The sequence below is a fragment of the Nilaparvata lugens genome, chromosome 2 (genome assembly GCF_014356525.2).
Source record: "Nilaparvata lugens isolate BPH chromosome 2, ASM1435652v1, whole genome shotgun sequence".
In the NCBI taxonomy this organism is placed as follows: Eukaryota; Metazoa; Arthropoda; class Insecta; order Hemiptera; family Delphacidae; genus Nilaparvata; species Nilaparvata lugens.
The window spans coordinates 15609222-15861656 of record NC_052505.1 but is presented as its reverse complement, the minus strand read 5'-3'; the positions used below and the strand labels follow the sequence as shown (position 1 = coordinate 15861656).

At 34.3% G+C, this 252435-nt stretch overlaps 2 protein-coding genes across 2 annotated transcripts; one reads left to right on the top strand and one right to left on the bottom strand.

Moving 5' to 3' along the window:
- Positions 1-12785: 12785 nt before the first annotated feature.
- Positions 12786-70544, top strand: LOC111045498 (DNA repair and recombination protein RAD54B). The gene is made up of 17 exons (XM_039419996.1): positions 12786-12957; positions 17445-17525; positions 18158-18371; positions 20475-20577; positions 21108-21203; positions 22659-22868; positions 30568-30770; positions 32290-32434; positions 33366-33530; positions 33960-34083; positions 38716-38912; positions 54243-54401; positions 56099-56225; positions 59869-60028; positions 62760-62889; positions 68009-68233; positions 69799-70544. Exons 2-17 carry the CDS (start codon positions 17456-17458, stop codon positions 69859-69861), a joined length of 2391 nt encoding a protein of 796 aa, XP_039275930.1. The 5' UTR covers positions 12786-12957; positions 17445-17455; the 3' UTR covers positions 69862-70544.
- A 7650-nt stretch (positions 70545-78194) lies between these two features.
- On the bottom strand, positions 78195-248074 carry LOC111045491 (protein MTSS 2). The gene is made up of 16 exons (XM_039419995.1): positions 247453-248074; positions 198970-199031; positions 176523-176596; positions 135699-135880; positions 115958-116281; positions 114274-114381; positions 112464-112658; positions 109412-109504; positions 106085-106283; positions 104293-104307; positions 98797-99072; positions 97880-97998; positions 93893-93998; positions 90978-91076; positions 85760-86088; positions 78195-83316 (listed from the first exon to the last, which is right to left on the bottom strand). Exons 1-16 carry the CDS (start codon positions 247522-247524, stop codon positions 82855-82857), a joined length of 2715 nt encoding a protein of 904 aa, XP_039275929.1. The 5' UTR covers positions 247525-248074; the 3' UTR covers positions 78195-82854.
- Between the last annotated feature and the right edge of the window lie 4361 nt (positions 248075-252435).

Genomic DNA, 252435 nt, shown 5'->3' with positions numbered 1-252435 from the left:
TTAGTTTTATGCGAAGCATCGTCGTTATTTATTATAAGGAATGCTGACAGTGTTTAAGTTTAAAATTAACTCCCATTCTTTCTTGGTCTTCAACAGTGCTGTCGCATAAAGGAAAAAGTACCTCATAATTTACATAGAGAAAATTACATTATTTTCTCATCAAGTTCTAGAGCCTCTGAGATGGGTGGGTATAAACTGTTCGACTGGTGAGCTGGTCGACAGTCAAAAATGTAAACAAAAATAAACTTGAGTGGAACGATAGGATCGTTCCACGTTTCCACTCTGTAAAAACTTTACCACAGTGGCTTTACACTTCACGGTTTAAAGGTTATGTTACTGTTTATTGCTTACATGCTTAATCAAAGGTAACTGATTTAAAACTTTATATACTTATATGAAAATAATTTAAAACAATATATATTTAATACGTTACGTAGAGCTAGCTAAAAGAAAAGTTTGAATCATTTTCACATTTATTTGTATTAATGTATAAAATAAATTATGTAGAAGACTATTTAGATAGGCTGTATGTATTGTAGCTACAATAATAAAGTAGATTCTTTGTTAGTAGTACAGCTACTTAAAATAATTTATTATGAATTAAAAATGTAGGCCCATTATGGAAACTAATCACTAACCTAATCACCGGTTTCACTTTGTTAAAACATTATTATTCTAGTACATTCTTATCAGTAATAATTGCATTGCTTATCTTGTTATAAACTTCACAAAATTTCAATTAGATGTACTTTGTGTAATTTTTGAAATGCAATAATGCACTTCAAAACGGTGTTTTTAGCCTTATCTTTGGCGTAATTTTAATAGGCAATGTTACCGGTATTTGGAAACATTGCATTATTAAAAAAAAACTGGAAGAATAGGTAAAGAATGAAATCGGGTAATAGCAATATTCTATTTTTACTAAAATGATTATTACAGACAGATGATTTGTTACAATATTATTTTTCTCATATTTGTTTGATAAATTTTATATTAATAATCTCTAATTAATGTTAGTTGCACAGAAGCCGGCTAAATTTTAACCGTGATTAATTTCACGAGAACCAATCAGAAAAGGCATTTTTTATAAGACGGTTTGTCTGATAGGCTCTCCTGGAATTAATCACGATTAAAATTTAACCGGCTTTTGGCACTTAGTCATGATTTAACAATGAAACAGACAATCCTTTTTCATGTATTGTTGTGATTGAATGGAATTCAGTTTACTCAGTGGATAAGTTATTATTTAAAGGTATTTTATATTGTATTAATTCAACATTGTGTTTGTAAAAGCTCTTGATTTAATAAAAGCATTATTATTGTTATTAAATGGTTATTTTTTATCACGGCTAAGTATTAGCTAAAATCTGGTTGAATTGATTATAAATGTGTAGGTATTACCTATACCAGACTTGTAATAATCTATACCTTTTTAAATTTCAAGAAAGTATCAATTGTAATAATTGAGAATAGACATTTGTATTTTAGAAGTTATCACATCATGTAATATTAAGAATAGTAGGCCTAAATTGTATTTGAGAAAGTATGAATTCAATTTGAGATGCGGTAATAAGATTTGTTAGTCAGAAGCTTCTGTTTTAATTAAGAAATCTGATTGAAAATCCAGTTGATCTTGTTCATGAATTAAAATTCATACAAAGAATGCAAGTATGGAATATGACGTTGGACAAGTGGATTATTTTCTAATCTTCAATTAACAACTTCCCAAGTAACTTACATCTTACTATTTCTCAATTACAATTCACAATTCCTAATTACAATTGACAGCTTCCCAAATAAAATTCAAAATTTGTAAAAATATTCATTTTCAAAAGGGTAAAAATATGATATTCAAAGTTAAATATACCGTATCTCTACCAATAAGAGTCAATCATAGGTACGGTATTGGAAACTATGAGCCGAATCTGCAATAACTGGATCTGAATAAACTGCTTGACTTGCCAGATTAGACATCCTATGTGTAATGAAAGTTTCATCCTAAATGAAAGTATCAAACAACTCCATAATTCATATCAGAAATATTCTTAGTAATATTTAAGGCAGTTTTGCTACTATTTGGTGGTATCCGTTGGAAGGCTTTTCAGTGGCTAGCTAAAGCTGCGTCTACACCAAAGTTATTAACAAAATGTTTATTTTTCCTTCCTCATAGATTCTATTAGATTGAACATACTGTAGCTTATCATACAAATGATGTGCCTATGTGTTTGTCAAGATCCGTTTAATCTAATAGAATCTATAAGGACGGAAAAATAAACATTTTGTTAATAACTTTGGTATAAACGCAGCTTTAGAAGACCGACCGAGGTGATTATTGATAAACAAGTCATACGGTGATCAAACTAGAAAGATTTCTAGGCCTTTGAAGCACCTGACGAGCCAATCCTGTTAATTTATCAATCAATAATATTGATTATTTTACAAAGGCGACTTTGTAGAAGTATTGTAAGCCTAGGTGATGATGATGGGATGAATGATAATACAATGAAGGTGGAGTTATGAATGAATAAAAATGATAGGTTATGCTATCCTCTTGAATTGATTTGAGTTATTTTTTCAATCCAGAAATAAAACTAAAAATTTTTATTTGATTAAAAACCGAATATAATAGAATGATGACATTCAATAAACTCTCAAAACTTGAAGATATTGAGTTATTAAGAAAAATTTTGAACCAGAAATAAACCACAAACTAATTATGACATTTTTTTCAAATCGGGCAACTTGAAAAACTTTTGTATTTCAGAAAAATAAGAGTTTTTTAAATAAATATCCTTATTTACAATATTGACTATTCAATGGGTAAAATTATTCAAAGTTCCTACTTTAGGGAGTGTCTCACATCTTCGAGTGCATATTCCTACCAGACAAACAGAAACAAAAGTGATGTTCATGAACATGGGACGTTGTCACAGCATTGCGTTTACATTGCAGGCTGATACACAGGCAGTCGAGTCATGAATAAACATGACCTAATAAATTGTATTTTATTTGGTTCAAAGGTAAAAGAAAATGTGTGGGAGTTTATGTTTTGGCTTTTAAATGGCAATATGTTACTGCTGGCAAGCAGCTGGAGCAAATAATTGAAAATGCACGTCCACGATATAGAATCAATGTGTCTAAAAGCTACTTCAAGTTTTGGTTGTACAATAAAAATTCTAACAAGTTTTTATCGAACGTCCAAAGTCTAACTACACACACATCAATTTTTGAATGAACAATTTTTTTTCGTCCTTATAAACTCTACCAGGAGCTTGACAAACTCATGATCACATCATAATATATGTTTGTCAAATTTTGTTCAATTTAATCAAATTTATTAGGATGGCATAAAAAAGTTCAAAAATTGATGTGTGTGTTACTAGACTTAAGACTTATTCACACAACATATTCCCAAACTTTCATAATAATTTATTGGTCTAGTAGTTTCTCAATCACATATAAACACTCATTTGTCTTTTTCTTTAGGGCTTTTTGTAATATAAATAGAAATACAAATCTCAGTACTCTTTTAAATTATTTTATCACAACATGATTCGTACATTAAATGCCATTTTCAAGTCTGAAACATTCAGATTCATTTTCAAACTTGAAAATGGTATTTAATATCTGAATCATGTTGTGATAAAATAATTTAAAAGGGTACTGAGGTTTGTATTTCAATCTATATTTAAACATTCATTTATATTTTTCCTTTTTATATTTTATTCAAGTTGTATTATAATTATTGTGTGATTAAAAAATAAAGTGATAGATTTTATAAATTAAATAGTAAGCACTATTATTCACATTAGTCCAATCATATTTTCTTATGACTCTCAATCTATTTCTTGAATATTCCAATGCTGTCTGCTGTACATTATAATTTTTATAACTTTAGTCGAGTCAGATCTGTAATGCAGGAGGAGTAGGTGGGCGAGGAGGATTAGGAAGAGGAGGAGGAGGCGAAGGAGAAGGTAGAAGAGGGAGAGGAGGAGTTGAGGAGGAGGGGGATTAGTTGGAGGAGGAGGAGGAAGAGTAGGGTGAGGAAGAGGAGGAGGAAGAGAAGGGTGGGGAGGAGTAGGTGGGGGAGAAGGAGGGGTTGATGAGGAGGTGAAGGAGGAGTAGTTGGGGGAGGAGGAGGAGGAGGAGGAGGAGTAGGTGGAGGGTTGAGGAGGTGATGGAGGAGGTCAAGGAGGAGAAGGAGTAGGAGGAGGAGGAGGAGGCTTGAGTTACTATTCATCTCAAGTTTATAAACACTTCAAAGACTTCATATAGAATATTTATATATGGTTTAGTTTATAATAAAGGTTTGTGTTAAAGTTGGTGTCGTGTGAACAGAGGTTTGAGCAAACTTGGCTCAAAGCCTTATTGTAATAAACCACTATCACAATAAACCTCGGTTTAGGACTATGATTTGAAATCCATATGTGATATGAATTTGGATTTAACCTACCACATTGTGATGTATTATTATTTTGAAATTGATCAGCTGACTAGTAGTTCAATGAACAGTAGACCTCGCGCAGTTCAAAACCACAGCCTCTTGTAATACTGTCCATCAGAGTGAATTATGTCCTGTCCTTACGTGTCCGTGTCCGTGTAGTTATATAATAATTATAGTTTTACAATTAAAAAGGAAAACAGAAGAAAATAATAACGAACTTAATTAAATATTCTCAACGATTCAGTATAACTAATAAGATTAGAAGAGAACAGTATTTTAGTTAGATTCAGGTAAGTTAGTGAAGGGGTATAAAAAGGGGTATGAAAAATATGTTTATACAAAGAAATAAGAAACAGTTGAAAGAAGAAAGAGTTGGTAGAGCTCAAAAATAATAATTTAATCATCAATTGAGCAGCATAATTTTTCACAAGATTTTTTTCACCAAGAAGTCTTTTTCTATTGCATGGAACATGGCAATTTTTCAAATTGCTGAAATCTGGCATGAATATTATTATTTAGAATTCCATATAATAAATTAAATGCTCTTAAGCTGCGTTTACACCAAAGTTATTAACAATATCTTGATAACTTAATCCTTATAGATTTCATCAGATTGAACATAACTTATCATAGTTACACATGATGATCATATGAGTTTGTCAAGTTCCGTTCAATCTAATAGAATCTATAAGGATTGAGTTATTAGCATTTTGTTAACAACTTTGGTGTAAACGTGGCTTAAAGGATTTTCTGGTTTTTAAGTCTTGGACTTCAAATGTTGACCTCGAAGTTTCAGTGGAAAAGGATATTGGACAAAATGTTTCATACTTTTTCAAATAAAGATAACACAATAACCTTCCTGAATTAATTAAAAATCAATAAGAAGTCCTGAAGTCGGATAAAGAATATTATTTGCTAGTAGCAGTCACCGTGTCGAACTTAATATCTCTGCAAAATTTCATGACCATTGGTCGAACGGTCTAGGAGGAGTATCCCAACAAATAATAACAATTTCATGTATAAGAGCTTTGCTCACCTTCGGCTCGCTCAGAAATTAGAAATGGAAAATAAAAATTTACATGGATAAGGCGGAGCACCTGCAATTCTTAAGGTGCGTACAGATATACGCGCAGCGAACATGAGCAATTCACTTTTAATCAGCTAATAATAATAATAATGTCGAGTTACCTGGCTGGCTCAGGTCTGGTGACAGAGTTTTCAGGTCGCAACTGATCAATTTCAGGGCCTCTGACATGACCTAACGACTGCTTTTTAGGCAGCCGGGACCGATGACTTAACGTGTCCATCCGAAACAGCTGATGCCAAGCTTTTTATATCTGTATCTTTCTGTTTCTGTGAAAATACAGATATAGTCAGCTGATTAAAAGTGAATTGTTCATGTTCGCGGCGCGTATATCTGTACGCACCTTCACAGATATGGCACTTGTGGCAGGTGATGATCTTACCAATGTCAATTTATATTATGAGCTTGATCAAAATTGTTGGAGTGGTTTTTGAGAAAACCGCGGTTTTTTATATAATTTTGATAGAACTTTGAATCGCAACTATTATAAATGCTGAATAAATGCTATATTTTATGTTGAATTCATCTGAATGCAGGTACTGCTGGTGGCGGACATACAGAGATTTTTACAAGTGCATCCTTCTTCTTTCTCCATTCCTCAACATTGTCACCAACTGTCGGCTTTCTTTCTACAAAATTCTTGGGAACCCTTCTATTGAAAATCTTTGAAATAATGTAGACTGTTTCAAATAGAAAAATATTAGCTATGGTACATTAGTATATGGTTGGTTGGATTCAGAGACAGAATTCTTTCAGACGTATGCCCCTTATTAGCTTCTGTGCTCATATTGTTGCATTAGTGCGCCAAAAGTCATCTTTATCGTTGTGGACACTGACGAATTTATTAACCTGCTTGGCCTTCCCCAACACTGTCCACAAGACAACATTGATTAGCATGACCATGCTCGTAGCACGGAGTGCCCTTTCTACTTTTTTGTTTGAAGAGTAGGGTATTCATTTCGGCGCCATTCGCTCTATGTCTGCTTCTCTTTATTCGAGACCATGACATGTGACTTGTATCTCCATTATGGCATTTGTTTTTGACATCTTCACCCATCGACTAGCCGGTCTCACGTCAGCCTATATATATATATATATATATATATATATATATATATATATATATATATATATATATATATATTTTTTTATTATAAAGCCCACTTTCGATGTATATATTATGTTTCAACTATTCAGGTTATTAAACCACGTGAAAAAACTCATTCCTGGTGAATTTCTCAATCGATATTATTATGAAGAAAATTTTCTGCAGTCAATATTATATTTCACTCACACTCATTTATAGAAGTACAGATAATTGTAATAATAAGCATATTTTAATACTCTGTTTAGAGGTAGATAATATTCTTCAATGTTGAATAGTCATAATGCTATATTATAATGCTGTAATTAAGCCTATTGAAGAATAACAAGATTACAGACACTATTGGTCAGTGTGAAGTTAGCAGAACATTTGTCAGAAGTACATTAGAAAACGATAGTTCTGGATGCAGACACAATAGTTCTATAGTTCCTGATAGATATGAGCAATAGTTCCATTGATATAATGGAAAAAATGATTTTGAAAGAATGCACTGCCAACTTCTAATAAAAATCCTATTCACCTCAGCAGTACACGTAGAAACGCTTTCATGACTGTTACAATAGGAGATATGAATGTATAAGAAGCCACTTACATGACTGGTGGGTTCCAATCTATTAGTCTATACCCTATTATAAGCTAAAATCTTATCTATTATAAGCTAAACTAACGATCTATACAGTTTTCAACCAATTCCATTGATTAATGTGGTCTGTGGCTGGGGTGTGAAGTTGGCCCGGACGAAAATTTGAAACTTCCAAATTTGATATTTAGAAACCTAAATAAATGTCAAATTTGTCAAAACAAACCTAAACTAACGCTAAACTAACGATCTAGACTATTTTCAACTAATTTTATGAAAATTCCCAGGCTGGTGTGAAGTTGGTCCGGAAAATTTGAAGTTTCCAAAAATTTAGTATTCAGAAACCTAAACAAACGTCAAATTTGTCAAAACAAACTTAAACCAACGATCTAGACTATTTTCAACTAATTTTGTGAAAATTTCCGGGCTAGTGTGAAGTTGGCCCGGAAAATTTGAAACTTTCAAATTTGGTATTTAGAAACCCAAACAAACGTCAAATTTGTTAAAACTAACGCTAAACTAATGCTTTATAACACTTTCATTGAGAGGGCTGACATCATCCGGGCCAACTTCGCAGACGTGCTAACTTCTGTTGAGAGCGTACCATGTACTTGTCGAGCGGAAATTATGAGGTAATATGATGGATGAACGTAATATGATGGCATGATGCGTTATCCTATTGGAATTCATCATATTTTAGAAATAGTTCTTCTCTGGAGGCTGCAAAGGACCTGGCTACTTACAACCATTCCGTCTTCTGGCAGCATCTTAGTTGAGCCCAAATTATGAAAGTTTAATGTGATAGCTGAAGACTTGATTCATAAATTCTCATCACAGTTTCCTTCAATAATTCTTACCTGGGGCAGCAAAGGACCTCATTACCTACATCCTTCTCCTCCGCTGACAGCATGATTTTTGATCCCAAACTATGAAAATGGTATAGAACTGAAGCCCAGAATTGTTTTCATTGATTCACACTTTTTTCCAATCTGGACGTAGTGGAGCTGGCCTGCCAAATTTGAAAACTTTTAAAGTCTCTCACGGTTGAATTTTTTGAGACAAATTATGAGAATAGTATAGGAATGGGCTCCATCGAATGAGACCAATATGAAAAATATTCAATATCACTTTATTTATGAATCTATAAAAGATATTAAATACTTCACACAGACACATAAATACATAATGCAGAATTCAAATAAAGTTCAGCATGATAATACAATTCAATAATTTGATAGTAGATGGTAAGGGAAAAAACCACTGGCGTGAGATGACTCTTGATCGCCAGTGTGAGTAGGAAAAAAATTAAATTTAAAGTTCTCTGAAATATCTTATACTAAACTACGGAACTCTCTTCCTTATTCATATTTTATACAGTGTATACAGGATATAGAACACATTATTCCATGGGAAATCGGATAAGAGAATAAGAAGTAATTTTGTCAATAACTTTACTATAAATAGTTACTATAATGACTCAATTTTTCCATTTTCTAACGTTTTACTTGAAAAAGTGAGTAATTTTCGGTTAAATTTTGCATTTGAGTAAAACATCACGTTCAATAAATGACTCACATCTCTATTCAAACAGTTGAAAATGTTGTCTGGTAGTCTACACTATTTTTAGTTGTAATCCTCGCCTGATAATTTTGAAAGCTTGTAGAACTTCTTGATCTGACGGATTCTTCTCTTCAGATTCGTCACAGTCATCATCATCATCATCAGCTCTAAGAATTGAAATGTGTGACAAAAGCAGAAGGATGGGAAAGTCCTGTCTACCTGCCTGTTCTACGAATGACAGGTTTTTGAAATTCTATTTCCAGTAACTTGCATTCAATTTCCAACATGTGTTTCAAACTCTATTCACTGTTTACCATCCTATCTTCTCCCTACCTGAACTTGTCATTATTTTTAGTTTATTGACCTTTCTGCTGAAACTAAACAATTCTGACTGTTGGCTTCTTATTCACACTACATTTTGTATGTTGAAGTGAAGAGAGATAACTTTGTAGTTGAGAGGTCCAAAATTCGTTATAGAAGAAAATAAGGAGCCAAAATTCTGAAATGTCATGGGACAAGGTAAAAATATTTGTTGCTTAGAAGAATTTATTAAGTGGTGGCTTGTTATAGAGAGGCTCGACTGTATAGCAATTTGAATATAGTGTGCTTGTATAAACTGTATAGCAATAGGCCTATATAGATGTAGTAAATAATATATAATAAACAATATATAGGAACATAATTGACCGAGCAAAGTGAGGTCTAAGATTTAAGTCGACAGTTTTGCATTTCTCTTTATGTTTATAATTATGTTCCGCATTTACGGCGAAACGCGGTAATAGATTTTCATGAAATTTGACAGGTACCTTTTTAAGTTGTGGGTCAACGTATATACAAGGCTTTTGGAAATTTTGCATTTCAAGGATAATATAAATGGAATAGGCGCATCCTTCATACACCAATATTAGAGTAAAAATCACACTAGAATATTATTCATCATAGATCAGCTGTCGAGAGGATTATAAATTGCATGCAATGACGCAAGCAATTTAATATATCAATGTAAATTGAAGAAAAACAGCTGTTGTTCGATTAATATCATCGATTAAATCTTCGTTGAATAAATGAATAAACGTAGGATCTCATAGGCCAGCTCAGAAAATTATGAGCTGCATAATCACGTCTCCGTGGTTGGGAACCCACCTGAAATTTCGATCCTAGCATAAGTAAAACTGCAGGTCTATCAATTGACTGAGCGAAGTGAGGTCTAAGATTCAAGTCGACGGTTTGGCATTTCTCTTTATGTTTAAATGTTCATATGTTGCGCATTTACAACGAAACTCGGTAATAGATTTTCATGCAATTTGACAGATATTCCTTTTCAAATTGTGCGTCGACGTATATACAAGGTTTTTGGAAATTTCAAGGATAATATAAAAGGAAAAAGGAGCCTCCTTCGTACGCCAATATATTAGAGTAAAAATCAGACTATAGAATTATTCATCATAAATCAGCTGTTGAGTGGATTATAATATAAATTGCATGCCATGACGCATATCTCAATGTAACTTGGGAAAGAAATCATCAGCTGTGTAGACTATTGATTGCATGCCTCATTGAATGCAATTTTTATGCACTATTAAATGAATTATTGATTGAGTGCAATAACGCATGCAATTAATAACTAAAATACCATAGTATTGGCTCTCAAATTTTCTCTGCTTTGAACTCGGGCTGTCCTGTTGCCAGTATGTCTTGAAGGATATTAGCTTTTGATGTTAGCATTTTTGATACACCAACCCGAACAGCCATTAGCCGTTTTCACACCGATATCTTGCCGACACAACACAACAGGATAGAATTTACTCTGATGGACAGTATATGAGGAGGCTGCGGTTTATAAACTGTGCGAGGTCTACTGTTCACAGAACTACTAGTATTATACTTCGGTCAAACCAAGTCTACACATATAATAAAATAACATAATATATGTTAACATAATAGGTTCTTGTTGATCGTTGCTCATGCTTGAGAATATTAGCAATTTTTGTAAATTCGATTGATCGATCCAGCGCATGTGCATTACTTCAAAGTATTAGCAATTATTTTAAGTTTAGGTTTCTCTGAACCACGCAGCGTTATTGTGGGTTCTGTCAACCGTGATACGCGAAAATCACGCGTGTGTGATAAAAAAGTGGGTGTTTTCTCTGACAGCAACCTCGCAGCGCGCGATTATATTTTCAGTCATAGGCAACATAGATGTCCAACATGTTGCTGTAGCTAATGATCTATTAATGAATTTTGTAAATGAAAACTCATTGAACTTTTTATTGACTGGGGATAAGAAGGGTTTTCTATAATTGTGATTACCAGGCATCTGTTTGATAAAGATACCAAGTTTAGGGAATATTTTAGGCTTTCAATACATTTTGTTTTATGAGGTACTGTTCTGTGAATAGTAGACCTCGCGCAGTTATAAACCACAGCCTCCTCTAATACTGTCCATCAGAGTAAATTCTGTCCTGTGCTGTTGTGTCAGTGGCATATCCAGGGGGGATATGAGGATGTATCCCCCCCCCCAGCGAAATGAGACCTACATTTATTTCGTGGCCCATTCAGCAACTACTTAGTTAGCTTTCTTTATATTGTATGAGTCGAACAAATATCTAGGAGATGAGAGAATAGCACAATGATAATTATGAAATTATAAGCTAGACAGTGAATGGTCTAGTATATATATGGACTGAGATAGCATGAAAATAAAAAGATAGCACTTTAAAGTGAGTCAATTTTGTTACTTTTCACCATCTATTATTTTGAAGAAATTCAATGTAGCTTATATTTTTTCAGAGTTGATCATATTTTATTGAGTTTCAAGTATGTGGTTGAGAAGACAAGTATGGCCACCTATAGTAGTTCATATCCTTAAACAATGCACCAGCAGCTTCTTCTACCCTTAAAATTTCCCGGTTATGATAAATGGGGGTAGCCTAATTTCCATCGTTAACAGGGGAGATACATCCCTGAATATTTGGGAAAATTGTTTATTCCTCTCCCCTAGAAAAAATTCAAGTTCAAGAACTGAAGTAAAAATTATGAAAAATTGATCAAAACAGTTAATGAAAAGTATCTAATTATGATTTTGGTATTATTTTTGCTTACTTTCTGTTTTATTATTTTATACTTTTGTTTATAAAATTATGTATTCTCTTTTATTCGTTTTGAATATGTATTTGTTGTATGGCAAATAAATGATTTGATTTGAATCAAGTTGAAACCTATTAGCATTATTATTTTTTGGAACAATTGAATTACTAGTAAAATTCTTGAGTGCGCGACGCAGAGGGAATTACAGAGATTGCGCGCGTGAAGTCAGAAAACACTTCCCTAGCAATAGCTGCAGCAGACTTTTGCGTGATTACGTCAAGAGAAACCTAGGCTAAAATGTAGTGGCTAGTCGCGCATGTAAATTCTATTGGTCGATCCAGCGCACGCGCATTACTTCAAAGTATTAGCAATTTTGAAATGTAATGACTAGTCGCGCGTGTAAATTCTATTGGTCGATCCAGCGCATGCGCATTACTTCAAAGTATTCATAGTGGAATTGTGGAACGCTAGGAACTTCAAGGCCATCTCTGTTTACTGTCGATCGGCTCTCCCATCGAACAGTTGGGGTTCCCCCCTCTGAGATGTGTGATGATGGCAGATCAGAATACACCTGTTTTACTTCAGTTCTGCCTAAACCTTAAAGAACGTACCAAAAGTAAAACCCCCTCAGCCTATATTTTAATCTCAAATTGTAAAACTGATTACAATTAAACTTCATATACTGTAATCCACTAGACCATGATTTCAAATGCCGTAATTTTGAATCTGTTTCCAATTACCTCGTAAATAAGATGGCATCACATGGCTTCGACTTGAAAATTAATAAGAAACCTGCATTTAATATTCATCAATTATGAAACAATAATTTTTGTATTTTGTTCTACTCGTTGCTTCGATCAGCAAACTTTTACTGGAAGTTAAAGAAAGTGAAAGTTGTTTGCTAATTTATAAGGCAGTTGTTGACAACAATCAAACAATTTAAAAAGAAAATTAAACTTTTAGGTTAGAATTCCCAAAAATGTGTTCTTCTTTACATCAGTTTATAAACATATTTTACTTTCTTTAGTTACATTTTTCTATGATAACTACATAAAATTTAAACTATCGTTATCGGTAAAGTTATCTACTATTGGCTTGTAAGTACATTTTTGTTTAGTTTTACATTGTACTTCAACATGGAACAAAATGCGGGAAAATATAGCCGACTGTCGGGGTGTTTAGATTGTAGCCTCTAGAGATTAGAATTTATAATGTTAGTTAAAATTATTATCTTAATTTTATAATGTATGATAATATTTACTCATAACGAATGAGGCCGACCCGCGCCCACGGCTCAATCACCACACGGTCAGATAGGTACAGGAAACGGTCGAGGTGAAAACTCTATTCTGTCTATTTTGTATTATAATGTTTGTGGTCTGAAAAGTAAACTTAAAGAGAACAGTTTCTTCAATATCCTAAGAGAATACGACGTAATATGTTTAAGTGAAACTTTTGTGTTGGAGAAAGATGCTGGTTATTTTAATTCGTATCTCTCAGCTTTTATAGTTGTATGGAATTGGGGTGTGAGAGTTTCTCATTACGGCAGAGCTAGTGGGGGTTTATTGTTGGGTTTGAATAAAAACTCTATTTTTAAAGATAGTATTAGAGTAGAGAGAGTGAGAGGTAGGCTAGACCAGTAGCGATTGTCAAGATTAGTGAAAATAAGGATGTTCATTTATTACCTGTATATATTTATCCCAATAATTGGCAGACAGATTTTGAACAGCTGTATGATTTCCTATTGGAGAATTCAGATTTAGAAATAGCGTTGATAGGTGATAAGAATGTTAGAATAGGCAATATGCAAGGAATGAGAGTAACTGATTATACTGATTATGATTTAGGAGGATTGTACTTATTAAGAACCTCAAAAGACTTGACTATAAATTCAAGAGGAAGAAAGTATTTAGAAATGTGTGATAATCTGGGTTATATTGTTGTTAATGGGAGAACAGAAGGAGATAAGGAGGGTGAGATGACGTTTGTTGGGGCAAGTGGTGCGTCAGTTAATGATATAGCAGCCGTGCCATTGAGTCTTACTTGCTATGTTCACAATTTTAGAGTAATACCGTGTGCGTATTCCGATCATATGCCCATAAAATTAGAATTATACATGGCACGCGAAGATAAGCAACATGATTGTCTGCCTCTGTTGCCCAAACTAGTATTAAGGTGTGGTATTGAGAATTATAAAAATAGAGTCACTGATATTGTTCAAAGCATGGTTGTAGAAGGCAGTGATAATCGTCAATTATTGGACAGTATAAAAAATTACGTATAATAGAGGCGTCAGGAAGCAGTCAGATAAAGGAGCCTGGACAAAAAAATATAAAATTTGAGCAACCATGGTTTGATTGGGAATGTTGGAATACGAGAAAATTAGTCATGTCTCTTTTGAAATTTTACAGAAACAACCACTCTGAATATAATAGGATAAATTATCTTGAAGTGAAACGTTCATTCAAAAGTTTATGCGAGAGAAAGCGAAAAGAGTTCAACTGCAGACTTATTGATAATTTAAATTCAGCAAGAGATACAAAAAGCTTCTGGGATGGATTAAATAAGTTTAAAAATAGGAATAAATTTGTTTCGAATTCTATAAATGCTCAAGATTGGGTGAATTACTTTTTCAAATTATGGAATCCTCAATTGATAAGTAATCCAGTACAGTATGCAGTCCCTATAGTGGAGAACTTAGAGATGGATAGGAATTTTGAAATGAGAGAGTTGTTGTTAGTTATAAAGGAAGCTAAAAATAATAAAGCACCAGGAGTGGATCGCATTTCCTATGAATTTTACAAAAATGCTCCGTCGAGTCTAATTGATAAGATTATAATTCTATTTAATAGAATTTTCAACTCGGGTGACGTGCCAGACAGTTTCAAGTTATCGATCGTGTTCCCACTCTACAAGAAAGGAGAGAGAGAAAATGTAGAGAGCTATAGAGGTATAAGACTTATGGAAGTTATCGCAAAACTGTTTTGTGGATGTTTGTTGAAACGAATTGATAAATGGGTCAAGAACAGAAATATTCTCAATGAATATCAGGCCGGCTTCAGAAAAGGTTATTCAACTGTCGATAATATTTTCACTCTTTCATCTATTATTCAATTGAAATTGCAGATTAGAAAAAATAAAGTTTACTGTTTCTTCGTCGATTACCGAGCCGCGTTCGACTCTATTGATAGAAGCGCTCTCTTCTACAAGTTATCCTGCCTAGGTTTATCCACAAAAATGATTAATATACTAAAAGCTTTGAATAGTGAAACAATTGCTAGTGTATGGTGTAAAGATGGCCTGACAAAGAGCTTTGCTACAGAGATGGGCTTAAGGCAGGGATGCGTGATCAGCCCGTTATTATTCTCAATCTTTTTGAATGATTTAGATGATGCTCTAGAGGGAGGCATACTAGTGGCAAACAAACGAATAAGGGTACTAATGTACGCCGATGATATTGTACTCTTGTCAGACTCTCCTGTTAGCTTACAAAGGATGATAAATAATATGAAACTGTATTGCGAGCAGTGGAATCTAACTGTCAACCTGGAAAAATCAAAAATTTTAGTTTTCTGAAACGGTGGAAGAATGGGTAGAAATGAGCGCTGGTTTTTTGGAGGCAATGAAGTGGAACAAGTTAACAGTTATAAATATTTGGGGGTGACATTCACACCAAAAATGAGCATGGAGCAGCACATGAAGGAGAGGTTACAGATTGCAAAATTGAGTTTGAATGTTGGTTGGAACAGAGTGATAAATGACAATAAAATCAATCTTGAAGCTAAATCGGTATTATTTAATGCATGTAGTAGAGCAATAATCTGTTACGCGGCACAAGTGTGGGGGTTTCAGAAATTTGATAGCATTGAGAAACTAAAACGATTGTATATTAAAAGATTGTTAGCTTTGCCAAATAACACACCAAATTACATGTTGTTTCTTGAAACGGATGAAAGGCTGATTTTCGAGTATACATTGAAGCTTCATTTTCAATACATCAATAAAGTTTTGAAAATGGAAAATGATAGATTACCAAAGATTATGGCTGTGGAGGTAATAAGGAAGAAATGTTTTTGGTACAAGGCATGGATACAAATGGCAACAGAGTGCAATGTTAATTTGGATTTTTCCGCTCAGAATATGGGTAACTGGAAGAGAGAAATGTTGAAATTGTTGGATGGGGTGAGAGAGAATTTCAGGGAGGATCTTTTGAGAGGTGCAACGGCGGCAAATTTTCATATTCATTACAGAGCACTGAAATTGGGTCTAGGATCTGCGAGCTATATAAAGGAGGTGAGTAGCCATGCGCTTATAAAATGGGTGATGAAGGCAAGATGTGGATTGATAGATTTGAACTACAAGCCGTGGTTGGAAAATAGAGACATGCGCTGTTCATTATGTAACAGAGGGGATAACGAGGATATTTTCCATTTCCTAGCAGTATGCCCCATTCTATCAGAGTGGAGATGTAGATATTTGGGAGCTATTGAGCTTAACCAGGAAGCATTTTTTGATTTTTTGAACGGCAAGGATTGGGTAAAGCTGGCATTATTTTGTAGAGATGCTTGGCGCTATAGGTGGCAATTAATTCAAGAGTTTAATTACTGAGGTATTTCAATAATTTAATAGTTTGGTTTGATATTAAAATACTAATGAACCCCCATTATTATTGTTGTTATTGTCATACATCATCTCAATAGTTGTCAATGTTTGTAATTGAGGCCAAGTTGGTGCTGTTTCGTTCTCATCTAGATCATTTCCACTCAAAGGTAATAGGCCTATATACTTTTGAAAAAGAAAGAATTAATCCAATCTAATTTAAGAAATGAAATAGCGTAACATGGATATTTCCTTCTTACGCATATTTGGTTAGTGCCATAGTAAGTTGTATATTTTGTAATTTAGTCATTGGGTACTCTTTTCCGACCTTTTTCTTTTTGTTTTTTAACCTTTTTCAGGTTGTTTAATTTAATTTGTGTATTATCAAGAAATTTGATCATTATGTATTATTTGGACTTTATTTTTTTTTCTATTTAAAAAAATGAAGAAAGAAATTGGATCACATTAGAAATATAAAATGTCAGAATGCTTCTGTTTTATCCAAAGAGACTCATTTATTTATTTTATTTTGATTTGAAGAATGTGTGTTCATTTATCTTAGTAATTCGGAATTTCCGGCTGACGGTCTTTGACCAAGCCGTATAGTGTATGCAATATTTTAAAATGATATTTCTGGTAAAATATTGTTTTTTTTTTCAATAAAGCACTTTTATATCTATATCTATCTATCTATCTATCTAATATTTACTTTGAATATTTTGAGATAGAGCGTTGTGTCATTTAATGTACCTATAAGTTTAGATTGGACAAGATTGCAACTTCAATGATTAATTAATTTTTACATAATCTATTATTGACATAATATTTAGTAAAAAATAATATTCAATTTTATTGCCTTATAGACCACCTACTTGATCTATGGAGTAGCAAGCGAAACAATGTCTTCTCGCGTCCCGCATTGATCTAGAATGGGTGTGCGTTTTTATTAACCATTTAAACTTTAAACCAGAATAATTTTTTTCAGTTTAATTTATTATGAGGCGATCCTTTGCTCCTTCGCAGAAGTGGAAACCACCTCAATCAGCTTCTGGTGCATCAGTTTCTGGTGAGAATAAATTTTCTTCAGTAAACATTAGTCTACCATAGAGATAAGATATGATAAGAATATATCCCATTGTATAGGGATATTTTATACATTTACAAGAATATTTTACAGTAGTTGAAGGCATTCCACCCATTTTCATTGTTGAAGTGTTCTTCAACAGTCAATGCTAAAAGATTTCAATTTATCAGCCTTTCTGAGAATTATTATTTTTTATTGCTGAGGATGACGCCTTCATGAGCTGTTGGCTTGTACGAGGGTAATGAGACGTCAAAGGAACAAATTTTCTTATTAATCAAATTAATCTTATTGGAAATTTATTTTTCTTTCCCACCATATTCTTAGAGATAGAATTTGACTGATAGTTCTCTAGTTAGGTACTGACGTACTTCTCAAAAATATAGAAAAATCTATATATCTTGAAAACAGTTCAATATAAGAACATTTTACTTGACATTCTTTGTTTCAAACTTTATGTAGAATCTATGGTCTTCTGTTGTTACACCTTTCGTCGGACAATCTGTATATCCTACAATAGTCAGTGCCAAAAGATGTTGCATTTTTTCAGAGTAACAGTTTCTGCATAGCAACTCTAGCAGCATGATTTATTAATTTTTCTCCATTATAATTTCAAGGTTCGCAGAGTCGAGGTCGTGGAACTTCGCAAATTCTACAGCTTCTGAACAGTGACTCTCAGGAATGTGAAAATTCAGTTGAAACTGAAGATAGCTGTCAATTGAAAGATGACCTTTCCCCTAGTAGCCAATGCTTGGAAAGTGGTCAAGTGCAGCCAACCCAACAAGACATTGAAACGAAATCTGATTCCTCACAAGAAACTCCCACTAGCAAGTAAGTTGAAGTTCTTATCATCTGTCATAGATATCTCTTATCATCTATCATCTCCTAGAATGTCTGTCGAATATTCTTATAGATATTTGATTGAATTATGTTGTGTGTTGAATTACGTGTATTAAGTTTTTTGACCCCATCAATCCCACAAGTGTGGGTAATGAATGAAGCAGAACGTATTAAAGGTATTATCATTCATCAGTCTCTATATTTTTAACTAGCAAGTAACCCGTCCTCCGCAAGGGTTCATTTTAAAACGTGAAGAACTAAAAACTTGATTTAATGATATATTAAAGAATTTAAAATAGACCTATAACCATCCTCGGTTAATTGAGAATCTATATGCAAAATTTCAAGTTAATCAGTCCAGTAGTTCAGACTTGATAATGCGTCAAACATGATTTTCGTACTCCGTACGTGTATAAGCCAGTTCTTTCCTTTATTATATTGTATATGACAGTTGTTTGATGTATTTATTTATTTATTTAGCGTATGGCAGATACACAACAAATATATAGCTCATGAGTTTCAAATGCCTAGATATACACTGTATATTTCCAAATTCTTTGAGATGTTGTGTAGTTTTCGGTCAGGAGAACATAAGTTTGTCTGACTGCCATCATTTTCACGTTCATTTAGCGTTACCCAATGTGTACCATTGAGGCGAACTAGCATTACATATATTTATGTTAAAAATCTGATTTCTAGAACAATTTTGAGGTTAAAGAAGGTTAAAACTTAATTTTCATTCTGTTTGATGTACAATTGTACACATGGAATAAATCAAAAACTATACATTATTACTGTAGTTAAAAGATCTGAAGTATACAAGTTGATTGGGTAGCTGAGGAAAAAAACATAATTATTAAGGTCATTACACACCCAGCTACGTTTAGTTAGAAATACGTTTTCGGAAGTCGTAGCCGGCCTATCTGCCAATGTTAAATACAAGCTACGAATCTGTCCCTTTCAAACCAGCGTAGCGTAGCTTTCAATATTGGGAGATAGGACGGCTACTTCTTCCGAAGACGTATTTCTAGTTAAACGTAGCTGGGTGTGTAATGACCTTAATAATGATGTATTTTTCCACGGATACCCAATCAACTTGTATGCTTTAGTTCTTTTAACTACAGTAATAATGCACAGTTTTTGAAGACGTTTTTCTAGCTAAACGTAGCTGGGTGTGTGATGACCTCTATTGCAACATATATTATATAATGTATCATTATTCTCTATTATCCTGTTAATTTTTTGTATTATTTTCTTTTCGTAAAGAATTCTACATAATAGTGAGATTCGCATGAAAATTTGAGCATTAATTGAATGAGGAGCATTCATGTTATATAATTATATAGTGGGGTCCACGTTATAATGGCAGTATTTGATTAACTTTGATGTTGCTATCCTTGTCTATCATTCCACAAAATAGGTGGTACTATCCTTTTTTAGCTGCATAACGATGCCAAATATGTTTTTGACAATGTGGAAATATAATTAATTGAGGCAGAGAACAGGCAACGCTGCTCTTCTATCTTTATCCACTGCCATTATAACGTGGACCTCACTATAGGGGAATACTGACATTTTAAACAGTCCATAAATAATTTGAGTGTATATATATCGAGTTTCACTTGAAACATTTCTTAAAAATATCATCAATGTTTTCCGTTTAAACAATGATGACGTTTTGAATAAAATCTTACTACAGTTTGAGAAACAACTGCTCTCACTCTATTCCATTCTTCATCTCTCATATTTAAATTACATAATACATGTATCTTAATAGTATCATCTCATTCCATTTTAATATTTTCTGTTGATCAATATTGAATATCATTAAGGAACAGTTTGAGAGCAGCAGAATGTCGAGAGGGATGGAAGGATTTGGTTGTGAAGGCTAAGGCTCTATATGGGCTGTAGTGCCAATAATGATGATGATTAAGGAACAGTTTTGGGCTTTAAGCCTGTTGTCCTGTCTCTTTCTCAATCATTCTTTGTTGAGAATGATATTGTATTTGTCAATGCATGAATAAATCATCAATATTATTTTAATCAATTAATTCGAATCACTCTAATTGAGTCATCAATAAGCCCTTTTTTCAGGAGATACTTCAACGTAGTCTATGGTAAACAGTCGAAAAAAAAGCACAAAACTTGGGAGGGTGACGGAGTTTTAGAAGTCGGCGACGCTGTCGTCGTTTTAAAGGTGAGGCGAATTATTATTCTCTATTCAAATAAAACTCATATTGTTGTCATATTATTTCGAATAATTATTCATCATTCATTTCACATGCACTCTAGTATTAAGATTCATAAATTTATTTTTAAAATCACTTTATCATTAAAATGCTTCATTTACTTTATAATTAAAGTGGAAAATCAGACTAATATTTCACCTAGACATTAGAGTAAATTCCTACAGTCTGATGATGACCAACAACAGGTCAAAACGATCGTCACTACCAATGTAAGTGCATTTTCACTCCTTAAGTGTTTTTTTTTAATTCAAGTTTAATAATTCAGATTACCAAGGCATTTTATTCTATTTCATTCCAGTATTCAGATGAATAAATTAGTCCAAAATAAGTTTAGGTCCGCGCACCAAACTTCAAAACGATTGCCAGTCCAATTATGTTTATACTTGACATTAAGCATTTAGAAAAAATATACGATAATGTTACTAATTGAAGTAAATCTCTGGTCAAAGTATCCTAAAGTTATATTTTTGAATGACAGGACACTGATGGCAAAGTTCTTGGAAGAGCGTCTGGGAAAAAATTTGCCAAAATTGAGGAAGGAAATCAATTTTATGTGGGCAGCAAAGAGGTTGAGGTAGGTTTTCAAATCAATTTTCATTTTCACCTTCGTTTGTTAGAATAAAAATTTGAGGTAAGATTTAGTCTTATTTTGAAATAGAGAGATGTTTAGATAAAACATTACTTACTCTTTGGCACTACACCCATTGATATGAGGGTCTTGGCCTCACGCAGCTTCAATAACACTAAGGACCTGTTTCTGAGCTCGGATTTAGCTAAGTTCTTGACTTTAAACAGCTGGAGTCAGAAAATTGGCTTTCCGAAACGGGGCGTAGTCGCAGTTTTTATGATAATCTTTTTTTTCTCATTTCTATAATTGGAAACGTTTTCCTTGACGAAATGAAACATTCCTGAATAATTCAAAATATCTTAAACTCTACACAATTTTCTCTTTATTTTATTTTGCGTTCAATTTTCTAGTTTTTAATTTTATTCCCCAATCAGATTAACAGGACTAGGCTACGCCCCGTTTCGGAAAGCCAATTTTCTGACTCCAGCTGTTTAAACTCTAGAACTTAGCTAAATCCTAGCTCAGAGACCGGTCCTACATGAAATTATCTCAAACACTTATTTATAGAAAAATTGAGAAACTAGACTCCCTTATAACACCGTTATTATTACAGTACTCAAAAAAGTTTCTATCAAGATTAAACGTTTATTTTGTTCATTAATTCAATTATCCACAATATTACTAATTCCCTGCTTCCTAATAAATTTCCGCTATGTTGGGCAGAGAAAGAAAATGATTGTTATTATGATAATGATGTTATTATAGGTTGTTATGAGAGTGCTCACACATACTCATTCTACCATTATGTGAACACTTCCATAAGAACTGACGGTTTTCTCATTCTGTCCAGTTTGGCAGTATTCATTGAAAAGCAGAACTTTGAAGTAAAACACAACGGACTAATCAATGGGAAGCATTTATTGTTTTTCCGAGGATATTTTAAAAATTTATTACTTAATTCCTACCTAATGTTTTATGAGTTTGTCTTAATATGCTTTCTTGGCAAGCTGATAATAATTTTCTATCTATTTCATTCATTGATAAGATGAGATATCCATTTATTCAAAACAGCTTATCATACAATCAAATACAATTAACAGTTGAACATCGTTGAACAAAGAAGCTATTGTAAGAACCTTTACATCAATTAAATAAAAAAATCACAGAACAATATTAAACCAAGATAATAAATACAGTGTGCCTATACTTGTATTAACACAACGTGTATTGCCTATCTACTAGGCAAGTAAGTAAGTGCCTATAAGTAAGTGTCTGTAAGTTGCCTATCTACTAGGTATTACAGATATCGTTCACTCTATAGATTATATTTATAAGGAATGCCGACAGTATGAAATGAATTTCAATAACAGTTTTTTAATTCAGTTTACACTTGTTCGAAATTTAGATTATGTTCACATGATTTACCATTAAAATTATTATATTATATTTAATTTATTACAGATCCTTGATGAGATAAACAGTCAGGATGTTACCTACGATAAACAGCCGCTGAAATCAAATGAAAACAAGACAAAAGAAAGTTGTCAGCCGCCTAAAAAGAGACAGAAAACTGAAAAATTTGAAAAAATGTTCTCGTGTCCTCTAAAATCTCGCACTGCTTCTGAAGCATCAACGGCTCTAATGATGCCTCGCCCCGATCATGATCATCAGGTGTGATAACAATTTTTCAAATTCTAATATTTTGAGTAATAATTTGATTATATTTCTTCAAATTCTAATAAATAATGTAATATTTTGTTGTGTTGAACATGTATAAAGTATAGATACTCTTAGTTCTATCCATGGGAAATATATTTCGTACCTACATTTATCAAATGTGTTCTCGCTCATTCGCTCCTATCATAGTTTCTCTTTTCCTGTGTGAAATTCAATTCTATCAGATAAAATTCTGCTTTTCATTTGAAAAATATTCTTCCATTCACTTATCAAATGCGAGGTGTAACGCATGCTCCTCAAGGTTCTGTGAAAAACACAAATAGGCCGATAACCATCCTCGGTATATTCAGAATCTTTAAACAGAATTTAAAGTTTATCAGTTCAAGTTGTTCAGATTCGATGGTAATTTAGTTAATTCATTCATTCAGCAATTATTACAAATCATATTAAATATATGACTGGGCGAGAGTATCAGTCCTAGCCTAAAACTGCTCTACTCCCAGATGTCATACATAGTAAACTTCCCAAAATATAGGCTATCTTTCCAGTTACTAGAATTTAAGTCCAATTCTATGTCTAAAATGAAGAAATAATAAATTTGGAAGGATGAAGCACTGAATAAGAAATTAATATTATACTCTTGATAAATCACTGAGAACTTGCAAAAATTTAGATAAGTTGTGGTGTAAACTTCCTAAAAGCTAGGCTATTTTTTCACTTAATTTTTCACTATTTTTTCACAATAATTCAAGTCAAATTTTCTGTCTAAAGTGAAGAAACGAAAAATTTGGAAGGATGAAGCACTGAATAAGAAATTAATATTATACTCTTGATAAATCACTGAGAACTTGCAACAATTTAGATAAGTTGTGGTGATTGTATTAAATTTAACACTATTCTTGAAAATTTTTATGAAAAACATGGTTCGTCAAACATTTATTTGAAATAATTATAAAACGAAATTCCAAATTAAATAATGCTGTCAAATACCCCGAAGAGTTCTGCTATTGCCAATGCAGATATTGACTATGTGAACAGCTGGAAGGAAATTCGATGAGAGCTACTATCCAAAAATTGTTTGCCAGCCCGGGAATCGAACCCGATTCTACCAATTTTCCTCTTAGGTAATGCTTCAATCAAATAAGCCAAACTGACAATCTTTGAATGGCAGCGCTCATTTTATACTAAGTCATTGCGGCCAGCCAGCTAATATTTCATTTTAGCTTTTCCTTACCCAGTTGTCAATATTTGTAGTACGAGAAATATTCGGGGTGGTTGACAGCATTTAATTTGGAATTTCGTTTTTATAAAATTATTATTCCATGCTCATTAGCATTTGAACAAATGTAATTTGTCATTTATCTCCATCTATTAGCTTATCTGGATGGCTATGGTTTAATATAAAATGAGCGCGGCTATCCAGAGATTGTCAGTTGTGTATTTGGTTAAAGCATTACCTATCCGGCAAACTGATGGAACAGGGTTCGATTCCCGGGCTGGCAAATACTTTTTGGATAGTAGCTCTCATCGAATTTCTCAGATCACTAAAATACTTTAGTTATTGTAAATTATTATAATTATTAATAAATTATTAATTATCAAGTTATTATGAATTAGGGTGATGTCACTCGAACGTACATAATGACCGCTCCGACAGAGTGGCAAGGCTCAAGCATATGAGGGTCTCAGTTCATCACGTGCCTACTTAGACATTTCATGAGAAACTGTAACAAGTGAGAAGTTGAGCCGTTCAGTACGTCGAATCTCACTACATAACCTGATATGATATGGTAAAAGGGTAGGTTAGAAGGCTTAGTTTTCTTCTGTCAAATGGCAATATGCTGGTATTATTCGGAATATATGATAAATATCATTCGAATATACGACACTGTATCCACTGGACTTTCTGAAATCAACGGGAACTTGATAAATTAAGATTTTGACAACCTGAAACCCTCCCAAACAGCTGATTCGTGAGATCAACTGTAATCCGTGATGAAGTGGATGTCACCATAGACAAACAATAGCATAAGTAGATGTCCCAAGGTATAGGACTTTTATGTCGCAACTTTTACTGTTAACTCAAGCCGATTATTGTCGATTTTTAATGTTATGGCGGGGTGAGAGTGTAAGAACGGCACAATAAGAGAGACTACCAGTGTCACACAGCTTCACGGGAAAGAACTACGTGGATAGCCGATAGTCCACGTAATTCTTTCCTGTGAAGCTTTGTGACGCTGGTAGTCTTTCATATTGTGCCGTTCATACACTCTTACCCGGTCAAAACAGTAAAAATCGACAGTAATCGGCTTGAGATAACAGTAAAAATTGCGACATAAACGACCTATACCATGGGATATCTACTTATGCTATTGTTTCTCTATGATGTCACTCATGAGCATTGGAGTAGGTGAGACCATGCCACCAGACTTACCTCCACATTTTGTGTATGCGCAGTGCATTTTTTCTCTAATTACACACACAATTCTTATTTTAAAAAATGTATCTACTAAATTGTTAATTTATTCAATTAATTTTCAAATACGAATCCAAACAAAAATCTTCCAACAATAATTGAGAAAAATATTCAAAATTCATCCCACTATCAAGTGTTCCAATTTATTCATTCATTTATTGGATAAAGCAAACAATACAATAGTCAGAAAAGAAAAACAGGCTTTTGCCCAAAACTTTTTCAATTTCCTAATTTAGTCTCAAATCGTCCAAATGTTATGTAGGAAAATGGATGAATATCGATACCATCGCTTCATCGAAGAAAATAAAAGGGTACACAAAGAATCACTAGATTCTAACGGGTGTTTCACGACGGATGCAACCCGAAGTCAAGGAACAGTAGTAATAGTACATAGGTAAATTTTAGGGCACAAAGGTGTATTCCGTCCTAATGAAAGTTTTATTCAAAGAGATCTAGTCATTCATTAGTGCTGTATTAGCTAGAGTTTTGTTACGTTTTTTTCAGAAATCGTTTTGCCAAGTATGATTGCGTATTTATTTTAGGAACTTATATTGTTTGTAGATTTTAAAACTGTCAGCAATATAAGTTTCCCCATGTTACAGTTCCCAATACTTACTTACTTACTTACTCCTCAGCTCTACAGGTCTTTACAACCCTTGGCCTCCCTCACATAGACTCTCCATCTGTCTCGATCCTCGGCCTGCCTCGTCCAGTTACGAACTCCAAGCGTCCTTAGATCGCGTTCCACATCATCCGTCCACCTATTTCTTGGTCGACCTTTTCTTCTTCTGTTATATATGTTCTCCTTCCATATACATTTCACCACTCTTCCATCTCCCATTCTCAACATGTGTCCCATCCATCTTATTCTGCCAGCTTTTAACGACCGCACAATGTCTTCATTGTTTAAGAGCTCCTCTATTTCAAAAATTTTTCTTCCTCTCCAGAGACCATTCTCAAAAACAGGGCCCAAGATTCTTCTCACCACCCTTCTTTCAAAAACTCTCAGTCTTTGCATATCTCCAGCAGTAAGCACCCATGTTTCCGATCCGTAACACACCACAGGCTTCACCAATGCTTTGTATAATTGTAATTTTGTAGCTCTTGACAGCATTCGAGATTTGAATAGCTTGATACTAGCATAGTATGCTCTGTTTCCCGCCATGATCCTGTTGTTGATCTCTGCTGAGACTTTCCCACTACTTGTCACAAGTGTTCCTGGATAGACAAATTCGTCTACCTGTTGAAATGTGTAGGGTCCAATCTTCATGTCTCTAGCATCTCTCCTACCTACTGCTGGTGACATTCTCAGGTATTTTGTCTTGGCCTCGTTTATCTCTAATCCCATTGGTTTGCTATTGCTTGCTAGAGATGTGAAGGCTTCTCTCAAGGCTGATACTGTTCTCGCTACTATGACCAGATCATCTGCATATCCAGAAACTTGCCATAGTCTATTTACTATACTACTTCTATGCGTGATACCTTCTACTGCTTCATGGAGAGCCAAATTGAACAATAATGCAGACAGCGCATCTCCTTGCCTTACCCCATACTTAACAGGGAAACGCCTCCCAACAGGCTTGCCTATCCTTACTCTGGAGTAGGTCTCTTTTAGGGTAGCTGCCACTAGTCTGATTACAGTTACCAATAAGTTAACAATTATGCGATTGATATAAATTACATTTATATACATTTTTACATTTATACATTTTACATACATTTTTACAACAGGTAGTGTCCAAGACGATAAGAAGCTTATCATCGGTCTAGTGATAGGGATGTTACAAACTGCGGTCTGCTAGCACCGCCTGATTCGTGGGTTCGAACAAATCCCGCCGATGACATGGACGTTTGATCGTCTAATCAATTCACCAACGCACTTTTCTTTACCCACACACAAGCAAAAAGCTCATGTGGGCATCATCCACAATAAAAAAAACTTTTATTCTATATAAAACTATAGAAACTAATTTAAAACTATTATTCTATATATTTCCCTCCCAAAATTTAGCCCCCCGAAGGGCTTTGTCATTGCATTTGAGGAGGTCATGAGAGCAGTTTGTGTCAAGCAACTCGCACTGCAATAAGTGAGTGTAGTTTTGTTCCAAGCCGCAATCACAGGCAGCATTGCCCTGAATGTAACCCCTGCCCCACCCTAGCAGGTTTGATTTACATCTTGTGACTCCTGTTCGTAGTCGATTTAAAGACTTTCAATCAATCAATAGTGGTTAGAACGCAAACAGTACAGTGCGTCTTATCGCTTTTAGTTCCCCCCTCTCTCTCTCTCTAACTAGCTCTGTCTATCTCCGAGGAGGAGGAGAAGGGTGCTTTTCCCCGGCAGAGCTGAGTGAGACCCCAGTCGTCGTTAAAACCGCAACGTTACAACCGCATAAAATAAGTCAATCCGCATTTTATGTATTTTCCTCGGTCCTCCGTATTTTGTTAACCCCTCAAAGTTACCCCGCGCTGTTCAAATAGTTATTATTCCTTCATTGAATGTCTATAATTACATAAAAACAAGAAGCAATCCATAAATCCATCTCTCTCAGAAGTCTTCCATTCAAATTATAAAAATCTGTTATAAAAAGAGCAGGTATCACATTTATAAGCTTATGCACAATATAAACAAACTGTCTTCTACAACAGGGCTCTCCAACCTACGGCCCGCGGGCCACATCCGGCCCGCGGATAGATTTTGTCCGGCCCGCCGAGAGTTATAGCAAATATTTTTAAAAATATTATTTATTCACATTTTCGACAACAAATGTGAGTTCAGTACTCTTCTCTTACTAGCCACTCCATCTGTATGTAATTTGTATTATTTTGTATGTAAATAAATGAATAAATTTCTTAATTAGTGTAAAATTAGCTGTAAACAAGCAGCTTTTTGGATCTACTATAAGTGTGAGCAGACATTTTCAAAAATGATGTTTGTTAAATCCAAATAAAGAGCTTCTTTGTTAGATGAACAATTTGTAATCAAATTTAATGATCGGAACCACAAAGTTTGATCCTAAATGGGCGGACATTTTAAGTGGAAAACAAATGCAATCTTCTCATCAAAAATAAGTATTCTCTTTTAGCTTGGTAACTTTTTGTAAATTCGTATGTTGTCAAGTTTTCTTATGACCTTTTTACACTCAATTAATTGGACCTTGTATTAAAATGAAATGAATTGGTTTGTTTCTTCCTGTGTTTTAATTAAACGTACTTAAAACTCCTCATATTATTTTAATGGAAATAAAATAATTTTACATCCCCCAAATCCCCCGTCGTGTGTATCCCCACAAATCAAATTTCACATACATCCTTGCAATTGGCCCTCTAAGCCTCCCAAGAATTAACAATGTGGCCCTTGGATAAAAAAGGTTGGAGACCCCTCTTCTACAAGTTTGACTTCCAAGTTGTGAAGGGGAGTTCACTACCACAGATTGCACTTTATTTCAGTTCCAAGATCGGATTTTGAAGTTTCTCCTGCAGTAGATTTAATCTTCGTTGTTGAGGTGTTGTAGTAAGAGGTACTGTTGACTGGATAAAACTCCTTATTGACTCGAGTCTTGTTGATATTGGCTGATGGTGAAACAGAGGATGCATTCGGTCTCTGATTTGCTTTTTCCGCTCTACTTCTGCTGCAACAGCTCTACGAATGGGTGGTGGCGCTATTCCTATGATTGGGAAGATTTTTCAACAGGTGTGGGTTTGAGGCAGCCTGAAATATTCTTCCAGTCTCATTTACTGTCGTATCAACATGTGTGCTTCATTGTATCAACATATCCCAATCTGTGCTTCATTGTGAACAAGAATAAATAAAGAAAGAATAATGTAATTATTATTGAACGAAAATCCTAAATAAATGCTGCAAATCACCCCGAAGACCTCTGCTACTGCAGACATTGACAACAGGGCTAACAGCTAGATGGAAATTCGATGAGAACTACTATCCAAAAATTATTTGCCAGCCCGGGAATCGAACCCGGTACCTCCCAATTGCTAGTCAGGAATGCTTACCTTTACACCAAACTGACAATCTGTGGATAGCAATTGGGAGGTACCGGGTTCGATTCCCGGGCTGGCAACTAATTTTTGGATAGTAGTTCTCATCGAATTTCCATCTAGCTGTTAGCCCTGTTGTCAATGTCTGCAGTAGCAGAGGTCTTCGGGGTGATTTGCAGCATTTATTTAGGATTTTCGTTCAATAATAATTATATATTAATTAGCATTTTAATAAATGCATTCTCTATTAAATTCCATCTGTGAAAGAATAATGTCTGGCATGTTCAGAATTTGACCAAACCGGGGCAGCATATTCTGCCGTGGAAAGGCAGAGTACAACAGCTGATGTACGTAGAACATAATCTACAAGAAACTAACTCTCATGCCAACAAATTTGAGTTACCAACGATCGTTTGTTGCGGTAGCCTGCACTGTCATAAAAATTCCATGTATCGTAGTGCAATAAATTTTGTCATTCAATTCGGGTTGCGTTCCCCGTGAAACACCCGTTAATGTTTGTATAATGACCAGTATGTAATACGCATGTATAATGGGCTATTAATACGTTATATATAGTAATGTCTAGCCTATTTAACGCCTAGTTGCGTCTACTTAGAACTAGCACATGATTATTCAACCCTAATTTTTGCACTAGCTAGAACTAATGGCTAGTTGCTAGCCACTAGACTCTAGTTTTCATTCAATCGGCCCAATAAAAGTATCAAGTAGCCATGTAGATATAAATGGAAAAACATATTGTTTCCTGTTACTTAAAAGGGTAGGTTAGGAGGCTCAGTTGAAAGGGTAAAAGGGTGGTTAGGAGGCTTAGTTTTCTGCTTTCAAATGGCAATATGCTGGTTTCTATTATTAGATTATTAGAAATATATTATAAATATCATTCGAATATATTAGTGTATTCATTGTATTCACTGGACTTTCTGAAAACAAGAAGAACTTGGCGACCTGAGATTTCGACAAATTGAAACCCTCCAAACATATGATTCGTGATCAACTGAAATCCGTGATGGAGTGAATGTAACCTATGAGCATTAGTTATTACTTCAACGATCACATTTTTAACAGTACTTTTGTTTTTATTCATTTCATAGAAAATTTGTTACATTCACACAAATTTTTCAATGTGCCAAAAATGTTTCATTTGTTTATGTGTTTTAATGACTCTTCTAATAAGTGTTTGATTGATGTTTCTGTTGGATTTTCCAGTGGAAATTCAACACGGAAAACGTAGAGGTGAGGAACGTTCACATCGACCCGCGGCTGGCCAGTAAACTGCGCCCCCACCAGCGCGAGGGAGTCACCTTCCTGTATCGATGTGTGGTCGGTCTTAGGAGTGGCGACCACTTGGGTGCAATCCTCGCTGACGAAATGGGTCTCGGCAAAACGCTGCAAACTATTACTCTAGTCTGGTCAGAACTCATTTCTTATTTGTTTGAAATTTGAACACGTCTATTTATTGCATGAAGAAAAATATTTACATACTTGTTGAAGAATTGTACCATGTGCACAAACAATATATCTTATTATAGTATATTTAGGATACATATTTCCCTCCAAAAAGTCACTGCTATTTGAATAAACTGTCACCATATTCCCTTATCCAGTGAACTTATCTCATTGTCCATCGTAAAGTACGATTTTCATTTGGATGTTCTACAAATTTTAAAAATATTTTACTATTATTCAAATAAGCAGTTACCACATCCCCTCCACCAATTAGGAGGTTAATCAATTTTCGTATAGTAAGTCTATCAATAGTTGCCCTATTATTTTCTTTGATGACACGACCGGTTTCGCCCAATCACACCGTTACCAAGTGACAGAATGAATATTATTCATTACTTCTAAGAATAATATTATTCCTGACCGACAATTATACGAGTACCGGGATCCATTCCCGGGCTGATCAAATAATTTATAGTAGCGCTCATCGAATTTCCATCTAGCTGTTTACCCTGTTATCAATATTCACAGAAGCAGAAGTCTTTGGGGTGATTTACAGCATTTGATTTGGATTTTCTTTTAATTGACCGAGCGAAGTCAGGTCTAACATTCAAGTCGACGGTTTGGCATTTCTCTTAATGTTTAAATGTTTATATGTTTATAAGTTGCGCATTTACGGCGAAACGCGGTAATAGATTTCCATGAAATTTGACAGGTATGTTCCTTTTTTAATTGCGCGTCGACGTATATACAAGGTTTTTGGAAATTTTGCATTTCAAGGATAATATAAAAGGAAAAAGGAGCCTCCTTCATACGCCAATATTAGAGTAAAAATCAGACTATAGAATTATTCATCATAAATCAGCTGACAAGTGATTACACAGATGTGTGGAGAAGCCAGTCTATTGCTGTATTTCCATAACGTCTATAGTTTCAATCATAGGTACATGTGGTTGTGGATGAGAATACTGCGTGAGGTCTACTGTTCACAGAACTACTAGTAATAATTATTAATTCATTAGCATTTGAATAAATGTAATATCTCAGTAATTTCCATCTGTAGATTATCCAGAGATTGTCAGTTTGGCGTAAAAAGGGTATAGTAAGTCTATCAATAGTTGTATTATTTTCTTTGATGACACGACCGGTTTCGCCCAATCACACCGTTACCAAGTGACAGATTGAATATTATTCATCACTTCTAAGAATAATTATTCCTCACCGGCAATTAGGAGGTACCGGGTTCGATTCTCGGACTGACAAATTATTTTGTTGAATAGTAGCGCTCACCGAATTTCCATCTAGCTGTTTACCCTGTTGACAATATTTGCAGTAGCAGAAGTTTTCGGGGTGATTTACAGCATTTGCATTTGGATTTTCGTTTAATAATAATGAATAATCATTATTAGGAATTGAATTATTTGCTTATTCAATTATTATTATTTACTAAGAAGTGATTTAAAGTCTTTTAAATTTGTTCTACAGGACATTGTTTAAACAAGGACCGTATGGTGTTCCATTATTGAAGCGTGTTCTGATTGTGACACCAAGTAGCTTGCTGGGAAATTGGAATAATGAGTTCCAACGGTGGCTAGGAAGGGAGAGAATCCATGTTTATGTAGTCGACCAGGTAAGAGAATAGCAAATTCTCAAGTTTAATACTAGAAAAATGTGTTAAACAAATTGATGTCGTGGATACTATCCATAATTTGAAAATATATATTTTTCAGATGAAGATGCGAGACAATTTTATATTTACTCGTATATATGAAGATATTGCCCACATTTCATTGCAACACTCTACTGTATATTTAATTTGGAATGAAATGAAAATTTCCAAATTAAAATTTATTTGTTCCTTGTACAAATGCATACATACAGTCACATAATATTCACTATAATAAATTTATAGTACAAACGAACTTTAAGCTCACAAGACTATTGTCTGATCGTGAGTTTGTACAGTATAAAGATAAAAATAAGCAAGCTGAAAATGAAGTTAAACAATGTTTAAAGTTAAAGTTAATGTAAAGTTAAAGTAAATATAAAGTTGAAGTTAATCTATGACGATGCTATGCATTTGTATAAATGTTTTCTGTAATAAAGAAATCTTGAATCTTGAATGAAAATTCTCAAGTACCCTTTTGGAATGTCCAATCTTCTATATATTTATCTATCTATGAATATCACATTTTGTTCGTTTTGAGGTAGAATACCTCCTTCATAAATTCCCTTACATAGTTCTTAATTTCTCATTTTATTGTATGTTAACAATTGTGATTTTCTTATTACATATATTCAGTTCAATAACTTATTCTTTCTACACAGGAGTAATCTAGCAAAAAATGAATAAAATACATTGTAACCAAGCATGTAATACATGTTTATAAATTCACCTTTATATTAACTTCTACTAATATATTGAATTAGATTGAATTTTTTTTGTATGATGTAGGCCCTAGGTAGCCTACCCTATTAGACAAAAATTGCAGCACTTGTTTCATTTATCACCGTTTTCCAATCAGTGTTTCATGGTTCATTTTATGGTCATTTATTTACAGAAAAATAAATTCGTCGACTACGAAAAACAGCCTAGGACACCAGTGATCATAATATCATACGAGATGTTTGTAAGGTGCCATGCTGATGTGTGCAAATACAAGTTCGATCTTGTCATATGTGATGAAGGTCATCGCCTCAAGAATAACGCTATCAAAGCATCCACGGTGAGAACTCAAATTTGTTCTCAATTGTTTTTTATAATATAATTACGAGAAGCAAGTATTTGGGTAGCAAGAATAGGCCTAACGCTAAATTAAAGCATGCTTGGTAAGATAAGAATTTCCCTTTCATCATAATGATTCTGTTTACTGTTTCATTATTTCAACTCTTTCTACTGATCTTATTACAGAATAAAGTATGATTGGTTGATTAGCCATTACAAAATTGACTTTTCTTTTTAGGGCTACTAATTATCAAAACACAATAAAACTGATCAAGTAATCTTTATTTTATCGCAACATCACTAGTTTGAACTCTTCAAGAGCCATTTTCAAGAGTACTTGAACAGTGGAATAAAATAAAGGGTACTTGATAATTTTTATTGTATATTGTAGGTATGAAATATTTACTTTTTATTTATTTTTTCCTTTCAGCTTTTGAATAATATCGATTGCAAAAGACGAATTATATTGACTGGCACTCCGATCCAGAATAACCTGCAAGAATTCCATGCATTGGTCGATTTTGTCAATCCTTCTATCCTAGGAACCTATTCAGGTGAGAATCTATTCCAAGTTTGAGAATTTTCTGCCCTAGCTATGAAGACAACAACCTTCAAGAATTCCGCAGCTTGTATGAAGCACCAATATAAGTTGACTATTGTTCTATTGTGAGGTCCACGTTATAATGGCCGTATTCGATTGGTGTTACTATCCTTGTCCATCATTTGACAATGTAGATAGTGCTATCTTTTTCTACCTCCGCAATGTTGCCAGAACGTTTCATAACAAAGAAGAAAAATATCATTTGACAAAATATTCTATCTCAATCATGAAAATGTATTATTCAACCATTAATAATATTTTTTGACGATTAAAATATAATAATTTATTTTAAACAATAATGCATAGTTATTATTACATCAGATATACCGGTATCAGCTATCCTCTATAGAAGGCTGTGACAAAGCAGAGAATCGGCAACGTTGTTCTATCTTTCTCCACTGTCATTATAACTTTGACTTCACTATACAGGGTGACCACGAGAAACATTTACATTTTATTAATTAGAAAACAATATTAATTTTTCAAGATACTATTTATTCAACTTGAGTGAAATAGTTGTTAGTATATGCAATTCACTTTATGTAAGGAAGAATACGTCATTTTTCCCTGAGGCAATTTTATTTTCTGTCCAGGAAGATCTCACTGATTTCAAGATTTTTGGAGTTGTGCACTTCCCTCCTCGATCTCCGGACCTTGAAATGTATGGTTTTTATTTGTGGGGATATTTGAAAGAGCAAGTTTATCGACATAAACTCTCTACTTTAGATGACTTGAAAGCGGCGATACTTACTGAGGTGGCGTTGATCAATGAGGATACACAGGAACGAGTGCGGGAGAGCTTCCTGGACGCAATAGAAAATTGCCTCAGGGAAAAAGGACACCACCTTCCTGACATAATTTTCTCTACGTAGAGTAAATGGCATATACTCAAAACTATTTTAATCAAATTGAATAAATATTGTCTTGAAAAGTTAATATTGTTTTTATTTTTAATATGTAAATGTTACTCGTGGTCACCCGGTACTATCAGAAAATGATTTGCACAATTTTATGAAATATTTCATTTTTATGCTGAATTTGAATTGAAATTCAGCATAAAAATTGAAATTTAAATTTATTCTCCCAAACTCGTGTAATATTTTCATGCAGCTGACATGATTCATTTGTCAGCTACACTCAATCCAATATGAAGCTACCACTCACTTCTACCGCCAAATGAAAAATACGTATTGTCATTCGGGAAAGAATAAAAGTGCTACTGAAATCCACTGACAGTTGTGTAGTGTTTATGGCTAATTCCAACATTTGGAGAGAATTCGTTTTTGAACTACAGTATTTTTGACGACACTACAATCAAACAGTTAAAATTTGACTGTAGTGTCTTCAAAAATAGAAGAAGAAGAAGAAGAAGAAGAAGAAGAAGAAGAAGAAGAAGAAGAAGAAGGAGAAAAAGGAGAAGAAGAAGATGAAGATGGTGATGGCGATGAAGATGGAGATGGAGATGGAGATGGAGATGAAGATGAAGAAGATGAAGAAGAAGAAGAAGAGGATAATTTCTCAATATATAGAAATAGACCCAAGTGTAGGATAACTTGAAAAAAATCAGTAGCTGAATATCCCAAAACGGATCTTTTGACCGTATCAATGCCGTTGATCAATGCAGGAAGGGCCTGTACGAAATTTGTCAGCTAAATCCAAATTGGTCATTTTTCAAACTCTATCAATCTAGGCGATTGGAACATCTTCGCTGAAGAATCACTTTTAGTGAAAAGATGAGTATTTTGAGAGATTTGCTGATGCATTTTGTCAAGCTTAAAGGTGCGTACAGATATACGCGCCGCGAACATGAGCAATTCACTTTTAATCAGCTGACTATATATCTGTATTTTTACAGAAACGGTAAGATACAGATATAAAAAGCTTGGCATCAGCTGATTAAAAGTGAATTGCTCATGTTCGCGGCGCGTATATCTGTACGCACCTTAAGACTACGGTCGGTGTCTTCAGACATCTTCGACAATGTTTGGGGCACGTGACGTGAATGGACGGTCACTTCGTTGTTCCTTGTGTAATGTTATTCTCCTCTCAACAGAACAAACGAGAAGCAATTGGCCTTGACATAATGTCGTCACCATACACATTACACAACTCGTACTAAATTTCAGTCTCATTTTTATTCTTTCACGTTGAAAAACTGATTACACTACGAATTTTCCATTTGGCGGAAGAATGAGTGGTAGCGTTATATTGGATTGCTCTTAACTGACGAATGAATCATGGCAGCCGCATGAAAGTTTTACAGCACTTCCACTAAACCTGGAAGAAATTTCCCTGATATCCCTAAAGTTTTTATCTTTTCCTGTCATGTACAGAGCTGTAAATAAATAGTGTAACTTAGTTCTGGAACGATCCTTGTAATATTTAAAATTTCAAGTCCATTAGTTTTGGCTATTCAACTAAAATTCAGTTGAATAATCAAGTGCTAGTTTTCTAGGCATTAGATGAAATTCTTAAGCAAATGACTATACAAGCTACTCGAATCCTATAGTATTAACAATTGATTGCTTTTATTCAATCGACCGAGGAATAACCGATTGGATGACAGACAAAATATATTTATTTAAAAAAAATGCAATTTACAAAGTAAAAAATCTGGTGTGGCGCACTCACACAACTTTCCTTGCCGTTATGAAAATTGATCACGTGACGCTAGTGTTCCCGTGCATCTCAAGACTACTATTCAAAGATTTGAGCCAGCTGGTGACAGGGCAATAACGCTAGAGACACACGAGGTATGCTATCTCTTCATAGTGAATCATTTAATAGAATCAACAGTTGCCAACAGTTTGTAATAATTGGATAATCACATTCTCTCGAATTTCGAGCTTATTTTTAATTTTAGGTGAAAATGTTACTGAACATTAATTGTAGAGATTCTCATGCTCAATCTTTTCCACTCGAAATTTTTTGTTTAAATTGTATCTGAAGCCTGATGATTGAGAATCTAAAATCAAACTTTGCATGGATGGGGCGGAGCTCCTGAAATTTTTACAGATATGGGACTTGTGGCAGTTGATATAGCTTATTGATGACTATTTTAGGTATAAATTTGATCAAAATCGTTGGAGCCGTTTTCGAGAAAATCGCGAAAAACCCTGTTTTTGACAAAATTTTCGCCATTTCAGCCGCCATCTTGAATCGCATTTGATCGAAATTGTTCGTGTCGGATCCTTATAGGACCTTAAGTTTAAGTTCCAAATTTCAAGTCATTCCGTTAATTGGGAAATGAGATATCGTGTACACAGACGCACACACACACACACACACACACACACACACACACACACAACACACACACACACACACACACACACACACACACACACACACACACACACACACACACACACACACCACACACACACACACACAACACACACACACACACACACACACACACCACACACACCACACACACACACACACACCACACACACACACACGCACGCACGCACGCACACGCACATACATACATACATTCATACAGACCAATACCCAAAAAAAACCTTTTTTGGACTCAGGGGACCTTGAAAAGTATAGAAATTTAGAAATTTGGGTACCTTATTTTTTTTTCGAAAGCAATACTTTCCTTACCTATGGTAATAGGGCAAGGAAAGTAAAATATCATGTACTCATTTTCAATATAAAACAACAACAAAGAATAAAATAACCTCATGAATACACTAAGCCAAATAAATCATTAGAAAATGGTCTGCATGGGCAAAAAATGCCTGTGCGCAAACCTGAGTTGCATATTACACGTTTTTCAGAGAGAAAGGAGACACTAATTCTGATGCATTGAAAATCTTATTGAATATTTTTATCACGTTCAGTGACTTATTGAATAGCTCAAAAAAAGATTAGTGTAATGGTGCATACAGATTTCAGGAACAGTAGTCAGGTTGTCACCACTAGCGAATTTATCGGTCAATATCATTCTTCTGATCAAGGTCATTTTCAATTCATGAAAACAAATAAATTGAAATTCACTAAAAAATGAATGAAATATATACGGCAATAGGTAAGTTTTTACTGATATATTAAGGATTCATTCCAAACTGTCATCATTGGTTTTATAAGAATCTTTCTTTAGAAATTAGAGAGCTGCCAATCTATGAATTCAAACAAATTTTAAAAAATAAATTGACAGAGAGAGCATACTATTCGGTAGATGAGTATTTTCAGTCTACAATATTATGAATGCTCATGATGCAACATTTACCTTTAATTTTTGGTAAAACTGAATAACTTATTAATATTATGAATTGTAGTTTGTTCCTAAGACTAAGACAAAATAATAAGACAAATTGTTATTGTAATATCTTCATATATTATACGATTTCTTTTATCATAAGCTTAATTTTATATCATAATTTATCTTTTATTTCACAAGAGTTATATTATTGTTATTATTTTTTGTCGTGCTCATACAATGTAAAGTTGTTCTGGCAATAAAGAATCTTGAATCTTGAATCTTGGTTGGATGGAAAGCATTGATGTCATCTCCAAAGAATGCTGACAATTTGAAGTGAGTCTCTCTATAGATGATTAGTATAAAAATCAAAATTTTTAATTGCAGTTGTGTATTGTTTGCAGAAACTTTTGTACGAAGCAGCCGTCGATTTCTGGGAGAAAAGACTGGAGAAAGAGAGCGCTTCAAATCCTGTATCCCATCTCTCTGTTCTTATTCAGCTGAAGAAAATCAGCAACCATCCGTTCTTGATTTACGAGGATTTTGAGGGCGAAGACAGTAACACAGAGGTAATCCACTTCTACAGAGTGTTCAAAGAATCTATACACCAATTTATTGACAGTGAACATAAACAGAAACAAATAGACGTACAGCTTTCAATCTTACTTGGTATTTTACTTTGATGTTTCGTCAACTCATTCAATTGTAAGGCTCAACTCGCACTACTTCTACTCAAATCGTACGACTCCAGTCGAGGATACTCCAGTCTCTCGACATTACGACTTTCTTGCTCATTGTCACTACTTCAGTTCCATGCTACTCCATTTTCTAATCTTACTTTATTAAAAATATAAGATCTAATTTAATAACCGAATATATATATATATAAGATATAATATAATATATATAATATAAGATCTAAAATAACCGAAATAACCGAAGTGACGAAGCAGTGTGTGATTACATAACCTTATCTTTTGGACAAAATTAACAGGCTCAGCCTAGTTTTTCCTCCAATGTCATAATTGTATTATGATTATAGTATTTTATACAATAAATGAATAAATGAAATAAATTTGTCACTACTTATCATGTAACAAATTTTATAATAACTATTTAACCCAGTCAACGAAGTGTTATAGAGGGAAAAGTATGGAAGACAATTTTTGACCCGCAGTTCTGTTGCAAATAATTGAAGGAAAATGTGTTTTTTTTCCAAAATGTCACATCTTTTAGAGCGGATATCTCGAAAAGTAAAAGAGATACAGAAAAAGTTGTAAGATCAATATTGTAGGAAATCATGTAAGCTTCAATTCTTTAAAGAGTAGTAATGTCTGTAAAATGCATAATTATCGAGTTATACGCGAGAAACCATAAAATGGTACCTTTAAACCACACCCACCCCCTTAGCACAGGGGGTAGGGGTGGGGTCTTTTGATATGTTTACCTCCTCACTACCCTGAACAGAACTGCGGGGTCAAAAATTGTCTTCCAAACTTTTCCCTCTATACCCTTTTTTGAGCATTCATTGCCTGTACTAATTATGAATATTGTCTCATCTAATTCTTATTATTGTCTCATCTACAATGATAAAACATCACTTTCATAAAACATAACTTCACTATCATTAAAAATGCACGGTACTACGCAACTCACGTCGACGCTCGACAGTCGTGAGGTCGCGGAGACTAGAATCGACTGGTCTGAGTGTCACCATTTGAAAACACATGCTGCGTCGAGAAGAGACTAGAGTCGCAGTCTCTTCTCAACTTGAGTCGCGTAAGTTTGAGTTGAGCCAAATTTTAAAACGAAATATGAAGTAATGGTTTCACCTGTAAAATTATTTTTATGATATCCACTGTCAGTGTGCATTTTTTCGACTCCTCTATTTTCCAAAATATCGACGTAAACCTAATACAATGAGCCATATTTTGACTACTGTACTAAGCTTTTGCCCATGACATTCTTTAGACATATATCAATATGAGTATTTCATAATCAGTATGAGTAGTTTACTGAGGATAATGACCATATGAACATAATCTAATCTAATCTATAGTGAGATTTACGCTATGAAGTCAGCATCTGTTTAATATTAAGGCTGATTTACACGGTGCCAGTCGGCTTGTCAGTTAAGGTGGCCAGTCACTGGATGCCAACGACTGACACTGTATAAACGGCTCACGCCAGTAACTGGAGAAACTAGCAAGCCAAGGACCTGCCAGCATCTGGCAGTTCCAGCAGAACAAATATATTTTTTGCAGTGGCTACAGTTACGGTAACCGTAGCCCCAGTTCGGGTTCCAGTAAAGATATGACTTCGTTTGCACATGCGACAACAAACTTTACCAACAAGCTTACCTTGTCTAAATACAGCATTGTAATGCCTATATATATCCATATACGCATTACAATGCTGTATTTAGACAAGGTAAGCTTAGTGCGTATATTATGCGGATGTATGGTGTAGCATGTTTGAATAGAGCATAAATTATATTAGAGCAGCTGAAAATTGAACAACAACTGAAACTGAAAGTATCACTTCTGAAGTTGTTTCCTAATCTATCTTTTGGGGTTTCGGGTATAGAGCCCCCCTACACCCCCTCCAACCCACAAAAAAAATCAGGAGTTAAGGTAATAAATAGCTTAGGTCTATAATGATTTGCTTAAAGGCTCTTCGCATATCTTTTTCCTTGAACTTATTTTTTTTTAGTCGATGTCACTTGGACTTACTTTTCATTACACCACCATGAGTACATTTGTACTTCAATTCATAATATACATGCTCATCCTTTATTTTTTTTTCTTTTTCACTACTATATTTTTTCAAATCCTGGAAGGATGTAAACTTCATGATTGAAACACTGAAACGATTGGTTACTTAGACCACAGAATAGCACAGAAGGCTAGCACAGAAGGCTAGCGGAATAGGACTTTCTGTTCATGCGTAATCGAGGTAGTTCCTTTGCCAGATTGCAGGTAGCGCGCAGAACCCTACTCCGGTCTCGCACACCCCCCTTCCGCACTCCGTCCTCACAACAACTCTATCACCCACTCCACTGACAGGTAGTCGCCCCTCACTCCTTCACACTATCACACACACACACACACACACCACACAGATGCACACACACAGTCAACTCGGCACCAGACACCTGTCAACATGTGAAGCAATTATAGGACTATTGTGATGATAATAATATTATTCAACCGCCTTCTGTTTTCTTTGCATTTCATCCCAACATTCTCACAGCTGAATCATGACTGTATCATTTATATTACTCTGTGTTCTGTAAGAATGAGAATTCTATGTAAAGAAGAAGTAAAGGAATAAGAAAAAGAGAAGAAAAAGAAGAAGAAGAAGAAGAAGAAGAAGAAGAAAATATGAAGTTTTCAGTTCATCATCTTCTAAATATTTATTATTTTCTATCACTATTGTATAGTATATCTTCATCTTTCTTATCCTCTTCTCCTCCTTCATGATCCACTAATTCTTATTTCTCTCATATGCTACTCCTTCTTCTTCTTTTTCTCTTCCTCCTCGTAGAAGAAGAAGAAGAAGAAGAAGATTTCTCCCTTCTTCTTCCACTGTCTAATCTTCTTCATGTTCTACCACTTCTTATTTCTATCTTGCTACTCCTTCCCATTCTTCTCTTTCTTCAATGAGAAGAAGAAAAAATAAAAAGAAGAAGGAGAAGAAGAGGAAGAATAGAATGATGGAGAAGAGGAGAAGAAAAAGAAGAAGATGAGTAGATGATAAGAATAAAATGACGATTTTGAGTAGAAGAAGAAGAATAAATAATAGAACATGATGACAAAAAGATAATAGTAAGAAGCAGAAGAAGGAGAAAAAGAAGAAGAGCTACAACATGATGATGAAGAAAAATAAGTAGGAGATGAAGAGAATAAGATAACATGAGAAAAGAAGAAGAAGCTGATGTATTACTATTATTACATTCATTTAAACTACATAAGTCACCCAATCCATAATATTTGGTGAAGCTGAATTTTTGCAGGATGTTAGTATACATAATTAATAGCCTGGAATCACAATATACTCATTTTTCTCTCACTTGCTCTATAAGGTCAACTTTTGTAAAGATATCCAATACTCCAGAATCATTACCCGAAAAATGTTGCGTTTTCGGAACTAATTATCAAAACTGCCCTTTTTCACTATCTCGTAACTGGACTATTATTAACTAATGAGCTGTTTAACATGCATTTGAACATGAAGATTCTGAATTTATCACTTTTATACCCTGGCCACCATGGGCGCCGACTTATCAAAATCTTTGGGTGGGCTCATTGGTTAGGGGTCTGGGGAGGGGTTTTTTCCATATAATTGATCAGAATTTTTTGTGGACTCAGCCCCCCAAAATATTTTTTGGGTGGGCTCCACAGCCTACCTACCTACCTACCTACCCAGACCTTATGGAATCGGCATCAGTGCTGGTCACTTTTTTGAAAACTGAGTATCCTACCATTATAATATAATGGAGAACTTCGTTTCTCTGATACCTTTTTGGCTATTGCATTTTGTGTTTCACACAGAAAGGACTTGTCACGGTTGATTATAAGAATCGTTCAATGGTGGGTGTTGAGCTTTGAAAATGCTGCTTTTGTTTATTGAAGCCCCGCTTATGCTGGGGGTGCTACAGGCTGGTTGTTGTCTTGTTGAAGACAGTCTGCTGTTTGTCCTCTTTCTGGATGGTTGATTGTGTTGTGATAGTTTCGTGTTTGCCGTCTTGGTCTCGAGCAATTGACTAAAAGTGAAGAGACTAAGTTACTCGCCAATGTGAATAATCGAGCTTCCGCGATGTCATTTACAGTGTGCTCTTACAAAGGCTGCACAAACAGTGCAGCAAAAATCAAAGGACTGAAGATGTTCCGTTTTTCCAAATCTTTATCAGAAATTTGGATACGTCATACAGGTAAGAAAATTTCATAATTCTCATAATAATATACCGGATGTTTCATGAGTGAGTTTACCAAGTAAGTGTATATTTTAGGAGCAAGTGACCAAGGGAGCAAGAATCTATTCATATCGCTATATTTGATTGAAACTAATACACTGCACATAGGTTGTAAACTTGAAAGAATTTTGAAAATGCTCTCCACTCACTTCAATTAATTTTTTATATCATTTTACAATGTTGAGAGATTTATAAGTAGACCTTTACACTTAGAACAATCTGCATGTATTCTAATTCTCTAGTAATGATTAGCCTTCAATTCTAGCATTTATATTTAGTTGTTAGCCTCTAATTATTCTTAAACTTCAAGGAGCTGCTAGAAAAAACTCAATGTAAAATAATTTGAAAAATTTATGACTGAACTTAAGTTTGTGGCCTAAGCCCGACTTAAATAAAACACTGATGTCTCTCTTGCTTGAATGCTTGCTACCATCGGACTCCCCAATGCTTAATGCCCCCAAACAGAAAACTCTAACGGTGTAACATCCGGGTTGTGGGCATATTGTTCCATTCAATTAACCTTGGTAAACTCACACAGAAAACTCACGCAATTCATTAGATGTCAATTAAAGGAAGAAACTTTGTAATCAGAAATCAGACCCATGTTTTCCATTTCGCCAATCAACATTCAATATCATTATTTTATAACAATAATAAACATCATCAACATAATGCAATGCTAATTTTAAGATCTGTTTACCAAGATTAATAATAAATTTGGAGACACATTAGAGCTCGTTTCACTTTCATTGCACTTAATAAAATTATTATTTATTTTATTGTTATAACATATTAATATTTATTATCACGTAATATCATGAAACTTGAGTAGTTTTTTTTTAGTTTATGAATTTCCTACTGGACTGACTGCTAAAAAAAGTATCAGAAAAGAAGAGAAATGAACATCATAACTTGATATTTGACCGAGCGAAGTGAGGTCTAAGATTCATGTCGACGGTTAGGCATTTCTCTTAATGTTTACATGTTAGAATGTTTACATGTTTAAATGTTCAAATGTTTATAAGTTGCGCATTTACGGCGAAACGCGGTAATAGATTTTCATGAAATTTGACAGGTATGTTCCTTTTTAATTGCGCGTCGATGTATATACAAGGTTTTTGGAAATTTTGCATTTCAAGGATAATATGAAAGGTAAAAGGAGCCTCCTTCATAAGTCGATATTACAGTAAAAGTCAGATTAAAGAATTATTCATCATAAATCAGCTGACAAGTGATTACACAGATGTGTGGAGAAGCCAGTCTATTGCTGTATTTCCATAAGGTCTATAGTTTCAATCAGGTGGATGAGAATACTGCGTGAGGTCTACTGTTCACAAAACTGCTAGTAGTTCTGTGAACAGTAGACCTCGCACAGTTATACACCAACTATTCATTTGATCAGATCATGCTTACACAAGATTTAATTATCATATAACGCTCTCCGGAATTTAGCGCGAGAAAACCAGAAGACATCTAGGCGCCCAGACGAGCTGTTATAAGTTCTTTGCATCCTATTTATTAGGATACAATTTATAGTCATGCAATTTATAGTCTTCACAGCTGTTAATTTTTTACCAAGTTACATTGAGATATTGAATTGCATGCTTCATGGCATGCAATTTATAGTCAACTCGACAGCTGATTTATGATGAATAATTCTATAGTCTGATTTTTACTCAAATATTGACGTATGAAGAAGGCTCCTTTTTCCTTTTATATTATCCTTGAAATGCAAAATTTCCAAAAACCTTGTATATATTATGTCGACGCGCAATTTAAAAGGAACATACCTGTCAAATTTCATGAAAATCTTTAACCGCATTTCGCCGTAAATGCGCAACATAAAAACATTTAAACATTGAGAGAAATTCCAAAACCGTCGACTTGAATCTTAGACCTCACTTCGCTCGGTCAACTAGTCCGTTAGTCAATTACAATCATAATATCGGGGACCGAGCTTCGCTCTGGAGTACTGAAGCATAAAAAATGCATTATGAAAGAATAAATTATAATAACATTCATACAGAAATGTTCTATCTAATAAAATTTATCTTTATTTTTCTCGAGCAACTTTGTAAGTCTTCTTCTACAAAAGTACATAGCTTTCAAGTACCACCAACAACTACAATATTTATCTTAATTTTTTTTTATAAATTCACTTTTGAACTCTTAGATCTTCCAGAATGCTCGATAATGTGAGGGCATACCGATTTGGAGATAGAGAACTATCATTAATTTGATACTACGAGAAGAGATACTCTATAAGGAATTAATAGATTTAATCACAGAATTAATATAGCAAATTATTATAGAAGATTTCTCTGATTTAATTTGGCAACATTTGAAAAGATGAATGGCTTCAAAGGTTTTCTACTGCAGGTTTTTTATTCAAATTTTTAAGGTTGTCATCCTTTCGTAGTCTTTCAAACAGGCATTCAACCAATCCACTTGTCTTAGAGAATTATCATTTTTTTAGAAGGAATATAAATATTGTAGGGTACTTATAGTATGAATTCATAATCATACGTAGCCTATACTTTTCAATTAATGATTCATTTTTATTAAAAACATTATTATCGGATCATGAAGAGTTTGTTTTCCTTTTCACAAATAAAACATAAAGAATGAGAGTTTAACAATAAGAGAACAAGTATCATTTGAGAATTCCTCTCACAAATTATAAATGAGAAATATGTGTTTCACAATACGAGAGCAAGTATTCAATACAATTCTCAATTATTGAATTTCTAGAAAAATTGAAGATAAAAATTGTATGAATTGTATGAGATGTTGATGGGACTTGAAAGTTATTTACTTTTTGAGAAAAATACTTACAAAGTTGCTCAATTTAACATTAAAAAGATAGGAAGAATAGATATTTAGAGCACCAATGACGTCACACCGATCATCTGACTCTGATCATTAAAATATTGAGATGCGCGTGGCCAGTACCTTCTATTCTAGGTACCTGGGTACCTAAATAATTTAGATCAAATATGTTAAAGTGACAGAGTTATATTTCATTTCAAATAGGATCCTTAATGAAACCTACTGTCAATTATTCTTGTAAGAGAAATATTTATGTTTTTATAATTTTCATACACTCTGTAGCCTATAATTAAAAGTTGCCGGTTTCAAAGATTACAATATAATAGTTCTTCAGTGAGTTCTCCAACCCAGGGGGTCACTAGTATTTATCACTACTTTAATGTTATAAGAAATTCCTCACGTCGTGGCAGAGAGAATATAGTGTTATGGAGCCTACATGTGTAAATTGTAAATCATCAATATGTTGATGTCCTTTCATCCAATATGTATCTTTTTTTTCCAGGAAATTCTGATTTGATTGGACTATCTCCAACAAAATTGAACAAGCTAAAGAGAGTCTGTGAGCAGCATTTTCGAGAATCGGATATTCTGCCAAGTGGCCGATTGATGAATGGCGCTGTTCCATTGTGCTACGTTGCACCAGAAGTAATACCTGGCCCTTCACACCCACCACTTGTTCCAGAATCCCCTACACCGACTCTTAATAGATCATCATCCACTCCCCGAAAATATAGAAATATTAGTGCATTGGGTAATCCTCCCGTCTCGCCATCACCAACTTCTCCATCACTCAGCACCCCATCTGGCAAGTTTTGGGTGAATAATGTATCACCATCGCCAAAGCTGAAGTCGGTGAATAGAGCTTTATTTGGTTCATCGAATAAGAGTTTGGAAGAGAAAGTGAAAGTGTTGTCAACGAAGGTTGCAGTCTTGAGAAATAAGTTAGCTAGTAAGAGAGCAACTATTTACAGGTTGAAGAAGCAATTGAAACAAAAAAGGGTTTCTGACTCTCAAAAATTTGCTTTGTTGAATTTCCCCCTCCGAAGTGAAGAAGCTGCTATCGTGTGGAGAATGCAGAAGCATAAAAAAAATCAACCATGGTCGAAAAAGGAGAAGATGATCAGCACAACTCTCTATTTGGTTTCTCCTGCAGCCTATAAGTTTCTCAAACAAATTATGATTTTTCCAGGCATCAGCACTATAAAAGCTTGGATTTCTGAGAAAAACTCCTATAGAACTGGTTTCAACAAAGATCTAATGGAGAGGATCAGAGCGAAGGCTCGGTGCATGTCATCAAAAGAAAAGTCATGTGTTCTTATGTTTGATGATATGGCTATCAAACAGGCCTTGGAGTACTCGACAAACTTGGATATCATAGAAGGATATCAAGATATAGGAAATTATGGCCGTGATTGTCATTTAGGCAAGCAAGCAACAGTTTTTATGATTCGGGGCCTCTATTATCAATGGAAGTTACCAGTTGGTTATTTCATAACTGAGAAAGGACTGTCAGGCGATAAAACTAAAACTCTGTTGCTTGATTGTGTAACGTTTCTCGAAAATGCAGGTCTTGATGTTAGAGCTGTTGTTTGCGACCAGTGTACCACTAATCGTAGTGCATACAAGCAGCTTGGAGTAAGTCCTGCACGGCCATATTTTGAAATGAGTGGAGGACGAGTTGTCCATGCACTTTTCGATGTTCCTCATCTTGTTAAATCAGTTCGAAACAACCTCCTCACACATGATTTTATAATGGATAACAGAGTTATATCATTCAGAGACATCGAGGAGATGTATGCAATTGATTCCAGCAGTGGGTCAACGAGAGCTGCTCACCAGTTGACACCAAGTCATATCTGGCCGAATAGTTTCCAAAAAATGAAGGTTTCGCTTGCAACACAAATTTTCAGTCATACAACAGCAGCTGCTTTGAAAACTGTGGTAGCAACTGGTCAATTGAGAAGTGAGACAGCATTGGATACAGCTGAATTTATTGTGCACATGAATTCCCTCTTTGATGCCCTTAACAGTAAGAAGAAATTATCGAGAAATCCAGACAATTCTGCTCTAAGCAAAGACAATGTTCATGTAAACAGTATTTTGAAGACATCATTAGGGATATTCCAAAAACTCGAAAAAATCAATGCAAAAAAAAAGAGGCCACCGTGCTTTGAAGGATTTTTGTTAACAATAAACTCAGTGTTGTCTCTAATCGATGCTGAGGGAGTGGAATACCTACTCACTTCTCGATTGAATCAGGACCCAATCGAGAACTTATTCTCGTCAATTAGACAAAGGGGTGGATGGAATAGGAATCCAACAGTTCGGGTTTTCAGAGGATCTCTGAGACTATTCAATTTGAAGTATTTGATGGAGCCACCTAGGACATCAAGTTATACTTTGGATGAAGATGAGATACTTATCATTGACCAAAATGAAAAGATGGAAGGAATAGTTCCGGAAACTCTAGAAGATGTTCAGTCAGTGGAAACCATGTCAATTGGATCTTCCAATGAATCTTCTTCATGCTCGGAAACTGATGAGACATCCAGGAGCCTCCCAGGAATAGACAACTTCGAAGCAACCACGTTAGAGAGCTGTTCACAAACGTATTTTGCTGGGTACTTGGCTTACAGATGCTATCGGAAATACGTTTGTGAAAAATGTCTCAACTCACAATGTGATATGAACTCCAATCTATCTAGCGCTGAAGAACTTCTAATTATGAATAGGACGTTTTCTAGTATGAGACTGCAAGAAGGAGGTGGGTTGAAAGCACCATCGAAAGCTTTCAATGAAATAGTCAGCCACTCATTGAAAATGTACAAGGCTTTTTTCAAAAAAATCTCATTCAAGAATAATGTAGTTGCACGACTAATGAAAATCACCATCAAGAAAATCGATTTTTCAGATATTGATGATGAGTGTCGAAAACACTACATGTTCACCTTGAAATTGCTCTTCAGAGTATTGATTTTCAAGCAGTGTCGGTGGGTAACATCATCCTGTAAGAAGTCATCCATTGAAAAAATGAAAGTTTTGCAAAATATTTGAGGCTTTGGCATCTATGATTAGAACATTTTCATTATTTGGTTACAACCTTGGTAACCAAGCCCAGGTTGTAAAGTTTCGACCCTCAGGAGAGGGCGGGGTAATTGGGTGTCATCCAGCTTTAGCCTAACTCTACCCTGTTAGATTGACAGCTCATCCCTGGGTAGGGCCAACACAATTTGAAAATGTTCTCATCTGCAATCATAATGTCTATTGCTGCAACATTAGAAATCTAGGTCTCCAGCATGTAAAAATTGTATAAATAGTGAAATAAATAAATAGACGTTTATTGTAATATATGTATATACATAACTTGAGTTATATCATAGAAAGTAATATTATATCAAAGAAAGGGAAGTTTGTCATGATAAGTTAGGAATTGGAAAAATTGTAATATAAGTAGAAGTAGAACAAGTAGGACTAAAAATGCACCTGCCAAAATTTGTTAATTTGAATTACTCAAGTTCCTGTATAAATTGTAGTATATGTATATACATAAAACAAGTAGCATTAGAAATGAACATATGAGAGTTTTATAAATTTGAACTAATAAGTTATCATGTGTAAATTGTAATATATTATGCATGTATGTAAACAAGTAGCACTAAAGATGTACATATCAAATTTTGAATGAATTGGAATTATCGATTGATTATTATGTAAATTATTGTAATATTGTTATATTTGTATATTCATATAAAGAGTAGCACTAGAAATGAACATATGAGAATAAATTACATAAATTTGAATTAATAAGTTGTCATATAAATTGTAATACAGTATATGCATTATACTTAAAAAATGTATGTAGCACTAAAAATGTACATATCAAATTTATATGGATGGAAAATGATTAATTATTATATGAATTGTAATATATGTATATACGTAACACAGCCGCAAGCCGGTCCCTAGCCCGGGCCCAATCTTTGCGGTTGGGGAATGTGGAGGGGTTGTACTTAAATTTATGGAATTCAACTTTCAATATTTTGATGTGATTCAGTTCATGTACAGATTTAGAATATAATTTGAAATTACTAGACTGCATAAACCTGTGGCACTAAGAGATGATTACCATGATTTTATTTTATAACTTCAAATCTCACATCAAAAAATCTATTAATCTAATATTTTGATGAGAATTTTTTTCACTGGGGATGATGCCCACGTCATGGTTTGTATAAGGGTGATGAGACTGATGATGATGATGATAATGATGAGAGCCGTGACCTGATATGTGTGAACATTCTTATGTTCTCCTGGGTCCCCAAAAACAAATAGAGACTTTTTCAGAGATTCGACCGTATTTCATAACAAAGCTTACCAGACCTTTTTTTGAACAAAGACAATTTTTGGATAGAACATGTTTTTTTCAAAAGAGGACTGGTTGTCTGTCCAGTCTGAAACCTGGAAGAAATTGTTAGTTTAACTTCAACAATAAGAATATAACAATAGTTAACACTCACACTTCCTCCTACTCCATCACCTCCTTCTTCCCCTTCATCTTCTTCTCCTTCTTCTTCTTCTCTTCTTCTTCTTCTTATTCTTCTTTTTCTTCCTCTTCTTCTCCTTCCTCTTCTTCTTCTTCTACTACTACTACTTCTTCTCCTTCTCCTCCTCTTCCTTCAGCTCCTCCTCCTCCATTTTTATCTTCATTTTATTCATCTCCATCTTATTCTTCTTCTGCTATTTCTTCGTGTCTTCTTATTCTTCTTTTTCTTCTAGGAGGAGGAAGAAGAGGAGGAGAAAAAGAAGAAACAAAGAAATAGCAGAAGAAGAATAAGGAGAAGAAGAAGAAAATGAAGATGAGAATGGAGGAGGAAGAGAACGAGAAGAAGATGAAGAGCTGAGAATAATAGTGGAAGAAGAAGTGAGAAGAAGGATAATAATTATGAGAGGGAAGAAAATGATCAGAAGTTCTTCTTTTTCTTCTCTTTCTTCTCCTTATCTGTCATATCCCATCAACTCCTCCTTCTCTTATTATTATTATCATTATTATCATCATCTCATCCTACTCTTTTCTACTCATGATCATCAAATAATATTTTCTTCTTATTTTTCTCATTATTCTTATCATCCTCCTTTTCTTCTCCTATCATATTGAAGAACTTATCATATCAACAGATTATAGAAAAATAGAAATTATATATACTCATAATTCAGCTCTAGAGTTGTCAGAGCAGAAAGCTACATATCACAAAGGAATGAAATTGTTTGTCTTTTATAATAGGCCACTAATTGGCCTTTGGTTGTGCTTGCAATATTATTCTTGAGGCTTCCTCAGAAATGAGTTGAAAGCCTGGCAGGCTGCCAGATGCAGCTATAAAAAACCGGATCAAAAGACTGACCACTCTCCTTCCATATTCCCATGCCAGCCCACTTTTCTCCTTCCACTCATTACAAGCCGTTACAAGCGACTGTTGGCATGCTTATGCAATCTGGTGGGACAATGCAGAACTAACTTATGCTAACTTATGCGTGATATTATAAATGCACTACGTTGTTATTCTCATTATGAGTTTTCTCTGCTTAGACCAAAAACCACCAACTCCACAATGCACATGTAAATAGCGGTAGCCGCGCATGCGCAAATGTTTACCGGAACGCCAACTGGAGCTACGGTTACCGTAACTGTAGCCACAGCGTATATTTTTTTACTGGCGCGCCAGCTTCCCCCTCTACCGCGTAACCACAGTGACGCCAGCCTACAGGCACTGTGTAAACGGCAACAGTCGCCTGCCAGTCCCAGTCACTGGCTGGAACATTAACCACGTGCCTAGAAGTATTGCTTGTAAATTGGTTAATAAGTGACTATTAAGTTTGATAAGCTTCTGTCATTTGTTTAAAAAACCAAGATCTGCACTACTTTCACATAAACCACGCTTGCTGTGGAACTACACCAACACATCCGACTTGTTCCAGTAGCTGGCAACGTGTAAACATGGAACCGCTTTTAAGCTGGCATGCCAGTCGCCGCTTGCCAGTGACCTTCCAGTCAATATCCAAACTCGCATCCAGCCACTGGTATCGCGTATACCAGCCTTTAGATTGCTAACTATGTCTGTTATACAAACTATGCTTTGTTAGACAAAGCAGATCTCTCTAGTCTCTATAATTTTCCAACTCTGCACCGTTGCCAAGTTGTTTGTAAACTATACAGAAATATGATAAATTACCAGGATATTCAATATCGAATTTCAAAATTCATTGTTAATAATAATGAAAAGATTTATGTTTTTTTGGTGGATATAATATATTTGAAATATTAGGGCCAGTTTCCGAGCTCGGAATTTAGCCAAATTCTAGACTTTAAAAAAATTGTCTTCCAAAACGGGGCGTAGCACGACCTCCGTAAACAAAGCCATTGTGCATTCGTGTGACGTCAGCACAGGTAGGGCTCCTACACCAATAAAAACTCTAGCTGACATAGATCAGCTGAAATCAACGATTTTGTTACCTGTGCTGACGTCACACGAATGCACTATGGCTTTGTTTACGAAGGTAGTGGGCGTAGTCGCAGTTTCTATGATAATCTTTAGTTTCTCATTTCTATAATTTGGAAACGTTTTCCCTTGACGAAATGAAACATTCCTAAGTAATTCAAAATAGCTGAAATTTCACACTACTTTCTCTTAATTTTATTTTGTGTTCAATATTCTAGTTTTTCGAAATTTAATTTAAACGTGGACTGCGACTACGCCCCGTTTCGGAAAGCCAATTTTCTGACTCCAGCTGTTTAAAGTCTAGAACTTAGCTAAATCCCGAGCTCGGAAACCAGCCCTAAGAGTCATTATTATTGATCGTTCTTATTGATTTTATTAATCATGAATAACTCGTCATTATCGATCATTATTAACAAGAATCAATAAATCAATATTATATCAGATATGCCGGGATGATTTCAATCAGATAGAATGCAATGAAAAAGGAAAAGAGCAAATAATGCCGTTATATCATTTCCACTGATTTTGTAACGAGAATCTCACTGTAGATACATTCTTTCTGACTACATTTGAACTATGTTTGGTTTGAAATTGTTAGATTAAATAAAAAAAAATCTGGTATGGCGCACACAACTTTCCTTGCCGTTATGAAAATTGATCACCTGACGCTAGTGTTCCCGCGCATCTCAAGTCTACTATTCAAAGATTTGAGCCAGCTGGTGACAGGGCAATAACGCTGGAGACACACGCGGTCTGCTATCTCTTCATAGTGAATCATTTAATAGAATCAACAGTTGCCAACAGTTTGTAATAATTGGATAATCACATTCTCTCGAATTTCGAGCTTATTTTTAATTTTAGGTGAAAATGTTACTGAACATTAATTGTAGAGATTCTCATGCTCAATCTTTTCCACTCGAAATTTTTTGTTCAAATTGTATCTGAAGCCTGATAATTGAGAATCTAAAATCAAACTTTGCATAGATGGGGCGGAGCTCCTGAAATTTTTACAGATATTGGACTTGTGGCAGTTGATAGAGCTTATCGATGACTATTCTAGGTATAACTTTAATCAAAGCCGTCTTTAGCCAATTTTTAGCCGCCATCTTGAATCGCATTCGATCGAAATTGTTTGTGTCGGATCCTTATAGTGTAAGGACCTTAAGTTCCAAATTTCAAGTCATTCCGTTTATTGGGAGATGAGATATCGTGTACACAGACGCACATACACTCATACACACACACACACACACACACACACACACACACACACACACACACACACACACACACACACACACAACACACACACACACACACACACACACACACACACACACACACACACACACACACACACACACACACAACACACACACACACACACACACACATACAGACCAATACCCAAAAACCACTTTTTTGGACTCAGGGGACCTTGAAACGTATAGAAATTTATAAATTGGGGTACCTTAATTTTTTTCGGAAAGCAATACTTTCCTTACCTATGGTAATAGGGCAAGGAAAGTAAAATTGAATTAAGGGAAAACTAATAAAAATAAGTTGAATATTTTCTGAACGGGTTTTTGAATTGTTGTCAGGAAACCAAAAACGACGTACGCAAACATTTGGCGAGTACACTGGATTCGAATGGCGGGACTTGTGAGGGCGACTCTAGCAAACTGAATGTGCTAGCCACTCTGCTCGAAAATCTACGAAATTCCAGGGAAAAAGTTGTTGTTGTTTCTTACTACAAACAGGTCAGTTATCCATGCATTTTACAAGATAATTTATTTATCATTCACAATCAACTTGAAATGAAAATAAATGAAATGAAAAAATTCTTTATTAGGCGGAGTTAGGACTTTTAAGTCCTTTCTACCACTCAGGTAGAGGACAAAGAAACAGACTACAGTCCAAAACTTCTTTTCATCCCAATTTCATAGTATAAATTGTCCAAATAAAGGTTATGTGCGACTTTCCAATTCTTCACTTATTTCCACATTGAAACAAAACACACTTGAAACAATTAATTTTGAATTTAGAAAGATTAAGATCCGAATTGATAACAAAATTCCTTCTACTTAACACTCAAAACTGTAAAATAAATATTAATTTGAAATATTTGTTCCGAAAATTAAAACAATCTTCTCCACTAGAAGCACTCTAATTGTAATGCAATGTATACTAATAAGGTAATCTTATCACATTACTTTTCATACAGAGTGTCCCATGAAAGTTTTAACAGCCGAAGCCCATAGATTCTGAAATTGCAACAAAAAATGTTCTTACTTTTCAATATAAATAGATTTTTCGATATTTTTTAAAAACGTCAATAACTAGAAAACTATCAGTCGAAATATAATTCTATGGATATGGTTGAAAAGAAGAAGACATTTCCAATAAGATTTATACAATTTGTTCCTTTGTTTGACCTTTGTGAACGTTTTATGAGCGCTCAAGATTGAAAAAAGTAATTAAGTCCAGTTCAAAGCCAAATTTCAAACAAATTGAATGCTCATGTAGAATCTATGGTCTTCGGAAGTTACAAGGTATAAATTAATAATATTACATTATATTTACATAATATACACGAGACACGTTATCATTTCTATTATTTAGATTAAAATAAGATTCGAAGGTCATTGGAAAAATTTTTCCATCAAAAGTTTCTAAGGTATAAAATCACATCACATTTACATAATATACAGTAACAAAACACGTTATCATTTCTATTATTCGAACTAAAATAAGAATCGAATATCATTCGAACAAATTTTTCCATCAAAAGTTTCAAACAGAAGAATATTCGAAGTTGAGCCAATTTGCTAACAATTCTTCCGGAGAATACCTCAGTAGATATCAAGCACCGCTAAAGTGAAGTCCACGTTATAATGACAGTATTTGATCAACATTATTTGTGTTGCTATTCATTCGACAAAGTAGATAGCGCTATCGTTTTTAGCTCCGCAACATTGCCAGATCGTTTTTAACAATGTAGAATTATAATTAAATTCAATCTCAATCACGTTCACAAACAGTGACATTTTGCCTAAACGCCTTCTACCATGGGATATTTTCTTAAGCTATATTTTCTATATTCTTTAATAACTATACTTCAATCTAATAACATAATGTTTTTGGTTATGGTTTTCCTTTCAATCTACAACCCAGTAAGCATGGATTCCAGATTAGCAAGCTCCTTATTGCTTTTAACTTGGTTTTTGAGTGTAAATGGACTAAATTTTAGTAAAGTGAAATCATAACCTTATTTGGACTTTTAAAGTGTTATCTAAATTTGGGAAAGAAATAATACAAGGAGTATCCTTAGTTTTTCTCTCCCAATCAGTGCTTCTCTGTAAAAAAATATTAATAAATAAATAAAAGTCTACCAAATAATAATTGCAGGTTCTGTTCAGTTTTTCTTATATATAATGCATCTTCTATTTTTTACTAGACTTTGGACCTGATAGCAGCGTTCTGTGAGCAAAAGCAGTTTGCCTATTCGCGGTTAGATGGCTCAACGCCCTCCACCCAGCGCACAAACATCATTGCCAACTTTAACTCATCTGCTTGCACACATAGTGAGTCGCAGTGTTTATTTATTTATTCATTCAGAATTACACAACTTACAGAAAAGTACCACAGGTTCACGCCCAAAACTGTTCCAATTCTAATTTATACAACAATCCAAATGTATCTAGGTTATGTGTCACTTCAACATTCTCCAGTTACACACTCAATTATCAAACACGATGTGTTCGCATCACATTGGATGCGTATAAGTGCAAGTGCACGCTTGGTCATGTATGATCAAGCGTGCAGATGAGAAACAAAATCTGGAAAGAGCAATTGGAACACTCACACTGAACGCTTGCACTTAATTGTGTGCTCCGTGTGAGCAAGCCACAACCTGTTTTAATGGAACTTTCCAAATTTTATTTTTCGGCTCAAGTCACAACGTGTTTTAATGACACTTTCCAAATTTTATTTTTCGGCTCATGAATGATTCGACATGCTTCTTGCATAGAAATACACACATATAGAAATCGTCTATAATTAATACTTAATGATTAGAGTGTTTCTAGTCGAGTTATTTGATATCTTGAGTTAATTTTGATAATGTACTTATTGTATAAATAGCCCCCTGTGGGTTGGGGGAGCTTTGAGTCGATCATCGTACTCAAGAATGTGTTGAAAACCAGAATTCACCCACAGTATCCATGCTTGTCGTAGGAGGCGACTAAAATGGACCTCAAGGCAACTCCAGTTGCCTTGCCTTCAAACCCACGGGATCTGCCCCATCAGGACAGTTTCGGAGGGGCAAAAAGATAAACCCAAGAGACCAGAGATGGGTGAAACTCCAGACATGAATGTGGGTCAAGAGGCTGAGTCGAGGTTGGCCGGGCTCCGGCGCCCTAGAGGCAGTTTGGCGTCCCCTCTCTCAGCGGAAGGACCTACAAAAAGGCTAGGAGTGGAACTCACGTAGGTCACAAGTTTGTAGGTGGAGAGACCAAAAATCACCACTTGTTAAAGAAGGGCGGCCATTCAGGCGAAACTTCTTGGGGAAGAGGTGAGGCTTTTGACCCTTCAGAGTTTCGGAGGGGCAAAAAGAAAAACTCAAGAGACCAGAGATGGGTGAAACTCCAGGTACAAATGTGGGTCAAGAGGCTGAGTCGAGGTTAGCCGGGCGCCGGGCGCCCTAGAGGCAGTTTGGCGTCCCCTCTCTCAGCGGAAGAAAACAAAATAGCCAGGAGCTATAGCTCCTACAAAATGGCCAGGAGTGGAACTCACGTAGGTCTCGAGGACTAATCAGTCTGAAGAGACTGCCAAGCATATCACACTGGATTGCGACAAGGATTGCAACCAGGTGATGAATGGAATGTTAGTATAGGGAAAAACCCCTGGTTCTTGTAAAGGACATAGGTATTGGTTTGCCTAACTAACATACTACTTGGGAACACAATAAGCTTCGGTTGACGTGTAGAGTTCTTTGAACCTTTAGATCCTTGAATCCATCCCTTCAAAAACAATAAACAATATTGTATAAATAAATAAAGCTATTGCCTAAAGAAAAAAGTGTAGAGTATGACAAAAACGTGTACTTGTGTTTTATAGACCTCATCAAAGCATTCGACCGAGTACCCTGGAATGCTTTATGGAAGGAATTACAGAGAGATAGAGATTAAGTTGAAAAATAGAAGAATTGAACAGGTCACCAACTTCAAATATCTTGGAGCTACCATACAATGGAGGAAGAAATAAATTCTAGAATTGCTTCTGGTGGTAGACTCTACTATGCGCTATCAAGAGGGTTCCTTAATATGAAAGATGTCAGCCAGAAAGCGAAAATGGCAGTCTTCTGGTCCACATATGTTCCTACTTTGTTGTACTCTTCTGAGACGTGGACTTTGACAGAGAGAAGTAAAAGTAAGCTGCAGGCCCAAGAAATGCGCTTCCTACGTAGAGTGATTGGGAAGACAAGAAGAGACCGACTGAGAAATCAGGCTATAAGAGCGTTGGTCAACTCTAATCCAATTACTCAGAGGATAGAGGAAGGGCAGCTTAGATGGCTGGGCCACGTGATAAGGATGGGCGAGGAGAGGCTACCAAAACAGATATGGGAATGTAAGGCAGAGGGAAGAAGGCGAGCTGGAAGACCGAGAAAAAGATTGTCTGATGACCTCCGGAGAAATTTGGAGTCTAGGGGAGGTGATTGGAGAGTGATTGGCCGTTTGGCGCAGGATCGTGATAGATGGAAATCTCTCGTAAACTCTACACCGCAAGGTAGAAGAGGCTTCGATTAAGTAAGTAAGTATTACCTAAAGGTGTGAATCTGGCGAGCTACTGAGCGTATAGTCTTCAAACTTGACATCTATTTATTATTTTAATGATATCGTCAAGTAATAATTACCTCAATTTCAACTGTGCAAGGGTCCAATTGCTAGAGAAACTTTTTTGCGCGGGAATGAGCCAGCTGTTCTATTGCTATATTAGTGTTGTGCTATTCATCTGTTAATGATAAGTTGAAAGTGGAAGGCACCGCCTTATCTGTCTGTCACTTCCACGTGGATCAACTGGTAACGTAACTAACGGTAATGTCTATTTCTTCTTTCTCGTAGTACAGTTACAGAATGTACTGTAAAAACACCGGGACAACCTGGCGGTGGCGGTATTAGTTGACTCGTTCAAGTACCTGAAAGCGAGACCGTTATCCACGGGTGATACTGTTTGGAGATGCTTGGCTAGAAATTGCAATGTTATAGTGAGGTCCACGTTATAATGGCAGTGATTGATTAGCTATGGTATTGTTGTCCTTGTCTATCATACAACAAAGCGGATAGCGCTATCTCTTTCTCGCTTTGCTCTGATGCCAGATCATCTTTAACAATTTAGAATTGATAATTAATTAATAAAATATATCATCTTAATTATGAAAATTATTATGAAATTATTGAAAAGTATAATTTCTTGCTTAATAAAATATAATTTATTACTTTAAACGAGAATGAACAGTTAATATTACATCAATAAACCTGTATCAGCTACCGTCTATAGAAGGCATTGACAAGTCAGAGGATCGGCAACTTTTTTCTCCTATCTTTCTACACTGCCATTATAACGTGGACATCACTATAGTGTAAGGACGGACGCTGAAATTGTCATTCTTAAGAGTAGAATGTGAACACATAATCACGAGAAAATGGACTTGAATACTCTTCCTACTTCATCTAGATTTCATAGCGAAAAAATTCTAAATTCGTCAATTATTAATAAAAAATATCTAAGGGTCAAGCCACATGAGGCGTTTTTCAGATGAATCGGCAGGGTACGAAGCTCTCCGATTGGCTGAATGGGTTGGCGTTCAGGAATCAGCTGATCATCACTTCTTACCCTGCCGAATCGTCTGAAAGACTCCTCATGTGGCTTGGTCCTAAATGGCCAAGTTAGCATTCATTGAGTGAGCAGTGAGCCTTGCACACTTGAATAACTTTCTTTTTATTTTTACAAAAAGCACATCATTGAATTGACAGAGAAAATAAGGTTAAGGCTATTTCTCTCCCAAATTTGGATAGATAGATAAATAATTCAAATTTTATTGCCATCACATTCATAAAAGATAACGTCAATAATTATGATATTCTCATACAGTCTATAGCATATATAAATACTGTCTGTTCTTTTCTTCAATTGGAATTGTTAGCTGTGTTTTGATGAATTTGTCAGGTGTGTTTCTGCTAAGCGGCAAAGCAGGCGGAACGGGACTGAATCTGGTCGGCGCCTCTCGACTTGTGCTGTTCGATTCGGATTGGAACCCCGCCTCCGATCAGCAGGCTATGGCCAGGATATGGCGCGATGGACAGTCCAAATCTGTGCATATTTACAGGTATCATTTCAATACTGCAAAGAAAACCTTCAAATAATACCAAAGAATAAATAATGAAACCAAGTAGAATGGACAAATCATTTTGTTTATCACGTGTTCAGATTGACTATAGTGAGGTCCTTGTGATGATGGGAGTATTTGATTAACATTGGTGTTGCTATCATTCGTCAAAGCTGATAGCGCTATATTTTTCTAGCTCCGTTGCCAGATCTACTGTCAACGATGTAGAAATTTAATATTTAATCTCAATTATTATTGAAATTTATTATTTAATCAAATATCTGCCTATGCTGATGATGTAGCAATATTAGCTAGAGACACCAAAGTACTCAAGAAAAATTTCAGGAAAGTGGAACAAGAGGCAGAAAAGATAGGCTTAAAGATTAACACTTCAAAAACAAAATACTTGCATACAGCTGCTACACCTGGAAGAAGAGTTTCTAGGAATTCAGTTATAGACAGGAATGAAATAGAGGGAGTAACATCATTCAAGTATTTCGGGGCAACACTGAATAAGAAAAACGAAATGAGTGAGACCATCTGTGAAAGAATCCAAGCTGGAAATAGAGCATTTTACGCAAATGCAAGCCTATTCATGAAAGGGGATCCAAGCTTGCCATACAACTATCGAGGAATTGCTCTAATCAATGCCATAACAAAACTGTATACTGGCATATTGACTGAGAGGATAATGCAGTGGGCTGAATCCGAAGGTAAACTCCCAGAGGAGCAGAGTGGCTTTAGGAAAGATAGAGGATGTGTGGATAACATATTTGTGCTCAGCTCAGCACTGAACATTGCAACTCGATTGAAGAAAAGAACTGTTTACACCATGTTTGTGGATTTCAGAAAAGCCTTTGATAGTTTGGATTATTCAAAATTGTGGCCCAAGCTCTACAACCTTGGAATATCTGCAAAGATGATAAAGTCAATAAAGTCTCTATATGATTCTGCACACATTCAGCTAAGCGATAACAATGAATTGGGAATTGAAATTTCAAAAGGTGTCCTGCAGGGCGATTCCCTGAGTCCTTTGCTTTTCTCTCTGTTCATCGGTGACATTGTGACATTTTTTAAGAGTCAGGGTTGTAGAGGAGTGAATTTGAGTGCCAGTCAAGATCTAGTGGCTTTGCTTTATGCGGATGATCTTGTGATTTTGGACATGACTTGGGTTGGCATAATGAGAGCATCGCGTCTCCTGGAGGAATACTGTGTGCAGAACGGTCTTGAGGTGAATGTTCTGAAGACGAAGGTAGTACCGGTCAGAAGAGGAGGTAGCGGAGTTAAGAAGAATGTTACTTACCAGAATCAGGAGATTGAGACTTCAAGCACATACTGCTATTTGGGAACAGTCTTTTCATCATCTGGACTTTTCTGCACTAATGTACAAGAAGCAAGTAAAAAAGCAAGGGTGGCATCTGCAAAAGTTAAGGAAATCCTGACCACCACAAAGACAAGCAGATTTCGGACGGTCTTCAGGCTATATCAGTCCATTGTTGCCTCCACTCTCCTGTATGCACCTGAAATCTGGGCTCCATCATACTGTGAGAAACTTGAATCGACTGAAAAACAGTTTTTCAAGTCTTTGTACTTCCTGAGGAAAAATTCTCCTATGCATTTTGTGCGTCTTGAGATGGGATTGGACCACATCGAGTGCAGAGTATTGAAGGGAATGTTAGCATGGTATTTAAAGGTTAAGAGAATGAGAGGTGACCGCTTGCCAAAAATATGTCTTGAAAGACTGACGGAATTAGATGCACAGCCCAACAATAAAGGAAAGTACAACTGGATGACGCAACTTAATCGGAAGCTCGACAGTGCCAATCTTGGTGAGAGTTTGATCGCACTAGAATCCAAGAGAGATGCCCTAATAACCAAATTTAAGGAGCACAAATTAAAAACGGATGTCGATAGGGTGATGATTTCTCACTACAATCCGCTTTATCGTTGTATTAGTGGTTTGGGTGCTGAGGAGGAGTACTTGAACTTCGGGAAAAGCATATGGAAGATGCGTCTCATCAGCCAGCTGAGACTTGCTCAGCCAAACTTTGCAAGAATTCATCACAAGGGGTACACGGCATCTTTCTCAAGTGAGGAAATCTGCTTGCTGTGCAAGCAGCGGGCTGATAACAGCTTATGTCACGCTCTCTTTGGATGTCCGACTTTTGATGACAACAGAAGAAAGTACTTGGCGGAGTATCTGCGGGGGAGCCAGGAACTTGACGAACAGTATAAAGAACTATTACACATAGAGACACCAGCCAAGATGGATAAGATTTGTTTTTACTTTTTCAGCTACATAAGATTCAGGAGATTCGTCGACGAGTTGGACTGATATCTGATCTGTTTTTTTTGTGGCAAGACTGATTAAGGACAAATATGTTTTCAGTTTTCCTATTTTCAAATGATATTTTGTATTTTATATAATATGTAAACAAACTCAACTCCATTTGTATGTTTAAAAAAACGAAAGCAAATAAAATATTCTATTCTATTCTACAGTATTCTATTCTATGATGAATGATTAGATTTTGCCAAACCGGAGATTTTCTATTTTCTATGATAATCTATCAGCCTTTAAAAAATGAATGGAATCGTTGCAAATAAAATAAAAGTCTGTTTCCAATGTTTGCTCCCCATTTTGTATAATTCATATTTTCATTTATTTATAATTTTTCTATTTATTTGTAATTTCAGTAATATTTATATAATTTGATAATAAAATGTGCAGGTTGCTGACGACGGGAAGTGTTGAGGAGAAGATATTTCAAAGACAATTGAGCAAAGCTTCCCTTGGCGAAACTGTAGTAGATTTTGTGGCCTCCAATTCAACAGTGCGCTTGTCAAACAAGGAGTTGAAGGTCTGTAAATTAGCTTTAATAATCAATAAAACTAATTACTCGTGTCACAAACTCTGAATTTTTATTGTTGTCCTAATTTATTTAATTTAAGTTGTCAAAATTAGTTCATTTCGGATCATTACAGGGTTTGAAACTGTAATGTCTTTCTGGATATTTTGCAGATTTAGTAACCCCATATCACTTTTATTAAAAAATAATGACTTTTTCAACAATATCATAAATAAGATAACACAATATCCTATACTATTAAACGAGCAATTTCTGTTTATATGTTTAGATGTTTATATGTTTGTATTTCACCAGATCACGAAAATGGCTCTAACGATTCTCACGAAATTCAGAACATAGTAGGTTTATAATATAAAAATTCGATTGCACTAGGTCTCATCCCTGGGAAAACTCGCTGAGGGACATTAAAAGGATTTATTCATCCTTGGAAAAACAGCTGACAATTTCGTCGTCTGTTGATGATGGAAGTGAGTGAGCGAGTGCATGTGTGTAGGACTGAGATAAAATTATGACTCAGCTGTTGAACTTTTGTAATCATTCAATCAGGTACTTAGTGCCGGTTGTACAGAAGCCGGTTAAATTTTAATCCTGATTTATTCCAGTAGAACCAATCAGATAAGCTATCTTTTTGAAATGGTCTTCTCTGATTTGGTTCACGTGAAATTAATCAGGATTGAAATTTAACATGCTTTTGTGAGAAAAAAATGCATGGTTGCCTGTAAAGTCGGTATACGGGCGAAAGTTTTACGTGACAACGACTTTGAGTGGTAAAATAGTTTTAATGTGAATATTCATTCGTATGGTAGGAAGAAGGATGAAATAATAACTCACAATGAGAGTGAGTGAGAGGCACGCGTCCCTTCCACTCGGGCATGGTTAGCCCGCGCCCGCCTAAGAGCGAGAGAGACAACCATTGACTTGACATTTTGAAGTAGTGGTGCAGTCGCAGGAGATTGCTTGCGGCGCCTGCGCAGGTTGACTGCTCCTTTTCACTCTCTCTCCAGGTGAATGCCTTCGGCTGCTGCCGCAGCATTGCTCGCCACTGCTCCTATTCGTGCTCTTTCCAGACGATCGTGAACCGAAACGAACGCTCTCACTCGCTCTCATTGTGAGCGCATAACGTGGGAACGTGACGCAGTTTCTTGAAGTGTCTCCCGGCAAACCAATTTATAAGACGTCACGTCAAAATGTTTGCATTCCTCTAAGAATTAATCTCAATCCACTGTGATTAATTGAATGTGACAAACGCTCAGAAGGAGATAGTCCCACCAGCATTCCCACCATCAATGAAATTGACAGAGGACATTTTTTAGAGGCTTCAACGTTTTCCACGCAAACTGCCAGGGTTTGCTCAATGCCAAACTGGATGTAGAGATTCTCTTGCATGAAAGATCAAATATTGACATACTGTGTTTCACGGAGCATTGGCTCAATATAAATGAATTGGATCATCTCTCTCTTCCTAACTTCACCCTTAAATCACAATACAATAGGCAAATTAAAACTAGAGGTGGGTCTTGTATATTTGTGCGTGATGAATCTGTCAAGAGCTGTAGAATTAGGACAGATTTACTCTCTTCAGCTGTGGAAAGTGTGTTTGAAATTTCGTCAGTGGAATTAAAACTTAAATCGATTGCACAGAAAATAATTCTGATATGTATTTACAGAGCTCCAAATTCTGATTTTGGCCGTTTTATTGAATTGCTTCGTTCTGTTCTGTCCAAAGTTTCTAAAGAGAAAGGAAAAATTGTGTGTCTATGCGGTGATTTCAATGTCGATTTCTGTAAGGAAGATAAAAACAAGAGTATTTTCAGAAATTTACTTACATCATTCAAATTGAACAAGATAACAAATGGACCAACACGAATTACACCAACTACAGCCACAGAAATTGATTATATCATTTCAAATCATCCCATTAATCTTTGTAGAAGCGAAACAATCCCATGCTCCTTCTCAGATCATGATGGAAGTAGTGTAAACTTTCTAATACAAGAAACGAACTCTGATTCTCATAAGACTAAAAGATTGGAAGGTGGAAAAAGGAAAATCATACGCATCATCAACCAAACTGCTATAGCAACTCTCAATCAAGGATTATCAGGGGAGAATTGGAACTCTGTGTATAGATGTAACAACGTTGAAACAATGTTTAATAATTTTATGTCCACCTACATTAATCATTGCAATCATTCTGTTCCGGAGAAACCAGTTGGCACTGCTCGGAGTGGTCACTTAGAATGGATTACTCCAGGTATTAAAGTCTCAAGTGATAGGCTGAAAGCTTTAAGTTTAATGTTGAAGAACCCATCCATGAATGACGAAATGACTTATATTGTTACAAATTCAGGCGCCAGAGTCATAAGATTGCTGGAATATTTCAAAATCTACAAATCTATATACAGAAATATTCTCAAGGCAACCAAAAGAATAGCTGCTAGTACACTAATAAAAAATTCTGATAACAAGGTTAAAGCAGTTTGGAAATTAGTTAGAGCCGAATCTGCCAAGAATAATGTATCACAATCAGAGACTCGTATAATTAATGATTCTGGAATCTTGAAAACAGGTAAAGAAGCTGCTGACTTACTCAATAAATATTTTGTCAACACACCACTTAAAGTACAGAGCACAATGACAGGATTGACTAGTACGAATAAATTCTTGGATTTCTTCACCATTAATGAACAAAATAATATGCATCTGAATAATTTTGATCCAGTAGGAGTTGGAGAACTGGAGGAGATAATAAAGCAACTGAAGAATAAAAGATCCTATGATTGTTTTAATATTTCAAATAATTTAGTGAAACAAACAGCAGTACACATATTAAAGCCTCTTTCATTTATTTTCAATGGATCAATGCAAGCTGGTTATGTTCCATCCAAGCTTAAACTGTCAAAAATAGTTCCCGTCTATAAGAAAGGACAACATGAACTTCCAGAGAATCATAGACCTGTGGCAAATCCTCCGATATTTCTAAAAATTTTTGAATATGTTGTACTTAAAAGGTTAAGAAAGTATTTGAGCCAGTTACAATTGTTGTCACCCAAACAGTTTGGTTTTAGGCCTGGCTGTTCAACAGGCGATGCTCTTTTTTCATTCATGGATGAGGTGCTTACTTCTGTGGATGGTGGATCCAAGGCATGTGGATTAGTGGCTGATCTTTCCAAGGCTTTCGACCTTGTTAATGGAGAAATTTTGTGTCATAAGTTACAGATGTATGGGTTTCAGGATGTAGTTCTCGGATGGTTTCACTCTTACCTCTGTGATAGATATCAGCGGGTTGAGATTCAGTCACCCCCCTATATATATAATTCAGAATGGTTGAAGACAAGGAGTGGAGTCCCTCAAGGATCGGTGCTCGGTCCACTCCTCTTCCTTCTGTATATAAATGACTTACCATCTTATCTGGAACCGGCACACTGTGTGTTATATGCTGATGACGTAAGCATTTTATTGAGGAATAACTGTCAGAAAGAAATGGAATCTGAGTGCAAAACTGCTTTTGAGAAACTTGAGATGTGGCTGACTGCTAATATGCTGATATTGAATCATGGAAAGACTAAGCAATTACCTTTTAGAACGGCTAGAGAAGTAACTTTGGGAGTGGAAGACAGCAATGTGGAGTCTGTAAATGATATTAAAGTTCTAGGAGTTGTATTGGATTCTGAAATCTCATGGAAACCTCATATAGAATCTTTAAAAAACAAGTTGAGCTCTGTGGTGTTTGTTCTTAGAAATTTGAAATTATTATTAGACAATAGAACCCTCAAAGATGTCTATTTTGCAATGTTTCATTCTCTTCTGGCCTACGGAATCATTTTCTGGGGAAACTCAACTCAAGTAATAGACATCTTTCGAATCCAGAAGTGGGCAATAAGAGTGATGGTTGGAGAGACAATACGATCAAGCTGTAGACCACACTTCAAACAGATGAGAATTCTCCCTCTTCCCAGTTTGTATATTCTAGAGGCTTTATGTTTTATTGATCAAAATAAGGACAAATTTAAAACTGGTGCACGTTTCCACAGTTACGGAACTAGACATCGTGAAGATTTAAGAGATGATACCCACAGAACAACTTTATATGAGAGAGGAGTTAAAAGTGCTGGGATTCGACTCTATAATAAATTACCTGCCAGCCTTAAAGCAACGACAGGCCGTAAATTCAGGGCCTTGATGAAAAATGAATTACTGAATATATGTGCATATTCAATTGAAGAATTCCTTACCTATTATGAGGTACAAAATAATTAGTTTGTAATGTTTTATGTAAGTTAAATGATTTTTTTTTTTTTTTTATTCTTCTGAATAATATTGATTGACAAATCCGAATACCCCTTCTATAGGTGGTCAGTGGATGATTAATGATAATAATAATAATAATAATAATAATTAGGTAGAACCTTTCTGTATGAACTATAAATATATTATAATTTCTTCTTTCGTAATAAATTTTATATGCTTTTGTACTCCAGAGCGGAGCTCGGTGCCCCGATATTAACACATCTAACCAGAAATGAAACCAAGTAGAATGGACAAAACATTTTGTTTATCAAGTGTTCAGATTGACTTTAGTGAGGTCCACGTTATAATGGCAGTGTTTGATTAGCAATGGCATTGCTATCTTTGTCTATAATTCAACAAAGCTGATAGCGCTATCTCTTTCTCGCTTTGCTCTGTTGCCAGATCGTCTTCCAATAATGTAGAATTAATAATTAATTAACAAAATATTTCAACTTAATTATGACGAAAATTAATTAATGAAAAATATAATTTCTTGCTTAATAAAATATGATTGATCATTTCAAACGAGAATGACTGTATCAGCTATCGTCTATAGAAGACATTGACAATTCAGAGGATCGGCAACGTTTTCTCCTATCTGTCTCCACTGCCATTATAACGTGGACCTCGCTATACAAAAAAATCAATTCAAACTGTGAGATTTGGTTGAACTGGAAACAATGATGTTACATATTTAGGAATGTTATGAATTTATTGTGATTAATTGTGTGTGTATCATTGAATCAATGAAATGCATGAATGAAAAAATGTATAATAAGAATCTCACTGTATTCATATTGAATTTCACCGTGTTTTCCAGGAGTTATTCATAATTCAGGACAGTCTCTGTTTCACTCATGATTTGATGGAGTGCACGTGCAAAGGAGATGGTGTTGTCGAAGACAAGGAAAATGATGAACTGAGAATCGACGAAAGTCAGCTGAATCTGCAAACTGCGAAGAAAACGGCAAATGCTAATCTGAAAATGAATCAGCTTTTTCACTGGGAGCACCATTGCAGTCCTTTCAATTCCACGCTGTTGAAGGTTTGCTAATTGCTGCTCATATTTTGGAGGAATATTTGAAAGAGTTTAGCAAGTAGCTACTTCTGACTTGAGGCTCGTACGTTTGTGGGTTTGTCTGTACTTTACTTGTTCGTCATAATTATGAAACTGCATTAAGGGAGCAACACTCCCGCAGTTTATGAGACGTCAAAGTGTAATCTAATATAATACTACCATCCTCCATATTTCAACACAACGTTTAATAGAACACAACAGATTTTACATAACATACATTAACCAACTAAAGTGAGGTCCAGGTTATAATGGCAGTGTAGGAAGATAGGAGAAAAGGATTGCCAGATCTCAGACTTGCCACCCAAACAGCTGATACTGGTATATCTGATGAATTTAACTGTTCATTATTGTTGAAAATAGTTAATCATATTTTATTTGTCAAGAAAATATATTTTTTTAAAGATGTAATTATAAATTTTCATAATTGAGATTAAATATTTCGTCAATTAGTTGAATTTCTACATTGTTGATGAACGATGTGGCAACATCGCGAAGCGTGAAAGAGAAAGCGCCATCTGCTTTGTTGGATGATAGACAAGGACAGCAACACCATTGCAAATCACACACTGCCATTATAACGTGGATCTCACTATAGGAAGCCTGCTAATCTGTAATTTCCGATCCCTTATCTCAATAAACTAAACATTTTTAACACATATTCTTTGACCCACTATACACTTTGATTTCATTGGTCAACCAAATTGAGTCACACCTTCGTCCTTTTTGAGGATATAATGGAATTATTATACACTCAATTACGTTACTCAGGATATAAATACTCAGGACATTATTATTATGACAAAAAATAATGTACGTTACTTGGACGTGAATGTATTTTGCAGTGCTCGAATGAAATTCTAGTCTCGGCTAACGCGTCGACTAGAAACATCATTCTCGCCTGCAAAAGGCCCCTTCCCATCCTTGTGACGTAAGATAGGCCTACTATCATTTATTTGTTATACACTCAATAACAGATAATCTCAAAAAGGTCAAACGAGTGAGTCAATCTCGTTGGCCAACAAACTCGATCCGTATAATAACTCAAAGAAAATGTGTTGAAAATTTGGAGTTGATTGTTGAAAGCATTCAAAAGTTATCGTCGAACATACAAACCAACGAACGGACGGCTCGAGCCTCAAGTAGCAAACTCGCTACACTCGGTCAATTAATTGTGTAGTAATGATGCATGCAATTAAATTAATATAAATCATATTATAAAATCAGCTCTGCCAGCTACATTGTTAAATATGCATTGCTTAACTGAATGCAACTTCAACTACTTCTCATGACTTTCCACTTTTTTGACAGAATTTCGACAGAAAATCAGTTTGGCTTTTTTAGTGAGTTCAGATGCCCGGAAAGGTCGCTAGTTAGAATTAGAATAGAATAGAATATTTTGTTTCTCCAAAATACAAGATACATAAGACAAAATGTAATTTATAATAAATATTTGGCAAAGTCAGACTTGTGCACTAGCTGTGAGAATTACATGTATAGTTAAAATGAATTAATGTATAATTCCTATTTTTCAGGAAATGGGACTGGAAAAGGCAGACAATTTCATCTCTTTTGTTTTTCGCAACACAACTTCATGATCAGATATCAAGATGAATTTGTGCAATAGTGGATTAGTGAACTTAGTATTATCAAAGACAGACTCAACAGAAAGTCTCATCTATGGTATTATGTATGTATATTGTATAGTATTTTTTTCAAAAAATTACTGATGAGTGTTAATAATTATTCATAATGTAGTATCAATATATCATAATATTAACAACATGGTATCATTGATCATTGATCATGTAGAAGAGCTTTAATCATTTGATGTAAGAACTTAGAGTTTGAGTACCGACAGTTGAATAAATATTTTTGGAAAATAGAGCGAGTACGGTAGCCTACCTGTACAATAAACCTGTTCTTATTTTACTAATATTGTTACAATGGTTGTCGAATTAAGTGTTTGATAATGAATGTAAGAAGCTCAAGATATAATCTATGATGATATGAGGCATTGTGAATATTGTATAAATCTTTAACTTTTCTACTGTGTTGAACCAATAAATGGAAATAAACTTGAATAAATAATTTCCGTATGGAAATTATCAATAAATTTTGTCGTTTGTTTCTAATCTGCGCGTTTGGTCATGAATGATCGGACATGCACTTGCACATATGTGGATTACATCACGAATTTCATGGAAAATGCGAATTTAACATTTTTGACAAAATCCACGATGAGGTGAATAACTCGCCCTGTATTGTAGCGAAAAGTCTCACATTATAGCACGACACTTGTGAGGTCAGACCCATAGCCCGAATGTCAACCGAAACTGGCACATTTGCATTTTTAATGAAATCATCATGGATTTTGTCAAAAATCGAAAAATTCCAAATTTGGCACCCCCAGCTACTGTACAGGTGAGTTGTGCAGCTTTAAATATAACATTTTCAAACGCCCATATCTAATGAACGGTGAGGAATTTTGCAAATATGATTCCAGAAACGTGTTCCTTGCATCAAAGAGCGGAAAGTCACGTAGTTTGAGCGATTTTTATTTTTCACAAAAATATGAGAAAAACCATGGACTAACCATCGTGTGTTTTAAGGAACAAGAAGTATTTCAGATTTGTACCATAGATAGACCTCTATCATGAAACACACTGAAACAAAAAGTATCTCAGATTCGGCCGAAATTCGCAACATAGATAAAGCTTGACCTGAGAAATGTCAGAGCCAAATTTGGCATCCCCAGCTACTATACAGGGTGAATTATGAAGCTGCAAACATAGAATTTTCAAATGGTCATATCTCCTGAACGGTTAGGAATTTTGCAAAATTTATTCCAGATTCGTCTTTCTCGCATCAAAGATCACGAAGTTTGAGCGATTTTCATTTTTCACAAAAAAATGATGAAAACCATCGTGAACCACTCTGGGACAAAAAGTATGTTAAATTTGACTGAAATTTGCTCAGCTTTATGAAGCTGCAAACATAAAATTTTCAAATTTTTAAATGGTCATATCTCCTGAATGGCAAGGAATTGTGCGAAAATGATTCCAGATTCGTCTTTCTCGCATCAAAGACCATCAGATCGATCAGGATGAGCAATTTTTATTTTTCACGAAAAATTGATGAAAACCATCGTGAGCCACACTGAGACGAAAAGTATCTCAGATTTGGCTGAAATTTGCACCATAGATACAGCTTGACAAGAGAAATGTCAGAGCCAAATTTGGCACCACCAGCTATACAGAGTGAGTTATAGAGTTGCAAACAAGGAAACATAAAATTATAGAGCTGCAAACATAACATTTTCAGATGATCATATCTTCTGAACGGTAAGTAATTTTGCAAATCTGATACCATAGATGAAGTTTTCTTTACCTGAGAAATGTCGGAGTCGGGATTATCTAATGAACGGTAAGGAATTTCGCCAATGTGATGACGTCATATTGTTCCCTCTCTTCAAATACCATCATCATACCTGATGCCTAAGCAATTTTAATTTTTGGATTCATGAAAAATGATTTCGTCACCTGTTGCATGTTTCTGCTGCACTGGTAGTATTTCCAGTGATTTCAAATCAGTAGTATTTCCAACGATTTCAAATCAGCAACCTACTCTTGCATGTTTCTGTTGCCCTGGTAGTATTTTAGTTGGTTTTAATTCTGTACCAGGGAGTCAGAACACTTGAAGAGGTAGCAGGGGTTTTTCAACGCCTTCCAATGCAAGCATAGTCAACCCGCAACACTCATCTAGTTTGTCTACCTCTTGTATGTTTCTGATGCCCTGGTAGAAATCTGGTCATTTCTAATATGCAAATGAGCTTACTATTTGAGCGGGAAATTCAAATTTCTCATGAATAGCGGGAAATTCAAATTTCTCATGATTTATATACTATTTGAGCGGAAAATCCAAATTTCTCTTGATTTATACCATTTGAGCGGGAAATTCAAATTTCTCATGATTTTTATACTATTTGAGCGGGAAATTCAAATTTTTCATGATTTATGTGACTACTAAGCTCATTTGTATTTTAGAAATGTAACAGGAAGTTAAAACATAGCAAGTGGTAACTGAGGCATTATCGATTATTGCTATGTGTTTAGTTCAGTTGATAATGTTGTATTTATTTTCAATTTCATCAATTTAATTTGGTACCAAAATCAAACAAATCCGACCATCCTTTCAGAGTTTCCAAAATAATTTACATCATTTGAATTCTGGAAACAGACGAAAAAAAGGTAGGCCAAGGAACAGGTGGGTGGACCGAGTGAGAGGATGGAAAGAAAGAGCCATGAACAGAGAGGAATGGAGGCGTGATGTGGGGGAGGCCAGGGCTCACCTAGGGCTGTAGCGCCGGATAAAAAAGAAAGTAAAGAATTCTGGAAAAATAAGATTTCGTGAAAAAATACTGAGACAAGAAGTATCTCAGATTTGGCTGGAATTTGGTCATATCTCCTGAACCATAAGGAATTTTGCAAATATGATTCCAGATTCGTGTTTCTCGCATGAAAGACCATAATATCACAAAGTTTGAGCGATTTTCATTTCTCACAAAAAATTGATTGGCAGCATAGTGATCTACCCTGAAACAAGAAGTAGGTATTATGAAACACACTGATACAAAAAGTATCTCAGATTTGGCTGAAATTTGCACCATAAATAAAGCTTGACCTGAGAAATGTCAGAGCCAAATTTGGCATCCCCAGCTACTATACAGAGTGAATTATGAAGCTGCAAACATAAAATTTTCAAATGGTCATATCTCCTGAACGGTTAGGAATTTTGCACAATTGATTCCAGATTCGTCTTTCTCGCATCAAATACTATAAGATCACGAAGTTTGAGCGATTTTCATTTTTCACAAAAAATTATGAAAACCATGGACTGAACTCTCAGAACTCTCAGAAAAGTTCTCTTTATCTATTTTATTTATTTATTCTCTCTCGCTCTGCAAACTTGAAACACACACCTTTAAAAATCACGTTGATAACTTGCATGTTTATTTTCTAATATTTAAGTGTCAAATACGCCTACTGTCCATGAAGATGAAAGTTATGAAAAAACTACCAAATTATTACATTTTAATATAGAAAATGAAAAATTATTGAACTAAACTTTTCATTCCAAATAGATGTTATACTTTTCTTAACGTTGTGAATTTGTAAAATATAGTAATAACCTGTGTAATTAGTTGTAAATAAATTTTAAATGCTATATATATATATATTATTATTATGCTATTACAGTACATTCATTTGTACTCAATTTTTGTAAAGATTTGCCAACTTTATCAATGCTATTCCGAATTTATTAGGCTTAGTTATATCTATGTATATTTATTATTTATTTATTGCTACTGTGACAATTTCGCATCATACTTGAGATTCTAATCGTTTACAACCCATATTTATTTCTCGATCTCAAAAATAATAATTCAAAAGTTGACTGCTATTTTTCTTTGCTTTGGATAAGAATGTAACTTACTTGCATTGGAATTTTATTTCCAATAAATCTTATTTTTCCAGAATTCTTTTCTTTCTTTCTTTATCCGGCGCTACAGCCCTAGGTGAGCCCTGGCCTCCCCCACATCACGCCTCCATTCCTCTCTGTTCATGGCTCTTTCTTTCCATCCTCTCACTCGGTCCACCCACCTGTTCCTTAGCCTACCTTCTGTTTCCAGAATTTCGTCTGTTTCCAGAATTCAAATGATGTAAATTATTTTGGAAACTCTGAAAGGATGGTCGGATTTGTTTGATTTTGGTACCAAATTAAATTGATGAAATTGAAAATAAATACAACATTATCAACTGAACTAAACACATAATCGATAATGCCTCAGTTACCACTTGCTTTTTAACTTCCTGTTACATTTCTAAAATACAAATGAGCTCAGTAGTCACATAAATCATGAGAAATTTGAATTTCCTGGTTAAATAGTATAAATCATGAGAATTTTGAATTTGCCGCTTGCTATGTTCTAACTTCCTGATACATTTCTAAAATACAAATGAGCTCAGTAGTCACATAAATCATGAGAAATTTGAATTTCCTGCTTAAATAGTATAAATCATGAGAAATTTGAATTTTCCGCTCAAATAGTATAAATCATGAGAAATTTGAATTTCCCGCTATTCATGAGAAATTTGAATTTCCCGCTCAAATAGTAGCTCATTTGCATATTAGAAATGACCAAATTTCTACCAGGGCATCAGAAACATACAAGAGGTAGACAAATTAGATGAGTGTTGCGGGTTGCCTATGCTTGCATTGGAAGGCGTTGAAAAACCCCTGTTACCTACCTGTTCAAGTATTCTGACTCCCTGGTACAGAATTAAAACTAATTAAAGAATAAAGCAAGATGTAGGTGCTAATTTGAAATCGTTGGATGAAACTGGAAGCAGGGCAGCAGAAACATGCAACAGGTAACGAAATCATTTTTCACGAATCCAAAAATTAAAATTGCTTAAACGCTCAGGTATGATGATGGTATTTGAAGAGAGGAACAATATGACGTCATCACATTGGCGAAATTCCTTACCGTTCATTAGATAAACCCGACTCCGACATTTCTCAGGTAAAGAAAACTTCATCTATGGTGCAAATTTCAGCCAAATCTGAAATATACTTTTTGTTTCAGTGCGTTTCACGATGGAAACACATAGATTTTCTCAATTTTTTGTGAAAAATAAAAATTGCTCAAACTTCGTCATGTCTTTGATGCGAGAAACACGAATCTGGAATCAGATTTGCAAAATTCCTTACCGTTCAGGAGATATGACCGTTTGAAAATTCTATGTTTGCAGCTTCATAACTCATCCTGTATAGTAGCTGGGGGTACCAAATTTGAAAACTCTTATTAAAGTTTGGTATTTACGTTCAAAAAAAGGGGTTTTAGACAATTATCAATTTCCTGTTGATACTAAGTTGATTCCTCCATACAATTTTTGACACATTCGTTGAAAATGAATTAAATAAAAAGACTAAGATATATTGTCAAAAGCCACTGATTTATTGATTCTCCGATAAACTCAGTTCAAACTCAGCTCTTGTAATTATTGATATCAAATAATAAGACTAATAAATTGTCAAAAACCACGTATTTTTTGGTTCTCTGATAAACTCAGTTTAAAATCAGCTCTGGTAATTATTCATATTGAGTAAAAAGACTATGAAATAAATAGTAAAAAACCACAGATTCAACTCATTTCATCAGAGAATCAATAAATCTGTGGTTTTTGTCAATTTCTTAGTCGTTTTATTTGATATATGAATAATTACCACAATATCAGCTTCTCAATTATACAAAATGTGAAAATGAATTGTTAGATGATTGTGGTAGGCCATGTCTCTTGTATGCATGTTCAAGAGAACAACATCTTGCCATCTTATTGATAAAAACTGAGTTGATTTTTCTATACAATTATAGACACATTCATTGAGATATTCAGAGACTAATGATGAATTTATTGTTGTTTGCTTGTGGTTATAGTCAAAATATTTTTGTAAAATTATTACATCTAAATTGTCTTTTTATACAATTTTTGACAATATTTATTGAGATATTCGGTGACTAAATGACATATTCAAATCAAATCAATTCATTTTATTGCAGAAGTCTCTTGAGATCATTATTATTAAATGAAAATCTCAATTAAATGCTGTAAATAGCTCCGAAGACCCCTGCTACTGCAAATATTGACAACAAGGTAAACAGCTAGATGGAAATTCGATAAGCGCTACTATTCAAAAATTATTTGTTAGCCCGGGAATCAAACCCAGTACCTACTAATTGCCGGTCAGGAATGCTTACCCTAACACCAAACTGATAGCAGCGTCCTATCCAAAATATCTGGATAGCAGCACTCATTTTTTACTTTCCTTGCCCTATTCATAGGTAAGGAAAGTATTGCTTTCCGAAAAAAATTAAGGTACCCCAATATCTAAATTTCTATACGTTTCAAGGTCCCCTGAGTCCAAAAAAGTGGTTTTTGGGTATTGGTCTGTATGTGTGTGTGTATATGAGTGTATGTGTACACGATATCTCATCTCCCAATTAACGGAATGACTTGAAATTTCGAACTTGAGGTCCTTACACTATAAGGATCCGACACGAACATTTTCGATCAAATGCATTCCAAGATGGCGGCTAAAATGGCGAAAATGTTGTCAAAAACAGGGTTTTTCACGATTTTCTCGAAAACGGCTCCAACGATTTTGATCAAATTCATACCTGAAAAAGTCATTGATAAGCTCTATCATCTGCCACAAGTCTCATATCTGTAAAAATTTCAGGAGCACTGCACCATCTATGCAAATTTTGATTTTAGATTCTCAATTATCAGGCTTCAGATACAATTTAAACAAAAGTTTTTAAGTGGAAAAGATTAAGCATAGAAATCTCTACAATTAATGTTCAGTAACATTCTCACCTAAAATTGAAAATAAGCTCGAAATTCGAGAAAATAAGATTATTCAATTTCAAACTGTTGGAAACTGTTGATTCTATTAAATCATCCACTATGAAGAGATAGCAGAAGAGATAACACACTTCGTGTGTCTGCAGCGCTATTGTCCTGTCACCAGCTGGCTCAGATCTCAGAAAAGTAGACTTGAGATGCGAATATCGTGAACCACACGATACAAAAAGTATCTCAGATTCGGCTGAAATTTGCACCATAGATAAAGCTTGACCTGAGAAATGTCAGAGCCAAATTTGGCACCCCCAGCTACTTACTATACAGGGTGAGTTATAGAGCTGCAAACATAACATTTTCAGATGATCATATCTCATGAACGGTAAGTAATTTTGCAAATCTCATTCCCGATTCGTGTTTCTCGCATCAAAGAACATTAGATCACGAAGTTAGAGTGATTATTATTTTTCACAAATAATTGATGAAAACCATGGATGGACTGAACATCGTTAACCACACTGAGACAAAAATTAACTCAGATTTGGCTGAAATTTACAACATAGATAAAGCGTGACCTGAGAAATTTCAGAGCCAAATTTGGCACCCCCTGCTAGTATATAGGGTGAGATATAGAGCTGCAAACATAAAATTTTCAAATGGCCATATCTCCTGAACGGTAAGTAATTTTGCAAATCTCATTCCAGATTGGTGTTTCTCGAATCAAAGACAATAAGATAACAACGTTTAAGCGATTTTCATTTTTCACAAACAATTGATTGGTAGCATGGATTAACCATCGTGAACCACACTGTGACAAGAAGTATTTCAGATTTGGCTAAAGTTTGGTCATATCTCCTGATCGGTAAGGAATTTTGCAAATATGATTCCAGATTCGTGTTTCTCGCATCAAAGACCATACCACGAAGTTAGAGCGATTATTATTTCTCACAAAAAATTGATGAAAACCATCGTGAAACAGACTGATACAAAAAGTATCTCAGATATGGCTGAAATTTTCACCATAGATAAAGCTTGACCTGAGAAATGTCAGAGCCAAATTTAGCACCCCCAGCTACTAAACAGGGTGAGTTATAGAGCTGCAAACATGAAGTTTCCAAATGGTCATATCTCCTGAACGGTAAGTATTTTTGCAAATATGATACCAGATTCGTGTTTCTTGCATCAAGGATCATAAGGTCACGAAGTTTGAGCAATTTCTTTTCCACAAAAAATTGATGACAACGATGGACTAACCATCGTGAACCACACTGAGACAAAAAGTAACTCAGATTTGGCTGAAATTTGCACCATAGATAGAGCTTGAAACTTGTTAGTTCCACCTCTATCCATATCCCGAATATCATGCAAATCTGGGAGATTTGCATTTTTCATGAAACCCATGAATAAAACATGAAAGTTAATCTTGTTGTGGTGTCAATAGTATGAGAATAGAGTAGCCAGTTAACATGTAGTATATGAGTATAAAAGAGTAAATGAGAAAATAATTAGCCAAAAATGTATTTATTGATTACACATACATAATAATATAAATCACTGTACACTGGGTTTATAACTGAAAATTAACTTTACTTGTCTTATTTTATGTACACTCACATTATATAAGGATACAGAAAAGCCTATTAATGTTATTCTAGAGGAATTATTATTGATTACGTTAGAAGAAACTAGTCAGTGAAATCACTGTTATTCCATATCCAATATCTTTTAGAAGTCACAATAATAATTTTATCAATTGAACATTTTCAAATCATTATAGCAATGGAGATAAACAATTATTATTCCCATCTATTTTCCTATACTCCAAATTCGTTCAAAATGAACAATGACATCAAGGATATGTAGGTTTGAGAAACTTACGTGTTAGTAGAATAAATATTGTAGATGGACTACACATGGAGAATTCTAGAAGAGTATCTTGAATAAAATGACATACAACTTGTTCAATTAAGTTACAATGTTATCAATCTTCAAAACACCAACTTTATAATGATTTCGAGTTATTTGTATAATATAATATTAGATTTTTCTTTCTTAGATTTGGAGCGTAACTGAAATAATGACATGGAAATATGATGGAATTATTCCCGACTGAAACTCTAATCATCATGGAATATGTATGATTTCAGAATATTTATGAATAGAAAAAATATGCCCAAGAAGTGAGAAATCCAAGTTTTCAACTTAAAGAAAATTCTTTTCAATATGATGAAAAGATTCAAAGTTGAATACAAAATATTAAAACTAGTGAAATCATTCTCAACTAGAAAAATATTAATATATGTGAGCTAAGAAGTGAATTATATAGTATTATACTACAGGTTTGTGTAGTATAAATTCATCAATATTCCCATTATTAGTAAGAATAATATTAGAAATCTGTCAATTTACAAAACCCTATAGGATAAATCAGTCCCAGTTTTATATATTATTAGATTAGATAATGATACTAACAACTATAATTTTAATCAACAACATCAAATATTCCAAGAGTTCTTAGAAATACATATTGAACAGCAGCTTAAATTTATGGTTAAATGTTCTACTGTAAATTATCAAAGAATTTGGAAAAATAGATTACCAGGTATAAATACATCAGTACTTGAGGAACTTTATCCAAATCCAAACCTTTCAAGTGAAGTAAATTATAATTATATGCAAATTTACAATTCACAACTGAACTTTTATAATTACAATTACAATCAGTCTCTACATATAGATATAATACAAAATTCATTCCATAACGATCTATACAATAATTTATTTATTTAAAACACATACACATTGAATAGACTACTATTTTCATAGAAAAAATAACATAGGTTTTTCTGTATTAATTTTTACTCATCAACAAGATCAATAATTCTAAACTCTCATCAATGAAAATCAGTTTTAAATGATCAATGGTGCTAGTACAGTATCATGAAAGAAGTTTTTTTCTGTTAATAGAAAATTGGATATTGATACAAGTTAATAAAGCTGATAATCAACAAAATAAGTTACTAGGAAAGTTACATAGTATGGCTGAGAATGATAGATAGAAATAATTTCTTATCAAACTAATGGAATAGAAATTTTATACATTAGAAGCTTACAACAGCAGTCTCTTAATTAGTTAGTTTGAAATCGTTCAACTTTTCTTTGGAAATCTAGGAGATCATTGAAGAGTATCCTCGTTCCCAACTCACACTACTGCACTAATACACAAAAGCATCGGTTGCAGTTGCAGAAAATATTTACAAAGAAATAAGCAAAGATTCCACAATATACATAAGATATTTCGTCATTCATTATAAATAGAAAAAATATGCTGATAAGAATACCGTCAATGTTAAATTAGTTCATTTTCTACATTTAGAATTACGGTACATATTAAACGACTAATCCATTCAGATTTGATAGACATTTATATTCAGTGCAATCACAGTACTAATATAAACCATTTACATTAATCGCCAATGTAGCATGCGTTTTATGAATCTATAATTCATATTCAAACAAGAAAACACGCTCATTTGGAAATAGCAAATTTATTGTTAGATTATGAACACTTTGCTTGAATAAAGTCTGAGTCTCAAAGACTAGATTACATTTTATAACTATTTCACCAGGAATGAAATAACAGAAAGTTATAAAAAATGAAAATCCTGATCTGAGTACTAATGGACAGTCAATGAAATGTATCAGAAAAGAGAAAACAAAAAAGTGAGAAGTGAAATAAAATCAAGAGATACAACAATTTATTTTCATTCAACAATTATTTATAGCATGATTGAAACCCAAAGTACATCAACAGAAAGCGCCATTGAATATTTCCCACAAATTGCTATGTACTTTGCCTTTCCCCCAAAATATTTTGTTTTTCTCAAACATTGTTCAGAAGAGAAAGAATTAAGTGGTGGAGTATATTTTTGCAGAACTATTACCAACATGGTCTCCAGTACCGTTACATATTTTCACAAAGAATACACTACAACATATGAAAGTAGGATAACAAGACTATGGCTATAACACATAGCAATGTATTTTTCCATGTATGTTGAACGACAGAAGAAATTTCAACTGCCCATAAACTTTCACACAGCAGAATTGATAAGGAATATACTTAAATCAATGGTTACAGCGATCTTGTCAACAAGACGTTTCGAACTATCACTGAATATAATTCAAAGTGAACAGAATCTACCCAGTCACACATCCTCCGATAGAGATATCTATTTATAGACTTGATATTAACATTATTTAAGTATTTTTATATATATTTTCTTTTATACCAAACAACAAATCAATTTGGAAAGTTACTTCCTCATCTTTCATCATCCTTGCAGATAATAACAAGGTTATTTTTGAAAAAAAAAACTACTACTATTTTCCAATCGAGGTGGTGATCATTGAATACCAACTTGAAAAACAGTACAGTACTGGAAAATTACTAATGGAATTGACATTCAGCACGTCCAAAGAGGTGGTAATTGAGAAAAGATGAGCAATGCGTTACTGTTTGTCTACACATGATATGAGCCGTGCATGTATAAGTGGACGGTAGGGACCATGAAATTTATATGCAAGGTCATCTATAGTTGAATTTGGATGTCATGTCCAACAAACTGGCAACGGTGTGAAGCCAGGAATGTATTCAATTGAATAGAATAGAGATTTTTCATTGTAGAATAGAATAGAATAATATTCTTATCTATTCTAATAGATTAGAATAAATCCATTCAACATCAATTCAATGCATGTTTCTTTCAAGTTTATTCCCTTTTCACTGTTTACCGTCACTTTATTGTGTCAAAATATAGGTCTAGTATGATTTGTGTAAAAAAATTGATCCTTAAACTAAGAGTGACCAGGGGACTAAACGTTGCCATTCTTTGTCCGGAGCATCCAACTAGAGATGGCTGTAGTGATACCCAAATATCTAAATGATATTATCTCGACCAAAAGAGGTTTCAAACTTCAATTTTCAAATAATCATAGCCTACTAGAAATTCTTAATGGACGGAACCAGCGACATTTTTACCTGAAGAGATGCTTACTATTTATTTATTTACAATGCAAATGACACTAATGCAATAAGGTAAAATAATAAGGTAGTCCTTGTGCTATTTTTCTTCCAAATTTATAGGTGACGAAGTCCAAGATAAGGTTAGAATTTCAAGTGTACAATTTTTATAAAATTTTAGTCCAAAATAAACATGAAAACTATAAATACAGAGTTAGTGAAAATCATGGAAACAACTTAATATTTCTTTTACAAGGATAATTTGACAGTAAGTTTCATTCTTGTAAAAGAAATATTGAGCTGTTTCCATAGTTTTTACCAACTCTGTATCTAATAAGTATATAATGCATACCCTTTATAACAGCTGAAAAAGTCACTGATTCAGGCCATAAACAATAACTTCCATAGTCCAAGCAAACATTAGTTTACAGCACTTCATGGACAATGTTATTTCTTAGGAGAATAGGAGCTCACGGCTGCCGTTTTTATGATGATTCTATCGAAATAACCAACGCTCTCTTAGGTTATATAGGTGTAACACGATCCTATGATGCAACGGCCATACTGAAGCTATCTAGTTTACAGTTTTCGAAGTTTGTTTACTAGTTGTTGAATTAATATAATTAATAAGGAACGGGAAGATTGTTTTGGGTAATTTATGAGAATTATGATTGATTTTGATGCGTGATTTTGTTACGATTGAGTTGTTAGTATTAGATTAGATTTTGAAATTTACCGCCAAAGTAGCTTCAATATGGCAGCTCCACAACAATTGTTGTCTAGACCTTTTTGAAAGACCTTGGGTAAAACCGTCTGGCAGCATTGTACTCCATAACAGGAAGAGTTTTGTTTGGATTTGTATTTGGAAATTGATCAATCTGATAAATTCAAAATTGCAGTAGATAAATTTTTTGGACTCAAAATTGTGTACGAATTATCATTCAAGTTACGTAAGTAGCATAACCTTTAGACTGTATATTCCAAATTAAGATTTGAAGCAGTTTTGGGCAAATGCCTGTTGTTTTTACCTGAATTGTATTTGTATTTGCATATGAATAAATAAATAAGGGCAATGCTGCAATCTAAGGTTTACAAAGACTAAGCTTGTAGTAAGAAGGCTATGAACATATGTGACCAGATGACTAGAAGTGTGAATGTATATGGGGCGCGGATCGATCGTTGATAGCGCGCGTCTTCTTCAGCGAGGTGCCCTTCTTGATCTGGTCCATGAGCGAATCGTGGCAGACGGCCGGATCGGCCACCGTTCGCACCGCGATCCACTGCCGCACGCGGGAGGCGCGCGGATATCCGCCGCCTCCGCTTCCGCCGCTATCCCAGCGGCGTGGACTGAGCGTCGGCGCGAGCTTTGCGCTGAGCGCGGCAATGAGTCCCGCGTCCGCGCGCCGATCGCAGCTCTGCGAACGCAGACTGTGCGTGCGGCGAACACTGACGGGGCTGGCCGGCTGATGTTTGAGTTCGGTCAGAGTGCGAACAGTCTCGGCCACACTGATTCCGCCGCAGTTTGATTCGGCCGTCTTCTTGTTGCCGTAGATGCTCTCTGTGCTTGACGGCTTCTTCAGTACGTCTCCGCCACTCATCGCCACCTTCAAAACAAAATTAATATTTCAATTTAAAAAAAAAATACAATACAATACAGTCAGAATTTCTTTCAAAAACGATATCTTATTTAGACTTAAGTTTATAGGTAAAAAAGGGACATTCTATTTCTTACGTCTACCATCAAATTTCAAAATTTTCGAATGATTCCTGGACCAAAAATTAAGTGGCGAAACAGTAATATGTGATTTCATAACCTAATATTAGACAACCTTGGACAACATCAACTTTTTATCGAAATTTTGGAGAGAAATTAAACAGGCTCAGCCTAGTTCATCATTCATGATCATAATAAAATATATTATGATTACAGTGTTTTGTACAAGGTGAGAAACTTACTTATTTGAAAAAATTCCCGCGCAGTGAATTGGTCTTGTAGGGGGGCAGGAGGGGGCGCATCTGGAGGGGTAAGTTCTCAAATTTATCCTCCCTCAAGTAAATACCCATCATGCTCTGATGATGCAGCTCTAGAAAGCAGCGGGGCTTCACAGTTGAGAGCTTCTTTTCTAATGGTCGATCACTTGTTGTTGCCATGCAACGTTCCTTCCGCGCTCGATTTGAAATTCCTCCTCACAGACTCGTTCCTGGCCGTACTTCGATTCTATCGTTGGTTAACTCATTTCGGGAGTGTGGAAGTGTCGCTAAACCCAGAAATTGACTTCAACGAGCCATCAGAACTCCAAAAAATATCGAAAGAGTGAGGCAGTCAGTTGTGCGTTCTCCCCAGCGTTCGGCTTGCAAACACGCAGCTGCTATGGCAATTTTTGACTCCACTGTTCGAAGAATTTTCCATGAAGACCTTAAATTTCATCACTATAAATTGGCTGTTGTTCAAGAATCGACTGAACGCGATTTTGTTGCCCGTCAAAATTCATGTTATGTGCTGATTGACAACCTGCCTGAAGACGCGATCATATTTTTTCAGTGACGAGGCTCATTTCCACATGTGTTTCCTCAATTTGATCTTTTTTGAAGGGTTATTTGAAATCCCTGATTTATTTCGATCGACCACGGATCACAGCACTCCTCAAGAACAACATTCGCGACGCCATTGCCAACATACCGATAGATATACTGCAACGAGTGTATACAAATTTCAAAAATCGAGTTCGTCAGTGTATGCCCTATGGGGGTCGCCATTCATCTGATGTCATTTTCAAGACTAAATGAAAAAAAAATTGAGAAATTGTATTCTCATATGAAAAAAAGATTAAAACAATAACTAAAGTACTTTTATTTTTATTGACCTTCCAAATAAGTAAGTTTCTCTGGCGCACCTTTTACAATAAATCAATAAGTAAATGATCGAGCGTTTTGATCACCCAAACGCTTTTTTCAAACGATTCGGGTTCTTAAGCATTTTTTCAAAAAATTCAGTCTCTATTTGTTATCCATATTTCTCAGAACCAATTTGATTACAAGACTGCATGAAAAAATTGAGAAATTGTATTCTCATATAAAAAAGATTGAAACAATAACTAAAGTACTTTTTCCTCCACCTACTGTCTAAAGTACTTACTTTACTCCCTGAAACATATACTAAAGTGTCACTTTTTCGTTCTCGGTAGTAAAAAACAGAAAAACTCCCTAGGGAGGAAAAGTGACTACATTTAAATAACATGGGAAGCATCTCTATTTTAAAACTTACATTGTAATAGGTTAGAAGGTCTAAGCAGATGAGAAAGCATAATAGAGGTGTCTGTCATTGAGTCAACTGAATTCAATACACAACCAGAAATTTGATCAACTCATGAATTATATGTTTGTATGATATTATATTCTTAATATTAGTAGACGATAAAAATTTATACAATTTTAAAAATATTTTATTCTATTCAAAATACCAGCCAACAAATATTTTTGATCTGCAATTCAAATCTGAACCGCGTGATCTGGAGTCAGCCAATTTTGGTAGACGCCCAGCTGATATAATTGTTACAACTTTTGCCGATAGATAGCGCAATCGGCAGTGCCAATCAGACGACCGGTTTTTAGGTTTCAGATTTTAGGTTATGTTGTTAGGAAACATTGTCACCAATACGTAAGTTATTAAAATTATATTATTTGCAGTTTCTATAAAAAAAATGTAGATGGAGGAAAAATGTTGTGTACATCACGAGCGAAAAATACGTTTTCTCCCACTGGAAAATTGTTGCCCTCGGCTTCGCATCGGGCTTCAAACTTTTTCCCACAGGGAGAAAAAGTCGTACTTTTCACTCTAGATATACAAATAACTATTGTTTTTATTGACCTTTCAGATAAGTAAGTTTCTCTGGCGCACCTTTTACAATACATCAATAAGTAAATGATCGAGCGTTTTGATCGCCCAAACGCTTTTTTCAAAAGATTCGGGTTCTTATGCATTTTTTCAAACGATTCAGACTCTATTTGTTATCCATATTTGTGGGAACCAATTTGATGACTACTTACCTTCCTCTGCAGTTCGGCTGCAATGCCCAAAGCAGCCGTTCTCTGATACTCGGACACACTGCTGCCGCACGCGTTGCGCTTCTGTATTTCGGCCGCAATCGAACTCCTGTGCTCCTCACCACCCCCACCCCCACCTCCCGTCTGCTCCATCAGCAGGAAGGGCGGCGGAGGCGGCAGATGCTCCATGCTGCCACCCCCCGCCCCGCCTCCAAGCTGCTGCTTCATCGAGATGGACGATGTGCGTCGGATGGGAGGCGGTGGCTTCTGCCCCTGCATCGAGCTGCGACGCAACAGAGTGCCGCCCCTGCCCAGGGCACCGCCCCCGTAACCTGTAACCACACAACCATCTTTTCAAATATACGGAGGGGCCACAATGTAGCTGAGCTATAGTGAGGTTCACGTTATAATGGCGGTATTTATTCATAAAGTAAGGAACTGTTTCTCATAAAGTAAATTAAATATTTACTCATTAAGTAAGGATTATTTCGATTATCTCTGATTTCATTAACATTGGTGTTGCTAATGAAATCATTACTTTTCCTCCACCTACTGTCAAAAGTACTTACTTTACTCCCTGAAACATGATACTAAAGTGTCACTTTTTCGCTCTCGGTACTAAAAAACAGAAAAACTCCCTAGGGAGTAAAAGTGATTCCATTTAAATAACATGGGAAGCATCTCTATTTTAAAAACGTACATTTGGAATAGGTCAGAAGGTCTAAGCTCAGATGAGGAAGCATATAGAGTAGTTATTAAACCAACTAAATTCAATACCTCAACCAGACATTTGATCGATATATAAAATTTATGTTTGTATGCTAAAATTATTATTACAAACTTCATATCACTATACTAAAAAGATGTATATATTTTTTTCCTTTATTCCATGTTATTCAAAATATCAGCCAACGAATATTACTTATTAACTAATCAAATTTGAAACGGGAACTTCATCATAGCTGTAGTTTTGGCTGTCATTGTTGTTACAACTTTAGCCGACAGATAGTGCTGTCGGAGGAGAACTGTGATTACAAGCCAGCTGTTTCTGTTTACTTTTTAGATTATGTTGTAACACATTGTTTGGTCACATACGTTATTAAAAATTAATTTATTAGCAGTTTTTATAAAAATGTAGGTGGAGGAAAAATGTTGTGTATATCACGAGTGAAAAATGTTTTTTCTCCCTCAGGAAAATTGTTGCCCTCGGCTTCGCCTCGGACTTCAAACTTTTCCCTCAGGGAGAAAAAACAGCACTTTTCACTCTAGATATACAAATAACTATTATTATCATAAAGTAAGGAACTGTTTCTCATAAAGTAAGTATCTGCTCTTAAAGTAAGGATTATTTCAATTATCTCTGATTTCATTAACATTGGTGTTGCTATCCTCGTCTATCATTCGAAAAAGCAGATAGCGCTGTTGAATGAAAAAGACTAAGAAATTGTCAAAAAACCACTGATTTATTGATAATTAGAAATCTAAGTTTTCTAATTTAAATCTAGTTTTCTAATTATCAATAAATCAGTGATTTTTTGACAATTTCTTAGTCTTTTTCATTCAATATGAATAATTACCACACTATCAACTTCTCAACTACACAAAAAGAGATAGCGCTATCCTTTTCTACCTTCGCAACGTTGCCAGATTATCTTTCAATAATGTAGAAATATAATTCATTAGCAAAATATTTCATTTTCAATTATGAAAACTTATTATTTAATCATTGAAAAAATATTTTCTTGACGAACAAAATATGATAGATTATATTTTTCAACAAGAATAAACAGTTACCTATTTCTTTATACCTATTACAATACCTATTTCTTTTCTTGAAAGTTATAAGTTGACTTTTATCATTTATATCAATACCTATTTTTTTTCTTGAGAGTTATAAGTGACTAGTATCATTTTACCAATACCTTAGATTAGATTTACTGTATTACATCTGATATACCGGTATCAGCTATCTTCTTTAGAAGGCAGTGGAAAGGTAGAGAATCAGCAACGCTGGTCTCCAATCTTTCTACACTGCCATTATAACGTGGACCTCACTATAGGCTATACAGTGTTAATTTGTTGTTGATGTATTAGTTATTCTCCTGATCAACGAGCTCTACCCTTATGATAGCAATGTAACATATTACTATCATGCCTTATTCAGCGTTATTAGTTAATCCTGTTGGTAAATAAATTTGTTAGTTCATCAAGTAATTATTACTGAGGGAGGTGCCCACATAAGCTCTTGAACTTGTGCGTGGGTAATGAGTGAGAGGGATGATGATGAAGAGAGATGACGACTACTTTTCAAATAATCGGGACCGACGGCTTATCGTCTCCTCCGAAAGACGGGGTGGCCGTATCTATGTGATTGTGCTGTGGTCAAAAACGTTCGCCCCGGTCGAGATTCGAACTCGGGTTCTGTTGATTATTAGACCGGTGCGTTATCACTACTCCAAGAAGCCTCCCAATATTCCACTTGAATTTTTCCAATTTGTCTATTATTAGACCGGCGCGTTATCACTACTCCAAGAAGCCTCCCAATATTCCACTTGAATTGTTCCAATTTGTCTATATTCTCATGTATAGTGGATTTCAACAAATAAACTTATTCTACATTTCAAATTTTTATTTTACTGTATCCCCCGTTCTCACATGGATAATTTATTCTTCATTGGTTAAGATTCATGCGCCTGTCACCCCAGTTGGATGGGTAACCAGTTAAAGAGCTGACTCCACTGAAAATAGCTGACTCCCTTTTATTGCGGAGCCCACCTACAGTGGTAATTCTACGCATTTCTGACGATTATCCACCAGCCTCGAAGATTATTGGCTCGCTTCATCACATCAATCTGTGATTTATTCACAGTTTACTCGATTCGTAAACATCTACTACCAAGTAAGAGCTTTATTTATTGAGATTTTTGCGTTTCTTGATGCTGAACGAGAATTCAATTTTTCTAAAGTCTTTTCTGGGAGCCGAAAGATAATGTAAAAGAACATGCCCTTGTGACAGAGGACCTTAATGAGACCTATTCACAGTGGCTACCTCACAACTTCGCCATAGACTCAACTGAATAATCACAATACGTGACTCAGTTTCCAAGGAAGATCTGTCAAGTGTGAATTTTCGATTCCAGCAATCAACAATGGATGTGAGTCATCACTTTTATTGTTGGTTCTCATTTCGATGAATCTACTATAATCGATTTTATTCACCTGGTCCATTGTCAGAGGAGTATATATATATATATATAAGCGTATGGTGTCGCAGTGGTTAGGGCAACAAAAGTCAAGAGTAAAAAATGGAGCATACCAATTTGGATTTGTCACAACAAATGCGGATTTGTCAGAGGAGTGATGCGGAAATAGTTAGTATGCATGCGTGATTTCAAGTTTGTTAGTTGAATTGCAAGCCATTATTTTTTTGAATGTTAAACTTCAAACAAAACATTCTATTGAGAGTAATCAGCAGAATGAAAAATGAAATGGAAATTTCAAGATCAATCAACAAACGTTCGACAAACGTGTTTGTTGAAAAAGTTTGGGCAAATTGTATTATGTTTGCCCGTGGCCAGTGTGGACGCTTCACCAAACAAAATATTTGTATATATAGTCGTATGGTCAGGGGAAAAAACATAGAAGGTACTTTCCTCACTAGAAAAGAGTCGTCAAGATAAATTAAAATTATATGCTTGCCATTTGAGTAGCTTTGTCAATGAATAAATACATAAATAAATAGAATGAAAATAAAGTTACATGAAAACATGATATAAACGTTTAGATTGACACTTCCAGGTCACTCAGCCACTGGAGAGCATCTGGACTAAGAGTGAGGAGACCTGCAGCCCCAGTTGGGAACCTGTATAGTGGGCATTCATCAGTAATATGGTGGAGCGTTTGCATTTCTCCGCACTCACAATCTGTTGACTCCGCAAGACCCCATTTATGCATTGTCGCTTTTACCCTACTGCAACCAGTCCTTACCCTATTTAGGCGCACCCATGTTTTCCTAGGCAGAGAGAAACCCGACGGGAGGGCAGATACGTTGATTCTATCTCTATTCTTACCTCCCAACAGTTGACATCGCTCTTGCCATACAGTCAAGGCTTGCTGGTTACTCATTCTGTTGCTCAGCCATGGGGGTTTGCGGGATTTCAGTCTCAGAACTGGTTGAGGGTCGAGAAATTGATGAATGGGGAGAGACTGATTTCTCTCTATCTGATCCCATAATCTACTGGTAGATTTCGAGCGACGGAGATCTGGCGGTTCTATGTGCGAGAGCACAGGTAGCCAATGTTGAGGTGTGGCATGCAGTGATCCAGAAACTTTACGCATAGTCTTATTTAGCTCAACATCTATTAACTTGGTATGGCTGCTCTCAAGCCAGACTGGTGCGTAGTACTCTGCAACACTATAGACTAATGCCAGAGCTGATTGTCGCAGGACACCAGCTCCTGATCCCCAAAAGGGGAAAAAACTGCTCTTTTCAGAGCAAAAAAAAATATATTGTAAAAATATTTGTAAGTGGGAAGAACAGGTTTTATGTTTTACAGCTGTCAACTCTGAAAATGTTTGGAAAACAGTAACTTTACGTTTGACAAACAAGGATTGACCAAACTTTTTAAAATGTTTGTCCCTGAGCTCCTCAACAAACATGTTTGCCGAACATGTATGTCGAACATATTTTCAGTGTGGAAACGGCTTAAGATTTTCAAGTCAGAACATTTCAAGGGGAGCACCTTTTTGGATAGAAGATCCATGATGATGACGTCACTCCACTTGTGACGGAATATCGATGTAAAGCTCTACCTCCGTAAACAAAGCCATAGTGCATTCTGGTGACGTCAGCACAGTTAGGGCTCCTACACCAATAAAAAAACTAACTCACATTTTTTTATTTCAGGTGAGTAGCCCTACCTTTGCTGACGTCACCAGAATGCACTATGGCTTTGTTTACGGAGGTAATGTGTAGAGTGACTTTAATTGATTAGTAGTGACTTTATTGATTATTACTAAGACCATTTTGAAAAGGTGAGGTTGATTATAAGTTTGAAATGACAACCGTTGAAGTATCTAGTCAATGACATATCGTTAATCCGGCTCAAGTTTGGAATGACGTAACCATCTTATAATTTACATTTCAAAACTCCTTATCATAATTTATTTTATTTTAATGGTACTCCATTCATCAATTCGGAACCTAGAAGTTGGTGTGTACCTGTTGTGGATGTCGGCCTGTATCGAACTTCAGAAATGCTCGCACGAGGTAAGGTATAGTGCGCCGTAGAATTATTCGCATTCAACACAAATTCTGATTCTGACAACACAAAAGACACACAAACATGCTGAAAACATGGCAAACCAAGCAGAAAACAAAACAAATAAATGCGATGAATATGATAGAACTGAAAAATATGTAGATGAGGGATGGTAGCTTTTATCCAACAGCAATAAGATATGAAGTGAATTGAATACATCAAGTAACCTTTTATTTTATCACAACACAAAGTTGTGATGTAATAAAACGAAAGGGTATTTGATATATTCTATTGAGTTTTAATACTTTCAGTAGCCTTAAAAAAGTGAGTATTAGATTAGATTGGATTAAATTTTTATATTGGATAGAATATAAGTAGGTCTTTTTTGCCAATGTAAGCTCTGATTACAAGAATGAAATTGTGATAGCTCAAGAGTTTTATTACAGAATAGTTTTATATTTTGATCTTAGTAAGTATATTGTATTGATTCGTGAATTGCACATACGTATTGCTTAATATTCTATGTAACTGCTTTAAATTGTATTCAGAAGGAAATTGGGATGAAAAGAAGTTTTGGACTGTAGTCTGTTTCTTTGTCCTTGAGTTGATTGTAAATGATGAATAAATAAATAAAAAATTGAATCGAATATGAGAGCATCAAGTGAATGTATTGAGTCATTATGAAACTATTGTATTGAATATGATTATGTAAAATGATAAATCTAAACAGGGGATAATGTATTAACCTCAAATAAAGCTCCGTTGAGTCAGAAACTCCAGATACATGCAAGCAAATTGGATAATTCTACCAAAAAAGTCAATGGATCATGCAACCTTCCAAATATATAATTATTATTTGAAAAAAACATGTATATTAGAAATTAATCATGAAATGGCTGAGAAATAGCAAGAGAATGATTTACATTCCAATTTGTCAGATGATTTGGATTTATACCTCATACAGATTTCTAATTAATAAAAACTACGCCTATTCAAACTTAATTCAAGCATAAAATTCAAAACTTTCAGCTCATTGATGAGTTGATTCGTCATTTCATTTATTTATTTATTTGTGAGTACAATCACAAATCAAATAAATATGATTGGGAAGGAACAACAGGCTTGGTGGCCCAAAACTATTCCATTCCCAAATTTTGATGAGATATTAAAAAAAATAAATTACAAGGAAAGCATTTCTCCGGTTGATGAATGAGAATTAGAAAAACCTTGCAACCCAATTGGTTTGAAAGAGAGTACACAATAAGCAGGAACAAGTGAATTAAGTAGTTAATCACTAGTTATACTTGCAATTTATAAAAAAAAACAATACAATAGGTTGAAGCAGAGAAGAAAAACAGAAAGAATCTCGATTGTCCTAACTGGCTGGGGAAGATGTGATATAATCAACAAGGCCAGATAACACGGGAAAATGATACAAAAGGAGTTGTAGATTGAGAAATTCGATTCACAAATTGGAAACTTTCAAAATATATGCGAAAGAATGTTGTAACATACATGAGTCAGCACTCACTATACTTCAACTTCATAAAACTGAATATTTTACAGTACTGTGTACCATTGTTCAACAAATTTGAAGTGAGTCGAATTTAGAGTGAAATTTTGCTTGTGCAAATAGGGAGGATTGTTGAGGATTAGGGGTCAGATAATCGAGAATCCACTGTGCAGTATAAAAAAAACTATAATTAGGTCCACGTTATAATGCCAGTGGAGAAATATAGGAGAACAGCTCTGTCTTGCCACTGTCTTTTAAAGAGGATAGCTGCTGATACCGATATAATGTGATGTGATATCATTTGTTCATTCCCATTTGAAATAATAAATTGAATTTCATTCGTCAAGAAAATATATTTTTCCTACAGTTACCTTGAAAAAACACCATTCCTGCACTGACAACAGAACGCAAAGAATCACTTTTCCGCTCTAGTGCACAAAGTATTACTTTGCGTATTATCTTGCAGCCATCCCAATCAGCTGTTGACATTGTTGGCGTGTATTTTGAATGCGAATTTGTTCTATCTATATTTTTTCTAATTTTCAAATAAATGAAAATGAGAACTCATTAAATTATAAATTTTGAATATAATTAATTATTCATTATTTCAAATAATATTTTTTTCATTCATAAATTGATTGGTTGAAACATTATTTAGAGATTAAGATTTACTCAAAATTATTCAAATTTTCGGATTAATTTGAATAAATTATCGATTATTCATTTTCAATTGGATTATCATTTTGAAATAAATTAAAGTTGTTATTAATAACAAAATTATACAGACAAACATTTGATGGATTTCAGCTATCATTTTACCCATAATCAACCACTTCTCATATTCAATGGTAACTGTAGGAAAAATTTAATGTGAAATACGTGAGCAAAGTTCCTCTGCTGCACACAAGAAACCAGTCCGCCCTCGCCTACGGCTCGTGCGTAAACGTTTCTTTCGGTGCAGCAAACTGTCACTTTGCGCACTAGTTGCACAAATAACTATTCCAATGTTGAATAATACATTTTAATAATTGATAAAGAATATTTTGTTAATTAATTATATTTCTACATTTTGAAAAACAATCTGGCAACGCTGCAGAGCTAGAAAAGGATAGCGCTTCTGCTTTGTCGAATGATAGACTAAAACAATGTTAATCGGATAAATAAACGTGAATTTGTTTACGAGCAATCACGCACATACAAATAATACAAAATGTTAACCAAATACTGTCTTTATAACGTGGACCTCACTATAGCGTAAAATAGTGATTGATATGGTTAGGGACAAACAATGCTTTTAATTAATGTGATATTTTTGATGAGGACGTTGGAGCACACAAAATGTGATGTGAATGTTAAGCTTACCATCATTGTGCATATCATCAGGATTGGGAGGAATGGTCTGGCTGCCATATCCACTCGACGATTCCAAAGAGCTCTCACTGGTGCTCTCCTGATTATCACTCTGAGTCTGAAACGTTAAGACACACATTCAACTTTAATATCATAAATGAAAAATAAATAATTACGAAAATAAATGAAGATTTAAAAAAATTGTGATGTATATTAAACACTTTTTTAACACAGTTATACTCATGTTATATATCATAGAATAAAAATCTGGTGTGGTACACTCACACAACTTTCCTTGCTCATTGAACTGGGAGCCTCATTCTTAAACGACAATAATTTAGAGAAATAACATAATGACGATTGGCGGCAACATAATTATTTGAAACTACGATCAGACTACTGTATATGTGTGTATATAATAAATTGTTTTCAGAGTACTTTTTCCTTTGTGTAAATTGTGAAATCCGATGATTTTTTAAAAGTCGTCAAAACAGCTGTTCTACAGATGAAATGTCTCGACTATGTGTTATTTTTATAGACTGCTCTACCTACCTACCTCATGCACGAGAAGGAGGTTACAAAGTCCATTTCTCAAGGATGGGGTGAACCCCCCATTAGTTTCCCAGAAAGGAGACTCATGCCAGTTGATGGAGCTGACAAATAACTATACAGAGTATGAATTTGAAATAAATCAGTCGAGTAATTTTTGAGAAAATAGTGAAAAACATGGTTTTTCAGTAATTATCCGCCATTTTTCTCGAGAATATTACGCAGCTCCTGCAATTTTCCTAGAAATGAGACTCATGTCAGTTGATAGGGCTTATAAATAGCTATCCATGGTATAAATTTGAAGAAAATCCTTAGAGCCGTTTTCGAGAAAACCGTGAAAAACATAGTTTTTTAGTAATTATCTGCCATTTTTCTCGAGAATATTACGCAGCTCCTGCAATTTTCCTAGAAATGAGACTCATGTCAGTTGATAGGGCTTATAAATAGCTATCCATGGTATGAATTTGAAGAAAATCGTTAGAGCCGTTTTCGAGAAAACCGTGAAAAACATGGTTTTTTAGTAATTATCCGCCATTTTTCTCGAGAATATTACGCAGCTCCTGCAATTTTCCCAGAAATGAGACTCATGTCAGTTGATAGGGCTTATAAATAGCTATCCATGGTATAAAGTTAAAGAAAATCGTTAGAGCCGTTTTCGAGAAAACCGTGAAAAACATGGTTTTTTAGTAATTATCCGCCATTTTTCTCGAGAATATTACGCAGCTCCTGCAATTTTCCCAGAAATGAGACTCATGTCAGTTGATAGGGCTTATAAATAGCTATCCATGGTATAAAGTTAAAGAAAATCGTTAGAGCCGTTTTTGAGAAAATCGTGAAAAACATGGTTTTTTAGTAATTATCCGCCATTTTTTCCGCCATCTTGAATTGAATTTTATTGAATTTCTTATTGTCGGGTCCTCATTGTATAAGGACCTTAAGTTTAAAATTTCAAGTCAATCGGTTAATTAGGAATGGAGTTATCGTGTTCACAGACATACACACATACACACATACACACACACACACACATACACACACACACACACACACACACACAGACCAACACCCAAAAATCATGTTTTTGGACTCAGGGGACCTTGAAACGTATAGAAAACTTGAAATTGGGGTACCTTAATTTTTTTTGGAAAGCAATACTTTCCTTACCTATGGTAGTAGGGCAAGGAAAGTAAAAACAGTGTAACTATAATAGTCCAGTCAATATAGACATAAAAATGAGTGTGTGCTTTCAATATAGACATAAAAAGGAGTGTGTGCTTTCAATTTATATTGATTTTCAAATGCATTATTTGAATACTTGAGACAATTCCATAACCAATTTTTTCATGCAAAATTTCCTTGTGACTTAAATTACAGTGTGACTAAAAACCTCGTATTTTCAGTTCATTTTCAAGTTTTCAGCTATTTCCGCCAAATCCGTTAATCGGACAGAAAAATTCGCTCTCGCTTTTTTTTTAGATTAAACATTTCTGAATATAATGAGATCATTCGGAACTAAAGAGTACTGAGATTTTCAAAAAATGAGTGAAATTTAAAGAAAAAATCAATTTTGATGAATTTTAGTTTTTGATCAACAATATCTTCCGATTGTTACCATTAATTTAGATGTATAATTCAAAATCCTTCTGAGCGTATTTTTGTGAACGCTTTATCTCATATAGATTTCCAGGTACAACTGACAACAATGCTCCTTGTATTGTGAAAAACACCTAATTTTCAGCTTCACCATCATCACCAACTATATTGTTCTCACATTGATATTTCGCACAATGATATAAGTCCATGAGATTATGTTCTATGAGAATCACCCGTTAGATGCACATCATTTCAGTATTTCCTAGAGGAGAGGCGCACATAAGGACTCCTCAAGGATCAAAATTTCAAACACTCATAGCTTTTGACACAATACTTGGATCTCTTCATTCTTTCAAGCTCGTCAAGGCGGTTTAAAATCATGCATCATAAGTGAAATTCGGTTGAAAATGGGATTTATTCATTTTAATTTATAGCATTTAATTTTAGGTTAGTGCATCACAGGCACAATTTATTCAATACAGAAATGTTATCATATAATAATTGGCAGTGTATTGATTGAAGTTTTTGCAAAGGTTACATTATAAGAGTATCTGAAGAACAATTAAGATTTAGCACTCACAGGTGGTTTAAAGACCCAATACAAAACAACCATTGCATTATATTTCTTTGTCCAATAACAGTAAATGTAAACAAGCTTGCATCACCACCATTTCCTATCTATCCTGTCGTGAGTGAATACTTGATACATTCAATCACAGTTTTTTAATTAACGTTAATTTAAATTATTATAGGATATTATTATAAAAAATAAATAAAAGCATGTCCTATTGTTTTTAATGCTAATGGTTGAAATAATGAATGACCTACCGGCTTTTATATCACGATAGAATCGTTATTACAATATTAAATCAATAGATATTTTGTAACGGAATAGATATTAATGTGACGGAATGAAATACTGTAGTGTCTGAATAAAAAAAACATAAAAACCTTGTTTCCGCCAAAAAAGCCTATCCCAAAATGTTGAAATGATTATGAATAGCCCATATAATGTTTATGATTGAACTCAAATAATATTTGAACTGAATAATAGAATTTAAATATTCAACCTGAACCATACCAACTACATTATCGCTGATTTTTCATAAACTGTGAATGTAATAACATACTGTATTATTATTATAGCCGTAGATAAATCTTAAATCATTGAGATATGTTTTTTCAATGTTGTTTATGAATACAGTATTTTGTGAAGTTTTTACACTGGAATGACGACTTGCAGACCAAATTAATTATTAAAAAAAATATAAAATATTTACTCACTGACTGGAGCATGGTTTTTAAAGTAATTTAAAAGTTTCAGTAATTTACATTTTTCACAATTACTTCAATCTGTAACTCGTCATTTAGTGTGGAAACTTGATGAAACATATCAATTCTTGATGATTCACGAAATTCAAGACTATTTTGTCATTTAAACACCGACATCCATTGAATTTTTTGATGAAATAAACTATAAACATCGCGGTTGGTTCAAGAAACTCAAGACTATTTTGTCATCAATCACCGACATCCATTGAATTTTTTTATGAAATAAACTAGGCTATATACATATCGCGGTTCGTAAATGATTCAGAAATCATCATCTTCAACAGAATATTGCCGCCAATATTATATCCATTCAATTATTTGATGTAATAAACAATACATCGCAGTTCGGAATGGATCCAGAAATTATAATCTTCAACAGATTAGTTACAATAAATAGTACCTTTTCATTAAAAACACTTCACTTATATGGGCTACTTTTGTACAAATTAATAAAAACAATATAAATTAAAAATATTTTCAAGTTTCTAATAATAAAGGGTACTACAAGTTTTTATAAATTTTTACCTTTTCATTGTTTGGTTCAACGGGCGGAGGAGGCAGCGGGAAAGTCATCTCTTGAGCTTTGGTTGCAGCCAGGTTGGCCAATTCGTGCATATTCACGTACATCGGAGATTCGCTCACTTCTGCAACAAATATAAATCTAAATTTAAAAATCTACTTTGTAAAAATAATTGAGGACTGAAAATATTGTGACGTGAACAGCTACAAGACTCAACCTATTTCGGACTATGTGTAACCTTATCTAAATTTAAGAGAGGAATAGCACAAGGTTACCTTATTCTCTCTCTCCCTATCATTTTGATGATGTACTTATTGTATGAATCAATAAAGAATCCTTAAATAAATCAATATACAAGTTTGCATCTCCACTATTTCCAATCGTCAGTGAATACTTGATAGGTTCAATCACAGTTTTTTAATTAACGTTAATTTAAATTATTATCAAAGTCATGTTTGACACATTTCTTCACATAATAGAGCGACATCCAGCAACCGTTCAAAGTAGTAATATAGAATGTAGACTATAAACCATATAATTGTGGGAACGTTGAAAAAGGAACTACACTTGTTATGCCTTTATTTATCTTGAGTAGATTCTTACTGGAGAAGATTTGTTAACGTTTGTGATTTTTTTAAATAATCAAAGTAAAATACAAAAACTGATAATAAAATAGAAAGGTAAATAGATGAGTAATAAAATAATTAAACTACTTCTAGTTTTCTAGAAGCCCTAGGTCACAGCAATTTAAAAATGCTTTTATCATAATTTTCTTTATAGTTATACCAATTATTCTAATTGGAGGGTTTGGTAATTGATTAGTACCTTATAAGTAGGTTTAATAGTTTTATCGGTCATATTATTTAAAACTTGGTTCAATTATTTATCAGTGAAAAATATTGAATGAATTTAGGAGCCGTACCAGGAGCAATATGCTTAATAGACGGAGGCAGATGGATGGCTAGGTTGCCCTTGGACGGGACGTTGGGCCGCTCAAGCGAGGAGCAGCGCTGTGGAATGGGCGGCCGTGCGTATATCGGCTGCTGCTGTTGTTGTTGCTGTTGTTGCTGCGCATGCGCAGTGCCCGGCGCAATGGGACTGGCCGGCTGCGAGTGCGAGTGTAGCGCGGCTGCAGCTGCGTCGGGCGCGTGGAATGTGTACACGGTCAGTGGTGGTCTCTGGTGGCCGCGCTCGTAAGCTACAAACACACAACAATCAACTGAAATCAGTTTCAAGACAAAATGAATAGACTATTGAAAATCAGTTTAATCTGTTCGAGTTGTTATTCAACCTTGATTGGAATGGCTTTAATCAGTTTAGTATTTACAGTAGAGCACTGGTTATCCAGACGTCCGCTGGGTGATATAAAAAGAAATGAAATCACTTTTTGCTATTAAAATTAACGACTAACTGTCAATTTTTTTACAATAAATGAATTATTCACTTAATATGGCAACAAGATCTTTCGGCAGGTCCGCCATCTTCCTGATTGTCACAACCAGGATTGTGATTGTGTCACAACCAGGATTGTGATTGTGTCACAACCAGGATTGTGATTGTGTCACAACCAGGATTGTGATTGTGTCACAACCAGGATTGTGATTGTGTCACAACCAGGATTGTGATTGTGTCACAACCAGGATTGTGATTGTGTCACAACCAGGATTGTGATTGTGTCACAACCAGGATTGTGATTAAGTCACAACCAGGTTGTGATCGTCACAACCAGGAAGATGGCGGACCTGCCGAAAGATCTTGTTGCCACATTAAGTGAATAAATTCATCTATTGAAAAAAATTGATTGCTAGTCGTTCTTTTTAATAGCAAAAAGTGATTTTATAATAAGCAGTTCGTGATGGGAAACAACATTGAAGAAAATGAAATCCCCTAAAAACTCAACATTTTCTGGGCAATATTTCAAGGCTAATTGGTCAGCCGCAATCAAAGATCAGTACAATATTCTAATTAATAAAAGATCTCAGTAACTGAACCTTATCGAATTACACGACATGGTGCCTGTTTTAAGTAGAAAGTGAATGGAAGATAAGTGTATACAAGTCATATTACAAACAACAAGTATACAAAGTACTTGTTGAAAATTTACTTGAGTTTTCTTTACATATATTAGTCACTTCTCAGTGAAGAAAAAATTGTACTCAAGTATTCTGTTCCAGGGAGTAAAATGTATGATCATTTAATAATACTCATTCTAGGAACAACTATGTGACTTTTTGGTTACCATGAATATTCATGAATTTGGAAATTCTTCTGAGTTGATATGTGTCAATTAATTACAAGCCGGTTTCCGAGCTCGGGATTTAGCTAAATTCTAGACTTTAAACAGCTGGAGTCAGAAAATTGGTTTTCGGAAACGGGGCGTAGTTGCAGTTTTTATCTTTATTTTCTCATTTCCATAATTATTGGAAACGTTTTTCCTTGACAAAGTTAAACATTCCTAATCTTAATTATAATTCAAAATAGCTGAAACTTTACACTATTTTCTCTTTATTTTATTTTGTGTTCAATTTTCTAGTTTTTCGAAATTTAATTTAAAAGTGACTATTTCACTACGACTACGCCCCGTTTCGGAAAGCCAATTTTCTGACTCCAGCTGTTTGAAGTCTAGAACTTAGCTAAATCCCGAGTTCGGAAACTGGCCCTACAAGTAATGAAATCATACTGTAGTGGGTGAAGAGACAATATTCAAAAGTACGTTAATTAAAGACGTTATAATTTAATACCAAATTTTAACACTGTTTTTGCTAGTACATAACATGATCTATTCTCGGTTTTCTTGAAACTCGGTCATTGTGATATTTGTTTTAATGATCATATTATGGCTAACTTTATCGGCTCTTGTAGATGTCGAGCCTGGCTTACTACCCATCACAATCAGATTGCAGTTTTTAAACAATTATTGTTCTAGTTTTGAGTTGAGTAATGAAAATATTAAAATATACTGGTTCATTTAGTTGGGAACCATGTGAAATTTAATATAAATGTTCATGCTTTAGGAAACATTTAATGATAAGGGAACATTCATTCAGACAAAGGGAATTAGGCACAATCATAAAATATGATACAGGAATTAGGTGGGTGTTATCTGCAAACTATTGACACTACAAAGATTCTATTTGAAAAACTATTCATATTTAAGGAAGCAAATCGATTACGAAATATTGCAAAGCTAGCAGTTATCGAATAAAGATATAAAATGGTCTTGGAATTTCTGAAATCTACAAGAATGAAAATACTGAATATTGTAAACATTCGGAATTGATAACAATACTGTAACATTGAATTGAACAGCCTAGTAAACAAACAAAAATTGAAGCTACAGTGATAAAATCAAAGAGTTTTGAGATACGGATCCATTGAAATTAATCAAAAAATAGTTTCAACTGTTCCATTTGCAAACATAATAGTAAAACAATTGGGAATTTACAGTGGTAGGCCTAGTTCAAATTTATGGATACATTTTAATTCTTGAATTCAAGTACAAATGCAAAAGGGATACTCTTCATTTCATCCTTCTACCGGAGAAGTAGCATATAGTCTACTAGGGATGAGTTTAGTAGATATTGAGCAATATGAAAATAAACCAGTATTAGATTCTGTATGAAGAAGAGGGATTTAAGGCTGTGCAAAGGCTAAAAATAAACTTTTTAATCGTAATATTTTTCAAAGTTTTTTGATTTGTATATCATCAAGCTATAAAAATTAAAAAGTTTTCTCAGGAAAACATTTTTTTCTGATCATTACTTTTTGAGATATGAGCGCCTAAATTTTTGGGACAGAACATTTCAAATTCGGTAAGAGATAAATCCATGAGATTTAGAGGATAGATTCTTTATGGTATTGTTGATCTAGTAAAACAAAAATTTTCTGAAAATATAATTTTTAAGATAGTTATTCAATTTACTAAAAATAACCAAGAATAACTTTCAGTTGAGTTATTTTTGGTAAATTGAATAACTTTTCCAAAAATTGATATTTTCAGAAAATTTTTGTTTTATTAGATCAACAATATCATGAAGAATCCATCCTCTAAATCTCATGGATTTATATCGTACCGAATTTGAAATGTTCTATCCCAAAAATTCAAACTTCAGTGATAAAATCAAAGAGTTTTGAGATACGGATCCATTGAAATTAATCAAAAAATAGTTTCAACTGTTCCATTTGCAAACATAATAGTAAAACAATTGGGAATTTACAGTGGTAGGCCTAGTTCAAATTTATGGATACATTTTAATTCTTGAATTCAAGTACAAATGCAAAAGGGATACTCTTCATTTCATCCTTCTACCGGAGAAGTAGCATATAGTCTACTAGGGATGAGTTTAGTAGATATTGAGCAATATGAAAATAAACCAGTATTAGATTCTGTATGAAGAAGAGGGATTTAAGGCTGTGCAAAGGCTAAAAATAAACTTTTTAATCGTAATATTTTTCAAAGTTTTTTGATTTGTATATCATCAAGCTATAAAAATTAAAAAGTTTTCTCAGGAAAACATTTTTTTCTGATCATTACTTTTTGAGATATGAGCGCCTAAATTTTTGGGACAGAACATTTCAAATTCGGTAAGAGATAAATCCATGACATTTAGAGGATAGATTCTTAATGGTATTGTTGATCTAGTAAAACAAAAATTTTCTGAAAATATAAATTTTTAAGATAGTTATTCAATTTACTAAAAATAACCAAGAATAACTTTTAGTTGAGTTATTTTTGGTAAATTGAATAACTTTTCCAAAAATTGATATTTTCAGAAAATTTTTGTTTTATTAGATCAACAATATCATGAAGAATCCATCCTCTAAATCTCATGGATTTTATATCGTACCGAATTTGAAATGTTCTATCCCAAAAATTCAAACTTCAGTCGATCATTTCTCAAAAAGTAATGATCGAAAAAAAAAAATGTTTTCCTGAGAAAACTGTTTTCATTTTTATAGCTTGATGATAAACAAATCGAAAAACTTGGAAAAATATCACAAGTAGAAGGTTTATTTTTAGCCTTTGCACAGCCTTAAACAAAAAAGTACATCAACATTAGCATTACAAAAAAGTAGGTACCTGCCTATTTATTTTTCGAACAAGCGAATTGAAATTGATTGAGATGAGCCTTTATAAAGTGAATTTGGAACTGCTGCTATTGAGAATGATGATAATGTCATTTTTGTCCGATTTTATTTAATGGTGCATATTCGTTCGTGACCGATTTGAGGATGGTTGTTTGATTGGACATGGAATGAAACCATAACAGACAACTGGAAATTACTGATACTTCACTAGTCCGAGTTTCAAAAATCGTTTCAAAATTGTCGACTTGGAGCCAAACTTAGTATAACAACACATTGAATCAAGTTTATAATAATAATTTTGGAATTTTCGGCTCTAAATTTATTGTCTAAATTTAATATTTACGAAATTCGGCTTAGTGGTTTCGTGTTTTGTATATGTTTGGACTTTTTAACATCAAAAATGAATTTATTTTGAAGTGAAAAGTGTAAATTTAAAGTATTGTGCTCACTATAACCTTAGTGCCCGGTTTCCCATGTTTTCATTTCCATTAGGGAACTTTGGACTATACCTATACGGCGAGGTGGAACTACCCTTGGGTCTCCCCACCATTCAAAGCCATACGCTAATAATAATTTTGAAAGTTATTTTTGTGGATTATATAATAATAGAAATACCACAATGCTATTGACAATATACGACACGATGATTGAATATGAATATATATGATGTATATGACTATTAATAAAATGTGAAGCATTTCCTACATCTGGAAGGGAATGAGCATGCGTCAATGTAATAATAAGAGGATGATATATATATGGAGGGTAACGTTGGTAATATTAGTAGCTGAAACTGGAACAATAAAGCTCTATGAATGGAGGAGGATGATCTATTAACAACGGGAGTCTACAATGTCACTGCAAAGGCATGATTTGTTCAGTCTAATAAAAAAAACAATTTTATAGATATTTTGTTTCAAATGTTCATTTAGGCTCAACTCACAAGCCACTCAGGTCGAGAAGAGACTCGACTCTAGTCGAGAGCAAGTGTTTCCAAATGGTGACACTCAGACCAGTCGATTCTAGTCTCTGCGATGTCACCATTTGAAAACACATGCTCTCAACTAGTCTCTTCTCGACCTGAGTTGCGTAAGTGTGAGTTGAGCCTTACAATCAGAAATTAATGTTAAATTCAACAGAACAAAAACTTTTGAATAGATAAGCTATGAGTTATGAAAAATTAATTTTTGCCCTTAGGTCCATAAAGCTATCAATCGAATGAATTATGCATTGTTGAAAGGAATGAGGAGTGAATAAGGGTTGTTGCCATGTTTCACATTAAGCACGTCTGATGGGTGGATGGTGAAATAAGGCAAGTTGCTTTACTCACCGCATGAATTATCCTCTGATGCCAAATAATATTATTCACATTATTTCATTTGTAAATTATTGTATCAAGTTGACTTCTATTTTTTATTAGTATACTAGTGATTCAATGTAATTATTCTTTCAATTAGCCTTATTGAAATAGTTGAGAAATATTGTATTCATGAGGGGTGAATGATATGGTTTATAGACAGTTATCACAAAATTTTGAAAATGTTTCAACTGATTCATTTACAATTAGATAAAGTCTGAATTGATTGAAGATATGAAGAAACAAAATTACTTTGAAGAACACCAAATAGACTGATATTAGAGCTATGTCATTCTCTAGTCGAAATCAGAAAGTGAAAAGTTAAAGTAATATTGGCAAGATTTTTATCTCATAAGATATATTCAAAACGTTTCAGAAACGTTCAAAACTTCAGTTTAGCGTGATATGAATTTTATAAATTCATTACGATCATGAACAATGGACAAGTTCTAAAACCTATAGTTCTAATGAGAGCTCAGCAATCAGCAATTCAACAATCATGTAGATTATTCTTTGATTTATGAAATGTTCTTGAATATCGCCTACTTGTTCAGATTGAATATTCAAAAATCTCCATACATTAGCAATGTACGTTATAATTTTCCAATTTCAACTTTCAAACTGGATTCAATACCTACAGATAATTCAATACTAGGCTACTACCAAATCAAGGCTAACAACGGTTATTACAGGCTACAACTTCTATTATCAATGAAGAACACCACTACATACTTCAAGAAAATAAAGGTTTTCAAGGACGCGTCAATATGCTTCTAATGAACACGTACAATAAATAGTATTGTGATAGTATTCTTCTATCTCAGGACTCACAGAATGAGAATGTTCCAAAATTGGTTTTAGAGCTACTATTTACAAGCAGTTATGTTAATTATTGTTCAAAGTAAGGTAGGGAATAGAGCAATACATATCGTTATAAAATTTCAAGTATCATACGTTTCAAGCATACTAAATTCAATATACGAGGATCGTTCCAGAACAAAGTTGCTCGTTGCACTATTTTTATAGCTCTGTATATGACAGGAAAAGGCTGAAATTTTCAGGGAAATCTTCTCCAGATTTAGTAGCAGTGCTGTAAAATTTTCATGATTCAATCATCAGTGCTGGGTTAACTATAAGAGAGGGTCGACTGCGCCCTAACTTTGCCCTCCTAAGGTGCGTACAGATATACGCGCCGCGAACATGAGCGGTGACTTCGGACATCTTCGACAATATTTGGGGCACGACAATATTTGGATAGACGTCGTTGTACATTATGCTATGTTATTCTTCCTTCAACAGAGGATTGAAAAAAACGAGGAGCAATTGGCCTTGACATTACGTCGTCACCACAACGCGTGAATTTCAGTTGCACTTTCATGCTCCATATATTGGATTGCACGTAACTGACGAATGCATCATGGCAGCTGCATGAAACGTTTACAGCAATTCCAGTAAACTTGAAAGAAAGTTCCCTGAAAATTTCAGCCTTTTCCTGCCATGTACAAGGCTATAAAAAAATGTAACTCAATTGTGGACCGATCCTCGTATGATGATATTTTTACAAATAATTGTATAAATCGCGAAAAACATTCTGATGAAAAGTTAAATCTAACGATATAAACTTAATATGGTTTTTATCATTTATGTTGATTAAGAAATCATCACCAACTGTAGAAGGTATCCTCCTAGAAATTTGATAACTCAATGAAGTGAGTGTTTGCCGTTGTTTAGACATATATGTTGGGACAACTAGATGTGGATTTACCTGAGGATATAGTGTGCGGACGCTCGTTCATGATGGCGCTGGCTGCGCGCTCGAACTGGAGGGTTTCCTGCAGATTGGGCCAAGTGGAGGTTGGGTTGGGAAGCGTCGACTGGCTGCTAGTGATCGACGACACAAAACCGGTCGCTGTCGTGCCGTTACCGGTCTGATCGCCTGTCAGAGTCGACACCTGCACGTTGCACTGCACAAACAAGTCAAAGACACAAATCAGACCACGACAAGACAAAACTGACAATTATCCACATGTGAAATAGCAAATTTTTTTACTGTAAAGTGATATCTCAGCTGATATCATGTGATGACAGTACACGTCCCGTTGTTTTTCCTCCGTGACTATGAAACGGCATATATGCAAGTTATGGTTTGTGGGGTAATATTCATGGCTTTGCAAAAACATCAGGATTCAGAGATCCTGGATCCCTAGATGGAGGAAGCTCCCTAATTAGCCCCTACACACAGAGATTCTTCATGAATGATAGTGTTGCAAAGAATCATCAACAATGGAAAGAGCATGTTGAACGTATGTTAGCTGATAGGCTGTGTTGAGCGAAACTAAAAAATGTGGTGTGGCGCACTCACACAACTTTCCTTGCCGTTATGAAAATTGATTACCTGACGCTGATGTTCTCGCACATCTCAAGTCTACTATATTCAAAGATCCAAGCCAGCTGGTGACAGGACAAAAACGCTGGAGACACACGAAGTCTGCTATCTCTTCATAGTGAATGATTTAATAGAATCAACAGTTGCCAACAGTTTGCAATTGAAATGATAACATTTTCTCGAATTTCGAGCTTATTTTCAATTTTAGGTGAAAATTTTACTGAACATTAATTGCAGAAATTTTCATGCTCAATTTTTTTCCACTTGGAATTTTTTGTTTGAATTGTATCTGAAGCCTCATAATTGGGAATCTAAAATCAAACTTTGCATAGATGGGGCGGAGCTCCTAGAATTTTTACTGATATGAGACTTGTGGCAGTTGATAGAGCTTATCAATGACTATTTTAGGTATAAATTTGATCAAAATCGTTGGAGCCGTTTTCGAGAAATCGCGAAAAACCCTGTTTTCGACAACATTTTCGCCATTTTAGTCGCTATCTTGAATTGCATTTGATCGAAATTGTTCGTGTCGGATCCTTATAGGGGAAGGAACTTAAGTTTCAAATTTCAAGTCATTCCGTCAATTGGGAGATGAGATATCGTGTACACAGACGCACATACACACACACACACACACACACACACCAATACCCAAAAACCACTTTTTTGGATTCAGGGGACCTTGAAACGTATAGAAATTCAGAAATTGGGGTACCTTAATTTTTTCGGAAAGCAATACTTTCCTTACCTATGGTAATATGGCAAGGAAAGTAAAAGACGTAACTCCAGAAAGCTCATTGTGTATCTTTACAGATGCAGCACGTTGCTTTTGAGAAGATATAAAAGAGCATTTGTTGCTAACAAAAGATACATTAAAGCTCATTGTGTATCTTTTTGGATGCAACACGTTGCTTTTGAGAATATACAAAAGAGCATTTGTTGCTTATGGTAATACACATTAAAGCTCCTTGAGTATCTTTTCGGATGCAACACGTTGCTTTTGAGAAGATACAAAAGAGCATTTGTTGCTTACGAAAATATACATTAAAGCTCTTTGTGTATATTTTTGAATGCAACACCTTGCTTTTGAGAAGATACAAAAGAGCATTTGTTGCTTACGAAAAGATACATTAAAGCTCTTTTTGTATATTTTTGGATGCAACACCTTGCTTTTGAGAAGATACAAAAGAGCATTTGTTGCTTACGAAAAGATACATTAAAGCTCTTTGTGTATATTTTTGGATGCAACACCTTGCTTTTGAGAAGATACAAAAAAGCATTTGTTGCTTACGAAAATATGCATTAACGCTCCTTGTGTATCTTTTCGGATGCAACGTGTTGCTTTTGAGAAGATACAAAAGTGTATCTGTTGCTTATGGAAAGATACATTTTCAAAAATTTTCCATGTTTTTGAACGGATAGTATTGTGTTCTAGTGGCCCTCCGCCGATAGGTAAAGCTACAGGACCCGGACTAGAAATATTCCTTAGTAAAGTAGGGTAGTAGGGTTTGCATTAGTAAATTATGCTTGACCCCCCGAGTTGGAGAACTCGCTCATGAATTGTTGTATTGATCTTTGAATCTGCAACTTGTAATTATACAGGAAATTATGGCAACAGCAAAATATTTATTTTACAAAGATAATAGGTTTCATCGGTATCCTATTTAAATTAAAAAAAAAACTATTTTACTGTCACTTCAAAATTTTGGTCCGCCATCTTGGATCCGTCATGTGAATCCGTTTTTGGTCCAACTTCATCTTCTCAAATGGAAAGATTTCGATACAGAATTTCAAGAGAAATTAATAACGTAAACCACACATCGATATCTCAAACCATTTCAAAGATATTCACATTTAAATACACTAATATATTCTACAATAATGGAGTTATATACAAGTCGATAACAAAATAATTACGAGAATAATAATGTTTATTGGGTTGGTAGAGAGAATCATAAATCATTTACTTATTGTTGTAGGACAGAGATAAGCGAGTCACAAAGTTAATATTAGTGGGTTAATAAAGCATATACGAGTCATCTATTATGGGAAAGCACTATGTACAATAATCATTTGAAAGGTATAAATTATACCTATTATGTATAAATTATTCAAACTTTTATTGTATTTTGAGTAAGACATTTACTAACTAAATTATGGATAAGCTTGATCTTTAGTAGTCATATAAACTGTTGAAAAATGACATAAATCATGAATAAAGAATATAAATCTGTGTGATTCAAGAATGCTTTATCGAATAGTGAACCGACACCAAACGATTAGCTCCGTAATATTTATGGAAATAGCTTTATTAGAGATACGACATATTATTTTTCTTAGTGAATAATAGAAATTATTGCTTGGTACAAAATGGGATGCATTTCGTTTCAGATTAGTAAATAAAAGTCACATATAAAGTTAATGTCAAGTGGTTTGTCATGGGAAACAACATCTGATTCATAAAAATTTTGAGCTAAAAATATCACAGCTAACAAAATTCAAATCAAAACTGATAATATTGTCAACAAGGTTTGTCATGGGAAACAACATCGATTCATGAAAATTATGGAGCTAAAAATGTTACAGCTAGCACAATTGAAATCAAAATTGATAAAAGTGCTACATTGATCGAAAATCAAAATATGTAAGACGTTCTACGACAAAAAAGCAACAATATTGGCGAGTTTAGGCCTACATAGGACGCACCTGTGGTCTGTGGAAGAGCATATCCTGAGAAGTGAAGCCAGAGTCCTGGGACGAGACACTGCTCAAGCGCATTGTACCACATGGAACAGCTCGCTACAACACATACTACGCTAACATCTTCTACACAAACACATTCACAAATCATAATAACTCAATCGAACAACAAAATAAAATAAATGATAATAAAAACATGCTAGAAAAATGAAATTTTGTGATAATGATCATGGTAAATTCTTTTTTTGACAAAAAATTGAACTCAAATTCTTGAAAGTGGAAATTCGAGTACAACCTATCTTTTGGAGAGTTTACTTACTATTTATAAAATTTGGGAGTAGAACAGTTTTGGGCTAAAGCTGGAGTTACACCAAAGTTATCAACAAAATGTTAATAATTTAATCCTTATGGACTCTATTAGATTGAACGGAACTTGACAAACACATATGTTCATCATGTGTATGATAAGTTATGTTCAATCTAATAGAATCTATAAAAATTAAGTTATTGACATTTTGTTGATAACTTTGGTGTATACCCAGCTTTAGCCCGAAATAGTTCTAATCCAAAATTTTATAAATAGTAAGTAAACTCTCCAAAAGATAGGTGTTATACTCGTATTTCCACTTCCAAGAATTTAAGTTGCTCTCGCCCAGTCATATCTTTATTTTGATTTGTAATTTTATTTATTAATAAATAAATGTTAAACCATAAATTCAAGTACTTCTTAGCGCAGAAAATCTTACACGGGTATGTTGGATGCAATTTCAATTCTATCAATGTATGATCATAGACGAATACAGGATACTTCATTTGCTTCCAACTGTATTTTTCTTTTCCAAGTAACTAAGTAAATTGTCGGTCTCATTGATAATTTTCAATTGAGCACAAGTTTCATTTTTATTGTATTACTATCTCTTACAGAAGTCTAGTACCTCGAGATGGCCTCATACTGTTTGACATTTCATTTTACAATAAAAGTTTTATTATGAGTTATACCATAGCCTACTATAGATAGATTTATCTAAAGTAAGTCATGGTTATACAGTACAAGTTTACAATTAAATATGTTCTAAGTGTAAAAATTGTAACTTTTGCAATAGTGACTGTATGTTTTGTTTCTTTGACAATAAAGATTTCATTTCATTTCTGTGGTATAATGTAAAGAAATAATAGGAAGCTGCTAAATGAAATTCTTAAATTAAATTTGATGAAAGTCTTTTCAAATGACCTTTGAGCTTCTTCCTATGTTTTGGTTCATAGAGCGATGCACATTATGGTTTAATTCCTTTACAAGACTTTTACGTTAAAAAGCGTTATAATTAAAAGTATTCTTTTGACACCATTTTCAACAGACATGACCTGTTTGAATTTGTATTTCTTAATTAGGTTGAACAAAAATATGATCAAAGAAAACCAAATACTAAATTTGAAAATTGAAAAAATTATGAATGACAGTATTCTGTACAGAAAATTATTCGCAATACCTAATGAATGTAATGATGAGCACTACTCATTCATTTTAAGAATCATTCCCTCGTGACACTCAAAAATAACATTCATTTCAACAAAATAAATAAAATTTCGGTGGTGTATCACCAGAATAATAGGATTAAAAAAAGTTCAAGACTATGAAATCATAGCAAATATGATCACACACATCATATCATTGACTACAATTTTAAAGTGATGAAAATTTCATGATGCCATGCATACACAAAGTGCTATTTTACCGAAATAAACACATCAATATTACGAATACCATAGCAACTTACCTGTTAATAATTTGTATAGTAATAGGGTGTTATTAATAGGCGAGTTGAAAAAATACCAATAAAAGCAAATCAGTATTACGTCCAAATGTAGCGAAGAATTCAGATGAAATTATAGATTGGCATTTTCAACTTCTCTTAGTTCACTCTTCAAGGGAACTCTCTCTAGAAATTATGATCCAAGCAAGAAATACTTCAGGTGTCGACAATTTGCGAAAGTTGACCATTTTTTTATAGATCACCGATCTGGCAACGTTGCAGAGCTGGAAAATGTTAGCGCTATCTGCTTTGTCGAAAGATAGACAAGGATAGAAACACCTCTTTTTCCTCATGTACCGTCTCCATGGCGGAGGTTGCCTATCATGATGGTGATTTTAATTTTATTTACAGCTGCTCTGAATAGGTCATTGGATGTACACTGGAACCAATCCCTAAGTTGCGCAACCAAGATATTCGTCTTCTGCCCACTGATCTCTTGCCTGTTATTTTTCCTTGCATAATAAGGTGCAATATTTCATATTTCTTTCCCCTCATTATGTGACCTAGGTACTTTAACTTTCGTTCCTTAATTTCACCTATGAGCTCTGGCCTTTTATCCATTCTTCTGAGAACCTCTTCATTTGTTACATGGTCTGTATATGAGATTATCAGCATTCTGCGGTAGGTCCAAAACTCAAAGGCTTGAATTCTCTTTTCACATAATTTATTCAAGGTCCATGCTTCCATGCCATATAAAGAACTGGAAACACGAAACACTTAAGGAGACGAATTCGGAGATCCATTTTTATATCTCTTGATATCAGTCAATAGAAACACCAATGTCAATCAAATACTACCATTATAACTTGGAACTCACTATAGGTTTGTGCTGGTGCATTATCAATACAATGATGATGATGATGGTAAGGATGATGCTGATGCCCACATGAACCATGGGCTTGTGCTTGGGTATTGATAATGATGATGATGCCCACATGAACCATGGGCTTGTGCTTGAGTATTGATAATGATGATGATGCCCACATGAGCCCTAGGCTTGTGCTTGAGTACTGATAATGATGATGCTGATGCCAACAAGAACCCTGAGCTTGTGCTTGGGTACTGATAATGATGACGATGCCCACATGAACTATGGGCTTGTGCTTGGGTACTGATAATGATGATGATAATGATGATGCCCACATGAACTATGGGCTTGTGCTTGGGCACTGATAATGATGATGATGATGATGATGCCCACATGAACCCTAGACTTGTGCTTGAGTACTGATAATGATGATGCTTACCTGTGAGAGAGAGCGATGCCAGTAGTGGTGGCTTGGCGAGTGCTGGTGTGACTTGGAGCTGCCACTGGACGAGCTGTTGAGGCTGCTGATGCTGCACATGCTTGACTTGCGCGAGCCCAGCGAACTCGGCGAGCTGGGTGGCGTGTGGAACGTCCATGTGCTGTTGTTGTCCGAACCTTTCAAATCACTTATCACCTGCAAACAAATGTAACACATTGAATAACGACGTCAGAACGTATCAGCATAGAATTTCAATAATAACTCCAAGCGAGGAAAACCAAGGAAAATATGGATGGCCAATGTTTGAAAAGAGATAGAATGCAGAGGTTTGCGAGGGGATGACTGGAGAGATAAGGTACAATGGCGGAGGAAGTGCGAGAAGCGAATTCAAGTTGCAAAAACTAGCGAAAAAAACTCCACAATACAAAAACTCTTTGTTTTAACAAAGAGTTTTTAACAACAAAACAATTGTTAAAAACTTCACAATACATGAGGGCGAACGCACACAACAGAAGTCAGACATGAGCAGACAAACGAACGTTTCAACATCTGCGGAAATAATATTTTCCTCCGTATGTTGCAGTGTGCGTTTGTCTTAATGCCAACAACGTTCTAATTTCATTCCATGGAAATCATGGATTACCGGAAAATTTTTGAACATACAATAACTGTATTTTATCTTGACACTTGAAAATGACCAAGTCGAAACCGGAGTGCCTCAGATCTACGAGATTTCAGATCTGCGACTGCCTATTCCAGACCAACTGACACACAGAGAGTCTAGTAACCTACACCGTTGCGAATTAGAATGTTCAATTAGTTTTTAAAGGTAAAAGAAAAGGTTAGAGAGTTTAGGTTTTGGCTTTTAAATAGCAATATTGTATTATTTGAAATGGTTTGTTCAGGATACAGTATCAATCAAAAATATGATACAGTATCAATCCAGAATATTCAATACTCATAAATATTAAAATACTCTAGAATATTCATACGAATGATACTGAATCTACAAAGCAACGGGAACCAGACAAACTGAAATTTCGCACATCTGAGATCTTCCCGATCAGCTGATTCTCGCACATTTGAGATATCACACACAATGACACCCGTCAACACATGTCTTGAAGGATGAAAATGAAGAAAAGGGTAGTAGCTAGTTAATTGGAAAATTATTGATTAGCCTTGGAAAAATACATTACAATAATTTAGTATAATAATAAAATACAACCTCCTTTGAATATTTGGATTTGAGAACATTTTTATTGATATTAAATTCAATTGGCATTATCTCAACGTACAACTATGAAAAACCATTGTTCATACACAAAGTTTTGTTTTTGGTACACATTTCCCATTTCTCTACCGATATTTCCTCAAATCTAATGCTATGAGTGATAAATTATTTTTGCAGGGACATAGTCATTGTTTTCATAATAAAGTTTAATAAAGAAATGCTTCATCCCGTTTCAATTATATTTTTACAATAATATGTCCATTAAGATGGATTCGCACACGACAGTAAACTGTGAAAAATAAATATAATTCCCAAGAGTTCAAGCTCGGTCGAGTGAGTATTAATAATACTACTAGAACTATTATTAATAGTATTAATGATACTATTAGAACTATTATTAATAGTATTAATGATACTATTAGAACTATTATTAATAGTATTAATAATACAATTAGAACTATTATTAATAATAGTATTAAAAATACAATTATTAGAACTTATGGGAATTATATTTTCCCTGTTAACTGTTCTTGTTGTGTGCAAATCCAGCTATAATCCATGAACAAAGATACTTACTTGTTCACTGGCAGGAGGTAATGTATATGGATCGGCTGTGTGCTTTTCTAACTGTTCAACTACTTCTTGTAAATGGGATAATTCGGACAGCATAGCAACTTCTTCATCCTGCAACAATATAAATTAACGGTAATCGATTAATCATAGTAGAGTAGTTTTTTTAGCAAAAATTCAAAAATCTGTAATTAAAAATCAACTATTCACAATTCAAATCTTAAACTATGTTTAATAAAAGTATATTGAATTAATAATATATCATCTATTGTGTCAGACGATACTTTTTCTCAAAGACCTTAAAGATGCATAGACTCACATGCAGCGCTAGTGTCGTACTTGGAATTGAAATCGGCCATTGAGGGGCAACCTATAAGATTATTACATACCAATGCCTTTGAAATCTACAATATTACAAATATACATATAGATATAATATGTCGTGCTAAAATACCCCAATGGCGGCCTTCAATTTAAAGTAAGAGCTATCATTGGGAAGGCATAGGCATTGTGGGTCTATATCTCTTTAAGGTCTTTGCTTTTTCTAGTTATGGCTGATAACAATTTTTTTTTAAATATTACAAAGTTTGATATTGTTATGTTTTATTCATTATACAATTATCTTGCGCCTTCTATTGGTGGGGAGACCGCTTGTCCACCTTGCCTTATAACCTTATTTCCTTCAATGTTTGAAGAGCTGCAAACTATGAATTTTCACTTCAAAAAAGTACCTTCAAACACGTTTTATTTGATAAAGTGATTTGATATTGAAACACTATACAAAACATAAAAATTAAACCAAATCTGGGAAATGTAGAATTTCGTTCCAAAGTTTAGGCCTAGATTGAAAAATTCTACAAACTAGTAGTTGTGTGAACAGTAGACCTCACGGAGTTTTCTCATCCAAAAGTATCTGATGTCACCTGTTTGAAATGTTAACAAATGTCAGTTCACGTTTGAATTTGGATTCCATATGATATAATTCATTCAGTTCCGTGATAATCTTTCAATCTGATGAAAATTAATTTTTTACAATCAAAAATATTATAATTTCTTCAGCATTTGATTGTTTTTAATCACCTATTAAATTAGTTTTTTTCAAATGTGAGAATATTGATACTGATGGGCACGCATAATAATACCAACCATGACTGCAAAACAAAATATTGAATAAGATGCATAACTCTTTAAGGTCTTTGATTGAAACTATAGATCTTATAGAAATAGACACGGCTTCTCTAGAACATCTGTGTAATCCACTTGTCAGCTGATTGATTATGAATAATTCTATAGTCTGATTAATCCTATCTTCAGATTAGATTATATATATATATATATATATATATATATATATATATATATAGTGATATCGTAGTATGGAGGAATTCCTTTTCTTCTCATATTATCCTTAAAATACAAAATTTCAAAAAACCTTGTTTATACATCGACGCACAGTTGAAAAAGGAATATTCCTGCCAAATCTCATTGAATTCTATCAAAGCGTTTGGCAGTAATTGCGTTACATACATACATTCATACAGACAAAAGAAAAACAGAGTTAAGACATAGACCTCACTACGTTCGGTGAATTATTAAACTTTATTGTATGTAGGCCTAAATATGGTTTTTGAGAATATTGACAATTTTTTAAATTCTATTCAATTCAGTTAGTATTTTAGTTGAAACTTACAACAACAGGCTTCATGAAGGCGACAAATATACAGAACCGACTGCGTTCCTCGATGAGCGCGGCCCGCACGGCTCGCTTCTCAGTCTCCTCGAGCAGATGCCGCCTCTCGCTGATGTCGTGCAGCGAACTCTCCACCCGCCGCTGCAGCTCGGCACTGAGGCCACCTCCACCTCCGCCTCCACCGCCGCCCCCGCCCAGGCCACCGCCCCCGCCCTTCTTCACTTTCTTCTGCAGGCGCAGTGTGTCCGTCGATCGCTTCTTCAGCTCGGCGCGAGCTCGTTTGTAATCTGACAACAGAAGCAAGTCATTCTCATCCAGAAATTTCTATTCATTTATTGATCAAAGAATTCACAAAAATAATCTTCAATATACAGGTTGTCCCACAAAAGGTTCAACAGCCTAAAGCTGGGATTTCGTTTGTGCGTAAATGCCATCGTCGACCACGACAGGGGGAGGATCTCAGATTGGATAGATTTCAATTTATCTAAATAATCTAAAAGATTATGTTCAATTATGTTTTAATGGGGCAGGTTGAGTTTATACTTTTAAATGACAATATGTTGATGTTATTAGAAATGATTCTTGAATAATAAACACAAATAATTTGATCAGCTGTTTAAGCACACTTGGAATTTGGACAATATGAATGTTAACAATGCTTGTCCTCGTCGACTGCGGAATTTTACGCACAAACGAAAATGCACCTTAAGACCTACATTGGTTCATTAAATTTGAAATAAAAAATGTCTAGTAAAATTCTCTTATGACCTTCAGTTTTCGAGATTATGGATTTTTCGATATTTTTGAAAAACGTCAATAATTAGAAAACTATCAGACGAAAATAGTCTAATTCAAAGGGTATGATTGGAAAGAAAAAACATTTCCAATAATAACTACTATAATTATATACTGAAGATTATCGCACAGAACATAGAGGAATGGACAAGAAGGAATCATGTAGGCCTATAGACCTGCCCTAAAGCAGAACACTGATGTTGCCCACATGAGCTTTTTGTGCCTTCTCATATAAATGTAATAATTGTACATGACTATTATTATTTTTTATTGCGGATGATGCTCACATGAGCTTCTTGCTTGTGCGTGGGTAATGGGAAGTGCGAGGGGGATTAATGAGATGATCAAACGTCCATGCCTATTCGATGGGATTCGGCGGGATTCGAACCCGCGACCAACTAGCAATAGCAGACTGAAGGATGCGCCCAAGTCAACTCGGATATCTGGCTGGCATTTATATAATTTGTTTCCTTGTTTGACATGTTTGAACTTTCTATGAACTTTCAAACAGTTTAAAATTTCACTTTGAACTCGATGAATGTACTTTGAACGCTTATAAAACGTTCAAAAAGAAGATCAGAGTACCCTAATTGAGACCATTGTCACTTTGAAATGAGTCAAATATGCCATTTCTGTATCCTTACTAACTAAAACTGATCTCATTGTCAGTCAACAAATTCTTTTTGAGTTTTTGAGATATTTCTAGTTTACACATGACCGTCGGTCCCGGCTGCCTAAAAAGCAGTCTTTAGGTGATGTCAGAGACCCTGAAATTGATCAGTTGCAACCTGAAAACTCTGACACCAGACCTGAGCCAGCCAGATAAATCGATATTATTGTTATTTTATACAACTGGCCTCATTCATTCCTTCCTTTTCACAATATCATAATATTAGCTGCATATCAAAATAGTGTGTGAATCAAGTTTACATAACCTCTAGACTGTGTATTCTAAATTAAGGTTTAAAGCAGTTTTGGGCGAATGCCTGTTGTTTTTACCTGCATTGTACCTATTGTCTATGAATAAATGAATAAATAAATGAAATATTATTCAGCTACAGAATAACTACAAGAATTCAACATGAGCGGCCAGCTCATTTCAAACTTGACAAGAAAATCTATGTTGCTCCATTCCCAATGTTAAAATTCAATTATTACAACCAATAATTAATTCTACATTATTAACTGTTTGTGTTTGAAAGAGTTGAACTACGAAGGATATCCCGGAAATGTCAAGAAATAATTTTCCAACTCTCAGAACAATAAATATACTGTACTAACATTTTAAAAGAGCGTAGAATTCAACTTGTAGGAACTTACACTTGTTTTATAGGCAGTAAATTTCAACTACTAGAAATAACATGAAAGACAATTTGAAATAACTTGAGAAAATAATATTCGTATTCATGTTGAGTTATAACACAAACACTAGAAGAGAAACTTATCCCATAAATTTCTATTCCCATATTTATTTACTAGTTATACATTGGAAAATCATAGACTCTCTCGTCTTTCACTAATTACTGGCTAGAAATTGTATTACGATGGGGAGTAAGCATGTAGTTTATATTAGTTGAATGACAATATCTACTCTAAATTATTAATTGAAGTTGCTTTCCATGACGAAACACTATATAATAACTTTGTTAAAGTTCTGACACTGTGTTACTTGTAAATATTTGAAAAAACACTTACTTTTATTGGAGTATTGAGGAATGCATTTTTGCATTTATGCCATCAGCTCCTGATGAAGCTCCTCTTCAGGAGTGAAATGCATTCCTCAATACTCCAACAAAAGTAAGTGTTTTTTTTCAAATATTCACAAGTAACACAGTGTAAGAACTTCAACAAAGCTAAATTATTAGCTGGGGAACGTAGTGGAATGGAATAAATATCAATGAGCTCCGCACGACAACAAGGATATTGATCTTCATAAGTGAAGAAAGTCTAGCTGTCGAAAATAGAACAGCGGCTCTCGGTTATAATTCACTCGGAAAAACTCAGTCGTTTATTTTCACGGTTGAACGACGCAAGCTCATTCGACTGATTTGCAATCAAAATCTGTGAAAGAAAAACGTAACCGCTGGCCGACTATTATTTAATCTGTGAAGGAGCATTGGGCTGGCAGGGGAACAAAAAAGTCATAACTCTTACCGCTTCACAAACAGAAAGAAAAATGAGGAAGAAGAGAAAGAGGGAAACACCCTTGGGCCAAACACACGCCGAAGCTTTCAAGAGTTCAGAATAATAACGAAACATCTTCTTCGTGGGGGGGGGGGAAATATCGCAGCTATTTGAAACAGCAGCAAGTATTTTCATTAGGGCGCATTCAATATGCATACAGAATTCGCTGGAAAATCTGTTGAGCTCTCAAGTACCAGTGAGAAAAATGAATTGAAAGAGCACTTCAGATCACTAATGGAGCGAATTTCTTGGAAGCAACTTTGCTAAGTCTGATGGAAAAGTGGGGCTTATTAGTTGAACAAGAATATTGTTCATTTATTCATAATGTAATGCGCAATAAACAATAAGGATAAAAGGGTACAAAACTTATTTTCATACCGATTTCAAACAATTGAAACGATGAAATTCTTTGTTGATATTTACACTTCTATCAGTGGCGTAACGTACACACCCGCTGACCAACGGCGCGGGTGGGGGGGGGGGCACGGGCTAGGGCCCGGATAATGAATGTAGGCTAATATAGATTTTCTGATAAAATAAAATAACTCAGTCTAGGGGGCCCGGGTTAGAGCCCGAAATGATTATATATTGTATACTTTGAAAAGAAAAATTAAATAATCATGGAAGTAACTTTTGATAAAAAAAACAGAAGTTTTATTGTTGAAAATGACAGGTTTCATAAATATGCAATAGAAAAATGTTATCAGTCTGGTTATAAATTAATATCAAGAGAATACAAGTAGAACATAATTAATAAGGCAGGAAAGAAAAACAATCATTGTTCAAATCTACTCGTAATAATAATTATAGTTCCATTGACAGAGCTTCAATGATTATTATTGTGTGCTGGTAGTGACTAGTGAGCTTATTGAAAAATTAGGAATGTTGTTTGTTTACAAATCATTAAAATTTATACATCCGGTGAGACAATCCAGACTGAGACTATTCAAACCACTTTCTTATAGATAAGATTTACTTCTTTTCTCTCTGATTCAAACAAAGATTGTCAGAATGGTTCTAAAGTAGATCGTTATCTTTATTTTTATTATCTTCAACTAAGCATTGGAAGAAAGAAATTATTTTCCCATTGAATTCCTGAACATATATACCACATAGTGTGGGAGAAATAACCAAGGTGCTACTGTACCCAGAAAGCAGTGATTGCAGAACTTGGAGGCTTGTAGGAGACATCAAATCAAAGGTTTTTATAAATTATTATCTTTATTATTTTAATAATTCATGAATCTTAATACTAGATACTACTTACTATCTCTAGTTCTAGCTCTAAAGGTTGGATTCTATATTTGTAGCTTAAAACTTAATTTTTGACTTGAATTGTAGAATTCAATCGAGAACAGGTTTTATTTTTTCAACTAATCTATGTAATTCACTCATGAAAGATGTACGTTCACATTAGAGTTTAATGCTTGGGATTATGGGTGAAGGGGGCTGGAGAAAGGTGGTACGATTTTATAAGAGGGGCCCGGAATTTTTTTCTTGCGGGGGGGCCGGTTTGGAAACGTTACGCCACTGACTTCTTTGATTTTACTTTAGACAATAGATACAATCCAGGTGTAAACAGGCATTCGCCCAAAACTGCTTTCAACCTTAATTTGAAATAAACAGTTCAGAGGTTATGTAGAGTTCGTTCATGATTGTACTTGAAAATAATATTTTTATTAAATGAAAATGATAATTTATGCGTATGCTAAACTTACAGAAATGAAGATTGAAGGGAACAGAAAACAATGAAATCAATATAATTATACAGAAGAATCGTTATAAGTCTATTTTAGTAGATGCTATTATCCAAATTCTGAGAACTCCTTAACATTCAGTAGAAGCACGAAATAATCAATGTATTCTCTCTTTCATGAATAAAAAATAGGTTAAACCTACAAAACTATAGGGTTGTTAGTTTTCTCACGGAAATCAGATAAACAGATCAATGAGCTGATTTTGAATGTAGATGTTGGGGTTCGAATTAACCGGAGCAAGAAGTGGGGTAAGCTGTGATTGCCTTCCTCACTAATAACCAATTTATTGAATTAATGAGCAACCTGAGATTCCTTAGTGAACCAAATACTGTGTAGGCAGTTCAATACTGGGATAATCAATGACAGATTCTAATTCAATAGACTGGGATCCAATAATAATTGAACATGTTTTATCACTATATTTGTTAGTATAGGTTTATTTAGTTAGAATTATTAATAAAAAAATATTTTTTTTCTCTCATGAGATTATTCTTTTTTTCAAGTACTGATTTTTTCACCAGACCATAATCTCCCAAATTCCTTGAGTATATTATTGTTGCCATCTACAGTTATGAATGAATCAATAAACATTCTTTATTCATTTAAATAAAACCACTTCACATTTTAAAATGATTGTGAGAGAAAAAATAAGATTAAACTTGTGCTATTTCTCTCCCACATTTGAGCTTAAATTAGGAAATCCAAAAATAGGTTATGTTCATCGCCAAATCATTCTGAGTCCATAACATCATTTTATCAACAGCATTTTTTGTAGTTGCCATATTCACTGGATGGATATGATGCAGACACAGTTTACATTATTGCTGATATCTATTGTCGGTAAACTGATTCTGTTATTACAAATTCTAATTAGTATTCAAATTGTATTAGTCTGATTCTACATATTATTCAAGTTATTACAATAATATTAATTATAAATTGAGTGAGTTTAGTTGATGCCTATGTTGATGGAGATACATTTACATTACTGCTGATATCCATTGTTGGTAAACTGATTTTACTAATACAAATTCTAATTAGTATTCAAGTTATTAGTAAAAAGTAAATTCGTAAGGCTTTTATTGGTGGGGAGTCCCTTGCGGGAAGGTCCCACCGCCTGAATATATAATTTAAGCCGTTAATGGGCCTTACGACTGTCATACTTCAGCCGGGACCGACAGTTAAACGTGCCCATCCGATAACACGGGAGTGATCTGGTTAAAAAACTTTTTTGGTAATGAGAGGGTTTGAACCTGGGATCTCTATGCTGCTACGCAAGCACTCTATCCGCTAGACCACGGATCACTCCGTCTAGTGTTTGTTATTAGTAATATGAAGTTATTAGTTTTTATTAGTAATGAGTTGAGTGGGTTGATTTGATGGTAAGTTGATGGAGATACATCTACCGTATATTTAAGTACCACTGATATCCCTTGTCGATAGACTTATTTTATCCATCAAAATTGGTTATTCAAATTATTAGTTATTGTAATTAGATAAAAGATCTTCAACAATGAATGAACCATGTGGTGTGAAATGGGTACTTGAAGTGCTAACACCACGAAGAGAGCAAAACTTCTCATACATGGGGTAGCAAGCAGGTGGAGCAAATATAATTGTAGGAGAATTACAGTGACCATTAACGCACAACAACCAAATCATTTACAAATTTCGCTCACATCGACTCTGTTAAACAAGCTGCTAAATATTTACTCTGGTATTATTAAGGACAATGCAGCAGGCATAAACGACTATGCAGGGTTTCAGCACAGATAAAATAAGTAAGTATTTACTTCCTTTATGGTTTCAGGAAGGTAGCTTTTCAAATAGTGGTCTCTTCCATGAGGATGAAGAAGCCTACTTCAGAAACTTTGTAACTACTTTGAAAGTTCATAAAAGGTTGTAGATGCGGCACAAAGTCCAATTTACCATTATTCAACAGTGTATGCTAATATTCACATCCATTCTGTTGCAAAGTTAACTGTTAATTTCTCATTAGTAATGGATATAAGTTGTGAAGTACCAAGTACAATATTCATTCATGGAATGAGTATTTAGGTTTGATATGGGTCTATGGGTGGCCACTAACGAACGACAGGACAAGTACACACAAACTAGTCATGCATGTTTAGTCATCAGCGAAATGCTTCGAACAAAAAACAGCTGTTTGACAGCAGCTTCTAACATATAATAAACAATGAATGAACCACTAGAAAATTACAAATCTTAATGATGAAAAATAATTTAACCTCAAATAAAGCAGCGAATAAAAAATAAACAAAATAATATTAACAACCAATAACAATAAATGAACCACTAGAAAATTACAAATCTTAATAAAAAATTACAAATCGAATAAAAAATGAACTAGAAGTCGAATATACACAGACCTAACCTCAAACAATTATTTTGTTCGATGCATTTCGCTGCATGCATGACGAGCATGTGTGTTCACACATGAAAATGTTAGTGTTCGCACTTTTGTGGAACCAGCACTAACTTATATGTTGAAAAACTTTTACCAAAATTTGAAGTTGATTAATATAGTAAGTGGCCACCCTAATGCGATATTTTACTTCACTTGGTGCGTGAATTAGGGGAAGAGCTCTCTAGTGTCTATTAAGAAACATCTTTCTGAGCTTGTTAAGATGAGAAGCAATGGATATTAATCTCAAAAAGTAGTTATGATTCAAAGGTATAATTTACTTCCGGTTCACCTGGTACATTGATGGATAAAATTGGAAATTACAATCTAAAACTTTGCGAGTTCAAGAGATTCATTTTCTTATATTCCCTTCAACATTTAAAAATTATGACTCTTGAGTATGAAGGGTTTTGTAAATAGTTCGTCAAAATCGATCAAGTTTTATATCAATAAAAAAGTTCCAATAATGTCAGGAATAACTATTTATCATTTGCAATAAACATTGATTGTAGTGAATTTTTTGCAGTATTTTGTGGGACTGAGACCTGTCATCTCAAAACAAGGACAACTGAAAAGGTGAGTTTATCAGAAGATTCTACTCAAAGTCAATACACTTGACAACTTGACGTTATGAAAGATTAGGGCAGGTAGTCTACAACTGATACAGAAGGGGAGCGGCAGGTTAAGCAAGCTTATCGTGAATTTTAGTGAAAATTTTTTTGCGGTACTTCATTTCATAGTACCACCTGCTATATAAGTTCTTCAAATAGATATATTACTTATTCCAGGATTATGTCAACAGGAAGGATAGTATTAGCAACAATTATTATAATCAATGATTACAGTTGAGTATGTACCCAGCCTAGCCCAAAATATTGTGGACGCTTCTTCATACATAGTGAGCAGGAAAAATAGTATGATAATTCTGTGCACATAAGACAAGATAATATTTATTCAACATGACAAGGAGGAGACGTGCTTAATCCAGAGAGTATGGAGTTCACAATATAAATATAGAGTTTACAATAAATATTCTGAATTTGAATCTGTCTTTGATTGCTGCTTTTTATTTGAAAATATTACCATTCAGAAGTAATATATACCCCTATTATTAAACTTTACTACTCCTGCCACTTCTAGAAAGGATGGCCACTTCAAGAGTATATTACTTTAGTAAATTATACTATATTAGTATATTATACAAGAGTAGTATACAACTTGGAATATTATTTTTTATTTTTTTATATATATTTTTCTCAGGTTTAAGCTTAAATTTATTTTCCACTAGCCGTCAGGCTCGCTTCGCTCGCCATATCCGTCTAGCCAGGGGGCTCCGCCCCCTGGACCCCCGACTGGATTGTCCAAGAATGAGATTAACAGGCTCGCTTCGCTCGCCTGCATTTTTATCATGTTAGGACAATCCAGTCGGGGGTCCAGACTAAACGTCTGGCTAAACGGATATGGCGAGCGAAGCGAGCCTGACGGCTAGAAATATAATATTCCCAGGATTGAAGTAGCAGTGCCCAATCAATTTTTCCTCGATAAATGCATTTAAATCTTCAACTTGGTGCCAACCTAACAAAGTCAACTCAACTTAATGCCAACCTGACAAAATTATTAATTTAGTTGCCAGTTAACAACTGTTTCGAAGAGGTACTCTATCTATATTATAGTTCTATAGTAACATATGATATGGAAATTTCAATTATAATAATTAAGAGATTGGTAGAAGAAGAATATACATGCTAAAAGACGAACTTTAAACCCTTAAAAACAACCCTTAGAGTTAAAATATTGCCAAAAGATTTCTTAGTGCGCCTCTAAAGGGTCAACTGAACATACTTACCAAATTTGAACGTTTTTTAGTTATGCGAGTGAGTGAGTGAGTGAGTGAGTCAGTCAGTCAGTGAGTGCCATTTCGCTTTTATATATATAGATTGTATAAATAATTTGTGTACAGATATTATGAGATCAATAATGGGGTCTCCCTGGTGCTCTCATATACTGTACCTTTTCAATAAATGAATACCATTTATAAGTTTGAAAATCGCTTCCCGGGGGTTCGGAACCCACACCTCATCATCCGTCACATTAGCATTAGCCTAGCACAAACCTAGAAATCGTGTGGACATCATCCTCGTCAAAATAAAAAATAAAGGATAGACCTGAAATACTTTCCCATATTATGCCTGATGGTAAGAGAATAGTGGATATTACAGTATAAAGAATAGTGTAGTACTGATACTATAATAGTAGTAAGCATGGGCCTTCCTTCAAGACTATTGATACTATTAGGCTAGGCGCACACTAGTTAGTCTAGTCAAGACAAGACATGATCAGACACGTTTAGTCACAATACTTCACATTGTTGCTTATGACGCAACTCACACAGTTTAGTCATTGCAATTAGACATAACTTCATAAGCAACTAAGTGAAGTATTGTGACTGAACGTGTCTGATCTTGTCTTGTCTTGACTAACTGGTGTGTGCCTAGCCTTATAGTAATTCATTGAGTGAAGACATTTCAAGTATTAGTTCATCCCCGACTGAAACGTTCTTCAGACACAATGAAACCAAGTTGCGTTCATGTCTGCAAATTGCCTAACACAATCTATAGCAATAAAACAATCACTTAATCTAGTTGCCTGTTGGCGTAATCAAGTAGTCTTATCTAAACACGTGCTCAGTTTATTTTTAGGTTAGCTTTCAATCAATGAGAGAGATAAGAATAGATATACAAGTGTCGGTTAAAAAGAATAGGGTGAACTGGAGTGAGCGAAGCGACCGCAAAAAGAGATAGGCCTGAAATTATTATAATCTAATCTTGGCACGAAGAAGGAAGAGATAGATAGATAGATACTCAGGGGAGTGTGAGTGAGAGAGACATAACTCGTTTGTGGTCGCAGTGCACTGTCTTTAGAATAAAATTGAATCAAGAGCAGTTAAACAATTTAGTTTTTGAAGATTGAATGTGGGGGTACTATTTTATCTGATTTATCTTTCAAAAACCGCCTACTCCACACTAGAAATGAATTTAAATAATTGAAATTGAATAATAAATTTGATATAAACAATCGTGTAATCTGGCATTAATTTGATGGACGAAATGAATGTATTTTTATGATAAAATGGGTTGAGGAATTCAAAAACAAAGTTTCAAGACTTTTGTGCATCTAAAGTTTCAAGACTTCTGTGCAATCTAAAATCAAAAATTAATAATTATGGAGATATAACCAACGTCCTCACAAGTTGTTTCGAATTGAGAATAGAATTGGAAATTGCACTGATAACTACTATTTTTTTCATATCAGGACGTTCCGCAATAACCACATGATTATAACCTTCGATAATGTAGGACTTTTGGTAATGGGTTTATGACAAAACTAAGCCTTAATATCATCTGTCTACAGTGGAACCTCGATATATTAACACCCCGTAATAGTACATTCCCCGTTATAGTAGATTTTTTCTGCTGTCCTTTGAATCGCTCATAATATACCAAATATGTCCTAAGGTGCAAAGAATATGTCCAAAGAAGGGCGGCACGCATCGGACGGTTCGGACGATTTGATTTGATGCATTGTTTTCAATTGGAGTGCGCATACCTATATACCTATATACCTAATACGATGCGGACTCCAATTGAAAACAATGCATCAAATCTAATCGTCCGAACCGCCCGATGCGTGCCGCCCGACCGATGACGATCTGTATGCGCCTACCTTAATAGTATATTTTATGATCGGTCCCTTGAATGTATCGATGTTCCACTGTATATTTTTATTCTATCGAGGTTCCAATGTCCTTGAGATTACATCATACTCTTTGTGATTCAAGTTGCCAATGGGAGCAGCTAATCTAATAGCACTTAAGTCAGTGGTGGTGAATGATGTTGAAGTAAGGCCACCGGGATGGGCGATCATGACACCAAGTTCAAAGACATTATTATTGAGTTATGACTGGTACCGAAGCCTATCGGGTATAATTGCTTTACGGGTACTGGCCGAAAGCCAGACTTTGGAGAGAAGAGGTGTGGGAGGGACTGGGTACAAGTTGGCCCTCTACAGGGAGCAGTAGACACTACACGTCGTAACTGAACATCAACACTAATTGGCCCAGGAAGCTGACGAAAGATCATTCTGCAATAATTCGGTACAGACATCAATACGTCACAGACATCAATACCTGTTGGACTATTAACATCATTAATATCTGCAACTGAAAGTCCTAACCCCGCCTAATAAAGATGTTTTTCATTTTCATAGTTGATAATTTATTGGATATAATTCTGGAATAATAAATCAAAAACAGGGATGTATGATCCCTAGAAACAATAGAATAAACCTAATTTCCTCTAAATATTGAATAAACAAGCCTGAAAATTCACTACACCCACAGATTTGTGACAAATAATTTGTATAGTTTGTACAGTGACAAGTGTTTGTTTGTATAGTTTGTATCAAGAGTGTGCTTAACAAGTAGCGACTTCCTTGACGTGCCTGTCATCCTTGTGATATAGGTGGTGAAATAAAAATGAATGGAAAAATCATGTTTTTGGACTCAGGGGACCTTGAAACTTATAGAAAACTTGAAATTGGGGTACCTTAATTTTTTTTTGGAAAGCAATACTTTCCTTACCTACCTATGGTAGTAGGGCAAGGAAAGTAAAAATGAAAATGAAGAGGTGCGAAAGATTCACGATGGGCTTTCAGATTTCTTTCAGGATGCTTGAAAGTCATGAATGCAATCGAAAGCGAGTTTCTCCTTCTCCTTGCCTTATTCTCATTATTTGGGATCAGCTCTCCCAACACACAGTCGCCATTTCACAAGATCCTGGGTCGTCTCATCTGTAATATTTAATTGTTTCATATTCTTATGGACTAGAGACATCCATGAAAGGCGAGGTCTGCCTGTAGCCCTTGGCTGTGTCTCCAAGTGGAGAATAGAATATCAAAAATGGGCTACTATGTCATATAAAATGCAAAGTAACTCCCAATATAAGTAATTGATATTACTGTTTATTACTTCAATTTGTTTTCTAGATTGAGAACTGTTTGAATTGTTTTCATTTCTATTCTATTCTATAAGTAATTGATACAACTATTTAGGAATTAGTGAGAGCTTTTCACCTTCACTTTATCGTTAAATAACAACAAAAACGAGTACCATCAACAACAATTTTTGGAATTCAAAGTCAATTGCTCAGTTTCAATGGCAAACTGTTCACTTGGAACAGGCCATTGTTATTAGCAGTGGGTGTGTGACATTTTTGACACATGGCGCATCCGTGTGTAGTGGCTTAGAACAGTGAGGTGAGTGGAGGGGAAGACAGGGGGAAAGGGGGGTTTGTACTCTTTGTAATCAGTCGTCGATCCGCCTCCAACAATTTGATATTGTTTCGTAGCATAGGCCTACCTACATTATACAGTTTCCCCCAAAACAATGTTCAAGAAGAGGTACGATCAGAATTACCAGCCACTGTATTATCAGAAGATAACAAATATGTGGATAATAACAATATTTATTACCAAATGATAATTTGTCACAAAAAACAAGGTATCAGAAAATATTATAATACCTTTGCTAGAGCCTTATACTATTAATAATTATAAATTCTTTTCGGTTGTTTCCCATGATAGCGAAAAAATAGAAGAATAAACTGTTGTTTGTTTTTTGTTTCTTTGTTTTTTATAGAAGAAAAATTCTGTTGATAATTATATACACATAAAAACTTAATGTTTTGACAATAACATGAAATTGATGTAGAAGAGACTGAATTAGTAGTTCACATCTCTAAAACTAAGGAGTTGTCTAATAGGTCAATGTGTATTAGTCGTCATTTTACCTTCACAGCCCACGACCAATAGAAAGCAAGCTGCTTGAGAAAGCAAGTTATTGTCCAATAATGCTCGTTGATTTTTAGGCGAGGCTTACATTAGTATAGCCACTCCCATATTTTCGTGTCTTGAGTTAGTTCTGTCTTTCTCCACTAGAATTATTATCGTTTAAAATTATCAAAGTGAACAAACCTTATATTCTTTGAATCAATTACAATAATTATGAAGGTACATGATAAATCAATGGTATAACTTATATCAATATCATTATAGTTTATATGTTATAGCAATATCAATGTTTTAGGAGAGAAACTCTAACGAGTCGAGTCAAGATGGAAAAAATATTGGGCCCAATGGCATCAAATTTTTAAATCCTGATTTAGTAACTAAGAGCTTATTTACACATTTTTCTGAATTTGAACCCAAATAATTAAATGAATTTATCTGTATTGGGAGGATTACTTTCAATATATATAATCTTACCATAATTATTATTATATAAATCCTGAATTGAATACACAATGAATTGATAAAATTTGATTGATTTTTATGGAATCTTTTGTAGAAGTATACTTTTGGAATGAAATAACTGGTGAATCCCGTGGTGAATCAAGTAATGTTTTATTTGGCTTCATATTGGAATCGTAAGGTTTCTCCAGTCAGCTTTGAAACGAAACAGAGTTTATATGAAACCTACCAAACTTAACGTTTCCAAGTTCCCAGGATAATTGATTGGGTATTCTGCATTTGAAGTTCATAATCATAATTCGGGTTTACTGTATCTTATAAGCCTTAATTCCCTAGTAAGTGATGAATAGCGCATGTCAGCGATTTCGTACACAAACTTTTCACGGAGGAACTTCGAGATGCTTGTTTAAAACATCTAACAAACTTTCTTTCTTCACAAACTGAGGAACGGGAAAACTTTTCCCATATTTTCAAGACTTACGGATGCTTTTTCACTTTTCAACAAGCATTTCTCATTCTTTAAACAGTATCAAGATTGTCGAGTTATCTTCTGACATAATTAATTTTGAGTGCTAGACGTTTGAAGAATGTCTTCTAGTTGAAGACGTTTGCAATCTCACAAAAGCTAACAGAGTATGAAAAATTGTTCTGTGGCAACTTGAAACTCATTTATCGTTAACGCTCCCATTCCTTCACGATTCGATGATTCAATGATTTATTTCAGCCAAAAATCACAGATAAGTCATGTTATTACAATAACATATATATTATTAACTCAATTGGCCATCACAGATGCTTTAGTCTTTGGAAATATAAATAATAAACGCCATAATTCATGCAAAATACTCTTAACTTTTAATCCTTGGAGATATGGGTTTTAGCCTACGGAACCTTCTATAATAGTATTGATTTGATCAAGACTGAAGGAGCTTTTAGCATAAAAAAGCCTCCTAGTTATGAAAAAAAATTAAACAAACGCCATAATTCATGCAAAATACTCTTAACTTTTAATCCTTAGAGATATGGGTTTTAACCTACGGAACCTTCTATAATAGTATTGATTTGGTCGAGACTGGAAGAACTATTAGCATAAAAAGCCTCCTATTTATTCAAAATAAATTAAACCATTTTCAGTAGCAGAAACGATTTCCAGCAAGGTTTCTGCTAGTAGAATCATTCATTTCTACAATAGTTCCGTTCAGTAGGATAATCTAGGACTCACATGCATGATAGAGTTAGCTAGATTTGAGAAAAATTGTACAGATTCCAACTATCTAGGGAGAGTTCCCCGGATAGGCTTGATTTCAATTCGTCTTGCCTATAAAATTAGATGAGCATAACCTTAAACGCTATGTTTAATTATGTTTAGAAGGAAGAATGAAAGGTTAGGGGTTTGGTTTTGAATAGCATTATGTTGATTTTATCCGAAATGTTTTGATAATTGTAGATAATAAACACAAATAACAAGAAGTTGAAATACGGACAATTTGGAATGCAGGACAAGATGAATGTCACCCTATCTAGGACCCAACTACAGTTACAGATCAACCCTTTTAATCTAGGACTAACATGTATGATAGAGTGAACTGTATTTGAGAAAAACTTTGAACAATTATTCAACCCAACTATATATATAACTACTGTATGTTCAAACTGTAAGCACGTTATTATTGAAGCAGGCCATCACTGTCTTGAATAACAATCATGTTTTGATGATTTATTTAAGGAGGATTGCAAAAGCCAGGCAATCTACTCGACTGTATTGAGGTCCACGTTATGATGGCAGTGGAGGGAGATAGGAGAACAGCGTTGTCCATTTCCTGACTTGCCACTGACTTCTATAGAGGATAACACTGATCAGTATAATCTAATTAATATAAAACACTTCATTCTCATGGGCTACTTTTTGAATTGATAAAAACAATATACAAATCTTGAAGCACCCTTATTTTTTTAAAAAACTTTAAAATAGTTCAACAAATAGTTGAACAGTTCATATTACATTAATTAGTAAAAAGAATATAAAAATCTTGGGTGCTATAAATAAAGGGTGCTTCACAAAATAGTTGAACTATTTTAAAGTTTTTTTTTTAGAAAATAGAGGTTGCTTCAAGATTTTTATATTGTATCTACTAATTAATGTAATATGAACTGTTCAATGTTGTTTGAAATAATCGATATCTATATATTTATTTATTATTATATTTCATTCGTCAAGGAAATTACCTTTATTTGATTAAATAATAAATTTTCATAATTGAGATTAAATATTCTGTTAATTAATTATATTTCTACATGGCTAAAAAACTATCTGACCACGTTGTGGATCTAGGAAGAACAGCGCTATCTGTTTTGTCGAATGATAGATAAGGCTGGAAACACCAATGTTAATCAAACACTACCATATAACATAGACCTCACTATAGAGGGATGATTGCATAAGCTCGCCAGGCAATCTACTCTACTAGCACTGGCGAAATTGTATAGATGATGAAGTGCTGGATCGCTGGATGCTGAATATCTTTACCAACACCTACCTGTTGGCTTTGATGCTTGGATGCCTTTCATTCATCCTGTTGCATTGATAGTCAGCTCATATCAACAATATGAACGTCACTATTGAAACTTGAATGCAATCATAGGCCTATACTATACGCTATAATGAGCGCCACATTATAATTGCAGTATTTGATTAACGTTGGTGTAGCTCAAGAATAGTATATAGATCTCAATAATATATATACCCTATAATATTAAGCGAGCAATTTCTGTATATTTTTACATCTAGTTATTTATTTGTGTTCAACGGATCTCGAAAACGGCTCTAACAATTTTCACGAAATTTGGAACATAGTAGGTTTATAATATAAAAATTCGATTGCACTAGGTCTCATCCTTGGGAAAACTCGCTGAACGACATTAAAAGGAAATTCATCCTTGGCTGAAACAGTTGAGACTTTCGTCGTCTGTGGATAGTAAAAAGTGAGCCAGTGATTCTGTGGAAAATCCAAATATTGCATCCCCAAAATATATAAGCTGACGTATAGCCAGCTGTAAAATATATGAATACGATTATTTTAGAGAATTGTGTTCTGTTTATCGATAAATAAAAATAACGAGCTAGGCTCGGTGCCCCGATATTATTATAGGCTCAATAATAGTATATACTGTAGCTATATACTATCTTTGGGTGTAGCTATCCTTGTCTATTAGTATATTCGACAAAGCAGATAGCGCTATCTCTTTCTATCTCCACAACGTTGCCAAATCGTATTTTAACAATGTAGAAATATAATTAACAAAATATTCATATTTATAATATTTATTATCTCAATTATTATGAAAATTTTTTATTGAGTCATTGAAAAATGTATCTTGATGAATAAAATATAATTGATTATTTCAACAAGAATGACCAGTTATTATTGCATCAGATGGCGCTGTCCTTTTCTAGATCCGCAACGTTGCCAGTTCGTTTTTAACCAATGTAGAAATATAATATTGATCAAAAAATCTCAATTAGGGAAACTTATTATTAAATTATTAGAGAATATCATTCTTGGGGAATAAATTATAAGTTATTATTTTTACATTAATGAACAGTAGTAGTTGATAGTACATCATATATTCCCTCTATAGAAGGCAGTGGCAAGGCAGAGAATCGGCAACGCTGTTCATCTTTCTCCCCTGCCATTATAACGTGGACCTCACTATATAATAATTATATAGAGACTTGAATGCAATCATAATACTGTACGCTATGTATATCTTCTTCATAGGTTTCAATTAAGTTTCAATCGTGTTTATGAAGAGTGGATGGCTCCAAAGATTACAAGAGCATTGATCTGTTGGTTATTGAAAACTGTTCTTAATAAAGTAATTAAATTTTGTGAGATACATGGGCATATCCCAGGCTTTACATCAGAGAGTATACTCATTAATACTAACTGTTTATAAACCATTCTATACTCTATAGTTCACATAAGACATTTTCCTCGTTCAAAAAAAGTTCAAATATTTTTCATGTAACCGAACATGATTGAATGAAAGCATCAAGTATTTTGCCAATACAGAATAAACTAGTCAATTGTTCAATGATTAACGCTGATTGAATATTTTACATTCATTATTTTCCTCGAATTGATCTTTGCGGTCTATTTAAAATAATAGACTATTTTACAGAGAAAACTGCTTCGTTAAAAATAAAAAATCTGCAATTTCAGAAAATAAATTAAATTCTATTCGAAAGGCGAAATTGTGAAAAATGAATGGACAGAAATAAATAGGTTTGCATACAGTTTGAATTCATTAGTATACATTATTAGGTTGAAAAACTGAACCTTGTTCGCTGATCAATCAGCGACCTTTCTATGATAATCTATAGAATAATTATTATTAGAAAGGATTATAATCAGTCTATTTATTGCATTGAGAGAGAATAATAATCAATAATCTTGGAGCGTGCAATTGCATCATCGATCAACACAGCAGCATCTCATTCTCAACTCATGATGCATATTTATAAATATAATGTTGATCTAATGGAGTATGAAGTAATATGATAATATGGTTGGAGTGTGATCATCGTTGATATGTGATAGCTTTGAGTGAGAATCAAGTCAATAATATTACTTTCAATTAAGTTAATGTTACTTATTAAATAGCATTTTTTGTAATGAACAATACAATGGAGAAGTTGAGACAATTGAAACTCACTTGAAGAAGTTAAGACTTAGACCGTCATAAGTCTGGTATTGAAGTGTGTAAACGGCTTTAGGGAACTCAAAGAATAATTTAATTTATTCCTCAAAATTTAAGTGTTGTTTGAATAGCACACATCGCTTCAATAAGTTATTATAAGTACTGTTTTTAATTAATAAAAAATAAATTGAATTGAGTTAAGTCTAATTTAAATTACCAATGGAATAATTGAAGCGATAGATTGAAGTGATTCATATCATTATTTGAAGTCTATATTAGAGTAAAGCAATGTACCTAGAATACATATTTATTGACCGAGCGAAGTGAGGTCTAACGGTGCGTACAGATATACGCACCGCGAACATGAGCAATTCACTTTTAATCAGCTGACTATATCTGTATTTTTACAGAAAAGCGTAAGATTCAGATATAAAAAGCTTGGCATCAGCTGATTAAAAGTGAATTGCTCATGTTCGCGGCGCGTAAATCTGTATGCACCTTAAGATTCAAGTCGACGGTTTGGCATTTCTCTTTATGTTTATATTTTTTGTTTATATTTATGTTCCGCATTTACAGCGAAACGCAGCAATAGATTTCCATTAAATTTGACAGGTATGTTCCTTTTTGAATTTCGACGTATACATAAGGTTTTTTGAAATTTTGCATTTTAAGGATAATACAAAAGGAAAAGGAGTTTCCTTCGAACACCAATATTACCGTAAAAATCAGACTATAGAATTATTCATCATAAATCAGCTGTCAGTGGACTATAATACCACCCGTTCAAAAACATCGAACATCTTGAAAATGTATCTTCCCATCAACGTTAGTAGACAGTTGTCTACTAACTTTGTCTTTCCATAAGCTGAGGCCATGATTCTAGTTTGGAGTTTGGAGTTTGGAGTTATTGATAGAAAACATTTTTTTTTATCTGATGATTAAAATTGCAACAAATATTATTGAAAATAAATTGATTTCTAAAATCATGAAAAGTAAGAAATGAAGTTTGTAGGAAATCAGCATTATGGTAGTTTATTCTGTTAATTTCAACACACCGAATTTTCGCCAACACGACAACACAGAATGTTCTCTGATGGGTTGATTGGATTGGCGTATCGACGGCAGCCAGACCTGATAACAGCGCTCACTCACATTCTGGGACGACACGTCAGAAAGCTCTATGTTTATTTAGGATTTTTTAACTTACTGAGCGCGAGGTCTACTGTTCACAGAACTACTAGTTCTAGGTACCTTGGAGTGAAGTATATCAGAGATGTAATAAGATTTGAGATGACAATAATTGATACAATTTATCGATTAGTTTCAGATTATTTAATCTTTTCCACACAAGATTCCTACTGATTGATATGGAAATATATCACAAACAAAAACTAAAATAGGTGTATTATAGTATTATTGGTTGTACTTGCTAGTAGAGTGAGCAAAAAATACAATAAAAAAATTCTGAAACACTCAGATCGTAATTCGATTACCGGTGACGACCATAAAAAGTAAGACATGTTCTTGTGTTACCAAAACGTAATAGCGAGTTTTATCCTAGCAATATTTATGCGAAGGAGGTGTATCCAATCTGTGTTAGCATGTAGTCGACTACCAATTCTGTACATGTTATGAAAATTCTGTATAATATAGAATGGGTCGTTGCTAACCTGGAGAAAGTCTTCATCCTTGCTTCGACGGCCTTGTGACGTAGACAGATCCTTGTGAGCGCTGTACCAATCTCCTTTGTTGCACCTATAACAATACAAACAAAGAATAACAATTATTTTATAGATAATTTACATCAAATCATGAATAACAATATTGGATATAATAGTAAATTACCGAAAAAAATCAAAATTGTATCAGTACAATAGCATAGTATTGTAGTAGCACATCATTGCATTCATACAATTTAAATAGTGTCATGATAAAATAGAGAATAATTACAATAATCAATTGATAAATTATTAGAATGAGTACGAGCTTATTGAAATTAAATGTATTTTCAACTCCTCCAATAAACTTTAATTGAAATGGGGCTTTTCTAACTTTTGATTCGTTATTCTTTATTGATTCATACAATAAGTACATCATAAAAATGATAGGGAGAGAAAAAACAAGGTAACTTTTGCTATTCGCTTCCCAAATTTAGATAAGGTAACAAACACATAGTCCAAAATAGGAGCCTTGCAGTTGTTCACTTAACAAAATGTTCAGTACTTGATCATTTTCACAAAGTATATTTTCAAATTTAGATGCTTCAAAACCGAACAAAGAAGAAATATTTCACAAAAATTCGACTGAGTCAATGTGAAAATATTGTAGAACCGTTTCATAATTGAATAGAAACACAAATATGTTGTCAAATTCTACACTGTTTTATTCGGTACACGACCATGGTTTCGTGACCACTCCATATTTGTGTTTTTATTCAAATATTTCACATTTTTATATCTAAAATATGAAATAATCACATCTTGAAGAAATCATTTTGATTCCAAAGTTGATTATTAGAGCTTCTTGGATTATTTTTGGTCATTCGGGAGATTTAACCAATATTATTATAAACTCAGCTCTATTATGAAGCTGCCAAGCTTATTTCAAACTTATATTGTTATAAATTCAGCTTTTGAGAAAGAAATAAATAAAGTAGGAATATGATTTATAAATCTCTTTATGAATAGCCGGGAAAAATTCAAATCAAAATTGCATGAAGCAGAAAAATTATTTCATTTCCAAGAAGAAAAAATAATCCATTGTTCAGGAAATATAAAAAATAACGAAAGCAGCAAAGCAAATGAGACAAAAGAGTTTTCAGCGTTTGCGCACGTGTCAGAATCAAAAGCTAGCATTTTGCTCTCAGTAGAGATTTCATTCTGTACAGAAAAAGAAGAACTTTTCATCCCCATTCAGGCTGCGACAGCAATTGTTGTCCGAGCTTTAATATTGCAACATAATCTACATATTTCTTGGCAGAATTTTAAAACGATGGCATGACCCGGGAGTCGAGAATCCACTGGAAAGAGAGAAAAAACTCCCTCTCAGTCCACGGGAAAGAGAGAAAAAACTCTCCTTTGAAATTAAACATTTCCGCACCTCCCATCACAACAACTCTGCAGCTCAGTATTTTGGTAGCCTTTTCAACTCTTCTCTTACCAATCCAATTCCTACGTTCTTCACATTCAACAACCACAGAGAGCAAGCACGGGGTTCACATCTTGTCAACACTTCCTGTGCTAACTTCAGTGACAGGAAATTTGAGTAGAAATTATTAAAAGAAATCTGAAAAGTTCCTAAGCTGATGGAATTTATAAGAATAAACAACACTGATTACAAGTAATCTGAAAAGTTCCCACGCTAATAGAATTAAGAAGATTAAACACTGATTAAAAGAAACTTTGAAAATTCATACGTTGATGGAATTAAGAAGAATCAGGGGCGTTTATGAAGAAAAATAAGTGAAGCAATCTTGATTTTTGACGATAATAGTTATTTGTGCATCTAGGGACTAAAGTGCAACTTTTTCTCCCTGAGGGAAACTGTTGTCGCCCGATGGCGTAGCCGAGGGCGACAATTTCCCTGAGGGAGAATAAGTACTTTAGTCCCGTGATGCACACAACATTTTTCCTCCACCTACACCAATACCTATAACAATGAATAATTTTACTACATCTTCACGCTTTCACACTATTTTTTTAAAAACAAAATTTAGCTCACCTCTGATAATAATTTGTTGATAGTTGCTAGTTGATAGTTGATAGTTGATAGTTTATAGTTTCCTTATGAGTCACAAAATTCCATGATTTCGAAGATCTTAGTAGGTAACCAAGAAAAAACATAACCTGCAATCTTGTTTTCTGTGCAGACACGCTCAGTCGTCTCTGTTAAAGTGGGTTTTCGTTTATGCGTAAATGCCGTCGTCGACCATGACAGAATCTCAGATTGGGTAGATTTCAATCTGTCTACATAACTTAAAAGATTATGTTAAATTATGTTTTAATGGAGCAGGTTGAGCTTATACTTTTTTATACTTTTAAATGGCAATATTTTGATATTATTGAAAATGTTTATTTCTTTATTAATAAAGACAAATAATGAAAAAGTTATTTAATCAGCTGTTTTAGCACACTTGTAATTTGGACAATATGAATGTCAACAATGCTTGCCGTCGTCGACTGCGGAAAAGTTCGCATAAACGAAAACGTACCTTTAGATGAACGCTCTCGTAGAGATGCCGATGACGTTAGAGGTGTGTACTTTTTCATATCCACCAACGGTTGAACATAACCTAACAATCGAAATAGAGCTACTTATTTCCTAGAGCTAAAATATTCCAAAGATCGAAATAGAGCTCTTTTACTTTTCCTCTACCGACCACGACAGTGTTGCCACATTCCTCATTCTTCAATCGCGGCGTTGTCGGACTTCTTCCCATGTTAATCTTATGGGATTATTATTACACCCTTGGGAGTAAAAGTGATCACTTTTCCCGCTGGGAATTATTTTTAGTCCCATGGGAGGAAAAGTAGTACTTTAGTATTCGATTCCAGGGTGTAAAATGAGACTTTTGATAGTAGGTGGAGGAAAAATATATTTTTGACGGCCTGACAGAAAAGTAAAAAAGGCGTTCAGCGCAAACTGCCCTCTAAATATGAGCAGCAAACTAATATTAAGTATCATGGGGTGTTTACTTAGAATCACTTAACCTTACATTAACCTTGTCCCCCCCCCAAATTTGTTCTATATTCGCTACTAAGAAGAATAAACACTGATTTGAAGTGATCTGAAATATTACTACGCTGGTCTGGCTGTAGAATAAGCACTTACTGTGCATATTTTAATTGCTGGAGACTGCATTGAAAGTAACAGAGTGTTCTCTATGAAATTTTGGAGATTTTAGGGCAACCTACAAAGGTTCAAAGCTTGGAAAAATAGAAATTAGAACTGAATATACACTATTTTATTATCCTCTTTGGTCAAAGGTACCAACCAAATCAATAAATTGTATCACAATCACAGTGGCATAGATAGGTCAAGACCAAAAACCACGGAAAACATAATCTGGCGAAGGACTTTCACCCTGTTTGTCGATGGACAACATAAGCAAAAATTATAAAATAGTAATACATAATTTGATGAATTATACGATATTTTCAACAAGTTTAGTAGTTATATCAATACTCAGTAAATTATAGTGAGGTCCACGTTATAATTGCAGCAGTATTTGATTAACATTGGTGTTGTCTTCTAGTCTATCATTCGACGAAGCAAATAGGGCTATCTTTTTCTAGCTCAGCAAATTGCCAGATTGTTTTGTAACAATGTAGATATAAAATTGATTAACAAAATATTCATAATGAAACATAAAAATTATTATCTAATCATTGGGAACTATATTTTCTTGACGTATAAAATGTATTTGATAATTGTTAATAAGAATGAACAGTTGATATTACATCAGATATACTGCTATCAGCTATCCTCTGTAGAAGGCAGTGGCAAGGCAGATAATCAGCAACGCTGTTCTCCTATCTTTCTCCACTGCCATTATAACGTGGACCTCACTAAAGTACTTTCTCTCAACATCCACTGTCTCATAATTACGAAGTATTATTGATACAGTATTATTATTAATATTATTAAAACCCCCAAAAATTATCAAATGTAAAATACTTGAAAATTATTAAAAATCAATTACTTGATTTAAGTAATTTATTAAAAAATTAGTACTTGTAAATTATTCGAATGTAAAATACTTGAAAATGACTCTTGAAGAGTTGGAACTAGTAGTGTTGCAATAAATAAAATAGAGGTACTTTTGATGATTTTTTAATGTGTTTTAATTTAATAATCAGTGGCCCTAAAAAGAAGAATGAATATAAATATTATATTTATATATTTCAACTTCAAGGCTATTCGAGAATTTCAATTATAATACTGAATGTTTAAATGATAATCGTAGCTGTAAGAGCACGGTCAACAAATGAAAATATTACAAGAGCAAACCAATCTTCACCATCAGCACGAGCTATTAATGTCAACTGTCTCCTGCCCTTCCCCGATTCTAGAATGAATTAAGCACTTAATCAAATGCAGGCTTCCAAGCGACCGACAAGTTAAATGGCATATATGAGACAAGAGAGGAGAGACATCACATTTCAAGAGAGAAAGAGTCGACTGAAAAGAAAATAGTACTTGATGTCAGCCACAACATCTCTTCTGAAATCTCTCTCACTCGTTCTCTCTCTATCACTCCCTCCCACACACACACTCGCTCTCTCTCTCCCTCGAAATGACAACACTACCTCTACGCTTGTGATCCCTCATGCGAGGATGATAAATTTGATAAATTAGTTATTTAGTACTTTGGTGGAAGGCAGCTGCGATATAAATTCGAGTATGCGATTCCACCTAGTTCCAGAGCTTATTAGTTTGGAACTTCTCAAGAAACTTTGGAAATTAATTTTGAAATTCAATGTTGTTTTATTGGAATAAATTAAAACGTTCTGCAACACGGAACAAGAAAATGAGAATATTGAAAGTGTTTCAGACTTGCACATATTTTCACATTTCAAAGCGCAAATACTTTGAAAGCAGTTCCTGTCTATCATGATAGTACAATAATTAGTTTTATAAATTGAGAAGAAACATAAACTAAGATTTCATAGAATCAAAAATATTAAATGAAAAACATCACCAGTATTTATGAGCAACTCATTATCTAATAAAAATCGTTAATACAGTACCTAGAGACTGTAAACATTTGAAGGAGCTTGAAAAACATGGCATGAGGCTACATTTCCGGAGGAATAATCAGTTATGGCATCGGAAGGAAGAGACAAAATAACAAGATTTAATGCGAAATCTGTCGGATACGGCGAGTGTAGGAAGTTTGCAAACAATTGCTTACATACAAGTACAGGTACATGATCGCATGAATGACTATGGATGAGTGCTCACAGAGGTAAAGGATGTACTTGTATACTGTATCCATCTCAGACCAGTACGAGTATAAGCCTACAACTAATTTGTAAATGTGAGTGAATTAAAATATCCTTACAGGATATGTAAATTAATCTAACAGCTTGGTAATGAATGAATTTAATACTACTGAATTTACTACTCTGTGTCCAGGAATTTACTTTGATATATTTTATTCAAGATGAGGTAAAAAAGTAATTATACAAATATTGTCAAATCCACAAAAATTCAGTTTATTTAAAAAACCATACTCGAGTTTCAACGCCATACTTGACATCATCTTCAGTGGAAACTCTGCTGTACAAGTCAACAAAACAACTGCTGTAACAGTCGTAGGGAAATGCGTAAAATAGTGTGAATATACATCAAATTGAAGATAATTCGATGCTCTATCAGCTCATAATCAGCACGGATTTTTTCCATCAATCGTTCAAAAATTATAAGCCCGAAAAGATGAAAAAATTGGAGGCAGAAGTGTTTTTTCAAAAAATGTCTCACCTTCAAGAGCGGATATCTCAGAAACTATGAGAGATATGGAAAAAATGTAAAGGACAAAACTTGTTGGTCATTTTGTAAGCTTCAATTTTGCACAGAATATAAATGTTTATAAGATGCATAGTTTCCGAGATATATGGGAAAAATAAAAAAGGTACTTTCAAACCACCCCCACCCCTTTAGCACAATGGGTAGGGGTGAGGACTTTTGATATGTTAATCCTCCTACTATCCTTAAAAGAGCTGTGGAGTTGAAAATTGTGTTCCAAACTTTTCCCTCTATACCTTTATTTGAGCATTCGTTGCCTGGACTGAATATAATATTGAATATAATCAACGATAGCTCGAAATATATTCATAATTCAGGATTATGCTCTACCAGATTTTTCTCCCCCACTACGTTTCAATATTCATTCTTTTTCATTGAAAGTTGGATATTTTCATTTTCATCCACATTTATGATACTTATAATAAGACATGAATGTATCAATTTGATTAAATTGGAATATATCTTTAAAAATAATGGAAGATTATAATAGAACAATGGGAGTTAATGCAGCTCCCTAACCGTTTTTATCCCAAGTCAAGAATAATTAATGCCACAACATTTTTTTATTCTCTCACATTATTGTATTTTAATTGAAAAATTGGTATAACCGTTGGAAATCGAATGAATAAATGAACATTTCTTTGTACCTAGACTCCTAGACCGTGATTATTGCACGACATATCATTTAAGAAATTTAACTAAAAAATAAATAATATAAGAGATTCCTACTATTTACGCAACTTCCAGCACACGCTATACTTTATACACGTTATACGTTATACAATGGTGTGATCTAGTTTGATTCTTCAGTATGTTCTCATTGTATGTTTCGTAACTTCCCCATTTCAATAGACTGCCATCTTCAGGTAATCTAGAACTACTATCGCTAGGAAGATTTTGTCCGGATATTTCTTTTCAATAGTGAACAAAACACTAACAACCTGTTACAAAAAACCACTTATAGCTCTTTATGATCTGACTTCATCATTTATATACAGAGGTGATATGACAATAAGAACTGTATACTACCATCCTTGACATGACAATACACATCCCACAACAAACCTTTCCCCTCTTTCTATACAAAACAACATGAGAACCTATCCTGTATCATCTTTAGCCTCTGATCGTGTATATAATGGTTTGATTAATAATTAAAAAATATGAAAATAAAATTAGTTTTGATACCTTCATTTTCGTCAGTTCTATTCCAACCCCCAAAGTATCCTCTGATCGTATATAGAAAAGTTTGATTCTTAATTTCAAAAAAAAAAAATGAAATCAGCTTTGATTACTTCACTTTCATCGGTTCTACTTCAATCCCCTCATTATATTCTTAACTGCCGCATCTAATAATTATACTGTCATTCAAGTTTTCCAGACATACTAATCATAAATTGAATAATTACTTAATCTGCATCATGTACAGAATCCTTCAATAACTTCAAAAATATATTCAAGGTTTCATTTTCAAGATAGTATTGTATTGAAAGATATTTCTATCAACAACAACCTCAAATGTACACTAAAATTATTATTCCAAACTCGACTCGAATTTTAGTAGCTCAACATGCCTTTTACCAAGATATTTAGTAGATGGTATTTTTCCAAGATGGAATTGTATTGAAAGATTAATCTATAGTGAAGTTCACGTTCGAATGACAGTGGAGAAAGATAGCAGAACAACGTTGCCGAACCTCTGTCTTGTCAATGCTTTCTATAGACGGTAGCTGATACAGGTTTATTGATGTAATATTAAACTGTTCATTCTTGTTAAAAATAATCAATTGTCTTTTATTAAGCTGGAAAAAGTAGTTTTTAATATGTATGAATTCAGGGTTACTTTCTTGTATTTATAAAATAGAATTATAGTACCCTTAAAAAATTAATAAAATATTAAAAAGCAAGAATAAAAATTGTAACGTAACTACTAGTTTCGGTGATCACACCATCGTCAGGTTATGAAAATAAATAAGCGCTATCCGCTTTGTTGAATGATAGACAAGGATAGCAATACCATTGCTAATTAAACACTGCCATTATAACGTGGACCTTACTATATCAACAACAATCTCAAATGAGCTCTACAATTTTTCCTAACTCAACAATACAATTTGAGAAGTCCTACATGCTTTTTCTAATTTTGGTTTTTCCAAATGGAACAATTGCTATTGAGTTCGAGTGCACAATAATTCAAAGCAAGAAACAATCGACGAAGGGGAACGCGATCTAATAAAGAAATCAATGAGAGAGAGCACAAATTAACTGCTGAGCTGCACTATTTTAGGGCAGCCAACATATTGCAGAGCTGGATTTTGAAGTGGAAGCCAGATGAGGAGTGGGAGGATGAAATAGGGGAAAGAGAGAAAAAGAATATGAACAAGAAATGTTTAAAAATATAAGTGAGAGAGGTAGGCTACGTACACAGTGCACACTGCCAAATAATAGCATAAGCTTCTTTAAATGGATGGAAAAATTACAGAAATAGCATGCAAATAATTCCAGCTGACTGATAAATGATAAATCAAGATAATTTTTTTCTAATGCATTTTCAATGTTATTTATATATCCTGAAAAAGGACGAAGTAGTGAGTCAATTTTGTTGTCCAAAGAACTTGACCTGTAAAAAGGTTCGAAGAATTCGTGTTCAAAATTTGAAGCTGATTGATCAATTCTCACCAAAGTTCTTGTCGAACATACAAACAGACAGAGAAAACGACATTGGGCTCTAGTAAGTCAAAAGTGGGAACTTCGCTAACGCTCGTTCAATTATAATCTTCAATAAACTTCCAGTGTGCGTAAAATAGTTCGTGAATCACAATATTGTACTATAGAATGAATGAACATTGACTCGTCGGCCAATACAATCAGAGATTATAGAATGGAATATAGAATCTCAGGTGTAGAATGTAAGAATTACACTGCATAGAATTGAATTCCATTCTCTCTGAATACAACTCGCATGTCAAAATCCAATAATTGACATTGCAATAGCAATAGCTGTTATTGCTGAGTGGGAACAGTAAAGAAACACTATAAAAATCTGGTGTGGCGCACTCACACAACTTTCCTTGCCGTTATGAAAATTTATCACCTGACGCTAGCGTTCTCGCGCACCTCAAATCTACTATTCAAAGATATGAGACAGCTGGTGATAGGACAATAACGCTGGAGACACACGAGGTCTGCTATCTCTTCGTAGTGAATGATTTAATAGAACTAACAGTTGCCAACAGTTTGCAATTTAATAATCACATTTTCTCGAATTTCAAGCTTATTTTCAATTTTAGGTGAAAATGGAAAATTTAAGATTATTATAATATGAAGATTAATTGAAATTTAGGTGAAATTATTTTCAATTTTAGGTGAAAATGTTACTGGACATTAATTGCAGAGATTTTCATTTCATGCTCAATCTTTTCCACTTGAAATTTTTTATTTAAATTGAATATGAAGGCTGCCAATTGAGAATCTAAAATCAAACTTTGCATAGATGGGGCGGAGCTCCTGAAATTTTCATAGATGTAGGACTTGTTGCAGTTGATAGAGCTTATCAATGACTATTCCAGGTATGAATTTGATCAAAATCGTTGGAGCCGTTTTCGAGAAAATCGCGAAAAACCCTATTTTTGTCAACATTTTCGCCATTTTAGCCGCCATCTTGGATTTCATTTGATCGAAATTGTTCGTGTCGGATCCTTATATTGTAAGGACCTTACGTTCCAAATTTCAAGTCATTCCGTTAATTTGGAGATGAGATATCGTGTACATAGACGCACATACACACACACACACACACACAACACACACACACACACACACACAACACACACACACACACACACACACACACACACACACACACACACACACAACACACACACACACACCACACACACACACACACACACACACACACACACACACACACACACACACACACACACACACACACACACACACACACACAAACACACACACACACACACACACACCACACACACACACACACACACACACACACAACACACACACACACACACACACACACACAACACACACACACACACACACACACACACACACACACACCACACACACACACACACACACACACACAGGGGACTCAGGGGACCTTGAAACGTATAGAAATTTAGAATTTGGGGTACCTTAATTTTTTTCGGAAAGCAATACTTTCCTTAACTATGGTAATAGGGCAAGGAAAGTGAAAAGTTGTAAGTCAAAAAATAGCAGAGAGTCTGATGAGGAGACAAATTGAGGGAGAACCACGTGTAACTTTGTAAGCTGCAGCTTCTGAGCGGGTGGACACTGGCCCACACCGCTGTTGGCCCACACCGCTGGATGTGGATAACTCCAGTCAGAGACGAGTGTGCCGTTATTTTCTTGTGCGTTCGTTTTCTTGCCAACAATATTATCAAAGCCAGGTTGATAAATAAATGGATAAAAATAAATTAAGCCAGGTCTATTAATGAAAACCGTCCGCTTGTAATTGATTTCATTAGCTTCAAGAAAACGTATTCCCGGTAACATAAATATGTGGTATTAGAGTGAGGTGCACGTTATAATTGCAGTATTTGATTAACAGTGATGTTGCTATCCTTGTCTATTATTCGACAAAGCAAATAGCGATATCACTTTCTAGCTCTGCGACGTACCCAGATTGCTTTTGAATGATATAAAAATGTTATTATTAGTTAACAAAATATTAATCTCAATCATTATGAAAATTCATTTTTCAATAATTTTATTCTTTTTTGCAATGAAGCACAGATCGGGAGAGAAAAGCAAGGATACCTTGTACTATTTCTATCCCAAATTTAGGTAACAGCTGGAGTCAGAAAATTGGCTTTCTAAAACGGGGCGTAGTCGCAGTCATTGTCATAGTCACGTTTGAATTAAATTTCGAAAAACTAGAAAATTGAACACAAAATAAATTAAAGAGGAAATAGTATAAAGTTTCAGCTATTTTGAATTATTTGGGAATGTCTAATTTCGTCAAGGAAAAACGTTTCCAATTTATAGAAATGAGAAAATACTACTTTTATAAAAGCTGCGACTACGCCCCGTTTTGAAAAGCCAATTTTCTGACTCCAGCTGTTTAAAGTCTAGGACTTAGCTAAATCCCGAGCTCGGAAACCGGCCCTAAAAAGTCCGAAATGAGGTTAGGTTTTTGTTAGGTGATTGAAAACTATGTTTTCTTTACGAATAGAATTAAAGTTTAGTAACAATATGAGGGAAAGATCACTTCTCCTGTATCTATAATACTAACAGAGAACATTCAATGGATATTACATTCTTACTCACTGATTACTACACTTTATATAGTTCATTTGTTTTACTTTGAAGGTAGAGAAGGATAGCGCTATCTGCTTTGTCGAATGATAGACAAGGATAGCAACATCATTCTTAATCAAATACTGCCATTGGAACGTGGACCTCACTATAGAAAGATGATACGATGATGATTCCAGAATGATACAAGGATGATAGACAAGGATAGCAACAACAATGTTAATCAAATACTGCCATTATAACGTGGACGTCACTATAGGAAGATGATGCAAGGATGATAGACAAGGATAGCAACAACAATGTTAATCAAATACTGCCATTATAACGTGGACGTCACTATTGTGAGGTGAGTAATATCAATGAGCTCAAAATCGCACATTTGTCCATACAGTGGTAAAATAAGCCTTTCGAAATAGCGCAGAAATGCAGAAAACTAAGAACGAAGAAACGAAACTCACTGGTAAAAAATTACGTTTATAGTAGAGATGGATAGAACAATCAACGACACTCCTTTCTCAGTGACAGTTTTGATAGAAATGATGCTCAAGGAGTCAATTTATTAGAAAGGCTGGAGGAAGAGTGCTTTTTTCTTGAACTAGGAAACGAGGGAGGCCACAAGGATGAAGATAAATTGGAGGAAGGATATTCAAAAAGTAGTGCACAACTACTTGGGTGAAATCGCTAGAGGGCGAATCTTGTGACGTGCCATCAATTCTGTCGGAAGTCCTGGGAAATGAGTCGACTAAATATCCTGGCCGGTGATTTATTGAATCGGTGAGGCCTGTATAAGCTCTTAGTCCCAGATATTTAGTTGGAGAGAAAACCAATGGCATTAAAGTTGATCATAAATACGTCAACCCTGAGAAATCTTACAGAAGTTGGTAAAGATGGGGGTATATAGAATAGAATGACTTTTCTATTTGATGACTTAGCAAAGTCTGGACAGTAATGTCCATTCCACTATTTGACTATGAAAGGTAGAAACTACTTTACCAAGGAGGTGTTGATGGAAAGATCGTAAAATCATTGTTGACAATTGTCAATAATATACCTTATTATACCAATATTATACCTTGGGCTCCATGGAATTTTAAAGTCTTGGACTTAGCTAAATCCCGAGCTCGGAAACCGGCCCTAAAAAGTCCGAAATGAGGTTAGGTTTTTGTTAGGTGATTGAAAACTATGTTTTCTTTACGAATAGAATTAAAGTTTAGTAACAATATGAGGGAAAGATCACTTCTCCTGTATCTATAATACTAACAGAGAACATTCAATGGATATTACATTCTTACTCACTGATTACTACACTTTATATAGTTCATTTGTTTTACTTTGAAGGTAGAGAAGGATAGCGCTATCTGCTTTGTCGAATGATAGACAAGGATAGCAACATCATTCTTAATCAAATACTGCCATTGGAACGTGGACCTCACTATAGAAAGATGATACGACGATGATTCCAGAATGATACAAGGATGATAGACAAGGATAGCAACAACAATGTTAATCAAATACTGCCATTATAACGTGGACGTCACTATAGGAAGATGATAGACAAGGATAGCAACACCAATGTTGATCAAATACTGCCATTATAACGTGTACGTCACTATTGTGAGGTGAGTAATATCAAATGAGCTCAAAATCGCACATTTGTCCATACAGTGATAAAATAAGCCTTTCGAAATAGCGCAAAAATGCAGGAAACTAAGAACGAAGAAACGAAACCCACTGGTAAAAAATTACGCCTATAGTCGAGATGGATAGAACAATCAACGAAACTCCTTTTTCAGTGACAGTTTTGATAGAAATGACGCTCAAGGAGTCAATTTATTAGAAAGCCGGGAGGAAGAGTGCTTTTTTCTTGAACTAGGAAACGAGGGAGTCCAAAAGGATGGAGATAAATCGGAGGAAGGATATTCAAAAAGTAGTGCACAACTACTTGGGTAAAATCGCTAGAGGGCGAATCTTGTGACATGCCATCAATTCTGTCGGAAGTCCTGGGAAATGAGTCGACTAAATATCCTGGCCGGTGATTTATTGAATCGGTGAGGCCTGTACAAGCTCTTAGTCCCAGATATTTAGTTGGAGAGAAAACCAATGACATAAAGAGTTGGTTAACCCTCAGAAATTCTACAGAAGTTGGTAAAGATGGATAAATAGAATAGAATGACTTTTTTATTTGATGGCAAAGTTTTGACAGTATCGTCCATTATACCATTTGACTATGAAAGGAAGAAACCACGAAAGTGTGGGTAGAAATATCGTAAAATCGTTGTTGACATTTGTCTATTTCTATTGACAATAATATGCCTTAAATTAACAATATTATACCTTGGGCTCCATGAAATTTGAAGTTTTGGTAGCATATATTTAGATGTTGCCCCTATTACATTTGACATACAATACACTGAAAATCACATGGTATTGCCTGGTTTCATTTGTTTCAATTTCGGTTTTTACCTGCACCATCAAAATTTTTTTCTGTAGGCTCCCCACATCTAAATAAACTCATCCATCAAAGTATCTTGCATTATACATCATGAAATTTATCGGTTTTTTCGGTAGGTCAAGTTTTGAGTTTTTCAAGTTTTTAATTAAACCCTTGCGGAGCACGGGTTACCTGCTAATAATCAATAAAAAGACGTTTCTGAGTTTATTATCGTTATCAACTGATATAATATATAATCGACCTGTTGAATGGTTAGATTGGAACACCACTCCTATTATAGTGTCTGATGTCAGTGATCAATGAAAGTTGCAGTTCATTATTGTTGAGTTGTTGAGAAAGCGATTGTTCAATGGGCATATTATCATATAGGCTACGCCACCTAGCTGATGAGAAGGTGAACATTCCCCTTCAAAGCATGGGAATCGCCCGCTACGCATGAATGCTGATGCTCCATATCCAGCGTAATAAATTACATCGTTCAATGAACATAGCTCGTCCATTCAATGAGCCCGAAACAGATTATTACATTTCCTCAGACGAGAAAATTATGTTTCTCACCATGACACTCCATATAATTATAATCTTCGATAAACTTTCAGTTTCAGTGTGTAAAAAATAGTTCGTGAATATTGAACTACTGTACCTTCAAGCCATGGGTTATATATCACAGATTCAAGATTGTTTATTAATTTTAGTCTATGGTTATATTGTAGAGATAAGATAGCAAAAGTCATGGCAAATCACAATTTATTTATTCGATCATTCAGAATTACACAACTTACAGAAAAGTACCACAGGCTTATAAGCCCAAAACGGTTCCAAAATCATAGCAAAGTCATCAAATCCAATGATATAGTTTATGACCCAAGCCGATGTTTTGTTAACTCAGGTGGTTTACTGTGGACTACTGTCTATTATTAAATTGGCCAGGTGGGAGTGTAAGTCTAATAGCACACACATAGATTTTTGAATGAACGATTTTTTGCCATCCTTATAGATTGTATTAGATTGAACATAAATTGACAAACTCATGATGTGATCATGTTTTGACAAGTAATCCCTTCAATCTGGTGGATTTTTCAATGACAGCAGAAAATTCTCCAAAAATCGATGTAAAACTGGCTTAAGAACAACAGCACAATATCATAGAGAAACGATAGCATAAGTAGATGAGTATAGGGCGTACCCATGGCTATACCCCATGGTATAGGGCGTTTATGTCGCAACTTTTACTGTTATCCCAAGCCGATAGTTCACTTAGTTCTTTCCCATGAAGCTGTGTGACGCTGGTAGTCTCTCAAATTGTGCCGTTCATACACTCTCACCCCAACAAAACAGTAAAAATTTACAATAATCGACAGTAATCGGCTTGAGATAACAGTAAAAGTTGCGACATAAATTCCCTATACCATGGGATATCTACTTACGCTGATGTTTCTCTATGACAACATTGACAGTCTTCCAGCGCTATAAAGCTTCACAAGAAAGAACTACGAGGACTATTGGCTTGAGCAGTGAAATTTGGAGCATAAACGCCCTATACCTTGGTTTATCTTCTTATGTTATCTTTTCTCTATGGGTATATTATTTAGTGTACATGAGAAAAGAAACTGAGATGAGAAGAGAATTCCAGAAAGCTTCAATAAAGAAACAAAACCAGGTAAACTATAACTGATCACATTGAAAGGAATAGTACAGTGCTCATTATTAGAAAACAAGTCGTTTAGCTATAATTTTCTTAGATTTCATAGTACCGAATAGCTTTCAGTTCCGAATAGTACATGATTGTTCTGTCTGAATAGAAGAAAGTGGTGAAGGAATTCTGTGCATAATTCCTGACATTTGAAGTCTCAATGCTGGAAGGTTATAGTTAGAACACGACTTCGGAGTGGACTTAATAGTTGGACTTTCATCGCGTGTAGGATTTACGATTCCGTGATCTTGATAACCATTAAGACATTCATCTTGCAATCATCTGAGTCTGTCGATGCCTCGATGGTCATCCTACACACGGCACAGGTTTCCTTTTAAGAAAGGGTCATTATGAACTTGTTTCTGTATTTAGCAAACACAATTCTTAACGAACTTGGCCTGATTACAAGATACCAGGAGGCGCTTTTTATCCATGAATGGGTTGTCGATGATAGAAGATTACACAAGTTTATTATACCTTGGCAGCAATTTTATATTGACGAGTTTAATCCTTAAACAATCAACAATTTGTGTATTCTGTATTCAGACCCCTGCGCGCGCATCATGTACCGTATTCTACCTTTATTAAACCTTGACAGCAATTTTTATTGGTGTTTCAATCCTCAAACAATTGACAATTAGCGCATTCTGTATTCAGACCCCTGCGCATTATGTATTCTGTACACTGGATACATACATATATATCTTGATGACAATCAATCAAAAATTGTTCTTGATTTGTCAATGGTACGAGTAAAGCTAGATTCGCACACAATGGTGACAGTGAACAGTTGAAATATAATTTCAAAATTTAAAATTCTCAGTTTTCGTTGTTTTTTAGTGAAAATGGACTAAATTTTAGGAAAGTGAAACCATAACCTTATTTCGGACATTTAAAATGTTATCTAAATTTTGGAGATAAATAGTACAAGGAGTATCCTTAGTTTTTCTCTCCCAATCAGTGCTACTTTGTAAAAATTATAAATAAATGAAATAAAAATAAATTTCCACGAGTTATACGACCGAGCTAATGAAAAGCGTAATCCAAATAAAATTGACTAAGGACCATAGTTTTTAACAATGTGTAGTGTATTGAATTTCAAGTTTGTTGTCTATGACTATCATTGTGTATGACTTTTGTCAATTTGGTATTGTTTGCAATCGATGACAAACAAATAATCGCTTTGAATTGAATACGCGTGTTCGTGGCGCATAAGTCTGTGCGCACCTTTACAGTTTACAGTTCTTGAACTTTACGGGATGCCAATAACTTGATCACGCACGGGACACATCTGTCCAGCATTATAAAATAGGAGTAACGGCCTGAAAAGATGAAACTCCAGTGATTCGTCACAGTCCTCCAGCCACGAAAAAGATCACTACTTCCCTCTCTTTCAGCTTCGTTTGGTGCATTGTCCGCTCTGGATTAGAGAAAACATATCTCTATCCGCTCTGAATCGAAGAGAACATATCACTCTACTCTTCTCGCTGACAGGAAATACTATTCTCCGTTTCAGTCACACACACAGCTTATCATCATCTCTCTACCTTTGCCAATTCGCTTTGCAGCAGAGTGTTTAACCGCAGGGGACTTTGGACAACGTGATGAGGAAGAGGTACTGTGACCAATGATACAGCCGATGTTTAGGCAGATGATCTGGCACGATTGCTCCAGGCTGGAGGGAATCCTTTGTCCTGGCCTCAGCCATACCACAAATTACAATTTCAACTGGTCCTGCTTATATATTACTGTTCCAGAAAATTACAAATACCCAATATCCTGATGATTCTCTTCAAATCATTAATTTTATAATTATTATTTAACGAAAATCCTAAATAAATGCTGTAAATCACCCCGAAGACTTCTGCTACTGCAGACATTGACAACAAGGTTATCAGCTAGATGGAAATTCGATGAGAACTACTATTCAAAAATTAGTTGCCAGCCCGGGAATCGAACCCGGTACCTCCCAATTGCCAGTCAGGAATGCTTACCCTTACACCAAACTGACATTAATTTTATGTTGTAATTGTGGAATGAAATAAATGAAATGAATATCACTTCCTGGTCTAGCTAATTAGCTAACTAGCTAATTTGATCGAGAAAATATAATCAAATCAAATGTTATTGTTTAGATTGCTGGTAACAAAAAAGCTCATTAGATAATAAAAATCATGAATGAAAGAAAGCAATTTTCTCGAGTATTTGATTAAAAAACAGATGACTTACACCACGAAATATTAATTATAATATATTATAACAATTAGAATAATTTACAATGATAGAATTTTTTTTTCAAGGAACGTTTATTATTCAAAGATAATTGACAATGATCAGGTTAACATATAAGTATGTCGAAACCAAAACTGGAGGATGGAAACATCATTATGTAGAGTAGAGGCAGCCTTTAGAAGACAGGTAAATTGAGAAATGAAATAACAGCATTGTTTTTGAAATTTGTCAATTTATTTCAAGGTATGTCACTTGAAAGTGTATTTATATTATTGGATGAAAACGTCAAAGAAAGCTGGATAGTTGGTGCAGTAGTAATTTTGAGCCAGTTTTCACCATTCGATTCCAGTCAATTGAACGCCCACAACATTGTTGACAACGGAAAACGTTATTTCACTCTCTAGAATTCTAGATTGAGGGAAAAGTCCACCACCACATCACAGATCGTCAACAGTTGATTTAGCTATAAAGGAGAATCAAGCGAAGAAGAAAATAAGTGGGTAGGGTAAAAGAGGAGGGGGGACGTGGATGAGAGAAAAAGAACTGACAAAGAAGGGAAATTGGGAGCATCTTGGTACAGAAGAAGATAACAAGAGATCCCACGCAACATTGTGCCAGTTGACAAGCGCTCTCCGTCACTCCTACGCACAAACAATGCAACCACAGAAAAACAAGAGCAGGAGAGAGCTCTCCACTTTCATTATTCAAGCTCCATCTTCACCACAGATCCAGAACGGAGGAAACACTTTCGCTGGGAGGTTTGACGACGCTCCAAATATCTCTCCTTCATTTCCGTCTGAAAATAAGTCACGGCGAAAAACGATTTCCTCCACGGTCTCCTGGAAAATCTCAAGGAAACTGGCAATTTCATGAGGTCTTGATCAAATCGTTGATATTTTTAGCACAGTGATGGATCGCGCAATATTTCTGTGATGCAACACCGTCGATCAGCGATAACAGATTGATGATATAACTGCTAAATCAAATGTTTCCGGCAATTTCTGTCAACTGGTCCATTTCATTATGAATAATCGACTGGAAATTTTGTCATCTACGGCATTCTACCGATTTTTATACTATTCTCCTCTACTTCCTCTCCGTTATTGTTTATCAACAAGGATCTTTCCACGACATCTAGATAAGTTACATAAGGAATATGACAATGTTGGACCTACCGAATATAACAAGGATCGTAAAGCATAACAGTAAGGAGTACTTATTCCAGATCATATATTAATGCCATTAGAGAATAATTTCTGAATCACTTACGAGATTATGAAAATTCAAAGACACACAGAAAGTTCTCAGATGTAAAACTTCATATTGTAGAACATTGTTTTTATTACAATGCTTTTTTATTATTTTTTTATTCAAATTACATTATGCTAGAATGTGTTAAAAATACGATTTTCTACATTTGTCAACACAAATGAGCATTACAACAATTGACATAGAAGAAGGTCATCAATTTGTATTCTGAAATTTTCCAAACTATAGTTTTAACTTAAAATGGAAGTTACCATTTTTGGGTTTTCAAGTAGAAAGCCCGTAAAACAATTCGTGAAGTAAGTCAATATGATCCTGAAAAAATTATTAAATTTTCTGCGATCGCACCGGTTCAAGAATTTTCGACATGTATACTTGCTTCTTACAACTTAAATGCCTAATTGCTTGCCCAGATTTGTAGGATGCAATTCCTCTATATGTGTGATAAACTGATAAATACCGTTCCAAAGGACTTTCTCTCATGCTGTTCAATAAATGGAATGAAAAAAGGAATCTTTAGATGGATTAAAACGTCTACAGACTTATATGGAGACATAACTTAAGACATTAGTAGGCCTATAGTAATTTACCAAGTTATTTAGCAGTATATTTCTTGTTTTAGGGTATTAATTTGAAAACATAATAGGTCTTTTTATATTCCTGAGACCGATTCATGTTGGTTTTTATAATCAATAATGTTTTTACTACAAATAATTGTTAAAATTCATTGAAGTTGTTTGTCTATTTCACCAGTTATGAGACTATTCATGCCTGCCTGTCATCTGTCCAATCTTCAATTGTCTCTCCTGAAAAATCACGTTTTTGGAGTTACTACGTTCTGCTTCTGAGGTACAGAGGACGAATATAATAAAACAAAATGAAAATATCTCATTCGTATATTCTTTGATATTATGTATCTTTAATGTTACCTGAGACCTGATACATCTACAAAAATAAACCGGTGGTATATACCGTCGTTCAATTACAATACTATGTGAAAACATGCATGGGAATTATGTCAGACTTGGTGGTTTACGAGCAAGACATATCCAGTCCATCCCAGATAGTTAAAAGTGAGAGCCAGAAAAATATTGAATGACCTGCAAATTTACGTGTGCCAAGAGAATTTTGTCCAACTTCCAACTGGCACAAAAATATTACCGTAGGACCGATAACCTCTGAGCATTTGACGCCTGGAAGTTGAAACACGAAATTTTCTGTTACCCTGTTACACTGAGTTTTAACGTAGAGAAAAGATAGCATAAAAAGATAATTATCTCTTAGCATATGTCTTAGACATGTACGGGATTAGACATGTAAGGATGTTAGACATGTAAGGATGTTAGACATGTACGGATGTATAGACATGATATGTACGGATGTACACGAATGACGCATTATCACTTATGAACTTGCAATTTTACCTCAAGATTCTGAATTTACCAAGGATGAATATAGACTTAATTTTCATTGCAATTAATCAATTAATTCCAATTGAATAATTGAAATAAATTTATTCAATATATAGTTCAAAGTTTACTTAAGACTGTGCAAAGGCTAAAAATAATCTTTCTACTGGTAATATTTTTCAAAGTTTTTCGATACGTATATCATCAAGCTATAAAAATGAAAACGTTTTCTCAAGAAAACATTTTTTCTCCAATCATTACTTTTCAAGATATGAGCGCCTAAAGTTTAAATTTATTGGACAGAACATTTCAAATTCGGTAAGAGTCCAATCCATGAGATTTAGAAATTCTTCACGGTATTGTTGATTGAATAAAACAAAAATCTTTTGAAAATATCAAATTTTGAGAAAGTTATTCAATCACCCAAAAATGACCAAAAATAACTCAACTAAAGGTTATTTTTAGTAAATTGAATAACTTTCTCAAAAATTGATATTTTCAGAAAATTTTTGTTTTATTTAATCAAAATCACCATGAAGAATTTATCCTCTGAATATCATGGATTTATCTCTTACCGAATTTAAAATGTTCTGTCCCAAAAATTTAAACTTTAGGCGCTCATATCTCGTAAAGTAATGATTGAAAAAAAATGTTTTCCTGAGAAAACTATTTCATTTTGATAGCTTGATGATATACTAATCGAAAAACTTTGAAAAATATCACCAGTAGAAAATTTATTTTTAGCCTTTGCACAGCCTTAACTTCAACTTAACATAAAAGCCGAACCAAACAGAGCTTCCTCCAGTGATTTCGTAGCGCAATTGGTAGCGATGAATTAAAGGTTAGGGGTTGCGATCAGCCTCATTATTCAAGAAAATTTCTGATAAATATATTTTAACGCTGATGAAGATTATCCACGTAATTTTGAGAAAATAAAATACTTTATATTTTTGTTTCCTAGTCGTAAGGTAATTGCATTTTAAAACACAAAATTTTACCCAGTGGAAAGCACAGTTTACCTGCTAACAAAATAAGAGATATTAAGTACCAACTGGTAGTACATTGGACTACACTTTGATAAACATGGGGACATTCTGATTCTAAAGTTGTCACAATATATCCGTTCTACCATAATAGAAACAATAGTGATCCATTTTCCAGGCGATTACGATATTTCAAGAACTATTACGAAAAGAGGAAGAGTGATGTGCCTTGTTATCTAGTGAAATGAAACGGGGCGAAGAGAAAGACGTGACTGATTGCAGTCGTTGGTATCAAGGAGAGAGACCGAGCCCCAAATGGCATTTAACTCGACAATCTGCAGCATTCATTTTAACCTTTAACCGAGCGCTGTTCAGAGTACAACGATGGTAAGCAACAATACAATCAAGGCCAAACCAGTCACAACTGTCAAACAACATTACAAAACATTAAATTAAGACTTTCCTAGTTTTTAAGGTGAAAGGCGAAACATTCAGTCAGGATACTAGGCTTTCAATACATAGTCTACGTATAGAAAAGGGCCTGTACATTTTGGACAATATATTAGTATTATATTGTAAAACTCGCTTAATCTTCATAACCATGATAAAGTTTTGGAAATAATCAGTCAGGAATAAATGAGCCATCTTTTATAATCTTGGAAAATCACTTCACTTGTTTAAAGTAGCTAATATTATTTTATTTTTAAATAGCAGGTAGCCCATGCTCCGCAAGGGTCTTATTGAAAACTCGACAAACTGAAAACTTGACCTACTGAATTCTTGAAGAATTTAAAATAGGCCTATAAGCATCCTCGGTAAATCAAGAATCCACATGCAATATTTCAAGTTAATTAGTCCAGTAGTTCAGACGTGATGATGTATCATTCGTAATATAAGTATTATATTAAAACTAGTTTTCCTTGATAATCATGACATTTTGGAATAATTGATTAGAAAAAGTAAAAAATAAATGAATAATATTCTATGAACTCTAAAAACACATCAATTGACGTTGACTTGATTATATACACAGTAGCTAATAGTCAGGATACAATGCTTTCAATACATAGTCTACGTATAAAAGGGGACCAGAAAAGTTTGACTGATTTATTATTATTCTAAAACTCGCTTTTTCTTAATAAACATAATAAAATTTTGGAATAATGTGAAAATAATCAGTCAGAAATGAATTAAAAATCTTCAATGATCTCGAAAAAACACTTCCAATAACTTGTTTATAACTAAATTTATTTATTTTATTTTTATTACATGAATAAAATCAACCCTATCTGTTTCACCTTTATAAGATGAAATGATACCAAATAGAAGAATCTGGTATCAAAATTTGAATAGGATGCCATCTAGAAGAATTCTTCTAGTAGCTCAATATCACAAGCCCACGGGGAAAAAAGATATGAGAAGACCGAGAAAGAGATGGGTACCGGAACAGGTTATTAAAAAAATCAAAAACCTAATCCTTGAAGTGAAAATGATTATGAATATCAACCCAGATAAATTTGTGTCTAGTTCTGTGAAATGGAACATCCAAATTTGGAATGAATCACTCAAATTTGATTCAGAATTGTGTATAAAAGTGAAATTTTCGAGTCGATTTCCAACAATGATCTAGTTTTGAATTTAGAGAGATCAACTGGAAGTGATCTCTTTGAATTTGAGCTATTCTATTCGTAAGAGAAGAATAGGTAGTTCCAGGTTTTACTTAGCAGTTAGCATAAGTGAACAGCAAATATCACGAAGATCGCTTGCATATTTGAGCATTGTTTGGATTGAAATGTTTCCAATGAACTGGAAGTAGCGAATAATGAAAATGGGAGTAACTGGATCGGAAGCCATACAAAAGCTTCTGTCAAGGCTCCTAAGCCAATCAATAAAAAATACAACGACAACGCTGATTAATATGAAGGCCATCGATGACACAAATTTATTCTAGGATTCGATCATAGGAACGAATAGATCCAAGATTCAATTTGCAATTCAGTGTTTAACAGTGAAATTATTCAGTAGTACAGGTTTCTTGAGCCAAACTTCTCATAAACATTGCAATAAGAAATGGAATATGCAATCTCTTCTTCACATAAACATTTTTCCGATAAAGTAAAGCCAACTGTGCCACAACCTGAGAAAACTTATACTTGTTTTATTCCTGAAAACTTATAATAAATTATACATGAAAACTTAAGATTGTTTCATTCAATGCCACAACCTATCCAGCTTACATCTTAGTATTTCGAGCTTAAAATTTTCAATAACTTTCTTGAAAACGAACAATTAATTACTGACAAACTAAAAAAGTTTGAAACTGACGTGTTTATTGAGGGTTCTAGCAAAGATGCAGAAAAGGATTTTCTAATGTGTTTACTTCATCAGGGGCTAAAGATTTGATCCATGAAACTGTATTTTTAATTCACAAAATATTTGGTGAAATTACATCAAATTCAAGAGATAGAATACTATATTCCACCATAAGTGTTTCTGTGACAATGAGTTTTCAGAATTTTTCAATAATATTTTTTTCCATTTATTGGATGAGGTAAACAAATACAGTATTGGCAGAAATATAAAATTACAATATCTTAGTAATACATAATAAAAGCAATACAAATTTTACAACATGGGAAAATACAATTACAAAATAAAATGAAATGCCAATTGAGTATTTGCATCTCGAGGTAGTGAGATGGTGATATAAAATTGATTAAAAAACTAGCGCTAAAATGTAGTTACTGAGGTCGACAGTCGCATATGAAGTCACACATTCAGAAATAAGAACAGGCTATTACCCAGAACTTCTTCTATTTAATAGTTTTCTTTTAATATTCCAAATATAAAAATATTAATGACTACAAAAAGCACATAACAGTTACGGAGACACTGTATTTCCAAATATTGATTTTGTTGCGAGGCACGTTAAAGTTACATCAGTAGACCTATTTAAAATAAATTTAGCCAGCAAACAACAAATACAAACTACGCTATATCAAAACCAAGAGTATTTATATACTGGTGTAACTGTATTGTGGATATAAGGATAAAATAAGTTTATATTAGGCTATCATTTCGTATCAGCGTGGGAAACACGCAGTGGGCTCTTAATGCATATTTTCGTTCAGTGTTCCAATTGTCTACATCTGATTAATACTGAATCAAGGACAAGACTTAGCTTTTGTTTGTTGCTATTCGTTTGTGAATGCCTCTAGGAGTAGGAGCCATAGAAAGCCTCGATTCAATCATGGAAAGATGAGACACATTCATTGTTATAGCCATCCAATCATGAATGGAGATTAGATAAAGTAGTATTTTATCAATTGACCGTCAGTTGATGAGCTTGTTCTAGTGTTCAACATCAAGGTCGTTGTGTGGATGAATTGATTGGTTCGTAAGATGATGTATACAATTTCAAATACATATATTGTTTGAATTCATAATTATAATCTGTGACACTTATTCCAGTCCTTTAGGTCATACGCTAAAAAAACTCTATCAACTCATTTCAATGATTTGCATATACTGGATGGAATAACTGGAGCTGAGAACTAAATGTACTAGTTGGATTTTGGATAGAGTGCTAGGGTAGAATAGAATAGATGTTTATTTCATCAAGACACTACTTATAAAATACAATGATCACACTTTTTACCAATTAAATGATAATAGAAAGGCCCACCAAACACCAAGAATTAGCAAAACTTTAGCAAAAAATAGCAGGTTTTGAGTTGCAACAAGTCAATCAATAAGGCCCGGGTTCAAATCCCGGCCCGGGCAAGATATTTATCTCGGGCTGTTCCCGTGTTTCGGATGGACACGTTAAGCCGTCGGTCCCAGCTGCCTAAAAAGCAGTCTTTAGGTCATGTCAGAGGCCCTGAAATTGACCAGTTGCGACATGAAAACTCTGACACCGGACCTGAGACAGCCAGGTCACTCGATATTATTATCAATCAATGTTGTTCTATTAGATAAACATGTAATTGACCGAGCGAATTGAGGTCTAAGATTCAAGTCGACGGTTTGGCATTTCTCTTAATGTTTAAATGTTTGAATGTTTATATGTTGCGCATTTAAGGCAAAACGCGGTAATAGATTTTCATGAAATTTGACAGGTATGTTCCTTTTTTAATTGCGCGTCGACGTATATACAAGGTTTTTGGAAATTTTGGATTTCAAGGATAATATAAAAGGAAAAAGGAGCCTCCTTCATACGCCAATATTAGAGTAAAAATCAGACTATAGAATTAGTCATCATAAATCAGCTGACAAGTGATTACACAGATGTGTGGAGAAGCCAGACTATTGATGTATTTCCATAAGGTCTATAGTTTCAATTATGTACTTGTGGATGAGAATACTGCGTGAGGTCTACTGTTCACAGAACTACTAGTTTTATTTGTGTTCAATTAAATTGATACAACTAATAACATTATTATACTTTGATGTATTTTTTCATATTGATGCAGTACGCAAGCAAATTGAATAAAACTTTTATGAATGAATTTTACTTTGTTAACTCTGATTCAACAAAGTCAAAAACTATCCAAAATACACACTAATAATGTTCCAGCAGAGACAAACAAGTACGCTTATTCTTTTCTCTATGGTTCCAGTCAATACAGTATACTGTATATGATTACTGTACTATATTAAAGTAAAGCGTATGAAATCTTCTTATACGAGTATATTGTAACGTCTCAACTGTAGTGATTGGTTGGTTGATAGGCAAACCGATAAAATACTGATCTTATAGCTTCATTGAAGCTTTAACCCATACAAAAACCATCAAATTAATAATTGATTATTGAGTTACATAAATTGAATACCTGTAAGTTGAAAAAATAGCCTACTGTAAATGGAAAGTTGAAAAGAGTGCTGAACTCAGACATTTTCAGAATTGATGCTTTCAATGCGGGAATCTCTGACAGCAGAACGCCAAGAGCATCATGACATCGCGTGCAAAATAGCAATAATATTGATGCCAAAATCTGAATATTATAAGGACGAAACACTGGAATGAAGTATCCAAAGTTATACTCAAGCGGAGAAATGATAACTCCTGTAGATTGTAGATAATTGAGTGGATTTTACAGCTCTAGTAAATTTGAACATAATAATTATGAATAAGAGAGACTCTATTACCTCTAATTAAATGTGTTTTTATATTTGAATGAAAGTAGAGAAATGTTTTGAAATATTTATTTTAGTCCAGTCAACAAAAGATTATAAAGGGAACACAATTTTTGACCATGCAGCTCTTTCAAGCATAGTTAAGGGGTAAACATATCAAAAGTCCTCACATCCTGCCATATCAAGGCCTACCTAAAAATGACCAAAAATAACTTTTGGTTGAGCTATTCTCGGTCATTTTTGGTAAATTTGATAACTTTCTCAAAAATTGATATTTCCAGAAAAGTTTTGTTTTACTAGATCAACAATGCCATGAAGAATCTATCCTTTAAATCTCATGGATTTATCACTTACCGAACTTGAAATGTTCTGTCCCAAAAATTTAAACTTTAGGCGCTCATATCTCAAAAAGTAATGATCGGAAAAAAATGTTTTTCTGTGAAAACCGTTTTCAATTTGATAGTTTGATAGTATACAAATCAAAAAACTTTGAAAAATATCACCAGTAATTAAAAGTTCAAAAGTAATAAAAGTTCATTTTTAGCCTTTGCACAGCCTTACGGTTTTCGCATATATCTCAGACAATATGCATATTTCGTACATTTTCATTGAATACAGATTTGAAGTTTACAAATTAACCTACAAGTTTCATCTGTAACATTTTTCTGTATCTCTCATAGCTTTCTAGATATGAGCTCTTGAAGAAAGCTTTAAGGCTAGGCGCACACCAGTTAGTCAAGACAAGACAAGACATGATTAGACACGTTCAGACACAATACTTCACATAGTTGCTTATAACGAAACTCACACTGATTAGTCATTGCAATTAGACATGTCATAGAGACTAAACGTGTCTGATCATATCTTGTCTTGACTTGACTAACTGGTGTGCGTCTAGCCTAATTTTTCAAAATTAATTTAATCAAGGCTAGTCCAAGTTTACCAAAACGCTTTACTTGAACGCTTGGTTAAAAAATATAGATTCATCACGTTTTTCCAGCAATCCTTAAACACTGCAGTCTTGAACAGTCATGTTTGGATTTCAACAATACGCATCAAGTAAAGTTGTTAGTCATAAGGAGCTTAAGGAAAAATTGTAGTGTCTGTGTGGAGAGATTTCTGTTCAATGATTGAAGATCACTAAGTTTTATCTAATCTACAGTATTGATTGATTTAATTCAAAACCAATAGAATAGTCTGAGATGAGGAATAGGTTAGGTTAGGGATTGACTTACAGTGCATGCTTGTGTTGCATTGCAAGTTGCAAGCCATCGGCTGAAAGCTTCTTTCATCTACAAAAGTGGATGAATTGAGATGCACTGCACAGGTTGAGTGTCTGCGAAGTCAGTTATTTGGGTCAAAGAGGTGAAACTGGTGCAGCGCAGTCTGGGAGATGCCAACTCCAGGGAGGTTAATGAAGGAATGAGTCGGGTGGGGTGGGGTGTGCAACAGATGAGGAGAAATAGGAGGAGGAGGAAGGGAAGCAACGAAGCTCGCTATCGACCTGGCCTGGTTATAACTAACTTACGCAAGTTGCACTTTACTAAGTGCTCAAATCAAGTTCCGATCCGATTTGAAATTGCCAACAGCACTGATTCAATGAATTCTCAAACTAATTCAAACACAATAATATTATGAGTTGGTTATTAGTCATAAGGAGATTGCGAAAAAATTGTAGAGTTTGTCTGGAGTGATTTCAGCTCAATATTGGAGTTCACCAAGTATGATCTACAGGTAGTTGCCAAATGCCCTGATTCAATGATTATTCTCAAACTAATTAGAGCACAGTAATATTGAGAGTTAGTTATTAGTCATGAAAAGCTTGAGAAAAATGTGTAGTGTTTGTGTGGAGTGCTTTAAGCTCAGTTGAAGGGCTCAGTAGTTTGATTAAAGTTTCTATTCACTTATTAGCCCATTAGAACAAAATGAAGGATACAAGGAAAGTTGTGAGTGATTTGACAGCACCGTAACTAATTAATTCATTCCTTTATCAACAGTCACAAAAATAATCATAATAATAATTCTTATCATGCAATAATCTCGTTTTTTTAGTTTTTTCTGAGCCTTTGAGATTTTTGTATAATAGGTGTAATACTTTATTTAGATCTATTCAATTTAATTTGTATATCTCTTCTTACTTGACCTGAATTGAAGCAGAATAAGTAAACTGCAACTCACCGCCAAAAAACAAGGGATCTTATGTTGGTAGTGCTGAATATTACATTGATAATATTATTGTTGTCTATTTGTAGGTAATTGCATATTGCATACTCTAATGATTGTATTGTATGAAGTATTTGTATGTATTTATTTGAAGTATTATTCGTATGTGATTTTTGGCAATAAATTCAATTCAATATGATCGAGAGGAAACAGGCTGAGCCCGAAACTGTATCTAATCCGAACTTATAAGTATCCAAAATAATTAATATATAAATAAGGTTATGTTTAAACGTTTCTAAAATATGAGTGCAATTTCCCCTCCAAAATAACATAAACTAGAAATTTTTATTATTTTTTTTTAGTTACAATAATATTTACAAGTTGTATTTGTAGGTAATTGTATATTGCATACTCTAATGATTGTATTGTATGAAGTATTTGTATGTATTTCTTTGAAGTATTCGTACCGTATGTGTCTTTTGGCAATAAATTCAATTCAATTCAATATGATCGAGAGGAAACAGGCTGAGCCCGAAACTGTATATCTAATCCGACTAATAAGTATCCAAAATAATTAATATATAAATAAGGTTATGTTTTAACGTTTCTAAAATATGGGTGAAATTTTCCCTCCAGAATAACATAAACTAGAAATTTGACAAAACATAACAGTGACAACCACATAGAATTCGCGGCGATGGTTGATATCTTTTATAGTGTGAATTACGTATTCTAATATTTCAAGCTGATCAGCTGAGCTTTAGTGTTTAAGAGTTTGTGTTACTTGAATGGTTCCAAATTTTCTTAAATAACTTAATATTATTCGTTACAAAAGGTAATTGAGTGTAATATTTCTAATTAATTTATTAATTCAAGCCATCTAAATTCAAAATTTATAGTTTTGGACTGAAATTTTATCAAAATTGTACACGTGAAATTCTAACCTTATTTCGGACTTTTTCACCTATAAATTTGGAAGAAAAATAGCACAAGGACTATCTTATTATTTTATCCTTCAATGTTATTATTACGTAAGTGTCATTTGCATTGTAAATAAATAAATAATATGGTTAAAAGCCAAAGTAATAGTGGGATGATTCGCCATCAGTACTTGATACTTCTACAGTAGTATATCTACAGTCTCTAGTATCCTTTTAGTTTCTATCTAGTGCACTTTACAATGGCATGATTGGACGAAGACCAGTCGTGTCATCAAATGAAATAGAAGGTTACTTCTGATTCTATATCATAAACATAATATCAATACTCAGACTATTGTTCAGAATTCTTATCCTGAAAAATCAATTGGAATTGTCCGCAGACTTTTGGTTGGTCTAGATGTGAGAAACGACAAGAGTCAAGATGTGAGAAGGGGTGGAGGGTTGTAAGATTTAGTGGCAGTTGCCCTCAAAAACGCCCCGCACCCCGCAAGGATAGTATATAAATCTATGTATCAAGGATAGTATTTAGCATCTAGTATATAAACTTATATACCATCCTTGTCACACACCAGAGCCATCAGCCAAAGAGCCATTTACAAAGGGCAACCACGACCACAGCCAAGCCATCAGCCGCCATATTGCCCATTAAAATGACGTCACTATCGACATAAACTCTGCACTCTCTCTCACTTCTGTCAGAATGGACGAATGCCATGGAAGGGAAAACAAAACAGATGACCATCTAAAGTACAGTAATTTACTTCACTATGACAACACCAGACTTCTTGACTACATGACAACACAAAAGAAGGTTCTGGACTCAATTTGTTCTATAGATAGTTGATCTTCAAAAGAAAAACTATTTTAAAAATGCAGTCATTTATTTTGCTGTAATTTAATCTTCAATTAGACTATGGCAGGTTGATATTTTCCCAAACTTCTACTTAAATTACTCAGTCTCTGAGTTTGGTCTTAAATGGATAAATTTGATGGATGAATCGGTGAGAGCCTCATTTAATATAAATTAATAAATAAAGGAGACGACAAGATGATAGGAAATTCGAATACTGTATTGGATTCTAGTCAACCAAGATAAGATAAACAACCCAGAACAGTTAAAGAGCAAGAGAACAGTTAAAATTTAAACCAACATAATCCACTTGTACTATAACTGATACTGGTAGAAATTGATGCACTAGCAAACTACTTCATTGCTATTTCAAGAGAAAGAAACTAAAATATCGAATGTCCGTGTATTGAGGTATTTAACCCTTTTTTGAATAGATATGAGAGCTGGTGCCCCTTGCTGAAATCAGAGATATGGGAAGATCTACTCCCAACTTTACTAACTTTTAGTAAGATTAATAACTCCTCTCTGCTGAAATATAAAGGTGCGTACAGACTTTCGCTCTGCTCCGCAACCGAACGTCACTCCAGCAGAGCGATTGATGATCGACCGGCGAGCAAGAGTCGTTCGACCGGGGAACGCGAGAAGATCTAACATCTTCCATAACGTTCATGATGGGTGCGTGGGCGGTGCAACTGTGGTTCGATGGTGGTACGAGGGAGGAGCGTGCTCGGTGCTGGTGGAAGCGCGAATATGTGTACGCAGCTTTATAATAGCATCTAAAACCTTCCCGTAAGAGGCTCCTCATAAACAAAAGACAATCAAAATGTATTTCAAACAGATAGTTAGACTACAGCAATACGATTTTCAAAAAGAATACTTTGATTTATCGATCCAACTATTGAAAACATAAAATCTCAAGGATGCCATAGTGATGGATCAGATTGAGCAGCTATAGTTAGACAAAAGCATTAATGATTCTAATACCCAGAATGGTTATGTTACAGTGTAAATAGATTCGCTACGGATCATAAAATGGGATAATTGCCATTGCACGGACACGGAACAAAAGAAAATTATAAACCTAACATTATATTTTAAATAGGGCATGAACAAATTCAACCAGCACTTACTTCTACGAATTCTGACTGCCTTTTTCATCAAGTAGTAAAACCTAATCACTGTACTTTTTCAGCTTTCATTGAACAAATTTCATGCCATTCAATCCAGAAACCACGCTCTCCAATTTAGAGAAAAAATATTCTCATTTGATTTAATGTTCCAGGTTGCGAATAACCCCAATCTACTTGCTTTGCAATTGTGTACAGTTTCACATCAACAGAGTTCAGATAACTGTATTTTGTTATAACCTGAACCATAATATCAATAATACATAAACATTATTTAGGAAGAATAACTAACACCATAAAGTAAAGATACCGTTACTAAAGATAAAGACGTAAAGATACTTGTATCATTTGTCTCTGCTAAAACGAAATTAACGTTCCAGCGAATCAGCCCGAGAAATTTATTAAACTCTTTAGATGTCTTTTGAGAAGTTAGAAAAAATGTAGTTCATCCACAAACGTTCAGGTAGTATCTGTCTCATTCAACTGATCCACAATGATTGAGACAGTTCGTCATATTTATAAATTAATTTGATTACTGTAAATAATATTTATTACTGTAAAATTGAGCTTTCTGTTTCTGTGTTGATGTGAAGGTGATGTTATGGTAGATATCTATATTGAATTTATAGTAAAACTACTTCATATTGTCAAAACCAATCATTTATTAAAATAATTTGAGATAATAGGTACGATTTTCACACCATTAACAATCACTAGTTAACTGAAAGCTTGAAACTGGGAAACCGAAAATATAGTGTGGATGAAGCCCTACGATTGGCTATTAGCTGTTGACCAATGAAGGTCGAGCTCTACTGTCATTGCCCGAGTATTCCTCGGAAGTACTCAGGCGTATGTAGTCTCGGCCAATGACAGTAGAGCTCAACCTTCGTTGGTCAACAGCTGATAGCCAATCGTAGGGCTTCATCCATACCATATTTTCTGTTTCTTAGTTTCTTTTAGAAACTAACTTCACTAGTTAACTAGTGATTGATAATGGTGTAAAAACCGAGACCAGTATCTCAAATTGTTTGATTAAATTACAACAATACATAAATATTATTTAGGAGGAATAACTAAAACGAGGTCATCAACGTTCCAGCGATTTCCTGATTTCTATCTAAATTTGGGAAAGGAACAGTTTTGGGCTTTAAGCCTGTTGTTCCTCTCCCCAATCATTCATAGTTGACAATGATATTGCATGTATCAATGTATAAATTAATAAATGAATTAGTGATTTGACAATAGCCAGTAAACAATGTTGGACGATGATTGATGATTTTTTAAAATTCCCTACCATTGAAGGGAAATCCCAATTATAAATGAAATTTAATCTAAACTCGGCAATATTCTATACTAAATTACTTGGGAGCTCGTACAGTTATTCAGTTTCGCTCGTGGGAAACGTTTAAAATTTAGGGAAAGATCAATAGACCTAGAACCATTCACAGGGACCTAGAAAAGCGTAGTCTAATATACAAACAGAGATCGGAAATGACTATTGTTTCCTCTATGGAACAGTGCTGAAATTGGCCCAACTCCGGGCAGACGGAAGGAAAGTAGACAATGGGGCAGGACATGCACAAATGCATACACACACACACACACACACACACACACACACACACACACACACCAGGAGCATCTTGAAAGAAACCCGCATGTGTTGGCAGGGCAGGAGCCCCGAGAACAGAATGATGATTACGATTATGATTACCACACGGCAAGGAACCGGAGGTGTTGGATGGGGGATGGGGGCGAGGGGTGGTTAGGGTGTCGATATTGACAAGTTGCAACCCTCTGCATAGAACAGGGATCGGAAGCGAGGGGTGATACCCCAACCAAGAGACCCCGCGTTGCCACTTTCATAGCTCTGCTAGCTCATTAGCCTGCCGAAGTTAATACAAAGTCACTACACATAGCCAAAGCTATCAACTACACTACTTAAATTATTGGAATCTCAAGTAAGATTTATAGTAATGAGGATAACTGTAGCATTATGACTATTTTCAACAATAATACTATTATATTAAGCGAGCAATTTCTGTATTTATATATCTGGTTATTTTTATATCTGCTGGTTATTTATGTTTAACGGATCTCGAAAACGGCTCTAACGATTTTCACGAAATTTGGAACATAGTAGGTTTATGATATAAAGATTCGATTGCACTAGGTCTCATCCTTGGGAAAACTCGCTGAACGACATTAAAAGGATAATTCATCCTTGACTGAAACAGCTGTGGATAGTAAAAAAGTGAGTGAGCGAGTGAGTATGTGAAAAATCAAAATATTGCATCCCCGAAATTCATAAGATGGCGTATAGCCAGCTGTGAAATATAAACACGATCATTTTAGAGAATTGTGTTCGGTTTATCAATAAATAAAAATAACGAGCGAAGCTCGGTGCCCCGATATTGAATGATAAATGATCGAAGATATTTCTATATACAGTGATTCGAAGTGAAAAAATTGTGTATATGCTGAATTACTCAATTCAATTCAGAAATAAATAATGAATGATAGATATTAAGAGAAGTGTACAAATAAGAAATGAAAATGTAATATGAATATTGAAAGAAATAAATAAGTATATAATCTCCTTGCTTGAACGATAAGTCCGTGTGCAAAGAGGAGTCGCTCTTGAACAGAAGCAAATAAGAATATGGTATGTATAATTCAATAATACACCGTATCATTATTATTAAAGTAATAATACTTTGTAAACTGTGTTAAATTTGAAAAAGTTCGGCACATGAATGGGCACGTAATATAAAATTAAACGTGTAAACCTCTTCGTAGGACACTCTATAAATTGATAATATAGAACAATAATTACATGGAATGAATAATAAATTATTTTTTACAGAATGATAAAATGAAGTAATGATACATCATTTAAGTAATGAATTTTACTAATGAATAGAATCAGAAAATTACTGTTTTGAACATTGATAAACTGAATTCAATGTTTCATGTACAGTATATCAATCCACGATTTGTGGATCATGTTGCTTCATTTGCACTGTATTTTGAGCAAGCACCACCAAATTTTTCAGAGCAGTATGAAATTTAATAGTTTATCACGTTTTCAAGATTATCATATTTCATTTCAGAAGGTCTACTCTAATATTAGACCAATTTTTTCAATCAAAATTGGACATTGTTTATAATTTGAATTCGGAGAATCAGACTGAATTCATGAATAAGAATGAAAATGGAATGCAGGTGATCTAGTTATATTATTTATAAATTAGGAGAATTGATCCATGAATAATAACGAAAATGGAATGCAGGTGATCTAATTAGGAATAGTTATTTCCTTGTGAGAGGCTGCAATATTCTTGACAAGGAGCATGAAATGCAAACAATATATACGGCACATTTCGAATCATAACATCCATACAAAAATTTCTACGATCATGACAGTTAACAAAAAAAATCTGGTGTGGCGCACTCACATAACTTTCCTTGCCGTTATGAAAATTTATCACCTGACGCCAGTGTTCCCGCGCTTCTCAAGTCTACTATTCAAAGATCCAAGCCTGCTGGTGACAGGACAATAACGCTGGAGACACACGAAGTGTGCTATCTCTTCATAGTGAATGATTTAATAGAATCAACAGTTGCTAACAGTTTGCAATTGAAATAATAACATTTTCTCGAATTTCGAGCCTATTTTAATTTTTAGGTGAAAATGTTACTGAACATTAATTGTAGAGATTTTCAAGCTCAATCTTTTCCACTTGGATTTTTTCGTTTAAATTGTATCTAGAGCCTGATAATTGGGAATCTAAAATCAAACTTTGCATAGATGGGGCGGAGCTCCTGGAACTTTTACAGATATGGGACTTGTGGCAGTTGATAGAGCTTATCAATGACAATTTTAGGTATAAATTTCATCGAAATCGTTGGAGCCGTTTTCGAGAAAATCGCGAAAACCCCTGTTTTTGACAACATTTTCACCATTTTATCCGCCATCTTGAAATGCATTAGATCGAAATTGTTCGTGTCGGATCCTTATATTGTAAGGACCTTAAGTTCTAAATTTCAAGTCATTCCGTTAATTTGGAGATGAGATATCGTGTACACAGACGCACATACACTCATACACACACACACACACACACCACACCACACACACACACACACACACACACACACACACACACACACCACACACACACAACACACACACACACACACACACACACACACACACACCACACACACACACACCACACACACACACACACACACACACCAATACCCGAAAACCACTTTTTTGGACTCAGGGGACTTTGAAGACTTTGAAACGTATAGAAATTTAGAAATTGGGGTACCTTAATTTTTTTCGGAAAGCAATACTTTCCTTACCTAATAGGGCAAGGAAAGTAATAACATGAATATTGAATGCAAAATAATTTGGTATCACCAGCTACGATTTGCTATCAAAAGTTCCATACATAATCTGTATTCCCCTTGGCATTTCCATATCTTCGCACACCTCTTAGTCCCGGTGTCTAGAACATTTATTAAATCTAATCTTTTGAACCTATAAATTCAATATAGATTTGATGATCATTAGATTTCTAGAACATTTATTAAATCTAATAGACTTTTGAACCTATAAATTCAATATAGATTTGATGATCATTAGATTAAATCTAGAACATCCATTAAATCTAATAGACTATTAAACCTATAAATTCAATACAGATTTAATGAACGTTAGATTTTAAAATAGTCCTAGAAACCAGGCCTTATTCTCTCGAAAATAACATACCAGAATATAGGCATCATCAACACAGAAAACAGAATGAACGATAAAACATTTTTGGATATTTTCCGTTCTACGAAGATTCTTCCAAAACATTACTTGAAAATAATTTCACAAAAATACCACAATACATCCTTATTACTATGCAACATCTCTCTCCTTAAACCGAAAATACATATTTGCATGAGAAAAGAGCAGTCTATTTCGAACGCATCTTGGACGTGACAGGTAATAAATAACTTGGAACGAAATTTCAATGTCAACTCTATCAACGCTCACGTTTCGTAAACCTCCTTCACTCCTTTATTGATTTCCAACACCAGATAGATGAATGGAGCATGCACCTTTCGTATCTAAATCAATTCACGACGACAATTTTGAATCTTTGTATACGTTCAAGGATGAATTCATAGATTTTCACAAATGGAGATTTGCGGGATTTATAAAGGAAGATGATAATATATTCTCTGAGAAATAAGAGACTATTTTATCAGCGAATCAAGATCAAATACGTTTTTGAAATATATTCAGATTGGAAGGTAATTTGAGTTGGTCGAGAGTCAAATAATACTAGAAGAAAACTTTGGATGAGGCAGATGCCTCTTTTGAGTCCCCTTTGATGTCTAGATGAGCCTATAAAGTTGTTTCAATTCGAGTAAGGTTACGGTCCCGACAAAATTAAGGCAGTTACACACAAATCGATTTTTGGTCGTACGTTTTTTTGCCGATTTTTGCCGTCTTTATAAATTCTACCAGATTGAATGGAACTTGACAAACACATCATATGTTTTTCAAGTTGAATTCAATCTAATAGAATTTATAAGGTCGGCAAAAGAATCATACGTCCAAAAATCGATGTGTGTAACTAAACTTATAGTACGATGAAGAGCATGGTAGGAAGGTAGAAACTAACATAGAAGATATAATCCAATATACTCTTGTATACTATTTGGTAGTAAGGAGTAGATTTATGCTTAGTATGAAAACTTGATAATTATTTGCAGTTTTACAGTGTGAAAACGTTTTACCACGCTCTAAATGGACTTTTAGAATTTTAGAAAGTCTTCACTATGATAATAATTACAGGTAGTACCAAGTACAAGAGAAGCATTTCAAAATAATCTTGGAGAACCTTATCATCAGCTTACTTGTACTACTAACCCATAGAATAAACAATTTCATGCATATAGGTTTATAAAAGTGTGTAGGTTTTCTCTGACTAATAAAACCACACAATATTGATGCACAGGCTGATTTGAAATTTTTTGGACTCAAAATAGTGTGTGAATTAAGTTATCATTTACATAACCTCTAGACTGTGTATTCCAAATTAAGGTTTAAAGCAGTTTGGGCAAATGCCTGTTGTTTTTACCTGTATTGTATCTATTGTCTATGAATAAATGAAATGTGCCAATCATTTGAATCGATGGGAAAACTCCCTGAGGATAGGAAAAATGGTTTTTCCCAGATGAATAAGGGGCAAATTAGCAAAGCAGAGTCCAATTGGCGCTCACTTCCGGCCTTCCGGGCCAGTTCCGCTGCTGCAATTCGTGTCAACTGGAGGAAGTGTATATCTATTCATATATGCAAGTGTTTTCGCATGCACGGTATGTGTGTGGATAGTAGCCGATTCACAGCTATTTATTAGTATGGAACTGAACTGCCGGCGGTCAACTGGTCATCAGAGAGAATGTACATTCTATACACTGCTGGTCATTTGACAAACGGAAAGTGCAATCAACTGATGATGATGTTGATGATCAAAGCAATGAAACCGGTTCATTTTATTTATTGCCACATGCACGCCAACGGTTCTGTTATCGAACGAGCTGTTGACCTTTCTGCAGCTAACACTGATATTAGCTGTTGACATCACTACAGTTATTATCACAACCAGCCCACTTTGCTCTTATCAATGTTAAAACACATACTATCTACTTAACACTCTTTCATCTAAAAACATACAATATACTCTCTACTTTTTCATCTGAAACAGTCTTCTAATTGATGAAAATTATTAGTGCGTGAATTTCCCAGTATGGTGCTGTATCTAACGCAGTATTCACTTGATAACAGCCTTGAATATTTATAATATGAATAGTTGAATGAATTGAAAGAATAAGACGTTGATGTTGTAAATAATAAATAAATAATAAAATAACACTGTATTGTTCAAAAGAAGAAGAGAAGATAGCATAACCTATCACTTTTATTGATGAAAATTATTAGTGCGTGAATTTCCCAGTATGGTGCTGTATCTAACGCAGTTTTCACTTGATAACAGCCTTGAATATTTATAATATGAATAGTTGAATGAATTGAAAGAATAAGACGTTGATGTTGTAAATAATAAATAAATAATAAAATAACACTGTATTGTTCAAAAGAAGAAGAGAAGATAGCATAACCTATCACTTTTATTCATTCATAACTCTTCATTGTATTATCATTCATCACCTAGGCTTAAAATACTTCTAGAAAGTCGCCTTTGTAAAATAATAAATAAATCATAAAATACCACTATATTTGTTCAAAAATTAATTCACATTACAGAACCAGGTTTCATGGTAACACCTACCACATCTTCAGCTGAACTAATGTTGTTGTTTGTTATTGTTGAAGGAACAGGAAATTCAATTCTAGGTTATGTGTTGGAGTTGTACATCTACGTCTTATTCTTTCAATTATGTAGGAATACAACAATCGAATTGTTGAATGAATAGTTAGTTCTTGATATTTATATGAATAGTTTTTGAGAATCGTTAGAATCAAATCAAAATGCAGGGACAGACGCCTCAAGTCTTCACGATTCCATACATGATCCCACCCACTTCTGATTATAAAGTGATTTTGATTACAGTTATAAAAAATAATGGCAATGCACGAGGGAGGTGAAAGACTCCCCTCATAGAACAGATAAATCTGCTAAATTTTCTGATTTTCTCTCAGCTAATAATAATAGTTGAACTTTCGAGCTTTGCTTGACTTCTACCATAGAAAAATAAAATATATATAAACATTCCAACTTCTTATCCTTGGTTCCTCTGGAAGCAGAAGATACTTCAAATATAGTTTCTGAAAGGTTTTTCATGTACCTAGTATCATAAATAATACGGAAAAATGTAAAAAATTACCTCTTGTGAAATTTTCTGATTTTCTCTCTAATAATAGTTGAACTTTCGTGCTTTGCTTGACTTCTACCATAGAAAATAGAATGTATAAACATTCCAACTTCTTATCCTTGGTTCCTCTGGAAGCAGAAAATACTTCAAATATAGTTTCTGAAAGGTTTTTCATGTAGTATCATAAATAATACGGAAAAAATGGAAAAATACCTCTTGTGTTGGTGGCAGCATCAGCAATTTTCTGAAAGGCATCCAGGTAGACGGCAATTGCATTTATTGTGGCTCTGGAACGAAATAGAGAAAATATTTTAGAAAAATTCATTATATTAATAATCCTTATCATGTTGGGGTGAAAACAACAAGACTTTAATAAGGTCCTCGTTTCAATGGCAGTGGAGAAGGATAGAACATCGTTGCCGATTCTCTTTCATCTAAAAACATACAATATACCCTACTCTTTCATCTGGAACAGTTTTCTAATTGATGAAAATTAATAGTGCGTAAATTTCCTAGTATCGTGCTGTATCTAACGCAGTATTCACTTGATAACAGCCTTGAATATTTATAATATGAATAGTTGAATGAATTGAAAGAATAAGACGTTGATGTTGTAAATAATAAATAAATAATAAAATAACACTGTATTGTTCAAAAGAAGAAGAGAAGATAGCATAACCTATCACTTTTATTCATTCATAACTCTTCATTGTATTATCATTCATCACCTAGGCTTAAAATACTTCTAGAAAGTCGCCTTTGTAAAATAATAAATAAATCATAAAATACCACTATATTTGTTCAAAAAATTAATTCACATTACAGAACCAGGTTTCATGGTAACACCTACCACATCTTCAGCTGAACTAATGTTGTTGTTTGTTATTGTTGAAGGAACAGGAAATTCAATTCTAGGTTATGTGTTGGAGTTGTACATCTACGTCTTATTCTTTCAATTATGTAGGAATACAACAATCGAATTGTTGAATGAATAGTTAGTTCTTGATATTTATATGAATAGTTTTTGAGAATCGTTAGAATCAAATCAAAATGCAGGGACAGACGCCTCAAGTCTTCACGATTCCATACATGATCCCACCCACTTCTGATTATAAAGTGATTTTGATTACAGTTATAAAAAATAATGGCAATGCACGAGGGAGGTGAAAGACTCCCCTCATAGAACAGATAAATCTGCTAAATTTTCTGATTTTCTCTCAGCTAATAATAATAGTTGAACTTTCGAGCTTTGCTTGACTTCTACCATAGAAAAATAAAATATATATAAACATTCCAACTTCTTATCCTTGGTTCCTCTGGAAGCAGAAGATACTTCAAATATAGTTTCTGAAAGGTTTTTCATGTACCTAGTATCATAAATAATACGGAAAAATGTAAAAAATTACCTCTTGTGTTGGTGGCAGCATCAGCAATTTTCTGAAAGGCATCCAGGTAGACGGCAATTGCATTTATTGTGGCTCTGGAACGAAATAGAAAAAATATTTTAGAAAAATTCATTATATTAAACATCCATATTATGTTAGGGTAAAAATAACAAGACTATAGTGAGGTCCTCGTTATAATGGCAGTCGAGAAGGATAAAACATCGCTGCCGATTCTCAGCCTTGCCAGCCACTACCTTCTATAGAAGATAGCTGAAACCGGTGTACCTGATTAGTTCATTCTTGTTAGAAATAATCAGTTATATTTTTTATTCGTCAAGAAAATATATGTTTGAATAATTAAATAATACATTTTCATGATTGTGATTGAATATTTTGCTAATTCATTAAAATTCTAAATTTTTAAAAATGAGTCTGGCAACGTTGGAGAGATAGGAAAGAGTACCGCTATTTGCTTTGTCCAATGATAAACAAAGATAGCAATACCAATGTTATTCAAATACTGGCATTATAATGTAGACCTCACTATAGTAAAATTACTACAGTAATAGTAAATAGTTGATTCTTGTACAGAGTATCAATAGTGAGAACAGTTTTTCTTGCACAGTATCCTATAGTGAGGTCCACGTTATAATTGCAGTGTTTGTTTACCAATGGTATTACTATCCTTGTCTATCATTCAACAAAGCGGATAGCGCTATCTCTTTCTCGCTTTGCTCTGTTGTCAAATCGTCTTTTAACAATGTAGAATCAATAATATTAATTAACAAAATATCTCATCTTAATTATGAAATTATTGAAAAAAATATCATTTCTTACTTAATGAAATATAATTGATTATTTTAAACGACAATGAACAGTTAATATTACATCAATAAACCTGTATCAGCTACCGTCTATAGAGGGATTGACAATACAGATGATCGGCAACGATGTTCTCCTATCTTTCTCCACTGCCATTATATAATATGAAAACACTATACAACTGTATAGATGAAAACATTCATCTATACAGCGATAAAATTATATAATTTTTTACCTCCTTCAATCAGGAACCTAGAGATTGAAAAATTTAAAAACAAATTGAAAGCAATTTTGTCAGAAAATTGTATTTATAAAATAGATGAATTTTTCGAAATAAATCTTGAAGTGGAATAGCCTCATTACTTGATTGTTACATTGAGATCAGAGAAAAATTTCTTGGTGTAGAATTATTAGTGCGATTGTGACTTATATTATTTAATAGTTCCATTTATTTTTTATGTGTCTACTTTTGCTACCATTTTGACGTTGTAATGCATTTGATGTTCTCTTTTGCTGCTACAATAAAACATTTATTTATTTATTTATAACGTGGACCTCACTATACACTACACTAACAATCGAAGAGGAATTTTTAATATTGGTGAGCCGTTTTCTTGAGGTCGACCTTTTCACACACTGAGAAATTCTCAAAATCACAATTTCTCAAGTGAAAATCTTGAAAGAATTTCATGGTGGAGGGGAGAGAAGAGCATTCACAAACCCTGACCATAAAACTCAATGTAGAAAAATTGCAATCAGTTTCATTTTATTGGAATTTGGAGAAACGACCGCCAACGAAACCAACTAAAAGCATCAAAAGTATCAGATTGAATCTGATATTGCTATTCAGAGATGGCCTTGCCAACAGAAGAGTTGCGCACGTGTATAACGTGATTTGGTTGTCATGACAATATCAGAATATTCCTGGCTGAGGTGGAAATTTAGCGCAGATATAGACGATGAATATGATATCGCTTTCAAGAGAAAATCGATACAACAACAGCTTTCACTCTTTAATGATGGGAGTATCATCAGTTTCAACATTTTCGATGAGAGAAGATAATAATATTTAAGCGCATATTTTCTGCTACCAGCCATTTTTGGGAAATTTCCCGGCGTGGACTTCATTTGAATAAAATTAGTATTTTCTAATTGTTTCCTGAAATTCATATCAAGGAGAAATTTGAGAAAACTGATCACAGTACATGAGAAAAATAAATTTGTCCCTTTATATAATTATATTAAAATGATTGTTATAATTGTTATAAGTCTTCAAGACTCAATTTTCGTATTACTTTTGTGAAAATGGGTTTCCACAAGATCTACGGTAATAAAACTTCCCACTGTAATACATATTTTGATCAAGTAGAACAGAGTATATTTGCTTCAATCTTCACTCGTAGAGCTCGAGCGAAATTGAATCTACATTTTGAAATTTCAATAAGATCTTAATTTTCAATAGTCAACATAGACAACACTACATTGTAACTTGTAATCTATACTACATCACAAAGGAAGGTATTGGCTGATACATTTATGGGATACATGCTTTAAGCATAATCACTTCTGAAGTACTGAACTGATTAACTTAACATTTTGATTTAAAATTCTTAATTTACCGAGGATGGTTATAGACCTATTTTAATTTTTATCGATTATAATGTTGATAATTGGAACAAATTTATTCAATTTTTGAAACAAAGTTTACGTAGGATCAATAGTTTCAAATAGTTTTTCAATTGTGAATTATTACAGTGTTATTGATAGTTTCAATATCAGCATGAAACTATAAAACTAAACTCAGTCTATTTGTGCTTTCCCTTGCGTAGCAAGACTCTCGTCTTCAAGATATACCTCTAGTAAACTTGATTACAAAGATAACTAAATAATCAAAATATTGAATACTTATAAAAGAACAAACTTTTCCAACCACTCAAGTTCTGAAACAAAAGACATACAAGAAGAAAGTCTCTCCACTTGGAATAAATATTGATTTCAGAACAGAGTCCATGGTCGGGCAGATTGTGGTATAACATGGAGGTTGGTTGGGTTGCTAAAGTGCTGAAAGAGCCATTCACTTGTCATTTGTCAGTCAAGAGCGGGCATAAATTAAGCGCGACTCCCTCACTTTTGCATTTAAATAGAGAGGTCTGTGCCGAAGCTAGAGGGCTACCGTATTACTATATTGCTATACTGTATAACGTGCAGCTATGCGGACACCCGAAACCCGACTAGAATAACAATTTCCCTTAGCTTGCCGGCAATCTCTGTAGTCAGCACTTCTTCTGACCGCACTCACATCACAATGACAATCGTCTGCAACCCCTCCTTTCTTTCCCAAATCCTTCTCCTGCTTGCATCTAATTATCGGCACTTCCTATGGTGGCGTTTCCTACGAACCCATAAAGCGAGGCATTTCCTAAGAACCAACATTCAATCATGGACTTTCCTACGAAGATCTGCTATAGTGAGGTTCACGTTATTTCATTGACAATCACAAATCATAATTATTACATATGATCGGGAGAAGACATCAGGCATAGCCCAAAACTGTTTTCTCCCAAATTTTTACAAATAAAAGTTTTACAAAAGAATCAGGTTAGATTTCACTTTTCACTTCAAAAAGTCCAATTTCCACTTCAAAACTAATGACTAAACTAAAAATTTTAAATTTTGATATTTAAAAACTAATAATAATATCGAGTGACCTGGCTGGCTCAGGTCTGGTGTCAGAGTTTTCAGGTCGCAACTGATCAATTTCAGGGCCTCTGACATGACCTAACGACTGCTTTTTAGGCAGCCGGGACCGACTAATTAAAAACAAAAATGTTTCACTCAAATCTCTACAAATTGGAGATTTTTGAGTAATTTTGTAAAATTTTGACACAGAAAAGAAACACAACTTCACTATTAGCACAGCTGATGATAATGGGGAAAGATATGAGAACAGCATTGCCGATTCTCTGCTTTGCCACTGCCTTCTATAGAGGAGAGGATAGCTGATACATCGCACTTCCTACGGTGACGTTTCCTACAAACCCATACAGCATGGCATTTTCTACGAACCATCTTTTAATCGTGGACTTTCCTACGAAGATCTGCTATAGTGAGGTCCACGTTATGACGACAATAGGGAATGATAGTAGAACAGCGTTGCTGATTCTCTGCCTTATCACTGTCTTCTATACAGGATAGCTGATATCGGTATATCTGATGAAATATCAACTGTACATTCTTGTTAAAAATTATCAATAATATTTTATTCGTCACAGTAATATATTTTTAATGACCAAATAATAATTTTCCATAATAATTGAGATGAAATATATTGTTAATTAGATTTATTCATTGTTGAAAAAAGGTGTGGCAACGTTGTGCCATCTGTAGAGGATATCTGATACCGTTATATTTGATGTATTATCAACTGTACATTCTTCTAGAAAATAATCAATTATATTTCATTCGACAAGAAAATATATTTTTCAATGACTAAATGAACCTTTTTCATAATCGAGATTGAATATTTTGTTAATTATTATATTTCTACATTGATAAAACGATCTGGAACCTTTGCGGAGCTAGAAAAGGATGGCGCTTCTGTTTTTCGAATGATGGGCAAGGATAGCAACACCAATAATTTTGAAAAATACTGCCACTATATCGTATACCTCACTGTACCCTTACTAAAATATTGTACCTCTAGTACCTTTGTACCTATCATTTCTGTACCTCAACTACAATGTCCATTGATAATCATGCACTCTGAATACATTAAAATTGATCAGTTTACAACAAATATGAAGTTCTGTTATTTTAAATATCTAGAAGCTATTCAAATATTAATATCTAAATAGTTTGAAGATAGTCTGTGCCTGAAACCAAGAATAAAAGTTAGCATAAGAAGATATTGTATAGTTCGTTTATGTTCCATATCTAATGTCGATTTTTTGTTAACTCTAGCCTATTACTGTCGAGTACTGTCTATTATTTCACTTTACTTTCTTACTAACTTTACTTAATCACTTACTTTCTCAACTTTATTAATCTTACTACTTTATTTAATTATTTTCAACTAGTTCTATTCAAGTACTTTTTCTAACGTTGGTAAACTGAATTTCGTTTTGAATATGAATTGTATTTGTTTTATTGCTATGTAATTGATTTCTTACTTAGGTACTTTAATTACTCACTTACTTTCTTAACTTTACTTATCTTACTACTTTCTTTACTTTCTTTTCAAGTAGTTTTATTCAAGTACTTTTTCTAACGTTAGTTGAGTAAATTTCGTTTTGAATATGAATTGTATTTGTCTTATTGCTATGTTAAGAGAGCATATTTGAGGTTTTACCTGTTGCTTCCATTGCAAAATTGTGAATAAATAAATTATTTCTGTTTTGTTGGGGTGAGAGTAAGAACGACACTGTGAGAGACTAGCAGCAGAGATAATCGAAATAATCCTTACTTTGAGCTGCCAATAAACCTTTACTATTTTACTAATATTTGCTCTTATTTTTATTGTATTGCTTCAATTATTATTATGTATTTCTAAGATGTTGTAATTTTATATTTCTGCCATTAAAACATTTTCATTTCATTTCATTTCCTTACTTTATGTACCAGCGTCACCAAAAAGAACTACTAGAATATTATCGGTTTTAGTTAACAGTGAAATTTGTAATACCATGCGATATCTTCTTATGCTATCTTTTCTCTAGGCTGAAACGTACGGTAGTGCAATTTGGCAAGTTGGGTGCCGCTGAACAGGATTAAATCGAAAATTAACTTAGGATTGTGAGTGGATTGAAACTCCGTTAGAATCGCACAGAAAATACAATTTCGGTTTGTTGCCTGCTGCGCCAGTTGTGTTGATTCACTGAGTTTACCGTTGCAAATAATTAGATTTCAGGTTGATTTCGCCTCTCGCACCAAACTCTATCTGCTTGATTGAAACTGCCTACGAGATGTATGTACTCAAATTCCCAATCCGACTTCTGAAACTACAATCCAAGGTAGATACTATACAAACTAAACAGAAAACACAGCTCCTCATGATGTAGGTCATATTATGATGAAAAACAATAATTTTATGACCCAATTGCTGCTACTCAATCAGAAATTTCTTGTATCCTGGTCAACAATAAAAATACTGCATCATCTCTTTCCACTATTGGTCCATTCATGAATGGAAACGTTTGTATTATATATAATTCATCCCCTCATCATCACCTAGGCTTAGAAGAATACTAAGCTTCACCATAGAGAAATAATAGCGTAAGTAGATATCCCATGGTATAGGGTGTTTATGTCGCAACTTTTACTGTTATCTCAAGCCGATAGTCCATGTAGTTCTTTCCTGTGAAGCTTTATGATGCTGGTAGTTTCTCATATTGTGCCGTTCATACACTCTTACCCGGTCAAAACAGTAAAAATCGACAATAATCGACAGTAATCGGCTTGAGATAACAGCAAAAGTTGCGACATAAACGCCCTATACCATAGGATATCTACTTACGCTATTGTTTCTCTATGGCTTTACTAAGCTAGGCTTAGTAGAAAGTTGACTTTATAATTAAATACAAGAAGGTATTCCCAATAATATAGAACATTTTAAATAATTTTGCTGTATTGAAGTTTCGTACTGCTAAAACCTTTCATCATATCTGTTAAAAATTAGTCTTGAATGAATTGTAATTGAACCTCATTAAAGTTCATTGTTAAGTTCATTATTGTGATTATTTCTATAAATTAATTAACACGTGCCCAAATAGGGAGAGCAATCAATACAAAAACTATTTGAGTTTGAAATGATGCACAAACATAGTAACACACTTGATATTAGAGAAATATAGTCTAAAAAGATAGATCAGATACATGATAATCTAATGGACCATCAAATCCACTTTAAATAAATAGAATGGAAAGATATAATATGGAAATTATTTGGAAAAGAGTTAGGCTAGTTATAATACACCAGTTGAATTTCATTAAAACAATAGAAAATGATCTCATAGCATAAAGCAATACATTAACAATTTTCCATATTTTTCAATTATCACTGTAACATGTTGTTAGCACAGTTCGCGATATGAATATCTATCCTATTATATTAAGCGAGCAATTTCTGTGTATGGTTATTTGGTTATCTGATTATGTATGTCCAACGGATCTCGAAAATGGCTCTAACAATTATCACGAAATTTGGAAGTAGGTTTATGATATAAAAATTAGATTGCACTAGGTCTCATCCCTGGGAAAACTCACTAAAGGACATGAAAAGGGTAATATTTATTCATCCTTGGAAAAACAGATGATAATTTCGTCGTCTGTTGATGATTGAAGTTAGTGAGCGAGTGCATGTGTGTGGGACTGAGATAGAATTATGACTCAGCTGTTGAACTTTTTTAATCATTCAATCAGGTACTTAGTGCCGGTTGCACAAAAGCCGGTTAAATTTTAATCCCGATTAATTCCAGTAGAACCAATCAGAGAAACGATCTTTTTGAAATGATCTTCTCTGATTTGGTCCACGTGAAATTAATCAGGATTAAAATTTAACCGGCTTTTGTGCATCCGGGCTTTTGTGAGAGAAATTTTTGCATTCCTCTGGGAATTGATATCAATTCACTGTGATTAGATAGAACATTTCTCTATGAACTATAAATTATATATTATAATTTCTTCTTTTGTAATAATTTTTTCATGCTTTTTTACTCCAGAGCGAATCTCGGTCCCCCGATATTAATATAATAAAGGAAAGAATTGGTTTATACAAGTACGGGATAGGAAATTCATCACGTCTGAACTACTGTACTGATTAACTTGAAATTTTTCGTGAAGATTCTTAGTATACCGAGAATGGTTACAGGCCTGTATTAAATTTTGATTTCAATAGTTCAAGTTTTTAATCAAACCCTAGCGGAGCACGGGTTACTACTAGTAACGAATAAATTACATTAAAATTATATCACTCAATCTCCAAGTTATAGTGGTCACAAGGAACAGAAAACACGTAATATAATATTAATCATGATATCAATGTCCACCTTCCACCACCATGAAAAACCCTTTGCTTGATGTTTCACATAAGTATGTCAATGAACTTGGATTAGAACGGAGGTACTAAATTTAAATACATTTCGAAATTGTTGTGATACGGTTTAATGTAGACATAAAATGAAGTAATTTCATACTTGATCGTTACATTACTGTAATATGCCTCTCGAATGAACAGACTTTGACATGAATTAGAGTGTAGAAAATATTCTATCCTCTACATTACTGTAATATGCCTCTCAAACTCTCAAATGAATAGACATTGACATGAGCCAAAGAGTATGGAATGTAAAATTATACTCTACATACTCTATGGAAATGATCTAGATACTGGAGCTCATGATACGGTGAGTAATAATATTTCCTCCACCAGGAAAAATTACAATGAGGTAAACAGGTCCGGAGTTATTCTACGACGAACTCAACATAACTGCTATGGATGCACAATAGAGCTCTATTGCATGCATTACTCTTTTTCTTTGTTAGTTTATCTGCTCTATCAGTTCTCATCATCACAAAAATCCCGTTGCACGTTGAGTTATGCATAATATACATGATTAAAAATTCCTGAACCGTTTAGAATGCTTCTTCCTTGGTTAGTGGAAAAAAACTCTGTAGTTGGAAGTACCGAATGGAAGGACACGGAGAAGCTGTCAATAAAATACGGTACCGTATGTAAATCTGACTGTATGTGACGATATAAAGTGCTTATATGAGGCTGCCAATAACAGTGTTTTATCGAATTATTGTCCTTTTTATAGAACCCAAATAGCATGTTTGCAAGCGTTTTGCCTCATAAAAGTGTGCTTCCTAGACAAGTATTCTGAGCACTTTCTAACTGATTACATTATTGATTTTCTGATCTCAAAGAAAATAATTGGAGATAGTTTTAACATGCTCTCTTTCTTTTTTTGTAATTATTATTGGGGTTTATAATCTTGAAATCACAATTAAGAAATGCCAACTACTACTTCGGCCTATTTTTATTGATAAATTGGAATTGGTATTTCATATTGGTTTCATATTTCATATTGGTATTCCATATTTTTATATTTTAGAAGGTTCATTATATTTCATAATTATTGCTCTGAATAACTCAATCAATTAATATCATTAATAGACCTGAGGTAAGACATGTGGTGGTGATGGAATATGCAGGAAAATTTGGCAATATATATAATTATATTATTATTGATCAACTCACCGCTATTATATAGTCCTCATAGAACCGGACGACACGATACGATACGACAACGACGTATATGCATTACCTCTCCTTCACATATGAAGTACGTTCAGATCTCAGCACATCATCGTACGGCACGACCCGACACATGCACGACAAACTGATGAGCTTTTTCTTCACCGCACTTCTGAGATGTGACGTCACACTCATTGCCAAATTAAGGAAGGGAATAGGATAAATGGTGAATAGAATTCGATATTTTATTTTATTTCGAATTACTTTAATTTTTAAATAATTTGGAAAATATTATCATCTGTAGAATATTTTTGTTTTGGGCCGATCAATCAGCTGTATGGAAGGAGCGCTCTCTGTTATCGGCAATGGGAGATAATGAACTCAGAGATTGGCGCCTACTTTACAAAATTCTTTAGATTTAGGTTGTTTCTATTTTTATTGGAAAATATGCCGTGACATTATGTAGAAATTAGTCACTGGGAGATCGAAAATTCTTCTATTACGAGAATAAAAAAAACTATTCATAGAATCTACCTAGTTTTCCCTTGATATTCTTTCAAACTTTTCCAAGTGGAGCATTCATGAGGGAATTTGGAACAAAACTGTAGAATACCCTGTACAATATTCTATATTATGACTCAAAAACAGAACAGGAGCGAACCGAATTTTTAAAAATAAAAAAACCGATGAAATTTGAAGTTGTGTAACTTTGAAAAGGGAGCATCGTAAAAATGTGCGTTATTTAGAATCTGGATGTCATCCAAGCTCGACAGAATTGACTCTTCAGTGTCAGCACCGAGCACTACCATCTTGGATTAAACCTAACAAAAATAATATTATTCTCTATGTTCTTTTTTCCAAATTATTTTTTTATTATCATTAAAGAGACGGTACAGTGTATACAAGAAGATCTATTAAAAGACTTCTATTCTATTTATTCAATAGAGAAATAGTACAATATGAATAACCATATAAAATTATTGAATTTTGTTCAATAATTATTTCATTCTACTGCACTTATTATGTAACCAGTAAAATTATTTTTTTGACGGTCCTGAACTGGAGAAGACTATAGTGAAGGTCCACGATATAATGGCAGTATTTGTTTAACATTGATGTTAAAGAGAAATATTCCACTTCAACTCCTGGAGAAATGGATCATTCAATCTAGTGACAATTAGGGATGGGTATCGAAAGACAAAACATCGATGTTTTTTTCACCTTAACATCGATAAGTGAAAAAATCGAACAGTAAACATGGATGTTTTTAAACATCAATGTTTTAAACATCGACGTATCGCCGTACATTTACGGATGATACTACGAAGTCTATTATACAGAGTATTTCAGAAGTAGTGTCGAACATTCTAGGGTATTGTTCCTGGATGATAGGAGACGAAATGTCGTATTTGAAGTGTCCAAAACTCAGCGGTTATCCTTATAGCTACCATTTTCTTTTTTCACTTAGGAATTTTTATCTCAAAATTAAATAATTTTGAATAAATAAATACTCAAAAGCATCAGAAACGATGAATGAATAGATTTTTATTAGTATTAATAACGTGAAAATGATACAATGTACAGTATATATATATATATAATATATATATATATGATACTTTACACTTATTCTTGATAAAAATGATAAAACGGGGCGAAATCAATTTGATTGAACCCACAACACTTCTGTTAATAAGCTCACAGAGTATTAGTTTATTACTTTGTATAGATATAACTCAATTATTTTGGAAGTTGATTGATTCATTGGTATATTTTTTCATAATCTCGAAATACTTAATAGTACAAAAAAACTTCTAAAGTGACTACAATTTTATCTGGAGCTATTGTTCCAATATTCTAACAGTTACTAACTGGAATTACAACAATTTTGGACTTGTGGTATTCAAGTAACAGTCTTTCGAATAATTGAAATCAGGTTGTGACTAGAAAGATACATCAACTCTATTATAGGTAGTTTACAAGATTTGTCATCTTCATAGTTAAGTCAGAAACCTCTCGGGATATCCTTGAAGATTCTGTCTGGAATTTCATCCTAAGCTAATTTTAGCAATCATTGTTACTCATATCGTATTCATTCAATACCTGATAGTTTTATTTAGGTAATGGAAATGATAAAAGTTTTTTTATATGGATATCTACACACCTTACAATACGAGGACCTCTATTCCAGAGCTAGATTAATTGGTGTTAAACGTATGTTGAGGAAAGCACTTGTAATAAGAAAAAAACTGTTTCTTCCTAAGAAACAAAGAATCCGACTTCTTATTTAATTCTAAATAAGTATCTAACCTTGTCAAGAGCTACAGAAGTTATGTAAATCTACGAGAGTATCCAACAGTCTCACATAAAAATACAGAGAGCCTAAATGAAAAATTCATTTTAGTTGGGAAAAACATCGGATGACCGATGTTTAGGTAAAACCATCGATAAGTGAAAAACATCGAACAGTAAACATCGATGTTTGATGTTGAAACATCGATGTATCGATACCCATCCCTAGTGACAATCTAGTGAGAGTTCCACGTTATAATGACAGTATTTGATTAAGATTGGTGCTGCTATCCTTGTCTATCATTCGCCAAACAGATAGCGCTATCCCTTTCTAGCTCTACAAAGTAGCTAGATCGTTTTTTTAACAAAGTAGAAATATAATAAATTAGTAAAATATTTCATCTCAATGATGAAAATTTCTTATTTAATAATTGAAAAAAATATTTCTTGATGAATGAAATGTTTTTGATTATTTTAAACAAGAATGAACAGTAAATATTAAAATCAGATATACCGGTATCAGCTATCCTCTATAGAAGCATAGAGAAAATAATACTGAGTGCCGTTTGCACACTTTCAGTTCAAACTAAATTTCATTTCAAACTGGATTAAATCCATACAAAGTCTCGTTCGCAATAATGTTGTTTATTTTTAGTTTATGCCACCAGCTGATTGAATTCAGTTTAAGCTTTGACTGTGCAAACGGCCCTAAGAGTAATATTAAGGACCGGTTTCTGAGCTCGGGATTCAGCTAAGTTCTAGAATTTAAACAGCTGGAGTCAGAAAATTGGCTTTCCGAAACGGGGTGCAGTCGCAGTCCGCTTTTAAATTAAATTTCAAAAAACTAGAAAATTGAACACAAAATAAAATAAAGAGAAAATAGTTGTAACATATTAAATCCGGGTAGATAAAAAGCCCTAACAGAAACAGTAATAGGTCGGAAATAAAGTAACTGGCTAATATCGCCAAATAGATAATAACTAAGATTAGATAGCATCAGCTTGTTCTGGCTAAATGGTACAAGAACCTAAAAAGGATTTGAAGGAAGTTTATTGCTCATAAATAGATTGTTATATAAAATATTAGAAGATTGAGGTTATGTACATGTATTCACGGATCGGTGACCTAGAGATCGATCAAACCGAAGAACGTAGAATCTGACCAAAACCCCTTGGCAGAGCTTTATTGCAATCGGATGGTGTGCAATGTGAAAAAACACCCGTCCACGTGGCTAATTATTAGGTAGCATGGAATTAATATTAATGTATAGAATATTAACTAGCATGCAAAGAGCATAAATAAAAAACCAAATAAAAATAATTTAATGTATTCAGGAAATAAGAGTTACCAGGCGCATGAATACCGAATAAAATTTGCATGCACCAATAGTAAAACGGCAGTTAATAGGCGGCAACTGTAGGCCAATTCAAAAATATTTATATATATTTATATAAATGTACTAGATTTTGTGTAAAAATTTGTGTAATCTATGTTATCGATATGGCTCGAATGCAAAGAAATTATTAATCATATAATCTAAGCAATATTTTGGCATTTTTTGTAAGATCTATTTGAACCTAAATGGCGGAGGACTAAGATATTTAAATTTTATGCTAATTTGAAAGTCGGAAAGAGGATCTGTAAAACTTGAGAAGGAAGAACCAGCACACTCGCCAGCCAGATGCCACCATAGAGGACCCCAATATTTTAGAGCGAAGTACCTTATTAATAATTTTGTAAAAGTTAAAGTTAAAGTAAATTATTAATTTCTAAAAGACTTCGTGATGCTATTGTGACAGAAGTCATTTTTCATTTTTATTAAATTTATAACCCCTTGGAGGAGACGATTCGGCTACCATATTCCCGGACCACATGGAGTTGGATCGACATCGGCGCTTACAAGAAGATTTTCGACACGTGAGTGATTAAATTTGAATTTAGTGATGGGCGCCCTAGTGCTTCGAATTAATCTGATGATCAAAGCTAGCTCGCCGAAAGGGTTTTATTATAAATTGAGAAATTAATAAGAGTAATACTTGCGCAAGTAAAATTAGTATTAAAGGTATTTATTGAAAAAAAATATAGATCAATATTTTAGAAATTTCTATTTAATCAAAGAAGTACGAAATCTAGGCTATAAAACATATGCATATAATATTTTTTTTTGCAATACAATTTGCGATAATTTATCATAGTTCTAATTCACTAGATGAATGGCTCTACCTATTCCGTCAGGTGCCGAATCTTGCACCCTGAGATGAAAATATATATTCGATACAATAAATCTACTAAATACTAGAGATTTTAATATATATATATATATTTGGATTATTAGTGGCTAATTTATCAAGCTGATCTTAGAGCACATATTTTTGATTGAATTATCCAAGTCGACAAGTATTGGCAAGTGCATGTCGCAACTACATGCAACAGAATGCTATGATTTTAAGATAAGGCACATGGTAATGATTCGTGCCATAAATCTAGAATATAAAGTTTAGCCTGTGATATTTTTATTGATTTCATATTGTTCTATTTTTATATTATATTTTTATCGCTCTATATATATTTTTTGCCTCGATTGATCTTTGCATTATTTATGTAATATATGTATGAAACTTCCATGGTGTGCAATTTATTTTTATTCCTCAACTCTATAGTATAAGTATCATTTATATATATATTTATTATTTATTGAATTACAAGAGTTATTGGAGAAGCCCATATCTAGGCCTAACAAGATTTTTTAAGACTGAATACTATCAGAAAACCACGCCCTAATTATATTAAATCTCATGCTTTACCGACTGATGCCAAGCAGGAGGCTAATCGTTATTTTTATATAAAGAATAACGTGACATAGTGTAAAGTTTTAGCTATTTTGAATTATATAGTAATGTTTAATTCTTCAAGGAAAAACGTTTCCAATTTAAAAATGAGAAAAAAAATTATCATAAAAACTGCGACTAAGCCCCGTTTCGGAAATCCATTTTTCTGACTTCAGCTGTTCAACGTCTAGAATTCACCTAAATCCCGAGCTCGGAAACCGGACCTTAGGCCCGCCACAAAGTAGACCCACGCTAATCCACGAAAAGCAACCCACGCCGTGGGATGTTTTGTACACTATTGCTCCAGACATCTGTGTAATGATAATAATACTTGCAATTAATAATCCACTTGTCAGCTGATTGATTATGAATAATTAATTCTATAGCAATGGTTTACAAACATCCCACGGCGTGGGTTGCTTTTCGTGGATTAGTGTGGGTCTACTTTGCGGCGGGCCTAAATCCATACCAAATCTCGTTCGTGATAATGTTGTTCATTTTTAAGCCACCAGCTTATTCAATTCAGTTTGAATATGCAAACGGCCCAAAGTGTAATAATCTCTGGATAGAAGCATAGAAAAACAATAGCGTTATCTTATGCTAAAAACTTATGCTATCGTTTCTCTATGATAGAAGGCAGTGGCAGTAGAGAAGGCAAGGCATAGATACTCATCAACCCTGTTCTCCTAATATCTCTCCACTGCCATTATAACGTGGACCTCACTGTTGTTGACAAGTCTTAAACTGGACCAGACAAGTGTGACGTCACACACGTAGCCTCAGACAAGAGGGCATGCAGTAACGTGGTCTGGTGTCTGCATTGAGACTCAAGTGCAGTGCAGATGCAAGTTGAGTGAAACCAGTTCGGTCAACTGGTTGGAACCCGTTACTGAACACAAACACAAAGAAGGAGCACAGTGCGAGTGCACCGATCAAGGGCAAGTTGCAAGTTCCCAGTCACCTGGTGCAGCTACTGCATGTGTATGCATCTAACATGCACTTTTCTTCAGGGAGCTACAAGAGATTAACTAGCACCTGCAGACAACTTAGGATTGGAAAATCATTCCTACAAATACATGGTAGTGTCTGAGAGTATTTTGTTACTGTAATGTCTAAAGCTGCGTTTTCGTTTGTGCGTAAATGCCGTCGTCCACCACACCGGGCGAGGATCTCAGATTGGGAAGACTTCAATTTGTCTAAATGGCTTAAAATATTAAGTTCAATTATGCTTTAATGAGGGAGGTTGAGTTTATACTTTCAAATGGCAATATGTTTATAGTATTAAAAATGTTTTGACTCTTGAATAATAAACACAAATAATGAAAAGTTATTTGATCAGCGGTTTTAGCACACTTGAAATTTGGACAATATGAATGTCCACAATGCTTGCCGTCGTCGACTGCGGAAATTTACGCATAATCGAAAATGCACCTTTAATTGATCTATTTAATTTTTATTTTTACTTTTACTTCTATTGCCAACATATTATTTCATTTTCTTTTTTGCATTTTTTGTGATTATTGTTTGTGCTTTCTTTGCGAGAATAAAGTTATTATTATTATTATCTATCTTTACAGATCTATAAATTGGTTAGGACTACTTAAACCACTTGAAAATCATAAAACTACACTAGAATACATTATTCATTCTATTTTTATTTATTACATTCCACAATCACAATATCAAATTAATGATTGGGTGAGAATCAATAGGATAAACCCAAAACTGTTTCTCTCCCTAATTCTGATTCAAAAATAGTCCAAATGAGGTTATGAAAACACGTTTATAAAAATCACAAAAATTCACAATGTAAGTAATTACAATGAAATCTTCTTCTAGTGTGGTAAACCTTTTAATCCAAGCACAAATATGCTGACCATAAATAGTAACTTATGCGGAAGGAGGAATTGCATTATTCAAGTGTTTGGGCAAAAAACTTACTTATTGGAAGTTTATATTATAAGATAATGGTTCAGAATCGACAATCTATGTAATGCAGATGTTTCCAATTCGTTTTGTAATAAAAAAGGTGTACGAAGTTGTTGATCATCATAGCGGCAAAGAATGAGTTCAATAAAATCATAAGTAATTAAACGGCCAAGAAAATAAATAATATAAACTGGCAGTAGAAAGAAGACACTGACCACTATAGTCCACTACCTCTCACCAATCTCTCTCTGTCTCCACTTGGACTCGATCTTCCACTACTGGATTCCTTCTCGCTTACCTCCACTTGGACCCGATTCTTCCACTACTGGATACCTACTCGCTCTATCTCCACTTGGACCAGATCTCCCACTACCAGTTCTTCCTCAATCTTCATCTTATCCACCATTAGGATTATTCATCACCGGAACTCCACACATCTACATCTTATTGTGTTTAGTGAATTTTTTTTTTGAACTAGTGCTTTAAATAGTGAAGGGAGCCGAACTGTCAAGGCATGCTGAATGCACTCGAATCAAGAGACTTTTTCATTTAGGTTAAGTTTTATCAGTTTCATCCCCATTTTCCCCGTCATGTGTCGTTCTGAGGTCGGTTCACGATTGGTCTGCTGCTTCCATGATGCCTCTCACTGACACGTCAGCTCGCTCGCCCTCAAGTAGGTATGATTATTTCAATAATAGTAATAATGACGCAGGTATGTTTCTAGCAAATAAGCTCCACTCTTTCAAAAAACTTTTCAAGGCTGCTCACCTTAACGTACAATCCCTCAGTTGCCATATTGATGAACTCAGAGCAATCTTCCGTTTTCAGGACTTCAATATAATCGGAATTTCCGAATCATTTTTGAAGCCTAGTATTTCATCAAATTTTGTTGCATTGCCTGGATATAATCTTTTGCGGAATGATAGATTAAATAAAGCTTGTGGGGGTGTAGCAATTTATGTGAAAGAAGGTATCAAAACAAAAGTTTTAATCACATCTAAACAAGAGTATTGTTCCAGACCAGAGTTTATGCTACTTGAATTATCCTTATCTAGTACTGATAAATTACTCGTTGGTATCTGTTATCGCCCACCAAAAATAGGTCATTTCACAGATTTCGAAAATGCCTTGCTTTCTCTTATGCCTTGTTATAACCGTATACTAGTTATGGGGGATATGAACACCGACTTGAACATGACAAATCGTAACTTTGACTACTTTCAACTGACTACAATTTTCCAATGCCTAAACATGACTATTTTACCTCTCGATCCAACTCATCATACTAATGAATCAGACACACTCATTGACCTTCTCATTGTTAGTGTTCCCAATGAGGTTGTTCAAGCAGGCCAAATCTCAGTCCCAGCTATTTCTAGACATGATTTGATCTACTGTGTACTTTCCCATAAGATACCCAAGCCAGAACAGAAAATTATCACTTATAGAGACTTCAAAAACTTTGATGAAGCCGCCTTCCTGACTGATGTGGCTCAGACTCCATGGCATCAAATTGAAGCATTACCCTCAGTTGATGACATGGTCAAGACTTTCGAGAATTGGACTTTGACTTTGTATGACAAACATGCACCTTATGTGACAAGGAGGATTAATAGAAAACGACGAGTACCGTGGATGACTGAAGACATACTTAAGATGATGGACGTAGAGACAAAGCACATAGAAAATTTAAAAAGACATTTGACTTGGACAGTTTGATAGAGTATAGGAGCCTTAGAATAGGGTTAAACAGGAATTACGGAACTCAAGATTAGGTACTTGAATTCGTTTATGACAAACAATAGACAAGACTCTAAATCACTTTGGCAGGGAATAAAAGAATTCGGGCTTGGCAAACAGAAATCGAATCCACAAATTGACTTACCATTGAACAATATAAATGACCATTTCGTTTCACACTCTAACCAACGCGACGAAGTTGTCATTGCTAATCACATCGATGATCTTGAAGAGCAGGTTACAAACTTAGATTTACCAATCACTGATCAATTTCATTTCCATCCAATCTCAGAAGAAGACACTTTCAGAGCAATTCAACGTATTCATAGTAATGCCACGGGTGTAGACAAAATTCCTATTGAATTTATCAAGAAGATGTTATTTGCTGTTTTACCAACCATTACATACATTTTCAACAAGTCACTTGAAGAAGGCATTTTCCCTGAAAACTGGAAGTTTGCTCTGGTTCGCCCTCTAAATAAAGTTCCATCACCCAATAAAGTTGAGGATTTTAGACCAATCAGTATTTTACCTGCATTGTCCAAAGTGCTAGAAAGACTCATTCATGCTCAAGTTGTAAAATTTCTAGACAACAATAGTAAGCTTCATAACTTTCAATCAGGCTTTAGAAAATTCCATTCAACTGAGACAGCTCTGCTTCGTGTCACTGATGATATAAGGTTAGCTATGGACCAAAGGAAATGCACCATCCTCACCCTATTTGATTTTTCTAAAGCATTCGATACTGTTGATCATACAGTCCTTCTGTATAAGTTGGCTATTCTTGGTTTCAGTCACAACTCGTTAGTTTGGTTTAAATCCTATCTATTAGGTAGGAAACAATGTGTATCTGTCGGTGACAAAAAATCAACTTGGAAAAACGTTATGCATGGAGTACCACAAGGTTCAATTTTAGGCCCTCTCCTCTTCACTTTGTATGCTAATGACCTTTCTTCCATTATCAAATTCTCCAGTTTCCATACTTATGCAGACGACCTTCAAATCTATTTAAGCTGTCCCATAACAAAAATTAATGAAACAGTTGGAATAATGAATCAGGATATCAATTCGATAGTGGAATGGACAAAGAAAAATGGCCTCAAGCTTAATCCCATCAAAACACAACCCATTATAATTGGATATTCTCGTCTTATAAACAATATTGACCTTGAATCGATTCACAAAATTAGTGTAGACGGTAATGACATCCTTACTGTAGCTCAGTTAAAATTTAGGCATTATTATGAATAATACTCTTGACTGGTCAGAACAAGTGAACAAAACTTGTAAAAAGGTATTCTCAGCCATGCATGCATTGAAGAAAATGCACGATATCCTCCCTAGAAACATTAAATTATTATTGGTTCAATCTCTCATCTTCCCACATTTAATGTATTGTAATTCTGTTCTTAACGATATGCAAGTCACTCTGAATGATAAACTACAGCGTTGCCAAAATTATTGTCTACGTTTCGTCTACTCTCTCCAACGCCATGATCATATCACCCCAGCCCACATTGCTAGTTCAACATTAAAGCTTCCCGATCAGAGGCTTTTTCGAATAGTCAAGCTTGTTAGAGATATCTTGATATACGGTAATCCGAACTATTTTAAAGATGATTTCAAATTTGTCTCTGAAGGTAGGAGGATAGATGCTTCACATACTAGAACCGGAGAAAGTACTTAAGGATACCCAATCATCGAACTACTATTTTCACAAAATCCTTCTTAGTCAGTGCCTGTCGTGCATGGAATGCACTTCCTGTTTCTATCAGGTCCATCGAGAGCCGAGCGAGCTTCATCCTAACTTTAAAAAAACATCTTTTGGAACAAATGACTGAAACTGTCCGGCCCTAGAACGATCACATGACATCCATCCCCCACCCATCCCACAAATACAAACCTCTAAACCATGTTATAGAACGAATTGTATATATATATATATATATATATATATATATATATATATTATATAAACTCATGTTATTTCAATTATCCACTGCATAATGCTGTATATTACTGAAAGTTGATAACCCTGATCTACTTTCAGCCTACTTCATTTTATTATTTGATCTTATCTACCTATATAATTATTTTACTCTATCAATTTTCTGTTTTTTTTCTCTTTAATATTCATATTGATTAAAACTTTTACAATATTTCCATTAATAAATAAATCCTTAGTTAAATAACGAAATTAACGTTTTGGTAGAGAGTTAGTGGGGAGGATATTTTTAATATTCTTTCCGAAGAATGGACATTGATATGTCCAAAGCTCCGCCAATTTATGTAGATGCATAACAATATGATTATTATCTAGAGTTATTATATTACAAACTGCTTTTTCATATCATATACAGTTCAATAATTATTTTCTTAGTCTATATTATGTAAATTCATCTATAATTTTGCTGTATTGTAAGCTATTGTATATAAGTGTATAAGCCAGTATATATTGTAATCTACATAAATAAAGTACTCAATCAATCAATCAATCAACCTATAAAGCACTACTACCGTACCTTGAAAACCATTTACCTAAAAACTACCATCATACTAAAAAAATAAAACTTGTAGCACCCTTTATTTATTAAAAAACTGAAAATAAAATTTAAAATTTAAAATAATAAATAAAGGGTGCTACAAGTTTTATTAATTTAAAAGCAGCCCATTTCAATAAGTGTTTTATACCATCATACTGTATCATTGATTAACAGAGGAAAATCCAATGAAATTATCAATCCATGATTTAAGGAGCAAGAACAAGCCTGGGCATACAAATAAATAAGACAAAAGTGGATGGTGTTTTACGAAGAAGAAGGATAGAAGATGGGAGAAAAGGATACCAAGCAGAAGATGAAAATGTTATGAAGTACTAACAGCATTAATTGAGCGGAAATGCAATAAAACGAAGAAGTGACGAAGGAAGAGGAAAATCCAGTTGAAATGATGAAAAGGAGAAATGTAAAATCAGGAAAAATAGGAGGATAACGAAAATAGAGGAAGAAGGAAAATCCGATTCAGATAAAAGACAAGGAAATAGGGAAGGGAAAGGAAACCAATATTTTGTGCCATTGAGGCACAGAGGAAAATCTTGTGCCAGAGGAAAATCCAATGAAATTATCAATCCATGATTTACAGAGCGAGTTCACAGACAAAAGCTGTCTGCCTGTGATCTGTGGAACGATCAAACCTCAAAGTGGGTATATGCAGGAGACAACATGGAGGGAGAGAGCAGAGAGGATTACGTCTAGAAATGGCAGAAATAAAGCATTAAGGAAAAATATTTTTGATTTTGATGAGAGTTTGATTTCCACGTATTTCTAAGCATATTGTCACGGTCAGTCACGACATCAACAATTAAAAATTGATGGTTGGAAAGTCACGAGCTGCGGTAAGTGGAACTAACCATGAGGGTATTTAAAAAACAGAAGCCCTTATCAATTTGTGGAATATGTAGTTGATAGCGGTACTGTAATGAGGACCACGTTATAATGGCAGTGTTTGATTAGCAATGATATTGCTATCCTTGTCTATCATTCAACAAAGCGGATTGCGCTATCTCTTTCTCGCTTGCTCTGTTGCCAGATCGTCTTTTAACAATGTAGAATTACTCATTAATTAACAAAATATTTCATCTTAATTATGAAAATGATTGAAAAATATAATTTCTTGCTTAATAACATATAATTATTTCAAACAGTATTACATCAATAAACCTATATCAGTTACCGTCTATAGAAGGCATTGACAAGACAGAGGTTCGGCAACGTTGTTCTCCACTGCCATAATAACGGGGACCTCACTATATGAGTGCACACACCTGTAGATATAGTGGCAAGACACTGCTATCTTACTTGTGTCGATATGCTAGAGCTCGCTTTAGAAAAATTGAAAAATAAAATACTTCAGTATTGAAAAAATGAAGTTTAATCGTATTAATGGGCTGAATTTGTAACTGGATTATAGTTTTGACTTGAATCAATTTTATTGAAATCTGAACATGGAATCAGTGAGAAATTATTTAATTAGTCAATCAATTGAAAAATGTAGTTTCAAATTATAGGCTATTGTTAAGGTTCGGTTGCATCTTGCAATAAATGACTTGCGCAAACCTAATGTCAAAATGAAATAAAAAACACATACATTGTCAAATTGTGAGTTTTCACAAAAACTGTAGAATTTAACAATAAACGAGTGTTTTTATTTCATTATGGAACGGTTCTACAACATCGACAGTGACTCAGTCGAATTCCTAATATCAAAGATGAATGGATGGAAACCCTTGCTTCAATCAGGATAATAAATCAGTAATTTAATATAAATTTATAATCTAATAAAAATAATTATAATTCAATAGAAATATAATTAAATCAACGTAAAAACTCACCTAAGACAAAGTGTACAACTAATACCAAACAATGACAACAATATCAACTAATATAATAATATCAACTAATGACAACAACTAATATCAAAGATGAATGGATGGAAACCCTTGCTACAATCAGGATAATAAATCAGTAATTTAATATAAATTTATAATCTAATAAAAATAATTATAATTCAATAGAAATATAATTAAATCAAAATAAAAACTCACCTAAGACATGTGTGTAGTTTTGTTGCTTTGGCGACGAAGTCTTCCCAAAGAGGCGTTCCATTCTGGAAAAAACACAAATAATGACATTACAACATAACATCCAAGTAAGGACTTATAATACAGTATATAATAGAATATGAGCATCACTCATGAAACAAGCATTCAACGGACAGTTGAATAGCTCAAGATAGTATATAAATTTTTATTCTTGATAATCTTCTTCTTCTTCCTTTAGCACTACAGTCCTATGTGGACCTTGGCTTCCATGACAATTCCTTTCCATCTGTCTCTATCACCAGCAACTCTCTTCCATCCCCTAAATCCCAACACTCGCAGATCTCTCTCCACATCTTCCAGCCACCTTCTCCTTGGTCTCCCTCTTCTTCTTGTGCCTTCAATTCTTGCCTCCAATATGGCCTTTGGCAACCTTTTTCTATTCATCCTCTCAACATGTCCAAGCCAGCGTATCCGTTGCGACTTGAAGAAACAAACAATATCTTCCCTTCCAAGTATATTATTTATCCCTTCTTTACTTCGAATGACCCAACCTTCAGCTGTTCTTATGGGTCCCCATATTCTTCTGATAAATTTTTCGTTCGAAGATTCTGAGAGCTTTTATGTCATTCATGAGAAGTGTCCATGTTTCGCATCCGTATGTAGCAATAGGCCGGATAAGAGTTCTATAGAGTTTCAGTTTAATGCTACGGGAGACCAATCTTGAGCAGAAGATGTGCTTGTAACGGAAGTAAGTTCTATTTGCACTCATTATTCTATTGGCGATTTCACTACTCACATAGTTTTTGTTATTAATAGCTGAGCCCAGATATTTAAACTCAGTTACTCCCTCAAAAATATAGTTTCCCTATATTGATAATACTTGTGACAAATGTTGACTATACTCAAACTTGATAGTATATGATGACTTTTGATGAGTATCCTGTGATTTAAGAAGAAAAAACCAAGTGAATGGACTAACTTTCTTATTAAATCTGGCAAAATTCTAAAATTTCATTAACGATTCAGTGACAGTTGAAAAACGCTCAAACCACAACCGCACATCAAAGAAACCACAAACGAATTAATCACGCCTTTGCGGTCTCCATTTCACGTTTTCATTCTTTTATTATACTGTGAATTGATTAATTTAGGAAGATAATTTGTTTAGTCGTGTATTATGATTGTGGATTCTACATGATTGTGAAGTATACAGTTCAACTTTCTCTCGGAAAAGACTAACTAGATAAATTTGTCAGTTATTTCAATATTGTAACTAATTTCACTTTCTCGTCCTATTCTGATCTGCTCTGCTTTGCTTGTTCACGACTAGAGATGTTTATGAAGACTAATAACTCTGGATTATTACATTGAGAGAAAGCAACAGAGCTCTACATTAGTGCAGTACACGAACGAGACAATTTTCCCCAGTTCTATGAATAAGTTCTATACAGTTCTCATCAGATGAATATTTTATTTCAATAGCATCAAAGTTTTCAAATAAAATCCTTTTTGTTTTAAATCAAATTTATTGTTTCATTCCATAAAATATACAACATTATTTTATATAATAAAGATGAACATTTACTAAATATTGGAAATAAAATTACCACACTTTGTTTTATAAACAAAGTATCAACTTACAACTTAGTACAAGACATTTGAAAATATAGGGTTCGAAAATAACTCATCAACCGATTTCAACATACGAGTTTGTTCAAGAGTTTTGAAAAATCTGGTGTGGCGCACTCACACAACTTTCGTTACCGTTATGAAAATTTATCACCTGACGCTAGTGTTCACGCACATCTCAAGTCTACTATATTCAAAAATCCAAGCCAGCTGGTGACAGGACAATAACGCTGGAGACACACGAAGTCTCCTATCTCTCCATAGTGAATGATTTAATAGAATCAACAGTTGCCAACAGTTTGCAATTGAAATAATAGCATTTTCTCGAATTTCGAGCTTATTTTCAATTTTAGGTGGAAATGTTACAGAACATTAATTGTAGAGATTTTCATGCTCAATCTTTTCCACTTGGAATTTTTTGTTGAAATTGTATCTGTAGCCTGATAATTGGGAATCTGAAATCAAACTTTGCATAGATGGGGCGGAATTCCTGGATTTTTTACAGATATGAGACTTGTGGCAGGTGATAGAGCTTATCAATAACTATTTTAGGTACGGATTTAATCAAAATCGTTGGAGCAGTTTTCGAGAAAATCGCGAAAACCCTGTTTTTGACAACATTTTCGCCATTTTAGCCGCCATCTTGAATTGCATTTGATCGAAATTGTTCGTGTCGGATCCTTATATTGTAAGGACCTCAATTCCAAATTTCAAGTCATTCCGTAACTGGGAGATGAGATATCGTGTACACAGACGCACATACACTCATACATACACACACACACACACACATACAGACCAATACCCAAAATCCACTTTTTTGGATTCAGGAGACCTTGAAACGTATAGAAATTTGGAAATTGGGGTACCTTAAATTTTTTCGGAAAGCAATACTTCCCTTACCTATGGTAATAGGGCAAGGAAAGTAAAAAGCAATAATTCCTAACCTACGGTGATAGGGCAAAGAAAGTAAAAGCATAGAGTAAAGATACCGTTTAATCACTTGTATCTAATAGAAGGTAATACGGTATCACCTATTTTCCATAAAGGACGGCAGAATACAATATTTACGCCCAGATTGAGCCTAGCAAGCTTAGCCCACCTTATGTGGAACTCTCCTGAGTTGAGAGCTTAGCCATGTAGGAGTAATACTGTATCACCTATTTTACAACCAGTGAAGGACTTCGTTTCATCGAGTTTAAATATATAAAGTAAAGGTGTGTATACCAACGTTTTATAAAAAAAAAAAACACTTCGTTTGTATTATAGTGTATAACCTATTTTACCATCAGTTTAGGACTTCGTTTAATCGGGGTTCAAAAAAAAGGTGTTTCGCCAACGTTTTATTTGAAAATCCACTTTGTTTTTGTAATACTGTGATACCTATTTTACAACCTGTTAAAGACATCGTTTTATCAGGGTTCATTAAAAAGGTAATTTACCAACGTTCTATTTAAAAAAACCCACTACGTTTTTGGACATATCGGATCTTGGAAAAAATAATTCTAAAATGAGAACCGCATTGAAACAAAACTGCTACCATTCTTGCAAATTCGTGACCTTATCTTGCAAACTAGGGTGCTTTGCGGTTGGTGCGGAGACATGAGACATCTGTTGCCAGATTGGAAGTGTGTTTGGGAGGAGGGGGGTCGACCTTGCCCACGTGCATCCTGTTCCGGAACATACATCTTCCCTAAACCCGCACGTCACCACGTCCGGAGTTCCCCCTCGCCCTCCTCCAGGGGGAGAGCATTCTTCTACACATCTTCACAGCCACTGAGAAACTCTGCCTACTCATCCCGAGTCTGCAACTACTGTTTGTCAACACTGACATGCAACTATGTAAATATTTATCAGTTGGTGGCAGTGACGGCACCAAGTAAATAAGTAAACAGTATATAATGTAAATTTTACATTCTATACCCACTGGACGGCACAAGTCAGCAGTAGCAAATGAAACTGGAAATTACTAGAACGCTGAAAGATTGTTTTTTAGCAATAGCCACCCAATATTCTTCGAGTTATGAATGATAACTACCCTGACGACAAAAAACTTTATAAGTTTTACACTATAAAGTTTATACACTTCAACAAATTGAAGTAAAAGAAGACGAACTTTTGAAATGGAATGGAACAAGAACTTCATAACATCAATTTAAATATGAAGAAATAGACTATTCAAGTCACTTTATGGGTACAAACTAAATGATGATGATATTTGATGATATGATATTATGATATCAAAAATATTGATATCATGATAACAATCCCTCATAAATACGAAAACTAATCGAATATAACTTTTTCACAACGCATTTCAAAAGTGACATATATCTTGAGTTACCTTAATGATGGATGAGTACAATGATCAGACGTATCAACATTTTTTTTTCTAATTTGATATATCCATGATATACATTCGTTACCAAAACACCTACGTGTAAATCAATTTAACTGGAAGGAAAATTCGAGCCTGGTTAGGTTGAATAGCCTACTACAATCTACAAGCGCCCTGGTGAAACGTTAAGAGGCAATACATAAAATTGGTGAGGTCCAAGTTGTAATGACAGTATTTGATAAATATTGGTGTTGCTATCCGTGTCTATCATTCGACAAAGCAGACAGCGTTATCCTTTTTTAGCTCCGCAATGGTTCCAGATCGTGTTTTAATAATGTAGAAATAATTAACAAGATAAATAAACCTCGATTAACCAAGATTAAACCAAGAAATAAACCAAGATTAATAATTAACAACGATTATGTAAATTTTCATTTAGTCATTGAAAAGTATATTTTCTTGACGAATAAAATATAATTGATTATTTCCAAGCAGAATGAACAGTTAATAGTTCATCAGATTTTAGCTATCCTCTATAGAAGGTGATGAAAGATGGTGTCAAAAGTGTTTCTAGTTTGAGTTTCTTTTCACGTTTTAAAATTTTTAATTATTATAATACAGTATTTTTCAGTAATTAGTGATGATTTAGTGAAGTATTCTTATTTAATTTGGTTTACAACTTTCCTAAATTCTAAATTCCTAGTTTATACATATTTTGGACTCAAATTGGACAAAAATCGTGAAGTATTAACATAACCTATTTTTTGGAAAATTTCTATCTAAATTTGGGAAAGGAACAGTTTTGGGCTTTAAGCCTGTTGTTCCTTTCCCAATCATCCATAGTTGAGAATGACATTGTAGCCAATGTATCAATGTATAAATGTATGACATGGCAGAGAATCGGCAACGTTGATCTCATAGAATTCCCCACTACAATTGTAACGTGGACCTTACTAAACAATTAGTTTCAATTTTTTAATTAGAATATTTTGAAAGATTACAAAAATTTGAGTTTTGGGATTGGTTGAATACTAAAACCTAGAAGAGCCATGGTGACAATACACATCAACTTCCTCTGCGAGATGCATTAGAGATTGGACGAAAAAACAGGTCAAGATGGAGAGCTTGCGTGACTAACTATATAATAACCTTAGAATAGACCTAGCTGGACTAATTAAGTGATCAGATTAGAAACGTTGAAAATGCATTTGAAAAAGTACACAAACGGGATGAAAAAGTTAAATGTGACACTTAAGACACCGGCAACGCAACGAGGCTTCATAGTTTACGGCCTATTAATTCGAAACATTTCTAGAAAAGCAAAAAGAAGACTGCAACCAAGGATGGTATATAGCTATACACTATTCTTGGACTGGTACTACATGCTACTGGACTAGACTGACAATAAAACAAGAGGCATTGTAGACCAAATTCTGTTTATTTATATTGCAGGCTAGGCTACATCAAAGAAAGTGCATCAGAAGTTATTTAAATTGAGTAGTTATAAGAATAACACCTAAAAAGAACGCCTAGACTCTTTTGACATTGAAATTCCACTGCCAACGAACATTAATTAAATATGAGAGCCAAATTCTGGTACAAATGGCCTTATTTTATACATACACAATTTACAGTTCGATAAAAACTGATGGAAAATAGTTCATTTCCTCTATATTGTATCTCATATAATAAAATGCTAATTTTAGAAAACGTATCTTTTAAGAAATAATAATTTTTTTTATTATTTCTATTAAAACTAGTCACTAACCATTAATTTTGTTCTCTTATTTCTTATCCTAAAATATTAATTTTTATTGCTAAAGTCTTCCAGTAAAGCCTACAGTTCCAATCTGTAATGATCAAATGATAAAAAATGAACGTCCAAGAATTCGAACTGAAATCACATTTTCGAAAAGCACTTCATACAGTTGTATTAATTCTAAATAGTGTAACCACGTTACAATAATTAAACCAAATTGAGAGCATCAGTGTTTCAAACAGGAACGCACTATAATTATGAAACTTACATGGTTTATCTTAGTACCATTGGAATTATTCTGAGACAAATTATCCTGCTGTCCCTTTCCCAATCATTCATAAAGAGTTAAAAATGATAAATGATAATGATATAATATGTGAATGTATAAATAAATGAACCTAAATGTCAGAGACAATGTCTTTAAAGTTGAGCACCGATTTAGTAGATTATGGAGTGATTGAATATGTTAAATGTGATACAAGTGGTAGAAATTGGAACTTTGAATATCAAATTCCAGATGGAAGATATAATAAACTTTAATAATAAACCCTTAACAAAATTTTCATTTTTGTAGTATTTATAGAATTTATAAAGATTATGATGTGATATGAAATTTATTATTTATTTATATTTTTTACAGAAAAGCACTGATCGGGAGAGAAAAACTAAGGATACTCCTTGTACTATTTCGTTCCCAAATTTACATAACACTTTAAAAGTCCAAAATAGGGTTATGATTTCACTTAACTAAAATTTAGTCCATTTTTACTTAAAAAACAACGAAAACTAAGATTTTAAATTTCGACGGTTGAAAATTAAATTTGAATACTCCTCAATTAGCTCTAAGCTAGAGGAGCAACAAAACACTGTATGTAGCCTATATGATGCTATGTAATATTAAATGAGATAAATAAACTTAATAACTCCACCACAAAATTCACACTAGACCATTCTTCAAAAGTGAATCGCTTTTAGTTTGCTTTACGCAACATGGTTCCAAAAATTAGACTGTGAGAAATTTATGTCGAGATTAAAAGGTGTTCTGTATTCAAATACACGATCCTTCGAACTCAATAGATTAGAGCCCGTTTCACAAAATCTGTCCAATCAAAATTTTCTGGATGTCAACGATGATTCCGTAAATAATGACGCCGGTCTGAATAGGATAAAAGACTCTCACAAAGTTGAGAGGATGAAGTCCTCAAGATTTCCACTCAAATCGAGTGTCATCACTCCGATATTCTGGGAGGGTGTCTATTAGAAAAGCTCTTTTATTTATGCCAGAATTTATTCTCCTCTCTCACCTCTTCATGATAAATCACAAGTTTCACGAATAAACAAGTTTTCTGAAAAGACTTGTCGGATAACTTTTCAACTCTACCAACATTTCATAACGAAATTATTATTGGAAATGAAACATTAAATCATAGAGAAACAATAGCATGAGTAGATATCCCATGGTATAGGGCTTTTATGTCGCAACTTTTACTGTTATCTCAAGCTGATAGCCCACGTAGTTCTTTCCTGTGAAGCTTTATGACGCTGGTAGTCTCTCATATTGTGCCGTTCATACACTCCTACCGATCAAAACAGTAAAAATCGATAATAATCGACAGTAATCGGCTTGAGATAACAGTAAAAGTTACGACAAAAACGCCCTATACCATGGGATATCTACTTACGCTATTGGTTCTCTATGATTAAATCCATACTCCGAGACATTAGTTATTAGAACCATAGAGTAAATAGATTATAAACATAAACTATAATTAAATGAATTATTATTTTCATTAAAAATATAAGAAGATATCCCATGGTATAGGGCGTTCATGTTCCAAATTTCACGTCAACTCAAGCCGATAGTCGTAGTACAGTAGTTCTTTTTATAATTAATCATTTTTTTACAAAGAAGCACATATTGGGGGAGAAAAACTAAGGATATCCTATACTATTTCTTTAACAAATCTAGATAACATTAAAAAGATCTTTTTTGTGAAGCTATGTGACACTGGTAGTCCCTGGTAGGAGAAAAACTAGGATATCCTATACTATTTCTTTACCAAATTTAGATAACATCTTTTTTGTGAAGCTATGTGACACTGGTAGTCCTTCATACTGTGCCGTTTTTTTACACTCTCACCCGGCCAAAACAGTAATAATAAACAGTAGTCAACAGTAATCGGCCTGAGCTAACAAAAAATTAGCTTGAAATTTGGAACATAAACGACCAATACCATGGGATAATTATCTTCTTATGCTATCTTTCCTCTATGCTACAACTCTTTTAATTCAAAATCCTCATTTTTTATGTATTTCCTGTATAAATAGAGCTGTTCAATATACATGGAATACAACGATACAAACAGACAGATGAACAGTTCAGAATAGATGATTTAATAGTGTTGATAATTTTTGAATTGAATAAATTGGATTGAATTGAATTGTTGAACATGAAAAGCACAACATGACAAGAATTATAAATATACATTTTATGTATTATCATACTTGTACGTGCTAAAAAAATTGTCAGGAACTAGCCAAATGTAGATTAACGATAAACTGCTAAGATAAGACTGGATATAGGATTGGTGACACTTAAATCTAACAGCAATTAAACAAACTCTAGCCTATAATCAAGGGGTCATAAATTTTTATGGTGATCATTTTGCGATTGCGTGTTGTGATCACTTTCACAGTGAAATAAAAATTGCATTTCAGTTCCGATGCAGATTAAAAATAAAAGGCCTTTGTCGGCTGCGCAGATGTTGGGACAATGAACAAGTGTCTATGACGCAGAAGAGTATTCTTTATGTGCACTAAAAAGAAGGCTGTAAAATATAGAGGGAAATTGCGTCATGAGGACTGTACAATATACATCCTCTCACATTTCTTCCATCAGGTTCCTCATTTTCGACTTTCTTTATACCATTCGATTGTCAACAAAAAAGATACGAGCATCCTTTATATATTGAGATGGTAGATGCTTGCAATTGTTGGTATTTTTAATTAGAAATGATGATTTCAAAGAATCTAACAACTTGAGATCAATAATAAAACAATAACCGAATCAATAGGACTAGGAATTTGTAGAGAAATTATAATAAATTTCCAGTGTTTTTTGAAGGTGACATTGCAGTCAATATCCATAAATTAAAACTACTTGATATTGTCAAAGCACTAATCCATTACAGAAACTATTCAAGACGAATTTTTAGGGAAATTATAATAAATTTCCAGTGTCTTTGTGAAGGTGGTGTTTATTTATTTTTATTTGTTTTATTTATTTATTTATTCATATGCAAATACAATTGAGGTAAAAACAACAGGCATTTGCCCAAAACTGCTTCAAACCTTAATTTGGAATACACAGTCTTAAGGTTATGCTACTTACATTAATAGTTGTAGTAAATATCCATATCAAATTAAATCGACTTGATATTGTAGTTGTAGTAAATATCATACATGTCATTTGACATATCAAATTAAAACGACTTGATATTGCCAATGCCTTTTATTCATAACTAGAACAATTCACGATACTAGTTACACCATTATCAATCTCTAGTCAACTGAAAGCTCAAACAGCAGTAGAATATATCATAGTTTGGGTGAAACCCTACAATTGGCCATCACCTATTGACCAATGGAGGTAGATTGGCTCTACTGTGACTCTACAATGGAGACTCTACGATTATGGAGACTCTACAATGACTCTACTGTCATTGAACAAGACTACACACGCCCAATACGTGGAATACTTGGGCGTGTCTAGTTTCGGCCAATGAGAGTAGAGCTCAATCTGATTTGTTCAATAGCTAATGTCCAATCGTAGAGTTTCACTCATACTATAATATATTCTGCTGCCTAATGTTTAAGCATTCAGATTACTAGAGCTTCATAATGATGAAACAACAAAAAATATTACCTGAAATTGTTAAATAAATTAGTGGTTTTGACAATATCAAAAGTCGTTTTCATCCAATAATAATTATTCTGCTTAGTTAAAATTCCATTTTTTTGCTGATTATGATGCCAACTGTGCCAACTCAATGTTTAGGCATTCACTTTACTAGAGCTTCAAAATGGTGTAACAACCAAAACTACTACCTCAAATTGATTAAATAAATTATTGGGTGGAACAATATCGAAAGTAGTTTCCATCCAATCCAATAATAAATTTAATATTCTGTTTATTTAAAAAATCTTCTTTTGCTGAGTATGATGCCAACATGAGCTCTAGGCTTGTGCATGGGTAATGAGGCGGATGATAATGAGAGATGAATAGTTTTAGGTGGGTTCCGAATCAACGGGAAGCGATTTTGCAACCCGTGATTCATAGTCAGAGGAGTTGGCTCAAGCAGTCCCCTAGATTAAATGAATCCTGGGAATTTGAGATTTTTCACTGAAACTATTTATAACTTATTTTTACTATAACCAAGTACTGTATTAACATATTGAAGGAAAATTCAAGGGCTACAGGAGAAGCCCAAAACCTCTTTCAAAGGTAAATGGAAATATTAAACTTTATCCTAAGGACAACTCAAAATACTTGTTACTCTACAGTGCACTCTGATCGCATCATACAAAACCGAAAGCAGGGGTTTTCATAATAAATGCCTCTTCATTCTACTACTCTACTCAATAAGCCCCACTTCTTGAAGAGTTGATGCTAAAGTCGAAGATACAAAAGAATACTGAATGTTGCACTTCATTGTAAGTTCGCAAGCAAACTGAGGAAAAGAACGTATGAATAATTTTGAGATCGTATTGTAACCGGAACAAGTTATGAGAGGGTAGGTCGCAGCCAAGGATATTTATATACTCTCCATCTATATACTCTCCTTGAGTCGCAACATACTCTACACATATATATTCTCCTTGGGTCGCTACAGACAGAGTAGAGCGTCTCGGGATCCCTCATGCCGAAAGAGTCTCGTCGATTCGCGAAGAATTCGAACTCCGAACATTCACCGATGAAAGGGAGCACATGCCGGGTTTCGGCCCTCTTAAAAGGGAACAAGAATCAAGGGTAGAAATGTGACGAGCAATAGAATTTTCGTGCAAGGTGTGAGTGAGAGTAACTCAAGAGGAAGTAAGAAGAACGCCGAGGGTCGAAAGAGAAGAATGAAATGTAGAAGCAAGAATAGTTTGAGAAAGAGAGAGAGAGTGAGCGAGAAAGAGCTGGCGGGAATTTTAAATTGGATAACAGGACGCAAAAAGCGGCTATTGTGATTCCAAGTGAGTTTCAAGGCGACGGGAGTTTGATGGCTGCGCAATTTGAATATGCTTCAATGGATAAAGCCGAATCTTTTTCAGGAAGAGAGCTTACTCTAAATATTCATTTCCTATGTAAACTTATTCTGATAAAATATTCATTGATCGTTATCAAAATTGATGTTCACTTAGAAGAATAGTTTAATGTTATAAGAAGAATCAACTGACTAAAGCTGGATTCTCACATATCAGTATTAGTGTACGGCAAAGTGAAAATAAGATTCCTATGTGTTATAGTTATAGGGCTATTCCACTCAGCCTGGCCGAGCAAATATGGATAAACCCATTGGAATATTATAACTTATAGGAATAATACTAAAATAATAATTTAATACAATCAATAATAATAATAATTTATAATACTAGGAATAATAATTTATTCTTACTGTACCGGGCATTTTCACTGATAGTGTGAAACCAACTTGAACTGTACTACAAAAATTGACTTACTGATGTGATGTTCAAGAAACATCTCCACACAATTGGACTCAGAAATGAGAGTTAGATGTATAGGCTTTGTAATCAGTCTGAAGAGACTGCTAAGCTTATCATACTGGATTGCAAGAGACTAGGCAAGGAAAAAGGCTCTGTTTGGCTGCAAGCAACCAGGTGATGAATGGGATGTTAGTATAGGGAAAAAACTCCTGGAACTTGTAAAGGAGACATGAGTTTGCCCAACTAACATACTTGAGATCAATGATCTATATATATTAAGTTAGTATAATGTAGATCGTTCTTTGGGACACACAATAAACTTCGGTTGTCGTGTGAGGTTGTTTGAACCTTTGGATCTTTGAATCCGCCCTTCAAAACATAACATAAGATAGTAACAATCTCTCTCAATTTGCGTTTTTCCAAAATTGAGGAAAGTGAAACAATATTGCAGTAGAGTGGAGTTTAGAACAGTATCAGTACAACAAATCAGTATAACAGTAATGTTCCAAAAACAGTGATAGGTGAATCGCTGGTTAGCTCTACAAATCACTTTATAAGGCGTGGGCATACAAGGAAAAATGCACTGAGTCCATAAAAGTAAATTTTTCAGGAAATAATTTTCTAATATCTAACATCAATCATAATTTCCTTTTAGTGATTTTTCACAAAATAATTTCATACTGCAAGAAATTAAATATTCTTCATTTGTTTGATTGATTAATTATTTAACATTCATAGTTTATAGAATTAATTAAAAAATAATAAAAAATCAAAGTTTGAAAAAATTGGGGTGCATTTTCCTTGCACGCCCATGATGGTATTATAGTAGCTCTATAATATAGTACGTAAGGTAGTAACTTAATATATTAGTACGTAGCTCTATAGTATAGGCTCAACAACTGAACTCTTGGAAGCCGATTTACATGGTATAAGCACAAACCACAAAATACTTTAAGCTTCTTAATAGGGAACCTTGCACACAATATGAGTTTTAGACTGTTTTCCCACTGAACTAGAGCATTATACTGCATCACCAGCATACAAGCTTCTCTTGTACAACTTTCAAGAGCTCGACACCCTTGAAAGACCTCGCTCAACGAATCTACGATGGGATGAAAATACCAATTTATGTAGATTGAAGCAGAGACGAATGATTACTACGATGTATCTTAAGGTATTGATTACTGAAAGTTATCTATTAAACTGTATGTTAACTGTATTTTTCTTTATGGCTACTTTTAACATTAATAAAATATAAATCTCAGTACCCTTTTAAATTATTCTATCACAACATTAACTTGAAAAGTCAATGACTTCAAAATGGCATCAATGTCCGAAACATGTTGTGATGAAATAATTTAAAAGGATACTGAAATTTTTATTATTTTTTTTTTGTATCTTTACTCTATGATTGAAGTCCCATAAACTTAAAATCTATATTTTTAATAGTCCATTATATTAAATAAGTGTCCTAGAAACTGAGTCTCAGTAGTTAAACTTGTTATAGCTGAATAATACTTATATAACGGATGTAGGTCAAACCACTAAAATTAATACGCACAATATGAAAGAAAAAATCCATTAAATATTAAGTTCATTAATAACTCATTATTTGCACTAATGTACAACTCAACAAATAGTTTTGTTGACGATGAAAAATTAGTGTCAAAGCACCTACTGAAAAATGAAACTGTGGAATAATTCAGCAATATTTGCAAAACAGGTCAAAAATCAACAAATACTAGTGGGTCAATAAACGCTCAACAGAGGTGATTAAACTGTTGCATTGGATAACGGGGCTCGCAAAAGAAAGGCTAAGTGTCAAGGCAAGCAAGTGGACCCAACAACACTATAGTGAGGCAGTATTTGATTAACATTGATGTTACTATCCTTGTCTATCATTCAACAAGCATATGGCGCTATCCTTCTCTAGCTCCACTTCATGGCCAAATCGTTTTCAACAATGTAGAAATATGATTAACAAAATATTTAATCTCATTATTATGGAAATTTATCATTCAATCATTGAAAAATATATTTTCTTGTCGAATAAAATATGATTGATTATTTTAAACAAGAATGAACAGTTGATATTAATACATCAGATATACTGCTGGAATCAGTTCTGTTATCCTCTACAAAAGGCAGTGGAAAGGCAGATAATCGGCAACGCTGTTCTCCCATCTTTCTTCAATGCCATTATAATATCGAACTCACTATATTAGATAGAGCTCTCAAATGGGTCACCACTCACCAATCTTCCTACAGCAGAAGGTCCACTATTCTTTCATTCATTTTGCACATATCACAAATGATCAGCTGGGCGCGATTAATTTGCATAAGAGCTGTTTGGCAAAGACTGGACAGAACGGTTACAAGCTGTAGAACCAGCGACCACAGGGTAAAAAATCTGGTGTGGCGCACTCACACAACTTTCCTTGCCGTTATGAAAATTTATCACCTGACGCTAGTGTTCCCGCGTATCTCAAGTCTACTATTCAAAGATTTGAGCCAGCTGGTGACAGGGCAATAACGCTGGAGACACACGAGAGTTGCTATCTCTTCATAGTGAATCATTTAATAGAATCAACAGTTGCTAACAGTTTGCAATAATTGAATAATCACATTTTCTCGAATTTCGATCTTATTTTTAATTTGAGGTGGAAATGTTACTGAACATTAATTGTAGAGATTCTCTTGCTCAATCTATTCCACTCGAAATTTTTCGTTCAAATTATATCTGAAGCTTGATAATTAAGAATCTAAAATCAAACTTTGCATAGATGGATTGCGGAACTCCTGAATTTTTTTCAGATATGGGACTTGTGGCAGTTGATAGAGCTTATCGATGACTATTTCAGGTATAACTTTAATCAAAATCGTTGGAGTCGTTTTCGAGAAAATCGCGAAAACCCCTGTTTTTGACAACATTTTCGCCATTTTAGCCGCCATCTTGAATTGCATTTGATCGAAATTGTTCGTGTCGAATCCTTATAATTTAAGGACCTTAAGTTACAAATTTCAAGTCATTCCGTTTATTGGGAGATGAGATATCGTGTACACACACACACACACACACACACACAGACCAATACCCAATAACCACTTTTTTGACTCAGGGGACCTTGAAACGTATAGAAATTTAGAAATTGGGGTACCTTAGTTTTTTTTCGGAAAGCAATACTTTCCTTACCTATGGTAATAGAGCAAGGAAAGTAAAAATTGAACGACCACATAATATAATAAAATAATAACATATCGAGTACTCCAAAAACTCAAGTATTGTAGGATATTATAATCATAGAGGATAAAACTACAACATAAAAATATAATAGGAAAAAGTTAGTATTATAATAAACAGAGTGTCCAACAAAAGTTGTAACAGCTGAAGACTAGATATTCTACATTAAATTTGCAATAAAAAATGTCTAGTGAAATTTTCTTATATCGACCTTAGTTTTCGAGATCAATCGATTTTTTGGAATTTCGATATTTTACACCTGTCATTGGACACTCAGCAGTGTAATAATGATACTTTAGCTCAAATATAGATACGTAAGCCAAGTTATTATAACACTTTAGCTGGATGAATCAAATATAGATTCCAGAACCATGTGTGCAATTTTGCATGCTTGCGAACGAAACGCATATAAATGTTCAACAGACTTCCCATACCGTTCCCCAAACTTCACCATGGAATTCAATCATGGAATACACCATGAAACCCTAAGTTTAGATTACGCTGCCGCTTATACGATGATCAACACTGAATGGATTCAATTAAAGTCGAGTGAAGTTCCGAAAGCCATAGAGATGGAAGATAAACGAGCTTTCTGGGAGATTGCTTTGGCGAACATAGAATTATTATTGAGTCGCAAATCCGAATATGTAAATCATTCAGAGATTTAGGTTCCGCCTAGATAGGAAAATCGGCACGATGAACAAATAGATCGACGTCATAGCTCCTATTGAATAGTTCATTATGGGAAAGTCAACTAATCGATTTTTTCAAGTGCTTAGGATTTAATAGTGCCATCGAATCTGCCAGTGAATTCTACATAAGGTATGATGACGTAAGTTCATTATGTTTGTTTAATTCAACAACAAAACTGACAATGTGAATACCAAAGAGTGTAAGAATAGAATTTATTCTTATATTATTCAATATTAGATTCAGATTCAGATTCCTTTATTCATGTGTTTAACAAAACAAAATTCAACTTACACTCTAGCGTTATAAATAGATAATACCAGTAGGAGTAAAATAACATGGTGAATATCATATTAAACTAAGGAGTTCTACAATAATATTGAGCAAGAAAATGATGAAAAATGAGAAAGTTACTAATGTAATGTTTTCACATGAAACGGTGCAGTTTGGACCTTAAGAAGTCCATTCTCAGAGAGGGTATCGAGGATACCCTCCCCTTCAGCACTTAACTGTAATTAGACAGTGATGCAAAAGTAAAAGTATTAGCATAGAGAAACAATAGCGTAAGTAGATATCCCATGTTATAGGGAGTTTATGTCGCAACTTTTACTGTTATCTCAAGCCGATTACTGTTGATTATTGTCGATTTTTACTGTTTTGACCGGGTAAGAGTGTATGAAAGTACAATATGAGAGACTATCAGCGTCATAAAGCTTCACAGGAAAGAACTACGAGGACTATCAGCTTGAGATAACAGTAAAAGTTGCGACATAAAGGTTCGAACCCACTAGAACGTATCATACCATGACCGTGCCCGTACCGACACATGCAAAAAAAATATTCTTTGCATCATTTGATATGTAATGCACCCATTAGACCGTTCCGTCACCGGCCAAGCACGGAGCGTGCCATGCACGTCCAGGTCAACATTTGTCAGCCAGTATATTTTGTCTGTGACGGAACGCTCCTTGCATGGCACGTGACGCCTGCAAACCCCGTTGTAACCGCGTATGCACCGCGTTGGTAACCAGTTCACCGCTACATTCTCTTGCTAACTGACGCGTTCCCAACAACTTCTGACCGGGCATCATACGCGTATCATACGCGTACCATACGCGTAATGTACTGGCATAGACCGCTGTTGATCCGGTGTAGTGGGCATAGTTGTTATTTTACGTGCCTGGCATGGTCTGACACGGTCCGTGTCTGATACGTTCTAGTGGGTTCGAACCTTAAACGAACGCCCTATGCCATGGGATATCTACTTATGCTATTGTTTCTCTATGGTATTAGTTACATATTCGAAAACCTGTGATTAGAAATTGGATTGTCACTATCTCCCAATCTAACAAGTTTAGAACATTAAGGTGAACATAAAGTTTAGAACATTCTGGAGGAATGGTGGCACATTATGTGTCGACCAATCAGAATTGAGAATGTTCGTGTACTGCAACGTTCTCGCTTGTGATTGGTCAAAGCTGTTTGACACAGTGGTCGGTTGGCGGCAGCACTTACAAGGACGATTAACACAAGAAGAAGAAGAAGAAGAGAAGAAGAAGAAGAAGAGGATGAGGATGATGATGAGGAGGAGGAGGAGGAGGAGGAGGAGAGGAGGAGAGGAGGAGGAGGAGAAGAAGAAGAAGAAGAAGAAGAAGAAGAAGAAGAAGAAAGAAGAAGAAGAGAAGAAGAAGAGAAGAAGAAGAAGAGGATGAGGATGATGATGAGGAGGAGGAGGAGGAGGAGAGGAGGAGGAGGAGGAGAAGAAGAAGAAGAAAGAAGAAAGAAGAAGAAGAAGAAGAAGAGAAGAAGAAGAGAAGAAGAAGAAGAAGAAGAAGAAAGAAGAAGAAGAGGATGAGGATGATGATGAGGAGGAGGAGGAGGAGGAGGAGGAGAAGAAGAAGAAGAAGAAGAAGAAGAAGAAGAAAGAAGAAGAAGAAGAAGAAGAAGAAGAAGAAGAAGAAGAAGAAGAGGATGAGGATGATGATGAGGAGGAGGAGGAGGAGGAGGAGGAGGAGGAGGAGGAGAAGAAGAAGAAGAAGAGAAGAAGAAGAAGAAGAAGAAGAAGAAGAGAAGAAGAAGAAGAAGAAGAAGAAGAAGAAGAAGAAGATGATGTGGAGGAGGAGGAGGACTAGAATGAGAAGATGAAGTAGAGACAGAAGCAAAACATCGAATTAGAACTGATTGATTTCATCAAACATGATGTAAAAATCTTCCATCTGGGATAAACGTAGAGCGAAAATATGGATTGATGAAAAGATGAATGCTGCCTACTTCAGTTGAAGTGCTGGAGGAGCTTTTCAATGAAGAATTGAGATGAGAGTGCCGAGTGCCGAACATTGAAGGATTGAGCTGGTGACATCTGCCAAATCCATCAATAACCGACGAACAACAGACATTCGGCTGCTGGATTTGATAACATAAAAAAGTATTATAGATGATAGTCATTGTCAAAACAGAGTACCAATCAATCATTCTTAGAATGACTATCGTTGACGAAAATAAATCTTCAAGTGATGTTCATTTCCATTCCGGAAAATAGATTACACCGAATACAGAATACTGATTTAAATCAATTATCACCTATTTATTTATTAGGTTTGCACAAACAATACAATGATCGGAAAAGAAAAAAACAGGCTATTGCCCAAAACTTCTTCAATTTCCTAATTTAGTTTAAAATTGAAACACTCAATAGAAGAAATATCATAGAGAAACAATAGCATAAGTAGATATCCCATGGTATAGAGAATTTATGTCGCAACTTTTACTGTTGTCTCAAGCCGATTACTGTCGATTATTGTAAATTTTTACTGTTTTGTTGGGGTGATAGTGTATGAACGGCACAATTAGAGAGACTACCAGCGTCACACAGCTGCATAGGAAAGAACTATGTGAACTATCGGCTTTGGATAACAGTAAAAGTTGCGACATAAACGCCCTATACCATGGGATATCTACTTACGCTATTGTTTCTCTATGGAAATATTCAATACTTTATTCAGGCATCATTTTATAACATTACTGTAAACAACAAGTGTATCTTGAGGTGCGTACAGACTTATGCGCCACGAACACACGTATTTCAGTTTTCATCAGCTGACGGGCTGACACTGTGCTTATTATGTCTGTATCTGTTTCTGTACAAATAAAGATATACTAAGCATAAGATCAGCTGATGAGTAGTGAAATACGCGTGTTTGTGGCGCGTAAGTCTTTTCCCAGCTTAATACAAATTTTCGAGTGAACGAAAGAAAAATAATGTTTCACCAATGCAAAGCGACAAATATAGTGGAGCATGTTTTTTTTTAATGTATGAATATTGACGATGGTGTGATCACCGAAACTAGTAGTTACGTTACAATTTGTATTCTTGTTTTTTAATATTTTATCAATTTTAAAGGGTACTATAATTCTATTTTATAAATAGTGTAACATAATTGGGTTGAACACTTGCTTTTTGGATGAATCATATTCTCAATAATTTATTGTGGTGACAAATTTTGATTCCAATACTAATTATTCATAATCTCCCTGATCAATTTACAACTCTCACATAAGAGCCTTCTATTCCCATTATTTTAATATACTCGACATAGAAATGTAAAATCCCAGTGGTTCCTACCACATTCGAACAGGCAGAGTGGTAAATAAATAAATAAATGAAATAAAAAAAATAATAATTTGAGAAGTCTGAAATCGCAGAATAGCGTCAGTGCTGACTCTCTTGTTGTTCAGACGCATGTATTGCGAGGGGTTGTATAGTGAGGCCCACGTTATAATGGAAGTATGCGGTTAACATTGATGTTGCTATCCTTGTATCATCTTCGTAACTTCTTTGTATTATCTTCGTATCACTTTTCTTCCTATAGTGAGATCCACGTTATAATAGCAGTATTTGACTATCATTGATATTGCTATCCTTGTCTATCATTCGACAAAACAGATAGCACTATCCTTTCATAGTGTATCAGAAAGGTAATCGAAACGTAACGTATCAGAAACGTTAGAAAAATATAGCTCCGTATCATTGTTTGTGTATCATCATCGTTTTTTATCAAATTAGATGTGTATCATCATCGTTATGTATCAAATTAGTTGTGTATCATCATCGTTATGTATCAAATTAGATGTGTATCATCATCGTTTTGTATCAAAATAGTTTATTATATTGAGGTCCACATTATAATGGCAGTATTTGATTAACAGTGGTGTTGATATCCTTGTCTATCATTGCAAAAATCAGATAGCGCTATCCGTTTCTAGTTCCACGCCGTTGCCAGATCGATTTTCAACTAAGTAGAAATATGATTAGTTACAATATTCCATCTAAAATATGAAAATATTTATTATTTAATAATTGAATTGTTGACGAATAAAATATAACAGATCATTTTAAATAAGAATGAACAGTTAATAATATTACATCAATAAAATGTAGCCTATCATCTATTTTCTATAGAAGGCATTAACAAGACAGATGATCGGCAACGTTGTTCTCCTATCTTTCTCCACTGCCATTATAACGTGGACCTCACTATAGATCTACATACTAATGATCGAAGAGGAACTTTTAAAACAAGGATAGTAAATAGCATACACTATTCTATACACTATTATGATACTATACATACACTATATACTGATTCTATACATGCTTTTAATATTGGTGAGCAGTTTTCTTGAGGAGACTAGAACTTAAGCGACCTATTCACACACTGAGATTTCTGACAATTCTCTAAATCACAATTTCTCAAGTGTAAGAGGCAGTGGCAAAGCAGAAAATCGGCAACGCTGTTCTCCTATCTTTCTCCACTGCCATATAACGTGAACCACAACATATTAGCAGCATTACCCATGGTACACAACGCGTGTTCACGAGGGTTGTATTTGGTTCTGGGCCAAAAATAAGAGAGGGAAAAATCGAATAAGATCAAGAGGGCGAATCAGAAGAGGTTCAGTTTCAAGGGTCGTTTAACTTGGCATAATTCGCTCCATTTCCAAGTAAGTTGCTAGAAAATGAAGCCATTCCCACAACTGTATTCTGTGAACGACTACAGAAAAAACGGGATTCCCAACAGTTTGAAAGTACTTTTTGATATAAAACACTTGCAATTTTAGAACTGTTCCAAACTTTTATCATTTCACTATTTTGGATACTATACATCAATAGGAAAGCAGCTCCACCAACACAAAGTCTCTGTTGCACAAAAGCCTGTTAAATTTTAACCGTGATTAAATGGTACTAGAACCAATCTGAGAAGCATTATTTTGAGAAAAGACTTCTCTGATTGGTTTCCGTGGCATCACGGTTGAAATTTAACAGTCGTTTGCGCAACCGGGTCAAATAGTATTAAGAACTTGGGCCGGTTTCCGAGCTCGGGATTTAGCTAAGTTCTAGACTTTAAACAGCTGGAGTAAGAAAATTAGCTTTCCAAAACGGGGCGCAGTCAAAGTCACATTTAAATTGAATTTCGAAAAACTAAAAATTTGAACACAAAATAAAATAAAGAGAATATAGTGTAAAGCTTCAGCTATTTTGAATTATTTAGGAATGTTTCATTTCATCTAGGAGAAACGTTTCCAATTATAGAGATCAGAGAATAAAGATTTATTTTGCTGCTACTGCAACTAGGCCCCGTTTTGGAAATCCAATTTTATGACTCCAGCTGTTTAAAGTCTAGAGCTTAGCTAAATCACGAGCTCGGAAACCGGCCCTAAGAATTTAGTACTTCATAATTAGTAGCTGTTAATACTCTGCAATGCTGCACTAACCTATAGCCTACAATAGTATATTAATAATTAATTATTAATCAATTATTGATAGAGTTTTAGACAACTAGTAGATTATACAGAAAAGGTTGTGGTAATGAGATAGTTGAAATGACGACAATACCACAGACTTCAAACATGACATATAGGCCTATATGAAAAATATAAAACAAACTGAACACTAAAAGATAGGAAATGTGACAAAATAATGTAGTTAACGCTTTGCGAAGAATGCCCTTGTCAAAAAATTATGAGACAGAAACGACATTGGACACATAATTCTTTGTTATATTTTTAAAAATACATTATTTTATCGTTTAGGTCTATAATAGGCTAATACTTGGTATTTACTTTCGTTTAGTACTCTCTTTGGTTCACCCTTATTCCACTTATTCATCATCTTCATTTATTATTATATTATATAATTTCTTATTTCATATTTTGTAAGTTCTTAATGACTCGTATTGAATTGTATTAGCATAAAGGAAGTAAATACTTATTTTATAAGGAAGTATTACTTATTTTATCTGTGGTATTAGCAACTCACACCTGCGCATAGGATTTCCCTTGCAGGTGTTTTGGTTTCTTATATTTTTGCTGAAAGTTTTGTTTTTTGTATATTTTTTGTTTTGAAGAACCAATAGAGAATTTTTTTAAATTTTATTTGATCTTTATAGCAAGTAAGATTTGAAAAAATATGTTTAGTATTATGTAGGTATAGATAGAAAAAGTACTGTTAACAGTTGAACGATTGCGTGTTCTAATTAAGAAACTTAACACTTCCCTTTTAATTAATACAATAATTGGCGTGAGAAAGTCACGCAAAACAACTGGAAAGGGGAAAACTTTATTAAGAATTCCCATCAGATCGGTAGCATTTAGCATGTGGGATACACAGATATATATAATTCACCCATCTCCTCATTTATTATGTAATAGTTTTACAAAATTACAGCTAACACCATAAAAGAATACATTCTTAATGATTAGTTTAAAAATTTTCTCCATCTAGCATTTATCAACTGCATAGACTACAAATTTCGTTATACCATTAAATGATAATAATAAAAATTATTTATTTATTATTTATTTATTTATACATTGATAGATACAATATCATTCTCAAGTATGAATGATTGGGAAAGGAACAACAGGTTTAAAGCCCAAAACTGTTCCTTTCCCAAATTTAGATATAAATTGTCTAAAAATAGCTTCTGTTTATCACTTCAAAGTTCGGTCCAATTTTGAGTCCAAAATATATATAAATATTAATAATTATTCAATTCGCAGTTTTATAAATATGAAAAAATTAACAGATAGGATCGAATCAAATTTTGACTTGTATTAATATGAAAATGCAAAAATTTGAAAGGTTATCCTCATATGAGAGATAATTATGAGGATGTTACCGATTGATAAGGCTTGGTTTGCAGCTTTCCATTTTTTTTTATGCAGGTGCAAGAATTTTTCATGTTTGTTAAGTGTAATGTTGAAAATACTATTCAGTTCAAAGTTTTAAGATGAAAACTTCCAATGAAATATATGAAAATTATGTATCAGAAAATCTGGAGTTTATAAAAAACCCTAGAAAAGGTAGCATGAATTATGTTAACTGGAGACAATAGCTGAAAGATTTTAAAATGAAAACTACCAATAAAATATATGGAAATTATCAATCTATTATGAAAAATTCCAGAGTTTATAAAAACCCTAGAAACGGTAGCATGAATTCTGTTAACTGAAGACTGTAGCTGAAAGATTTTAAGATGAAAACTACCAATAAAATATATGGAAATTATGATTCAACTATGAAAATTATTATGAAAAATTCCAGAGTTAATAAAAATCCTAGAAACGGTAGCATGAATTCTGTTAACTGAAGACTGTAGCTGGGAGATTTTAAGATGAAAACTACCAATAAAATATATGGAAATTATTAATCAACTATGAAAAATTCTAGAGTTTATAAAAACCCTAGAAGCGGTAGCATGAATTCTGTTAGCTGAAGTCTGTAGCTGAAAATATTCAGTAAAACCAAATAATCTCACTTCATAATAGTGCATTCGTTCTGCCCGCTACTGTAATAGGCCAACAAACTGCATTCAAAAATAGCGGTAATTTTTTGAATAGCTGCAAGCAGGGAGGTTTGTTTGGATGAGTGTTTAGAGTGTAGAGGAACTTAAAGATAGGCCCAAGATAAACAAAGAAATAAATTCACCAACCAATCGTTCAGAAATAGTTCGAGACGCGGCTCTGGTTAATTCAAAGTGCGTACAGAATGTCGGGAGCAATATTCCTACTGTTTACCAAACGTTATTTAAGCACCATAACAACTACCGGTTAGACTGCTCTTGTATTGCTCTTGTAACTCAGGCACTTTGCCAAACCGCTATTTCTTCTTCAGCTTAGGACAATAAGGAAGTAAATGAAATTGGAGAGAGAGAGATTGAAAGAGTAAGAGAGAGAGAGAGAGAGAGAGAGAGGAGAGAGAGAGAGAGAGAGAGAGAGAGAGAGAGAGAGAGAGAAGCACTTGTACTAGTAGTATGGGGTTGAACTTGATTATGAATTACAGAGCAAAAATGAAACATATTACATTTTAGAGCTAAATGATAATAATTATTTTATAGTAATGAATGAAGGTAAAAAAATAATGTTGGATACATTTTAGTATGGAGATAAACTTGATTATATTACAGAGCAAAAATAAAGCATATAACAATTTGTAGAGGTAGAGGGAATTTGTAGAGGTAAAATATCATAATTATTATAGTAATGAATGGAGGTAGCAAAATAATAATGTTGGATGAGTTACTGCAACTTGTTGCATATGATAGATTCAATTCAATGTTGTTTTTGTCATAGTCATTCAATCTCAGCTCTTTTCCATGCATGAAATCAAGCCGGTAAACAGCTGTTAGCAGAATAAATAAACATATGATTCTCATTACAGCATACTCTACTGTAATGAAACCATATGTTTTCTTTGCAGTAGTGCATGTTTCCTAGTTCCGAAATAGGAACAGCAAAACTGCTACAAAAAATCCACCTTCAGCGCTCCAGGTGGAAGTTTTATCTACTTCCACAAAATTTCTAATTCGGAATTTGTAAACTAGGTTATGTTTATAGAATGCATGTAGTAACTTCAGCACAAGCAGATAATGTTTTCTATTTCTCAATTATTTTTCTTTAGATTATGACAAAAAATAGTGTACGTTACTTGGACGTGAATGACTTGCAGTGCTCGAATGAAATTCTAGTCTCGGCTGACGCCTCGATTAGAAAAATCATTCATTCTCGCCTGCAAAAGGCCCCTTCCCATCCATGTGACGTAAGATACAATTATTTCATTCCATTCCCACTTGAAAATATTCATAAATGGTTCATACATGTTTTGGTGAATGAAAACTAAACATTTCAAAAGGGTACTTGTGAATTTTTATTTCATTATATCAATGTAGTAACCCTATGAGGGAAAGTACATAATTTTAAGCGGTACAGTTCCTAACTTGGATTTACTTCAAAACATTCATTTACTGGCTCGCTCTCTCTTCCTCTCTCATTCTTCGCTATTTCACTCCTCGTCACCCTTCATTCCTTACTTTTATTGACTCTCTCTTTTTCCTCTCTTCCTCTCTCATTCTTTACTTTTTCACTCCTTTTCACTCTCCATTCCTTACTTTTATACCCTCTACCAGCCCATTATATGGGTAACCAAAGTTGGCTAGGTATTTTTCCTTCTTTCATTCTATTCAGCACACCCCACCATGAAGCCTGGTTTTATATTTTTATTAAAAACTAGCAGGTAACCCGTGCTCCGCAAGGGTCTAATTAAAAACTTGACAAAAAGAAATCCTGACCTACTGAAATCTTGAAAAATTTAAAATTAATCAGTTCCGTAGTTCAGAGAAGATGATGCGTCATTCGTGAATTTCCTATCCCGAACGTTTAAAAGCCAATTATTTCCTTTATTATATTATAGATGTATTTTTATTCTTTTGTTTTTGTATGTTCATTGAGTATTTATGTGTAGATTTGAATAGAATTGAATTAATACCAAAAAATGTAAGTGTTATTGTGCATTACATTATGAGTGGATTTTGAACTCACAATTTGAAGCTCAGTTTTTGCAGGCCGGACACAGCAATGTTTCCCGGCTACATAGGCCAAACAAGTTAGTGACTCTTTGAATGTTAATAATTTTTGTATTGGCCTATGAGTGCGTATGCATAAATAAATGGAAAATACCAAAAAATAAGTTAACAAGAGAATTGAACCGATAGAACTTCCAAAAAAGCTACCTGAAACTAAGATTTATAGTATTTGCCTGACTTGACATAAATCAATAATAGGTAAGAATATCAGACCAGTGATACCCATTCCACAGTTCATAGCAAAGCAACGCCAGTGCAAAGTACCAACTTAAGCACAAGCAAAAGTCTGTCGACCCGAAAAGCTCAAAGCTCAAAGCCCGGTGCAGGTCTGCGTTTTAACTGGGTCAACGACGCACGCACGCACACACACCGTAAGGTGCTCGCTCGTGCGCGTCCTCGAATAGCCTACAGCCACTGGTGCAAATACAGAAAAGCTTCATATCACGTCGAATAAATAGCACCTGCAAGAGTGACCCACCGACTTGGAAGCAAAGCAAAGGGCACGTTCTGATGGCAAAGCATTTAACCAGAGGTCCAAGGGCAAATGCCACCCTAAAGGTGCGTACAGATTTACGCGCCGCGAACATGAGCAATTCACTTTTAATCAGCTGATTATATCTGTATTTTTACAGAAACGGTAAGATACAGATATAAAAAGCTTGGCATCAGCTGATTAAAAGTGAATTGCTCATGTTCGCGGCGCGTATATCTATCTGTACGCACCTTAAGACCTTAAAGATGCATCTCTTCAAGGTCTTTGATGCCACCTAACAGCTATTAGCTAATAGTGAGGAGGTCCATGTTATAATGGCAGTGGATGAATATAGAACAGCATTGCCGATTCTCTGCCTTGCCAGTGCCTTCTATAGAAGATAGCTGATACCGGTACATCTGATGTAATAAATTAACTGTTCATTCTTGTTCAAAATAATCGATTATATTTTATTCCTCAAAAAATAGCCTCTATTCACAGGTCCAAGGGGCAAATGCCACCTCAAAAGCTATAGTGCCTCGTTATAATGTCAGTGGAGAAAAATAGAACAGCATTGCCGATTCTCTGCCTTGCCTGCCTTCTATTGAAAGCTGATACCGGGATATCTTATACCGTAATAAGAACGGTTCATTATTGTTAAAAATAATCAATTATATTTCATTCCTCAAGAAAATAGCCTCTAGATGTCCAAAAGCAAATGCCACCTCAACAGCTATAGTGTCATGATAATTATAATTTCAGTGGAGAAAAAGATAAGAGAACAGCATTGCCGATTCTCGGCCTTGCCACTGCCTTCTACAGAAGATAGCTGATACTGGTATATCTGATGTAATATCATAGAGAAGCAACAGCGTAAGTAGATATCCCATGGTATTGGGCGTTTATGTCGCATCTTTAACTGTTATCTCAAGCCCATAGTTCATGTAATTCTTTCCAGTGAATCTGTGTGACACTGGTAGTCTCTCATATTGTGCCGTTCATACACTCTCACCCCAACAAAACAGTAAAATTCGCCAATAATCAACAGTAATCGGTTTGAGATAACAGTAAAAGTTGCGACATAAACGCCCTATACCATGGGATATCTACTTACGTTATTGTTTCTTTATGGTAATATTAACAGTTCATTCTTGTTTAAAATAATAAATTATATCTTATTTGTCAAGAAAATATATTTTTCAATGATCGAATAAGATAGATTTTCATAATACAGTATATGGAGATGAAATATGTTGTAAATTAAATATATTTCTACACTGTTAAAGAACGATGTGGCACCGTTGCGGAGCTAGATAGGGATAGCACTATCTGCTTTGTCGAATGATACACAAGGATAGCAACACTAAATACTACGAATATTTGGAAGAGTAGAGAGGTCAATTATCATTTTCTTTCAAACAAGATACATGGAATGTGAAGCACTGTACAAGAGTGTGGTACACTGTCTTCCTTCAACCATAGTTAATTCTTCAAATATATTGATATTCGAGCTGTACTCGAACAGCCTATAGTGAGGTCCACGTTATAATGACAGTGTTTGATTAGCAATGGTATAGCTATCCTTGTCTATCATTCAACAAAACAGATTGCGCTATCTCTTTCTCGCTTTGCTCTGTTGCCAGATCGTCTCTTAACAATGTAGAGTTAATAATCAATTAACAAAATATTTCATTTTAATTATGAACATTCATTATGAAATTACTGAAAAATATAATTTATCGCTTAATAAAATATAATTGATTATTTTAAACGAGAATGAACAGTTAATATTACATCAATAAGCCTGTATCAGCAGCTACCGTCTATAGAAGGCATTGACAAGACAAAGGATCGGCAAAGTTTTTCTCCTATCTTTCTCCACTGCCATTATAACGTGGACCTCATCATAGCACCGACCAATTTTCACAATTACGTCGAATTTCCAGCGATTGTGCAAACTAGGCCTGGACAGTGTTTTGCCATTAGTCTCGTAGGCTACAGTCCATTTAGATAAAGAGAAACGACGTTTCAGTGATTTGAGTCAATTTTGACAGTAAAAGACACGTGGACAGTCGAAAGCTGTCACCAGAATCAGCTGCGCACGCCGCGACGATTGCGCTCAATCGTAGTCGATTTATTGTCAATCGACTCCGTGAAAACTAAGCCACGAAAATCGCAAAACAACCATGGAAGAGCAAGCAAATCTTAGCTCTCTCAGTCTGTCGCTAGAACCTAGGAAGCCGCAAAAGTTGCCTAGTCTATTATTTTGATCTCTTGACACTCTTTCAAGTGTTGCATTTTTCTCAGACACCTAGCCCATCCGAAAGCCACTTGGAACAAACAATACTGCTTGCAACATTTAGACCCGGTTAAATTTTAACCGTGATTAATTTCACGAGAACCAATCAGAGAAGGCCTTTTTGATTGGCCTTTTTGGAGACGGCTTCTCTGATTGGTTCTCGAGGAATTAATCACGATTAAAATTTAACTGGATTTTGTACAACCGGCACTTGGAAATAAGGGTTGAACTACATAATATTTCAAAAACTAATACTATGTGTCATTAATTTTTCATATTATTTTGATTCTAAACTAACATCGATCGATTCAGGTGTATAGACAGTAGAAGAGTCCAGATTTGATTATATTGAATCTGATGATTAAATATTGATTATCCTACCGCAGTATGATAGTCTTAAAATTGTGTACGGTAGTATAAATGAAAAAAATATTACTGTAAAGTATACATAAATATGAAAATAGGTAATTCAGATTCGCTCTCTAGGAGAACAGCGTTGTCGATTCTCTGCCTTGTCACTGCCTTCTATAGAAGATAGCTGATACCGGTATAACTTATTCGATTTAATGTACAGTACTCGATGTACGAGTAAAATATTTGATGTTCATTCTTGTTGAAAATTATTATCAATCAAGTTATATTTTATTCGTTAGGAACATATATACTTTTCAACGGATAATAATAAACTCTCATAATTGAAATTAAATATTTTGTTGATCAATTAAAATTTTACATCGATGAAAGACGATCCGGCAACGTTGCGGAGCTAGAAAAGGATAGCGCTATCTGCTTTGTTCGATGATAGACAAGGATAGCAACACCAATGTTAATCAAATACTGCCATTTTAACGTTGACCTCGCTAAAGAATTAATTGATTTCTCAACTTTATTGGTGGTTCTGCTTCTAAAGTGATCAGATTTATAATTATTTTCATGAAAATTGTTATTCTCTGATAAGGAAATTTAGTAATTGATTATGATTGGTTCAACGAGATAACATATTATGCTAGAAACATTCAAACATAAGGTTGATAAGAATTCAAGGAATAGATAAAAATAAATTGGATATTTCAAAAAATAAATCAAAGTAAAATCCATTAATTTGATTTAAAAAATAGACATTTTTGTGAAATTAATTTATTATCATCATCAGACTTTGGACACTTGAATGGCAAAAACAAGATGGAAATTTACAGCGCAAAAAACAAGTTTCTAATGAATGGATAAGAAATAAAAAATACAGCAAATTCATATCTTCACACGGATCAATTGCAGTGGTACAGTCATTAAAAAACCTCTTTGATTGATTATTTCAACATTGACAAATCGATAACAATTAATTAATTTTGAATGCTAATTAATGGAATCATAATAGGATTTATATTTGAGCAAATTATTGCTAACAAAAAGCGTTCACTGTCAAAATAATCGCCTGATTGAATTTCAATCCATCAATTGAATTTGAGCAGCCATGGGAAAGCGATAAATTAAAATTGTGTTGGGGAAATAATGAAACAGCTTAATGGTTATAAAATAGCCAACTGGCAAATTATCATCAACTAACTCATCACTCTACGTTCAATAATCCATCATTAATGAGGTCGTTGGCTTCATTCATTAATGGTTAATTGCTCACCTTACTGATTAATTAGAAAAATATCAGGGGTACCGAATTAAGCTGGAAATTCTGAGTGGATAGTGAAATACAATCTTTAGGCACCAAAATTCTTTCACCAGAACTACCTTCAACGCTGAGGAATTGGAGGAAAAAAGTTTAAAAGAAGATAAACATTGAAGAGAGAGATATAATAGAAAACTACGATATTTCCAGTGTTTAGGATGAGCGATGGACAGGTTTATTACACAAAAAAATACGTGGACAGTCGAAAGCTGTCACCAGAATCAGCTGCGCACGCCGCGACGATTGCGCTCAATCGTAGTCGATTTATTGTCAATCGACTCCGTGAAACTAAGCCACGAAAATCGCAAAACAACCATGGAAGAGCAAGCAAATCTTAGCTCTCTCAGTCTGTCGCTAGAACCTAGGAAGCCGCAAAAGTTGCCTAGTCTATTATTTTGATCTCTTGACACTCTTTCAAGTGTTGCATTTTTCTCAGACACCTAGCCCATCCGAAAGCCACTTGGAACAAACAATACTGCTTGCAACATTTAGACCCGGTTAAATTTTAACCGTGATTAATTTCACGAGAACCAATCAGAGAAGGCCTTTTTGATTGGCCTTTTTGGAGACGGCTTCTCTGATTGGTTCTCGAGGAATTAATCACGATTAAAATTTAACTGGATTTTGTACAACCGGCACTTGGAAATAAGGGTTGAACTACATAATATTTCAAAAACTAATACTATGTGTCATTAATTTTTCATATTATTTTGATTCTAAACTAACATCGATCGATTCAGGTGTATAGACAGTAGAAGAGTCCAGATTTGATTATATTGAATCTGATGATTAAATATTGATTATCCTACCGCAGTATGATAGTCTTAAAATTGTGTACGGTAGTATAAATGAAAAAAATATTACTGTAAAGTATACATAAATATGAAAATAGGTAATTCAGATTCGCTCTCTAGGAGAACAGCGTTGTCGATTCTCTGCCTTGTCACTGCCTTCTATAGAAGATAGCTGATACCGGTATAACTTATTCGATTTAATGTACAGTACTCGATGTACGAGTAAAATATTTGATGTTCATTCTTGTTGAAAATTATTATCAATCAAGTTATATTTTATTCGTTAGGAACATATATACTTTTCAACGGATAATAATAAACTCTCATAATTGAAATTAAATATTTTGTTGATCAATTAAAATTTTACATCGATGAAAGACGATCCGGCAACGTTGCGGAGCTAGAAAAGGATAGCGCTATCTGCTTTGTTCGATGATAGACAAGGATAGCAACACCAATGTTAATCAAATACTGCCATTTTAACGTTGACCTCGCTAAAGAATTAATTGATTTCTCAACTTTATTGGTGGTTCTGCTTCTAAAGTGATCAGATTTATAATTATTTTCATGAAAATTGTTATTCTCTGATAAGGAAATTTAGTAATTGATTATGATTGGTTCAACGAGATAACATATTATGCTAGAAACATTCAAACATAAGGTTGATAAGAATTCAAGGAATAGATAAAAATAAATTGGATATTTCAAAAAATAAATCAAAGTAAAATCCATTAATTTGATTTAAAAAATAGACATTTTTGTGAAATTAATTTATTATCATCATCAGACTTTGGACACTTGAATGGCAAAAACAAGATGGAAATTTACAGCGCAAAAAACAAGTTTCTAATGAATGGATAAGAAATAAAAAATACAGCAAATTCATATCTTCACACGGATCAATTGCAGTGGTACAGTCATTAAAAAACCTCTTTGATTGATTATTTCAACATTGACAAATCGATAACAATTAATTAATTTTGAATGCTAATTAATGGAATCATAATAGGATTTATATTGAGCAAATTATTGCTAACAAAAAGCGTTCACTGTCAAAATAATCGCCTGATTGAATTTCAATCCATCAATTGAATTTGAGCAGCCATGGGAAAGCGATAAATTAAAATTGTGTTGGGGAAATAATGAAACAGCTTAATGGTTATAAAATAGCCAACTGGCAAATTATCATCAACTAACTCATCACTCTACGTTCAATAATCCATCATTAATGAGGTCGTTGGCTTCATTCATTAATGGTTAATTGCTCACCTTACTGATTAATTAGAAAAATATCAGGGGTACCGAATTAAGCTGGAAATTCTGAGTGGATAGTGAAATACAATCTTTAGGCACCAAAATTCTTTCACCAGAACTACCTTCAACGCTGAGGAATTGGAGGAAAAAAGTTTAAAAGAAGATAAACATTGAAGAGAGAGATATAATAGAAAACTACGATATTTCCAGTGTTTAGGATGAGCGATGGACAGGTTTATTACACAAAAAAATATGTTGTGGCGCACTCAACAACTTTCCTTGTTATGAAAATTTATCACCTGACGCTAGTGTTACCGCGCATCTCAAGTCTACTATTCAAAGATCCAAGACAGCTGGTGACAAGACAATAACACTGGAGACACACGAAGTCTGCTATTTCTTCATAGTGGATGATTCAATAGAATCAACAGTTGCCAACAGTTTGCAATTGAAATAATAACATTTTCTCGAATTTCGAGCTTATTTTCAATTTTAAGTGAAAACGTTACTAAACATTAATTGTAGAGATTTTCATGCTTAATCTTTTCCACTAAGAATTTTTTGTTTAAATTGTATCTGAAGCCTGATACTTGAGAATCTAAAATCAAACTTTGCATAGATGGGGCGGAGCTCCTGGAATTTTTACAGATATGAGACTTGTGGCAGTTGATAGAGCTTATAAATGACTACTGTATTTGTCAAAGTATATCAAAGTATCAAAGTATAAATTTGATCAAAATCGTTGGAGCCGTTTTTGAGAAAATCGCGAAAACCCCTGTTTTTGACAACATTTTTGCTATTTTAGCAGCCATCTTTAAATGAATTTGATCGAAATTGTTCGTGTCGGATCCTTATAGGGGAAGGACCTCAAGTTCCAAATTTCAAGTCATTCCGTTAATTGGGAGATGAGATATCGTGTACACAGACGCACATACACTCATACACACACACACACACTCACACACACACACACACACACACACACAGACCAAGACCAAAAAACCACTTTTTTGGACTCAGGGGACCTTGAAACATTATAGAAATTGGGGTACCTTAATTTTTTTCGGAAAGCAATAAGCTACTTTCCTTACCTATGGTAATAGGGCAAGGAAAGTAAAATATGTAATCAAGTACGAATACTATAGTGAACTCCACGTTATAATGACAGTATTTGACTAAAATTGGTGTTCCAATCCTTGTCTAACATTCGACAAAGCAGATAGTGCTATCCTCCTCTAGCTCCGCAACGTTGTCAGATCGTTTTTTAACAATGTGAAAAATAATTAAGTTACTGAATATCTAATCTCAATTGTGAAAATGTATATTATTTATTGAAAAATATATTTTATTAATGAATAAATACTGTATAATTCATCATTTTAAACAAGAATGAACAGTTAGTATTACATTTGATAAACCGTTATGAGTTAAATATCCTTCATAGAAGGCAGTGGCAAGGCAAAGAGAATCATCAACACTGGCCTACTATCTTTCTTCACTGCCATTATAATGAAGATTAGAATATGGAGATTAATAATGATCATACTAGCAAGCTCCTACAATAAATCTGTATCACAAATTGTTTATTAGAGCATTATATTTATTACATATCTCTATCATCGTTGGAGCATCTATTGGTAAATAACTCATTCCAATTGTACCCGAAAAATTGGATAGGTCAAAATTGCTATTCAAAGTTTCGATTGGCGCCATCTTTCCACATTTTGACTTTTTCCCAACTTCAATTAATAAAAACTGAAAAGGAGTTGGTTTACTGAACGTATATTACTCTAATCGATATCACTTTCTTTCAAAAGATAATTTTCTGAATTAATGATTGGCGCCATTTTTCCACATTTTGACTTTTTCTAAGATCAATTAATAAAAACTGAAAAGGAGTTGGTTTACTGAACGTCTATCACTCTAATCGACACCGCTTTCTTTCAAAAGATAATTTTCCGAACTAATTAAACAAGCTTGTAAAATAACATTTTCTGAATTAATTAAACAACAGGCATGCTCCAACCTATAGAATCGATTTATTGGCACAAACATGTGCTGATAAAAGAGTTCAGAGTCAAAGGTCCAGGTTCAATCGACACTGATTGCAATTTCGCTGAAATACAGGCGTAAGGTCCGCGTGTTTATCACGTAGAGAACTCTGTGGACCGAGTGATGTGGTTGCGATTTCATCAGAACAAGTGACATGGAAAGGCAACTAAGTGTACCTTGCTCTGATATTATAATGTAGGTGGAAATCTTTTGAGCGAAAACAAACACTAGCAGCCTTTGAGATGGCTAGCATACTCGATGCTAATTATTGAAATGTCAACTACAAAATTACTGATTGTTGCTGCAAAACATAATATTGGACAAGTTGGGTTTGTTTGTCACAGTACACAAAAGCCTGACTGGGGTGGGACCTTTGTAGGATCCAACATAGCTGATGACAGAGGAAGTCAAAACATGGTTTGTTCTATAGTGGGGTCCACGTTATAATGACAGTATTTGATCAACTTTGGTTTTGCTATCCTTGTCTATCATTCGACAAAGCCGGTGGTACTATCCTTTTTAGGTCCACAACGATGCCAATTATGTTTTTAGTGTAGAAATATAATTAATTAATGCAGAGAATCGGCATCGCTATTCTTCTATCTTTATCCACTGCCATTATAACATGGACCACGCTATAGTACTGTAGTGAGGTCCACTTTATAATGGCAGTTTGGCAGTACCGGTATTTGATTAACATTGGTGTTGCTATCCTTGTCTATCATTCGTCAAAACGGATAGTTCTATCCTTTTCTACCTCTGCAACGTTGCCAGATCGTTGCCAATACAATAGAATAAGGAAAACTAATCCACAAAATATAGCAGCTTGACTACTAAAATGGATCATTCTTTGGATTGAAGCATCAGAAATACAATATATACTACCTATGTGTACTATTAATGTACCTTCAATTGATTTCAACTATTTAGAAATTTAGAAAATAAGCTCCTCTAAAAGTCCTCTACTGCATTTACCAGAAAGGAATATTACAGACATTTGCAACTAGAATGGAAGATTCATTTTCCATTATTATGGCAGCAATGAAAATTATTAGAATGCTACTGACCTGAGCCACGATGTAAACTTGCATCACAAGAAAGCGTTTAGACTATAATAGTGAGGTCCACGTTATGATGGCAGTGAAGAAAGATAAGAGAAGAGCGTTGCCGATTCTCTGACTTGTACAGAAGATAGCTGATACCGGTATATTTGATTAAATATTGATTGTTCATTTTTTTTATAATCAATTTTATTATATTATTTTATTATGTTATTTGTATATCTAGAGTGAAAAGTGCTGTTTTTTCTCCCTGAGGGAAAAGTTTGAAGCCCGAGGCGAAGCCGAGGGCAACAATTTTCCTGAGGGAGAAAAAACATTTTTCACTCGTGATATACACAACATTTTTCCTCCACCTACATTTTTATAAAAACTGCAAATAAAATAATTTTTAAAAACGTATGTGACCAATAAATGTGTTACAACATAATCTAAAAAGTAAACGGAAACAGCTGGCTTGTAATCACAGTTCTCCTCCGACAGAACTAACTGTCGGCTAAAGTTGTAACAACAATGACAGCCACAACTACAGCCATGATGAAGTTCCCGTTTCAAATTTGATTAGTTAATAAGTTATATTCGTTGGCTGGTATTTTGAATAACATGGATTAAAAGAAAAAAATATAAATTTTTTCTAGTATAGTGATAGGAAGTTTGTAATAATAATTTCAGCATACAAACATAAATTTTATATATCGATCAAATGTATGGTTGAGGTATTGAATTTAGTTGGTTTAATGACTACTTCCTCATCTTCCTATATGCTTCCTCATCTGAGCCTAGACCTTCTGACCTATTCCAAATGTACGTTTTTAAAATAGAGATGCTTCCCATGTTATTTAAATGGAGTTACTTTTACTCCCTAGGGAGTTTTTCTGTTTTTTAGTACCGAGAGCGAAAAAGTGACACTTTAGTATCATGTTTCAGGGAGTAAAGTAAGTACTTTTGACAGTAGGTGGAGGAAAAATGAATTTTCATAACTGAGATAAAATATTTAGCTGATTACTTCTACATTGTTATACAACGATCTGGCAACGTTGCAGAGCTGGAAAAGAATAGTGCTATCAGCTTTGACAAATGTTAGACAAGGATAGCAACATCAATGTTAATCAATTACTGCCATTATAACTCGGTCCTCACACCCTCACTATAGGAGATCTTTTCAATGATCAAATAATAAATTTTCATAACTGAGATAAAATATTTAGCTGATTACTTCTACATTGTTATAAAACGATCTGGCAACGTTGCAGAGCTGGAAAAGGATAGCGTAATCTTCTTTGCTGAATGATAGACAAGGATAGCAACTCCAATACTCAAGATCTTTCACCAACCGTTCACCTAAAGGATACACGTTAACAAGATGATATTCTATTTTTCAATGATCTGAGAAAAATGAAAATACAAGTCGGTAGCGGGTTCCGAATTCTTAAACAAGATCTCTCCATGTTTATAAACAATCTGCCCTACATTCCTTGTCTTGTATCATGACTTTAAATCAAGAAATTCGAGTACAGATTCAACGCAATTTGACACCAACATCTGGAACTAATAAAAAATCAATTATTATTCAATGAAAAGGGGAAGCCATCTGTCATACAAACAGGAGGAGCAAGGGTTATTTTATTCATAGGAAAAAGTGAGACAGGTGCAGAGCGACCAAGGATAGTATTTTAGTATAGAGGACCTTTATATACTATTCTTGCAGCACTGAGATCCGCCCACCTGTAAGCCCTAACCCACTCTCGTTCTTTAACCCTCACTCACTCACTCTCTCTCTCTCACGCGCGCTCTCTCTCTCTCAACATCCAAAGATGAGATCTTGCAGCCCACAGACTTGTTCTCAAACGCTCTTGCTCTGGCTGTCATGTCTCTTCCGCTGAATGGACCTTCCGGGCCGGCCTACGTCCGTTGTATCCAAGGATAATATATAGGATATATGAAATATAGGATAGCTATATTCTATCCTTACGTTGTATAGGCCTCGGTTCGACCGTCCATTCAGCTCTACAACTATTTTTAAAAACTTGACATTCGTTTCCTTCACACCAGAAAGGTAAGCAGAAAGAGAACGCTCGTTCCCAAAATACCAAATTATCAGCAATTTTAGACATGAACACGTGTCTGACACCGAATCGGTGAACTGCGGTTTTGGATACAAACTTGAAAGAGACCAGAAACATTTTCAGTAACAGAAAAATACTGTATTTAAAAATTATACAGAAATTGAATGATACAAAAAATATGTTATTTCAACTCTTGCAAAAATGGATCATCCAATCTAGTGACATCTATAATGATTTCCACGTTATAATGGAAAATATTAGATTAACATTGGTGTTGGTATCCTTGTTCATCATTCGACAAAGTTGATAGCGATATTTTTTGTAGGGTCGCCGTCTAGGTGTCACCCCGACTACCTGACACCTGGTCATTTTGGCCACAGGCGACTACTTGTACCCTCGTAAAAATATACCATTGCCGTCAAGTTGTAACCCCGACTACTTGTCACCTACTGGACCAAAGGTGCCAACTAGTCATGACCGTAAACGACAACTTGACACCTCGCACCCTAGCGTCAGAGTGTGCCCCGACTAGTTGACACGAAGGGGATGGCTCACGTCAACATGACACCTTGCACGCTGGCGTCAAGGTGTCACCCTGACTACTAAAATATACTATCTTGTCACCTACAGAGCACCAGTTGGCACAACTTTCACCCCCGCAACGTGGGGAGGGGGATCAAGAAATGTTCATTACTGGTTATGATGTAGAATTGAATTCTAAGCACTTTTGGTTCAGTAACATTTTCCCGTTAAACACACGGTTCAGGAGATATTCGCCGTCTTTGCTATTTTTAGAACAATTTTTTTCGAGATGGTTGAATGGTGATTTCTTTTGGTATGGAATCGAGGTGATAAGTTGTCGTGAACGTAGACGACTACCTGTACTCTCGTAAAAATATACCATTGCCGTCAAGTTGTCACCCCGACTACTTGTCACCTACTGGACGGAAGGTGAGAACTAGTCATGACCGTAAACGAAAACGTGTCCCCCCGACTAGTTGTCACCTCCTTAGAAAGGAGACAAGTAGACGGGGATGGCTCACCTCAACTTGTCCACTAAAACCCGGTTTTAAAAGGGGGAGGTTGACGGGGTGTCAAGTAGTTGGGGTGGCACCTAGTGGCGTTCCCTTTTCTAGCTCCGCATCGTTGCAAGATAGTTTTTAACAATGTAGAAATGTAATTCATTAACAAAATATTCAATTTCAATCATTTAAATTTATCATTCAATCATGGAGAAATATATTTTCTTGAAGAATAAAATATAATATTGTAAAAATCAACAGTTAATATTACATCAGATATACCGGTATCAGCTGTGCTCTATAGAAGGCAGTGGCAAGGCAACGCTGTCTCCTATCATTCTCCACTGGGACTCTCCACTCACTCTGGAGTTTTGGGACCACTACTGTTTAGTTTGTATGTAAATGACGTAACTGACCGACTCAGACCCTCCAGATATCATCTTTATGCAGACGACCTACAGATTTATAGACATTTCAAGACTGATAACTTTGATGAAGCAGTTACTCTTATGAATGAGGACCTGACTGCTGTCTCACTCTGGACAGCACAACATGGATTGAAAATTAATGAATCAAAATCCAAAACAATCGTTATAGGTAATAGAAGACTTTTGAACCAACTTGACTTTAACCATGGACCTTTCATCGAAATTAACTCTCATAGACTGGATTATAGTGAAAACATTACAAACTTAGGACTTACATTTAACAGACATCTAGACTGGACTGAACAAGTGACAAAGACTTGCAACAGGGTCTTTGCAGGCATTCACTCACTGAAGAGAATTGGAGCTGTTATCCCCTTACGGGAGAGAATAATGCTTGTGAAGACCTTGATATTTCCGCATTTCCATTATGGAGATGTGGTCATACAGGACATGACAGTGACTCTTTCTGAAAGACTGCAAAGGGCTCAGAACTACTGCGTGAGATTCGTCTTTGGCCTTGAAAGGGACGTCCACATAAGCCCTTACATCACTCAGATGGGTATTTTGAAGCTTCGAGACAGCAGAATTTATCATGTGCTGATGCTCCTCCACAAGGTTCTGGCAACTGGGTCTCCTCTCTACTTGAGTCAGAAATTTCAATTCCTCGCAGGAATCAACAGAAGAGATACGAGGCATGGTGCGAGCCTGTTGAGCATTCCCATCCATCGCACTGTGACATATAATAGGTCGTTCTGTGTGACTGCTTGCAGACTGTGGAATAGCTTACCCGCATCTTTGAGGAGTGTGGAGAGGCGGACACTGTTCGGCACGGAGGTCTTGGCGTGGCTGAGGGAGGGCGATCGGGGCATAGGATGAGGAGGTGTGTATGCGTGGTGTGTTTGCTTGTGTGAAAGGTGTGTGTGTTTGCGTGAAATTTTGTTGTTTCTAGCTTAAAAATTAAAAAAAAAATTCCCTATAACTCTATTTTCTAACTTTTTTTTATTATTTTCTCTCAGTCTAAAATATATTCTACTGAATTGAATGAAATTGTTTTTGTTTTTTTTTCAATTATTGATTTATATTATATACATATATATATATATATTTTTTCTATCATATACTTATTATATTTGAGAGATTATTTCCTTATGTTTTGATGTAGATGCATTAGAATTGTATAGGAGGGGAGAGAGGGCCGGCTGCGCCCTAACTTCGCCCTCCAGGTTAAAATAAAGGCAGCCTATCTATCTATCTATCTATCCACTGCCATTATCTTAAATCTTATATAGTGAGGTCCACGTTATAATGACAGTATTTGATCAACTTTGGTTTTGCTATCCTTGTCTATCATTTGACAAAGCCGGTGGTAATATCATTTTCTAGGTCCACAAGGATGCCAATTATGTTTTTGACAGTGTAGAAATATAGTTAATTAATACAGAGAATCGGCATCGCTATTCTTTTATCTTTATCCACTGCCATTATAACGTGAACCTCACTATAGTGTCATCATCCATGTGAATTGAGCGTGGGTGGTTTCAGGGAAAATATGACACAGGTAAAATATAAATCGAAAGTTGGGGATCTGGTTGCAAGACTCGATGACGCATCAATATATGAAGTAAAAATATATACTAAATTTGATAAACTTTAATGTGATTTGAAGACACAATCTGATTGATTGAAAGGAGAGTCTTAATAGAATGTCAACCAAGAAATGAATCAACAATAATATAGAACAACAATGATAATTAATCGAGCCCAGTATTGATGAGTAAGTACGCAATACACTCTTAGTTTTATGCCTAGTGGAAGCCTTGGTGGCTTGAACACCAGCATGTAGCAATTGAGAATGAATAGTAAAGATGAGTGCTTTAGTAAATGTATGCTTGGCTGGAAGAAGAATTATTTCATGTTTATAATCAAATGAAGTAATTAGATGTGTCAAAAAAAACATTCACCAAAGAAATGCAAATCTTAATAACAATAATTGCTGTATCAGCCGGTGTCAAATGAAATAACCTAAAATCAACATTGTACTACTTTGCAATGGAATAATGAAATAATAAGTTAATTAAATGTGCCAAGAAAGTGTTCAAGTCTTTGATTTTATCCATCTTCATAGTGAGTGGTCCAGTGTAAGCCTGTGTCAAAGACAGATCAGTGATTAAGTGTTTCCTTAGACTCCTTCTTGTGATCTCAATCTTATTAGAATGTTGGTTCACTTTTACAGTATCATATTTAAAAAATATGATATTTGGTTCAGCTTTCTGATACAACATCCAGCTTATCTGGAGCCACTTCACTGGGTTACATTCTGTAACAATCTTCTTATTTTTTTGAAATCTATTAATTTTTCTTGGCTCATTTCATGCACATTATATTTCCCATTTCTTGAAGCCATTCTGACAATCGTGTACCAGCCAGATGGATTTAAATCTTCATATGTTTGGGGCGTGGACACTGTCACACTCCATTTGGGAGTGTCCATGTTTGAAAAAGAAATGGTCAATATTCAATGTCTGGACAGCATATAGAAACATTGCCGTGATGATCGCATTTCTATTTTGACCTCCACAAGAGTATCAGAGACCAAAACAAAATTTTTCCCAATTTGAAATATTTCCAAAAAATAATATGAATAAAAACATGAGACAACATCATTTTTTGAACCTTTTCCCCCAACTACTCCATACCACATGTAGCAGAGAGCTTTGCTATCTTCATTATTATAAACTGTAAGGTTATAAATGGCTTACCTCTTTTTATGAAAAATTGCTTTTGCATTGAGAGAAGAGCAGTATCGCACTGCCTCGAGATCAAATTGAATGAAATTTACTTCATTATTGATAGCTTAAGTAGTATCTTTCCAACAGTAATGTGGAGGTACTCTGGGGAAAGAATTTATGTGCTCTTTCACATATAACCTCCTTTTTTCTGGTTTCTTGACTCCAGGTGGGTGATGGCCCGTGTTTGTAAGGGAGAATAATATTATTATTTTGCTTAATCAAGACAGTTTTTATTAACATATCAGCAATATTCAATGTAACTTTGGAGAAGCCCTTGCTAAATTGAATCATTTTACAATTTTTAATGAGGAAGAACTTCTATCTTTTATTTCTTCTTGACTGTTTCTCCCTAGTTCTAAATAAAACTTTATCAGTATCTTCTACAAGGGAACAGATATACTGTTGCTGCTTCTGGAGTTCAGAATTTTATTTTGGCCTCAAATGTCCACCATCCACTTGTTTCCCCCTCACACTTGTGTAAGCTAAACTTTTTATCTATTAATTCTTGGTATATATTTCTTCCAGAAACTTTTATCAGGGAACTTGCTTCTTTGTTTCTTGTTTGGATTGTAAACAGGTTCATCAGTTTCAACATTGTAGGCATGATCTTCATGCTTGGAAATCTCATATGCAACAGAAACAAAAGTATATGCTTATTATGAGCTTTAGATCATGTAATATTAAGAAAAAAATCCCCTCAAAAGAATATTTCAACACAAAAAAATTATTATGAAAGACAAGCGAAGGGCTAGAATGGGGAAAGAGTCCTTCTATCTTCTTCTGCAGCGTGGAATATCCATTGCAAGCCTTCTCATTGTATTATATCCGTGCAGATCCGATCTAAGGACTTGACTGCTCTTTGTGTCCTTGACATGCAGCAAACTGAGGAGTATATACTGGTTATAGATCGTGAGGATGCCGAGTTGGTACCTGATTGTTTGGAGTTTCTACTTCTTCTTCACTATCAATTCTACCATATCTTTTCTTCCTGTTGGCACATAACTGCAGAGTTTCATCTTCTTCAACACTTACATCACTATCACTTCAAATACTATCACTCGAACATTTGGTAATGGAAAATTACTTTGAGGTAATGTTTTTTCTAATCCATCAATTTCCTGCTAGCCAAATAGAGAAAAATCGTCCATTATCAGTGTCATCCATATTTGTCAAAAATATCACCAAGAATTCTAGTTATTGAGAACTTTACAAAAATCATGTTGTGAACCTACATAACCTTGAATACATGCACCCCAGTAAATGAAAACATCAATCTTCTTATGTAACAGCTGATACAAGGCAAGGTCAAGCTGTGAAACAGCTGAAACAGATGTTATGACAATGTGTCTGACAAGATGAATGACATGACCCATGATTGTATAAAATTTGACCATTCAAGCCATGTTGGGCACAGGAGCCTGACAGTTTTTTTTTCTCAAAAAAATACGAAAAGAAATCTTTTTTAGTATATAACTAATTCATTTCAATATGTTTTGAATCAATTGGGAGAAATTAAGATTTGGAGGATTCAGGAAAAGTGTGGTGGCAGCTAACATGTTAACCTTTTCAGGGACTTTCTGTATTATTTAATAACTAGCAGGAACCCGTGCTTCGCAAGGATCTATTTTCAAACTTTATAATCTGAAAACTCGATGTAATGAAATTTTAAAGAATTGAAAATAGGCCTATAACCATCCTTGGTTAATTAAGAATCTCCAGCCCATAATGTAAAATTTCAAGTTAATTAGTCCAGTAGTTCAGATGTGATGATGCGTCAAACATAATTTTCCTATCCTGTACGTGTATAGACCAACTCTATTTTATTATAGATATGGTTAACGACTGCAAGAGATAGGAGTGTGGAACAGAATAGTAGCTAATCAGGAATGCTTACCCTAACACCAAACTGACAATCTCTGGATAGCAGCGCTCATTTTATACGAAGCCATAGCGGCCAACCAGTTTACAGATGGAATTAAATAGAGAATGCATTTATTCAAATGCTAATTAATACATAGCAATTGGGAGGTACCGTGTTCGATTCCCAGGCTGGTAACTAATTTTTGGATAGTAGTTCTCATCGAATTTCCATCTAGCTGTTAACCCTGTTGTCAATGTCTGCAGTAGCAGAAGTCTTCGGGGTGATTTACAGCATTTATTTAGGATTTCCATGCCACTCCTATATAATAAACATATGGTCCAATGCAAACTGGAGTAGTGTTTCGCCAAGCCACTTCAGTAATGCTCATCGAATTTCCATCTAGCTGTTAACCCTGTTGTCAATGTCTGCAGTAGCAGAAGTCTTCGGGGTGATTTACAGCATTTATTTAGGATTTCCATGCCACTCCTATATAATAAACATATGGTCCAATGCAAACTGGAGTAGTGTTTCGCCAAGCCACTTCAGTAATGCTCATCGAATTTCCATCTAGCTGTTAACCCTGTTGTCAATGTCTGCAGTAGCAGAAGTCTTCGGGGTGATTTACAGCTTTTATTTAGGATTTTTGTTAATTAATAATAATTATGTATTAATTAGCATTTGAATAAATGCATTCTCTATTTTATTCCATCTGTAAAGCTTCATATTTCTTGAATAGTCAACTTCACATCTCTTGAATAGCTAACTTCACATTTCTTGAATAGTAAACTTCATCCTTCAAGTCGGTTATAAGAGTTTTTTGTAAACATCCTTACAATAATCAAGACAGTAGGGTACTCCCTCCATTATTGCTGATATCAGGGACTAGTCTCAAACAAGCTCTATATTTATCATGACTATCATTTCGAGATGAGATTTGAAACTACTATAATAGTCAACAACAAACAAACACAAATCGACTAAAAGTTGTCGTTATGAATATAAATTAGGAAGATGTTACAGTAGCGACTATGTTGGAAGTTGCGTGTGCCACGAATATAATGAACCCAGCCCAGCGCGTGTGTTTGTTCTACAGCAGTTGTGCGTGTTTATAGAATGATAATAATTTTCAATCGATAAGAAGGTTGGACTCACGCCCATGCACGTTCCACACACACACCCTACAGGCTACACATGTTAACAACTATTTCACTACAACTACTTGCAAGATTTGGGAAGACGCTCAAAGGAGAAACCCGTATGATTTAGGCCTAATCGCTCCACTTACCCCTATCAACACACAAATTACAACGGATAGTAAACTAACTATACTCTATTATATTATTTCGGAGCTTCGTTCTGCGTTACGGCTTCCCGTGAATGGAATGCAAATAAGTGCAATATTTCTAAAGTTTTTAATTTATTGTGATACATTCTGTGATTCATTTAGAGTATAAAATCAACCTTCAAAATTCAAAATTTTAAATCATCATTCCTGGACCGAAAATCAAGTAACGAAGCAGTGCGTGATTATATAACCATATCTTTTGGACAACATTAACATTTTATCAAAATTTTTGGAGAGAAATAGTACAGACTCAGCCTAGTTTTTCCTTCAGTGTAATAATTGTATTATGATTATAGTATTTTATACAATAAATGAATTATAATTAATTATTATTTTTGAATTGTGACAATCGGAAGATATTGTTGATTAAATACTATATTATAAATGCTCTGCTACTTGAAATTATCCTTTCCCCATCCTTATCACTATTCCAAAAGAGAGTGCACCGACACCTAGCTCTTGCTTCTGGGTATTTACTTATGGCTGGTAGCGAGGAGGAATTGTATTTCTTCTTTTTATAATTACTTACTTAAGAAATGATGTTTAATAATTTTTGATAATTATTTTTTCATGGGTTCATGAACTGCATGACTTTTTTTATTCTTATTTTTCTATATCTATCTTTCTATCTTGTTTTTGTAGTAATCTACATTAATTTTTACTGTGCTCATCCATTATAATTTTAGTTTTACATTAATACTCATAGTTTATTCATGTACAGTGCTATTTTGTTTTGAACCACTATGGTCTTGTTAGACTCAGTGGAAATTGTCATATTGTATAAATAAATAAATATTAAATTGGGCCTATGCGTATCATAATAGCATCTCAAGAAGCCTACAAGAAAATCAAAGATTGTCAAAAAATGCAGTTTTACTATTGGGGCAAGCACCATAGAAGGGAATATGAGTGCATTAAAAAAACTGAAATGTATATAAGTATGATGTAGGTATTTTATTTTCTCATAGGTATTGTCATAGAGTAAACAATCTAGAATTTACATAGAATACACAATCTGTGTAGGTTTTCTATGGTACAGTATCTGTGAATTACTGTACATGTGAAATAAAATAATTGATTTATATAAATCTACACATCTCACAAAAAAGCATGAGTAGCTTTAGACATTAAAAAACAAAAATTTAGTAACAAAAAGCATTCTTGTTTTCAGTTTTTGAAAAAGCTGGGAGCAATTGTAAAACATTTGGATAAAGCAGTCGTCTGTTTGGATAAAAGTTTTAGATGTAAATTAAGAATTCCACAGAACACATTTCAAGTACAGGAAATTTAGTGCTTGTGTTTATCCATTGTTGAAATAAACCTATACAAAACTTGCAATGAACAGCCTTGAAGATAACATTTAGAATTGCGTTGGCTTTGAAAGATTATACATATTTGAGTTACATTTCAATTTTTTCAAATTGCTATAATAACATACCGAAAATGGTTGTGCCATGATAGATAATATTTAAGAGTGATGTGTTGACACTCGATAGACATAAAGTTGAAATGAGGAAATAATCATGAACAAAAACCAAAATAATAAATGGCGGTCTTTATCGTCATGTACAGTGCAATAGTACTGTTGAAAATGTGGAAAACTGTCACCAATTACGCTGAACATATTTACATAAAATGACCTTGCCTTTCATTATTCATAAAGATAATGGATGAGGAAAAGGGCTTGCATTATTCATGGCTTGAAAAATAAAATTGAACAAATTATTGAATTACTATCAGAATTTCAACAACTAGGCTATAGTGAGGTCCACGTTATAATGGTAGTGGAGTAAGGTAGAACAGCGTTACCGATTATCTTGCCTATAGTGAGGTCCACGTTATAATGACAGTATTTGATGAACTTTGGTTTTGCTATCCTTGTCTATCATTTGACAAAGCCGGTGGTACTATCCATTTCTAGGTCCACAACGATGCCAATTATGTTTTTGACAGTGTAGAAATATAATTAATTAATGCAGAGAATCGGCATCGCTATTCTTCTATCTTCATCCACTGCCACTATAACGTGGACCTCACTATAGCCACTGCCTTGGATAGCTGATAGCGGTATATCTGTTGTATCATTCTTGTTTAAAATGAACAATAATTAAAAGTTTATTCGTCAAGAAAAATATTTTTCAACAATTAAATAGGCTAATACATTATGATAAAATTGAGATTAGATATTTTGTTAATTGATTCAATTTATGCATTGTATAAAACGATCTGGCAACATTACGGAGCTATAAAAGGATAGCGCTATCTGCTTGGTCGAATGTTAGACAAGGATAGCAACACCAATGTCGATCAAATACTGTCATTATGACATGGACGTCAGTATATCAGCTTTTCGACCACTAGCCAAGCGACTTCAAATCATTTCCAAGTACGTTATATCCTTGTAACAGGGGATCACAATTTAACATGGTTCTCCTACAATGATAACGACTCTTTCTTCTCTAATGAAGGTGAAATTCTTCTTCTGCAAAAAAATTTCTATAAACACTGACCTCACATACATAAAAGTAATCTCAACAACCAAGACTTAAAATTTTTTTTTTTGTTTCAAAAAAACCTATTTTCCATCTTCTGTGCCCGCACACCGTCCATGGCCAGTGAACTCTCACATCTAACATCGCACCTATATTAATTTATGAGTGAATAAATTAGTATTTCTAATAGGAATACAGAATTTACATAATGTGAACCCTTTATAGTAAGATGGCAGATTAATGCTCACAATAAATCTGGATTCGCACTAAACAGTGACAGTAAAAATATAATTCCCATAAGTTCTAATGGGATTATTCAGACTCGCTTGGCCTGGCTAGGTGGGAATAGTCAAATTAGAAATCATGGGGAATTATATTTCCACTATTTAATGTCACTGTTGTGTGTAAATCCAGGTAAAAAGAGTGAGTGCAAGTGACTAAATAATATTGAAATAGCATTTACTTTTGTATTCAGATTCAGAAGTATGTGAGCAACTATAATGACTAGTCCCATGAATTATAGTATGCAGTTAATGTGGTACAAATATAAAAGGGACACGGTACGGGAAAGAAAGGGCAATACAGTACTTCCTTCCGGTCACGTCCGGAAGTTCAACAGAGACCCAGTTCAATGGATTCGAATAAAAGCGCTGGTCTGTGTGTGTGCTTCATGGATTGAGCAATGTCAATGATATAATGTGAAGAATCATTCCCACCAATGATAGAATATGAGTCCAGTTTCCAGTGTAAACCCTATAAATCCTGTATAACACAGTGTTAAGGGTTTGTTGGTTGCAAGAATTCTGGACAAACTATCAGTCCTGGTTGCACAAAAGCCTGTTTAATTTTAATCAAAATTTTGTTGAGAATAAGAATATCCACAAGTAGACGACAAAAAATGTCGCTGTGCTTTTTAAGAAATTGGCAACAAATAAGTTAGCGGTAACTTAGATGTAAACACAGTTTAAAACCTACCAAACATTAGTTTTAGTTAGGTGTACTGCAGAATATATTTTTGAAATAATAATATTATTGACCTAACTTATATTAAATATCATGCTGCAAATCACACATCTACCACAAAAACTGTAGGTACCTTCTATTAAGTTATAATGGTTTGAAATAAAATATGAATTATTACGTTTTTTGCATAAACTATTCAATCTTATGAAACTTTTACTATAGCTAAACATAATATTGGTGAGAAGTATGTAAAAACCCTATGCCTACAGCAAAAACACCTATCTATGCGTCAATACCGGCTTATCTACAGCAAGTTTCATTTTACAACAATATAAGTTGTACTTTATGGTATCGTTACTAAAGTTAACTTTTGTTTAGGTTATTATAACGTTTAACATACAATGCTACTTGCGACTAACCAATAGGTAAGATAATTGTTATAATTTTTTGTGTTAACCAAAAATACTAAGTTAGGCTATAAAAACACAACGCTAAAATCATAACCCTAAAACTTTACACGTTGATGATAACTTGGTTAATTTACAATTAAAAATAACAAGACAACTGAGCTAATTGAAAAAAGAATTCGTGAAACGCAATAATTGAATTGTGAATAAAACTCACCTTTAAATCTGTGATAATTTGTTGAAAGAGCCCTCCAAGAGCAGAACATTCTCTCTCCACGCTACCCTCCATATTGATTTGTTTTCAACACGGACGCAAAAACATACACTGCACCACCGAATTTATTATACTATTGAAATAAATTGAGTAATTGCACTATTTCTAATTAATTAATCAACTTTAGAGGAATCTTATTTCAGTTGTCACCAATATACAATTGAAAACTACAGACTTCGTAAATAAGATATGATCTTGATATTTGGAAATACATTCAGACTACATTCCAAAATAGTAGTCTAAAAATAATTTTTAAAATCCATAACGTGAAATTGATAAAATTATCCAAAACTGAATGATCAACGATTGGTCCCACACGAGTTTACTTTGTTTAGAATTTTATCGTTGAAGTTAACCATGACACAAACACGACGTTTTGAACACAGTTGAGTTGTAATCAAAATTTTCTTTGCGTTACCAGAATTGGAGCAAAGCAAAATTTTCCTAAACAGCTTAACGCACAAACCACTTTGCTTGCAACTTGCAACAAACACTAAAGCACTGATGAAAACAACCCGTTCAAGCTGAAAGACACTCCACTTGCAGTCGCTGGGATCCCCTTCCACTACCAATCATTACCAACTCACTTCGTAAACAGAGATCTGGCCAATAGCAAGTGACTGCAGAATGCAAAGCGCTACACATGCTGCCATCTACAAACCATTTTTGAAACTATCTCACCTTTTTTGGCGCTTATTTCAAATAATATTTTACCAATTTATTTACTTTTAATCAATACATTCACAAATCATAATAAATGGGCAAGAGCAACGATTAAATCAAACATCAAAGAGTTTGATCCTATAGAGAAGTCAATGTTATAATGGCATTGGAGAAAGATAGAAGAACACTATTACCTACCGATTCGCCCTGCCACCGCCTTTGCGCCTTCGGCAGAATATACTGTACGGTACCCTATAGTGAGGTCCACGTTATAATGACATTACCTATTTGATAGACTTTGGTTTTGCTATCCTTGTCTATCATTCGACAAAGCCGGTGGTACTATCCTTTTCTAGGTACACAACGATGCCAATTATGTTTTTGCCAGTTTAGAAATATAATTAGTTAATGCAGAGAATCGGCATCCCTATTCTCCTATCTTTATCCACTGCCATTATAACGTGGACCTCACTATAGCTGATACCAGTATAATCTAATGTAATATTAACTGTTCATTATTGTTAAAATAATCATTTTGTTGAAAAAACAATCTGAGCGTTCCGGAGTAAGAAAAGGATCTGCTTTGTCGAATGATAGACAAGGATATCCGATATACGGTAGCAAAACCAATGTTAATCAGACATTGCAATAAGTGGACCTCACTACAGATTCAGACATAATATTATTCTATATATTTAAAAGATGACTATACAACCCATTTTATTATGGATAAACTTTTCATATTTTAGTTGAGATTTTTCTCTACTATATAATGTCAATTGGTGCTTGCATATGCTATTTTTTCTTCTTGTGCTTTGAAAGAGCTAAATTTTTGAAAATACAGTACCAAGGCAAGGCGGTTCACCTTCAGGTGCGGCTTCAGGACAGTTTCTCAGGTGTTTCAATTTTAGATTTTTTTTCAAATTCTAGTTATAGCCTAGGCCTGCTCTTATCATAAAGTGTTTTATCAACACCTTGTAGGGTTAATAATATAGTAAATGATTGATGGATTTCCATTTTTTACCAATTCTTGAATTACTTGAGGTACAAAGTGTTAGTAAATAATTAAAATTACATTCCAGAAAGTATCCCAACTCAATCAGTGATACAGTATCAATCTCTCACAAGCAAATAAACTTATCTACTCAAATTTATAAATAAAATTGTAAAAAATTAAAAAATAAAACAAACTTCTAATACTAAAAATAAGACTAGATAAACTTTATCAGCCATGTAGGGTAATATTGTGATACAGAGGTAAACAGGGAGGTGGTACTTTTGAACCTAGTCTTATAATTCTTCATATATTTGAAAATGTATAGTAAATCTCTAAACTCTCTTCTCTTTGAACACCGGTGAATCCTTACTCCATGGACTAATTTGCCACTATGGAGGAAAAACCCCCGTGAGGGGTTGCTAGTCCTCCATCGGGCGCCTCCCCAAGTGGCGGATAGAGGAATGCCTCCCAAATATGGGAGAGACAAAACTGATAAAAATGGAATGATCCTTTACTGTTAAATCAACAGCCTCCAAGGTCTATAAATAGAAATTTGTATGTAAGATTGGAACTTTATATTAGTTTGTTCTTGAATTATAGACGATTCAAATATGGGAGAGACAAAACTGATAAAAATGGAATGATCCTTTACTGTTAAATCAACAGCCTCCAAGGTCTATAAATAGAAATTTGTATGTAAGATTGGAACTTTATATTAGTTTGTTCTTGAATTATAGACGATTCAAATCTATCAACGATCTTCTACAACTGTAGTTACCTTAATTATAATTTTTCAACAATTTTCTAAAATAGAGAACAACATAAAAACGTAGTTTTAGAAAAATACTCAAGAAATAAGAAATATAAGAACTGATTCACTATTGAAACATGTTGTGAATAAAACGTTTTTAATAATTGTTAGTAATTCACCGTAAAATGGTAGAGAATTCAGTCATTTTTTTACTTTTCAAAACGAATACCGGTGTATTCGTTAGAATAAATTAGTTAGAATTAATTAAATGATAATTAATGCTAGACCGGTATGTATTGAACTTTGAAAGCATTCAAATTCATACGGAAAAAATTAATGTAACACAGTGTCTAAGCTACGTACAACAAAGAAAAACTTCCTACACAAATGAGAGAAAATTTGGTTCTATGTACAATTTTTCAAAGGGATTGTGAATTAGTATTATGATTCGAAGTAGATTTCTTTTGGTGTAGAAAATAGAGATTGAATAATAAAATATAAATCTAAGTACCCTTTTGTAAAATTGTTTCCTCACAACATGTTTCGGCTATATGAAGCCATTATCAAGTAATATAATCTTACCATTAGCTTAATAATCTATATATATATATATATATATATATATATATATATATATATTATATATATATATATATATATATATAAAAGCGAAATGGCACTCACTCACTGACTGACTGACTGACTCACTCCCTCAATCGCAGAACTAAAAATCTACCGGACCAAAAACGTTCAAATTTGGTAGGTATGTTCAGTTGGCCCTTTAGAGGCGCACTAAGAAATCTTTTGGCAATATTTTAACTCTAAGGGTTGTTTTTAAGGGTTTAAAGTTCGTCTTTTAGCATGTATATTCTTCTTCTCCCAATCTCTTAATTATAATTGAAATTTCCATATCTATAGAACTATAGATAGAACTATAATCTAGAGAGAGTACCTCTTCGAAACAGTTGTTAACTGGCAACTAAATTAATAATTTTGTCAGGTTGGCATTAAGTTGAGTTGACTTTGTTAGGTTGGCACCAAGTTGAAGATTGAAATGCATTTATCGCGGAAAAATTGATTGGGTACTACTACTTCAATCAGAGCTATTCCTGGGAATATTATATTACTAGCCGTCAGGCTCGCTTCGCTCGCCATATCCGTTTAGCCAGACGTTTAGTCTGGACCCCGACTGGATCGTCCTAACATATGATAAAAATGCTCAAATGAAAAATGCAGGCGAGCGAAGCGAGCCTGCTTATTTCATTCTTGGACGATCCAGTCGGGGGTCCAGGGGGCGGAGCCCCCTGGCTAGACGGATATGGCGAGCGAAGCGAGCCTAACGGCTAGTGGCATTATATAGCCGAAACATGTTGTGAGTAAACAATTTTAAAAATCTGGTGCGGCGCACTAACACAACTTTCCTTGCTGTTATGAAAATTGATCACCTGACGCTAGTGTTTACGCGCATCTCAAGTCTTCTTATAAACAAAGATCTAAGCCAGCTGGCGACAGGACAATAACGCTGGAGTCATACGAAATCTGCTATCTCTTCATAGTGAATCATCCAATAGAATCAACAGTTGCCAACAGTTTGCAATTGGATAATCACATTTTCTCGAATTTCGAGCTTATTTTCAATCTTAGGTGAAAATGTTACTGAACATTAACTGTAAAGATTTGTATGCTCAATCTTCTCCACTCAAAATTTTTTCTTCAAATTGTATCTGGAGCCTGATAATTGAGAGTCTAAAATAAAACTTTGCATAGATGGGGCGGAGCTCCTGAAATTTTTACAGATATGGGACTCGTGGCAGTTGATAGAGCTTATCAATGACTATTTCATGTATTAATTTAATCAAAATCGTTGGTGCCGTTTTTGAGAAAATCGCGAAATACCCTGTTTTTGACAACATTTTCTCAATTTTAGCCGCCATCTTGAATTGCATTTGATCGAAATTGTTCGTGTCGGATTCTTATATTGTAAGGACCTTAATTTTCAAATTTCAAGTCATTCCGTTAATTGGGAGATGAGATATCGTGTACACAGACGCACATACACCCATACACACACACACATACAGACCAATACCCAAAAACCACTTTTTTGGACTCGGGGGACATTGAAACGTATAGAAATTTAGAAATTGGGGTACCTTAATTTTTTTCGGAAAGCAATACTTTCCTTACGTATAGAAATTTAGAAATTGGGGTACCTCAATTTTTTTCGGAAAGCAATACTATCCTTGCCTATGGTAATAGGGCAAGGAAAGTAAAAAGGGTACTTAGATTTCTATTTTTATCTATATTCAAGAGTAGCCCTAACGAAAAAAAGACAGATTGAGTAATGTTTGGAGAGAAACAATATATATATCAATGTAATAATATGATCATTCATGCGGAAGACTTACCTTTTAATTTTGAAGCTGATTTTCACGCAAAATATATATTTTTATGAAGACTCACAATCGCTAGCAAAACTAGTTTAACGAAAGCTCATTGGTGAAATAAATCAAAA

Bases quoted from the DNA above. Each gene is read 5' to 3' on its own strand.
- LOC111045498 (XM_039419996.1), top strand. From the start codon at position 17,456: ATGAGGCGATCCTTTGCTCCTTCGCAGAAGTGGAAACCACCTCAATCA. The intron at 54,402-56,098 runs GTCAGTTATCCA...ATTTTTTACTAG, and splicing joins TTGTTTCTTACTACAAACAG to ACTTTGGACCTGATAGCAGC. The intron at 68,234-69,798 runs GTTTGCTAATTG...CCTATTTTTCAG, and splicing joins TCAATTCCACGCTGTTGAAG to GAAATGGGACTGGAAAAGGC.
- LOC111045491 (XM_039419995.1), bottom strand. From the start codon at position 247,524: ATGGAGGGTAGCGTGGAGAGAGAATGTTCTGCTCTTGGAGGGCTCTTT. The intron at 199,032-247,452 runs GTGAGTTTTATT...TGTTTTTTCCAG, and splicing joins AAATTATCACAGATTTAAAG to AATGGAACGCCTCTTTGGGA. The intron at 93,999-97,879 runs GTAAAAATTTAT...TTAACGTTTCAG, and splicing joins TTGAACCAAACAATGAAAAG to ACTCAGAGTGATAATCAGGA.